Source organism: Crocodylus siamensis, chromosome 3 (assembly GCF_052110815.1).
Source record: "Crocodylus siamensis isolate JL-2025a chromosome 3, ASM5211081v1, whole genome shotgun sequence".
Taxonomy (NCBI): Eukaryota; Metazoa; Chordata; order Crocodylia; family Crocodylidae; genus Crocodylus; species Crocodylus siamensis.
In genome coordinates this window covers 115,435,605-115,723,962 of record NC_143397.1, presented here as the reverse complement: position 1 = coordinate 115,723,962, position 288,358 = coordinate 115,435,605, and the positions used below count along the sequence as shown (strand labels likewise).

General features: G+C 43.4%; 2 protein-coding genes across 3 annotated transcripts in view; one reads left to right on the top strand and one right to left on the bottom strand.

The window, feature by feature from the left end:
- ZCCHC7 (zinc finger CCHC-type containing 7) overlaps positions 1–74,110 on the bottom strand; it is a 194,276-nt gene extending 120,166 nt beyond the window's left edge. The window contains exons 1-2 of one of the 2 annotated variants that reach the window (XM_090039057.1): positions 74,050–74,110; positions 66,057–66,789 (exon numbers count right to left, since the gene is read on the bottom strand). In XM_090039057.1, the coding sequence (XP_089895183.1) occupies positions 66,057–66,765 (709 nt within the window). In that variant the 5' untranslated portion in view covers positions 66,766–66,789; positions 74,050–74,110. Of the gene's footprint in view, positions 1–66,056; positions 66,790–73,691; positions 73,854–74,049 lie in introns of those variants that run through there. The other variant, XM_090039058.1, reaches the window with a different exon arrangement.
- Positions 74,111–123,427: 49,317 nt separating this feature from the next.
- On the top strand, positions 123,428–264,052 carry PAX5 (paired box 5). Its single transcript, XM_090037662.1, has 7 exons — positions 123,428–123,523; positions 138,636–138,801; positions 143,535–143,732; positions 150,064–150,128; positions 156,673–156,801; positions 215,412–215,587; positions 263,855–264,052. Exons 1-7 carry the CDS (start codon positions 123,478–123,480, stop codon positions 264,050–264,052), a joined length of 978 nt encoding a protein of 325 aa, XP_089893788.1. The 5' UTR covers positions 123,428–123,477.
- The last annotated feature ends 24,306 nt before the right edge of the window (positions 264,053–288,358 follow it).

The following is a 288,358-nucleotide window of genomic DNA, read 5'->3' as shown; positions in this document are numbered from 1 at the left end:
GCATTGTTTACTTCCTGGAAAAATACTTGAAATTACTACAATTTAAAATAAACTGCTTTTTTATAGTGGTTTAATGAAGGTAGGTCAATCAATAACAAATGTATGTTTGCTGTATATACTCATGCTGGCATCCAGTGGACTTGATTCTTTCCAAAGGATGTTTAAACATCTGTTATACAGAAAATGTATAGTGTGAATTGGCTACACATTTATACATGGAAAGTATTTTTTTTAACCTCCTGGGGAAGAATTAAAGGTAGTCAACAGAGACATCTAAATACAATCACGTCAGAATCCTATTAAAATTTTCCTCTGAACACCAAGAAGCATAAGAAGGAAATGATAAAAAAAAAAGGGACATTTTCACTAGTTTGATTTTTGGATCTTCAGACCTCAATTTGAAACACAGGGGTTTGTTCTCTTGTATCATTTGATGGTCACAAAGCAGAAATAATCCTTAGCCAAAGATTTTTGGCACTTTTTTACTGTCACCGCTTTGCTTGCTTGCTTACATTCTTCTGTATCCAAATCCTTCTTGTTAATCTATAAGTTAATTCTTACAACACTAACTATAAATCATTAAAAAGTAAAATCTCCTAAAACTGAGAAATAAAAAATCCCCAAGAAACTTTTCTAAGTAATTACTGGATTGAAAAAGGTATTAAATAAAACCAAGGAAACCCCCAATCTTTGGGGTGTTCCCCACATAGGCTGTTCAAAATTGATGTTCGAAACTTCAGAAACCAGACTGATAATTAGAGATGCATTATTTTTTCCAAGTGATATCTACTTATTTTGCACCAAAAAATGGCAAAACTGGGCTAGATCTCTCTACCTTTGGATCTCTTTAGCTTGGGTGAATGCCCAGTCACAGAGCCAGCTTAGATAGCTTATATAACATCACCACTATCACCTAGTCAAAGGTATATCCTGCAGGCCATTTAAGGAATAGATGTTGCCAAAACAACCCATGCCTTGATGCCCTGTAATGGACAGAAAAGCCTTATGTTAGGTTAACAAAAAATCAGAGGAGCCTTATAGTACTCTGATCTGTAAAGGGGCCAGTATAGAGATAGTCCTAGGACCAGAAAGCTGTAATTAGTTCCTCTCTGGCTCTGTCACAGCTGAGAATCTGGGCTTCTGTGTCCATAGGCACTTCCCTGAAACTTGAAGAATCTACCTCGAAATCATTTAAGAATGAATACCATTTGTATCAAATACCAAGAAACAAGGGAGAGATGGAACAAAAAAACTTACTAAGGGGAAATGATTACTGTAAGCAGGAGACATTCCAAGTCATACTAGAAAAAGGCTTAAGTGTCACGCCAGCAGTATTTGCATCAGCCTTGCAAGAACGTGCATATTTCTCAGTCAGAAGCTAAATAACTTTCCAGCCAACAGACTGGAAGGCTCCTGACCCGATGCTAAGGAACAGGTCTAAATGGAGAAAGAACAGGTCAATATTCATGTGAAAACCCCAATAGTGTTGTCTACATACTTCAATGAGCCATTACAGATTCAAACGCGTCAGCAGGAAGTTTTTCAAAACCAGGTGTTGAAATTCAGGCTTCTAAATTCATACTTAACTAGCTAAATCATGTAACTTATTCAGAAGTTTAATTTTAGATTTTCTTTTTTTGTAAATTCTGTCTAGCAGCTTTAGGACTAATTTATATTTATATGGGCTTTATATCCATCTCTGCAGAATTTAGCGATGTACAAATATTCAGAGTATTTTGAACACTCTTTGTAGAAACTATAGGAACACAAGTTGCCAACAAAAAAGGGCCTGGTATTATTTATGCCACAGAGTTTTTTGGTTGTAGCCATGTTGGTCTAAGACAGACAAGGTTCTTGGAGCAGATGTGATATCTTTTATTAGACCAACTGAGTAGTTCATTCCTTGGAGATCTCAGAACAGCAGAGACTCCCTATGCTTGAGGAAGGGTGCTTGTGCCCAAAAGCTTGCAAAGAACTTTTCCCCAACTACTTGGTTGGTCTAATAAAAGATACCACATTTACCCAAAGAATCTTACGGTATTAGCCATGCAACTTATCAAATGCTTGTTTGGACATGAAGACATGCAGTATCCTCTTCCTCTCATTGATCCTTTCTTGATGGCCATCCATGCCACGGTAAAAGCTATATTCTAATAAGCTTCCATTCAACACAGAAATGTACAAACCTGTAGAGATGAAATGTAATCTGGAGAGAGCATAAGAGGCTGGAAAACTTACTTTCTGGAAGTCCCAAATCCTTGCATGGCTGATTAACACCTCTCAAAAAAAAAAAAAATCAAAGAAATAAAAGCTGCTCCATATGTTTAATAAACTTTCACCTTGAGAGTTTGTTCAGCCATTTGCAGGTATAAATATCAGAAAAAACAGGTGCTGATTTGCTGTCTCATGGCAGAAAGAAAACTGAGGGACAGAAGTGAGAGGTGAAGAAAAGGCACTGAAATTCCCATAAAAGATTGATCTTGCTGTCAGAAAAACGCAGAAGTATCAATCCTATTAATGCTATTCTTTGTAGTTTTACTGAACTCAACATGAAATCAATTTGAACATTAGCAGACAATTTAGAAGAGCTTCTGCAGAAAACTAGTTTACTGACAGGACTTGATGGGACCTAGACTGGTTGAATACTGGCAGAATAAGTCCCTAAAAAAAATTTACAAATGCAAAAACATCTCTTTCTACTTCCAGTTCATTCACTATATAGACCTAAGGGTCGATCATATTCCATCTATTGAGCACCTGGTCAAGTCTCTCAAAATCCATTAGTTCATTTAATTTTGTAACCTATTCTCCAAATTGTAAAACTAAGTGTCAAAGAAAAAGTGAGAAAGACAAAGACTCAGTCACTTCTTGTAGGAACAGTTTTTCAGGTCCTCGAGCTGGGTGGAACAGGAACACACTTACATGCCTCAATTCATGGACTAAGACATGACCCAATGGCTCTAAGAAGTATGATCCCTGTGATGCTTTAATTTCACAAGCGAAAAAGTCACCCTTACATCATGACACAAATTAGCCCTATAAAAGGTGACCTATGATGATGCTGATGCATCAAGTCCAAAGTGTTTAATTTAAATATGTAGAGAATCATAGAAAATTATGGTTGGAAGTGACCTCAGGAGATTATCTAGTCCAACCCCCTGCTCAAAGCAGAACCATCCCCAACTAGATCCTTCCAGCCAGGGTTTTGTTGAGCCAGGCCTTAAAAACCTCCAAGGATGGAGACTCTACCACCTCTCTAGGTAACCTGTTCCAGTGTTTCACCAACCTCCTAGTGAAAAAGTTTTGTCCTTCCATAAAGCACAGCTCCCAAGTGCCTTGCGGCGTCTGGAACACCAAGTAAAACTAAGTATCTAGCAATGCCCAGCATCTTAACCAGCAGCTCATCCTAACCAATCTTCCACTATCTATGCATCTAGCACATAGGGTGCCAATTATTTTGGGTGGAGGGCTCCTTAACAAGTTTTGGTGAGTTATTGAGGGTCACATGGGTAGCCTTACCCCTTGACAGGTGCCCCGCTCCCTGGTCACCACCTTGGGGACCGAAAGTCCCACCCCTAATCCATGACCCTTGCCACTGGAAGTCCCTCCCCTTGCCTCCAGGAAATACTCCTTTTGGGAGGAGGAGGTTGTCATCCTAGAACCAGAAAAAAAACAAATCATACTCTAGATGTCAAACACCTCTTAAAACATATTTCAATTTTATTACAAAAAATATTTTTGTCCTGATTTGTGTTTGTGTAGTGTTTATAGAGTTGATTGCATAATAACTCAAAAATAAATTTAGTTTTGAATATTGTGGGGGTGAGGGAGCTGTATGTGTATGGTGGGGTATGTGTGTATGGTGGGGTGTGGTCGGGATTTGTGAGGGGGTGTGGCTGTGTTTGTGGAGGGCATAAGGTATGTTGGGGGTTGCATATATGTGGGGGGTTGTGGGGGCCAGGTGTGGGTGTGTGGAGTGTGAGGGAGGGTGGGAACCTCCCCTACACCCCACCCCATGGTGCAGCAGGCAGGGGTGCTCAGAGTGCTGGTGCCCAGCAGGGTGCAGCTGTAGCCAGTGCTGTGATTTCAGTGAGGAGCATAGCCTCCACCAGGCACTGTATCGCCAGTGCTCCCCGGACTCAACGGGCATGGGAGGGAAGCCCCTTGTTGCTATAGCTGGCTGACTTTCCGCCCCCCAGGGGAAGGTGACTGGGGCTTCCCTCCCATGGGAGGAAGGAAGGCAGCTAGTTCCAGTGCACAGGGCTTCCTTCCTGTGCCTGGCAAGTGCAGGGAGGTTCAGCGATACAGACTGCCCCGCAGAGGCTATGCCCCTCACCATGATGTGCAGTGAAGGCCAGAGCTGTGCCCCCGTCTGCCAGGGCTGTACACCATGAGGGGAATGGGAGGGGATCCCCACCCCACCCCACCCTTCCTCCCACACACTGCCCACCTGAGCTGCATGCTGCCACCTCCCTACTGGGCATGGGTTCCATGCTGCCACCAGCCCCAGCCCCAGGCTCCACGCTTCCATCCAGCTGCAGCCCCACCCTTGCTACTTCCCTACCTGCTGCCCAGAGCCAGCAGGAGACCAGGGAAGCAGAGCAGGTCACTGGGGGCTGCAGGATCAGCCCTACCCATAAGCTGACTACTGGCCAGGCTCAGCCCTTCCACCCATGAGGGTGGGAACAAGGCGCAATAAGGTATGTTGGGGAGTGTGTGTACATGTGGGCGGAAGGGCAACAAGGGCAGGGCACAATTTGTTGCTGCATGCCACAGGTCAGATGAAAGTGCCTCATGGGCCAGATCCGGCCCATGTACTGCATTTTGCCCACCTGATCTAGCACTTTACTAGAATGCCACTGTTGTCAGCTTGGCCTTCTAACCACCTGCATGCATATCCAATAGAAAATGGTCAGAGAAACAAACAAATAAAAGGATACACTGGCCAGTGCCTGGAAAAAGCACTACTACAGAACTAAATCCAGTCCAGTGGTATTTTCAAAACTGCTACTTCATGATGACCAAATCCAAAGACACATCTAGACCCAGGTTTATGATAATAAACTCATGATCCAGGGTCAGGAAGCTCTTCATCATTGCTCATAACCAGCCCAACCTGACTTAATTCACCCTATTAACCAGACTCCAGAGAACATATCTGGAGGTGAAATAGCCATTCTGTGTACTTCTGAGGGAAAATGCAGGATAAGACCCTTCAAAAACATGCATCAGATTAAGGATTACCCCAAGACACTAAAGACTTCCCAGAGGAGTTGAAGAAGATATCTGAGGTGGTAATGAACTTCATAGGACTTCCTATCTTGAGATGTTAGCATCAATACAGATGACATTCATGACAGGTTAGCTCCAAGACTTATCAGAACTCTTAACTGAAACTTTTGTTTTTCATAGGCCAACTCTTTATTTACATGCAGCCAGCCATACCCAGGAGTGATTATGTTTACAACAGGTGGGACATAAACATAAGAACAGCCTGCCTCCAAAAACCACATTTTAAAGAGACCAAAGACAAGAACAGCAAGACCATACAGATTTCCCTTACTGTGCACGTCTGAATACTAACAGCTTTCTCCCACTCATCACCATGGGCCTAATTTATTTTCTCCTTTTTTTGAAGGACATTGTATGTAAGCAAGGCAAAAGACCCCAGTTAAATACAGTAAAAAAAAAAATGTACTAAATTAAGATAAAATTCTATATATATCCGGTTCAAATTAATTTGTACAATTCATCTGAACATTATGGTAGTGTTGCAGAGTATGATTATACATACTGATATATTAGGTTCATAAAATTGATAAGAATGGATATAACTTACAAACTGAAAGAAAACCTGACACTTAATTCTAACAGTGATTACAGATATGAAACTAAATAAACATATTTCTATAATTAATAGGGCTGTGTGAAGCTTCAGGTGCTGACTTGATTCAGAAATGATTTGGCCCAATTCGGTGGCCAAATCTCCGAATCCAAATAGAATCAGGAGACCAATAAAAAGGTCCAAATCAATTCAAAGGCTCCAAAACAATTTGGAAAAGATTTGGAGAGTTTCGGAGAGTCGGGCAGACCCCACTCACTGCTGCAGGGAGCTGGACCTGGACACTGTGTCAGTAACTGGGGGGGGGGGGCTGCAGCTGGAGGGGACCCTCACCGGGCCCCATTCCTGACTTGCTCCCTCAGCTCCTCTGAATGCCCCCCCAACCCTCAACCGCTCCCATACCCATGTCAATGACTGCCCCACCTGACCCCAGCTCCTGGCTCTTTAAAAAAGAAAAAAAGCCCCATACTTACTGGCTCCTGCCAGCTGCAGGGGGTGATTCCTGCTGCCCCCCAAGGCTCTGTGTCAGGGGCTTTGCCATGAGCCCCCCATCTCCCACCCGTTCTCCCAGCTCCTCCCCCATGGCTGCCCCGCCCAGCTCCCAGTTCTTTGAAAAAAAGTCCTGCACTCACTGGCTGCTGCAGCAGCCATTGGGACCTCTGGGGGCTTGCAGCAGAACCCCCCCAAGCAGCGCACGACAGTGGGGGGCAGCAGGGATCACCCCCCCCACCTGGCAGCAGCTGGCAAGTGCGGGATTTGTTTGTGTTTTTTTAAAGAACAGGGAGCTGGGGAGGTGGGGCTGGGCAAGTGGGCAGGGCATGTGGGCTCGTGGCAGAGGTCCCCATGCAGCATGCAGCAGTGGGGTACAGCAGGGATAGCCCCCCTGCCTGGCAGGAGCTGGTGAGTGCGGAGCTGAGACGGGCCAGGTGAGGCAGCCATTGTTGGGACTGGAAGAGCAGGCAGGGGTTGGGGCCTATTCAATTCAGTGATTAGGCAATCTCCGAATCAGATTCGGCCGAATCAATTTAAGACAGTGATTCGAATCATCAAACTGAATCACTGTTCCCCGAATTGGCTGAATCCAAATCCAAAGTGAATACCAGCCGCTTCCCACAAGCCTAATAATTAATGGTGTTATACAGATTGCATTTTAATCACCCATCCTATCATCCATACCTATTCGACTAGGTAATTTTTATGCACCCTAGGCTTAATATAGATTTGATTACTGTTAACCTTCATATATAGCTGTGTAGATACTGATATAGATTATACTACAGATGTAACATGTGACCAAGATACCGGAAAAATTATGTCAGCTTTAGTCCTGTGCAAAAATCCATTTACCACAGGACAGGTGGAGACAAAAGCTGTCGGAGAACCAGTTGTGGGGTTTTAGACCTTAATTTAGCCTGGTCCTCAGAGAGGTTACAGCAGCTTTAAGGCTGCTTTCACTTAAGACATGTAGTTATGAATTTACTACAATCTCTTCACTAAGAAGTGCTGCAGTGGAGTCGAGTTCTATGGCATCCCATCTGCTCTTCAACCAACATGTCCATTATGCTGAAGGGAAAGATATGCCATGACAGCCAGCCCCTTCAGCTGAATACTAGCTCATAAAATTATCTTCAGCTGTAGAATTTTCAACCAACAAGAAGCAAACAGATAATAACCTTTGTGAAACCTTCAGGCAGTACAAAAGGGAAAGAAATGCAGCTAAGAATCTGGCCTTACATCTTCAATATCAGTATACAATATTTAGAAACTACTGCAATTTAGTTTTCTCTAAGCACCGCTGATACTAAAATTTCCAACTCATTCTTTTATTCTTTTCTGTAATACTTAGCTGTGATTATGACATGTAATGCCAGAAATAAAAAGATAATGGACAGAGAAGAGGAAGATGGAAATAAGTATACTATATTTGTTATAAGCAGGGTGACCATACGTCCCGGTTTGGCCAGGACATTCCCAGGTTCTGTAGGCCAGTCCTGGCCAGTTGGTCAAAAGCCCTGGGCCAGAGTTCAGCAGGGAGGCAGAACAGCATGGTACACCAGGCAGGTGGGCAGGCAGGCACCCCTGCCACCATGTTGGAGCAAGGCAAAGAGACGAGTGGTCACATACATCACTAAGATGACATCCAAGGTCCCTACATTCCTTGTTCCTGCATAGCTACAGCTGTGCCCACCTGGCAAACCAACAGGGCTGGATCAACACATAGGCAAACTAGGCGCATGCTTAAGGCCCTAAGCTGCAGTGGGCCCCAGTCCTTCCTTTCATGGCTACAGCACAAATGGCCCCATTTGCCTACCTTCCCTTTCCTTCCCTGCCCCTCCCCACCATGGGCCTTGCTGCTGGGGCAACTGTTTTCTAGTGAAGCTGAGCCCTGCTCTCTGTGGGCAGCAGTGGGAATGGGGGTGTCTCAACTGACCCAGGGCCCATGAATTTGTTTGCCTAGGGCCCACTAAAGGGTTAATTGGGCCCTCTGTACCAAGCCACATTTCCTCCCCACCAGATGCTAGCCTGGGACTTTGGACCAACCAGACAGCTTTGACTTATGGAAGCCAAGGCTGTCACATCCAAACTGGGATTTATGGTCACCCTTATTAGTCACCCTTATGGTCACCCTTTTTAGTTATAAAAAAAACCCAAGCCTAATTACAATTTCCCCCCAGATTTATTTCATACCTTATACTAAAAGACAGTAACTGTAACAAGACTTTTTAAATAGCTAAGTAAGCACAAATAAAGTTTCATAGTTGTTAGGGGCTGGAAGGGACCTTACAGATCACTGGGTCTAGCCCCCTGCACTTGGGCAGGAAAAACTGCTGGGGTCAGATGATCCCAGCAAGGTGGGCGTCAAGATGTTTTTTGAAGATCGTCAGGGTGGGTGACTGTACCACCTCTGAGGGAAGCCTCAAATCCTTGATACTCAACTTGTAAAGTCGAGTCAGAAGCGATCGTCTTATGTCCAGTCAGAAGCATTTTCAATTTGTGCCTATTATTTCTTGTCCGCTGTGACAGGGGGCAAGCTCCCAGGCCCGGTCACAGTGCCAGCCTGCCCACCTGTCTTTGGGCATACTGCCCACCTTACTCACTTGCCGCGCCCTGTTATTAAATAATTCTGATGTTGAGTAGGTGGGAGGCTGCCCTTTGAGTGCCCTGCTGTTCATGGGCAGTAAACACATGACTCCAATTTTCCCTTATGTCCCATGCCTCACAGATGACTTCTGTGACTTGTGGGCTATAATCTGGCTTGAGGCCCAGCCCAACTCAGCACATTGTCAGGCCTCTGTCATACTGCCCTGTTGTGGGCCTCACCCATACAGCCCCTTTCTCACTGGGGCTTCTATCACTCCACCTGCCCTCACCAGGCCTCTCACACCCTGGCCTTTTAACAGGCCTCATTCACCCTGCCCTGCTCCCTTGAGTGACCATGTGGGTCATCAGGCTTGTCCCTTCACTCCTAGGCTGACCCTGGCACAGCCTTTTGGGCCTCACCCGTGATCCTCATCTGCACAGTGGCCAGGCAATTAGCCAACCACTGGCCTAAATTCCACCCCTGGCCCCTCATTGGGTAACACAGCCCACTTGTTCTCAATTTAGGGCTAGTGACTCACCACTTTCACTCGCAGCTCCCTCTCTGCCACCTCACTTGGCTTCAGGCCCACATGCAGCCTCAGGCACCTAAAGGATTACCTGGGCCTGCCTGCCCCTTCCTCACAGGGCCTTAACACCCTCGCCCCCCCCAGGGGTTCCAGGCTCTCCCATGGGCGTGCCTGGCCCCACTACTCTCTGGGGTCTTAAATCCCTATAGGCTCAGCTGCCATGCATGGGCATGCCTGGCTCCACTACCCGCTCTGGGCTCAGGTGCCCCTTCCTGGCCCTACTCTTCTCTGATGCTATGGAGACTGGTGGGGCTGGGATTTTAAGGCATCCCTCCTTGCCTTTTACTGGGGAGATAACTGGCCTGGCATTTCTCGAGGACTTCCTCACCACCGGGAGTCCCATCAGGCCTCCCTTCCCTGGCAGGGTGCAGTTTTCATTCATACTCAGGACTAAGAGCCTCCTGCCATTCCCAATAGCTCCTGCCCTTACTTCCAAGATGTTCCTTGAGCAGCAGCGCAGCCAGGTGTTGCTGCTTTCTCTGCTGCCCCAATACTGACAGCCAGGATCTTAAAATGGCTGCCTCATTAGGGCTGGCTTCCACCCGTCTGCTGCCTGCTCTCCTCAAAGTGGTGGACACCAAAGGTGCTCTGTCACCTACCTTTCCCCTTAAAATGGATGCTGGGGGAGGCTTTTCCTTGCTACCCACAAAGCAGGCTCATTCAGAACCTGAAACAGCCATTAAGTGGTGAGCACTACATTGGTGCTCTGCCACATCCTCCCCTGGGGGACCTTGGTAAACAGATGCTCCCCCAGGCCCTGAAGTAAGCACCTAATATGGGCTGCCACCAAGTCTCCTCCGAGTGTTCTGTTCTCCAGGCTGAGTAGTCCCAAGTCTTTCAGCCTTTCCTCACATGACCTGCTCTCCAGACCTCTAATCAGGCACATAGCCCTCCTTTGGATTCTGTCGAGCTTCTCCTTATCCTTCCTGAAGTACAGTGCTCAGAACTGTGATAGTACTCCAGCTGCAGTCTCATCAGGGGAGAGGGAGGATGACATCCTTAGCCTTGCTTGAGATGCCTCAGTAGATGCATGCCAACGCCTGATGTTCTCTACCAGCTATGGCATTACATTAGTAGCTCATGTTCATTGTGTGGTCTATCATGACACCCAAGTCTCATTCAGTTGTGGTGCTGGCAAGAGTAGCACTGCTAAGTGTGTTGCAGATTATTCTTCCCCAGATGGAGCACTTTACATTTCTCCATATTAAATGTCATCAGGTTGAGGTCCATCCACCTTGCAAGCCTGTCCAGGTCAGCCTGTATTACCAACCTGTCCTCGAGCATGACCATGCTCCCCCATAGTTTGGTGTCATCTGGGAACTTTGTCAGTTCGTTTTTAATACATGAATCCATATAATTGATGAACATATTGAAAAGAACTGGTCCGAGTAGTGAACCCTGAAGAATGCCACTGGTCACCTTCCTCCATGTTGACTCAGTTCCATCAATCAATACTCTCTGCAATTCATCTTGAAACCAGTTACTTAACCACCGGACCATAAAGTTGTTGAGGCCGCATTTTCCCAATTTAACCATGAGGACATTATGGGAGAACAGATTGAAGGCTTTTTTGAAGTTACCTGATCACAGAAGGAAATGAGGTTGGTTAGGCATGACCTGCCTGTAACAAAGCCATTTTGGCTATCCTTCAGAATACTGCCTTCTGTTAGCCTATCAGTAATGGATTCTTGGATAATTTTTTTCCAGGATTTTACCAGGTATTGAGGTCAAACTGACAGGCCTGTAATTTCTTGAGTCCTCCTTTCTCCCTTTCTTGAAGATAGGCACCATGCTGGACCTCTTCCAGTCTTCTGAGACCTCCCCCAAGCACCATGAGTCTTCAAATAACTTTGCCATAGGTCCCACGATGATGTTGGCCAGTTCTTTAAGTATTCTTGGGTGTAGTTCATTCAGTCCTGCTGACTTTTAGATATTTAGTCTCTCTAGGTGCTCCCCTACAAGATCTTTGCCAACTATGGGAGGGAGATCACCTCCCACCTTGACTATCCTGTATCCTGTCAAGCAGGCTAACATCCTTGGATTGGTGGAATACTGATGCAAAGTATTCATTCAGGAGTTTGGTTTTGTTCCAAGTGTTGTTTATTAGCCATCCCATTTCATTTATCAGGGGCCCTGTGTTTCCCTTGTTTTTTCTTTGATATGAAAGTGAAAAAGGAAGTACCAATATAATCAGTTATTACCTATTGCACATAGGAGCACATAAGAAAACAGTTTATGAAGCAAGCAATGATAATAGGATCAGCTAAACCTTTGCTAACTAAATTACTAGAGAAATTATCCAAGATGGAAAATGAGTGGCGTAAGTCTTTACTGAAATAAAACAATTGAAGAGGAGGAAGTGCATTGGCTTAATATACAATTAGATATGTCAAGCCCTCCTGGACATATTAAATTATTCCCCCTACTACAGATCCAAGAAGACTACATCTATATGTGTGTGGAATTATATTAAAAACAACATCCTCTTCTGCACCATTACATTAATAAATTATGTGTGTGCATTCTATATGCATACACACACACAGGTTTAGCAAAGAAATTTCTCTGAAGACACAAATGTTCTCTCTCCCACAGTTTTCAAGCTATTCAAATTTAAAGAGTGTTACGGACAGACATACACACAGCTGGACTAAGCCCTTTTACATAGCTGGTATATGTGTGTGTGTATATATATATAAAAAAAGGGCTTAGTCTGGCTGTGTGTCTGTCTGCCTGTAACACTCTTTATAAATGTGAATAGCTTGAAAACTGTAAGAGATAGAACATTTGTGTCTTCAGAGAAATTTCTTTGCTAAACCTTAGCATTTATTTCGTGACCATGTCAGGATGATTCCAACTTCCAGAACTGGGAAAAAAAAGTCAGGAGCCAGGGCTGTTCTACTGAGCTCCTCCTGGGAGGGTGCCAGGAGGGCAGAGAGAGGAGCCAGCTGAGGAAAAGCAGCAGCTAGGCAGAGGCATGAGGCAGTGGGTGAGTAGCAGTGGCCCCATCCCGAGCTCCAGGCAGGGAAGGAGGCACCCAGGAGTGGCATGGAGGAAGCCCTGGGGTGTGGGTGGCTGTTGCAAGGCACGGAGTTTGCCTGCCTTTGCCCTTGCCCAGCAAAGAGGTGGGTGGGTCCGCTTCAAGCCCACTGGACAAAAGCAAGTGCAGGAAGGGACTGTCATTTCCAAATGTTCAGACTATTTTATTTAAGTTTTATAAATATTTAATTTATTTAATAAATATACAAAGTAAAATTTGTTTGTTTTCATTATTTGAAGTCCATCCATCATTCCTGACAGGCAATTTGCTAGTGATAAAATAATTTTCTAAATGAAATGCACTAAGTTTTACATATGTAAGAGTTTTGAATTCATAAACCTCAATTACTAATCACAATTTCCCATGGAGTTTGGAATACTAATTTCTTTTACTTTACTAGTTACATACCAAGGAACCTTTACTTGCTTATTTTCTCTCTCCTATAACTCATTCAGAAAATGCTTTAATGTGTATGTTAAGAGCTAATCACTAGAGAACTACTGAGTACCTACAACTTCCACTGATGGTGGGGGGGAGGTTAAATGCTCTCATCACTGCTCTCGATCAGGTCCATAGTAAAATTTGAAAGTTTTAACACACACACATACACACATTCCTGATTTGATCCACTGTTTAGGGATTGTAAAAATTAACTTAAAACCAGTAAAGAAATATCTTTAAAATTCCAACAATAGTTTAAACAAAAACATATATTCATCTCTCTATAGTGTATTTGTAACTCAAACAGTCATACCACAGAGTGGAAAGCCTAAACATAATTTTAAGTAGCAAAAGTAGACTCAAGTAATTGAAACCAAATGAAATACAAAGTACAACTAGTACAATACAGTAAAAAGTAAATTAATTTTAAAAACTTCACAAATCTAGGCCTAGATTAATAATTTACATATTCTATACAGCTTGGTCCTACAGACATCTATAGTATAGGTTATAAAACATACCATTTAACACATTTTTAACTTGACATTGCCTGTTTAAGTATTAAAGAATAAAGTAACACAACAGCAAACAACAAAAATGCAGAAAGTTCACTTTCATCATGAGCAAGCACTTCTGTAGAAAAGTGAAGTCTGCCCAGCTAGTATATTTATCAGGATCAGTATTAAAACTAAATTTCTATTTTAAATTTAAGCTATAACTCCTTAAAGTGGCAACTAAGTGGCATTGCAATTCAGCTGCTAAAGAAAGGCTAAGTAGTGCTTCCCATGACTAACTGGATTAATTCTTTAGTACAACACAATTATTGTTCTCCACACTGTTTCATTGAACATCTAAATAAGCATCCAAAGCTTATTTTGTGCAAAGAAAAGGTCCAAACTAAAGAATAATCCAAATGTAAAAAGTTTACATTTTGTGTAAAGTTAAAAAAAATAAAGAAAAATCTATAAGGAGAGATGAGAAAAAGGAATGAACATTTTAGGCAGATTTATAGGGTGACATCTATTGACTAATGGATATCTTTGTTGAAGGAGCACTGTTCACATGGCTTTTTTATTTCTGGATGTCTCTCTCTCTGAATAACTTATTTTTCAGATGTGGGGAGCTTAGCCTAGACCTATCTGACATTTTTAGCACTGAAAAGAGCCTGGTGAAGAAACAGGCTGGTCCAGAGAAGGAGGAAAACCTGATCTTTCAAATCATTGTGAAACTCCCATTTCTTACAGTGACACAGGAATAGCCATATCAGATAATTCCAGTGGTCCATCTACTTCAGTCTCCTGTCTCTAACAGTGCTCAGTACCAGCTGCTTCAGAGGAAGAAAGGTACTTCCTTTTCAAATATCCCTCAAATTTAAATCAGGCATGAGGCCCACCTTCCATCCCAAATCAATTATTAGAGGGTTATAGGAGAAAGAAGGGAGGGGCAGAGTAGTGATAGACACTGTGAATGGTCCTCACAGAAGACATCTACAGCATTATGCCCTGATTATTTTAAAAACTGATTTATGCTTTAGATGAAAAGAAACTACCGAAAAGAAAATATTCTTGACTTTTAATTCCAATGAAGCCAATGTTCACATTTCTAAATGATTAGACAACACATAATATAAAAACAAAAGGTCAAGAAGATTAGCTTGTTTTGTAGGGGCCAGTCAGAGAATACTATTTGTGACTTTTACATTTCCCAAGATTTCACCAGTTCATGATATCTGCCAGAACTGTACAAACATGCCTTCTTTTGTATGTTTATTTTAGTAGCAGAAAACAACTTTCCTTTTAGGGTGACAAAACTATTAACATTAGTACTAACACCGCAATTGCCTGCTTCTCATAAACTGTATTATTGTATTGTATTATTGAGACACTTAATTTTATTTTCCAGAAAGAGCATCCCATGATCAACACTGATTCTCACCACTGATGCCTTTTTTTTTTTTTTATAACACTGATCATAATTAAGTGTACGATGAAACAAGGAGAAGAAACATCACCATGGCTTTCATCATTGTAAAACTGATAGAGAAATGACCTTATTAGCATCACAGGAACTTATACTGTTTGTGCCTACTCTAATGTTGTAGCAAAACAATAACTGTAGAGTTTGGGATCAGATAACTTCCCTTATAATACTGTAGTATCATCAACACTTAAATCAGTTTGCAACCAAACAAAGCCTAGAACAAAAAAGTGCCTGTTAGCAAATGCATTGGTATTAGCAGGTTACAGAAATTAATGGATTTCTGTGATGCCTTCCTCACAACCCTTATGGCAATATTTTGGCTTAACTCCAATATGTACAATGGATGAGCTTAAAAGTCTTTCATTTCTTTAAACTTAATACTTCATTTTCAATGAGCCTGACATACAGAAACAATATTTTTAAACAAAAAATGTTACAATTAGTTGCTACCACTAAACAAAATTTGTACCCTGAGCATTTTGTTAAGGACAAAAGAGCACTCAGATGCTATGTGCACCTTGTAACAGGACCAGACCATATGATGGTGTATGGCTTGGACTGCCAAACCTTGGCCAAGCATTCAGTAGAGCATAAGCTAAAGGAGGATAGGAAACTGTATGGCTATGTCGTTTCTATCCATCTAGAAGTATGGGAGCCTGCTCTACTGGAGTGTCAGCTTTGAGAACCCTGCATAGTATCAACAGGTAATCGATAAAGCACTTTCTTCTTCTTAAATTGGACTTGCATATTTTCTTCTGCTTCTTTAAAGTGTTCAGAGGTAGCACAAGATCTATTTAAAAAAGTAGAAAACAGACTTGATGCAAGGGAAGAGGGCAGGTTTGTGTGTATCCTGGGAGAGCATGGTTATGAGTAACAGGGTGTTCATGCTAGGATTTCAGGAGGCCTTCTAAAAACTTTTATAATCAAATGTAGATGATTTATAAAAGCTTAGTGAAAATTATTATTTTGCTTGCAAGAATGATATGGTGCAGGAAAACCTGACGTGCACATTCATTACTGCTAAACTTCTCTGACATTCTTTTTCCTATCTCTTTTATAGTTTTTCTTTCTTTCAGTGGGTACAGTTTATACTTAAAATTGTGAGCAAGAAAAGTTATTATTTCTGAAGCACCTACAATAATTTTGGATGTTCAATCTTACTTACTCTGATTTAGAGAAGTGCCGGATTCTCCTCTCTGTATGGGAAAAAGTTTTGGAGTGCTGTCCAATATAAATTGTTTCAAATATATACACATATACAAACAAAAATACACATGCTGATGTCAAGATCCAAATACACTCAGTATTCATGAGAAACTTCTCTCTTAAATGGGTACTTATTTTACCTTGGAAATAAAACTGGTTTTATCTTTCTGATTTTGCCCTAAAGATTTTGTACAGTTTATAGAGAATTCCTTGAATCTGTTAATACTAACAGATATTATTAATACTTTGGTAAAAAGGAAGTACTGCTTACTTTCTAATGTTAGTGTACCCTTAAAATGAAGGCAAACTGTAGTTACTGCCAACTGTCCTTGATGTGTTTGTAACACCCTAAAGATTAAACAGTATAATGTCATAAATCCTATTACAGTATATAATCTCTAAATTACATTCAAGGGGATAAAAATACACAGCATATTAATGAACTTTACATTTTCATAACACCATTTATACTGCATATGAGAATCCAGTTACTTTGGATAAAAAGTTTATGAAAACCCATTTCTCATAGCTATTAAGTAAAATATATTCTGCTCATCTGTTACTCTGGAAACACTGTCAGCCTCAGAATTGGATTACTTTTTTCCTTCCTCACTTTTAAGCACTCACTCATGGTATTTTGTACTTGATTGAGTAAGAAATAAAAATATTTGGATAGTCAGATGGACACAGAATAAAGTTTGATATTTCCAATAATCCTGCTTTTTATATCCTTGAAAACATGGCTGAACCAATCTTGGAGCACACAGCTCGTTAATACGTTTATAGAAGATACTAATGCAGAATGTTCACAGACAGATTCACCAGGACTACATCACCCTTAAACGATTCAACTTAGTACAGAAAGTTACGGGGAGGGGAAGGTATGGTTTTGCCTAGTAACTTCAGCCTCCAACATCCCTGATTTCAAACGTACTTATTTGTGACAGGACATCTAGAAAACTAAAAAAGGGGAAAGCTTATAATAAAGTATTTCTATGCTGGACCCCCCCCCCAATCATTTCCTGATGTAATGATTTCAGACAGAGGAGACTGGAATTTTACAAATAGCCTCCTTGCAACGGATGAATGAATTTTGCTGGTCCCCTACAAATAATATGGAAACTAATGTAAATCTGTAAAGCTACAAAGCTATGTCAATGACCGTCGGTCTACGTTTTTGGCTCTTCAAGTTGTAAAGCTGCAACTTTCAGATTATTACAAAGAGAAGGTATTTTATTTGCATTTGAATTTTTTTATTTACTTAAAAAAAAGAAAAAAAATCAATTTTGGAATATTTGTACTTCAATTGCAACAAATGAAAATACATAAAACTGTATTCTAAACCATAGAAAATCTTCCAGCAGTAAAAATACAACCATTCTGAATATGAGCAATATATTGCTCATTACCTTGTGATTTAATGAACTGCATGATTTCAGAGTCCTCCAAGTAACGTATTTTTATTAATGGGGAATTATTAAAACGACAGTATTTTACAAGAATACAGTATGTTTTGTCAAAATTCTAAGTACTATTAACAGTTTCTATACCCGTTTTACTCATCTAAATCCACTTCATCAGGAATTCACAGGGAAAACAGGAAGCAGGATTTGTCCCCCTTGGAACTAGATACATACTAGAAAATAATAAATAGACTCAAATCTTAACTTACAAATGTGTGCATTGGTAATTTAATTAAAAGCCCTGTTACTTTAGTTTCATTGGAAAATAAGTCTAGTTCAAGAAAGTCAAACTATTTAAGTGTATTTTCCGTCCTATCTATATGTTCTAAAAATGACACTGTATAAAATAAGCTGCATACAATTTCAAGTTACTGTGTGTTATATAAACAGGCTATTATTAAGGCCTCACTTATTCCATAATTCTGTGGTCACTACTGTTGCACTGTTGATGTGAATCGAGTATAAACAGAAGGACTGAGGTATCCCAGAGTCTGCAGGGAGCTCTCAATAACAACTCTTTAAGTATGAACTAGTACATTCATCTCAATTAGGTCCCATATCAACATATAATTTTGCAAACTCAAAAGTTGGTATTTTCTCTATGTGCTCTAGAATTCAAAGTTTTCTCCCAGAATGTAGTATTTTGCTGAAGCAAGGCAGACATCTGACATTTTGTTTTCTGCCTCCTTGTTCTATTGGTATCAACCTAGAGCTGACTCTTATCCTCCAGTTCTCTGTATTAGGGGAGTTAATTGATATATAGCATATGCTGCCTTCACTGTTACAAGTAGCCAAGCAGGAGAACAACTGGGAGCCAGAGATAGAGCCCAAATTGCAGTAAGGTACAGGGAGACCCTGAATCATCGCCTCCCTCCTGAGTTTTCTTGGCAGCTGAGACCCGGGGGCATGGGAAGACAGGCTATAACAGAGACTTCGAAGGTGCTGCTTCCCTTGGTCCCAGCATGGAGAGCAGGGCTCTGAACTAGGACAATGGATAATGCTACAAGAACGAAGGACTGGAAAGTGAGCCAGTCTTGCCTCCACAGGATTTGAAACAAGTTCTTCATGCCAGGAAACACAAAGGACTGTTGTTGTAAGGGAATATCAGAGACTGGGCTGCCACCTGTACCTGGATGTAGACTAGTCAAACTGTCAATAGTGTTTTCCAGCAGGGGTAAAAGGTAGGTGGGTGCTAGGGCCTGGCTGTACCCGTGCTTCTCCTTGCCTCTCAGCTATAGCATGCCCTGGGGAAAGCTCTCCTCTACCAAAACACATGGTGCTATACTGCAGCACAGCACGGACAGAGACCCAGACAGCTGACTCCAATGCAGTGCAGGGTGAGCTCCCTGCCACAGATGTTATAGGTCTACAGGCCAGATCCAAAGGCTGCATGTCCTGGATCTACCCTATAGGTCATAGGTTGCCAACCTCCAGGGCCGAATTAACTCTTTAGCAGGCCCTAGGCAAAGAAACTCATGGGACCCTACTGTTTTTTCACTCAATTATAGTATGCAAAATAAGCACAACTGGGCCCCTTCTTCACTTAGGGGTCTAGGCATACGCCTAGTTTGCCTATGTGTTTATCAGGCCCTGTCAACTCCTGGACTAATCTTTAAAATAAATTCGGAGAGGGAAAATAGAAGCCCAATTAGTTTTGATGCAAATACCAGGCTCTTTCACAGACTTGTCTGCAGCATACAACTGAGCGATCTAGATATCTTGTGAAGTGCCAAAAGGACATGAGCCACATAACTCAGAAACTATGCTGACGCTGCAGTCTGTCAGGAAGAGGATGTGAAGGAGTAAACACCCTGATTCCAACTGATACCCTGAGGCTAGGCCCGCTTGATATGACCAGCTCTTGTCACCTAAAGGAAAACAAAAGATCAAGCCAGTTCAGGCCATTAAGACCAGAAAATCCTTCTGTCCTGTGTCTGCACAAGGATTCTGGGTATGTCTGCCATGTTATGGCACACAGCTCAATTTTGCTAGAGGCAGTAAGACCCAACCGCTGCTACACTTTCAGAAACCAGGCAGTCAGACCGCCTCAGGGTCCACCCGGCACTGTGCTCAAGACCTGGGTTTCTGGTGTGCTCAAGAGCAGCAGCTTGGGGTGCTTACCACCTTGTTTCCAGATCTGGAACACATGGAGCAGGAGTGGATAGGCAGGTTTTATTACCCAAGCAGAGACTGACCTCTTTGCAGCCACAGCACAGATAGATTTATTACCAGAAGTGACTGATGGAAAGGCTTACAGGAGTTTCCTTCATCAGTGAATGGAGAAGATAGTGCCATATTCATTTTGATGGAATACATGGGCCCAGAGAGTCAAAAGCTTTAATGTGACCCAGCTACTGCTCAACATTAAACAGTTCAGTAAGTACCTAGGTTTGAAGTATCGAGACTTGAATCCAATGTCAAACAACTGCGATAAAGAATCTTTTTAGCCTCTTATTAAAAATAAAGAACAGGAACAAAACAAACAGTTAAAGCATTTGAAATGTAAAGTATTAATAAACATTAAGCATCATTTTCCCTTTAGCTGTACTGTTTTTTTGTAAGGCAACTCCTTGTGTGACAGTCTTATAGATGGCATTGAAAATGGTAATAACTGTCCTTTTAGGGGAAAGTTGAGATGAGCAGGAGTTATGGCTTTGGCTGTTGCCATTTGATTCTGTTGCCCTAAAAATAAAATAAGACAAACCTCTCCAATGGATGGAACAGCAGCAAAGCTACAAAATACAGCTTCTACCTCTGGTGCTAACTCCCATTAGCAGATTCACTCATAGAGATAGGTGGACCCAACCCATACTCGTACCAGCTACTCTGAGACCTGACAAACTTCTACCAATGTCAGGTTGCTGAAGACATTGCTCTTAGCTGCCCCTCTCATCATGTACTCACAGCATCACTAAAAAGATGCTGTTCTGGCTGGCAAAAGAAGATTGTTTTTGGCAGAAGGCAAGAAGGAAGAAGTGAGATGGGGAAGGAAATAGAAATGCAAATGAGATGGCATCGGTAAAAACATACGGATCGTTCTAGGTGGTTTTCAGAACTTAGCACAAACTGGTGGGAACTTCAGCGTCATCTTTCTCCCTGATTCTGACTCAGTTTGGTCAGTGAATCATGGGAGGGTGATGAAGACCCAGTGGTGTCCCAGAGAATCCCAAGGTTTCAAGAAACAGCGGGATGGGCAGCTGTGGTAGCAAAGAACTGGTTCCATATGGTTCAAGTGCACCACTTTTATTGGGGTCAAATTATAAACACCAAAAGGAGCAATGGCTGGAACAGTCCATCCTCTGATTATTCTGTCTTCCAGCTAGACTAAGTTCTGATGCATCAATTTTGGCCAATTAATTTACTGCCCAACTCTCTCATTCACTGGACTTCATCTTTGGGTAATGCAGATAGTCATTTTTGTTTGAGTTAATTCCCTTCTTGTGTCTTTGGTTCCCAGCAGACAGATGCTCTAATCACATGATAAACAATCGCATGACAGATATTCAAGCAATGTCTCATGCAATAACCCTGGCATACCAGCTGCAAAAATGGCAAACCTGTCTCAAAGATATCACACGTTAAATGTGGATCTTTGTGGCAAGTAGCTCTCGTGGATTAATTTGAATGGAGAGGGAGGGAGGGAGAGCAGATGGTTCCCCAACATCTTGCCCAGTGACAAGTTATTAGGTAGTGGCAAGCAAGGCAGCAATTGGGACAGGGCAGCAGCAGTACGGCAGGGCTGCCAGTGGCAGAAACCTTGCTGCTCAACCAGGGATGTTCTTGAGTGTCTTCAGGATGGGAAAAACAGCTCTATCTAGTACCCACCCCTCCTACAGATACCAGCATAGTTCTGGGCACCTGACTGGACTCCAGGACCTTTAAAGGGCAAGTGGACAGCCCACCACCAGAGCTGCTCACCAATTACCAAGCTGCCATCTTACCCCCTGGCTGGATAGCAGGCCTTTGTGGCAACACTGCCACATTCCTGCCATGGGGTTTTGAATGTACAGCCACTATAGAAATAACATCTAGAAGGGGCCTTAAACTTCTGCTGACAAATGTATACAATTTTATGTAACAGGCCAAGACAGACCGTTATTGCCTTAAAACACCTGCTAGAGCGCAGGCCTCCACACACCAGTGTCCCTGACTAAAACTCTCTTCTCTCTGCACCATGAGCCAGCCAATCGATTCCTGTTCAGGTGGTTGGTAAGAAGATTCACCTCCAGCATCCCTGTAAGAGTTTTTTGATGGGCAGAAACACCTTAACATGGTCTACCACACAGATTGTTTCTGTAGATTTGTGACTGATTTCTCAGTCACTAACAGGTACACTGTAACTAAAAATGCTTTGTGAGATAGATGAGTCCTGCATTTCCTGCTTCACGATACAGGCAGTCCTCGACTTGCATTGTTTCGAGTTACAACTTTTCACACTTACAACGTTTATAAATCGACACCGTTTCAACTTTATGACGTCAGTTTCGACTTTACAACGCTTGATCCAATGTGATGCCATGCCAGCAAACAAATTCACTGCATCGCTCATCTCTCTGGAGAATATCTGGCCAAACTTCCTTGGATACTTTCTTTAAGAAACCCGACAAGACTTCAGAAAAACCTGCAACCAAGACTCGTGAGAAGACTCCAGCCAAGAACCTTTCAAAAAGTCCAGCAAAGTCACCTCAACGAAGCCTTTCCAAATCAATACAATTGTTATTTACAATATAAATACATTAATGTAGCTATATTACTCATCTATAATTGATCGAGTACAAAATTCTGGGGTATTTTTAGTGAAAAATATGGTGTTGGGCCCTGATTCAGGAACCAAGCCCCCATTTATGACATTGTTTCTTATGAGAAAATTAGTCCTGAGTTGCAACGTTTTGATTTAACCAATTGGTTGTAAGTCCGAGGACTACCTGTACAGGAAAAGCAACTCAGTGCTCCCTACCAGTTTACATAAAAAGGTGGCTTGACTGTTCTTTTGAACCAGAACATAAGACCTCTAAATATCCAACTCAATGCCCATTGAAGTCAATGAGTATCTTTCCTTGGGCTTCAGTGGGCACTGACTTGGAGCCTTCATATGCAAAACGATGAATTCTCACCTCCACATATATGCATCTTTGTTCCTTCTGCTGAGATTGAATCCCCTAAAATCCATATTTGACATCAGGAAGGAACTTTATCCCATGGTCAGATTGTTACAAACTTTTTTGCCTTCCTCTGTAGCAGGGGGCACAGCCCTCTACCTGGGATCTCTTGAGCATACATTGACATTTCATTGAAGCAGGACATTGGCTGTCATCGTTCCCCTGCTTTACCTGTGGCTGGTTAGGTTGTTGTGTCAGGGTTAATGGCAGTCCTATGAAGAGTTTAGATTATGGATTACATAGGACAGTTTGGACGGGGATAATCCTGCCTCAGGCAAGGGGTTGGACTAAATGACTTCAGGAGGTTCCTTCCAGTTCCACTTCTCTGTGATTCTGTGAAGTAACAATTTGTTTTTATGGGCTCCACATCCCATGTTGGAAATATCCACAGCAACTTGAATGGGTGATGAATGCAACTCCATTCCTAAATCTAAACACTCTCCAGATTATTCAGATTGTGATTCAGGATTCTATGATGCTTTCTTCCAGTGGAATTGCATGGTTCACAGAGGCAGTATCATAAGGAAAAGTGCCATGGATATGAGTCCTATGAGAACAGGGGCAGCTCATAGCCTTCTGAACTGCTACCTGCTAGTTCTTGCTTACAACTTCTGCTGGACTGGATCATGACACAGGCTAAAAATGCTTTGACAGAGTTCTTCCAGACATTGCTTATGTAGTTCATCACTTGGAAACAAGCCGAGTGTCTGGACAGTTTTTCATGCAAGTGTTTGGCGACTCCAGTACTGCGGTGGCAACAGAATGACCTTGTGACAAAAAGCATTTTTTTCCCCTCTTGCTAGAGCAGGGGTGGGCAAAATGTGGTCTGGGGCCACATGCAGCCCACCACGCCCTTCTATCTGGCTCACAGGGCCCCTAAAACATTTAGACAATTAATATATATCTGCCCCTGGCTGCCTGTCATGCGGCCCTCAATGGCTTGCTGAAACTCAGTAAGCAGCCCTCTGCCTGAAATAATTGCCCACCCTTGTGCTAGAGAATGATTGTGGCATGAGAAAATCTAAACTCAAGGACACAAGAATTTACATTTTTAGGAGCAGGTGGAATACACTGGCTTTTGTATGGCTTTCTCATTGAAATCCATGGTGATCACCAGGGGTCCTAGTTTTTTCTCTTTATAAATCCCAAATTGTCTGATAAAATTCTCAAGTTCTCATTAAAAACTTCAAAATCCACATTTTTTATGATTAAAATGAAACTCCACTATATATATAGGTATCAGCTGAACACAATGTTTTATTCATAGATTTAAAGTTTTAAAGCAATTTGGAAGCTTACCAGTACCTTAATCATTATATGGAAATTAATTCTGAATACTGATTTTTTTGGCATTTGAGTTTGGTTTTATCAAAAATCAGAGCTCCCCCTGCCCTCTTTGCTCAACAGGACATGGTTCGAGATGCAGCTTCCCCCCCCAAAAAAAATCTCAGCGGCTTCGTGGCACTGAGGAGCCCTGATATGCTGATGCTCTGCCCCTGCTCATGCTTTTGCCCCTCATGCCCAAGCCATAGCCTGCCCCAACCATGCCAGTGCCCCAACACTTCCAACCCACAGCCTCCTGGCCCTGCCAGTGCCCCTTACTTCCAACACACAGCCCCTCTAGACCTGCTGGTACCCCTCACTCCCAACCTGCTGCCCTGCACCCCTAGCCCCCCAGTGTGTAAAGAATGGGGTGGGTGTGTCTGGAAGGCAAGTGGGCACAGGCAACATGGGGGGGTGGGGAGGGACACAGGCAACACATCAGAGGGGTGTGGGGAAGGGCACATGCCCCCCAAGATTTCTGTGCCCACAGTGGAGTGCAGGTCTGCAGCTGGACTGAACAAGCTCCTGGCAGGGGCTGCTTCCATGGCCCAATAGGCAGGACCCAGTGCAGGAGGGAGAGCCACACTGCCATGGTCATCAAGATAGGTGTGACAGCATGAAGTTATGCTCCTGCAGCTGCTGGGTGGGGGGTGGGGTGGGTAACCTTAGCAGCCAGGGAGGTGCGGTGCTCCCTCCAGCCGCAAGCAGCCTGAAGCTCTGTGAGCTTGCAAGGGGAACCTGCCATTGCTCAGGTTTTTCTCTGTTAAAGGAGGAAATCATTTTTTTTCCCCCATGGCAAACGGAAAACCCAGATCCCTGGTAATCACGTGGAGGAGCTGAATTGCATAACATAAGGCTAGTTCCCTACTGTAGCCAAGAGAAACTGACTGGGAGCTGTAAAGGACCGTATTTATACATCCCAGAGGATGGCATGGAAGCTTAAGGCATATATTTTGAGCTCTACCCCTTCCTACTACAGCCCTCAGAGGTCAAGAGTTCTTTAATTAACAAAGGAGCTCTGCTGGCTTCCAAGGGCCCAAGATTAAGAATCCTGACAAAAGGAATATTTAGAGAAAAATCTTTTTCTAGCAATATCTTGAAAGAACTGTCAAAACAGTCCAGAAGATGAGCAGTGAATCTCAGGTACTTCATATGAAGTACCAGCTTTTTAAAGTCACTGGATAAAGATAAAAATATTTAGAAAACTATTGAGTCAAATTACTGCTTGATTTTTTACTATAATATTAGAAACAAAGTAAAAGTAACTGGGTGTCTATTTGTTTAACTTTTAACTCTGTGACTTATGTGAAGTATTGACCATTATTCTAGTGCAAGTTTCCTTAAGTAAACTTTTCTAAGACGCTATGAAAATGGAGGTTGTGGATTAGTGAGCATGGAAAGATGAGGTCATCTTGACCTATAGAAACACATTCTAAAACCTCACAGACTAACAATAGCACAACTTCAACAAACTCTCTGAAGTACCCTCCCTTGTTTTCCATGTAGCCTGGATTAGTCTTAAGAGATTTTAACAGTTTCTAGATTTAAAAATACAATAACCCCTTTATGCATATACAACAAAGAGAAAATGATCATACTAAAAAAAAAAAAAAATCTGGTAGGTTTATTTATGTCCTACATATAAGACTGTTCTGCATCTACAGCCTGGATATTCATTTTACTTCATTCAGTACTTTACACAAAGGCAATAATAAAACCCGGAAAGCCAAATAATTTTTAAAAGTCCACAATTTTTTTCCAACCTATAAAGCTTTTATTAATTACGCTTCAACAATTTCTTAAGACAGTAATATTCATATAGCAAATGGACACGATAGCCAAGTCTTAGTTTTGTATTAAAATTAAGAAGTCTACATTTCAACAAAATATTTTTTAGGATAGCACATTTGCTCATCGGCAGCTTAGAAATGATGAACTGCATAGAAGGGGCCATATTCTGCACCACTGAAGTTTTGTCAGTGATTTCAGTGAGAGTAAACTAAGCCCTTCATGAGGGTAAGTTATTCAAATAAATAGTCCCCTTTTAGCTTCATGTAAAAAAGTGGAAGTTCTGACTGTTTAACTACAGATTTGAAATATACTCTAATAAAAAAAGGGAAAGGGAAATAAACATACAAATAATTCATAAAAATACTTTGTACTTGTGTGTATAAGATAGGTAAATAACACAACTGAGCACAATTCTCTTCCTGTATTACATTAGTGTCACAAATACATATATTTTCAAATTTTAGGATCAGATACTCCATCGTGCTACAGCCATTATATTGTATAAGCAGTGAAATGTAGCCATAAAAAACCCCCCAGATACAACCAAAAGAGAATTTGCTTTACAAGGGGAATTCTGCTGATGGAATGTACAGAATTGTTTTCTTATAATTTTTGTCTTTATCCAGTGAGTTAAAAAAAGCTGGTACTTTACATTAAGTACTTGAGATTCACTGCTCCATTGCTTTCTACAACAGCTACCTGATACAAGGGAAGGAGGGATCTTGCTAGAAAAGCACGCTACCTTAACTTCAACTGGCATGGGGTCCAGAGTGATTAAAGAAAGATCTCTGCGGAATGGATGAAGGCCAAGGGACCACAGCCAGCTCCCCACAGCCTTTTTTCTCCACTACCTGCAAGCACTGCTTGGATGCAGCAGAAAGTCAGGCCTGTTAGTATGTTGAAAAGTTTTGGGCACTTTAGTCGGCCAAAGACAGACACATTTTCTAGCTAAACTCTTCTCTCTTACATGAGGGGAAAGCCACAGCACACAGTACAGCATGGAATACATGACACTAAGCACCTTATTTTCAAACTAATTTAAATGTGCCAATATTTAGGGTCTTTTATACTAAAAGTAGTTTTTAAATATGTTTTTAAAAATTTGCTTTTATGATATACTAGCAAAAGTATGTGCTGGAAGAGTTTTCTATAGTTTGCCAGATCAGCATCATGGTAGCTTTACAAAAGGAGGATTTCTAAAAAAACTACTTACATCTTCTACCAGCCCATGCATACCAATGGTCAATTAGTCTCACAGCCAAGACTAGAACCCAGTTCTCCTAACTCTCTGTTCTATAGCTAACTCTCTGTTCTATAGCCTAACTACTAGGTGGCATTATCAACTTCCTTAGGAATGGCACTTATATGCACCATATTTTAATAAAACAAGAATCAGTAATACTACTACAGACTAGACAATAAATAACCACTAAAAGCTTGAAAAACCTAATATATTTCTTGCAATAGCAATCACTATAAACATTTAAACTGAGATGTTGTCTTTTATTTATTTTAGTAGTTACATTATCATTGCTCCATTTCTTACTGGAATAAAGCAGCCTTTAAGAACCGTTTTAAAGACAAATGCTTAACTTTGTCAACCATCTAAAATCTTTACTCAACAGTTTTGTGCATTTGCAGATTCAACCTTTTGGTAACTTCAGTTAAAGAATTATGACATGCTTCAGGTTTTTAGACTTTTCACAAAGAAGTATAGAAAAGTATAGCTAGAAGGGACCTCCAAAGGTAATCTAGTCCAATCCCCTGCCTAAATCTATTCTCTAACCTATTAGCAAAACTCAAGAGTCAGTCTTGACCCAATCATAAGACTTAGTACCCTAGCCTGCCACAGGTAAAGCAGGAGTACCACAGTGGCCAATGTCCTGCCACTATGAAGGTTGTTAAAATGTGCTCAAGAGATCCCAATTTATTTTGAAGCCTAAACAAGTCATCATTTGATGAAAAAGATGCAGATTTTCCATACTATTTGTTATCAGTCCGGCACCTACTACAACCTACTGAATTAATGCTAACTTTAAACTGGCTGAACAGAATTAAAATAAATTCTTGGAAGTGAAAAATCTTGGAAATCTGTGTGCGTGTGTGTGTGAAGCACTTATCATTGAGAGGTAAATTTCTCTCATATGCATCAAGAAGGAAGACCTTTTTTCCATGTTGTTGGCAAAACTGTCAATCATCGTGATGAGCAGCAAATAAATGAATGCCCAATGATGGGATTCTATATTATCCTTAAAAAAGAAATCCATCAACTAAACATCAACAGGTAATGTTTATACTCGACAGCCATCAATTTCAGCTACCCATGCAAAAAGACAGGTGAGCTGGACTGGTAAACCTCGAAATTAGAGAGGTATTAATCATCTGCCCCAAGCCAGTATAAACAGATGTTATTTTTAAACAGGCAAAATCATCTCTTCCTCTGAAATTTATTTGCAACAGATAATGTTCTGTTACATTTTTAATCAAGCAGATGAAGTTACATTTAAATTGAAAATCTGCTGCACTCAACTAATCAGGCAAGTAAAATTCTGAGATGATTGAATGGCATTACACAGCACACTATTACGCCAGGTAAATTGTGAAATTTACCTGTCACACCACACAGTTCATTGTTCAGCCACTGCATCTGCAAGTTAGAAGCAAAGAACTAAAACAAAAAGGGAAAGGCATGTTAAACGTATTTATAAATCCATCATATTTTATGAAAACACTATTAGAGCTGCCAAGGAAAAAAACTCCACCTCTTTCTTATGAAGAAGTCAATAAAGATTTACATGGGTTATTCCTATCTGCTTCATGCTAGTGTAAGTGGCATGCGTGGATATTTTGAAGATCAAGATACAACACAAGAAAATCATTATCTTTTACAATAAAATGCAAAGCTGAAAGACTCCAAATAAAATACAGAATCTCTCAGAGGAAGATGGATGATCTTATGGTTAAGTCACTAGATGGGACTCAAGGACTTCATTTATTCCTGACCCTGACACAGACTGCCTTTGTAAAATAGGGCAAATTACTTAAATTAACTGTGCCTTTATTTATCATCTATAAAAATTGAAACATTAATGATGACCTGTCTCACAAAGATGCTCTGGGGATAAAGTAACCCATGTGAATTACTGTGACAGAGGCCCTATATATACACCTAGTTAGATCACATTATAGAGTTCAAATGTTCATTTTCCAGTTGGCATGCCAAAAGATTTTGTTAAATGTAAGTCGTACCGTAGAATAAATTAGCTTTCATTTTAAAATTAAAATGAAAGACATCTCAACATGTACATACATTTATAAATTATGGACAGCACAGTTTGTTTAGTTTAACAAATTATACAAAAACTGAAAACATATATCTGGAAGATTGTAAGTTACCTTAATTTAAAAACAGCGAGACCCCTTAGTTATCTAGATGCTAGGATGTTGACACTCAGCAGAGAGAGTGTTGATCAGATACTGCCAATATCATGAACTTAAAAATGATTTGTGTTATTGCAGGACCCCGCTGTCTACTTGAAACTATGCCACAGCACAGAGAAGCCATAGCACAACACAGCATGTCTAAGAGGCAGCAGTACTCAGAAAAAAAAATGTTGTAAACTTTCTAATTAATGTTGTAAACTTTCTAATTAGGGATGTAAATATCATTTTTAAATGATCCATTTAACCTCCTCTAATTATATTGGTTAAATTGTTAATTGATAACACATACTTATTCCCAACAGAGAGGTGCAGAGCCCTAGGCCAGCACCCACCCTGCCCAAGGGTGGGGCTGCTGCTGCCTGCCCAGAGCAGCATGGGGAGCCAGGGGCCACACACAGACCAGCTCAGACCCAGCTCCTGCTGGGAGCTGCTCTCTGGGGCCTTTGTCTGGGGGTGGTGGGAAGAGGAGGTGGCAGCAAACCCTGCCATACAACACAGCACACATGAAGCCATGGGCAGTAGCAGCAGGCGAGGGGCTGTTCCAGCCACTGCAGCTACCGGTGTGCCAAGAGGGAAGGGGCAGACTAGCTATGGGTACTAGTCCCCGCTCACCCCTCCTTTCTCCTGCCTGCCCTGCAGCCTTCCTGTTCCTGAGGCATTGTGCCACTTCCCTTCCCTGCAGGACTTCGCCCCACACTACACGTTAACTGGTAATGCATTATCAGTCTAAATATACTTATCGTTTAAACGGTTAGCCTTTCACATCTCTGTCTCTAATAACCTTCCTAACTTACCCCTATGAACACCTTGGTAATTATTAACATGCACTGGGTAACTGTACAATAAATGGACTAAGCTGCACTTTAATCAGCTCAATCACGTATCACACCACAATTCATCAAGGTCACACCTAAAATTTGCTAGTCTTTTCAACAAAGATTTACAAAAGTGAAAAGATCCAAAGAATCTAATGTACAGAATTACATGATTGATACGATCTATCACCAGGTCTGTACGAACAAGCTAGTCTCAAACATTATTTCTGCAATTTATTGGAATGTACTGAAATGGCCCCTAGAGACTTACAGTTCAATGTGAAAAGTCAGGTTTTGGCTCAGCCTTGGCTATATAACTTCCAACAAGAAATTATATAGCCAAGATCCCACCACCAAAGTCTGTGATCTATATTAAAAAAATAACTACTGTTTTCAAATATTATATTAATCTATTTTAACATGCACATTCTTAAACACCATATAGCAGCTAACATAGACAAAGTGCAACAATTTAAAAAACACATGAGATGGTCCTGGTCAAACAGGGCTGGCCAAGGCAAATTGACATTTCAGAAGTTTCAGACACTTTCAAAACTGCCCTTATCTTCCTAGTCTAAAGAAGGGCTGAACATCTAAATCCAGCTCTCTCCAGATATGATCAGTGTGGGATATAGCTACACTGGACAACTGCAGAGAATAAGGCAATCATAGTAGGGAAATGTTGATCCATTGAGCTAATTAGTATTAAGACATTGCACAGACACCCCAGCCAAAACCCCCAGATGGAGTATGAATAAGCAGGCCATGTCTACAACTCTTCCCCATTCATTATATTAGCAAGCATGCCATATAATAATCACTAGTATCATGAACATTATTTGCCAGGTATGTTGGACAGGTTAGGAGATGGAAGGAATTATATTTCCTTCCCCATCCATTCTGTACTTTCCAGAAGCAAGCAGTCCCAGGATTTGAAATTCACCTTGGGTATTTCCTATTTTTAGGTGACATGGCTTTTGTTCATTAAGAGGAATTTGAGTCTGTTGTTATGAGACATTTACACTCTCTCATGCAATTTCCCCCCAACAGCATCTGCAAACTGAGCTTTTTTTTGTGCGTGACATGATTAAGGGGCTTGAGCGGGCCTTTTAAGGTAACAAAAGGGGCAGTTTCCTTAGGACCTAGTGAAACCTACTGAGCATGCTCACAAATGACTAAATGCTCATTTGTTTTGGTATTTCTGTTCAAGACTAGATAAAAAGTCATCCATCAGATGTTCTGGATCTTATTTATTGCTGCTATAGATCTGATTAGAAAAAAGTGTTTGTGTTTTTTTAAATTAGGAAAGCATTTTTCCTATCTTCAGTTATGCAACTATTAAGTGAAAACGTTTTGCTTCAATTTTAACCAAAACTCTATTTGTTTTTAAAGAAACAAAATACAGAAAATTCAGCCAAACTATGAATGTTTTGGGAAAAGAATGACATGAAAGTGCCTGGTTTAAAGAGAACATGTTGTACAATAGCAGGCATTATACTTTGTCTACAATGTGCTCTGCAATGTAAAAAAAAATAGCACTAATTCAACATAAAAGGTGAGAAATCAAACAAACCCAAGTCAGAAAGTAGAGAAACTGAAAATTCAACATGTTTGTCCTGGGTTTTTAGGCTTATGCCCCAAAACAGAGATTTTCAGAATGTTCTAGTTTGCATACAGCCTCCCATACCTCACAATTGTGCAGACATTTCCCTCAGTTTGGCTATCTTACATCACCACATGCCAAATATACCAACTGCTTACAAGAAAAGATATTAGAAAAAAGCTATGTATATTTTAACCTCTTTTAATGCAATTCAGCTATTGGGAAACAAGGGAGTTAATACAATGTGACCAGCCAGCAATCCATGCAGCACATGGACTCACATTTATGTTAAGACACCCTGGGGTTTTTGGTTGTTTTTTCTTCTTTTTTTGGGGGGGGGGGGGGTAGGGCAAATAATACAATTCAAAACAGAAAGAGAGACTGCTACTATTCAATATGAAGCACTCAGAAGGACAGGCACATAAAAACTTAAGGATCTTTAATATCACCTTAAGGGGAACACATTAGAAAACAGTCTTTAGTAATATGATCACACTAGAATATCTGCATGACTTCATGTAAGTCACATGGAGTGCAACATTTATGTATGTATCAACTCCTACACATCTTTTTTAAATTTAATGCTTAGTAAGTGGGCCCTGCTTCATTCACTTCATATCCTCTTCCTATTCACTTGAAATGAAAATATTTTTAGTCTCAGGGATAGAGGTGCTTGTGCACTGGGGATTTATATGACTAATTTCTAATAGCATTTGATCAGAAAGAAAGCTCAGATGTGCCTCTCATACCTGGATTCAGCAAGCACTTAAGACTATACTTTGCTTTAAATATGAGCCACCCTAAATCAAGGAGTTAAACATGTATTTGAAGTTGGATATATGCTTTAGATTTCTGCTAAACTGCAGCCTTCCCACGCATCCGACACATTCATTGCACACTTTCCACCCGCTCATTAAAAGCCTGGGCAGTACTAAGATCAACATTACAGTCCCAATTACTTCACTCCTTTATAACCAGAATTTTTCTATGAATCTTCATAACCTCCTCCTTTTAAGTACAGTAATTCTTCCAAAAAAATCTATATATGAAACATTTAGGTCAACAAAACAAGGGTGTCCTGAGTAAAAAGCATGCACCTCCCTTCCTCCCCACCACTTCTCCAACTCCAAACAAAAAAAAAAAAAGCATTATGAAGCAAATTTCTGTTTGGTAATAACTTTAAGATCTTATGATATACAAAACAAGTCTAGTTTAAAGCAATTTGGTGTTATAACTTTAAATATGCATAATTTCCAAATTATTAGCCCAAAATTTCAGGCAGCACAATGTTCTTAGATTGCAAAAAAGATTTGGCTTCAGTTTGCTAAATTTAAGCCCTGATCCTGCAAACATATACATATTTCACTTTACAGTGTACCCTTTTGACTAACTTCTGTCATTATTACAGCATTAAGTTCTCAAGCATTTAAAACTACAACTACTAAACCAGTTTTGTTTGGTTTTTAACTGGATTTTGTGTAGAGCTGCAATTCAGGAAATAACTGAGCCAAGTCTAAGACTAAATATGCATTTTAGAATAACTTAATTCAAAGTGTTCAAAAATTATAGAATTGTGCGTTTCTGATTTCTTCATACTTTGAGGTTCAGTTTCAGAAAGAAAACAGCTTTTTCCATGAATAAAAGTAAAAAAGTATAGATAACAACCTGGAACCACCTTACAAAAGCCACCAGTAAACTCAAACAACCAAGAAAAGAACACAAATGGTTAAACGTACTAAAAATACCAAAATAAAAATCACGGTGAAAACATTTCTGACTTTTTTGCATAAACAAAAATAAATGCTGTGGGGGAAGGAAGGGGACAATAAGTCAAACATGTAAGACTAATGCAATTTTAGGATTCTTTTACAGCCAAAGAATGGTAAACATGATCAGAATCCAGTATTTATATTTTATTATTCAGTAATTTATTATGTAAAATATATCATGTTCTAATGCCCATGTACAAGACAGTATTTAAAACAGAACATTCATCTTAAAAGCTGCAATTCCTTGCCTTTTGAATATTTGATTCCTCTACATTTAATCTTCATTAAAGGCTTCCCCCATATAATGTCCTTTTCTTTACAAAAAGGAAGTTAAGTCATAACTGCTAAAGAAGTTTTTAAACATGACAGTTATACTCTCTGAAAAGTCATATGAAAATACTTCATACGCATACTAGAAACAGACCATATATTACACACAGCAAACATTTTCAAATATAATTGATTTGAAAAAATAATTTATTTTGAAATTAGAAAATTCCATGTTATAATCTGAACAAATCTAAGGCAACATGTATACCTGCCAAATTAAAAGAGAAAAAATAACCAGAATGAAAACCAATTATATTTCTAAACTTCTACCTGCTTTGCCCCTAAATAGAGATAACTGCAGCTAGTTTTTTTCACATTGGGGGCATTACTGTGCCACTAGATGAAATAACATTGTACCTTACATTGGCTGGTGTTCCAAGAGAAGGAACAAATATTCAAGACAGTTGTACACCTTTATAATATATTAATAATGAGAAAAAACATAAGCTTGATATTTTAGTCAACAAATTTATATTTGGTATTATTAAAATTAATTGGAAATGGGATTACAATCTTTCAAATTCCTTCATTTTATACAAATACTTTACTTTCTCACAATTATTCTTCCCTAGAAAAGACATATTACTAGAGGAAAATCATAAGCAGGATGATAAAATTGCTCCAATAATTTGCTTGGTGTATATTTCCCAGAAATATCTTAGTTCTGTAGAGTTTAAAAACACAGGTGCCTTTGAGACACACAGACTGAGAAGCCATGCACAAATTGCAAAAACCATACCAGAGGGCACGATTTCAATTTTTCACCATATTAACACTCAGCTGTATTCAAAAGACAATGGTTTTGCTCATAACTGCTGAAGTAAAATGAGGGTCTGTTTCAAGAGAAATATGAAACTAATTAAATGGAGAAGACGTACACAAAAAGGAATTACCTACTAACTTCCAAATCGTGGCTTGTAACTTTAAAAATGAAACTTGAAAAACACTGTTTTCCTGAAGCAGCTCCTTTACACCAACAGGCCTGAATCCATATTGAAAAGAGAGGGTTGGCTACTTACTAGACTAGATGGGATGCTCATTCCCAAGCCTGCAGGTCAGATCCCCACAGGTCCATGGGGAGCCCCACAGGCTTGGCCCTGTGCACTAGATCTAGTGCACAAGGCAATATGTAGCCTGATCCCGGCACATGGGGCTGGGCAGAGGTGCCATAGGCCCCAGAGGCTGACCCCATAGGGAGGACTAAGTGGAGGCACGGTAGAGCTCCGGGGCCCTGATCCCAATACACAGGGCCAAGAGGGGCAAGCTTGGTGTCCTGGGGCCCTAATCCTGGCATGCAGGGTACACCATGGGGTCCCAGGGCTCAATCCCTGCTCATAGGGCTGGGTAGGGGCAGCACAGGATCCAAGGCCCTGATCCTGGCTTGCCGGGCTGGGCAAGGGGCAGTGCAGTAAGGATCTAGGTATGTAGGCTCAATCCTGGGACTCAAGAGTCCAATCTGGCCTGTGAACAACCCCTTGTCACTCATTTGGCCCACAGGGTCAAATGGTTTAGCACCACTGAATTAAAAGTTTGGGTGTGACCCCTGGAGCCACAGCAGAGTGTATAACAACTAGCAACTCTAGGCATGTCGGTGGAGTGCATGTGCCCAGTCCTCTGCCTGCAAGTATATCCACAAGTGTGCTAAGTGCAGTGTACAATACGAGGATAATTTGAGTTGGATAGAAGAGGATGGTCTCTCAAGAGGGAGGCTATAATTTTTCATTAGGAAAGATAGTGACACTAAAGAACCAGAACCTATAACCCAATTAAGCCCTTTTATTTTCTAGGACCAGCCATGAATTATCTTGAGAGGTCAGTGGCAGGTTACTTATGGGAGAAAAGGTTTACAGAAAGGTTTTGCATTGCTTATGCTGACCCTCAAATTTACTTTATGGGTTATAATTTGAAGCATGCAGCAGTCTTGCCTCATGCAGGCAAGGCCAAGATTCACTACAACCTGTACACTGGCTAAATCACAGATCCCTTCAATCCTCCTTTCTCTTTGCCACCATTTCTCATCCAAATCAGATCTCTCCCCTAAGTGGCTGTATTCCAGAAACCAGAAGTAAATATTGGTTTGTGAGATGACATGTTTAGCCGTATCAGTTTAATAAATCTGCATCCACCTAACCAAACTACAAATTAATGACCTAGGCCCTCATGAGCTCTTGCCATTACTTTGGTAAAGTATTAGATTTTATCCAGAGCACAGGCATCGCCGAATTTCCCCCACAAAGTATGATGGGCTCTCAAACTACTGCATATGAGAGAATAAACGGGACATTTTGACTGCTCTTACATTAGCAGATATTCACCATACAAAATGTAGGCAGGGACACAACCCTGCTTAGATTTATTTTAGTGAAACACTTAAGATTAAAATTCAAACAGCTCACCTGCATGTTAATTTAAGTGGAAAAAATGCAAGGGTGTTAGGATAACTCCTCAATGCAAAGTAAGGTTCCCATGGACTTGATGAAACAAAAACAAACCAAATGCAGCTCAATCATTTGTAGTGTTAAAGGGAGAGCATGAGTAGAAGTTAGCAAAAATATATCACGGGAAGAGAGCAGATGTGCCAGTGAACACGCTGCTGGTAACACTTCTTTTGTGTTAGCAGGTGCCACTTTACACCAGCACTGTAAACAGTATTAATGATTTGACACTGGTCATGACTACATAGTTAACTCTCCAGCCGACGTTCCATTGTATTCTGACAAGAAGCAGGACCTTTTCCCCGCCTCCTTCCCTCCGCTCCTTCACCCAGGTTTGAATTTAGAGATGGCATTTGAACCCCTGGGTGCATCTACATGTGCACTTTAATGTGCCTTAGTCTACTTTAATGCACATTGCAGTACTACAAAATACCTGTGCTCTTTAGCCAACGTGCATTAAAATAGACTAATGCACATTTTCCTAGCACCTCACAATGGAGGTACTATATTTAATGCGCATTACCTAAAGCACATTAAAGAACATGTAGATGCATCCACTGTCAGCTTTTTCACATATAATAATAAAAACATACCAGCTGCTGCCGTTCTGAAACATTCCCTTTTGAAAAGGCTCCAAAAGTTCACGCGTCTGAACACAACTTCAACAGGAAGTGCATCAATCTTGTATTCAAAACTGGGGATAATTTAGGGACTCCTGGTACACAGTAGATTCCCTGAGCTAGTTCACCTGGCTGTGAAGTGGGTGTTGAGAAGACCCAGACTTAAATTACTTCAGTATGCATGCCAACACTGGCTTGAGGGCTGGAGTGGCTCTTGAGGGCTTCATGGCTGCCATGATAAGCATGGGGCTATCCTGGTAACTGGGCCAACCCACATGGTGGAATACAGATCAGACTTCATTTTATACCTGCCTGGAGGGCCAGCAAGACTGGTTGGTCCATGGACCTGGGAGGATCCCAGAACTTTCTGGAAGATATTCTCACCAACCAGCCACCTACCAACAGCCACTCTGTTGATGACTTGATCAAACTATGGAATAGCACACTGGCCCTTGCCATACACAAGGTGGCACCCAGGCATCCATTCCCACTGCTGTGATGGTGCATATCGCCTTAGTATGAGGGGAAACTGAGGCAGTTGAAGTGGAATGGGTATGTGGTTAGAGCTCAGATGGCTTTTGACCCACACCAAATAGCTGCAACACAGATCCTTTTCAAAGGACTCAACAAATAAATCTCTTTTCTCCACTGCCACATCTACCGAGTACTGTCTGATGAAACTGTTCTGGTTGTTGAATGGCCTCATTAACCCTGTTTGTCTCTGCCTGGAAACAAAGTCATCTGCATTCTACTGTAACATGTTTGCTACCTAATATAGGCAAAAATTGCTCATATCTAGTACAGCTTGGAAACCACCAATGTAATTGCAGCCCCAGCCTAGGGACAGAAGTTACATATAAACTGGTTTAAGTGATCAGAAACTGGTTTAAATCTGTAACAGAACAGAAGTTCAGTACACTTTAACCACTTACAAAATGATCAAAACTGGTTTCAAGATAAACCTGGTTGGATGTAGTATCAGATTTAACTGATTTAGATCAAATCGGTTAATGGAACGTCTGTCCCAGATTCCTTCCCGTTCAAGTTAACTCACAGTCCCCCAGTATCCCAGGATACTTTGCAGCCCTGGACTGAGCTGTGCCGTCTGCTCCAGAGAGCAAGGTTGGCCCCTCTGCTTCCTAGTCAGAGCACTATCACTGTGCAGCCTGGCTGGCATCTAGCCACGCTCCCTACCCCTCTGCTCAAGTGCTGGTGTCCCTCATTCCTGACCCACAGCCCTCTGCCCCTCCCCTAGCCATGCCAGAGGGGGACTATAGCTGCTAGGAAGACAGGACCAGGGCCAGATCCTGCAGCTGCCTGCCCTCCCCAGTAGTGCCCAAGGCCCATGTGCGGGAGGCCACAGCTGCTGTGATCAGAGCAGAGCAGAATGCATGGGGGAGGATACAGGCTGCCTGCTGCAGGGCTTGGAGTTCCCCACCCAACTGCCTGCCCCCCCACAGTCCTCCGCAGCCTAGTGGGTAGGATCTGGCACAGGAGGGCAGAGAGGCTCAGTGCTGCCACCACCACCAGGAGCCCTGCGCCAGTCATGCCACCGTGGTGAGGCACACCCTGCCTGCCTAGAAGCACTGGGGGTGGTGATATGGAGTTGTGTCCCCTGCTGCTGCCACCAGGTGAGCAGACCTCTCATCATGGTGACACAGCTGGTGCAGGGCTCCCAGAAGTGGTGGCAGCAGCACTGAGCCGCTCTGCATTCTTGTATAGGGTCCTGCCTACTGGGCCATAAAGGCCCCAGAGGCAACAGGGTGGGGAGCCCACATCCACCCCTGCCACATGTACAAATCAGGGGAGGTATGTGCCCCCCCCAAATTCCCCTCCTCAAGAATGTGTGCAGCAGCTGGGAGCCAGCCACCTCTCCCCCACACCACTCCCCAGATGCACTGCCCATGGATCCATCACACTTCCCAGCCAGCCCTGTCCCAGCTGGGCACTGTCCCCAGCCCCAGCACTTCCATAACTTATCTGTAGGCAACTGGGGGAGCTCCTCTCCACCACTGCCTGGATGTATTTTTGGCCACGTGCTCACATGCATGTAGTGCCTCCTGCATCCCACTCCTCCCAGTCCCTTGCAGGTCTGCAAGAGGAAATCTTTGGTTTCTCGGGTTTTTCTTTTTCTCCTTTTTAAAAAAAATCTGTGTTTTTCTCCTTGAAAGGTGAAAAATCCATGTTTTTCACAACAAACAGAAAACCTGGATCACTCCTGATGACTGTCATCAATTTATGGATGATACCCAACTCCTCTTCTTCATCCAACCCAGGCCCTGAACTCTTGGCCCTTACTCAAAGCCTGGCTATGTTTGGGCATTGGATGCAGGTGAACAAACTGAAGCTAACTCCTGACAAGATAGAGACGATGGTGGTTACGAGACCTCATGACTTCGGAGTTGGGAGGGGGATTAGGGGTACCTATCATCAGTGGGATTCAGCCTCCCCTTGTCACTCAGATTCACATCTTTGGGGTGCAACTGATTCCTTTGCTGTACCTGGATTTTCAAGTTACAGGGATGGGTGGGAGCACTTTTCGCCAACTCTATCTGATGAGGAGACTGTGAACCCTATGTCAGATTCAAATCTGACCATAAATTTTCCATGTGCTCTTTTGCAACCCCAAGACCTGAGTACTGCAGTGTGCTCTATATGAGACTACCACTGCAGACCAATAAGCTACACAGCAGCCCAGTCTCACTCAGGCTTGGGTGACCAGAAGCACATTACTTCAGTTTTCCAGAGACTATGCTGGCTTTCAATATGTATATGCACAATACAAGGTTATGATCTTAAACTTGAAATCCCTAAGCCCTGGACTCTATGAATATAAGGAAACACTTTCTCCCGTGTGTTCTAGCATGAACCCTAAAGTCAGATGAGGAAAAACTCCTGCAAGTACCATCCATATGCCATGTCTGGCAAAAAAACCCCAAAATGTAACAAAACAAAACAAAACAAAACACAAAACAAAACAAAACAAAACAGGTGGTTGTGCTTGATAGCAAGGCCTCAGCTCTGGAATGACCTTCACTTCGTGGCTTATCAGAGCATAAGCCTGGACATCTACAGAAAACATTGTAAGACATTTTATTTTATGGGCAGACTTTTAGCGGGAAGGATTAGGTTTTGGGACACTGCTTGGGGAACTCGTCTGTTGCCTGTTAAATTATAAAACCAAGTAAAATAGTATGTATCTTGTTATTTACTGTGAGCTGTCCTGAACCTTTTCAGGAGAGGGCAGCATATAAATCTAGTAAATAAATGTAAATAAACAAATATGCCTCATATGGGCTTTCCAACATAATTATTTTCAGGAGAAATGAAGGATGAGGCTAAAGCTATGGTTTCTTAAGAAAGGGGAATACTACATACAGTTCAGAATGGATATGGTGGGAATGACCACCTTCCTGCTGTTGACGCTGAGCTAGTGTGTGATCAGTTAGAAGAGTCAGACATTTATAAGTCAGGAGAACCAGATGAACTTCACCTGAGAGTGCAGAAGGAGCTGGTTGAAATCACTGAAGAACCTCTGGTGAAACTTCCAAAACTCATGATGCTGCGGCTGGGGTGGGGGGGAGGAAGAGTCCCTGAAGACTGGAAGAGGGCCAATGTTGTGCCCATCTTCAAGTAATGGAGGAGAGAGGACCTGGACAACTATGGGCCAGTTAGCTTAACTTCTATTCCAGGTAAAATCCTAGAAAAATTAATCGAGGCGTCTACATGCAATATGTTTGCAGAAAGTAGGATTCTGAACAACAGCCAACATGGCTTCACCACAGGGAGGTCTTGTCTTGCCAGTCTCATCTCCTTCTACAACCAGATAACTCACCACCTGGATAAGAGAGAGGAGGTGGACATTGTATACCTAGAATTCCAGAAGGCCTTTGATCTGGTATCCCATTATGTTCTCATAAGAAAATTGGAGGATTGTGAGCTTAACTGCTCAACAGTTTGGTGGATAGGAAGCTGGCTGTGGGGTAAGACCCAGAGAGTCCTAACAAACGGATTTGTGTCATCCTGGTGAGAAGTGGCCAGTGGTGTCTCTAAAGGGTCCGTACTTGGTCCAGCGCTTTTAAACATTTTTATTAATGATTTGGACTTGGGGGTGAAGAGCTCACTGGCCAAGTTCGCAGATGATACCAAGTTATGGGGGACCATGGGCACACTTGAAGATAGGGTACAGATATAGGCGGACCTAGACAGGCTGGCAAGCTGGGTGGATTGGAACTAGATGAAGTTCAACATTGAGAAGTGTAAAGTGCTTTATCTGGGGATAAATAATCCCCAACATAATTACAGGCTTGGTGGCACCAAACTAACTAGCACCATGACTCAAAGACACCTAGGGGTAATAACAGGTCATAGTCTGAACATAATTCATCAGTGCAGTGCTGTAGCCAGCTGAGCAAACAATAGGGCTGTACGTAGCTTTGGTCGCTGATTCAATTCGGTGGAGATTCACCCCAATTCAGCATTCAAATCTCCGAATCGGATCAGGGGACCCTTTAATCTCTCCAAATTGAACTGGAATCCTCCGAATCAATTCAGAGAGACTCGACAATTCAGACACAGACATGGCTTTAAATGTTTTTTTCTGCATACCTCAAGGTATGAGGCAGCATGCAAATGTTGAGATGCTGGGAGAAATGGAGTGTCCCATAGGAGCATGGGGAGACCCCCAGCATGCTCAGCAACAGACCTGGAAGTGAACCACAAGCACTTCTGGGTCTGCCGGGGAGTGCATGGGGGAGCGTGCAGGAGATTTCCCCCCCAAGTGACTGGTGTCTCCTGGGTCTGGGGAGGCAGCTGGCATCTCCCTAAAGCTGACTGCCAAGCTGTGGAAGTACAAGGGAGTCCCCTGTGGTAGACCCAGAAGTGGACCATAAGTACTTCTGGTGCACTGCCAAGCATGTGAGGGGTCCCCCCACACTCCTGTGGGATGCTCTATCTGCCCCACCATTGCAGTGTTTACAAGCCATGCCCGGTACCTGGAGGTATGTAGAAAAAACATTTAAAGCTGTGTCTATGGCCAAGTCGATGATTCTCTGAATCATCATCGAATCTTCAGATTCCATCAAATCAAAATTGGGACAGCAATTCAAATCAATGAATTGAATCGCTGTCCCCAGTTCAGGCCAAATCCGAATCGAAGATGGCCCATTTCTCACCTCAAGTAAAACCAAGGAAGTGATTCTGCTGCTTTACTCAGCATTGGTGAGAGTGCAGCTGGAGTACTGCAGCCAGTTCTGGGCACCGCATTTCAACAAAGACATAGAAAAGCTTGAGAGAGTTCAGAGAAGAGCCACCCATATGATCAGAGACTTGCAAGGCAAGCCATACAAGGAAAGGCTGAGGGACTTTGGCTTCTTCAGCCTGGAAAAGAGAAGGTTGAGAGCGGACTTGGTAGCAGCTTACTGCTACATCAGGGGAATACATCAAAGACTCGGCGAACAACGATTTACCAGGGCACCCTTGGGGAAAACCAGGAGTAATGGCTACAAACTCATGGAAGACCATTTCAGGCTTAACTGTAGGGAAAAACTTCTTCACAGTCAGGGTGTCCAGACTGTGGAATAAGCTCCTCCAGAAGTGGTGCAATCACCTACCCTGGAGATCTTCAAGAGGAGACTGGACAGTTATCTCACTGGGGTAACCTAACCACAGTTGTCTTTCCTGCCTAGTGCAGGGGGGCTGGACCCAATGATCTTGTGAGGGGGGAAGTTTGACTCTTTAAAAGGGACAGACCACACTCTGAACTGCTTGTATTATGTTATAGCCTGGGGCTCATAATTTTGGTTGCTGTTTATAAACTGATGGACCGAGCCAAGGCAATTGGGGAAGAAGAGGCATCACTGGGGCCACAGTACAGCGTGGAGAGCCCAGCGCCAGTGTGGGTGCAGAGACAGGGCTGCGGAGAGCCCAGAGACAAAAGGAGATGCTGAGCTACATCAAGGCCTCTGAGAGACAATGTTTAAATACCATCTGCAAGGCTTGGGGCATGGTAAAGGGATGGTTTTGGAGCCATGGGCTGAGGGTGTCCCGTGAGGCATCCATTTTGAGTGGGACCCAAAAGGTGTCCAAGAACCCACAGGGATCAGTCTGGTCCATCAGGGCAGCCTACAAACTCGAGGGCAGCCTCCCTATTTGTTATAATTACCAGCAAAACGTGGCTGGTGAGAAAAAGGGTGCCTGTTAGGATGGGATTCAATACTGACAAGTGCAGGGTACTACACCTAGGTAGAAAGGACTAGCAGCATACTTACAGGCTGGAGAACTCCCTTCTCATCAGCACAGAGGCAGAAAAGGATCTTGGAGTCATCAGAGACTCCAAGATGGACATGGGCTGCCAATGTGGGGACGCAGTCAGGAAGGCTAACTGCACCCTGTCATGCATCCACAGATGCATCACTAGCAGGTCCAAGGAGGTGATCCTCACCCTCTATATGACATTGGTCAGGCCGCAGTAGGCATACTGCATCCAGTTCTGGGTGCTGCACTTCAGGAGGGATGTGGACTACATGGAAAGGGTCCAGAGGAGGGCCACTCGCAAGATCAGGGGGCAGCAGGGCAGGCCCTATGAGGAGAGGCTACGAGACCTGAACCTGTTCAGCCTCCACAAGAGAAGGCTGAGAGGGGATCTGGTGGCTGACTATAAACTGACCAGGGGAGACCAGCAGGCAATGGGAGAGTCCCTGTTCTCCCGAGCGCTACTGGGAGTAACAAGGAATAACAGCCATAAGTTGACAAAGAGTAGATTCAGGCTAGATATCAGGAGGTGCTACTTCACTGTCAGGGTGGCTAGGATCTGGAACCAACTTCCAAGGGAAGTGGTGCTCACTCCTACCTTGGGGATCTTCAAAAGGAGACTAGACAGACACCTTACCAGGGTCGTTTGACCCCAGCATTCTTTCCTGCCCATGGCAGGGGGTCGGACTTGATGATCTGCTCAGGTCCCTACTTACTATGAAACTAGGCAAGACTGACAGACATAGAGCCCTAGGGGTGACATGGCCATCCCTGGGGACCCCATCCTGTGACAGTTGCCTTTAAACTTGCCTCAATAGTGTATCCCTTCTTCTTGTACTCCTTAAGACACCTCCACAAATGCTGCACAAGCATTCAAACTGTTTCAGTGATGCCCAAAACAAACGCATTGAAGTTTTGCACTGTAGGATGCTAATTACTGTGGCAACATAATTTTCAAGTTTACTTCAAATCAATTAATTACAGTCCTGAATCCTTAAAACTGAACCTGTTTTATAGGGACTGCTGGTGTTACAGGATCATTTCCATATTATAATGTTATGTCCCTGCAAAAGAGTCATTCCTTTCCCAAAGAAAGAGAGGAATTTAAAGGCTCAATCCAAAGACTCACCCCCCTTGAAATCCAAATTAATAAGGGGACCGTGTTAAGAATATGTAATTTTAGTACTATTGTAAAATTATCTTAAACCGCTACATTGCAGGTCTCCCTTCTGGATTCAGAAGTTAAGCCTTGTAACAGAACTTCTTCTAAAACTATCCCTTTAATTCCCCTAACCTAGATGTGGTCTGTCTGGAAACGCCTCTATTCATAATTTTACGGATACATAATTTAGACCCTTACAAAGGCATCCCATTTTTGTTTTTACGCCTAAATTATCAGTAGCTCACTTGCTTTTATCTTAAATATTACAAAAAGGTGAGCTTATCAATGAATCCAGAATCAAGTTCAATTATCACATGACTTTCAACACTAGATAATCTTTCATTTAATAGCTGACCTTGACTGTATGACCAGGGCTTTGCAGGATACTACCCCTGGCCCTGCACCGACACAAACTGAGTACTCTGCTTAAAGCAACACTGTGTACAGTAATTTGAAGCAATAAACTGGGGTTTATTGCCATTTGCATGTATGCCCAGGACCGCAGCACATTGAGCTGAGTAGGCACAGCCCCAACTGGCATGGGGCCAGGGGGAGAGAGATCAGCCTACCATCCTGGTACTGTTCTCCTCCAGCTCAACGTGCTGTGGAAGGGCTGTCTAGGGCACAAGGGTGCTTCGCTGTGGGGTTAGCCAGCAGGCAGCCCTTGCACTGAAGCATCCTTGCGTCCCAGCCAGGGCAAAAGTTTACACATGCACTGCTGCGGAGTAAATTAGTTTACTCCAGCCTAATAGAGGTACATGTGTAGACACTAAGACATTAGCAGGGCAGCTAATCTACTGTGCAGTAAACGTCTAATTTAGATGTGCCCAGAATGTCTGCATATTTAATAGCCAAATTTAGACAAAAGATGACTCTCATGACACCTTTTAATATGAATCCACGATTGGAGTCCTAAGGTAAAAAAAAAGCATATGCACACTGCAACAGGTTTCACTGCATTAAGAATCACCCAGAATCATCATTTTGGAAGACAACAATAAAACACATTGTTTCTAATCGTCAGCCAGTTTCTCATACAGTGTGTCAAACACCCATTTTAACCCCATCCTTCCTCAAGGCTGAGGACTGACCTTAGCAATCTGGACGCGTGCCTGCCCACCTCAGAGTAGTTATAAAATGACAGACTTTAATAACAGAAGAGATCACCTGGCCTGCCTTCTTGCATGAGAGAGGCCAGATAATTTAACCAAGTGATGCCTGTACCAAGCCAGGTAACTTCTGGTTGAACTGAGAATCTTTATATACACAACTAACTCTAGGTCAAAAATGTTCATGTGGCAGAAAATTAAACTATGCCCTTTGGTAAACTGTTCCTTCCAATGGCTAATTCTCCAAACATGTTAAAAATGGTCTTTAAGACTCAATGCGTCAAATCTGGGGTATATGCCACTTTAGACATCTCTGGCCTGATTTTCCCACGTGTTTGGCACTTACAGTGACCATTAACAGCAAAGAGTTTTGAGTGCTCACTACTTTCACTACTTCTAAAAAGCTGAAGTTGATTATTTAAAAAAAAAAAAAGAAGAAAAAAAAAGTGCACCCAAAATTAGAGACCATATTTGAACACAGTTCTACAGATTTTCACTGTCACCAGAGAAGCTGACCAACCATGACAAACAATGTTCAGGAATTATTAACCCTACTAGTCTCCAGGACTCCCTGCTGAAGAACGCTGTCTACTACAACCACTTGCCATCCACAGATGGTATTCCCCCTTCTTCCCTATGTGGCCCACACAGTTCACTGATCACCACCAACAAGATGAAGGAGGAGAGCAGAAGGTTATGGCAAAGCTGGAAAATCTGATTCCCAGCACTGACAGCATGAAGCGCTCATACAGGACATTCTGTCACAGATCAGAAGATTAAAGTATTCACATTGTATCCTTCACAACACCTAAGCCAGATCTTTCCCAGAAATAAGTCACATCACCATGCTCAATTTGTCTTCACTGGTATGGCCTTCCAGAATTACCGCTATGCTTTGCATTCACCTGTCACCCTGTTCAAAGCACTCTCTTCCTCACCTTACAGTAATTACTGGCCAAAAGAAACAAAACAAATAACATCCACTAGTGAATATTTTTATGTGAGCACAAGTCAATTCCTACTCCAGCTGGAGACCTCAGTAAAGCAAATTAAAAAATATCAGAGCGTAAAAACCTCCAACGGGAAATGTAAGAGGAACAGGGAATAGTGCTTGCACTGGGACACGTGTCAACAGCCAAAGGCGAAGGAAACTAGGAATGCCAGGTGAACATCTGAAAGTCAATTCAACAGCCACCTTGCAAGTTTCAGAAGCACATGCTTCTGTTCTCCTAGTCCAGAAAATTCCTGCACATGTTGAGAGAATGACACCGAACACTTTTCCTTTTTGGTCTGGTTATATGCTAAATCAGTAGAGTCAAACATAATGAGAAATTCAAAAAGAGTAGTGGACATTTTCAGACAAATGAAACCGTGTAAGGAATTTATACTAATTTTATATGATACAGTATGTAGAGCTTCTTATACATTTTTGAAAGACTACCAAATATTTGTAGTAAGAAGATCTATTGGACTATTATGCCTGTTTTGGCAGATGCCAAGAAACAGTTCTTCTACTCATCAATTTATCTTTTAGACCCATATGTGGCAATTTATTGGCATACAATACAAACCACCGTACAAACCAGGTGTAACATTTATCAAAGAAAAGTGTTAAAAAGATCTCTAATGTGAAATGTAAATTATAATTAAAATAAACTTCCAGATTTAAATACAGAAAACCTAAATAACAAACAATAGCTTTTCCTAATCTTTCTTTCCCCTTGAGCACTGATTTATCTTGGCACAAATTAAATAGTAGAAATTACACCCAGATACACAGAAATGAAAACATCACAGTTTACTTGCGAGACAAAGCAGTTATCCTAATACTACCTGGCAACATGGAATCATTTAATTCCCTATTCCACACTTGATTAAAATCCTAAAGAGAGAGAGAGACCCCAGCACTAAATTCTAGAAACAGTTACTGGGCATCTTTATGGCCCCAGTGACCCTCAAGAGGATTCATTTCTAAAACCTTAACAATACCTTGTCATTAGCAGTAAGAAGGGAATCTACTATTAAAGACTATAGGCATTATAACTGCAAATGGTTTTAAAAGCCAAAAGCCAGGTACGTATTTCATCCCTGGGATTTCTTTTTCACTCAGTGAGAGGCCTTTCAAAAAGGTCTTGTTATGTTTCAAGGAATCCCTCACAGTGATAAATGATCGGCTAAAATAAATGAAAAGGCTAAAAATGGAAATTACATGGTTCCGAAATAAAGAAATGTTGTAATATCGCTCTGTTTAGAGATCTACATTAACTATCCAGTTCCAATTTTCACAACTGTTTAAAAAAAAATAAAGGAAATTTTACACAGAATGTTATGATCTCATATCATTATAAAATATTCTCATTTAAGCAATGAATACTACACAAAGACAACAGGAGATGAAAAATGGATGTTCCAACTATTAATCACTCTATTCATGTCAAGGTGCTCTAACATATACGTCTCATAGTATCATTTAAACCTATTAATTTTTGACATAATAAAATTAACTGACGTCAAAGCTAAAATTCTTCTCTGGTTTGTCAATTAAATATAATATTTTAAATGTAAATAGCTTGATTTTTTTGTATTAATTTCCTTTGTTTTCTATTAAAAATCAAAATTGAGACAAGAATTTTGGCCCATGAGATAACAGACACAATAAAAACAATGCACTACTAGGTTTGCTGCAGATTTTGAACAACACTGGGTATATTTCTAATTATTTGCTTTGCATCTAAGTAACCAGAAGGCTTCCAGAAAGCTTTTCTGTTTAAGAAATGTTTCATTTAATGCTTTAATAGACTCAGTATAAATATACATATGAGTGCTTTGATGTAATTTTTATCTAATGTTCCCATGTAAATCCATTCAAGAGTTTTATTTTATACAACTTGGACTGAAGAATTATAAAGCAAACAGCTAGTATACTAACCTCTGATCTGATCAACTGAAATGGTACATCGTATCAAGTATTTATACTACATTTTACAAAAATTTAAAGAACACCTGTATTTAAAATCTCCTTGGGCTTGTGCTAGTAATTGTGTAAAGAAACTACTATTACCTTAAAGAATCACAACAATATGGCATAAACCAGAAAGCCATCATGTCTTTGTAACGGGCCCTGAGGCGAGACTTTTTCCCTCTTTTAGTATCTATCTGTTCACCCTTCCCAATCTTAAAAAAATTCTCTCAACTTCCATGTTTCTAATGCGCTCTCTCTCAAATCACTGTTTATTCCATATTTATTACATCTCCCCAACTTACTTTTCTTTCTTTCTTTTTTTTTTGTCCCTATCACTTGATTTTAGTCCTGGTTTTTAAAGTTTCTGTATTTCCAAAACCTTAGTTTTAGTAGTAGGGTTGAATTGAGGTTATAGGTTGTGATGGTCCATGGAATATATGAGAGGTAAGGACTTTTCAGTAATATCTTTTACTAGACCAACTGCTAGTTGGGAGAGATGTTAGACAAGCTTTCAGGCACAAACTGCCCTTCCTATTGCATACTGCATCCATAATGATCGACTAGTAGAAGAGCAGGATTGCTGCTTTTATTTAAAGCACAAATATATAAAATACCAATGCAAGCAACAAGATATTACATTACATCATCCCTCCTAAAGCGCTCCATTACATGCAACCTGTATATTTTATTTTTAATTCCAAGGTAAACTCTTAAGCTGATCATTAAACCCTACCCAGGGCTAAAGGTCCAAACAGAATGTCTACACTACGCAATGGAATATGGAAACTCTATCATGTCAACAGTTCAAAAATCCCAAATGATCCAGCAATCACTTTAACCCCCCAAAGATGATGATTCTTTTGCTCCCACCACTGGCCATAATTCTCTGTGCACACGGAAGTCATGTTAGCAAATGTTAATATTCACATATTTAAAACTGGTATCACAGAAAAGAGTTTCTATCATACTCTTTCTCTGGTGTCACTGCCTGTCTTTTCTCTTCTTTTTTCCTTTACTTTTTTGTTTTCCTTTTACATTAAGTTTTTTCCCTTTATGGACCATGGAGCAATTTTTCATTCACCAGTGTTATACTTGAAAAGATTTCATATAAACAGTGCTTAGATTGCATCTTATACGGTATTTCATATTAACAGGCTTAAAAATTAGAGTAATAAAATTTTATTTAGAAGAAAAAACTCAAAGGAATTTGCTAAATGCCTCACTAAATGTTAGCATAACCAATTACATTTTTCATGTTCATAGTGTATAAATGTTCCTTTTTCCTTCCTCTTCAGCTCTGGATTAATTGTCCTTATCAGTGACTTCAGAATTCTCCTAGTGTACTAGAGATTAATCTATCATTCAAAAAAATCATCACGAATATGAAATGTTGCAACTTCTGTAAGGTTTCTTTAGAAATGGAAACATTTCTAGCAAACACTTATATCCTTTATAATTTATGTTTTAAATATTTATGGACACATAATATGCAGCTTCCGAGTCAGATGTACCGCAGCAATTTCAAGCAATGGTACCTATAAGATTTATTGCTGAAGGTGCAGGTGTATTGCTATTATAATACAAGTGAATTGATCTTATGTGGCTTTTTGTTTTAATTTAGTCACAGACCCAAAGCTAAATCTGTTATAACCACATAAAAGAAAGTCAAATTACACATAATGGCTTGGGATTTTATCTAATTTTTTAAAACTTCACGATAGGCACATTTCCCAGAGTTCTGCTCTTCAGAATCAATTAAGAGGCACTCATTTCTATTGCAAAGGTGTTCTCATTTTTCCATACCATGCTTACATTTAAAGATTTGCATACTAACCTCTAAAATAGGGACTAATTTCTAAAACAATATGTAATATTACAATAATATTTTAATTTGATATATTTTGAGTGGCTATGTTAGGTATTTTAACACAACAGGCTCTGCAATAGGAAGTCCTTGTTGTTCGATTTTTTTTCATTTTAAATTTTTATACAAATTAAATCTGCATTAGAAGAACATTACTATCACAACATTTTTTAAAAGTATTCCTATATCAGTTAAGTTCTGGGTATGTTTCCCCAAATACTTTTTGCAAGTTATAAATAACTGCTTTCCACTCAGAACACAAAAATAACTTGAAATACCCTACAGAAACAAATATGCTTTACAGAGAAAATAGAGATTTTTGACAAGTGAGTAAAAAAGACAGACAGAAGTAAGAAGGAAAGCCAGGTACAGTAATATTTTCTTCAACGAACAGCAATTAATTCTGTTTTTAAAAACTCGGTATTAAACATCAATAAGAAAAAATGCAAGGTCACTATTTTAGGAAATCTCTCAACAGTCTGTTTTGTTAACTCAATTCCTATAGTTTGTTAACTTTCACAACAAAGCATGCTAAGCTTAGTAAAGCTTTGAAGTGAAGTAGGGTGGGGGGAGGGCAAAAGGCTGGGGATGACTGCAAAGGAGCACAGTGTGTTGATGATTTTAATATGGAATCCTAAATAAGCCAACTGAGAATGGCTTTAACTGAATGTACTAGAAACAGACAAGTAATTTTTGAGCCTAAAACTATCTACCATATTTATCCATCTATTTTATACATAATGAAGGTCACCCAATGCTTTTATCTGTCTTCTAAAAAAAATTCATGCAATTTCTCAATCTTGGAGATACCTCCTCTGGAGCCAATAAAAGCACTCTCCTAAAAACATTTTGTATGATAAAGTAGAAAGTATCATACTATTAAATGTTAGCTAGCAAACTTCCCTAGCTCACATTCTACTGCCCTTTTTCAGTGTCCAAGCTTGGATTACGGGCTAAAATTGCAACCTTATTTTTGGACTTCTGAATGTACAGGAGTTGGTTGTGCCACCCTACCAAGGCTTTAAAAATTCCAAGTGTTCTAGCTATCTTCCAACCACAGATAAACATTTTAAAAAAATTAGTACTTTTAAGATGCATTAAAATCTTTTCCAGTTCTGCTCTCTAAGATGCTTACATACATGCACATTAGAAAAGTGTCACTGATGTGCCATAATTATTTCATTTATAGTTAATAATCTGCTGAATTAGAAAAAGGACCATCACTCTGTTAATGTGTATTAAAATAATATGGGAATACGGTATTATACATGTATAACAGCTCATTTTTAAAGATTTAATAACTTGCCCCATTTTATATTTTAACACCATCAGGACTAGAACACAACTTGCTTGCTTATTTTCATTTAAAGCATCAACAAAGATGAGAGTATATACTTTTTTGATATTTTTTTGGGGGGGGGGCAATTTTTGTTATTTAAAAGCATGAATGGTTTTGGAGGAATATTTAAACAACTGACATTTATGCTTGAAAACCCTAAAAAACTTTCCAGTATGGAAGAAATACTTAAAACAATTTATAAACATTTGGATTCAGAGCTCTTTATTTACAATGTTGATGCTACCATACAAACTGGAAAAGCAGAAATGGAGACACTATTATGGTTAGGACACCGCTCTGCAAGTGTTTCCTTTGATTCGCTCTCACATCTAATCAAACATTGAAAAAAAAAATATTACAAGACGAAGACTGAAAAAAAAATCATAATGAACCTCTCAGATGAGAAACTAATTGGTACTAAGTACACAATGGCTTACATTTAATCCTGTTAATAATCACACAAAAAAGAAATAAAAGACTCACTTTTCAGCCATCTCTCTGGACGACTGGGCTAAAATAACAGCATGACTAAATCTGACATTGACCCCTTGGCCCTGCTAGGAGTTTAAAGAATTCCTTCAAGTCTTCTGAGACCTTTTCCCCCTCAACTACTCCACAAAGGGTGGGCTAGTCTCACACACTTGATGGTCTCCTTTGCATAACAGGTATAGTCAAGAGTGTTCATGTATAAATTATGTTCCAGTTATAACAACATAACACTTGACTGAATTAAATTCAGGAAGTTGGTAATAAAATAGTTGATACTATGTAACAAGTTGCCTTGTCAAATGCCCACTTTTGTGGGTGGCTTTATGTTAGTGACTCGAACACACAAATGGCCTGAAAACAGGATTTGCGTAATCATGGTAATAAGAGAGAGAAATAAAACAAAAAGTATAATATGTAAACAAATGGAACTTGCCTACTGAGGCACTTGCACTAAATTTTAAGAGCCAACACATATACACGTTCAAGTTCTCAGGCTGTTCTGGCAGTCAACTTTCAAAGAAGCCTATTGAATAAGACTGCTCCACTTATTTTAGCTTCCTTTCACAGACTTATTTACAGGACTACAACTTTGATTACAACATGAACACACTCCAAAAAAAGCGTACTGGCAAAGCCAGAAGCTTGTAAACAAAATCCTATGAAAAGAAAATGAGGCATTACCACTATTGGCAAGTAGTTTACTTTTGTTTGTCTTCTTCACTTCTTTATAAAGATCTTTTACTTTCTTAACCAAAAAATGCTTTCAATTTTAAAATTGCCTGGATCACTAGGTTATTTACCATTTTATCAGAGTATCACTAATATTTATAAAAATAAATGTAAATAAACTTCTAAGAGAAAAACAGAGGGCCATATCTGATTCTCAAGGGTTTTTTTTGTTTTGTTTTGGCAAAAGGATGAAGTATCATAACTAACATGCTCTTCATATTTATTTGCAACTCCTGGAAGTTAAAAGTAATATTTATGGAACTTCTGAAGGAACAAAGCATAGCAACTTAAAGAAAAAAAATATATACACCAATAAAATCACAAAACAAAATTCTCCATTTTCTTTACAACCAAAAAAGAAATGCTTCTGAAGAAACAAGGAATACATCTCTCTCATAGTCTATGTGAAATCATTAACAACAACAAGGATAATATTAATAAAAAATAATACCTGACTTGGTCACACTTACAACATAAATAGCTGACATAGAGAAAAATAGTTTAGCTTTGTGCTATTTCACAGCCAATTTTGAATACTATTACTCATATCCCATTGCATTCTCTTTCTGAACTGTATATAGTGCTTGCCTATTTTAAAACTTTCTTTCTGTCAAAATAAAATGATAACCATTAGAAATCAAACAAGTAAAACCTGACCAATAGGCCTGAAATACAATGCATACTTAACCCCCTCACAATTCTACAGGTATTAGAGTGGAGAAACATAATGCAATGGAAAGTTTTCTGTGTCACTAAAGGCCAAACACCAAGCAAAGCTTGTTTTGTACCAGATTACCAAAATTTCTGAAACTTAAAACACAGGCTGCAACTGACCTACTAACGGATAAGGCTGGAAACTGCTAATGCATGCCTTAAAGAATCATCTTCAGATATTACAGGAATCTGTATTTAAATTTGACAACTGTCTTTTTCTATGTCATTTCTTTTTTAAGCCAAGGTATTTTATAGTAAACACAAAGCAAATGGGAATGCTGAAGCTTTTTTTTTTTTAAAGATATATTGTCCTGAGTTAGAGTTGTATTATATTAAACAAATAGCCACATTTCAAGACACTCATTCTGAGCCCACTATTGTTATGAAATGAAAGGACCCTGAAACTGAAGTTTTCAATCTACAAGATATAATCTTATCAAACTTTATTGGCTTACCTTCACAGCAGTATCTAGACTGAGAAATAAATATAGTGTTAAAACCATTACTGTCACCACAGTGGCTGTTAATCACCATAAGTATTTCACGGCTTCTGCTTTAAAAGGAGAGAAAAAAACTCTGATGTTTCACGATGCAGATGGAGTTTCAAATAAAGACCGAAAAAGGCATCTGGCAGTCATGACTTTTTTTTTTTTTTTTTTTTTTAAAAAGAGTTAGTGGAGGACGGTTTATAAAGTGTTTCAAAAGCTTGGCCGTTCTTGAAGACTTACGGACTTTCAAGAAAGCACAGTACACTGTAATAGTCTTCTGTGTAGCCAGACAAAAAGAAAAACAAAATATTTACACGTAAATCTATCCGCATTGTACAAAAAATAGTCTTTTATGAACATCTACAAATGTGCCACATCACAAAAATATGCCACATCCAAAAAGGTATTTTTCTGCATATTTTTCTATTGCCAATGATACATACACACACACACACACAGACATATATAGACAAATATCCTGTACTCATGTTTCTTGAAAAATATGCATAAAACAAAAAAATACCAGTATTAATCTTGATATTATATAACATACTGGAAATTCACCGGAAGTGGCAACGAACTAATGCAGCCACAAAATTTATATTTGAGACCAGAAACACGCATGATATTTAGTAATTATTTACATTCTGTGGGTCTGAGTTTCAGCACTATATATATATGTTGTGTAATTTACTTAAAATACAGAAATTTCACTACCTTGACCAACATGATTTTAAAAAGATGTATTACCTATCTCAGTGCCTGTTGAAAGTTAATTGCCCTAGTTGGATAAAACTTTAAAAACAGATATACTAGCAGCTTTTTAAAAAAAAGCTATATAAAGCCAGAACAAGATCATTTCTGGATAGATGAAGTGCTTCTCTGATGTTAACTACTGAACTTGACGCGTTTTATTAGTTTTCTAAAGTGCGTTAGAAAGATTTACAAAAAAAGAATACACGTAATCATTTGAAAACACTGATAAAAGCTGAATATTGCAGCATTTCCAGCTCTTCCATAAAATTATATAAAACTTTCTGACTGTTACATCTTCCAGTAATGTCAATGGTCACAGGTGACAACTAATCCTGCCTTTCCCCAACTTCACTACAATTTGTGATAGCCCTATTAATTTATACATATATTAAAAGAATAAAAAAAATCAGTCACTGTCGAGAGTTCTTTGGAAAACCCAGGGCAGTTTAAACCAAGCAGATGACCAGGCAAATGACCGGATTCGGATCAGTTACACCAGCATACTCCCTGAGGTACTCCATTGGTTTATTTAGGGTTAGTTCAGATTAACACCCTAAGATTACAATTTCTCATAGCAGTGTGTACTGGTATGAAGATGCCAATTTACAAACAAAAATACTATCTTGGAATTGGTTTTTTTTCTAGGAAGTGTGTGCAGCAGTCTATTGGCTTCTTTTGGGGAGTAAAAAAAGCAATTTAAGTGTCAAGATTTTGAATATCTGACTATAAATGTTACAGCTATCATGTGGTAAAAATAGAAGACAATCTCTATATTTGAAATCTCATATGCTGGATTGGTAATTTTTTTTTGTTTTATAAGTAAGAAAATTAGATATCAATATCTAGTAAAGCTAGCTACTGAAAAAAAGTGAAAGGTGTATCAAAACTTCTTTTTATATTGTTTTATACAGTGTGTGTACAGAGATGAACATACCAAAAAATTGTTTCCTTGCCTCCACCATAAATGTGACACTGAACACCAATTTTAAGCATAATCTTGAAATGTACTAGCTACATCACAAACATTTTTTCTCTACACAACCTTTCATCGCTATTTAAGACACTGCAGTACTTTTCAGTTTGACACCACAACAGTTCACAAGGTCATGTTTTTCAAACCTTTACAGAATGCCCCATTTGTTTAAAATAAATAAACAGACCGAAGCGTGAGATTTAACAAAGTTCTAGATGTCTTCAAAAGCAAAGGCAAGCAGTTCTTATTTTAAAAAATTAACTGGCAACACAACTCTGGTGTCATTCTTTTCTTCTTGCTTTTAATTATTCTTCAGCATATTATTTTTATTTTAATTAGGAAAGGTAATTAATATAAATGGACTAGATATGTAACTATTTGATATGTGTAACCAAATGTATTTTATTTTCTTTCTTCTGGTATGCTAATTCATAAACTTTGTTTTTGCCCTTTTAGAGACTTGCTATCTTGTATTCTTTACTATTCTCTTGCCCCCTGATATTCCTAAATTTATTTGCGTTTTTTTAAATTGCTTAAATAACTTAAACCTCTATTTAAAGGGCAAAATTAGTTTTCCCACCAGTCCTCAGGGATCTAGCTACAATGTAAGACTTCTTCCCAACCTGTAAGAAACACAAATAAATGGGGACAAGGAAGAAAGATCAAACTGATGAGAGAAGTGGAAAAAAAATTCTCCTTTTAACAATCAACAAAACAGTAAAAAAAAAAAAAAGAAAAAAGTGAAAAAGTCACCCAGAATATATGACCATGTAAGCATGGGTACTCTTGCAGAAAACCTAGTCTGCAACCCAAAGCCATGGGAAATTTAAATTAGTTAGAGCTAAGGTCCACAATAGGCAGGAAAATCTGTACAGATAAAAGGGACTACTAAGGTTTCAGGTATACTTAGTTTAGATCTTTTGAGATTTCCAAAGGAACTTTATTAGTTTTATTAATTTTTTTTAAATAATCAAGAGATTCAAGTGTATCCATATTACACTGTAAAGAAGATTAACTATTTTCCTTTAATCAAAATATCCATATGCATATGCTGCATTGAGGAAAGGGTAGGTAGAATCCCACTGCTTATTACAGCTCCAGGGTGCATGCTATTATAACAATTCATGCACAAAAAAAACTCCCCCTACGTTTAAGTTTAAGTAATGTTAAGGTTCTTACAAATAAAGGCAAGAAAAGGAAGGTAAATTATCAGCTTTTAACTTGGCCTGTGGTTTTTAAGGGGAAAAAAAAAAACACACTACAAAAAAGTCACCCACTAGCTCAATATTTGTAAACAGACAAAAAGTCAGATACTTCTTATATCATCCTTAATTTAACCAGTGTGATGTAGCATAACTTTGTTAATTTCTTATTTGTGTCAATAAGTGTGTTTTCACAAACTATGTATGTAACAGTATGTGTGTAAATTGTTATATTAAAATAGACACTTTCTAAAACTTACAAACAAAATAAGCCTGGACAGAACTATGAATTAAGACTATGGAGTGAGTGTTTCTACACTATCATATCCATACATGTTTAAGAAGTTCTAGAAAAGAAGATTATTTACTGTCATCATCCCCATCAGCCTTTAGTAAATATGCACCTCCAATTAAATACCTACTTAGGCCCTATCCTAGAAGTTGCCAAATGAAGCAGCCCTCTGCATGCCCTCAGAGTTCAATGCAAGACCTGGGCCCTAGGCCCCACGCCTGCAAAGCACCAACTCCTCTCAAGAGGCAGTCAGAATTGAAGCCCAGTTTAAGCTACTCAGCACCCCAGCACATGCTCTGTGCAAGTAAGATGAGGCAGGGAGTTGAGCAAGCTTCTCTTTAAACTGAAAAGCGCTGGCCTTTTTTTTTCTTGAGCTACAAGAGCGATGATAGGGTAATCCGCTATTAAATGCCAATTTATACTGGAAGTGTGCTTATTTCTATATCAGAAAACACCAGGAACTAATTTTACTTGTTACAGTCTTAATTCGTCAAGCATTTCTGGAGGGAATAAAATGTTTTGCGGCTGGACATTTACACTTTTCTTCAGCCCAGAATAAACTTGAAATGTTGAATTATAAACCCATAAAAAGGGGGAAGATGAGTGGCTATTAACTGAAGCAGCACTAGCCACAAATAGCAAGCTATAATACCCAACCAGTTCTTCTAAGGTGAAAGTGATGCAAGGAACCTCTAGTAAAACGTACAGTAATTGTACAGTTAGCAACACACTGTGAATAGGAATATATTTAAATAAGTAGCTCCTTGTCATCACAAGAAACATTTTTACTGTGTGGTTTTGATGTCATCAGTTAAATTGTACAAGATCCCATAGCATTCAGTCTTAGTGCAAATATGAAAAGCAATAGCTGTACCCCTTATTGAAACTGAATTTTATTGAGTAGGAAATTATTTTATTTAATTGCTGAGCTCTACATCTGCAGAAGTCCCTTTCAAAAATCAGGAAAAAAATTCACAAGACATGGTATTTCAAGAAGCTTATTTTTCCCTTTAGCATTAGCAGAATACAAGAGTCTGTGTACTTCTTTTGAAAACAAACACAGAGATAAAATAATGTGCTACTACAAAAAATATCAGTTGGACTAAAACAACATCAACAAAAATGTTAAACTAAAGATGGAAACATAATTAAAAGAGCAGGCTATTTATCCAAATGAGAATATTTTTCTCCATTTTGCTACTTGCATGTATATTTAATGTACACAATTAGTAATGTAATGTAGTCAGGACTGATATATCCATAATCTAAGTTTCAAAACAACATCAAAGCTGTCAAACAAAAATAAATGGTCAGGAAGAATCTGCTTAAAGTGCTGACTGTCAAAACTTTCTTTTTTGGAGCACAGCTAGTATCAATACACCCAGGTCCCATTATTTGAGATTGCTTTTTCCACTCTGACTCCAGTATCTGCCTAAGTAGCAGTTGTTGTTTTCTCTACTGAATAGAAAGATTCACCCTAATGTCAGACACAATGTTCGTAGGGGAACGACACAAAGACCCTACAGATTTTCTCATTTTGTTTTACACACTTACATGTTTTACAGTTCCACTGAATGAATAGAAAATGTAACTATTGTGGAGAGAAGCTTAACAAGGAACATCTGCAGCTAGGGAGACTTGTAAATCCCTATGACAGGGAGAGGGAGAAACAGACAAGACACTAGAAGTGCTAAATACAAGCAAACTACTTTGGAAACAGAAGCTTCCATTTTATTTACTGACCAGTATTTCTTTTCTTACTTATCCCACTACTTCAGCCAGCAAATTCCAACATAAAAAGAATCATCAACAGACAACGAACAAGTATCAACTGCAGTGGTGGCAGCTATATTAATGGACTTGACAGTGTCCCTTCAGCTCCAGAAACTATGGATTAGTCTAAACCACTATTCCTAAATTGGAATAAAAAATACAATAATCTGCCAATATGTCAGTCAGCCATCTGTTTCCCTTCAGTATCATCACCATAAACAGAATTATTTTTTTTTTTTTAAAATCACTTATTTCATACTTCTCTAGTCCTAAAAACGAAGATGTTGGGCAGGGAGAAAAAGCCAGAAGTATTCCGTATGTAAAGATAAAGTCAGACAGTCATCTGATAAACAGATGTTCTAATGACTAGGCTAATACTCCAAGTCTTCAATTTTTCATTGGTCTCTATTTGCCATCAAACTTAAGGCAATAATAAGCATAGCAATGCACCATACGAAATGTTGAAATAAAGAGTAGAAGGTGATCTTTGATGCATGCACTTTTTTTGTATAGGTCAGTACTGAAAGAAACTAAACTTTTCATTCACATGCAGTGTCAAGTCAGAAATCTAACCCTGACCACAGCCGCTGGAAGACAGAAACTGTCATGGGCTGGGATCCCAAATAGTATCTGCTTCACACAGGGAACATATAAATTAGCCAAACTATCTCACCTTTTGTCAACATCCTGAAATTTTTCTAATGAGGTCGGCAGTCTGCTGAGCAATGACCACAAAAGGCATCTGAAATTTAACACTGTTTACTACCACAAATGATGTCCAGTATTTGTTACTTTTAATAGCAATTTCTTGTAGTGAGAAGTAATATCTCTAAAAACTGTTAATGAAAACCAGTGGCTGAGTGGAAAACAGTGTTTTGCCTCATGGCAGCTTTGGGTTCAAAAGCAATCTTATGAACTACCTTCTACAAACTGATAATGACAACAAATGTTATGAAATCAACATGCCTCGTCTCTGATGGAGTGCAAAAGAGCAAAGAGGGAAAGAAGCCACTTCCTGTACACCTTGGGGGTTGATGCTCTGTGCTGCAACTTGGAAAACTCTCTTTCCAACTGCAGGAAAAAACTATGGGAATTAAAAGCAATGCTACAGATTTGAAGAGAACTATATTTAAAAAAATGATGCTTAAAGGGTGAAGAGATGAAAGACCTGTAACTGCAGGAGGTGAGATCTTTTATCATACAAATCCTTATTACAGTGGAGGAAGAAAGGTGAGAGTTCCTCCTCAAAGGTCTACAGCCCATGAAACTTCATGCTTATACTTGTCCCATCCTTTAAGCACTTACAAATCCTGGAAAAAATAAGTAAAAGTCCAAATCTAAAAGATTATCCATTTTAACATTTCAAAATGGATTTAAAAATCCGTTTGCAAAGCAAAAAAATGCATCAGCATTGAGTGTATTTTCAAGAATATCACATAGGAAAACTTAAAAGATGACCAGCATACATAGATAGCATACACAGAGTATGTCCATGCTATTTCGGTACCATGCCAGGGAGGCATGCATCTTTCCTGTCCATGCACGCATCTTCCTAAAATGGAAGCAATGTAGCGCAGCACTGGGCACATGCCAAGAAGCTCTTCTTCTTGTCATGTTTCCAGCCACACAAAGCCAAAATGCTCCCACATGGTGAACTACAGTGTGCCCCACTGTAGCACTCCCTGGTGTGGCAGTGAGGTGGTGGAGACATGCCCACAGACCACAGGAGATATGTCACCATTGGTCACTTTCCTGTTAGTTGTATCTTACTTCAGATCATTTTTACAGCCTTGTTCAAAAGCAGTGTGCAAAAATTAAATCAGGATGAGAAGGGTCAAACTACTGAGAAACATCAGCTATTTGAAGAGTTCCCGAAAGATTTCAAGAGAAGTAAGGAAGCCAGTACCTGTTCTCATGTGGTCAAAAAAAGAAGCATGTCCCCAGCCAGATATCTACAAAAGTAACATGAATGGCCCATGTTGGAACATGATGTCAGCCAAAACATTGACTTACAAAAGAAAAATACTGGAGGAACGCATCTGAGACGTTTACTGAGGAGCTGACTAATTAGCTCCATAAAAATGTCTCGGCATCTATACGTGCGCCCCTATTAGGGCACAGGAAACTAATAAACTCCACAGCAGGGAAGTGTTTGTAAATACAAGTACTACCCTGCTGCAGAGTTTCTTGTGTGCACCAGCACATGTATAGATGCTGACCTGGCTGGCTGAAGCACAAGGGTGCTTCAGGGAAGGGGCTGCCAGCTGGCTAGTGCTGCACTGAAGCTCCCTCATGCCTCAGCCAGCCCCTCCACAGCACATGGAGCCAGGGGAAGCAGCACCAGGCTGGCAGGCTGGTCCCAGGGCCCCCTGCCAGCTGGGACTGCTGCAACCAGGCTCTACATGCTGCACATCATTAAACTCTGGAGCTGATTGCTCCGGAGTTAATGGCTCCCAGGAGCACATTCAAATGGTATGTCCAGAAGCAAAAAACTCCAGAGCAATAAGCTCCAGAGTTTATTTATTATGTGTACCAATTGCATGTGTGGATGCACCTGAGAACTGAATTAAATCCAAAAATGCCAAAAGATACCGATACTCTTTTGTGAAGGAGAAAAAACAGGAGCTTTCTTCTGAGCACACATGAGTCAAGTTGTACAAAGGAATTTGCACAGCCAAAGATTAACAATTTTAATTCAAAATAGAAAGAGTAAAAGAACCTTAATTTATAGGCTATCAAACTTCTTTCTTCCCCTATTATAAAAGGAATACATCTTTTTTGTCACAATAGGAAGTGGAAAGACCTTTGCAGAAACCAGATGGTTGTACACAGAAGGGTTTCTCTGCATATGTTAGCGGAGCCAAGCAAGAACCCTCTTTTTCATGAAGGATATTTAAAAAATATGGCTCTGTATTTAAAATTTGATGAAAAATTAAGACAACAACCTTCCTGTGAAAAAGGTGTGCCTCATTACTTTCTGTAAGAAATTATTTTTGATTCCAGTGGAATCTCAGTATTTTCATCTCAGTGCCTCAAGCACAGAGACGGGCCCAACAAATGACTGATGCAACAGGCCACTCTGACAGTCGTATATATATTGTGTATGTATCAGTTCCTCTTTTAATGTGAATCTTAACTAGGTTCTATGGGCATCTAGCTATACACAGGAGGGGGAGAAGGGGGGGCAGCAGTTAAAGCACCCCTGCCACCAGTTTGAATTGCAGAGACACTGAACACACATGACAATGAGGCTGCTGAAGTGTTCTAAATAGAACACTCCGGTGGACTTGATTAATATACTTAGAACACACTGGAGCAGGCGTCCTGCACATGTACAGGCGCCCTTTATAAATAAATGGACTGCTAGTGCAGGGATGTCTAGCCAATGTATACACTTATAAGCACTTTGATTCTAGTCGCTACATTTTATACTCACACAAACGCACATTAAAAACCTTAAAAAGGAGTAAGTTATACAGTAGGAGGCCCAGAAAACCAACAGAAGTGATATTTAATATTGTTCTATAAAAATCCTAAAAGTGTAAATAAATACATCTCAGAACAATTTCTTTGTGAATTAAGGGAATAACACCTTTAAATGAATAGCTGGTCAATAAAATTACAATTAAAAGTAACCAAATATTTTGCTTTTCCCTGACCTTCTTTGGGGCTTCACCTTCACAAAAATCAAGCTTCAGCAAACGGTTGCCTATCTAGTATATGGATTCCACACTACCATAAAAATGATACTGTGGAGCTTAATAAATAAATGATGGATACATTAGATATTAAAGATTTGTGGCTTTTGTTCTGTAAAACATCTGAGGAAAAACTATTATGACCCATGTATAAACAAGTTATTGCTATTTGGGTTGTTACTTTTATATTCCCCAAGAGATTCAAATAATTTTTAGACCTGAAACTTTACTTATATCACCACTGTGTCTTACAAACAAAATAGCTCATGAAGCAAACTTTTCCACCCTGAGCTTGCCTGAGTACAGTCAATTAAATATCAGAAAAAATACAAACACGCTGGTTTAACCTTCATCTCTGCTAAGCAGCATGTTATGTTTGACCAATCAGAACTTTGCACTCGGGTGAGATGTTTAGGTCCAGAGTACACAATTATTTTCTGGTACCCACATAAGTTAAAATTAACTTGCATTTTTGACCAAGTAACCTGTGAGTGGCAGGAGGTTTTCTGCTAAGTAAATACACATAAAATGCGGAAAACAGTGCCTACATTAATTTGTACTTTGGTACCACATTTAATAAAAAATGTTCTGTTAAATGTATTGTGAAATAGTTCCAAAAATGCACATACTTTTTCATGTAATTTGAAAAAGTTTTGGTATAATTTACATATTTTCCTTTTTCCTGTGGTGGGTTAATTTTTAAAACCATCATGGGCAATTACTATTTGAAAGCCCAAGAAGCTATATAAAATGTGCTGAAAAAATACTGATTACTTACCTGTACAATACTGAAATATTAATTGCATTATTATTACTGACTTATTAATTGAACTTTTGAGAAAACAAGAAAAGAAATACAAGCTAACATTAGCAATTTCTTATTTTACTGTGCACAAACTGTATTGCATGCATGGCCTGGTATATTTGTTACCCAAGAGGCACAGAACATTCTGTTGAAGAAATGTATACTTTATAATGGCACAGCATACAGGCTGTGGTTCTCAAGAAAGGAAAATGATCAATCAAATAAAATGCAGAACTGGTTTTGAACAGTTACCTACTGAACTTTTAAAAATATAAACTACTTCCACCCTATAATAAATATGACATGCAAAAAACAGTGTGATCTGCAGATCGGCTGTGACAACCATGTTCTGTACCATTCTTTTACCACTGAATTGAAACAGCATGAATAGCATTTTTTGGTGAAATCTCTCAAGCATGGGCAACTACATTAAGCTCTTAAATCAAAACACTGAGGTAGTGTGAGTTATAATCTTTTTATCAAATGAGAACAGTAACTACAGAACGTATATATAAGAAAAACACAATTTTGTATCAGAAGTTACCAGAGACAGGGAGCAGATCGTTTAAAAAAGGGAAAAGAAGGAACTTTCCTAGTTTCTTCCTTCCTCTACAAATCATTACAAATATATTGGACAGTAGTGCTAATCACTTGACCACTAATCCTAAGGGAACAATCAATGAGTCCATATATTATCAAGAACGCCCCTTCGCACACACAAATCTGTGGGTATCAAACAGAAAACTAGAACACTAGAGATGATGTTACATGTATTTTTGATTCAAAAGGCTAGTGAAGACAAACTGCTCCAGCTGGCCTTACTGTGTTGAATCAGCATCTCTGAAGGCAATGATTACTCTCAGTGACTGACAGAGGACGCTGCTCCTGGAAAAAGTCTCACTGTAATAAGCGACTAGAATGCAAAGGAAAAGGGAAGATGATTGTGAAGTACACTTTTTCAGACATTGGTGCCAGAATGCATTGTCCTAGTAATAAAACAACCATCATCACGATGCGTGGTCAATATTCTAAATTCATAAACTTCACAAGACTTTTTTTTTTTTTAAATGACCTGGTCATAACAAACAAGTCAATTCTTTTACCCAGGACACCTCCAATGACTTTCCTGAGTAATAATCTGAAAACTTCTTTTGAAAGAATACCAAAAAGCTACATGTAATAACCTTTATATTAGTGATATACAAGATGTGCATTAACTGTTCACTATTTAACGCACATCTTGTATATCACTAATATAAAGTTTTAGAAAAATTGGAGTCTTAGTATACCCAAGTTGTTTACACTGGCTGCATCAACACATGCACTTTACTGCAGGGTTGACTAATTAGCTCTGCAGTAATGTGTCACAGTCTATGTATGCGCTGGTATTAGGGCACAGTAAATTAACTAACTCTGTTGTAGGATAATACTGTCAGGGACAGAACTATCCTATGGCAGAGTAATTTACTCCACCAGAATGCACAAGAAGACAGTGACAGGGGCTAGCTAAGGCACAAAGGTGTTAAACTGCAGGGGCTGTCAGCCACCTAGCACCATACTGAAGCAACCCCATACCCCAGCCAGTCCCTCTGCCACATGACACTGCCACCTGAAGCCCGGGACTGACCCTCCACGTCCCTTGCAAGCCTGGGGCTGCTCCGCCCCGGCTCAAAGTGCTGTGGTCCCAGGCACATGTGTAGACAGTGTCCGGGAGCAGCTGACTCCAGCATGAACTACACCAAAGTTTATTTCTTCACACTAACAGCACATATACATGAACCCACTGACTGTGAAAGTTATTCTCTCCTCCTGTTGTATTTTTCTTGGCTTTGATTCCAAGTTTCCTTATTTCTCAAATTCTACATGTAAATGCTGTTTTTCAATACCCACTTCATTTTCCTTGTACACAACATTTAACTATTAGAGCCCTGTGTTGTTTCTTTTCTCATCTTCCAAATGCTGTTTGCATCTTTTCCTTTTTATGCATTTCTTAGTATTACTTTAACAATTCAATTATTTCTGAATCACCCCTTCTTTTTCTTTTCAAACTCTTGGAGTAAACATACTTTGACACTTGCAAAGCTTCATGCATGTCTAGCAACATTCAAACAACTGTATTATAATTATATGCTAGATAAGGGAAGCCAACCTGCAGCACACTTGCCATAGGTGGTACAGGTAGCCTATGTGTGGGGCACATGACAGACAGGGGCAGAGCAGAAAATAGAGCAACAAATCAGAGCACAGGAAACGAAGTAGAAAGCAGAGCAGGCAGGGGAAGGGGATCTGAGTAGCATTTGGGGATGGTGCAGGGCTAATTTGTGACCAAAAAGGTACTAAATCATATTTTGTGGCTGTTGTTCACTTAATAATGTCCTCCTCTGGGTTTTTGCCACCTTGAATTTTATCTACTAGTTTCTCTTTATTTTCATTTATGCTACTGATATCAATGTCATGCTAGCCAGTTCTCTCCATCAGCTCCTTTCCTTTATTCAGTGTTATCTACAGATAAGTACTGACCTTCGCTGACAGAAGTTCCACAGTCTTCAATGTTCAAAATGATATCTTCATCTTTGTCATCTTTATCATATTCCAAAAGCATCCAACTCTCTAAGTTATCACTTTCAGAAACTGTGCTTTCCTTCTCTTCCTCTGCCTCCCCATTTGAGCTATCTTCTATTACCAGAATTTCTTGGATCATGGAAGCCCCAACAGAAATTGAATTAGATTTCACATGCGCCATTTTCTCTTTGCATGAAGTTTCTGCCACCAATCTGTTAGAAGCCATAGAATTATGTTTAGAAGCTCTGGCACGGTTCCTTGTGGAGTTTCCTGGACAATTAGATCTTTTATTTGGTAATAATGATGTTGCTGTCTTCTTCACTTTACTTTTGTAAATGCTGTCTTCATCGGCTGTGTCAGACAAGATAATGACCTCAGGACCATCTGAAATCTGAATGAAATCACTGTCTGACAGTTCAATAATATTCTTTTCCCAAGCCAGTTTATTGGTCAAAAGTGAACTTTGACCTTCTTTCTTGACAGAGCCCACTTGCTCATTCTCTTCCTGTCCATTGATTTCCCCAAGATTCTGAGCATAGTGGACCTGGCTATAGAGATGAAATTCTACTTCGCTGTCCACACTCAGTTCGCTAGATGACTCTTCACGATAAAGGTCATCTTCATACCCTTCTTCATACGCATCTAGGTCTTCATACCCATCAAACATTTTGGAAAGAAAGTTGACCCGTATCTACAAAAAAATAAAACATCTCATTACTAAGACCAAGAAAATGAGTCCAGAAACTTCCTGAAAATGCAACACCTTTTCCCTATGAAAGTTAATGAGGTTTCACATATAGACAGAAAGCTATTATCACAGAAAAAAAAATTGTAATCCCAAACAGATTTTACAGTAGGAAAAACATTAATTTGAAGTCACAATAGCAAACTTTACTGTTTAGACTGCACCTCTTTTTTCATTTTAACCTCATCCATTTTGACTCTTGACAAGAAGATTTAAAACATCCCCAGCTCCTTATAAGTAATCAACTTTGGGCAGGAAAAATCCAGCTCACAGTTCCAGGCACCCTGCTGAACTCTGGACCCAGAAGCAGTCGACACCACCTCCAGTTCTGGTTAATGTAATCAGTCACCTTTATGCAGTGCTGTGAGCACATTAATTCATTCTACATCTCAACAGATGCAGGAAGAAGATGCCCAATACTGCAGAAATATTTGGGAGTAGAACAGTTGCTTAGCTGGGAATTCTTTGAACATCAGGACAAAGTTCCAAAATTCAGAACTGTCCTAGAAAAACATGGGGCCGCTGGTCACTTTACCCATAATTTTCCTACACTGAGTTGGGAGCCAAGAAAATACTGAGTTTTATACTCAGTTCTTCCACTGGCTGGTATTAATTTTGTGTATTGCACAGTCACTATTACTCAACATTAGCAATGCCTCACAGCTGTTCCTGAAAAGACAGACAAGTATCATTCACCCCTTTTCACAAACGTGATAAGTAAGAAGCTACCCAAGGCCACTTTTGGCAGAGCTAGGAATAGAACCAGTGAGCACACCTGCCTCTCTGAACAAACATAACAGATATTTACCACTAGCCAACACCTCCTCCAGTGCCCACAGTGGAAACCATGGTTCGATTCACCAGGAAACAACTGTGAGACCCACTAACAGAGTATGGGCAATATAATCCCCAACAGTGGCTAGTTCATATAGGAAACAACAGGCTCCTAATGTTTACCTCTTCAGCTCTGTACTGTGAATTGAAAAGCCCCTACTTTCCAACTACACTGATATTGTTTTTTGGAGGGAAAAAAAGGGAAATTACACACAAAAGCTCTGATGATAAAGTGCTGGAGCTGCTAAATACTGAAAGGTTAGAAATGCTTCTCTCTTCTCCCCCTAGCAATTCCTCCATCTTAAGCCTGGCATTTCCTCACTTTCTTCCCACAAATCCACACTTCCTCATACCACCCACAGTCTTGATTTTATACCATTACCTCACTAGATGGCCCTTCTCCCATCTTGGATCCCTATGGTTCTGCTGCACAGTGCACCTAAAGTGGGGGTCACTAGAAGAACCACAGCCAGGCAGTGATGTGGGAAAGAACTTAGTTGGAGGTGCCTGGGGGTACTAAAACCACATAGGCAGCATGGAAGTGCCAAGAACCTCTGGATTAAGGCATCAGCACTTGCAAAATATGACAGAAGCTCAGTGCTGCATGCAGTCCTAGAAAAGTAAATGCCTTGGCACAGGTAACCAGCTCATCTGGTTCACTAGCACATCTTCTGCACCAAAGCACTGGCACATCACATGCACTTCTGGCACTGCTACCTAAGTAGATTAGGAGCAAAGCCAAAGGAAGCCTTTGTATGGCCAAGTCACCACACAGAGGTGCTAGCTCCTCCCATATCCTAAACTACCTACAAATCTGCAACCCCAGGGGATGTTTTTCTTCCCCACAACTCCCTGGCTCAGCATCCTGTGCACCCCAAACCCTAACCTCTATAGATGGTTTCTGGGTTTTCTTGGGGGGGGCAGAAGTAGAGTTTGTGATTTTAGCAATAGGAGTCCAGGAAAAAAAAACACTAAAGAAAACATGACAAAATTTAAAAATGGAGCATTTTTAATATGTTCTACATGTTTCACTAAAAATATGACCTGGAAAATTAAATTGTTCCTGCAGAGTTACTGCCCCTAATTTGGAGGGAAAAAAATTATTCATTTGTGTGTCAAGAGAGAGATCAATGTTACATGGTAAGCAGAGCAAACAGGATTTTACAATTCATAGAATATGGCCTTCTAAAATATCATAAGAACCCAAGGAATTAAAACCCCAGAACAATGGCATAAAATAGTACCCAAGTTTTTGTTCAAGTTCTTAGCACTTTCTCTACACTGACAGAAAGTGGCTAAGGTCTTGGCTAAATACAGATACCAGAAATTCATATCTAGGATCTTGTATTTAGTCTTTATTTTATGGTAGCACAAGAGACCCAAGATCTCATTATGCTAGGATACTGTATACATGCATAAGGACAAGAGAGTCCTTGTTTCAGAAGCTTTTAGTCTATGGTGGCAAGTCAGAATTAATTTGAAAAAGGAAGTACCCAATATATGCACAAGTTTTTGCAAAAAATAAATGTAACACTAACACAAATTGTAAACCAGGTCTTAAATGTAAAACACAATACTTATGTCCATTGAACAAGGGTGTCTACACCTTCTGTACTCTAAATGTACACTCACAATGCTTTACCTACTTCAGCTGAGTTCTATTACTATTATTCAGCATCACCCACTCAGATACTGAGGTCACTTCAAAAACCCAGTCCAAAGAGGAGGTCAGTGTCAGAACAAACCATTTTACAGCCCTGTTAGCTCTTCACACCTAACCGAGCTGTTTTCTAGCCTGGTGCTGGAGCCTGCATCCATTTGACATTTTTCAACATTCAGATAAATGACACTTTAACGTGCTAGCGCAACAACTTATGTCCCCCATGACAAAGACAAAATTATTTGTAGACCTCTTGAGAACACCCTAATAGAAAGTCCTATTTACCAACAGCAGTGATCCTTAACCAGGGTGCCAAGGCGCTCTGGGGTGCAGGTACAGGGGGTGCAATCCAACATGAGTACTGTTCAGAGTACCAACATAATTCACAAGATAAACCTAGAGATTTCAAATAGGAACCCATAATGTTAAAAACATTATGACCTGTTGTAGGCTTTCTGACTTCTGTAACAGAAAAATTGCTCTATTTTATTTCCATACTCAAAAAGCAAGGGAAAGTAGAGCTGGCATTTTTCAAGGGTGCCTTGAGTCTGATAAGGGGTGTCATAGTCTAAAAAGGTTGAGAACCACTGACTTCCAGAATCAGTGCGTTGATAATTTGGTAAAACCATACAACCATCTCTTGATAACTAGGCTCGATGCAGTGAGTACTATAGAGAAGTGGATCACAGCCAAAAACATGAGCTCAAACTGAGACTGTTAGATCTCATGGCAGTCTTTGACACTTGGAGGTGAGCCCACAGCACCTTGTGATTCGTACAATAACAAGGATGAGTAATTCACATTATGCCATGGGTCAGCAATATTTTGGAGGCAGCTTTAACAGAGCTTAGCTCTGAACATGGGCCACTTCTAGCCTGGCCTACATTGTGGGAGGAAGCAGTGGCTGCAACAATGCTGACACCGCCGCTCCATCCCAACACCTGGCCATCATGGAGGTGAAGTCCCCAGCAGAATCCCCCGCCCCTCCCCCCAGCTTCACAGGTTGGACAAAATGGCTCTGGGCAGGCAGTAGATGCCAACCCTACATATGCTCTTTCATTCTGTTCTCTCAGCCACCCAGAAGGTTTGAATGGATATTTGTTCCTTTGTCTTGAGTTCCAGAATACAGAGTATTGTAGGGCAAATCTTGTCTCCTTTTTTTCTTCTTCATGCATGTCAGGCAATGAGAGAGATGAGAAACTATCAATAGTACAATAATCATAGAAAAACAGGGCTGGAAGGGATGTCAGAAGGCCATTTAGTCCAACCTCCTGCTCAAGGCAGAATCACCACTGTTTAAAAGACACCTGACAACTGCCAAACATAAAACACTTTAAACTACCAATAACAAAATTCCACATTCTCTTGGCATTTGTTCTAATGCTTAGCCTCAGAATTCTTCATAACATCCAACCTAAATCTCCCCTCTTCCATTATTTCTTGTCCTGTTCTCCACAGAACCTGAGAATAGTTGATCACCATCCGATTTATAATAATCCTTTTCGTATTTACAGACCATTATCAAATACCCTTTTAGATTTTTTTCCTCCAGATTGGAACAACTGGGACTGTTTAGTCTTTCACGTCTTTCATTTTTGTAGGTTTCTTACTAGCTTTGTCGCTCTCTTCTGAACTTTTTCTAATCTACCTACATCTTTCTTGAAACCTAGTGCCCCAGCTGGACACAGTACCCCAGATGAGGTCTCCCCAGTAGTGAATAAGGGGGGGAAATTGCTTTCCAGGACTGACACGCCTGTTTATACATACCAGTACACTATATGCTTTTTGGAAACAGTACTATATTGTCCAATGTGAATCACACTCAGTTTGTGTACCACTGTAATGTCTAGGTCCTTTTTTGCAGTACTGCAACCTGGGCAGTTGTTCCCCACCTTGTATTTGTGCATTCGATTGTTCTCTCTGAAATTAGGTACTTTGTTCTTGTCCTCATTCAATTTCATCTGATTTATTTCAGGCCATGTTTCCAATATAACAAAACCACATGACTTATAAACCTATTCTCTATGGTGCCTTATAGGAGCACAGAAAAATATGGCTGGAAGAGACCTCATCCAGGTCAGCCACATGAACAAGGCAAGAACATCCCTGAGTAAACCATCCCAGTAAAGTGTATATCCAACCTACTCTTGATAACTTCTAGGGATGGGGACTCCACACCTTCTCTAGGTGACTCATTCCAATTCTTGACCACCCTAATAACCAGAAAGTTCCTCCTAACTGCCAACCTAAATTTCCCCTGCTGAAGCTTGAGGCTGTTGTGCTTCTTGTCCAGTCCCCTACAGCCACAAAGAAAAGCTCATCGCCATTTCAGCCTTCAGGTATTCAGACTGTTACTAAATACCCCTTCAATCTTCTCTTCTCGAGGTTAAGTAACCTTAGTACTTCCAGCCTTTCTTTATAAATATTTCTTCCCAAGGTTATAATACTTTTTGTTGCTCTCTGTTGGACTCTATAATCTGTTCACATTCTTCCTGAAGACCAGGACATAACACTGGAGACAGTACTCCAGGTCAGACCTCACTATTGCCAAATAAAGTATAAGAATCACCTCCTCTGATTCACAAGTGACACTCCTGTTAATACAATCCGCTATACTATTGGCTTCTTTTGCAACAAGAGCACACTGTAAGTTCATATTCAGGTTATGGTCTACTGTAACCTCCAAGGTCCTTCAGCTCTGCAGAGAAGCCTAGCCAGTCATTCCCAGTCTGTATCTGTGCATGCAATTATTTCATCTCAAGTGCAGAACTTTGCATTTGTCCTTGTTTAATTTCATCCTGGTGGTTACAGACCATGTTCCCAACCTTCCTGTTTCCTCTTATTTATCTAGCACCTCTCAGGTAAGTTTAGCTTTTTTCCCATAAAGAGCTTGCTATACTTTGAAGTTGGAAAGAGTCTTTTAAGTGTGGCAGATAAAAGTAGGGTCCCCTCCCAACTCTGCAGTCAGCTATAGCTCAAAGCTTCACAAAGCAATAACCTACAGAACTGACAGAAGTTTTGAGTTATAGTGTCCCACACTACATAAAATCAGCCTGTCAGCAATAAAACTGACATGTCAATTTTATTCAGCTGCTGGTGCTTAGAATGATCAGAGACACTTATTCTCTACTGTTCTCATTAGGCTTAGTGAAAAACAAGGTTTGAGAAAGGAAAGTCTTGTGCCCCGACAGAAGACTGAGGAGGCAGAAGAGCAGCACACCTCTACAGCAGTCAGAAGGCCCTGAGAGGATAGGACTTTTGTAGACTTCTCAGGTTTTTCCTTTATTTTTCCCTTTCCCTCCTGCTTTTACTTACTCTCTTTGGTAATGTTATAGGCTGCATTTAAGAGGACAGAAAAAAAACAAACTTATGCTGTGCATTTTTATGGCGTATGGACAAGAGAAGGGGATAGCCATCTGCTGTTTTCTAGGCATGAACAGCAGAAAAGCTACTGTAAAAACAAAACAAAACAGTAGCTTAAGGAAACTGCACAAATTCTGTATGATTTCCATTTCAGATTAAATTACTAAAATTTGGATAACAGCCCTTCTAGGCCAGGCTAATAAAATCTTTGTTCCATTTTAATATGTACTTAATTAATAGGCTAAGGTAACTATACAGTTCACATACCATCAATTACTCCTGTTAGGTACTGCATACCTGCAGCTGTCATAATATTGATTCAAGCTGCTGAACTGAATAGGCGATTTTGGGATTTAAAATAACAAAATTTAGTACCTGAGACAGACATCTATAAATTCAAACGAATCATCAACCAAATATTTTTAAATTAAAACACTGATATGTTATTTAAATGGAAGTAATTTGTAGCCATCCCACACCAGAACTAACACCCTTCCTTTGTGAAAGTGACACAGGGTGTACCGAGGGGCTGTCAACACAGAGAGACTATGTTGGAGTAGGGGAGGGCAAGCATGAACTTAAAACACTTTGGATGCTGGGGAATGTCTCTTCTACAATAACAGCATCCGGACAGGGTGCCATTCCAAAATAGCTGTTTGGAATAAACTAATCCCATCAGTGGCTTGTGTAGATAAGGCATGATAAGTGCCTTTCCCTCCAGTACCATGTAGGCAGAGGACACCACTCCGCTGACCACAGGGGTAACCTAACTTGCCGCCACGGCTGCTTCTGTGCTAACAACAAGGTGGCTTTGGAAAGGCCGAGCACTCATTCCGCAACATTATTGTCTCCTGGCACATTCACAGTTTATTCTGAAGGTGGAAAACCATTCCCAGCACCTCCAAGGCTACTTGAACGAACAGAAACCGGGTCTTTTAAAGCCATGGCATTTAAAACAACCAAACACACTGTTTAAAAATAAAAAAATCACCAGCTGCCCCTGTGCCACCCCGGAGGGGCTCCAGCCCGGCCATCGCAGTCTGACAGACACTTAGGGCTGTGGAAAGGCTGCTTGGCTGGGCGGGCAGCTGCGTCCCCGCCGCCCGCGGGCTGTAGGCAGGAGCCCGGCTCCGCGCCCGGCCGGGACCTTCTCGCACCCCAGCGGCGCCCCGCGCCCGCCCCCCAGCCCGCAGGGCCCGGCCCGGGCGTCAGCAGCCGCCGAGCCATAACCGGGACCAGGGTCGGGGCCGCGCCGTGGGGCAGCCGGGCAGCCGCAGGCGGGCGGGGGGGAGGGCACATGCGGCAGCCTCGGGACCGGGGCCGCCCCGCGCCCGCCCGCCAGTACTCACTGCCGGTGCCACCAGGAAGCGCCAACCAGGAAGCCCCGCGGCCGGAACACGCGCTGGCCTCCCCGCCCCACCCGGCCCGCGCTTCCGGCCCGCCCAGCGGTAAGGGGGGGCGGAGAACTACAGCTCCCGGCATGCAGAGGGGCGACGTGCACGTCCTTGCGCCTGCTGCGGGCCTAATATAGCCTCGCGGGGGCGGGGCGTGCTGGGGCGCGGTGTTGTCAGGTGCGGGGCGGTTACCGTATTTGTGCGATAACTTCGACCCTTGTAGGATGTACAGACAGGAATAGAAAAAGCGTTCGAAAGGTACGGTAGTTGATGCGGCAGATGCAAAACCCAAGTCACCCTCAGGGAGCCTTCACTGAGGTTTGGGTTGGCTGTCAGCCCTTTCTTATGAGGACTTACCTTGAAATAAAGAAGTGTTTTTTCTTGTTTGTTTGGGGGTTGTTGTTTTTTGGGGGGAGGGGGTTTGTGTGCTTCAACTTTGATGCCCCAGTTCTCATTCACTCACTCACTGGCGACTTATAGACAGCAATATAAGGTAAATAAGAAGAGTTCTTTACAGACTTCTTTGCATATTTATTTGCACATTATTTCAGCATGCAATCGTTTTTCAGCAAATTTGATAATTTTGGGCTTCCAATAATTTCATATTTAAGTCCTGGCAACGCTCATGCCAAGGCCACGACACTTGAGGGGCGCTGGTGGAAACCAGCCCGCCTTGCGGCTGCAGGCTCTTAGCTTGTGTCTGGTTGGTGCCAGCAGCTGCCTCAGCAGGGCGTGCTTGCTTGCGCTCCCAGAAGGCACTGCCTTGAGGCCAGGGGGAGTACCCTGAGGGTGACCTTGTGCCCCCTGTAGTTCTGGCTCCAGCCAGAGTTTCAAACTAAGCAGCTGCTGTGGCTGCAGCACTTCAAGTCAGGCAGCGCTGGGGGAGCCACCTGAGTTCATGGCTCATTGTCATGTCCTTGATCCCTTCTACCCACCCCACCAACAGCCCTCTCTTTTTTAATGGTCTTGATGTTCCACCAATCAAGCCACCCCTTTGTTCTGCCATCCTGTGTCTGTTCCTGCTCCTGGTAATGGAGCTTCTATTTCACAGCCCAGCAGACTGTTTTTAACTCATTCCCTAGCCGCTGTCCCCTGATCATACGAGTGGCCCTCCTCTGGACCCTCTCCATGCTGTCCACATCCCTCTTGAAGTGTGGCACCCAGAACTGGATGCAGTACTCCAGCTGCGGCCTGACCAGTGCCCCATAGAGGGGGAGGATCACCTCTTTGGACCTGCTCAAGATGCATCTGTGGATGCATGACAAGGTGCAGTTGGCCTTCCTGACTGCATCCCCACACTGCCGGCCCATGTTCATCTTGGAGTCAATGATGACCCCCAGATCCCTTTCCGCCTTCATGCTGACAAGAGGGGAGTTCCCTAACCTGTAGGTATGGTGCCGGTTGTTCCTCCCAAGGTGCATCACCTTGCACTTGTCTGTGTTGAAACCCATCCTATTCTTGTCCGCCCACCCTTGTAACCTGTCTAGGTCTGATTGTAGCCTGTTGCATCCTTCCAGTGTGTCCACGTCCCCCCACATCTTAGTGCCATCAGCAAATTTGAACAGGGTGCTTTCTACCCCCTCGCCCAAATCACTGATGAAGATGTTGAACAGTGCAGGCCTGAGGACCGAGCCCTGGGGGACCCCACTGCCCACGTCCTTCCAGGTTGAGAAGGACCCATCCACTACCACCCTCTGGGTGCGGCCCTCCAGCCAGTTGGCGACCCATTTGACTGTGTGGGTGTCTACACCACAGCCCCCCAGTTTCTTAATGAGAACGGGGTGAGAGACTGTGTCAAAAGCCTTCCGGAAGTCCAGGAAGACTATATTCACTGCTACCCCTGCATCTAACGATCTGGTGATCTGATAATAAAAGGCCACCAGGTTGGTCTGACAGGACCTGCCACTAATGAACCCAAGTTGGTTGCCCCTAAGCATGCAGTACCATGCTGGCCCCTCCTGGATGTGTGCCAGCATAATTTTCTCAGACAGCTTGCCTAGGATCGAGGTAAGACTAACCGGCCTATAGTTTCCTGGGTCCTCCTTCCTGCCTTTTTTGAAGATGGGAACCACGTTGGCCCTCTTCCAGTCTTCTGGTACCTCACCAGAGCACCACGAGTGCTCGTAAAGCGGTGCCAGGGGACTTGCAATGACCTCGGCCAGTTCCTTTAGAACTCTAGGGTGGAGATCATCTGGACCGGCTGACTTGAATACGTCCAACCCCTCCAGAAGCTCCCTAACTAAATCCTCGCTAACCCGTGGCCCAGGTGTGCCTCCCCCGGGGCCCAAGGGGGGCCCAGCAGGGAGGTGGCTGTTCTGGTCCCTACTTAGGAAGATGGAGGTGAAGAAATCGTTGAACATGTTAGCTTTGCCGTCTGGTGTGACGACCAAGTTTCCCAACACGTCGTGCAGGGGCCCCACATGACCCGGGACCTTCTTTTTACCCCCTATGTATTTAAAAAAGGACTTCTTATTGTCCTTAATCTGGGAAGCTAGTCCCAGTTCCATCTCTGCCTTGGCCTTCCTAACTACCCCCCTACATCCCTGAGCAACTACAGAATAGTCCTCCCTGGTGATGACCCCTTCTTTCCATTGGGTGTAAGCCTCCTTTTTAGCAAGGAGACATTCCCGGATGCTTTTGGTGAGCCACGGAGGCTTGTGTGCTCTCCTGCTCCCTTTGATCCTTGTTGGGATTACCTTCCTTTGGGCTTGGAGGATCGTCTCCTTAAGGAGCGACCACTGTCCTTGGACACCTGGCTCCTGATGTTTCCTCTGCCCTCATCTTCCCCTTTAAGTTTAAGCAGACACTTGGCTGGGATGATTTCACCAGAGATGCTCCTGCCTTGAGTGGGGGGCTGAATTAGATGCTCCTGTCAGGTTCCTCACAGCCTTCCTTTCCTGCAACCCTATGATCTCACCTAGTTAGTACTTTGAAGTAAAATTTAAAAATAGAGCAACTTGTAAGATGCATGCTCCTTGCCACTATTTTTCAGTGAGATTCTGTAATGGATATATTACCCTGATTAGTCTGTAATGAAAGAGTGAGGTGCACAATGATACTTCAGTGATTCTCTGGACATTAGGGGCAGCAGAGGACATGGTTTTGCACTGGGAGGGAAAATTAGAGAATTGGTTTCTCCAAGGAAGATGATCTCTTCACTTCTATGAACAGACTCCATTCTGACCCACTGGATTTATCTGAGGCCACAAAAAGGGAGAGCCCACAGCTCTGCAGCATCAGCCCATCCTTCTTCAGACACTGTAGAAGTGTCACTACTGTAATAGTACAGGCTTTTTGGGTGTGGACATGTTTGGAACAAGAACTTACTGTTTTCTATGGTATTGGCTCTTACTAGCTCCACAGTGGCAGGAGTCTGGGAATGAATGCTGTTGAGCTGCTCTGCGGCTGGGGACCATCTTTAAAAGTCAACCCTGCTCCTTGCTCCCTGGCCACCTGCCTTTCTGGCCCGGAGCAGGCTCACCTCACCATCTCAGGGTTCCTGCCACTGCGCTGCAGCTGACCAGACCCCATGCTGCTGCTCGAACCCCAGCAGGGACACCAATGAGGCACAACTGGATGCCATTACCAGTGCCATCAACTCACTCCTAGGCCTCCAACCCCACCACCTATGGGCCCACCCAGATAGCCAGGACTGGTAACTGCATGTTGTTCAGCATACCTGGGATGACAAGCAATGGCTGGAGTCAAGCAGTGGCTTGCATGACCAAGGCCACCTTTTAGGAGCTCCTCAACCAGCTCCGTCCACATCTGGAGCAGCAGGCTACCATCATGTGGTGGCCCTTCCCCACTACCTGGCTGGCCATTTCCCTGCTCAAGCAAGGCACTTCAACAGGTGCCTTGGCTGGATCTGTGCACTGGTGGAGTGCACCTTTTCCTGCTTGGAGGGACACTGGTACATCCTTACTGCCCCACTTTGAGATCGCCAAGGCCAATTATCTCCTGGGTCATTGTCACAGCCTGTGTGCTGCATAACATCTGCAAGGCCCAGGAAGAGCCATTTCATGAGGCCTGGGCAGGGAAGGTGCAGCAGACAGAGGACACCTGGCACTGAGAATGCCAGCTGGGGTGGCAACAACAGCGACAGCCCCCACACCCGAAGGCCTTGGGCAAGCCACTCACCCGGCAGCAGGGGCGAGGGCACCAGGTGCAAGAGGCACTGGATGGCAATCTCCTCCTGCACTCCCCTCTGTGCGGTGGGGCTGGCCTTTAGTCTCACTGCAGACAGTTCTCAGAAAAGCACATTATTCCCTTCCACAAAAACAGACCTCCTCCTCTATCCCTCCCCAACACCAGACCCCATTACCCCCTTTCCTCCCTCCCCACAGAGCCCCTTCATCATCCATCCTACCCACCACCAATAAAGCACCTTCTTCCCCATGCAACCCTGTACAGTGCTGTGTGAGCCCTTCTGGGGTGGGGAGCAGCGTGGTGGCAGCGGCTAGGGGGTAGAGCCTGGGGGGACACACTCAGCACCCTAGCCTCTGGCCGTACCTCTGCAGGTGCACACACTGTGGCCTCCACTGCCCTGGCCACCATGGCAGCCTGCTGCTTCTGGATCTCCAGTTCCTCTCCTCAAAAGGGCCAGGAGCCTGTCCTGGAACTCCTGATCTGCCTGGTATCTTTGTTGGACCCTCTTCTTCTCATGCACGAGCCTCTTCTCCTTGCATGTGTCCCTCCTCTGCTCATACGTGATGTCCTCTGTGTGTGAGACCCACAAGTCCACCAGCCATTCCTTGGCCACTGTGACCAGGTGGTCCTGCAGTCAGGTCCAGTCCTGGGTCCCCTGCTGCATACGAAGGGCTCTGGATGAGAGTGACCCTGGAAGTGCATCCTGGCTGCCAGCTGGTACGTCTCCATGTGCAGCTGCAAGACCTACAGAGCCAAGAGAAAAAGGCTGTTTGTTATCTCAGAAATGTTGCAAACTCTCACAAACTCAGTACCAGGGGACTGTATGCTGCTTGGCCTCAGATTGGGGTTTGTGCATGCATGGGTGCCCATGGACCATGGCAAGTTAGCTGGGCAGGCCCTGGCCCAGGCAGCTGCTGGCTGAGCCCCCTGTCCCTGCTCACTCCAGAAGGACAGGCAGGGCTGCTGGTGCTGGCCACAGGCAGCCTGCCTTCCCCACCCCTTTCTGAGGTCAGGAAAGGCATGGCTCCTGGCAGAACCTGCTGCCATGGCTCCAGACCTACTTTCTCGATTTCTCCTCCTGTAGGCTAGCCTGTATTCTGCACTGCTGCCAAGCCCCCAGTGCCTGGGCTTAGGGGCTTCTGGTTGACTGGGATGCGGGGCTGGTGGTGGCTCCACCCTCCCCCCAGGGGGCCTTTCCAGAGAGATCCCCCACTGGGGGCCAGCCCCTCCCCCCTGCCCCGACATGCCAGCCCTGCACTCTGAGCGTGTCCCTGCTGAGAGTATACCAAGTGTGCCATGAGAAGTGGTTTGCACAAACCAAGAGGTGCCCAACCCACTATGCCCTGCTGCTGCTGTTCACTTTGGTGTCCCAGGCACACCTGACAACCTGGCATGGGACCCTGAGCTTTGATCATGTGCCCCACAACCTCTGCCACTGCCTGGGGGGCTACCTGTAGCTGTGCTGTACATCCCTGCCCCCTGCAATGGAGGATGACATCACTGCCATCATTGACATGTTTGTTTGTATACGAGAGGCCTGTGCCTGCCTAGCTAAGGGGGAACATGTTGCTCAATAAAGTTTTACACTATCTCCCACCTCCCTGTATGCTGTGGGGGGGAGAACCTGGAGCCCAGGGGAGTGTGACAGGGAGAGGGGGCAGAGGTGAAGAGGGCCCTCACAGCAGTGTGAGGTTTACTGGGTGGGTGGGGCAGATGTGCTTGGCAGCCTGAGTCTATTCCTGCTGATGGTGAGGATGTGTGGCTCCTGGCAGTGTCCTGGGGCATGGGTGCCCTGGCTGCCTGGGCAGAGGCCAGAAATCTGTGCAGTGTTATCTGGAAAGATGCCTGTCAGGAAGGAAACATGATGGTGGAATGAGGGCCAGGCAGTGGTAAGGGAGAAGGAGAAATGTAAGAAATGGAAAAATACAGGGGACTCTCTAGACTTTGCCTTCTTCCTCTCCACTTTGTATGCTTCAGAGAGGACCACTGCTAAGGCCAATAATGTTGCAATGGATGATTTGTACCAAAGACTAGAAACAAAAGAGGAACAAAAGGAAGAGAGAGATTGACAGGGGATGCGACACATGTGAGAATGGTCAAAGATGAATCTAGGAGACTGTTGACAAGTGAAGAAGAAATTAAGGGCAGGTGGAAGAGCTATTTTGAAGATCTGATGAACAAAGAGAACCCAAGAAGTTCTGAAGCAAATGCCACAGAAAAACAAGGCATGGTGACTGACATCAGCAGAATGGAGGTGAAAAGAGCATTGAATAAAATGAAGAATGGGAAAGAAACAGGAGCTGATGATATACCAGAGGAAGGTTGGAAAAAGTCTTGGCGGAAGAAGGAATTGATATATTGCAGAAGCTGTTTAAAGCAATATTTGCAATGGAGAAGATGCCAGATGAATGGAGAGGGAGTGTGTTCATGCCAATATTCACATAGAAAGGTGATATCCAGGATTGTGACGACTACTGGGGAGTCAAATTGATTTCTCATACTTCAGAAGCATGGGAAAGTGTGGTGGAAAATTGGTTAAGAACTGAAGTGGTTATTGGAGAAGACCATTATGGATTCATGCCAGGGAAAAGAACCATGGATCCAGTTTTTGCAGTAAGAGAGATGGTGGGAAAAGTACAGGGAAGGTTGTAAAGATATCCATTTATTTTTTATTAATCTGGAGAAAGCCTACAATTGTGTACCCAGGGAAGAAGTATGGGAGTATCTGAGAGTTAAGGAGGTGCCGGAGAAATGTGTCAGAACATATTAGAAGTGTACAATGGAAGTGAGGAGCAGCTCAGGAGAGACAAAGAGTTTTGAAGTGAAGATGGGCATTCATCAAGGGTCAGCTTTGAGCCTGTTCCTGTTCGTGGTCATGATGGATGTGTTTACTGAACAAATAAGGAGACCACCCTGGAATATGATGCTTGCAGATGATGTGGTCACTTACACTGAGAGTTTAGAGGAAGTGCAAGCTAGATTGGATGGAGAGAAGTACTAGAGAGAAGAGGAATAAAGATTAGTCGATTCAAAACAGAATATATGCACTATGATTTCTCTGAAGTACTTGATGTTGAAAATGTGATAATCAATAAAAAACAAGTTTGAAAAGTTGACAAGTTCAAGTATCTGGGGGTCAACCATTCAGCTGAATACAGAGTTAGATGAAAAGTTGAACCATTGAATAACAGCAGGGTGGATGAACTGGAAATTGAAGACAGGAATATTATGCAATAGGATAGTATCAGTGAAACTGAAGGGTAAAGTCTACAAGACATGTGCATCTAGTGCTATTGTATGGAGCAGAGACATGGCCCCTGAAGAAGACTCAAGAAAGGAGACTGAATGTGAAAGAGAGAAGAATGCTCCAATGGATGTGTGGAGCAATGAAGATAGATAAAGTGAGGAATACTTACACCAGAGGATCAGTGAAGGTAGTACAAACATCTAAGAAAGTACAAGAGAGAAAACTGGCATGGAATGATATGGGCCTGTTCAAAGAAGTCCGGAAGAATATGTGGGAAAAGAAGTTACCAGAATAGCACTACTAGGGAGAAGGGGCAGGGGAAGACCAAAGAGGAGGTGGAGAGAGATAGTGGAGAGAGACATGAAAGGAGTTTGAAGAAGATGATATGTATGACCAAAGCCAGTCGAGAGCAAGGATCCTCAACAGTGACCCCGTTCAGACAGGACAAGTGAGAGAAGAAGAGAAGACTTTTTAGCTGTAGCACATACATTCCTGATGACAGCTGCCAAAGATAGAATTCTAGTAAGCTTCAAGGCAGGGAGTAAGTCCAGTGTGGCACTCTTGTCACATCCCCACTTCTTATCAGTACTGAGCCAGAGATCTGTCCTTGGATTTTGCTCCTGAGGAGGGGTACCTGCACTATGACCAACCTAAAACATTCAAAAGTCAACCTAAAACATTCAAGAAGAACCTAAAGCATAGTGGTTAGGGTACTTTCAAGCAATGTAGCTTTGACCCCCAGAGGTTGAAGAGGGCATAAGATCCAATTTTGGGTGGGTGGTCTAGCCACGAAGTCATTATAAAAGTGTGATCCCTGATCTGTTTTTTTGAAAGAAATTACTTGAGTAGCTAATTCCAAAAATTGATTCAGAACTATGCATTGTAAATAGATAGAGCTGCTTTTGTGCATCAAGACCTAGACACCTACACAGTGAGCGGTCGAGGCAGACGTCACGAGATGTGCATAGCGGAGACCAACTGGAGGCTACAGGAATGGTGCTTCGAGGCGGGCTTTGGCTTCCTCAGCCATGACCGGCACATCGTGATGAGAGACATGCTGGGATGGGATGGGCTCCACCTTTCCCCTAAAGGTAAGCGTGTGTTCTCTTCCAGGTTGGTGAACCTCCTTTGGCGGGCTTTAAACTAGGCTCGTCGGGGGAGGGGGAAGATGAGGGCGGAGGAGACGATGAACTACCAGGCCCAGCAACAGCCAGCGAGCCCAGACCAATGGTCAAAAGGGAGAAACAGGTAAGCGATGGGGGACGGGGCATTGCTGAGACCAGGGGGTCAGTGGGCACAACCGTTGGAGGCCTCAAATGCCTCTACACGAATGCTCGAAGTATGTGGAAGAAGCAGGAGGAACTCGCCCTCCTCCTAGCTGTCACCAGCCCTGACATAGTAGGGATCACAGAAACGTGGTGGGACTCATCGCATGACTGGGCGGTGAGTGTCAAGGGCTACAGGCTATACAGGAAGGACAGGATAGGAAGGAAAGGTGGAGGAGTAGCACTCTACATCAAGGAGGAATATACTTCCTCGTTAATTAGCAAGGGGGTAGAGGGGGGGCACTCTGAGGTGCTCTGGGTTAGAGTAAAAGGCAGTCCAGGGGAGAGAGACTTAACGGTGGGAGTCTACTATAGACCTCCCAACCAGGGAGAAGAGCTCGACCAGGAATTCTTAGGTCAGCTTACAGAGGCAGTGAGAGCTAAGGATGTGGTCATCATGGGGGACCTGAACTTCCCAGACATCTGCTGGGAGGAGCAGTCAGCCAAGTCTGATCGCTCACGTCGCTTCTTAGCCAGAGTGCAGGACCTCCATCTAACCCAGGAGGTGCACAGCCCCACCAGGGGAGACGCCTTGTTGGACCTGGTGCTGGCCACGGGTGATGACCTGGTGAGGGGGCTGCGGGTGATGGGCCACCTGGGAGACAGTGATCATCGCTTGCTGGAATTCACCATCCAGCGTAAGGTGGCAAAGGGCTGCAGCAAGGCAACAGCCCTAGACTTTAGGGGGGCTGACTTCAACAAGCTAAGGAGGATCGTTGGGGAAGCGCTGAGGACCCAGAGGGGAAGGGAATCAGATGTCGAAGGTGAGTGGTTGCTCCTTAAGGAGACGATTCTCCATGCCCAAAGGGAGGTAATCCCAACAAGGGTCAAAGGGAGCAGGAGGGCACATAAACCCCCATGGCTCACTAAGAGCATCCGGGAATGTCTCCTTGCTAAAAGGGAGGCATATACCCAATGGAGAGATGGGGTCATCACCAAGAAGGACTATGTTACAGTCGCCCGAGGATGTAGGGGGGCAGTCAGGAGGGCCAAGGCAGAGTTGGAGATAGGACTAGCTTCCCGGATTAAGGACAATAAGAAGTCCTTCTTCAAATACATAGGGGGTAAAAAGAGGGTCCCGGGTAATGTGGGGCCCCTGCAGGACACGATGGGCAACTTAGTCATCACGCCAGATGACAAAGCTAACATATTTAACGATTTCTTTGCCTCTGTCTTCCTAAGTAGGGACCAGTTCAGCCACCTCCCTGCTGGGCCCCCCTCGGGCCCCGAGAGAGACACGCCTGGGCCAGGGGTTAGCGAGGAGTTAGTTAGGGTACTTCTGGAGAGGCTGGACGTGTTCAAGTCCGCTGGTCCGGACGATCTTCACCCTAGGGTTCTACAGGAATTGGCCGAGGTCATTGCGGGACCCCTGGCGCGGCTCTGTGAGCACTCGTGGTGCTCTGGTGAGGTGCCGGAGGACTGGAAGAGGGCCAATGTGGTCCCTATCTTCAAAAAGGGAAAAAAAGAGGACCCGGGAAATTACAGGCCAGTTAGTCTTACCTCAATCCCGGGTAAGCTCTTTGAAAAAATTATCCTGGCACACATCCAGGAGGGCCTTGCGGGGGAATGCATGCTCAGGGGCAACCAACATGGGTTCATCAGTGGCAGGTCTTGTCAGACCAACCTGGTGGCCTTTTACGATCAGGTCACCAAATCATTAGACGCAGGGGTTGCTGTGGATGTAGTCTTTTTGGACTTCCGGAAGGCTTTCGACACTGTCTCTCACCCTGTCCTCATCAAAAAGCTGGGAGACTGTGGTGTCGATGCCCACACGGTCAAATGGGTCGCCAACTGGTTGGAGGGCCGCACCCAGAGGGTGGTAGTGGATGGGTTCTTCTCGACCTGGAAGGATGTGGGCAGTGGGGTTCCGCAGGGCTCGGTCCTCGGGCCCGCACTGTTCAACATCTTCATCAGTGACTTGGATGAGGGGGTAGAAAGCACCCTGTTCAAGTTTGCTGATGACACTAAGATGTGGGGGGATGTGGGTGCACTAGAAGGGTGCAATAGGCTACAAGCTGACCTTGACAGGTTGCAACGGTGGGCGGATGAGAATAGGATGGGGTTTAACACTGATAAGTGCAAGGTGTTGCACATGGGGAGGAAGAACCGGCACCACACTTACAGGTTGGGGAACTCCCCTCTTGCCAGCACGGAGACGGAAAAGGATCTTGGAGTCGTCATTGACTCCACGATGAACACGGGCCGGCAGTGTGGGGAGGCAGTCAAGAAGGCCAACCGTACCCTGTCATGCATCCACAGATGCATCTCGAGCAGGTTCAGGGAGGTGATCCTCCCCCTCTATGCGGCACTGGTCAGGCCGCAGCTGGAGTACTGCGTCCAGTTCTGGGCGCCACACTTCAAGAGGGACGTGGACAATATGGAAAGAGTTCAGAGGAGGGCCACTCGTATGATCAGGGGTCAGCAGGGCAGGCCTTATGAGGAGAGGCTACGGGACCTGAACCTGTTTAGCCTCCACAAGAGAAGGTTAAGGGGGGACCTTGTGGCCTGCTACAAACTGGTCAGGGGGGATCAGCAGGTATTGGGGGAGTCCCTGTTCCCCCGTGCGCTGCCAGGAGTGACCAGGAATAACAGTCACAAACTGGCGGAGGGTAAGTTTAGATTAGATATTAGGAGGCGCTACTTCACAGTCAGGGCGGCTAGGGCCTGGAACCAGCTTCCAGGGGAAGTGGTGCAGGCTCCTAGCCTGGGGATTTTTAAAAGGAAGTTAGATGAGCACCTTGCCGGGGTCATCTGACCCCGGTGCTCTTTCCTGCTAAGGCAGGGGGTCGGACTAGATGATCTACCTAGGTCCCTTCCGACTCTAGCTACTATGAAACTATGAAACTATGAAACACCCCAGAGAATGATGATTTCAGATACACCCCAGTCTTCAGAATCACCTATTAGCTATCTTAGGCAGCACCCCAGTTTGTGTCCCGGCTACTGCAAATCCCATATGTAGGCACCTCATTCTTCCCGAACATTGTATGGGAAGCGTAGGTATTTGATTCAGCACTATAGAGTCCAGAATGGGAGCCAGGAGTCTAGATGTTATTGCTCTTGTGAACCAGGAGCCTGCCTATATCTTTGTGAATCTTACGTAGGGTGACCAAAGAAGTCTTTAACAAGGCAGGATGCCAAATTGTGGGTTCACAATATCTTAAACTACTGCTTTTAATTGCTAGCCCTTCCTTACCCTTTCTGTCCCTACTTAGGAATCTGGGAGATGGTTAAAGTACTCAGGATGCCATACCAATAGGCCAGAGGGAGGCACATTCCAGGATTTATAACCCCCCCCGCCACACACACACACACACACACAATTGCGAGTTTGCTAAACATTAAAAATATTCAGTCACTGTCTAAGTTTTCTAAACTGTAGACTGAATTTTAGCAATTCAAGACCCAGAAATCTCCAGGAGCAGTCATGTAGGTGGAGCTAGGGGTTGTGTGCATTTATTGTCTCTGGGTGTGTTGGTGGGAGGAAGGACAATTTTGCTTCTCCCTCCTGCTCTTCGCACCCCCTCAAAGAAGAAACCAGTTTTACTCAGAACCTGGCAGATTGTAAGGAACATAGTGGGGAGCGGGACTCTACAGGGAAGCCCTGTGTTACAGAGGGCTCTGAAAAAAAAAAACGAAAACGAGAGGGGTGCATATGTAAATGATAAAGTGCCAGTAGATGGCGCCCGATGATACATAGAACCCCCATTGATATACTGGTTTTGTAGAACTCCCAAGTTCGGCTCATTGCAACTGAGCCGGTCTTTCCTTCAGCTCTTACCACTCTGGACCTCTGGACCAGCTCTGGGTTCCACAGCTGCCTGGCATTTCAACACTGCCAGTAGCTGCCCCAGGAACTGTGCCTGAAGGATGGCTTCATAGTACTGGACAAAACTGTCAAAAAGGATCCATGGCAAGATGGATGTCAGCTTTTTTTCAAAAACAGCATTTCAGACAGCTGTGGGGAACTCGGTGATGGGGTCTACAACTAGGTGGGAAAATCCAATTTGTTTGGTAACTTAATAGTCCTTAACAGTCAGACATAACCCTCCTTTCTATTACAGGTGGAGTTGGTGTTCCTGGTGTCACCACTTATTAAGGTGGCCTGACACTTTTCCTATTAAGATCCTATTTTTCATTGCTTCTACCTTGTAGCAGCTTGGGACAAAATGTTCTACGCTGGGTGGCTACCTCATGCTAATCTTTTTTCTGGAAAAATCTCAGAAAGTTTCAGCCTGAAACCTGGGAGCAGAGCTAAAGAAAAATACGTTGTTTTGACCATGTTAAAAGTTATGTTGACCTTTTCTGGGGACCTTCAGAAAATGAATCTGTTATCTTGCAGTTAAAACTGGATCATGATGCATGTGCATGAGAGCTTAAATTAAGGTTGCGCAGGCAACTTGAATTTTCACATTTCCTAAGGTTTGAGCACTTGACTTTACAACCTTAAAATATTATTTTAATGCAGGATTTTGAGGGTTACATATTATGTAGAGAGAGATAATTAAGTCCTTGTTAGTCTGAAGTTAGGCAGGAGGCAGGGCAGAATGGCATCTAATAGAATAACTCATGCAGAGAAGCATAAACTTTCATAGGCTACAGCCTCCTTCATCAGATGACGTCAAGTGATGGCAATGTTGCTACATAATTTCAGTATCAGCAGTCTTGGGGATCCCACATTTTTAGTAGATAATGTCCTGCTGTACATTTCTGCTTCTTGGTCTCCATAGCGCCCAGTGCTAAACACTCTAATCTGATTCCACAAAACACTTAAACATGTGAATGGTTCCACTGAAGCCAATGAGACAACTCAAGATCCTTAAAAGGAAGCCAGTTTGAAGTGTTGTGAGGGATAAAGCTATAATAGGGCATCTATACATGTGTTCTGGGGTGGGAGCAGGGGCACTTTAATTAGAGATGCTCTGAGAGCCACTCTAATTAAAACACCCACAGCATCATGTGTGTTCAGTGTCTTGCACTTCAAAACAGCAACAGGGGTGCTTTATCTAAAGCTTGTTCGACAAACTTTAGTTAAAGCACCCCTGCCGCCATTTTGAAATGTGGGGATGCTGAATACACGTGTGACAGGGAAGTCATGAGCCCAGTCACAAGGTCAGCCTGCCCACCTGTCTGGGGCAGTCTGCCTTGTCTTCTGCCACGGCTTGATGTTTAAAAGAAGATGTAATAATGTGGGAGGCTGCCCGTTTTATGCCCTGATGCCTAGAGTGTTATACATGGCTCTGAACCTGCCCTTATACTGTGTCCCATGCCTCACAGATGGCATCCAAAGTACAAACCCTGCCTCAGGCATCTTCAGATGTGCCTGGGCCTTCTGCCCTCTCACTAGGGCCTCTACTCCAGCTAATCTGGACAGTCTATGTGCAGTCCTTCAGGCCCCCTATGGCCCTACTCTACACAGCTACCACCACTCCAATTGGCCCATGAGGCCCTACTCTACATGGCCACTGGACACTACCCTGCCCCCTCACTGGGGCTACGGGGCCTTACACTCCATGACTTCAGGCGTTTGCAGTCATGCCTGGATCCCACCCTTGGCCTATGGCCCACTTGGTTCTCAGGTGTCTGCAGACATATCTGGACCTGTCTCCAGGCCCCACACAATGGACCTGGGTCCCACCACAGGCCCCACTCAGTTGCCCTGGGCCCCTGAGGGTGTGCTCCTCTAGCCTTTCCCTTCCATGGGGTCACCTGCAGGGCAATGGGGTCTCAGGCTTTCCAGTGCCCTATACTTGCCTTTTACTAGGGAGGAACAAGTGTGACATTTCCTGGAAGCTGCCTTGCTACAAGCAGCTTCACCACACCATCCAACCCCAGCAGGGTGGAGTTTCAGGTCATTCCCCAGGACCAGGAACCTCCTCCATCCCCATAGTTCATGCCCTTCCCTCCAGGTTGTTACATGAACAGCAGCTCCAGCTGGGTGACGTTCCCCCTCCAGCCGCTTGCAGTAATTGCTGACCCTACTGCTCAGGTTCTGCTCTTATCTCTAGCAGCTGGACCCTCTTCCCAATCAGGCAGCCTCCTGCTGGCCATGTGACTCCTGATAGAGAATGTGGTCACCTACAGGCTGCTCTGCTGCCTATTCTGGCACTTAAAGTGGCAGGCACCAAAGGTGCCCTGCCACAGCACATGATGCAGAGGCTCAATGGCAACCTGTAGGGTGTGCACATGGTTGCACATGCACCCCCTGAGATTGGCAGTGTAGCTCCTGTGAATAGCACCGCTGACACTGCTGGCGGCACCTGCAGGAGGTCCCTGATCTCTGCTGGCCACCGCTGCTGGCGGTGTCTGCGGGTGGTCACTGACGGCTGCTCGGTGCTTGCCAGCCCCCTGCCACTGCCACTGCCACTGCCACTGCCTGCAGGAGTTCCCCACTTGGCCTGGCCCCACCACTGACATCACCACAGCTGCCTGCGGGAGATCCTACCTCGCTGCCACCGTGCCCCCACAGCCAACATCGCCGCTGCCACTTGCAGGCGGTCACCATGTCCCCCAGCCTCTAGGGGCACGCGTCGTTCATACAGAGGCAGCAGGAGAGTCAACTAATTAGCACACATCTAAGCAGAGATCTGTTATGTGTATAGGTGCCCATAATGTTCAGCACCTCACAGAATTAGACCTCTCATAGAGGCCTCCAGGAACGTAGACCTGCAGAAAACTGAATAGTTTATAAGGCCATTATAGGGCTACTGAAGAGAAACAGTGAAAGAGGAAAACAAAAACAACCTCCTACCTCATTATAAATTCAAAAGATTAGGGAAAGGTATTTATAAACTTTGCCATTACTTTCTCATCACTTTCCTTGTATCTGGTTTGCATGGTGGAAGGATGCCTTGCATAAATCACTATAAAATGATGTTTTAAAAATGTTGCATTTCAATTAAAGGAAAAATTAATAAGCCAGACTTTAGTGGCATGGAAGTCACTGGATGGTGTGCATTGGCATGATACTGGGGCCTGATCCAAGGCCCTCTGAAGACAGTGGGAAGACTTTCATCTGGCCTCTGGTTCACTTCTCTGATGCAGGAATGCAAACCTTATGGTAGCTTATTGGTGAAGGGTCACACTTAGCAGAGTTATGCTGGATTGATTCAACATGCTGGGCTCCTGCCCATCCCTACAGCCTAGCTCCAATCTCCCCTCATCCTCAGCTGAGTGGAGCAGGGGCAGTAGCACTTCAGAAGTTAATTAAATTCCCACCCCCCACCTGATCTGCTCCTCCTCTTCCCACTGCTCCACTCTGCAGCTTCAGAGGAAGCAGCGGGAGAGGGAGGGAGTGTAATTATTGAGCTCCTTAGCACTTAGCTCTACAGTGCTTCATAGCCTGTTAATTACAGTTTCTGCGCTCCACTCAGCTGAGGAGCAGAACAGCAGGTGGTGGGGGAAGGGAGGAGTGGGGCCTTCCCAGGTGGAGGAGCTCAGTGGACTGGGGGGAGCACAAGGGGCTTTAAAGGGGAGAGAAAGGGCTAGGTGTAGGAGGAGGCAGCAGTTAAAGAAAATGAGTAGAGAGGCAAGGAGGGAATGAGAGGGAGGTGAGGGCAGAAGCAGCAGCAGCTGGGGAATGCAGGGAAAAGAGCTTGGGGACAGGATAATATGCAGAAGGGGCAAAAAGAATGAGAGGAAAGAAGACAGCAAGGGAGAAAAGAGAAACTGATGGGCTGTGGAAAGGAACTAAAGGGATGAAAAATGGAGTTGGGTCTGATGTGAGTGTTGAAGCAGCAGACATGTTTCTTTGAGGAGATGTGATATCTTTTATTAGACCAAGTGAGTAGTTGGAAGAAAGTTCTTTGCAAGCTTTTGGGTGCAGTCACCCTTCTTCAGGCATAGAAAGTCTCTGCTGTTCTGAGATGCCAAGGAATGAAAGAAGCTAAAAGTGTGACAGGATGTCAGCGAGAATAAGTGTTGAAGCAGCAAGCGCTAGGCCTGGAGCTGAAGTAGGGCTAGGGCTGATGTGGGGAGTGCACTGACATGAACAAAGGGCATACTGCTCTCATACTAGTCTTCGCTTGGTTTTTATCGCTCCCTATCCTCACAAAGAGGAGCCTGCATAAATACATCCTGTTCTCTGCATAGGCAACCAGAAGTCAAAACTTTTTGTTTTTCAATTAGAAAACTGAGGATTTTGAATTAAATGAAACTTTTCACACAGAATGCCTCCTTTCCAAGAAAATTGCTGACTTTGCAATGAAAAAAACATAACCCCTAATATGATGTTTCAGGTTGTAGCCATATTAGTCTAAAGGAAAAGGATATGAAATATAATGGTGGTTGTTGTTGTTGTTGTTGTCAACCATAAATATTTTAGCATTTGACTGTTTCTGCCAAACATCTTCCTTTTTCCCAAGGAAGTCAAGATCTTGCCCACCAAATAAGATTTTGAACAGCTTAATCAACTCTTTTTCCCATCTCCTTGTAAATTAACATTAGCAGAATTCACAGACTTGTTAGTATCTGATAGGGCCACATCATGAGTGATTTTGCCATAGCATCAAGCTTGCAACCTCTAAACTATCAACCATGTACCTTAGTGCCAGTGCCACCCTAGTACCTGTCCAATCAATGAAATGCTGTAAGTGCAGTCAACTTATTGCAAAATTCCTTAGAAACTGAATATAAAAATTCAATCCATAAGCTTCAAGAAAAGAGTCATTAATAAAAGCAGACAGAACAATATCTCTGATGCAGTGTTTCAGTTTCCTTCTTGGTTTTGGTAGATGGTACTCAGATTCTACGGTCATGGGTAAACTTAGAAAAACCTAAAAGGGCAGAACTTACATGCCTTGCAACACAAAGCAATAGAGAAGGGGCTGAAAGATGAATATCGCTAGTGACCCATATGGGAGTGTGACCAAAGCAGGTGAAATGGGCTTGTTGGTGGGGCATGCACAACAGAGTTGAGATTGCAGGCATGGTGTATAAATTCCAAATGTGACATTTGTCCTAACTGGGAGCCTGCATCCTTTTCACAATTGTCAGCAGATGGGAGTCTGGCTAAATGGATATGCAGACCAAACTACTCTTCTCTACAAAAAAGTAGCTCCACCAGAAAGAAAAATGTTCCTTCTGCCCTGCTTCCCTATGCTGTTCATAATAAGAAAAGGTGGGCTCCAGGTCTCATGTTGGTACTTTCCAGGACTGCTAAAAATGTATTTAAAAGTGCATGCCCGGGAGTTGGGGGGCGGGGGGGGCAGACAGGAGGAAACCCATTTTGTCACATCTGAATTTATCTGCAGCTTCTCAAAAGAGTGTGTGAGAGTCCCATCCTTGGATAGAAATAAAAGGACAAGAATTTAATACTGGAAAATAATTCAGGTACATAGATTTTAGACTGCACTATCAATATTTTTTAACTTTGACCTCACAATTTTTATTTTCTTTTGGCAGCTCCTCATTTTTGTCTCTTTTTTTGTGGAAAATTTCCCTGAAGGAATTCCCAGTGATGGCTCCTCAGACGACATTATGTAATACTTTGACATTTGGCATTCCCATGGTATTATCCCACCACCAATGCAGAATAAGTTGTCAGAGCATGAAATTGGTATTTTTACATATTCTTAATGTACAGATGTCAGTCTGAAAACCATTCACTAGTGTTATGATTAAATTCTTTGTTTCATTCTCTTCATACGCACAAATCTGTTTGGGTGATTTCTTTTCTTTTTTGGGGGTATAGAGGAGAGAGACAAACCTTAAAAAGTAATAATTCAACTTAATAGCTCTATCAAAAGGTGAAAGCTAACTTTAAGGTATTGTGTGCTGAATGCTAGATAGACTCATAAATCCATAGCTATAGTGCTCAATTTTAGCACCTGTGTTCCTGGCATTGTAGCAAAAAGTGAACAACAAGTACCAGATGCAGAGAGGAAATATAATCAGTGACCCATTTTCTGGTGCCAAATTTATCAACATGTTCCAAATCAAATCTGCTCACAGTTTACAAGTTTGTTATTCTATGTTAATTACCATGAAATAATGGCCTCGCCTTGTGGGAGGATTAGTATATCTAAAAATGATGTACACAGAGAAAAGAAGGAAGGGTATGGAAATGGGTCTGCCTAGCACTCCAATTTGTGTTCATTTGATTATGAGACAAAAAAGCCTATAAGATAAGCAAAGTAACCAGTCTGGAGGCAAATAAACTAGTCCACCAAGTTCCTCCTTTGCCTTCAATACCCCTCCCAGAGAGGTGCGTTATAGTAAATACATTAATGTCTGGGAGTAATATTGCTTATTACACGTGAACAGCTAGGATAGGAGAACATGCTGGCTTTTATATGTCTCTGGTTTCTACCCGCATTCTTGTATGTTATTGTTCAGTTTGCCATTAAGAAGGACCTGCATTCATGTTTAAGAGGGTAAGCCTTACTCAGGCAAGTAGTCCAATTTCTTTGGTGGCACTATAGACATTATTAAGGATTACAGGGTCCTGATTTACTTAACTAAGATTCCAGTTGGTGATGATGACCTGTGACAACAGGCCCATATATCAGAATTGACTGGTCCCATCTTTATCACAAATATCCAGAAGACAATTTATAGGCTATACATTTTAAATAATTTATGTTAATTTAATTATTAAAATGAATTAAAAACAGTAAGTTATGATGAGGCAGAGGGCTTCCATTTGGGGGGGGGGAGGGGAAGGGGCAGGGGGCTTAGGAATTTTATCCTGACAGTGGCTTTGAAATCAGGTTGGTAAAAATGGTTCAGGTCAGATCTACATTCTACTTCCAGGCAGTTTTGAGACTTAGTTTTAAAACAGTAGATTATGGGGAGGAATTTTCCAGGGTAAACCCATTTTAGGAGTGTAATGACTGAACAGTCCTATGTCCCACATAGACATCCAATTTTGGGTGAACCTTCTCTTTGATGTTTGAGCTCTCCTGGCTTTAATGCTTAATGTCCTGGCAGCTGGATATACAACTTCTCTGAGATTAATTAAAATAGCTTGTTTAAGGGAAAAAAACAACAACAAAAATCAATAAAACAAAGAACATCTTCTGAGCGCATCTTAGGTCTTCATAGAAGATTCCAAAAATGGAAATTCCTATTGAAGTGGTTTGTTCCACCTGGCAACAAGGCTATTGGATCTGCAGACCTTACATGTAGACATCCCTCCTCACTGGGGTAAAGCCACAATCTGGAAACATGAGCGTTTAAAGGCTATCACTCATCCCTCACTACCAACAAACGTGCCCAATCAGGCGCTGTGCCCTGGATTAAGGTGGCAGACCCTGCCCCTTCCTGTCTGGCCTTGTGGGCCAGACACCATGCATTTGTACGTTTGATCCAGCCCGCAGACCATAAGTTTGACACCCCTGTCTTGCAGACGGTCATTTTTAAAGGTCTTAAGTATCCATCTTTGAAACCAAATGACTCAATACTGGAATACTGCTCCTGTGTAAACACCACTTCAGAGTGCCCTGTTCCCTACATTAGCTGGATCCAACCTCCACTGAAGTGCATTTAAAGGCTCCTATTGGCTTCTGTGGCCCTTGGACAGAAGCCCAGGAACACAATGTGTGCTAGTGCCTGCCAGCCACATACACCACCCACCAGTCATGTACTAGGCGTGAATGGCTGGGGCAGCAGCTCCAGGCACTGATGTTGACGGAGTGCAAGAATAGTCACTGCTGCTGCCACTGTGGTCCAAGGCACAGAAACTGCTTGTTACACCTCTGCTACATGCTGCAGCCTTTGTTTTGGGAACAGTTGATAGTGACTCTAACTGGGCTGAGCAGAGCTTTTGTTTAAGAATTTAAGAAACCTGGGGAAAATGGATGAAAACATGATACGAAGACCACCCCTACCTACCTTGTTGACACCATTACTGGGATGTGGTGTTGTCAATCAGTAACCATGGAGTCTCTGGATATAAGTGCATGCAGTGCTACTGTCTTAGCAATAGACTCCTCCTTCTATAGCTCAAAGGCTGATTGCATGGTCCAGCCAGCAGTGGGGGGCAGAGAGCCATACTAGAGCATGAATTATACTGAGATGCTTCAAAGCCACGTTTTCCTCTTGTACTCTCCATGTCTCCTTTATTAGTTTAAAAAACTGATGTTGAGGAATTGAATGGCTGTTTTGCCTGAATAAGGACTGCATATTAGGCCCTCCATGTAAAACGTTGTGTAAAAGCATAAGTATTGTGACCATATAATAAATTAAAAATTCCACTTATGTCCATGCCTTATCATCAGGAACGTGTCTGGCAGCATGCGTAAGTGGAAGTGCATGTGCAGTGAGTGCAGAAGGGCATTCCTGAAACTAATGGGCAATTTATATTTACTGAAGGAAATATTTGTCTTCATAAATGCAGGTATAAACTTAATCCTGCTTAGGATAAATCTCATTTACATTCCCCTCTCTTCTATGGGATTTATACTACTTCATTAAAGTCTAACATCTCAAAGGGATGTGTCTGCATTGTCAGGTCACCTATGCTTGAAGAAACTTGCACAACAATTTTACTGCAAATTCGTTTCTTCTCATTTTGCAAATGTAAAAACATGGTAAACTAGATTGTTTTTAAGCATTTTTCATGATCACTGTTTAAACTATGATATTGGGTTAGGTTCTCAGCTGGTATAAACTGGTATCACTGAGGATTTGACCTTTTTTTAAAATAGGGTATCAGTAGAAAGGTGGCTTAAAAGTGTTTGTGACTGTAAGGCTAATACACACTTTCATTGGCAAGTGTTGTGATGCAGTACTTTGGTTGTGTACTAAGGGAGTGTTTTGATCTGTGCTATCATTGCTTTCTCCAATGTTCTTGATGTGAAATGTTAAGCAATTATGAAATTGAACCACTTAGTAAGTATTCACTAACACTCTACCATGTCACATTACAAACAGTTCTGGAAGGAAAAGGGACCTGAATAAAAGAGTTTAATAAGGCCATGGCTATTGTCTACAGCAAAGAAAATAGCTGTTCATACACCATTGCAATATTAATCGACACACCCCCATTTCTGGGGGACCAGTTAAAAGGCTCTACCAGGTTTGGTGCCCTACAAAAAACTTCCCAGGGGCAGAGAGTTGCTAAGTGTCTGAAAGCAGGGAGAAAAGGATGGCAAAGGAAGATTCATCCCTGCTCAAGGACCCCTGCTACTCTTACTGTCCTTGAACCCAGCTCCATTAAGGATTGCATTTGACCTTCCAGCTACAGTGCTACACAGGAAGCTTATGTTCAGCTAACTATGTCCCATATCTGTTTCAGACATTCTGCTTCCCAAACAGAGTTTTGCTACCCGATCAGTCTGTCCAGCATTCCTCATTCTCAAATGCCTATCTTCATTTGGCTGTATCACAGCACATATTGTTTGCTTGTGGCCAAATTGTCATGAGATCCAAACACTTATGTTTTAGTGATCAGTCCCCTTCATAGTTTCATAGTTAGTAGGGTCGGAAGGGACCTGAGCAGATCATCAAGTCCGACCCCCTACCATGGGCAGGAAAGAGTACTGGGGTCAAATGACCCCAGCAAGGTGATTGTCAAGCCTTGTCTTAAAGACACCACTTCGCTTGGAAGTTGGTTCCAGATCCTAGCCGCCCTGACAATGAAGTAGCACCTCCTGATGTCTAGCCTAAATCTACCCTCTGCCAGCTTGTGACCATTATTCCTAGTCACACCTGGTAGTGCTTGGGGGAGCCCGTTTTGGTTGCCCCTAAGCATAACCTCCCCCGCTGGCCCCTTGTGGACATGCACCAGGATAATTCTCTCAAAAAGCTTATCCAGGATCGAGGTAAGACTAACTGGCCTATAGTTTCCTGGGTCCTCCTTCCTCCCTTTTTTGAAGATGGGAACCACATTGGCCATCTTCCAGCCCTCTGGCACCACACCAGAGCACCACGAGTGCTCGTAAAGCTGTGCCAGGGGTCCTGCAATGACCTCAGCTAATTCCCTCAGCACTCTGGGGTGGAGATCATCCAGACCAGCTGATTTAAATACGTCCAGTCCCTCCAGAAGTTCCCTGACTAGATCCTCACTGACCCTTGGCCCAGGTGTGTCCCCCCCGGGGCCTGAGAGGGGCCCAGTGGTGGGGGTTGATCCGGTCCCTGCTCAGGAAAATGGAGGCATTCCTTCTGTACCACTCTTTGTGTCCTTTGCAAACCTATCAATAATGACATTTGTGTTTTCTTCCAAGTCACTGATAAGAATGTTTAATAATGCAGAGCCAGAAACTGATCCTAGGCAAATGTATTTATCTGGGATAATAATCAGGTAACTGGGGCACATGACTTATGAGGAGAGGCTGAGAAAACTGGGCTTATTTAGTGTGAGAAAAGAAGACAGAGGAAGGACTTAATAGCAGCCTTCAACTACCTGAAGGGTGGTTCTAAAGGATGGAGTTGGACTGCTCTCAGTGTTGGCAGATGACAGAACATAGAGCAACAATCTCAAGTTGCAGCAAGGGAAGTTTAGGTTAGATATTAGGTAGAATTTTCTCACTAGGAGGGCAGTAAAGCACTGGAACAGGTTACCCAGGGAAGTTGTGGAATCTTGACCCTTAGAGATTTTTTATACTCAGCTTGACAAAGCTTTGGCTAGGATGATCTAGTTGGGGATGGTCCTGCTTTGAACAGGGGGTTGGACTAGATGACTACCTGAGGTCCCTTCCAAACCTAATTTTCTATGATTCTATGAGCTACATCTGTCTCTTCTAGCTTAGACTACCTTTATCTGTACTACCTACAGCAGTGATTCCCAAAGGGTGTTCCACAAGAAGTGTGCCATGAGACCCCTGTGTGAGGAGGTAAATGTGTGCTTAGCACCCTACATCTGCCTCTGCTACTCCAGTGGTGCCCATGACTACTTCTCTAGGGACTGCCACCACAGTTGCTGCCTGCCTTCGCCCTTTTTGTCCCAGGCAGTCTCTGTGCCAGCCCTGCCCATGCTTCAAGCAGTGCACTCTGCTGCAAGCAGGTGGGAAAATGCACAGGTGGAGCTGTGCCTTGAAGCCTGGGTTGTCCCCTCTACTCCTCCTATGCTCCCAGGGCCAACAAGTGTTGTCTTGGACATGGTTGAAATCCTGCATGGCCAATGTCAGCAGTGGGGGCTGCCCTTGGCCCCTGAGGTACAGACCAGGGGTCAGGAGCAGGGAAGTGTGGAAATAGCAGGGCACAGGATGCAGCTACTGGCTGGAACAAGGGCTGCACGGGGTGGAGCTGGGACTTAGAGCGGGCACTGGCGACTCTGGGAAGGGGCTGCAGCCACCCCAAATTTCACCATAGCTCTGCTCCCAGTGCTGCTGCCCCACGCCCTGGCTTTTCCCAGTGTGTGGGTGGAGGCCAAGTGCAGTGGCGAAATTTGGGGTGGATGCAGCCTACTCTGAGCCCCACCCCTGCTGAGAAGACCCCTGTGCAGCCCTGGCTTCAGGCCACCTTCCTCACCCCATCCTGTGCAGATCTGGAGGGCACCTCCCCCTCCAGCCCTCCTGGGGTGCAAGCACCAATGGGAGCTGCCTCCCACCATGAGTCATGGCTCTGCCCTCTGCCCCACCCCAGCTGGGCAGTGCCTCTGTCCCCTCCCCCATCCCCTTCCAGCACAATACCTCTATCGGTGCACCCTTAATATCTGGTGTCATTTTAACAGTACATCTCAGACTGGTATGATTTCTTTTGTCAGGGGAATGGAATCTGTTACATAATTTTAAAAAAATTATACACCTTTTTGGGTGTGAGGGTGGAGTCACTTTTAATTTAGAAGAGAAGTGTGCTCCAGGTATAAAAAAATTGGGATATGCTGATGTACAGCTTCCAGCTGAGGCCAACCAAAAGTTTGGTTTGCCTCCTGAATAGAGCACAGCACTCACTTGTGCTGTAGACACACTACTAACTTCCTACGAGATCACATGGTCACATCCAAAGGGAGAAGAACTGTGATGGCGAAATGCCCAGTCAACAGCTTTACTGTCCCCAGCCCTGAATCCCAATGCAAACTACCAAAAGAAACAGAAGAATAGGCTTCATTAAAAAAGGGGAATGCAGTAATGCTCAGAGTGTTATACTGCCATGGTGAGGGAATACAGGACCCATACTGGTCAGAATGGGTTAACCAGGGCCCCAGGACTCAACTATATCCACACTGCTATTCCTGCAGTAAGAAATAGCTGTTGAGAGAGGAAGCAATAGAAGAGGTCTCATCTCAGTTGGGTGGGATGTGGAAGGGAAACAGAGTTCAGGCTTTTCTCCTGTGGAGAAATCTGGTGTCTGAGTCAGGTTTCTGGCTGGGCGATCCTCCCTGTGGAGATCAACCAAGCAATATTTGAGAACAGGCCCTGGGCTGAAAGATCTCCACCTGTCAAAATCTTACCAGACTGTAACAGGGCAGTCTGGCCCTCTAAGGGAGACAGACAGACAGTCCTCAGTTAGGAGTCCCACTGCTGGGTGGTTAGCTGGCAATTAACAGACCAAAAGGAGAAAGAGCAAGCAGCTTGAGCTAGGGGAAAAAACAGTTTGTGGACAAGGAAGTAGACTGAAACCCAGGAGACCTTGCTTCTAAGAAGTGCCAGAGCTGAAGGGCCTTCTCCTGCCACCTGGAGAAATGCTGAAGGATTGCTTTAGCTGTTTATTTGGACTAAGGAGTATTTTTTTGTGTTGTGAGGACTGGCTGAGGGGCTCCCAAAGGAGCAAAGTCAGACAGTGAGGCTGCAGATTCCCACGCCTGCTTATAGGCTATTGTTTGGATGGCCTGAAGGACTCCTAAAAGGGCAAAGCACCTCTGCATGGCACAACAACTGCTTACAAGTTCTTGTTTTGAGTTCCTCATTTTCTCTTGCTTTGACGCTTTGGTACCATGCAAGGGATAGAACTATAGAAAGTCTTAGCTGAAGGGCTAAAACAGTGGTGCACAATCTTTCAGCCCTGAGGGCCTGAAGAGTGGTATGGGGTCGGCCTGTGATCCAGAGCCTGCATCAGGCTGGCAAATGGGGTTTGTGTGTGGGTGTGATCCAGCATGCTGACCTGGCTCTACATATTGAATGCAACTGCCTGCTGGCCTGACCCAGTGTGCCAGATCCAGCTGTGTCCTGGCCAGACACCACATGTAGTTTGGCCCTGTATGCACCTGGATCTCACTGCTCACTGGCATCATAACGGGTTGTATTATCCAAGCTTCAGGTTCCCCATATGTCCAGAAATTTGGTAGCAGGAGAGTGGCAATTAACACTGTCATTTCTTCCCCACCACCAAGTTTCCAGATCTGTGGGGAGCCCGATGGGCCAGATGATATGGCTTGGTGAGCTGGAGGTTGAACACCAGTAGGCTAAACATCCCAGCATCCATCCCAGCAATGGAAAGGCTGAAGAAAGGGGAGCAATGCTCCATTGGACCATGTGGGGGTGCTCTGACACCAAATCTGCTATGGGGATGGGTGACACCATCACTTTGAATATGGCATTTGGTTCTTGTCACTTCATGTCAAAAAAGTGTGGCAGAAGTAAAGGTGGCTAAGCTGTGGGCAAGGAGAATGATCTGAGGCACAGAATAAGAAGTAGGTTAGCTCAGTCTAGTTCTGAGAGAAGGTAAATAGGAGGCATGTAGAATAAAGACTGGTAAAGAGGAAGTAAATGGGCATTCCTATTTACTTTTAATGCTTTTATAAGAAGCCTTCCAGTGAACTTTAAAGGCAAGAAGTTTAAAAGCTTTAACAGGAAATACTTTTGGGAGAATATATTATGATTTTGCAGAAGCAACTGTTAATAAGTGTTATTCTTCACACCAGAATTATTAGGCCTGTTTACAGATAGGGAAGTCCTCCTGACTCCTAACCTTGCACCCATTCATATAGACTACAATATGGGGGCTAAACTGCAGTCAGACATATAACTGTGATCCATATAGTCAGGGTGGGGCTATCTATTGACTGCCTATCTTTGGCATCAATAACAATACTGAGCTCCATGCTGCCACAGCTCTACTACCAACTCAGTATGTCTGCACATGCTGCTGCCCCTTCTTGGGCTGCAGTGTAGATGTACCCAAGGGACTTCAGGACCGCTCTAGTACCAGTGTAGCTTGGGTTTGGGTTGTTCAGGCTAGGCTGGCTGTTTGATGCTTTGGTTTTCCAAGACAAGGCCCCAGTGAAAAAAAATGTATCTTGTATTTCCCTAACTTCTCTTTTGCATTTTGAATATTTGCTTTCTTTTATTTTAAACTTGCTAAGTAGTAATTGATTTCAGTGGCTGGCAGAAGCATCCAGTCAGACACCAGGTGTTTCACAGAATCAAAGAGTCATAGAAGTTGGGTGGGAAGGGACCTTGTAGATCTTCAAGTCTGACCCCCTGCCTGGGAAGGAGAAAAAATTGGGCTCAAATGACTCCAGCCAGGTAGGCATTAAGCCTCCTCTTAAAGACCCCCAGGGTAGGAGCCAGCACCACTTCCCTTGGAAGTTGGTTCCAGATCCTAGCCGCCCTGACTGTGAAGTAGTTCTTACGGATGTCTAATCTAAACCTACTCTCCAACAACTTGTGGCCGTTATTCCTTGTTATGCCAGGGGGTGCTAGGGGAAACAAGGTCTCTCCCAAACCCTTCTGGTCCCCACCCCGTGAGTTTATAGACAGTCACCAGGTGCCCCCTCAGCCTTCTCTTGTGAAGGCTGAACAGGTTTAGGTCCAGCAGTCTTTCAATGTAGGGTCTGCCCTGTTGTCCCTGGATCATGCGGGTGGCCCTCCTCTGGACCCTTTCAATGTTGTCCACATCCCTCTTGAAGTGGGGCGCACAGAACTGGATGCAGTACTCCAGCTGTGGCCTGACCAGTGCTGCATAGAGGGGGAGGATCACCTCCCTGGCTGTACTTGAGATGCACCTGTGGATGCACAACAAGGTCCGGTTAGCCCTGCCAACCGTGACCTCGCATTGTCAGCCCATGTTCATCTTGGAGTCAATAATGACACCAAGATCCCTTTCTGCCTCTGTGCTCTCAAGCAGAAGTTTCACATTAGGCACCTAGACAATACAGAGTACACCATTACTTCCTTTCATTTTTTGTGTCCTTGTGACAAGGTATTTAGCAGAATTCATAGAATTACAGAAATCACAGGGCTGTGCAGTGAACACTTCTGCTATAACTTCAAACTTGTAACCTCTAGGCAGGCAACAGCGTTCATTCACATCCATGCCACCCCAGGCCCCTATGCCATTACAGTGGGGGGGGGAGGTGTAGAGGGGAAGACAGATAAAATAATTTGAACAGGCTGCAAGAACAAATTGCACCTCTGCTAGGTAGTAGCTAACTGCTTTACCCACAAGACCATTCTCTCACTTCCTGCAAAGTGATCCCTCAGTCTCTATTCTCAATCTGCTGGAACAGCAGACAATGATGTACATTCTGTAGCATCCTTGCAGTTCATATTTGTGAATCCTACAGCTTCTAACATATGGAAAGACATGGCACAAACCCATTTTCTGTGAAGCCTGCTCTCATGGAAAGCTTGAAAATCACTGTTGTAGAACACAGGGCCTAACTCCTCAGGTTCTGCATGTGACACCCTTGTTAACCACTGTAGGACATACCCTCTGGGCCACTGCAAGATCAAATGGTAAGGGAGGGCCTTTCCTCATACCATGCATCATTGGGAAACCTACAAGTCTGAGTTCTTCGCTCACCTAACTGAATTAATATGTGCTTTTAGTGTACAGTAAATGCAGGCTCAGTCCTACACTAGGCATGCATTGTCCTGGGCTGCGTAGTAACCCTGGTCTCTCTCAGGCCACCTGTTGAAGTGCACCATTCTATTATGGTTTGGTCACTCTTAGGCCCATCTTTCACTCTGTAACATTCTTCATAATTCAAAATAATCAATGGTGTGAAGAAAGAGATGATAGATTTATTACTATTTTCTCATGTTCCTATCTACTGGTTAATTGAAATGTTCAAACAGCAACGCTGTATATAGTATATTATTATTGTAACAAGGTGGCCTGCACTTCTAAGGTTCAGCAGGCTAAGAACTACCAGCCGTAATTAATGATCAGAGGCAGCTGGGAAGGAAGCCAGTGATTATAAAATTTACAAATGGCTTAACTAAGGTAAAGCGGGACTTCATGAGGGGGCTGTAGATTTTGAGGTGAGAGTATTGAAGGGGGAGAGCCTCTGGGAGACAGCCCAGGCTGGGCAAAGGAAATGTTTTCTTTGAAGGTTAGGGAAATAAAAAAAGACTCTCTGTCCCAAAAGTCATGGACGCATCAGCAAGTCAGTCCTTCCTGGGTTGCGGAAACTAGCCAGCTGCCTTATATATAAGCAGCTGCTCCCAATTATGTACAAAGAAACTCCATCAAAATAACATTAGGGTTGCAAAGGTAAGCACACTAAATTAGGTAATGTGACAGTTTAGCTTTCTAGTTCTTCCTCTCACAAGTCCCTGGGAGGGAAACTTCTGACTGTTAGGATGAACTGCGTCAGGGAAAGTCTTGCCCAGCTCCTATAGCCATGGAAAGGAGCTTTTTTAGTAACTATCCAGGAACAGCACATATACAGACTGGCCACATGTAGGAGCTGCAAAGGGGATGGAACACGCTCAGTGCAAACAGAGTGTTTGGGAAATTTAGGAAGCCAAAGTCAGTGAGTCTTTATGGAGCACATGCAAGTGGGGAGGCTCATGATTTGGTCAAATTGTGAATAGTTTTCCCTAAGAACAGCAAAAGGTATCATTCAAATACCAGAGTGATCTCTCTGCCAATTGTCTAGCTCTCACTTTGCATCCTAGCCCTTCTCAACATGATAGTCATAGGAATCTTTTAGTGGGGGCCAAAGAGCATTTTTTATCCTAGCCTTATCCTAAGAATGCGCTCAGCTATTTTTGCTGAAATTCTCTAAAAAAATTTCAGACATGCCATGTGAAAAATGCCAGACCAATGTTTGGCAAAGTTATAAACAACTGAAAATAAGGTATTATAATGGAAGTGTTAAGCCAAATTCATTATAAATGGTGATATTTGAGCTGTCTATAAACAATGCAGGAAACACATGGGTATACAGGAAATTATACAAGCTATTAATAGAAAATGCCGTTTTCACTGATCTGTGAGAAGCAGTGTAACAGACTGACACATGGCTTCTCTTGGCCCCGACAGACCGCATTTGGGACCTCCCACAACGGGTGCTTGGGGAAAACAAGCTACCCTCCCAGTTTTGCTTTGCTGGCCTAAATTAGTTATGAGCAGGCGAAAGGTCAAGTTAAAACCCTCCCTTCTCTTGAATTGCCCCAACACTGAGGATGCAGAGCTGGCTGCTCCTGGGGGCACTGTGGACTGATCCTAGTGTCAGGCACAGAGGAAATCAGTCCAGGGCTGGAGAGGCCAGCATAAGGTCTGTCTCACATGCCGCATGCTTGCAGCTCTCAGTCACTCAAGCTCCATAGCCACTGGGGAAGAGGTAGATATCAGGCCCAGTCAGTTCCTGACAACTCCTGAGTAGGTAAACTACCTCCCTTTAGTTCTTGCATCAGCCACAGGGGCAAATTTGGCTCACGGTCTTTCTGTCAGCAATCTCAGGATGAACTGTGACAGCCACTGGCTTAAAGTTCCCTCTTCAGGGACTTTCTCTGAGGTCCGTCATTTCAAGAGCCTCCATGATTGAACGGAAGGCAAACAACTTGTCACAGCATCCAGACCCCAATCAAGTCGGTCCATGCACTGCAACCCCCCTGGACACTTAGACTGACATCTTTACTTTCCAGTATAACTTCTTCAGCTGGAGTTTGGTGCATAAAAGCCATACACTATTGAACCTTGGGCAAGTCACTTCTCCTCTTGTCTATTTTGACTGTAAGTTTTTCTGGGTAGCTCTCTTTGTATGTACAGCACCTAGTGCATCAAGCAGTATGTGCCATTGCACATATAATTATTTGGCACTGCTTAATTAGTATGTGCTGGACCTCTGAAGTTAATGGCATTGCCTGAAGGATGAATTTGACCCAATATTTTCAGTAGTACCTGGACCTCAAACTTACTGTGCCTGACTGTAGTGCCTTCAAGCATACTGCACTGCTCTGCAAGGACTGTCTTCTGATCTGGGGACAGTATAGTTGCCTGTATAGCGTGCTGTGTCTGGGTTAACTAGCACTACTGGGTGAGAGTGCCCATTGGCCTACCCCCATGCTTTGCAGCCCACCAGCAGTACTACACAAATATTGCCATATTTCTGTTGGATCAGGAGGCAGTGGGGGTGCTTGAGGGCCTGCTGCAAAGTATGGTAGGTTTATGGTTTAAATAGGGCCTTAGCTTCTCTCTGGGGTTGGCCTCATTTTTGTTCTTTTCTCTCGGCCAACTGGTACTGTAGTTGAAGGAGCTGTATTGAGTTATACTTACTGAGGATCTGGTCCCTGGCCCACAGTCAGCTGGAATGAAAGGAAGCAGAGCCTCCTTCATGCTGGCTGTCTCACTGTGTTAAAGCCTACAATGTTGTTCATGTAGTATTTTTTTTCCTTGACAATCAATTCACTGACTTGTCCTTTGAATTTTGGAGTCCTGTCAGGCTTGAGTACCCATCTCTTGCTAATAAGACAAAAGCCATCTTTTTTCCATTAGCATCTTTATATCTCCTCGAGCTGGAATTTGGAGAAATGACCGCCATTGTCAGAAGCAATGACTGTTTTGTATATGTTCATAATACAGGATGAGTTCCAGCATGCTTTGTCACAACAGTGGGTCATGAAATTGTTATGTTTTGTGGGTCACTGGATCCAAAAGGTTAGGAAATTGTGGCTTTCTGCCAAATCCAGCCAACAAATAGTGAGGGATTAAATCTACTGTATGTTGGATACGTCTGTTTTACAGTACCTTGTATTTTGTACACTGAAGGAACAGTCACTTATGTTTTGCTTTGGGTTAAGTACAAGGCTTTTCTCAGCTTCTAACTTGGCCATATCGGGGTTTTTGAAATCCTACTGCCTTTTTAACTGCTCTGTTCTCATTTCTGTTTTTAGTGGAACAAGTATGTTATAATGACACCAGTTTCCTCAGTCCTTTCCCAGTCAAAATGCCTACAGATTTTAGGGTTTTTTTTAACTCAATCAGGATATTTACTTCATTGAGAGTTTTGCCATGTAAGGACTACAGTCAGGCCCCAGCGCACCATTTAAGATAACTTCAGCCCGTTTACTTCCTTAAAAGCCAGTATTGAAGGCTCCACATCTGCTCTAGCATGAGAGTCAATGCTTATGAAATTAAGGTTCCACTTCTGTAACAGTACTGTCTTTTTCTCCTTGCCTTTTAACATCTCCAACTCTGTGGAGTTGGGGTAGGCAAGTCAAAAGGCCAGTCTGGGTTCCTCCAGCTTCTCATTCATCTCCAGAGCAGAATGCTGAGCAGTTTCCTACTTCAAACATAGCACAACCCAGGGACAGTCAGTCAGGCCACAGGTTGGGAGGCCTCCCATTGCAGGTCAGACTTCATTCCAGACCCATCCTGGGCAGTACTGGGAGAGGGATCTCTTGTCAGAGCTCTTCTCTCCCGGCCAGGAGAGCTGCTGGTGAGGCTGGATGCTTACAAGAAGGCATGGAGGTTCACTGCTGCTAGCATGCCCTTGGGATATGTGCAGAGCTTGTGAGACTCATGGAATAAATATGCCAAACCTCTGGCTTTGTTGGTAGGGACAGATCCTACCTTCTGCCATAATAGAAGAAGGAGCAAGAAATTTTGTGTGGAGTTTTCTCTGCCCTGTTTGGGTAGTTCTTGCTTGCGGGAGAGGGGACCCCACATCAGTTGGTTTATTATCAGTAGGTAAAATTTGTCTCAAGGCATCTTGTACAAGGGCCTTCCACATTGCCTGTATCCTACAGAGATCCCTAAAACAAGACCTAGCAAGGCCTACAGGCACCCTGGGCATATGCTGTTGTGCTGCGCTCAGGTTCACTGTCTATGAAAAGCCTGTGAATACCTCATCATTGAGTTTACCTAATTGCTGGTCTTAGATATGGTGGGGGGCGGGATAAGGGAGTGGGAAAGATTTGATTCTTAGTAGCCATCCTGGGCACAGCAGGGAGGTGGTATAGACATGCCCTTTGTGGGTAGATGCACCTCACCTGTGCCGAACAAGATTTCATTCATCTCTGATCCAGTGTCAGGACAGGCAATGCACTGCTTCGTAGACAATAAAACGTGAAAATCTGTTTTTTCTCTGACATCAAGAACCTATATGCAGGGTCATCTGTTGTACATAAAGGGCTGATAGAAGTGGGTGTGTCAATGAGAAGACGGCAGGAATACACAGCTGGGGATCCTGAAAACTCATGCATGTGACTAACTCATCTGAGTGAAATGGCTCATGTGTAAGTCTGCAGGCTCCAGCCCATGCTCTGTATGTCAAATCTAGCAAACACATTACTCAGCTGTTTCAGAAGCACAAAGTATTTCCATCCTTAATTCTGAAATGAATGTCCTGGGGGAAAAAAGACTGTGTTAGGGTAAATCTTGTAGGTTTACCCAATGAGAGTGCTCAGATGTATTACAATCCATATTCTAGTGCACTGTCACTCTGACTAATCTGTGAATATCTATTGCTTGTTAGAAAGAACCAGAAATTCTCCCAACCTTCAGCTTTCTAGTTAATATAATTCATAAGTCCATTCCAATATTTTGATTCTTTCTTGTGAAATCCAGAGGATTCTAGAAGTACTGATAGCCCCAAAAAGGCATTTGCAAAGTAAACATATTGTGTATGGTCCTTTTAAATTTAAAGTAAGCTTTGTTAGAATCATTCTAACACAAGTATCCCATATAGCCTTACACTGCATAGCTCACTGATTAAATGCAGTCCTCATATTTACTATACTGTATCTTTTAAAGCATCGTATAGATTCACAGCTGTTCTGTAAGGCACTTAGATTTATTTAAATGTTTACAATGCATTTGTTGTTCATTAAACATATTTACCCAGGCTAACCCAACATGAAAGAAATTATCTTGTTTACAGTGGAATCTTGACAAAAATACATGCAGAAAAGATAGACAAACACACATAAACCTGGATTGCTTAGTGGAACATTGATTTGCTGCCACATCCAATTTTTCTCATTAGAACTTATTTTATTTGAACATGACTCAGTACCCTGTGTAAATGCGAAGTTGTTAATCTTATTACTATATGGAAAACAAATTAATTATTATGCATGATATTGGAAATGGGTTGTTAGGTTGGCGTTGGAAAGATTAGAAAAATACACTCATTACTTCAAATGATATCTGATATACATGTATGGCTATGTTTTAAGATCACTTGCAATATTCAGATAACAAACACAACAAATAGAAAAGCCCTTTTTCTATGTCTTTTTAAACATGTCAAAGTCATGTTCTGAAGGTTGGATTAAAAGCTGTATTTTGTGCGTTAGTCCTTTATATTTTAAAATGCCGGTATTCTGGCTGGGGAAATGAAATTGTTGCTGCTGCTGCTGCTGTGTTATTTTTTTCCTGAGCATGATGATGGATATATTATGCTAATGCAACCAGCCAATGCCAGGTAGCAGGCTCATTTAAACAAAAGAAAAACCTGGAATGCTGAAACCTCATATATTAGCTACAAACTGCCTTCCTGGAGATGTGTATGTTTTGATTAAGAAAAGAATCTAAATGTTACTGTTGTTAAAATAATAGTAGTAAACTCAGGGCACACAGCTTCCATGCATGGCTGGGCAGTGCTGGACAACTGAGGTCCTGGTCCATGACCAGGGCACTTAAACATTATGGCGATAACCTTAAATGACTAAAAAATGATTTATTATGTTTTAAATATGTTTTTTTTATTTACTACTTTGTCAGTATAGAATGGGATATTTTCAGTATTTGCAAGGAGAATGACTCTATTGGAGACTCTGCCTGAGCCTCTTACACAGTCTCAATGTATGCAAGTCATCCCATCAGTTGCAATGGAATTGTTCCTGAAAGAGTTATTCATATAAAGCAGTATTGCCACCTCCAAGCATTCAGTATCAGTGTCTTAGGCCCTCCAAAGTCAAGAGTGTACATTAAAAATCAAGAGATTAATAACAAACTAAGTAAATGAATCTGGGGTCCTTTCATTAGATTTAGCACCTACTGAAGTCAGTGATAGCACCTTATAGGAACAAGCCTTCTTTGTTTAGATGGAAGCCTTGCCTTTCTTTGTGGAGCGCAGCAAAGATCCCCCACTGTCATTCATTGCGGGCCCCAGAGCTCCACCAAGAACTGAATGTGACTCCCTGAAGAACACAGTTTTCTTGCATTAATAGACAGCAGGTTTGTTTCAGTGTCATAGGGAATGCTTCTGATTTTCCTCTCAAGGCAAGAGAGTGAGAAACAAGAGCACAAAGTGAATGCTCGTACCCAAATGATACTACAGAGAAGCGATTCTATGTGGTATGTTGCATCAGATTGTGATGTGCAGCAAAAAACCAGTTTGATTCATTCACAGGTGGGAACAGGAACAGTTTGGTCCAGGGCATAGACATCTTTATGAAATCAAAGTTCCAGGGCTCAGGTCCCTGGTGATAGCCTACGTTTATAGAGAAATTTATTGTCTGAAAGATCTAGGAAAAATAGCACTTCATGGAGGACTTGCTGTATGTCTTTCTTTGGCCTGCATTTTGCTGGAACTCAGGGTACATGATCATAATAGTCCCTTGTGACCTTAAAAATAGAACAAGCAGAGTGCTACAAGAGACTGCTATTCCTGCAAAGAATCAACATATCTTTCAGGAGGTGGTTTTCCAAGATACCTAGAGCTGAATCCATGTCCCATTCTGCACTGAGCAGCATTGTCTGGAAAGTGGTTATCCTTGGAAGCAAAACATCGTACAGCTAAGCTTAAAAAAGTAGTCCTGTGTATCCAACTGAAAATTCAGTCTAATTAAAAGTGCTTCTTAAATGGAGTACTAAGACCAAAATCACACCCACCCACACACACACACTCACTTGGTGGATGCAATAAGGCATGGTGGAGCTGTACCCCCGACTCACCCTTCCATTGTGTGAACACTGAATGCTCTCACCTCCAAGGTGTCAGGTGCCGGCAAGAGAGCAGGTGCAGGAAGTGAAGCTGTCCACCATTGCTGTCCCCTGCTTAACTCAGTAGCTCACCCAGCCACTTCCCACAGCTAGAGACCCCAGGCCAGTAGTGAAAACCTTGTGGGGAGGAGAGGGACAGGGAGCAGATACAGAAAGTGGGGCTGCTTGCTGCTGCCACTATCCCCAGCTAAGCCTGGCACCCTGTGCAGCCTCTTTCCGCAGCTGGAGCCCCCGGTCAGTGGGGAACACCAGAGGTCAGGCAGGGAATGTATCCAGGAATGGGGAGACCTGGTCTCCACTGCTGTTGTCCCCAGGTAACCTGGGGATAGAGTGAGCCCTAGAGCTGCTTTTATCCTGTTCCAGCTGCAGGCTTCAGGGAGCAGCTGTGTGTGGTGCTGAGCTTAACAGGGGACAGTGACAGTGGCAAGTGAGTCCCCCCTTCCAGCACCTGCCACCTGGCCAGCAGGGGACATCTGTGTGTGTGTGTGTGTGTGTGTGTGTGTGTGTGTGGGTGTGGGTGTGTCTTGGGTGGTTAGGCAGGAAGCAGGAGCCACTAGGGAGACCTGCCTGCCACTGTCAATGCCCCCAAACCCTGCTGAGACCAGCACCCTATGCAGCTGCTCTCTGCAGTGGTGATCAGTCCTATCACAGCTGTGCAATGGTCTGCACAGCCCATGAGAGTACACAACTATTTGTCTGTCTGTCCCCAGCCATTGTATTCTCTCTAACAGGAGGGCAGATTTCCTTTGCCCACGGCCACTGCTTTTGAACGAGAGGGAGGATTGCTCTGGTTGTGATGTGTTATGTCTCAATTGTTGGCACCCTGCCCAAAAGTATGGGTGGCACCTTACAGACTGAACAAACCACCAAGGCTCCTGCCCCCCAAGTATTTGCTGATTAGCATTCAGTTATCCCTCAGTGTGCCAGTCTCATTGGCTTCTACCTTTCCAGCTATTTTGAGTTGCTAAGAGAAAAACTGTGGAGGACTCCCTAAATGATACCACTCTCTCCCGGTCCTCCTGATTTTAGGAGGCATTTTATGGACATGCCAGGTCATGGTTGGAATATCCTTCCATGATCCTCAAGCAGCAGAATGACCCTGTGCAACTGTCAGCCATTGTAAGTTAAACAACATTAAGCCTGTTCTTATTGTGTCAGGACCAAACTATCCCCAGACTGCCCCTAGGAACAGCTCACTGGGAAGATGGCAGCAAGCCACCAGAGTCCACTTTTTCCTTGGAGATGATAAAGGGAACCTTTTAGTAGGGCGATGCAGTAGAGAGTGCCCCCACTCACAAGACCTAACAGCTCCCTTTGCAGCAAAGGGTGTCACCTGGAATAGTTTGTCCCTGAGTGATGGACTCACACGCTCTTGCTGGGATGTTTTGCCTGCCTGCTTGTTCTTGTATTTAACAAGACAGGTCTCATAGCAGTTTATTAAAAAGCAAGCAGGGAAATTCTTCAGCTTTCCTCACAGGAGAACATGTCACAAAAGTAAATGGCTTTTCACAGTGATTATGGCCATATATTGAGCAAACAGGGTAAGTGTTATCAAATTGCTCTTTTTTAATTTTCTTCTTATTGATTTCAAAATTTAACTAAAAACAAAAAAGGTTTCAATTACAGAACAACCTTTTTATATTTCACAGTTAGTAATTTTCATACAGCTGTATAATTGGAGCTAAGCGGTATCTGGAATTAATGAAATAGATTTCTGTAAGTATTGTTTCCCTGTATTGTTCTTAAAATCTTCAGTTAACTACAATTCACAGTTTGATGATAAAGAGCAGGACTCTTTATAATTCTGCTCTGTACCCCACCCCTCCTCCCTGCAAAATTACAGAATGAAGTAAAAGGAAACCACCCAAAAAGTCAGAAGGGAACCCAGTAAAGATCTGGTGAGAACCACGCTTTGAAGAGAGCAGAGCACTGAAAACACACATGGATCTATAATTGTGTGTACGTTAATCAATAAGAATTAGTTTTGCATGCACTGTTTAGCAAACTGTTATCAGTTCTGCTTACTTCTAACCCACGATCTAAACTTTCTTCTACCAATATTGGAAGTGACTATCCCAACTAATATACCGTATCATCAAAAATAAATATTTAAAGATATTTTATTGTCACCCACATCGTGGCTGGGTATGTAGATTAGTAGCATCCATCACCTCCAATGGTGACAACTCCTGGTAGCTGGCTCTAGGCTGATTGGTTGTGCAAACCAAAACTGGTCAGGTGTCAAGGTCTCCTTTGAAGTCCATGATGCCAGCTCAGATGGTTTTGGTGGAGTGACATAAAAATACAACACAGAAAAGTCAGAGCAGTTCTATCTCTTGTAGATGTTCTCCTTTGCAAGCCTATCCCCACCTCTAGTTCCCATGAGCTCTTAGTCACGCTGTTTGTGGCAGATCACTCTCACATAGCTTCTGTTGAAGGGTCTTTTAAAACCTCACAATTAAAGTCTCAAAAAATGCAAACGCTTCTGTGTGTGTTTTAAACAGGTATTGACCTTGTATATTTCTGTGGGATGAATTACATGCCCAGACATAAAGTAGTGTTTTGGGTAATGGTAAGGAACACCAGTTCCCCATTGTGTGGAGGAGTGGAGGAGCCTGGCTTTGAAAATATACAATGTAAAAGAATGGTACCTGGAGGGGGCCTGAAGGTCTCTCTCTCAATGAGATCCACAATCTAAGACTCCTCTAGGTTCTTGAATGCCACCTGACTGTTCCAGTAGCCTGAAGTGACATTTTCATCAGTAGTGGTTATAAATGCACCCCTTTAGTGGAACTGGACGAACTGATGTGTACCTTTGCTAGCTCTTGATGAGACTGTCAGTGGGCTTTCCTGCTGAATAGCACCTAGAAACAACAGCTGGTGCAGAGTTTAGTTGTCATCATGCTTGCTGGAGTGGTTGATAACAAGTGAATATATTTTATTACTGCTCTCAGGATTGTGTTCCCTAGATTCTTCAGGACTTCTGATGCAATTTGAGATGCTGACACTGATCTTCCCTGGCGAGGCAACCACCCTCTCTTTATGCATTGTGTGATGAATAATTGAACAACTTATATGATCTGCATGACATTCTCAGTTGAATGCCAGGGGGCTTGTGGCAGGGCATTTGGGGGCAGGTATTCAGCTGGTGGAAATAGTCATATCCCCTGCTGACAACATTGGAAGCTCTGCCCCCTTGGGTGGAAGACCCAAGATCCTGGAATGTACTTCCTTTACCAGGCTTATGACAAAAACTTAGTTCTAAAGACTGTCCAAGTTTACCTGTTGGTTCAGATTTTTTACCTGAATGAAAAATACTCACTGGTCTGAATAACTTACTGTTGGGATCAAGTATATACATTTTTCCATTGATGTAAGTTCACTGATTTCTGTTTTGAATGAACTGCATCCCTACCCTTAGATTGGTATGTTGAGTATGACTTTAAAATGTACATTAGAGACATAAATAAAATAACTAGATCCATCTAATCCAACCTCTTCTTGTACAGATAGGAATGATTCTTTAATCGAGCTGTGGAAAGAAGACCTTTCACTCATCTACAGAACATTTAGCACTGGTGCTGATTAAGCATCTATTTAAAATATGTGCTGCGCTGTGCTGTACCTAGAGGATGTATATAGAGAAAAAACTTGACTTCTCGGCAGCCAAGAAGGCTAAAATCAAAAATTGCTCTATAAGGAAAATTTCCATCAGTATATATTTACTCAAGTGGCAGTGTATCAGTGAAAGAATGAATCTGCCTAGCAATCAGGAGGTTAACAAGGGGAAAAATACCTATTATGATCACTTGTATCCAAAAGGCATAAAATACAGAGGTCCTAGGTAGAAACAGGTTCAAAGGGTAGATATGCATTAAGAGGTTGGGACCTGTAAGACTTTTTCAATTGAGAGAAAAATCATACGCCTGACCTGGAATTAGGGTTAGGTGTTTGACCAGTCAAATAAAGTTTGGTCAATTGACCAGTCAAATATTGGTCAAAAAATTATAAGCGGTCAAAAATATAAAAAATTGCCAATAGGTCCAAATATGCACATATTTTCCATTAAGAAATATATCAAAGAGCAATAAAAAAATCATATTTCTGTCAAGAACACTACAAAACTGTGGGGTTTTTTGTATAACTGCTACAATTTTTGACTGGTCAAAAAATACGTAGACAACTGACCAGTCATTTGACAATATTGATCTGTCTGACTTGCCAACCCTACCTGCAATATCTTCTGGGGAAAAAAACAAATAATATTCTAAATATCCCTCCTTTGTACCTTAAGGAAACCTTAGGTTTCTTATATTCCTTCTTCACAGTTGCATTTTCTGGAGTTTCCACTTCTGTATCAATGGAAGAGGTCACCTTAATCAAAGCACTATTTACGGCAATGGTATTTTCCACTTTGCCGGCAACTATCTGCTGCAGACTATTCACTGATTTAAATTCATATCTTCCACTTTACTTTTTATCCTAGCAATTCTCAAAGCAAAGGAATCAACTTGACCTTTTTTAGTATTTTAACAGTAGCAAGCACAAAAGTTATAATACAGGATGTATTTAGGTTACATTTTTCCTTTTAAATTTTTCCTTCTCAGCTTCTTCTTGCTGCAACATTGACCTTAGAGACTGAAGAAACAAGTATTGTTTAGGTGCATTTGATCTCTTTCCTGTAAAAATTCTCATCAGAAAAATCTCATTTGTAGTTTTCCTTACCTTTCAGCACAATTCCTGACAAGGACATTTTACTCATTTCAAAATGTCTCAAGAAAAAAATGCACTCAGAACAGAGAAGCAGGTGGTTAAAGCAAACCAGACCAAACCAAACCAAACCAAAAGGTATCTTTTGAAGCAAAATTGCAGAAACAATATTAGCATCTCAAAACATTCTTTCTCCCCTCCTACTAAGTAGAGTTACAATACTTACTTTGTCAGTATGCATGGCTGTTGCACAACTTGTGCTGTTAAATGATAGGCTTTGGAAAGGAAGAAGGTTTTGGTGGGTCTTGGAAACATGCGTTTAACTCCAAATTCTACCAGAGGTTCTCTGTGTGGACTTGCACAAGTCATTTCATCTCACTGTGACTCAGATCCCTATAGGTACAATAGGAATAATAACCCTTCTTTTGTCTGTTTTGCCCATTTTGATAGCAAGCCCTGTGGATTGTCTGTGCAGCTCTTGGCATATTGGGCCAGTACTACTGTTGTTTTAGCAAACAAATGAAGAGGCTGCATCAGTTTTGTTCTAACGGTTTGAAATTTCTCATACTGATGAGCACCACTGACCACATATATACACCATGTCATTGAAATCAAAGAACCAAATCCTAGGTAACCTGAGGAGTGTTGTATATACTCTCCTCTCCCCCAACTCCAGGCAGATGTATGCATATACTTCTGAAGAAGTTGCCCGAAAGTCCCCATCATTCACCAGAAAACAGCCCTACACATGACTCCTTTGATCATTTTATTCCATCCAATTTGCATGGAGAGGATCATTTCAGGGACTGTTTCTTGGCACAAGCAGCCACTTACATGTGTGTGCATATAAGATGCCTGGGAATTATACTGAGATCCCTTGGGATTGGGATCTAGTTGACCCCTCCACAGTGTCAGTCTCGAAATAATAGATGCGCTTTCTCTCTGCAGGAAGGGGTACATGCCACCAGCTGCCTTGCACTCCCTCAGATGCCTGCTTGTTTTTTCCTGTGCCCAGCAGCATGTCACCAGCCAGAAATTACTTTAACATGCAACTTGATATTTTTTAATTAAAAAGTAAATAATGTTTTCAAGTTATGGTCGAAGGGAAGGTCTGGATAGTTTAACTGGGTCCCAGTTCTGATGAAAAGCTTTTGCTTTTGAGTTCAGTAGGATTGGGCTCAACATTTCATAAAGCCTGACTAAAATGCTTCCTGAAAATAAATAAAACAATTCCTACTCCCTAACCTCCTAAAGAAAGAAAAAGTGGAGTTGAAAGAGAAACAATGACACCAAGGGTTGCCATTCTAAGACTGCACTTGGTTCTGTTGGCCTCAATCACTGACAAAATTTGTCATTCCTTGAAATAGCATGGATGATAAATCTTGTGCCCTGTTTTGACTGTGTTCATTATACAAGTCTGTGGATGCTTGCCACATTTCACTTAAAGTGAACATTTCATAGCCAGTTGTCAGTGGCAGGAAAGGGAAGCCAATATAACAAACCCCTGAAACTGGTAAAACAAATGCTCCCCAGTTCATCAAAGAGGCACTGTTTGTTTTCGCCATTTATTATGTTGAATGTGCTCAATGTTGAGAGCTGTCATGCTATGCTGCCTGTCAGAAACTGAAAATGAAAAGTTGGTGAGTTGTGTGCACTGCCAGTTTACTTTCCTTTCTGAATATTAAATCTGTATTAAAACATGGGAGGTGATGGCTCTGGCCCCTCACCAAGGTCCACTGAGCATGTGCTATTGATGGTTGGACACACCCATTACATGCTAATATCTTTAAACCTCCTTTTCTGAAGGACCCTTAAGGGCTATTCTGTAAAGATCATTAAAAATATTACAGAATACTATCAAATAGCTCTCAACTTTTGGAGGGCCCAGCTAATACCTTTTAAATGACTTTAGTTTAATTAGCATAACCATCTCTGGTCTTAACTTTATCTCTAAGAACATATTGGGTTACAATCGCCACCAGATCTTCCATATTCCGAAATTAAAATGAAAGGAGAAAGGGAAGGAGAAATAAACACTGTTATTCCAGAAAAACATATGAGACAGGAGTAGCTCTGCTCTTTATGCCTTCAGTAACTAACTCTACTGGGGGGGATTTTTATATCTGACGGTCCCACAGATCTGGTATTTTTTGTGTTTCTCGGAAAAATCAGTAAAACACAAGGGCACTGAGAGTGATGTTGAGATGTTGCCGGTGCAATGTCTCTGCCTGTCCCATTAGTAAAAAGGGAGGTTAATTCCTCCCCAAAATATATATGAAAATAGGCATGTAGCTGAGGGGTGGGGGCGAGGGGGAAAGGTTTTTATCATGAGCAAATAATTCTAGATGTTCCCAGTATTTGGCTGTGATCTGATATAATGAGCATTGTAAAGTATGTCAGTTTTTCCATGTGTTTTTATCCTTTTCTTCACATTTTCTTTAGCCACCTAATTTCATGCATCGAAGGTCAAAAGACAAAAGGTTAGTCCTGGTGTGAGACCCAGCTAAGCACTTGCCCTTAGGAAGGCCACAGAAAGTGCCCTCAAGAGAGTCTGTAAACAGCATCAGGTTTCTGCAGCAGCACAATTTTCTTCTTCATTCCTTTTTCACCCACCTTGTGTTATTTACAGAAACCCAGACAAAACTGTTTGTGACATGACTCAGTGCTAGGGCTGGAGTTTATGAAACCAAGATGTTGCCAACTAAGAATGACTTTTGTCCCTACTCCCTAAATTTTAAAAAGTGTTTTGATTCCAGGCTCATTTTAATTTGTAGAGGATTTAAGTGATTTCAAAGGGCAAAGAATTCCATGCATATTTTCTTGGATTTTTTTTATATACAAATTATTTAATTTCATTCATTCAAAAAGAGTTTTAAAATGAATGTGGATTTTGAAAAAAAAAGCACATTAATAAAAATTGAAGTTCTTCCTTATTTCAGTATAAAACTTGTACTTTTGAACAGTTTGTACAATATTGTTAATGTCTTTGATTTATCCTAACTTGCTATGATTCTATGAATTTTATCCCCAATTACTCTTGCTTATAGAAAACATATATATTTATAAATGTCTCAGTTTTTTGGAGTGGGGGAAGGGATTTTTTTTCTATAAAAACTGCTTTAAAAGAGCACTCATTCTATGGAAACATTTCTCACACTCATGTGACAGGCACCTCCCTGGGGGCTGATCCCTCAGGATACACAGCATTTTTCAAAAGCTACATATTAATTTTAAAACTCCTTTTGAATGAATGAAAATAAAGGAAAAGCTGTAATAAAAAAGCGCACGCACAAATAAAGGAATTAATGTGTTGCATAATCTTAGTAAAATATATAAAAGAAAATCTAAATAGATAAGTCTGGAATAATTTGATTTTACTGCTCATGCAGTGAAGTCCATGAGACTTTGGGAGTAAGTCTAGGCACTGCAAGGGTCACCCTGGAGGTAGATGATGAGAGGGTATTATTGCCTCCCTCCAATCAAGGAAGGGGAGGATTGGGGACAGGGTGTGTGCAGCAGTGGGGATTAATTCTGCTGCCACTGCCAGTGCCACTGCCAGCGCCATTGCCCTTGGCTGACTTGGATGCAGAGACAGAGTTGCTCCTACTTAGCTCTAGCCCTAGGCTGCTTGTGAAATGGACTCTGCAGGGAGCAAGCTTGCTGGGAGAAAGCAATAGGAGTGCATGCAGGGTCCTTCTTCCAGTGTCTGCTCTTGGCCGCTGGGGGATGAATACCTAGTGAGCAGTGGTTGAAGGAGAAGCCTGTGGGCTGCCCCTGCAACTGTCCCCGGAGAGCCTAACTTCTACACTGCTGCTCCCTGAAGCCCTGGGCAGGAGCAGCTCTGGGGCTCCCCCTCCCTGATCAGCCAGGGACAGTAGTAGCTGCAGCAGGGGGTGGATTCCCCAATTGCTGCTTCTGCTCCCTGCTTGGCTCCTTGGTGTGCCCTGCTGGCCTGGGAGCTCCCACTGTCCCTTGCTCCCATTTCCCTATAGTCCAAAGGGCAATGTACCACACCCACCTTCAGGAAATTCCCAGTCTGCCCTTGGCACAACCTTGCTGTTTGGAGGGTATGAGGGCAGGGCCTGTGGGCAGGAGGTGGAGGCAGAATGCCCCCCCCAAGCTGTGGCCCAGGCTGGAGCCCTGCATGCTGCACATGGGACCCAGAGCAGGGGCACTAATCCCAGGGCAGACCCGCTGCTCTAGGCCGACTCTGTCTACTGGGGGTATCAAGACCCCTCGCTTTGCTGAGCCAGACTGCTGCCAAAGGTGCACGGCCTTATTTCCTCCTAGCCTGCGGCTGCCTAGAGTTGAAGGAGGTGGACAGGCAGCCCCTGTGCCTCCCGGGTGCCCGGAGAGGTTCCCCAGGCTGGGGCCAGCTACCTGCCAGGTCGCCCACGCCAGTCCCTGGGGTCAGGCGGTACCAACAAGTGGGGAGCGGCTCTGCCCAGTGCTGCAAGGTGCATCCCCTCGGGGGAGCAACCTACACAGAGGTCTCCCCTGGTCCCCTGAAGGAGCCTCCCCTCCGCCTCCAGGGCCGGCGGCCCGCCTTTCACCTGGATTCATGTGTGACTCCCCGGCCGCGGGGAGCAGCTGGGACAGGGCTGGAGGCCGCCCGCCGGCCCGGCCGGACTGGCTCGGGCGCAGAGCGCGGCGGGCCGCGAGCCGCCGGCCTTTCCCGCCGCCCGCGGGGAGCACCCGGGCTCGGCACCCCGCGGGCGGCTGCGGGGCAGCGGAGCGGGTCCCCTCCGCCCCAGCTCTTCGGGAAACGTGTCCGCAGCGCTGGGCGGCGAGCCGGGCGGCTCCCCGAGCCCGAAAGGTGCTCCGCCGCCTCTCCCTGCTGCGGGGGGCGCCGTGCACCGATGTGGGCGCGCACGTGTGTGCGGGTGCCCGTGCATGCACGTGTGTGCATGTGTATGCGCCTAGGTGGGTGCGTGCCCGTGTGGCTGTGCGTGTACACCTGCGTGTACCCGTGTGTGCGTACCCATACGTGTGTGTGTGCACGGGGTCCAAAGCCTGTGCGGCGAGGAGCGACGGGCGGGCACCTGCTCGGCACAGCGGCGGGGAGAGGCGCCCCCGGCCGGGAGCTGCGGCGGGCTCGCGCTGCCCCTGGCCGGGGGGCGGGGCTCTCCCCGCAGCCCCCTGGAGCCGGCTGCCCCGGCGGGGGCTGGGGGTGGCGGAGCCGCCGGGCCCGGAGGCTGCTCAGCAGCCAGGCCACGTCCCGGGGAAAGCTGGTGGCAAAGCCCGGCCCCGCGCGCTCGCGGCCGGCGCCGGGGTCTCCCCGCCTCGGGCCCGGCGGGACGGCGGCAGGCGGCACCCGCACGTGGGGCGGGAGCCCCGGCCTGCAAGCGCGGGGCGGCACGTGCGGGGCCGCGAGGAGAGGCCACCAAAGCCCTCTGCTCGCGGGAGCGCCCGTGCGGCCGGGCCCGTCCCGCGCCCGCACAGACACACGTGCAAGCCCGGCCCGGCCGCACGCGGCGCAGCCTCCAGACACGCGGCCCCGGGCGCGTCCACACACACGCGGGACGGGGACTGGGGTGCCCCCGCTCCCCGCGGCTGGCCGGCGCCCTCGGCCCCGCCTGGGAGCGGAGCTCAAGTCTTCGCCCCTGCGCCGGGCGGGCAGGGGAAGCCGCTGGGCCGGCTGGCGCCAAGCCCCTCGTGCAGCCGCGCGGGCTTTTATTTTGGGCTAGGAAGCGCGTCTGTGCGGAGCTTTATTTTTATATAAACAAATGAGAGCCGAGAGCGTTGGGGAAAGGGGAACTAAAAGCTGAGGCAGCAGCCGCCCGGGCGCAGGGCGCTCCCCTCCGCCTGCCTCCGCCTCCCGTGCCCCGAGAAACCGACCCGCAGCCAGAAACACTGGCGCCGCCCGGGGCGGGCAGGAAGGTGTTTAAAAGCCCAAGGTGACGTCTGGAATTGCCCCGGGAAGAGCTGATTGAAACCGTGCTTAGAATCCAGCGGGGGGGGATTGCCTGAATCCAGGCTCCAACAGCAGTCCCGGATCTTTGTATTTGAGGGGGGAAGATCTGGGAAATCAGTGCATATCTATCTATCTGTCTATCTAGATATATGTATGTATATATATTTATAGATGTATATCTATCTGTATATCTATATGTACATATGCACTGATTTCTCAGATCTCCCCAATACAAAGATCCATATATCTATATCTCTATATAGATATACATATATACGTAGACACACACACATATATATACATACACAAATATATATATGTGTGTGTACATAGACACACACACATATACAAAAATATATACACACACGCATATATATATACACAAATCTATATACCTACATACATATACATATACAAATATATGTATACATAGACACACGCACATAGACACACATACACATATAAATACATAAATATACACACACACATATATACATATACAAATATATATATGTATTATATATGTGTATATATATGTGTGTGTATACACACACACACACACATTTGTGTGTGTGTGAGAGTGTGTGTGTACATATGCTTTGATTTCCAGGGGCGTGGGGTATTTTTCTTTATCAAACGTTGGGGGGGTTGTATTTTTTTCCTGTTCTCGTTTAGAAAGCAGGTGCACGCCTTTGCAAACAGAAATGTGTGTGGCTAGGCACACACGCACTTTCCCCCACACTTGCCTGCGTTATGTAATGTGCACATGCCTGAGAGACAGATTTTAAAGCATTTAGCAACGTTGTTGGGGCAAGAGGAGAAAATGCCCGTTTCGGCATTACATGTTTTTGTAAATCCTAATACACCCTGAATTGCGGAGCGGTCGATTTGCGCCAGAAAGAGGTCGCCTCTTTCTTCCCTTTGCCTTTCAAAAGATTTCAAGCCGGAGGCTTTCCCTGTGGGTGAAGGGCGTCCGATTCCACAACGTGGTTGTCTGCAGAGCGCAGCCCCCAGCACAGAGGGACAGGGGATTTTCAACGTGTTTTCAAACAGTTTCATCTGGAGCCAGTCACAATAACAAACAAAGGGACCCAGGCAGCGAGAATTGAGAAATGGCAGTGTTTTCCGAAGAAGAAATATCGTCTCGGTCCTTTTGGTTTCATATGGCTGCTTCACAGGAACTTTTCCCTTCCTGAGCTCCTTTGAAGATAGGATGGAGTGGCAGCGCTATCCCCCCGCCCCTCCTTTAAATGTAGTTAAATCTCGAGCTTAAAGATTCACTTTCTGCCTTTTTAACCATAATAGAGGCAGGTAGGAGTTTAGTCCACTAGAAAATACCTTCACCTCCCTTTACACGGTGCGAGAACATTTTGCATAAATGTATCGTTTACTATTAAATCGCTATCGGTCTTTCTCACTATTTTTCCACACACTAAATATGCCAGAGAGGGGCTTTCGCTTTTCTAAAACTGTATCCACTGAAGCATCCACCTATTCTGCACTCAGGGAAAAAAAATAAGGGGTCTAGATTAAGAAACTATTTTGATACCAAGTTGAGCTGCAGTGGCAGATAGCAAAGTGTGCGTGGCTTAGCTGGCTTGTGGAACAAGTAGATTTTAGACAGGCATGAATATTTCAAAATTAATCAGATTTACTATAACAGTGAAGGAGAGTCAAGTAAAAAAGCTTTTATTTAAAATAATTTTCAGTCTCAAATTTTAATTTTCTGTTAAAAATGAACATTCTTTTCCTGATTACAATTTCAAGGCCTACATTTGTGTGTATGTGCATTGCAGCCACACACAAAATGCATGCTTGTGCACACAGATATAGGAAAGCATGATGCAAATATACCAGAAAAACAAAAACAAAAACAAAAAAAACCACATAGAGGAATGTTTATTTCGGCTGGAAAATTGGACCGGTGCAAATTCACAGTATTTGAAGTGCCATCGTTTTCGGTTTTTAAAGAAATGGAAGCAGTATTTCCCAGAGTGCAGTCTTAAAAAAAAAAAAAAAGTGAATGATTGCTTGAAACCGAGTTCTCCTTTATTCTTGAGGCCTTTTGACCATTGTCTGTACTTAAGCTGTGCCTAATTATTACTACTGCTCCTGTGATATAATTTTAAAGAACACCCTATAATTATTTTCCCTCGAACAGTCCAGCAGTTTCTTTTTCCTTTAACCCCCACCCCCCAAACAAATATAAAACGATATATTTTAAGGTGCTTGTTTTAATTCGTGGGCATTTGACGTGTTTTTGAAATGTGGTCCTTTTTAAAGCAAGAAACCAAAATTGGGACAAAACGTTCCCTAGCAAGGCTCTGATTTGGTCCATTTGGCATCATTCAATTACTACACTCAAGCAAAACTACATCCCATGCCTCTGGAATTGCAGGTTCAGAGGAAATATTCGAGGGAACGGAGAGATAATAATACTTAATTAGCGAGTAGGTTAAAAATGGGGTGGGGGGCGAGGGGGAGATTTGGCGAGCTGCTGCCTCCAGCCCTTAGGATGTGTTGCCCCTTTAGTGCTCTGGAAGTTGATTGTGATAAGAAGTTGATCAGCTATCCACTTTTATTTCTCCAAACCTGCATTAAAACCCTTGAATGTTTTTGTTTCAGTAAAGTCAGAGGCGTCCCTCTGCCTCCGCCTTCCTCACACTGCTCTGTAAACAGCCAAAGTAATACTTTAAGGCAGTTGGTTGCAAACAAACTTTGATTCCTGCTATAACAGATGTCAGAGTTTCTTGGTTTTTGGCTGCGTCTGGGGACATCTTGTGATGTTTTAGAGAACAGGACATGATCTCACATGGCGAGAAGCTCTTTAGTTCCTTAATCATTTCACGGTTCCTTCGGAGGCTTTTTTTCCACCTAAAACGTTTAGTTTCAGCTCAGTGATCAGCTGCAAAAGCTCGACGGGGAGCGGAAGAGTTGAATTATTCCAACCTGCAAGCAGCCCCTCACAAAAAAAAAAAAAAAAAAAGTGGAAACTTTTTTCTCTGTCCATTTCACCCAAGTCCTGAAAAATCAGAATGGAATTAGAGAAAAACTACGCGACTCCAAGGACTGGCAGAACAGGTAGGACTCAGCCCCTTGTTTTTTAAATAGTTGTAAATAAATCTTATATTCCGGGGTCTGCGTGGAGAGGGGCTGGTGCGTTGTGTACCCGTAGTTTTTGCAGAGATTGTACCCGCAGATGGGTAGCTGTGTGTGCCTGCGCGTGATACTCAGGGTTATGCTTTGCACCAAATGTAAGACCCGGGGGTAGAAAATAGGACTGGTGCGGTCACGACGAGGTTGCAAGGCTTGGCAAAAATGGCTAGCCAGACACTTAATCAGAGCAGGCATCGTCCCCTGCCGCACGAAGGTGTGTGCCTGTACGTATCGCGGGGCTGAAGTGATTATATGGTGTTTGCCTGGTGATGTATCTTTTGGATCTTCAAAGGGATTATCTAGATTAACCATTTTCAAAGCAAGAGTCAACACTTACTCGGGAGCTTGACAGCCTTCGGCGGCATTAGGTGTGGAGGAGGCTGCCAGGCATATGAAAACAATTTGCATTTGGTGCGGGGCTGCAGGCTGGGCTCGCGCAGGCACGCAGCTAGACGGGGCTCTGGGGGGGCGACGCCGGCCTGCAGCCAGCGGTCTGGAGGGGCCGTGGAGGCCGTCCCCCCGCGGACAGCCACGCACGTATAAGAAGGAGCCTGGCTGCGGCGCGGGGACGCGTGGCTGCCTGCCAGCGGCCAGTGGCATCCCCGCAGCTCCAGTCCCGGCCGGCCGCTCCCGCGTCCCTAGCCCCTGCAGGCGCCGCGGCTCGGTGGGGAGGCCGGGCCGGGCCGGGAGCCGCCGCTGCCGCGCGCTCCGGGCTGGGCGCCGGTTCCTGACGAGCCGCCTATAAATCATGTCATTTCGCAGCGATCGATGGGCCCTTTTATTAGTTAAATCGCCTGAATAATCGTTTAATCGATAAAGCGTTTCAGCGCTGCTTGCTGCAGGGCTGGGCCGGGCCGGGCTGGGCCGGGGGAGCAGGGCCCGGCTCCCCCGTCCGCTCCCCTGCGGCCAGGCCCCGCGGGGCTCCGGCCCGACCCGCCTTTGTGTCTCTGGCGGCCCGGGGCAGCGGCAGCCGGCGGGGCAGCGGCGCTGGGGGTGCCCCGGGCCGGCCGCATCGCCCCGCGCGGGGACTTGGCCCGAGCCGGGGCACAGGGCCTGCTGGGCGGTGGGGAGCGGGGCCGGCCTGGCCTCGACTTGCCCTCGTCTGCCCTGCCACAGGGACTCTGGCTGCTGGGTTCAGTAAAGGACGTAGGCGGCGGAGGACCTCGAAACAGAGAGGTTAAATGGAGCAGCGGAAGTCATTTTCAGCTTCATTTTGTATGGCCTATTGCTCCCGGCCTCCCTGCCCGAGCGGCCTCCTCCCGCCCGCTTCTTTTGCTTTCTTTTCTCTATGTTTTCCTTCTTCGCCCTCTTCTCTCTCCTGCGAGGGGGAACAAAAAAAAGGTGTGTATGTGTGTGCTGCCCCCCGGGTCTTACATTTGGGGCGGGGGGGCAGTTAAGTGGCTTCCAGGAGCTGGGGCTGCTGACACAGAAAGGCCGGAGCTGCGCGGCTGGGCCTCGCCTTGCCCAGGAGCCGGCGCCTGCCTTGTTTCGGAGACTTGAGCCACGAGGTTTGGGGGCGCCCCACCCCCAGACTGAGCGGGGTCCGCCGCGCCCTCCTCCCGGGGCGCCGGGGGCAGCCACATTCCTGCCCCCTCCCCTCCCAGGCGCCCCCGGCCTCTGCATGTGCCCCTTGTCCATGTCTGGAGCTCGAGCCCGGCTGGCAGGATCGAGCTAGCTGTGCGCTTGCCTGCGATGCTTTCCCACACGAAGGTATTCATGTGGCTAATCCTAGAGGAGACGGAAAGTCCCAGGGCATGTGCAGGCACTCCGTGCACTCGGGGGCCGAGGTGAGGCGGGGCGGGGCAGGAGGCGCAAACACCCCGAGACGATGCGAAATCCACGGGAGCGTGGATCCACTCCACTGCTCTCCCCCAAAGCCTGCCAGGGAGCCCTGCAAGCGCCCTGCCTTCCCTGCGTCCGGACGAGATGGGGAGCCAGGCACCCGAGCACGGGGATGAGATAGCTTTTGATGGACACTTTCGTCTCTTGGTGCCTCTCAGGCCACTGAATCCAGGCAGTCTGTTAAAGGGAGGTGCTTTCCCCCTCTGTGACCCGTGAAATAATCTATAGAACTGTTTACTTTCAACTCTGAGCTCACTGTCAACCCCCCCGGTACAACACACGTGGGATCCACGCTTCCACACCCGGCTTTTGCCGTCCTGGGTGGGTTTACATCACCACTCCTCGCTACTTTATTCGATATTGTTTCTATCTGTTAAAAGGAGGGGGTGGGAGCGGGGTGACCCTGAGGTCCATCACAAGAATGGCAACCGCAGGATTTGATCCTACAGGGGCCGGGGGCGGGGGGAACAGGCACCACCAGGGGGACAGTCTTCCTGCAAGTAGTACACCGCCACCATCGCCAGTACAGAGGGCAGAGGCGGGAGACCCGAGTAGGAAATCAGGTTATTTCTGTATAACTCTCTGAATATCTGTCTGTCTCTCTTCCTCGCTCTAATATATTATCTATCAAGGGTTCCTCTTGTCATAATTTGCTGATCACGTCTTGTTAACTGCCGGGCGCGGGTTAGCATAGGATTTAGGAAACCTTTGCGCTCCAAATCTGATGGACGTGTAAACACCGCGTTGTGTGTCCCAGCCCGCAGCCAGGGTCACGCAGCCCACGCCTCCGCGGCTCTCTCTCTCTCTCTCTCTCTTTTTTTTGTCATCCCGCAATAGATTCAGACGAGCTAGAAATAAATACTGGCGCTTGCCCTGCGAGCCTCCCCCTCCCCCGAAAGCCCAGCGCACACGGGGGCTGCAGACCGCGCACGCCGGGCACCCTCTGCCCGGGACCAGTTGTGGCCGTAGCGATTCAGGGAAAATCACGGAGGGATCCCGCGCCGTTGATTTCGTTCCCTCCAAACAACTGCCCGGGTCGTTACACGATTTTGGACAGTTTTAGAACAAATTTATCCGCGGGAGCTTCTCCTGCCAGATGCCAGAGCCGGTCCGCAGCCTCCAATTTGTCTGGGTTTGTTTTCCCACGGAGACAAACACGAACCGCCTGCATAAATAGTCCCTTCCCCCCCCCCCCCCCCCTGCTTTTTAACTTTGTGAACAAGAAGCGCGCGCGTGTGTATGTGTGTGTGTGTGGGGGGGGAGGTATACGCATAGGATGTACGCACACGCTCACTCCCACACACACATACGTGGGTGGATGCCTGGCACACGTTGGCTCCAGAAGAGCCTCTGGATCATCACCTGGCGATTCCTCCTCGCCCCCGCCTGGGGTGACTGGAGTGCCGCCCCTTCTGGTCTGAGCTCGGGGCAATGCAGCGTGGCAGCGGCTCCCCACGCCGGGGCCGCAGGAGCCCGGCGGATCTCGCCCGATCGGATGATTTCGCTTTGGCAAATGTCCGGGACCTGGGTGGGGGGCTGCAGCTGCTCCAAGGAGCGCACCGGGCACGTTCAGTTCCGACTGAAAACGATTCCCGGGGATCTGGGCGGGCAGGGGGGTGCCGCCCGCTCCGTGGGGCTCTCCCAGCCCTGGCTGAATTCAATCCGAGCAGAAAGGGTCAGGCCAGAGGAGGGATCCCGCGTCCAGCAGCGACAACCCACGGCCCGGGCTGGCACTCGGAGGAACACGAATCCTCCCTCCCGAGGAGCGGGCGGGTGTGCGGGAGTGAACAGGGGGAAGCGCTGCCACTGCAGGACCCGAGCTCAGCCACAACCTTGGAGTCAGCCCGTGCTCGGCTGTGTCTGTGTCTGTGCCTGCACAGGAAAAGAAGCAGCCCCAGGACCCGCCGCTCTTCTCTGGAGCGTGGCAGGGAAAACACGCACGTGTGCAGGGGCTGCTTTGGGTTTCGCCAACGGGATCCGCGTCAGTCGGGCGCCGTGCGAGGGGACTTGCAAAGTGCCGCGCGGCCCAAGTTGGGCTGATGAGCCAGGGGGGCCAGGAGGGGGGCCCCAGCGCCTCGCGGCTGCAATTATCAAGCCACCGCCCCGCCCCACCAGCACCTCCTCCCCACCACTCTCCCTTGCTAAGGGGCACGGCGGAGCCGAGGGGCCTGGGCTCTGTTTCGTAGAGAATATGTCCGACCCTCCCCCGACCCTCCAGCCCCTGCAGCACCAGCTCCGGCCAAGCCCGGAGGCTAGCCGCGCCCCGCGGGGCCCCGCAGTGCGGTGCTGGCCGGGTGGTGCGGGGCCCGGCCGGGGAGAGGCGAAGCCCAGGGGAGCAGGGCTGAGCTTCCGAGGCGAAACTTGGCCGCGTCCCCCCGCGCAGACGGGAGCAGTCGCCGGGCAGGCACTCCCCCTGCTGTCACAGTCACAAGGCTGCAGCGGGGGCTGGCGACAGGGGAGCGGGGCTGGCAGGTGGGACCCGCGCAGGGTCCTTCGGCCGGGAGCTCTGAGGGCCTGGGGCGGGACGGAGCCCCTGGGAAAGCGAGAGAGCCAGGGAGGCTGGAGAGAGCAGGGAGGTGGGCTCCGGAGCAGAAGAGAGGCCAAAGCCCTGCCCCAGGCAGGGAGGAGAAGCGGCCAGCGCTAGCCCCCACGCCCCGGCGGATCCCGCGGGGGAGTAGAAGGCAGGGTAGATTTGCACCTTAGCGGCTAATCAAAGTGTGCATGGGAGTGTGTGCAGCAGCAGCTTTGGTGAGCTTCTGCATCAAATGCTGCCGGATGCAGCGAGCCTCAGCTCAGGGCAGCATGTGCTCCAGCTACAGTGATTTACTGCCCCTGTCTGTGTCGAGTATGCCTCTGCCCCGGGGCGCTTCAGTCCCAGCACCGGGGCTCTGGGAGGTGAAGAGGAGCCAGGCCTTTCCACTAGGCTCTGTGGGGAAAGGCTCGCGCGCAGGAGCGCGTGTGCAAAGCGCGCGTGTGCAGGGTGAGCTGGAGGGAAGGGCACGTGCAAGGGGCGGCCCCGGCCCCAGAGCTGGCGTTGTTGCCCTGGCTGAGGGGCCTGGCAACCAACCCCCCCGCCCCCGAAGCCCTTCATCCCCCCCGCCACCTCCGTCCTGCTCCCGCACCAAGGTGCTCAGGGAGCCAGGCTGGCAAGAGGCTGGGAGCAAGACCTCGCTCCGCAGCCTGAGGGGCCGCGGTCTGCGGTGGAGGCCGCGGGCTGGGACGGTGCGGGGCCTCATTCCGGGCCGCGGGGTCTCCCTGGGTCTTACAGCGCCTCTTTCCCCAGGGCCCCGCAGAGAGCACTGCCCGCTGCCCGCGCCCGGGGCGCTGCCTGCCTACAGCTGGACGGGACGGCGGCCGCGAGCGGGAGCCGCCGGCGTGGCAGCGGGAAGGGCAGGGGAAGCGGCGAGGACCGGACCGGGGGGCGCGTGGCGATGGCTCCCTTGGCAGGGGCACCCCGGGGCTACCGGGCAGGGCCGCCCCGCGCACACGTTGTTACAGAGGCATCTCTGCCTGCACCAGGCTGGCCCGGGGCTGCCATCCAACAGATCCGCTTCGGCGGTGTCCCCGCGCTGCCACCGGGCAGGGCACGCAGGAGGGCCCGCGAGATCCAGCTGCAGTGAGCAGGGCTGGGCTCTGCCCGAGGCCTTCTGGTCCCCCGTCCAGCGCACCCGCACCCAGGGCTCCCTTCCCACCGCCCCCTCTGCCCACACGCTTATGCTTGTCCTCGGCCTCTGGGCGCAGGCAAGGGTGGCTAGCGACGTGCAGCGTGTGGCTAGTCCCGCGAGGGGTGGGTGGGATGCACTCCCCTCTCACGTGCACACTCTGCTTTCTCATCCCCGAGCCCTCCGGCCGGGCAGTACCCCCCGGTCCCTGCCCTGGGAGACGCTGCCTCCCGAGGAGTGTCCTGCTGGGGACAGCCAATTGACTCCCGGCCTCCCACGCCGGCCCCAGTCGCCTCTTCAACGCTGCAATGGCTCTCCTAGTCCGAAGGCGCAGGATGTGACACCCAGGCACTTCTGGGAGAGAAAGGCACTTAGCGACAGGAGACTGTGTGCGGGACTACCTCTACCTACAGTATGTCGGGATCCATCCGTACACCCCACGCACAGGCGTGTGCAGAGACATGGCGTGTCACAGGGCCCTGTACAGCATCTATGTCCTTTTGTGAATAATGACCTCTGTTCAAAGACTCCCAGTGTATATTCCATGTATCTGTGGCTCCATGTACGTGGATAAGATGAGGTACAAACCTTGGCTCCTTGTGTGAATGCCCAACGCACAGAGGGGGTACATACCACACGGGCCACGGATACATATTCCCACACACAGGCTCACAGGCACACAGGTACACACATGCACGCACAGGCGCACGCACACACAGAGGCACACGCATACACAGGGGCACACGCACGCGCGTGCACACACACACACACACACACACACACGCCAAATCGCTATGTATGCGCACAGTATAAAATATATTATTTATGATGCACTTGATGCACAAAGTTATCACCAGAGGGGAAAAATGTAACAAAGGACATAGTGACTTAATTCTGCCAAGCATATGAAACTATATCCGGTAATAACTATAGATTTCATGAAGACTGAATAATAACCAGCAGCCAAATAGACGGTATCAAGTCTCTTTTGTGCGGTCGGTCACAAGCTCCTTTCTGCAGCCGGGGAGCGGCAGCGGGCGCCTCTGTATATTTAACGATCACTATCGCGCGGCTCTCATTTTGCGCTTGGCTCGGTAAAAGGGAGCATCCTTCTGTGACTTTTTATAAAGTAGCCCCCCCCCCCCCAACCAATCGCCATAGTTTTTTGTCGCTCTCATTAACTGCGGGCGGAAAAACGCCGAGGGAGGCTTGGGGGGAGGGAGCAGCAGAGAAAAACGGGCTTTTACTGGAGGCGAGAAACTTGCAAGCTTGGAGGGGGGCTGGGGGGGCGCAGGCCGGGGCCGTGAGGGGATCCGGGTGCTCAGGTGTGGCCGAGGGCGCGGAGGGGCAGAGGCGCTGGGGCGGGGGCTGAGGGCTGTGCTTGCAGCCCGGCTTTGCCCCACGCGGCTCCCCGCTCGGCCCAGCCCCGCACGGGCAGCACAGCCAGGCGGCCCGCCCCGCCCCGCCGCAGCCCGACGCCCCGCCCCGCGTGCGGTTCTCAATGGGGCGCCCCGCCCCGGCGCGCTGATTGCTCGGGCGCCGGCTAATGGGAGCCGGGCCGGGCCGGCAGCCAATGCGGAGCCGCAGGCAACTTTACTTTTCCGATTGGCCTCCAGGCGCGTGAGTGACGGGCCGGCCCCCGCCAGCGCGGCCTCACCCCGCCTCCGCCGCCGCTCCCACAGGCTGCCCCCGCGCCGCCGCGCCGCTGTCCACATGCAGCGGGGTCCTGAACGCGGGTCCCGCCCGGCGCTCGGCTCCGCCATGGACGAGGCGCAGTAGCCGGCCCCGCACGCAGCGCCGCGGCCGGGCGGAGCAGCAGGTGTGGGCGCCCGCTGCCCTGCGCCGGGCCGGGCCGCGCCGCGCCGCGCCGGGCCGGGGGGAGCTGCCCCGGGGGGGCGGGCGGAAGCGGCGGCGGGACATGGAGCCTGCCAAAGTTTGAGGGGCGCCGCCGAGCCCCCCGCCCGCCTCGGCCCCGCCACTCGCCTCCAAGTTGGGAGCTGCCGGCGCTGCGGAGGCGGAGGCGGATGCGGACGCCGCCCGGCCCCGCCGCCCGCCGGAGCCCGGCGCGGGCCTGAGAGAGGGGCAGCGCCGAGCCCGCACAAAGGCGGAGCCCGCTCGGCCCCGCGCGCACAAAGACTGGTCTCCACGTCGGGGGACCTGCCCTCCGCGCCCGCGGCTCCGCGCACATCTGGATTGCGGCGCGCGGGGGAGCAGGGCTTGGGGGTGCGGGTCAGCCCCAGCCCCGGCCGCCGCCGCCGCCTCAGCCGCTTTGGAGATCAGCAACTTCAGGAGCTTCCAGACCGTCTCCGTGGCGCTCTGACGCTTCCTCCCGGGGGGAAAGGCGGCGCTGCGGGGGAGAGCGGAGCCCTGCGGACACGCCACGCCGCGCTCGGCCGCAGCAGGACGGGGCTGAGGCGCCCCCGGACTCCGGCCAGCCCCGCGCCGCGCTCGGCCATAAGGAATAACCGGACACTGCAACTTCCGAGGGATTGCTCTTCTTTCCTTTTCTGGTTTTGCTGCTCTTGGTTGTTGGCGGCGGGCTGGAGCGTGCAATCCGGGCAGTCGGTCCCTGCAGCTTCCCCCTAAGCACACGCGCACGCACACGCACACGCGCACGCACAAAAGTGCTGTCAGGGAGTTCATATCTGATCTGAAAGCTCCTGCCTCCAGCTGCAGACCGCTCCGATGGAAATACACTGTAAGCACGACCCGTTTGCAGCAATGCATAGTAAGTAGGCTGCTAGTTCAACTTCTCTGAAATTTGCGAGCCCTCCAGCCACGCTGCCCTGTCCAGAGCACAAAGCGTCCCGAGCGCTGGAGGGCTGGGGGAGCGGAGGTGCCTCCGAGCCGCGGCAGCACTTGACCTGCTCTGGGCAGGAAGCAGAAGAGGGCGGAGGGTGGAAAACAGAGGCAGCAGCAGCAGCAGCAGCCGCCGCAGCGATTCCGCTGTTTCCCTTTGAATCTCCGAGATCCGCTTCTGCCTCGTTTCTTAGGACGCTTGTTTTTATCTGCCCTCCGCGCTCCAGGCCGAAGTGGCCATTGCAGAATCATAGCGTGTGTCAGGTCTCCTGCTAGAAAAGCCAGCCACTTCCATAGGGCGCAGGTCAGAGCGTTTTTCAAACACCCCGGGCTTTCTTTTCCCTTTTTTGTAGTAAAACTCAAGGTGAAAACTCAAGAGACGATCTCCTCCCATTCCATTAGATTATTTCCCCCATCACATTGAGCATTGCATGCTGAAAGGTAGCCCAAAACAGCCCGATCCACCATACATGGTTTTTTGTTGGTGATGGTGAGGGGGGAGGGAAGTCTTCTTTACTCCTCCTTGAATTTTTAAATGTTTGAAAAGTTGGGATTCGCCCCAGTGGACTTTATCATTTCTTAGTTATTAATGTGCATATATATTTTAAGACAAATTTCATAGGAAAAAAATCAAGGTTGGAAATATTAGAAGCATCTATTTTCGTGTGGCTCATTCCCTCCCTAGAGGAAAAGATTAATGTGGAAATATTTCTAAATCAAATCTCTTTGTGGGGGGGCGGGAGGGGAGGAGAGGGCACAATATTTCAAGGCTCAAGGAAAAGTTTGTTCTGCAGCATTATTGCTATATTTAACGGTATTGACTTAGCTTAAATAGGCTCAGCAGTTACAAATGATGAACTGAGTCTGAGATCATAATTTTCTTCTAAAGAACTGCAAAATATTTAATTTTTGCAACATTCAAGCCACAGGAATGTGCAGCAGAGTGCCAGTGTTAGAACTAGCTGTTTAAGTTAGTAGATTGTGTGTAATGTGTTTGCTTGAGATTTGTTGTGCTTGAGAGGCTTGGGAAGATTTATCCATTAACACAGTGTTATGTGAAATGACATCTTCTCTCATGGTGAGTTAAACGCTGGATTAGATCTAGAGATTTCAAGGAAATATAAGGTAGAACTAATCACATTTCCCTTATGCAGCACAGCCTTTTAGCCAAGACAGATTTGTTTTCAAAATAAAGGAAGTGCTTGCTGGTTCGCTCTATCTATCTATCTATCTATCTATCTATCTATCTATCTATCTATCTATCTATCTACCTATCTATCTATCGTATAGTTTTAGGGAAAAAACACACACAACAGATGATAATAGACAGACAGACCGCCAACTCCCTGGAAACTATATAAGATGCACTTACCTATAAAAAATAGTATTAGGACAAAACATCACCAAGATTATTCCCCCCCTCTCCTCGCTAAATTGGCCTAGGTGCTTAGAATGCTTTAAAAAATTTTTTTTAAAAAAAGAAAACAGAAAATGGAAAAATATTTTGATTAAAAAAATCAAAATATTGTTTTAAAATCCACGTTTTCAGTGATGTGCACACGGAGCTGTTCAGTTCGCTTTGAAAAAACCCCAAAAAAACCGGACCCCAAGATTTCTCCTGGAGTTAGCTGCCTTTGTGCTAATTTGACTGGAGCTCATATGTGAGGAAACCACCAAGGGACCGAGCTGCTTCCTCCATTAACCTAAATAATGATAAATCAATATCTTCTGCCGGAATTTTAGAAGGGAAAATGGAGGCAGAAAATAACAAACTGATTGTCATACTTTTTGCCAGTATTTTCTTTTTCTAAAAAGACTTAAAGGAACTGACTCCCACGGAAGAGATTCTGGGGTTAGATTGTCCTTGTATATGTGTAGCCACTCTGTCTCTCCCACGAAGCACATTTTACTTAGTGAAGCTCCTTGAAATAGCGGCAGCACCAGCAGCAGCAACCTATCTATCATTCTTCTGGAGGAAGGCGATCAAACTTCTCCCTCTTGTGCTCAGGCAGCAAATCTTACTTCCTCAGCCAGGCACAGTTTTGGCTCAAATGGAGATCTAGCCTTCAGCAGCCAGCCGGTGCAGCATCCGTGTGTGAGGACAGCGCGGACGAACCTGTGTTTGCAGCTCAGTGCTCCCCAGCTTGAGAGCAGAAAGGCGCCCAGCAGTAGCTGAATTCCCTGGGCATATAAAAGAGCCCGGAAATGCCTCAGGCAGGCTATGCGGCGACATATTCCTGGATACTGAGCAGAAGGCTGAGTCTTTGTAACGCCCGAGCTTTTTCCTGCCCCGAGAATAACAAACACAAATGATTTCTTCACTGTCGGTAGAGGGGAAAACTGGAGACCTGCAGCCAGAAGCCTCTGTGCCCAGCATCCTCCCAGTATAGTTGCATTGTGCAGGGAAATCAGATCTTTACAGGTGGGAACAGATGCATACGTGTGTGAATATCTATCTATCTATCTATCTATCTATCTATCTATCTATCTATCTATCTATCTATCTATCTATCTATCTATCTATCTATCTGTCTTCATCACCATCTGGAAGCATGCCCACGTATATTTATATTTGTGGTATGGACGCGTGTAGAGGCTAGTCATTTAGTAGATCGGTTTTTAATTGCATGTGCGTTAGTTAAAATACTTAATCAGTAGACAGAATGGATTAGGAATTCACTTAAGCGATTTTTCTCTGTCTGGAGTAGCTTCCTAAGGGAAGACCTTTATTATTTGTGGTGGCTCTTCTTACACTTAAAACACCCCGCAGGTTAAGAGCATGTTCCCCACCTGCTTTTAAGCCCCCTTCCCCCATCCCATCTGTTATTTTCTCATGATAGAGGTTGCGAAGGCTCAACTTTTCCTCCTGCATTGCCCTTTGCTTTACCAGCAGGTTTGTAAACACTGGGCTGTGTGGAGGACTGGAGTGCAGAGAGTTTATGCGAAGGCATTTCCCCTAATAAATAACTCGTCCGATCTGCACGTGCCAGGACGTCCAGAAGAGCCAGGTTTGCTGAGGCTTCCTAATCTCCCCGGCGCTGAAATTAGCCTTCAAACATAAATGATAATCAGAAGCCAGTATACTTCCTTGTCTCCTATTGGACGTTTGCATTTTTGAAAGGCTGAGAAAGGACCCGATCGCTGCAACAGGAAAGGGGAGAGTGGCACCCATCGTGTGTGTGTGTGTGTGTGTGTGTGCGTGTGTGTGTGCGTGTGTGTTTGGAGGCGGGGGAGGGGGGAGATGAAAAATAAACTCCACTATGTGCTGACTCAGCTGCTTCCCTTAACACGGGGTAACCTTTGCAGCTGAAATCCACCTAAGCAGCAAGCTGAGCAGGGGAGCCTCCGAGGGTCTGCCTTTCTGGGGCTGGGCAGGCCTGGAAGGGGAGACGCAGACTTCCCAAGTAAACCCAATGCAGTTGTTAAAAGACAGCTAGGACCCATGCACCCGGCTGTCTGTTTGCACGTCTCGTATTTTTCTAAATGGGATGAATGAGTAGAAAACGCTGTGCAGAGGGCTGCTCCTCGCTATTGCCAACCTTGGCTTTGCCTTCCGCCGCAGGATTTTCAGCCAGCCCTTAGGACACATTTAAACTGCTGCTTTTACTGTTTACAAAGGACAGCCCTGGTTTTATTTTTGACAGTAGTATTTCTAATAAACCGTCTCCCTCTCTTTTTAAAAATAAAAATAAAACTTTCTTTAATAGCCCTTGTTACAAAAAGGGAATGCTGTGTTGTGAATCAGCAACCCGTTCCTTCACGGCTGATCTGGAGGGCAGGGCTGCTGGTCTGAATACTTCCAACAGCTTCTGCATATGCGTGCCTATTCGTGGACACGAATGCACATGCAGCTTCCCCCCCCCACAAATGCACGCATACGTGTATGGCCCACACACGCACGTTGGCATGTATGCATGCTTTGCGTCTCCACATAATACCATATTACATAGACAGAAGGATACTCTTGCCATATGTGCCTTGTGTGCACCCAGGTATTGCACACATATGTTTATATCCCATCTACATATGCTTCTCATTGAAGAAAATATCTGTTCAGAGCGTGTGCAGTGCGTGTATGAACACCTGCCACGCGCGCACACACACATAGACAACTCAAGCAGGCCGGGATCTTGCAAATGCATCTTACCTTCTTCCTGCCTCAGAGCCCTGGTAAAGTTTCCCTAGCTCTAGGCACTAGAGAGTTGTGCACTCTATAAACTTGCTCGGAAACTTGGACGCTTTGCTTGGCATGGTGCACCCCCTCCCCGCTACCCAGCCGCGTGGACGGAGTGAGTGTCTCTGGCTCCCTCTGCCCGGCACAAGGGCCGGACGTGGCCTTGCCAGCCCCGTGCAGCCGGTGTCCGTGCATTTCCTAGAAGGCACCTCGCAGATCATCGGGTCCAGCCCCCGATCGGGTCCTGGCAGATCATCGGGACCCCGCAGACCACCGGGTCCAAGCCCCCATGTGCTCGCGGGGCGGTGGGTAGAGACAGTCCGAGTTTTGCACAGCCGGGTGTTTGCATGGAGAGCGGCCACCCGCCCCTCGCGGGCACAGACCCCGAGCAAGTGAGGGCAGCTCCGCGCCCCCTTCTCCCCCCTTCTCCCTTCCAGGCAGAAGCCGCGCAGCGCCGCGAAACCCTCCTGCCCCGTCGGCGGGGCGCTTCCTGGGGCCGTGCCCGCGCCCCCCCACGCCCGGGAGCCCCGCCAAGGGCCCGGCGGTGCCCTTGAGCCCCGGCAGCAGTGGGTACGACCGGCCCGGCCCGGCTCCCTCCCCGCGGCCGCCGGGGCTGCCTCCCGGGCGCCTTGCGGGGGATCCGCGGGTGCAGCCTGCCCCGCGTGCCCTGGGGGTGGGGGTCACTGCAGGGAAGCGCCCGCAGGAGCCGAGCCCGGCGGGGCAGGGCAGGGCAGGGGCGCAGGTAGGAGCCCGGCCCCGGCAGCAGTGGCCCTCCGGCTCGGCCGCGCCAGGGTCACTCCGGGCTCCTTTGTTTCATTTCCCTCCTGGCTTTCGGGCACCGCGGGAGAGCTGCGGCCGCGCTGGGTCTCGGCTTTGTGGGCAGCTTTCCAGGCTCCCCCCAGCCCCACTCGTGCACGGTGGAGGCAAGGACGTTTCCAGCCTCCCTGCCTTCGCCACCCGAGCTGCTTCTCCAGGGCAGCTCCAGGGCTCTGTAGTGTTTGCAGTCGTGGCTTGGTCTCAGTCCTTGGCGAAAGACCCCCAGGGCTCCTTTATTTCCACGTTAGGCAGTGATACCTGTCTATGCTCCCCAGCGTTACAAACAACAAGGGTGTCCCCCCGCTCCCACCCCGGGGCCTTAAAAGAATTTCAGCTTCAGACCAGCTAGGATTCATCTGCCAATGTTGGGCTGCCTTCATTTGGCAAATGCAGCAAAAAGTGCCCCTTGATATGGCCCAAATCAACTTCGTTTTATGTAGCAGAAACACCTTGAACTCGAAGCTTCCTCTCAGCGCTCTTCTGCTGGGGAAAAAAAATAGAGTCACTTCGAAAACTGAAAAGGAACTTCAGTGAGAGTCTGCTCTTCCCACGCTTAAAATGGTTTAGCAATCAAATATTTTATGTGGGCTCCTTATGTGTCCTGACAGTTTTAGAAGGGGTTTACAAAGTTTGACAGCTATCTGTCACTGGATTGAAATAAAAATAGGTTTACATAACTGGTTTGGTTTTGTGGGGGGGTGTTTCCCCCCCCCCACTGAGGCTTCTGATTTATTTTGTTTAGTTCAAGTCCTCTATACATGGAGAGATTTTCCTTATTATTTTTGTTCCCATGTTGGCAAGGATGCTGGCTACTGCTACTGCTTGTTTTCAATTCCACCACTCTATAATATAAGTAGTTTGGATGATTAACAGCTTGAGGGTTAATTATATTTTCTCACTGACTACATGGGATTATTACATGTTCATTGGTTCTACACAGTTTAGCTACTATTCATCTAACTGGTTCCCATTTCACACCAGATATATGGTTCACCTTGCTAAAGGTGAACAGTGCAAATCTGCTAGAAAAGGAATAATATATTGGGCTCGGCTAAGCGTTCACATTTCATTTGTGGGATCATAATATCTGGAGAGGCTGCTGTAAATTATAACAGCAAAAATCATTCCTTTCTTTTTCTCTTGATTAAATTAGGCATTAAGCAGTCATTTGGAAAAAAATAAAAGGTATTTAAATTCAGGTTAGAGCATTTTTCTTATTAAATAAAACCAAATTTATAAGGAAAATTGTCCCAGCCTTATTTTTCATCAGTGCCCCTTTTCTAGCCAGAATAAAAGTCACCTCTTTGTCATGCAGTTGCATAGTCTCCCCAGGCAGTTCTTGCTCATGTAGAGTCTTCCCTTGGTTTCAGTAGGAATATTCTCAAATTACTGCAGGTTTGGGCCTAAAACGTGATTGGGAAAGGATTTCGCAAACCAGGGGGCCTGATTCGGATGTCACTTAGATTTGGATGGGTTCCATTTGTAGTCTGAGGAATTACAGCAGCATGAAAATGCTGTGCAAACAGAATCAGGCCTCAGCTTTGTTGATCCTTCCTTTTTCATCAGCAAGCAGTAATCATCAGTCTGAAAATGTTTAAATTGTTCTTGAGGGGTGAAGGAGTTTATTGGTGAAAGAGGGTTCTGTGGCTGAGCAGGGTTGCAGTCGAAAAGTTCCTTCCAAATATCACAAAGATGAATTTTTCCCCCCCCCCCGCTTGTGTTTTTTTTTTCCCATGTGTTTCAGGACATGGAGGAGTGAATCAGTTAGGGGGTGTTTTTGTGAATGGTCGTCCACTTCCTGATGTTGTGCGCCAGAGGATCGTGGAACTTGCCCATCAAGGTGTCAGACCGTGTGACATTTCGAGGCAACTACGGGTCAGCCATGGTTGTGTCAGCAAAATTCTTGGCAGGTAAAGGGAGAACAACAAATCATTTTGTGTCTGTAAAGAAAAATATCAAGCACTGTCCCTTAATCAAAGTCTATAAAATATGACAGCAGTCAAATGAAGATGGGAGAATTTTTATCAAATGGCTCAGAATGACAAGAGTTTACTTAGAACTGGCTGGTTGCAATTTTACATGTCTACTGTGGGAAACACAAGTGGCTATTTATGTACTTAGCTCACTCAACATTTCTTGGGAGTAATTCTAAAGAAGTGAAGTGGAGGATATCACATGTGGTATGTATCCTGCACCTGCCTGTATTAAACAAATAGATAAATTTGTGGATTATTTGTAGTAAAATGAAAAACCCAGAAGTTATGACTCATTCGATGAAACTACTCCTTTTGTTTTTTAAGGAATATTTATTCTTGCATATAATATTACTACCTAAATGGCCAAGGACAGTTGTCAGTCGGCATGTTTATTTACATTTTCTCTTTCTGAATTTGGTCCCAGTAATTTCATTTGAAGGCTTGTTTTATTTTTGTAATAAAATGTATTCCTAATTGGAGCATGGACTACACTAAATAATTTTTCCCTCTCTTAATTCTTATACTCCGAAAGGTACCAGTTATTCAGATGGAAGATGCTCAAAAGCAGCATAGCAATATAATATATTAAAAAATTTCTGTCCCTTTAGAATATTGTTATTAACTTGATTTAATTTTGAGAAAAACATCATACCTTTTTTAATAGCTTGTAAACAAGTATGAATTTTTTTTGTAATTATGATTGATTTTAAATCCTCCAGAGTGGTAGATATGTTATACACTTTGAACTTCCAGGCTGGCAAATTCATTTTTAATTGCCTTCTATTTTCTTTTCTTTATCTCTTAGAAAAGTTTTTAAAGTGTTTACCAAGAATTAACAATTACATTCATTGTTGTCATCCCACTGGTATTAGCCGTATTTTGATGTTCACTTCCCGCACCAGTTTTAACTGAGCTTTTTTTATTGGTCATACAGAGAGAGGAAACATTTATCTGGCAGGGCACAATCTCACCCTAAATTAATTGCAGTAGCAATCTCATAGTGACAAACGTAGTACTCAGAGAGAAAAAAAATTGGCAAAATTATACATCTTCTCAAAAAATTCAGCCATCTTTCCCTTTTTTCATGAAACCCCATTCTTTATGGTCATCTATATTTGAATTCTTCTACACAGTCCTATTCAGTGGACTGCTAGAAAGACTGAGGAGACAGTCTGAAGGTACATGGAAGATCTCTGAATACTAGCAGGTCTGCTTCTTCTCCCACAAGCATTAATTTTATATACATGTAGATCCAATAGAAATTCAGTGAAGAGATTCCTGAATTTACATGGGTATGTATGTGGAAAGACACTAACTACTTTTTTTCTTAGAGAGAAAGAGAGAGAGCGAGCGAGCTTTTTCATGTATTTTATTTTCTGCCTATCAAAGGCTACTTCATTCTGTTTGATCTTTGAATCTTCTCTGAGTGCAGGTCCTTAAACCTAGTGTGAATGGAAATAGTCCTAACTGTGGTACCTCAGCATTCTGGCATCTTTTCTATTAGTACCAGTGTAAAGCTAATAAACAGGCAACTCATTTACCTACTAGTGAAATGTCCAGCAGTTTTAGTGTTTCAGTTTTGAATAGATTTGTCATTAGATATATTTGCATTATGGAGCTAAGAGTGCAGCTCTGGAGCTTTGTTATTTAAGTTGTCAACAATAAATTGGAATTTCATAGCTCATTATTTTCATAACTAATAATTACAGTGGGTAAAATGTCACTGTAATTGGAGCTGCGTGTGGGAAAAAAATGAACACACATTAAATCATTTCATTTTGAATTTTGGAATTGAAATTGATGAATCCATGGGCTTTTTTTATAGAACCTTAGCAAAAATAAAGACCAGTGGAAGAGATGAATATGAGCATTTGGAATAAAAACCTGGACTGTTGCAGAACAAAAACAAATCTTTGCAGATAGCTCACAAAACCCTGCAACAGAGATGCCTGCCCTTCACCCATATGAGGACCGCACCGGCAGGTTTTCAGGGAGCTCAAGGACTATCTCTAATTTGCATAAAATCAAACAGATTGCAGCCACACTCATCTTTAACATGGAGTTGAGGCCAGAATGCTCAGATCAAGAAGGAGCATTGCATTCTGGGACCTGTAGTCTCCATGGACCTCATCCCAGGTCAAACATAGTGGCACTCAGGTGTGGAGGGCACACAGTTGAATTCTGCCAGCTTGCAGTTTGGATGGTGGCTTTACAGGGAAATGAAGATTAAATTACTATGATGGTGATTCTGTTAGGTCCTCATCTTGCACCCTTCAAAATCAATGGGAATCTTGCTGTTGATTTCTGTTGATTTCAAATCAGGCACATAGGCAGACTTTTAAAGGCAGTTACATGATACACTGCTCACCATTGCAATATGCAGTGGACTCATTTGACTGTGAGTCTTGTAAATAAATGCCTAAGTAATTTTTGAAAATATGCTGAAGTCAGATGGGCCTTGCAATGTGGAGTGGAGCACCATGTAAACGTTTTTTAAATTTGAGGCCTTAACCTTCAAGCCTAAGTCCTCCAAAAGGCAGTGTCATTAACCACCACCAGCAGCTTTGGTAATACGGGGTTCTGGTAGTCTCTGCAGTCCAAAATGCATCACCAAAGTGATCTGTCAGTGGCATATTTTCCTGCTACGTAGATTTTCCAGAGCTGGAAAGAACAATAAAGAAAGATCAACAACCAGCAATCAAAACACACACAAACACACACAAACATGGGGAGGGAGCAAGGGGGCCATAGGTGGACAAAGAAATACCAATATAGTTGATTTCTGATTTGCCCCATGAAAACTGTGAACAGTTACCTGTACAGCACCAAGTATATCAGAGCCTGGTTCTGTAGCATTTATTCACGAGGGATCACATAGGAGAGCTTACAGGGTCAGGGTGAATTGTAATTTTTTCGTAAGCATGGTTTTGTTAGGTTTGTTGTACAATCGTGTCCTTGCCATTAGTTTCTTATGCACTCAAGAACATGGTCCAGGAAAGGAGCAAAGTTTTACTTCCTACTCATAGATTCATTAGGCTTAGCCCAGGGTAAGCAAAAGGGTTAACCCACTGCAGATGCTTATCACCTTCCATTACTAGTATTTCTCCAGTGAGTCCATAGACAGAAGTGGAACAGACCATTTGTTCCAAGATCTTGTGAAAACAGGCACAAACATCATCATGTCACTCCCAAGAAAGGGATTTTAGGAGAGCAAAGCACTGCAGTAAGATAAAAATCCTGTAACAGTTGAAATGTGATGAATGTGGCTGTCCTGGGGATGAAGCCTGACTTTGGTGTCCATGTCCAGCATACCCTAGAGAGGTTTGTGGGGATGGGTTTTTTTGTTTCTTGCATGCAGCATGGAGGCCAAATTGGTGCCGTGAAGACACATTCATTGCACAGGTTTATGTAGTTAGCTGGTGGTTTCTTATAAAGTATAGGGTTTATCATGGTCAGCACACAGATTTAGGTTAGGAGAGGTAATGCAGCTGTCAGGATCTCTGTTCCAAATGTAGGTGAAATCAGCAGGCATGCTGGTTGTAGAACTTTGCAAGAGGAGGTCTGATGGGGAAGCAAGTACTAGCTCCTTTTGTGGTTAGTGCAGAGTTTATGTTTATCTCTTAGAAAATTTACCATGTGCACGGCACCACTGAACAAACAGGGCTATGCCATAATTCATACAACGCCCTTGATGCTTGGTACTCATAGAGGTTTTGGGGAAGATCTTTAGCTGAATTTCCTCCCTGCCCTTGATGGACAGGACAGCTGTTTTTAGCAATATTTTCAAGCTTTTGTTTATTAAAAAATATTTTTAAAAAAGGTTAAGCCAGACCTTCAGCTGGAATGGATTCTTTTCTCTCCATTGAAGGCAGTTTGAGTTACACCAGTGGAAAAGCCGCTAAACAGCCCAAGCCTACCACTCCTGGTGATGAATTTTTTAATTACATGAGTAATCACACACACTGACATCAATACAGCTACTACTGTGAGTAAGGACTGTGCATGTGTAAGAAGGTTATGGGATCAGGTTGTATCATTTAGAGTGACTTCCCCCACAGTGTCCTGTTTTCCTGAGAAAAGCCTTACATGAAAATATTTGTTTCCCATAAAAAATTGGCAATTGAAACCATAACTCCCATAAAACAGACTCCCACAAAATGTCACACTGGCATATCTATTTGGAATGTGCTCTGCAAATACTTCTCATGGTAGTAACGTACCTGGCCTTCATTTGGCTGTAAAAAGATGCCAAGCCATTTACATTAATGAAGGTGAATTTCCCTAGAAACAGTAATTTACTACAAAAGATTTCACTGCAAAAACAGTCTTCAGTGTGATTTGTTTCTATTATTGCCACTGTGTCTGATTAATAACACATATTTCCAGTTAATTTCAGGTTCCAGCATGCCCTTTAATCTTGCATTGTTTCTATTGCCTTGCTATTATGGGAAAAATATATATTCTATACTGGGGCCCAATTCCAATTACTATAAGTTAATCTGTTAGGTGATAAAGTGCTACACAGCCAGGATGTGTGAGTAAAAATGCAGATTTATCTCAGAATTTACTGGAGATCTATTACACTACAGTTGGGCATTCTCTAAATCTCATAGCTTGTTTCTTGCCAGTTCTTGATAACTTATGCTCTGCTTTGGATTCTGTGCCAGGTACTATGAAACCGGGAGTATTAAGCCTGGAGTGATTGGAGGATCAAAACCAAAGGTCGCCACACCCAAAGTTGTCGAAAAAATCGCAGAGTATAAACGCCAAAATCCCACCATGTTTGCCTGGGAGATCAGGGATAGACTTCTAGCCGAGCGAGTGTGTGACAACGACACCGTGCCCAGCGTCAGTTCGATTAACAGGTAGAGATTTGGACAGCGCCAGAAAGGTGCTGTCGTAGTTCAACTGTATGCCATCTCCTTCTCGGTACATGAAACTGTTTTCTTATGGTCCTTTTCAAGCCACCTAGTATGTGGATGGATGATTTTGGTGACCAGGAAAGCCAGAGGCTGAGTACAGCTGTGAGCACAGGGTACATTGTGAGCAGTTGCTATCACCAAGCGGGTTTCACCAGGCAGCTTTCTTCCCCACTCCTCCACTTCATCTCGGTTGCTGTTCAAGTCCCATGCTTGTTTGAACCGAGAAAGTTTAAAGTGTTGGGTTTAGCTTTTGCAGGGATTTTATGAAATGAACATTCCTTGGGGTTAAAGTGGAGGCTACCAGTGCTTTAGGCTCCTGTTGATCTAAAGTTAGGTTTGAACCAGATTCGTAAGGGGCAATGATGGGAATGAGTGTGGCCTGGTGGATAGAGGAGGAGCCTTGAGGCATTGTTCTGGGTTTGCGTCCTAGCTCTGTCCCTGGCTCCGTGACACCAAGGCCAGATTCATAGAAATGGCTCATGAGTCAGGCTGGTGGAACCTGATTTTGTAATATTTGTAAGCCTCTGTTGCCCACCTGAAAAATAAGTATAGTAAAAGTTCCCACCCAGAGGGATATTTTGAGCCTGAGTTAATTTTGTAAAGTGTTTGAGGAATTTCATTTGCTGGGTGCTGCTCTAGGGCCTGATCTTTTGCTACAAAAGTCTTATTATTGATTTTCCAAGGCATAAGATTGGGCCCTGTCAGAGGCACAACATTATGTTATTTTTTTAGTTCACCTCTGAATTCCATCTTAGCCAAGTTATTTAAAGAACCAACATTCAGTCCCTTGATGGATGAGATACAAGTTCATACCAGAGATAAAAACATGTCACAACAGCTTTGGTAAACACCTAATGAAATGTTATTTTATGTCTCCAAGTCTCAAAAACCAGTAACAAGTATTTAACATAATTGATGCAAAGCCATTAGACATTCTCTTGTATGCTACTTGGTGCAGAACATCCCTCCATTTTCTGTCAGCAGTATTCTGTACAGAGACCTTTTCAGAGACTAGAGTATGAGGTATCACAGTAAAATCCTTTTACATTAAAAAATGGCTACAAAGGCTGTGTGGTGCCACAAGCCCTTTCTTTGTATGGTTTTAAAATTCAAGATGTTTTTCCTGCAATTTCATCCAAATCCTCTGAACATAGCTTACTGAACTGCACAGAAGGTCATGTAGTGAATAGGTGAAGTATTACTTTCTGTGTGCTTTGTGATCCCCACCAGCATGTGCTACTGGAATTGCTATTTTAATATCAGTAATACTTTACATGGTTTTTAGAAATACCTGGTAGCCTTACTTTGCCTAACTCAATGTTATGTTACAGCATCACCTGGATAAATGCAAAGACAGTGCAGGCCATTCAGAATGTTTAACACTCTCCACAGTTTCCTAACTGGAACAAAATTCCAGCATTATTCAATAGCATTTACAGATTTACAGTCTTTGGCAAAAAAACTAGAAGAGATTTGTTTGAGAAGCTCAGTGGAAACAGGGGTCAGATTCTGTTGTACCCATTGGGCATCTAAATGGACTTAGTGCCTAAGTTTGATTTGATTCCACCCAGTTCAAGTCTTGAAAATCCATTAATGCACCTACTTTTGTGACACACTGGGCACGTCTACACATGTGCTTTAATGAGCAGTAGCCTATTTTGCTGTGCATTAAAGTGTCATGTAAAAAACTGCAATTACGCTAACATGCAGTAAAATAGGCTACTGTGCATTAAGTGTCACTTAAAAATCATGCGCATTCATTACTGCACATTAAGGCAGCCTGATCTACATTTCTTTAGTGCCTCACTTTGGAGGTACTAAATTTAATGCGCATTAGAAAAAGCACCTTAACACACATGTAAATGGACTCATTGTCATCTTACCCTTGCGACTGAGTCACAGAAACAGTGAGAAAGAGGAGGACCTTTTGTATTAACTGTTTTTTAGGGACTCAGGCAGGGTAAAATAGAATCAGACTTAGTCCATTTATGTATCTTAATAGGTGGAATAGAATCTGGCCCTAGGAGTTGAAAGAAAAACTTAATATTTATTGTTCTTGAAAAACTAAGGGTCAAACTCCATTCCCAGTGATATCAATGTAAGTTTTGCCATTATCTTCAATAGGTAGCACTACTGATATTACCTTTATTATTAGCACTACTATTATTGCTTTTATTATTATGCTGAGGGCCTCACTTTGCCAAGCTATAGCAAATGTCTGACAGACAGTCCCTGCTATAAAGAGTTTAAATCTAACTGGGTGCATTAGTGAGATGCTACATCCCTGTAGCAACAAGCTACGACAATGTATCTTGTCGATACAGTGATGTAGCATCAGTGGTCACTACTACTGTGCAGTAGGGTCAAAAACAACACATGCACCTCCAGGACTGCACACTACCAACTGCGCAGTCAGCGGCACGTGTAGATGGACCTACTATGTCCTGCACATGTTTTAGTCTAGTTTATATGTTCCTCTTCTGTTGCTCTCTCTTCAATCCCTGACTATTTCTCTGGATAATAATATTGTCGAAAAATAGCCAGTCCATTAAAAAAAATCTGAAAATTGTAAAGTAACATCTTTTCTTACTAGAAATCTCATTCTTTTCCTGATTTGCAGCTCTAGAAAAGATTCTTCTGTTATTTGTTACTTCGAAATGTATGTAATCTGTTTGAATCAGTTTGCTTTATATGAAGAATCAGATCTGTCACCTTATGACCACATTTTGCATGTCAGGACTCATGCCCACATGTAAGACCCCCATATAGGGACAAACTTAGATTTTATTCCATGTACTTTTGGCCCTAGTCCTGCAGGTCATCATTACTCAGAAATCCACTCAGTTGGACTTTTTTAATAAAATAAAAGTTAATCAAGTGCTTAAATACTCTGCTGTATTGGGGCAATAGTGTCTAATCCTGAATTCTTGCTCATAAGAAGTTGTCCTTCAGAAGTCACTGGTATGTCTGGAGGAATTGAGGATGATTCTGAGTCAGGCCCTTTACAAGCAGACTGTTCAGTCAGAGGAAGGTTTGAGTGCCCCAAGAAAGGACTTTTTAGGTTGGAGATCTGGAATTCCATTGCATGTGACATGTTTTACAGTAGTTACCAACCTGAGGTCTGGTACAGGAAAGGAGGGGATGGTACATATACAAAGAATTTTTCTATATTTCCAGTTTCACCATCTTTTTTACCTTTAAGTATTATTCTTGAGACTGTATTTTCCCCTATAACCCTTGGTAAGGGTTGATTCCCATTTTGCTAGAAAGCCAAATTATAAAAGCAAACGATTAAACTCACCAAGTGGATAAAGGACTATAACACAGGAGCAGAGTAGGGTACGAGTGTTCAGTACAGTGCCCAGTACCTGAGCTAGACTCCTGTTTGGGGTGACTTCCTTGCTGATTTAACGATTCTCAGGAATCTCTGTGCTGTACCACAGTATACAAATACCCAGCACACAGTTCCCCATCCTATGTAATATGACCCAGATGCATGTGCACACTGTGTAGGTTATACTATATATAACAATTTCAAAAGTGTCTAAGTGACTTAAAAGCCTAGTCTCATTTTTACAAGTGACTTTGGCACCAACGTTAGATTTTTAAGTTGTTTAGGCACCTAAAGACAAAGAAAGGTGCCTCTTGAGAATATCAAAGAAACCTAAGTCCAACTCCTCAGGGGTATTTAAATATTTAATGCCTATTGATTTTCCCAGTGGTAAGGGTCCTGGGTGCCTTGGAAAGCAACTAGCTGCCTTTCTACATCTGTGGGCAACTAAATACTTTACAAATGTGGCCTTTAGGAGCTGGAATCCCACTGACTGGGGGCAATGATGCTTGGGCTCCCAAACATTGAAATCACTTTTTAATGAGGGAGTTAAGTTTATGGATGCTTTAAAAATGTTTCCCATTCACTGTTGGCACTGGACCCTGACAGAAGCTGCCCCATAGGGTCTGGCATGGTGTGAAGTAACTCTGGACAACCCAGTACACTACAGTGACTACCCAGATGGTCTTTGGGGCAAGTGGAGGAGAGTTGTGACACACCACATCTGCCTGCCTCATGCAGAGGAGGCTGGGGACAGAGGAGCAAGCCCAGTCCAGCTTTTGTGGCAGCTACTACCCTGAGGAGAGCTGACTGAGAGTCCATCCCATACAGGTAGCAGCCTTTGGGTGGCAGATTTGAGCACAGTCTCCTTGAATATTAATACAGCATTACTATTAATTAATGATATTAATGAATATTAATTATACCATACTCCTTCTAAATAGAATCAAGTCCATATGATTACAGCTTAATTAATCATGATTATTAGCTCCATTCAAATAGGCGGCAAACATCCCTGCTGTTTCAAGTGCTTGGGTGCCCTGTTCCTCCTGAAATGAAGATATTTACGTACAGGAAGCTCTAGAATGCTCATTTTGACAACTGGAGCACCTCAAATAAAGTTTTTCCCAGCTTCAGTCCTATATGTCTGGGTCCTATTTCAGGGACTTAAACATACTTGGCACACACATCAGTGACAAAGCTCTTGGTGTAGAACTGGGCTACCACTCAGTAGTTCCTGCCTCTTAGTTCTAAGACCCAGAGCCACAGCTTTGTTCAGAAGCCCAAGTCCAAGGGCAAGATGGGAGAGACAGACAGAAAGTCAGGCTCTATCTCAGGAATTAGTTGGTGACACCATCTGTTTTCACCTAGCAGGCAAATGCGTGGAAGCAGCATGGTTATGTGGATAACCTGCAGGTGGGGGCTCCGGAGATGTGGATTCTAGCCTTGGTTTTGCCACTGGCTGGTGAGAGTGACCTTGGGCAAAGTGCTTCCCCACCCCATAAGGTAGTTGATGATGCTGACTGCCTTGGTGAAATGCTTGGGGACCTGTAGGTGAAAAGCAGTATAAAAGAACAAGGGCCCTTTTTGTGTTTACTGCTGAATTTTGGTAAGTAATAGAAAGACTCTAGCAGGAACAGAAAAAAAATTAGCAGAGAGTTGATTTGACATAAAAGTGGGGTTGACTGAAAGATAAACAGTTGCCTGGGAATAATTGTTAGGCTTCTTTTTCCTCAAACAAATGCAGAACCACACTATAACTTTACACAGTTTTTTCAGGAATAAAGTTTTGGCATTTTTTTGTGAACATCTCAATGTGCAAAAAAAAAAAGAGGTGGGGGGTATAGGAAGGCACTGGAAATCTAGCTTGTTAAATAGCCACAGGGGAAATCACTACCCCAGCATTCTGTCAGAACTGGACATAAACCATACTCACATACTATGAGAAGCATGTCAGTGAACTATATACTGTTTTAGTAAAGACCACTCAACAGTCAGTATTAAGGGCTCACTCTTCTTTCCATTGACGATAATGGCAAACTATGCATTTACACCACTGGGGGAAGTTTCAAGCCATGTATTCTCCCATTAACAATACATTGTCACTGGAGTTTTTGACACAACTTTCCCATTGCCTTTCTTGATAATCCCCTCCAGTAAGACAGCACTCACACTTTCTTTTACAATTCTTCATCTTTCTATATCACATGCAGGGCCGGAAAAGATTCTGCTTTAGTGCAATCTGAGAGTAACTCTGTTAACATAGGGAATTACTCCTGCTGTTCACTCAGGAAAAAGAGAGCAGAAGCTGGTCTGTAGTCCCCACTTATGCCAATGTCATCACTGCATGTTGACGATTTGCATTGGTCCAAGGATTTTTGTGTCAAATGCCACATGTCATTTGGTGTACAGTTTTCAAAAGTGCCTGAGGTCCAGATCCTCAAAGCTATTTAGGTGCATAAAGTCCTGTTTTAACGGGAGTTAGGTTATCTGAATAAGAGATGCCTAAATATCTATGTGGGCCCAAATGATTTAGAAAAGCTCAATATTATAAAGTGATCCAGGGCCAGAATTTTTAAGGCATTTAGCTGCTAAAGTGGCAGGTAGACAGTTAGCGGGATTGTCAAAAGTGCTTACCTGCCTGACTTCCACTGATTTCACATGGAATCAATGGGAATTAGGCATCTAAAGGCCTTAGCAAATCTGGGCTTTTAGCACTTCTGAAAATTTACCCACAAGTTTACCTGCCCACCTGCCCTTCTTTTTCTCTGGTTTGATGTAATAATCCAAGGAAATGATGTTTTATTTCTGAGCAAAGTATCTCGAATTGACAGAATCATGTCTGATGCCCTGTCCACATGCAATGCTGTTATTTACCTGCAGTTTCTATAGTGTGCATGCTTAGCAGTAAGTAGCCATTTGTTTCTTTATAACTGCATGCAGGATCATACGGACCAAGGTACAGCAGCCGCCTAACCAGCAAGTACCAGCCTCTAGTCACAGCATAGGTAAGGAAAACTTTTTCTATACTGAAAATAACATAATAGCATACGAATATTCTAAAGAACTTTTAATCATTCTTATGGACAGATAATTCTGCATAAAACACTTCAGCACACGTACTAATGCGCCTTCTTTGTCATTCTCCAAGGGCTGAACATGGTAAATGAATTTTATAAATACTGCTAAAAGGTTTTGAATTTTACTGATTATTATGATAAATAGCTTTCACCATGAGACAGAAAATTGAAATCTAAACCAAAAACCCCCACTAATGGGGGTCTATAGAATGTCAGATAATTAAAGTAATAAATCAAGAAAGGGATACTTATTCATAACATTTTCTGCATCATTAGTCAGTAAGTAGTTTTGAATGTGTTTTTTCTTTTATCAACCATCCCTTCCATAATCCTTTGTGGACCTGCAGTCTTGAGTGAAGAGGTAGCAAAACTTTCCAAACTTTCTCTGCTTATTCTTCCCTGCTGCTCCCCAATTCAGATGCAGGCCATCAGTATTCAGCTAAGAGTTATTTGCCCTGCTTGGGTTTTGATAAAACACACATCTGGAGAGAGTCACCCGATCAGCATACATATTAATTTTGTCTATGAAGCCTATGGTTTCAGTTCACTTTCTCTTCAGTGAATGTGTGATATCTCTCTAAATGCTGTCCTAGACAGCTGCTTGTATGCTGCTTGTGCTTTCTTTATACACATTTTATCCAAATGGTGAGGTGGAACATTCCTCAAACAAAATATTTTTTTTGCAAGCACAGTTTATGGAAGGCAGAGCTGGACATTGTTTTCTCCACTTGAACCAGAAGTTTGGTTCTCCTGTCCATTCATTTCAGGAGGTGAAATTTGTATTGGATTTCTTGGTAGACAGGTGTTCCTTGGCAGTTTCCTCGATTGAAAGCCAGGGAAGATGGTTGGGTTGTGAGGGCAGGAGAGCAGTGTCCAGGAGGTGTGAATTCTCTCCCTAGCTTTTTCCAGAAGAGTTTGGGAATTTTACTAGGTCATTATTGAAACACCCCTATTTATGGCCCCTTCTTCCACAAATATTCACTGGGAGGTAAGGTACTACTTAGCGTGAGTGAAGATGACAGAATTGGGCCATTAATTAGTTCATGCGTTAGTGACGTTCTCTGTGAAATGGGGATAATACATATTCATTTGAGGAGGTTGGGAAACTGAACTGAATCCTTGGGAACTGCTTTGAGATAGCAAATGCCCAGTCTGATTCTTACAGCTGTATGAACCAAGCCAAAACCAATTATCCTCTGTCTGAATGTCTTGAACCTTTTTACCTAGAAATGCCTATGAGATCCTCAGCAAGTAGTCTGAATGATAGTTTAAGGACAGATTCTTCTGCCATTAAAATCAATGGTGCAACTCCCACTGCCTTCAGAGGACTTAGTATTTATTTATGCATGGGGAAATCCTAACTGCAATTTGCTCTGCCCATGACTGAATCCAAATGGCTCATCTTGATGCTACTGCTGTAGCATATAAGTGGGCTGCTGATGCTGGACTCTCCTTGCCATAATGATGCAAGCGTTAGTTGCTATGGAATGGCAATGTGTTAGCCCATCCCTTTCCCCATCCACTGCCACATTACTCTGGGCTCTTGGCCTGATGTTGCAGAGGATATATGTCTGCTCAGATCATCCCTGACCATGGAGTGACTGGTAGTCAGTTGTAGAGAACCTTAGAGTGCACATGGGCACAGTAACAATAACAATGACAATCCTGGCTGGCAGCTCTAAACTTACATAACTAAATAATACTTCCCTCCCCTCCAAGATAGCACCAGTATTGCAGTTGTCTTGCAGTTTCAGTTCTAACCAAGGAAAACTGCTTTCATTCACATCCCATACAGCTTCTGGGTGTGCCAGCTCTACCTGGGCTATGCTGTTTGCTTTTTCCCCTTCTGGCTTGTGGCGTGTAGCAGGTCTCCTTGTTACCCTACCTCTAAGTGGTCTTTCAGTCACTGGAGACCTACAGCTTGGGTGCAACTTGTTTCTGCCTACAAAATCCAGATAGTACATTGACTATTTCTCTTCACATTCCTGTGCTGTATGTAAATATGGCTGAAAAGGTTGTGGCAGACAGATTAAGTGATGAACCCAAGATTACAGATGGAGTTTGTATTGGAACATGAAGCAGAATTCCTGGCTCTGTCACTAACTCCCTCTGTATCCTTGGTCAAGTCACTTAACTCTGATGTCTCAGTTTCCTGAGGAGGTATACTAATATTTATTTTTCTGCTTCATAGGAGTTGTTTTATGAGCTAATTTATTTAGACTTGATGATGTGAAGTGCCTTATGCAAGAGCTAAACATTAGATCATATTCAGGGCAAACCCAATTCACCTCTTAAAGCTGAAAACTGATAATTAAACACCTAGACAGTATAGTTTTGTCTTTCATAGTTTCATAGTTTCTAGGGTCAGAAGGGACCTGAGCAGATCATCTAGTCCGACCCCCTGCCATGGGAGGAAAGAATACTGGGGTCAAACGACCCCAGCAAGATGTGCATCTAACCTCCTTTTAAACACCCCCAGGGTAGGAGCCTGCACCACTTCTCTTGGAAGTTGGTTCCAGACCCTAGCCACCCTGACCGTGAAGTAGCGCCTCCTGATATCTAACCTAAACCTACCCTCTGCCAGCTTGTGACCGTTATTCCTGGTCACTCCTGGCAGTGCTCGGGGGAACAGTGACTCCCCCAATGCCTGCTGATTCCCCCTGACTAGTTTATAACGGGCCACAAGATCCCCCCTCAGCCTTCTCTTTTGGAGGCTGAACAGGTTCAGGTCCCGTAGCCTCTCCTCGTGGGGCCTGCCCTGTTGTCCCCTGATCATACGAGTCTTGAGTAATCATCCTCAAAAGCTTTCTGTGGTAGGAAGGTAGACTTGTACTTTCATCATATTTAACATTCTGTATCATGTTGGGGAATGACACTTCTTCCTTTGCTGTAGGCATTGAAGGATCAGGATGTTTAATACCAAAGATACTAGGATGGTCGGGTTGCCAACACTGCCATTCCACAGCAGCTTTGGGCTGTGACTTAACGTTAACTCCATATTGCATTAATTTTTAAATTACTGGTAATGGCTTCCAACATGGTGTTATATTTAATATCACCCAGAATGAGCATACTTTAAAAAGATAAACTCTGGACAAAGCATAGTGTGCACCCTTGTGAGCTGCACGTAAAAACTGTTTGAATGATGTCATAACCAGGCTTCCAAAGCAGCAGTGTGCAGTCAGGATGAACTCAGTGCGGCTTCTGTTTTTATTATTATTGTTGTGCCCAGGAGCCCTAGTCCTGGACCAGCTAGGCACTGTACAAAAACTGAACAAAAAATAGTTCCTGCTCCGAAGTGCTGATAATCTAAGTGTTAGGCAAAGACAATTGAAGGAAGAGTATGAGGAAGCAATGAGACCGTATTGGTTGCCATGGTGGACAATGGGGTCAGCCTGACCACTGTCACCAGTTCTCATGATTTTCTCATGACTCTCATCTCACTTGGTCTCTTTACCTGTTTTGTTTTGTTTTAAAACGTTTTCTTAAAGCCCCAGATGATTACTGAATAAATTACTGAATAAAACATAGTGCTTATATACATGTTGGACACCCTAAGAAATGCATTTTAGAAGCCTCTTCTCTTCTAAATAAACCCTTATTTGAGTGGTTAAATAATATTTATTCTCTCCTCCAGACAAATGGCCTAACCCAATATTCTCCCATATTTAAAACAGGATATAAAATTTAAGAATTAAAGATGCCACCATGTAGACAGATATACAGGCAATGATAGTTTCTTAAACTTCACCTTTTTGAAATTAATAAAGTACTCCTTTATTCTAGAAAAGTGGTTCTGAACCTATTTGGATGTTAGGTACCCCACCCTAGACTCAAAATACCCATCATTAGACTCGAAGCACCTCTCTATAACTTTTGTGAATTGAGTGACACCCAATTTGGTAAAAACTAATTTATATATTACAGTGCTTAGCTTCTTGCAGAGAGGCCGGAAAGTGGGGATGGGAGATTGGCCAGGCAGAGACAAACCCGAGCCTGCAGTTATCTATTTATTTCCTCACACCTTGCTTATCTTTTCACACCTTGGGACACTTTTCAAAGGATCTCAATGCACCCCAAGGTGCTACAGCACTCAGGTTGAGAATCACTGTCTAGGAAACTATTCATCTGAAATACAAAACCACAAACAATGAGAGGCCATTATGAGACTGTGATTCACTCTAATGAGATCTGCAGTTATCATGGGGAGGTAGTGTCAGACCGCATATTCGGGTAGGATATGCTCTTTTGGGAAGAATAAGATAGATGATCTAAATCACTATTTGTGGTTGTGATAGGGGGCCTTCCTGGGGCTAGATCTCGTGATAGCCTGCCCACCTGCCTAGGGCAGTCTGCCCTGTCTTGCCTGCCATGTTAGCATAATATATTAAGTGGGTGGCTGCCCATTCACTACCCCAGTGTCAGGGGGTGCTATTCACAGCTCCATACCTTCCCTACATCGTGGCCCATGCCTTTCAGATGACATCCAGATTATTGTTGCTCCCTGGCTTCAGGCCGGGACAGACTCAGTACACTGCTGGGCATCTTTCACACTCAAACTTATTCCTCCCCCCTCTCACAGGGGCCTCTTGCACTCCACCCTTCATTGGGCCACTCTTTACTGTCCTGCTCTGTTGAGCATTCCCACTCAGCCATCAGCTCTGCTACTCTCACTCTGGCTTGCCACATGCAGCACCTCCAGTTTGCTCGAGCTCCTCTACTCTATGTGGCCTTTCCTTGTGCCAAACACTGGGCTGACTCTACCCCTAGCCCCACACTGGGCAAATTGATCCTCATCTCACTCCTGGGTCTGGCCCATGTACTGCCTTTCAAATTGCCCCTCACAGCCCTACTCAGTACACCCCTGGTGCAGCCCTTTAGACTGCCCTCAGCACCCCTACTCTGCACCCCACACATGCACAGTCCTTTGAGTGTCTCTCTGTGTGGGCCTCCATACTAATACTACCTGCCTTGGGGCCTCTGGGGTATCATACCTCTGCTGGGCTCAGCTGCCTCTCTATAGGCATGCCTGGCCCCACTTTGCTCTCACAATTACCCACCAAATGGTGGGGGTCAGGGTTAAGGTGCCCCTACCTGCCTTTCACTGGGAGGGAAGGAGGGGTAGCTGGTCTGGTATTTCTTGGCAGCTGTCCTGCCACAGACAGTCCTGCCAGACTCCCCTTACCTGGCAGGGTGCAGTTTCATATCATGCCCAGGACCAGGAGCTTCCTGCCATCCCCATAGCTCCTGCCTTTACCTCCAAGTTGTTCCAGGAGCAATGGTTCAGCTGGCTGATGTTACTCCCTCGGCTGCTAGCAGCAGACTGCTGCCCCAGCCTGTGTGTGCTGGGTCCTAAAATGGCTGCCTGAATCAAGCATCTGCTGGCTGCTTGCCTCCAGCCCTTAAGGTGGCAAGCACCCAAAGGTGCACTGGCACAGTGGCCTAACTCATTCTTTAAAGAACTAAGAGGGAAATGGATCTCTCCATTCATGGAAAATTTTAAGAGCTGGGCTAATGAAGAAAAAAGAATTTGGCTCCTCTCTAACAACTTAGAGCCTGTCCTATAACCTTTAGGTACATTTGTGTTACTTGCTCAAAGAATAAGGGCCAAAATCATATTGAATTCCTTGTTATTCTACTATTTTTTCATTTTATTTATTTTTATGTATCATATACTATATTTAATTTTACTTTTGTTTAAATTTGAAGAATGTGGAATTTTATTGTATGTTTTTTACCAATAACCACGAATCATGTAATTATTATTACTATTACTAACAACAATAACAATAACAATAATAATATTTCTACTGTATCATTTAAGTAAAAGCCATGAATAAACTACTACAACTTAAAGCCCCAGATGCTGGAATTAAACCATTAGGTGAGAATCAAATTTCTCCTGAAAAAAATGAAAGTACATTTCTATCCTTCATCTTTTTAGAGAAAAGGTCAAAATCATCAGTGCTGCAGCATTAAGAGGCAAGCAGGAAAGGCCCATATTTTTTAAATGAATTTTTAAGCCCATCTGACAATTTTTAGTTTGACTAATGGTTTTGAATGCTCAGTACTTGTGTTCTGCAAACCATTGGTTCTACCAGCTGGTGGTTTCAATGAAAAGTTGGTACCAGGAAACAGGACCCCAGTGGTGCTGAGAGCAGGAAAGTGAACAGAACAAATCCTGACCCAGATACTACTTTGGGTCCTCAAATTGCATTCCTTGCCCACATGAAGCCTCTCCTGAAGGCAGTGGGATTTTGTATACATAAGGAATACAGAATCTCCCCCAATCTGTGAGTGCATGCCCTGCTATATAGGAGGTGACTTTCATAGTCAGATTGTATTAAGGCTCAGAGCACCCAAATGCAAAACTCCCTATCATATCATAGGGTGGTCCTACAGCAAGTGCGGGGGCCTGGCTCACATACACTCTGGCTAGTCCTCATACCGACTGCTTTGCTTTTAATTACAGCCTCCACAGGGTCTGTGACCCAAGTGTCTTCAGTGAACACTGACTCAGCAGGCTCCTCCTACTCCATTAGTGGAATTCTGGGAATTACATCCCCCAGTGCTGAAAGCAACAAACGCAAACGTGATGAAGGTAAACGAGGCTCTTTTGTCTTTGGTGGGTAGCACGTGGTGGAGTTGGATTTTTTTTTTTTGCTTTCTGCCTTACTTTAGATTAACATGGCTAACTACCTCTATGATGTTGTGTGGTATGACATGATTTTGGAACTCTTGGGATGACGGGCAGTCTGTCTGTCTTCAGCAAATTACTGATGCTGCACATCTAATGGGTTCACTCCTGCAGTTTTATAAGGTGTATTAGGCAGTTGGGTAAATGGCTCATCAAATATTTCAACATTGTGGAGTTTTTTTCTGTCTTAACATATTCCCTTGGAAATTCCATTAACTACCCCTTCCCCAAGAGGAAGCTACTGTTTCTCAGTTAAAATGCATGCAGAGAAGAACAAAGCTGCTACACTTTTGTCTTTCAGGTCATAGGGAAATGTATCATATCATACTATATTATTTAAGGGAGAAGAGCATGTGATTATTTCAATATGGGCTGTGTCATATTTGTATGTGCAAGGGACCATAGTTAACTGGGTCTTTTCCTGACTTTTGAGAGCTCAATTTCACATGCTTCACATATTCTTCATGTATTTTTTGACATGTGTCTCTCTCAGTATATATTGAGGGCAAGAGATCTCTATGTCTGTAGATCACTGATAACTAGATACACTGACTTGGTAACAATTGTCCACGGCTCTTGTCTTCAGTGTGGATTAGATGGTGAAGTGGCATGGGCTCTCTCTCTAGCACTGCATTCAGTATTCAGTGTGATTCATTACCTTTCTGTTCCCCTCACTCTTGACATTTTTTAGCAGATGTCACCAGTCTTTAACCCAGTAGGTTGCTTGCCTGATAGCAACAGGGGCAAACCAAATCAGACAATCTTTATTGGTTTATATAGCTGAAGGTGTCATTTTTTTTCCCTGTTGCAATATGGACTTGGAGCAGATGTGCCTTAGTAGGGGACCAGTTGCTTTCACTTACAGTTAAAGGACAGAGTGTTGGAGATTGACATAAGAAACAGACTGCACTATAACTAGAGTGTGGCTCACTAAAGAGAAGTGCAATCAGCTTTTTGAGTTTAAAGTAGCAGACACTGCTGGACAGCAACCTTGCTGTTTTGTTTGCACATTCACCAGTTTAATTCTTGTTGATTCACATTCAGATTTTCCTGGAGTTTAGTGCATAGCTTGAGTGTTGCATGTGGAGCAAATTAACTTATTTTATAGCCTTCTGATGAGTTTCATTCTGTTTAAGGATGAAGAGGCGGGATTGCTGGCAGGCAGTGTGAGACCCCAGTCTCGCTTATATCCCATCTTAAAGAAAGGCTTTACAAATGTCAGTATTACTAGTAGGGTTGTTGGTTGTAGCTGCGTTGGTCTAAGGACATAGGCAGACAAGGCTCTTTGAGCAGATCTTTTATTAGACCAACCTACAGCCCTACCCAACCAACTAAATAGTTGGAAAAATTGTTCTTTGTAAGCTTTTGGGCACAAGCACCCTTCTTCAGGCCTAAAGAGAATCTATTTTTTACTAGTAATTAATTGTTTTGCATTAAGGTCTTTAGATTTTAGAGTTTGCATTTAGAGTTTCCTTGGGATACTTGCAAATGGTGGTTAGAAGATGTCAGATTAAGAGGAGGAGTTCACTAGTGCTGGATGCTGTCAACACATTTCTTGGTGTTGTTGAGTGGTGCAGCATGATACTGTCCTTTGAGGCAGGACAAAGCTTCAAGAAGAGAAGAAGGGAAAAAGAAGAAATGTCTCAGAAAGGAATTTGTGTTGCTAAGTAAGCTTATCACCATGCAAGCAAATGAATATGGGCATTGGCTCTTTAGACAATGCATATAGGAGATGTGCTTGCATGTTGCATACAGAGTGTGTTTGACTAGCATTCATGTATGCTGAACAAAGCATGTATGTGCAGCATGTGGGCATGTAGTGTGCAGTATGTGTTTGTGCAGTGTTCCTTTATGCTGTGTGTGGCAGGTGTGTACGTACAGTGGTGGTGTGTGTGGAACTCATCAGGGCCACATTCCTGAGTGCTCTGCAGGCTACAGATGACTAGACTTGAATAAGAAATTCAAGAATTTTGGAACAAGAAATTCAAATGGGAGCTGGGACTCTTTCCAGTCCAACCATGCAGCTCTTTGTGGGTCAGAAGGCTTTTAAATCATGTTTCAAACAAAGAAATCCTCTTTTCTCTAGTACTTCTTTGCAGAAGGCAAGGGTTGTAACATCTCCTTTCTCCCCCTGGCTGGAGTGGAGAGCAATCTGGGTGACACATTTGCCTAAAGAGGAGGCAGAAAATGCATCTCAGGAGGGGCACCACTACTCCCTCTACTGGCAGTTGGCTGGGAGCCTCAGAAACCCCTGAGCCAGGCTTCTGCTCTTACTGCTGTTTCCACTGCTTTCCCAGCTCAGTCATGGGAGAGGGGAAGTACTGGGGAGCACAGAAAAGACTGCCCCTATTTCCCTTTTCCCTTAATCACTGTGAGTCACCTCCTGACAACAGTCCTTGGTTTTGACAGAAGAACCTGCAAGTGGAAACAGCTGTGCACAGAAATAGCTTATTCCCATTGCATAGTGTACACAAAGCATACACACGTCCCTGCGCAAAGGCACATTTGATTTTGGGAACAGTTGAATGGTCCTGGGTGTTGAGCCTAGGAAAGTAGTTCCGTTGTCCTTACCTGGGTGCAAGCTAACTTCTTTCTAAGGGAACTTGGCCTGAGCAAATTTTGCAGAATCAAGCCTGCAATTTACTGAGTCCCTTTAAGATGGTTTCAGCAGCAAAGAAGGCTGGAAGGAAAGGATGGGTGAGAACAATATTAGCAAGTCCATAGGCAAGTCACTGGTGAACATGTGTTATGCTTCCCCCACTTCGTAGTCCACAGAGGGCATACTGGTATATTGTTATAGTCCCCAGCTTCAGGGGCTTTGGTTCAGGCTATAGCAGGCAGTCGTTTTAGCTCCAGAGGTTCCTGGTCCCAGCTCTGCCATAACATCCAAGAGGACAGCTGTCAGGGAAAGCCAGGGGAGAACCAAATCTCTTCTCACTGGCTCAAAGGTGTGGTCTCCATCAGGGCTGCATGAGTTTGCAAATAGCTATTGGAAGAGTCCAGTGGACTCTTGTCACAGGTGCCACCCTCTGGGGATAAAGCACTGGTCAGGGAAATGGAAATAAAATGCAAGACCTGTTCATTATATCTGTCCAGGAATCAGTTCAGTTGCTACCCATAGACTCTAGTGGGATTCTGATCAAATTCCCAGAAACATGCCATCCATGTGATCCAGCCCATGCTGATGTCAAGAGAGATTCTCCATGTGACCCTAGTGCAGTGGTCCTTAACCTTTTTAGATGCATGACACCCCGTGTTAGATCCAAGGCACTCCTTAGAAAATGCCAGCTCTTAGTTTTGACTTGTTTCTTGACTATGGCAAAATAAAAGAGCAATTCTTTTGTTGCAAAGAACTCAGAAAGACCACAGCAGGTTAGAATATTTTTGACACTATGGATTCCTACCTGAAATCTCTGGGTTTATCTTATGACTCACATGTAAGTGCTTGCACGCCTAAGAGTGCTAATATTGAGTAGCACCCTACATAACTCTTAGAAGGTTCTCATGCAGTATGTAACCAGCCCTACTTGCAAAGGAGTGTCCTACCTGCTGCTGTCAGAGACACAATACAGGACTTAATGGATCCAGCATAGTACTTCTTTTGTTCTTATGTTCTTAAGTCCAGATGTCTGCTAGGTAATCCTAGCAGTGCATGACTTGGGAGCAGTAGACACGCTTAAAACTATTGGCACAGCATATTCATGGAGTAGTTTCAGAGAATGAACATATTCATAGGTAATGTGCCTGTCCACAGACAGATGATAGACAACAACAAACATTTATAGTTTCATAGTTTCATAGTTAGTAGGGTCGGAAGGGACCTGAGCAAATCATCAAGTCCAACCCCCTGCCATGGCAGGAAACAGTACTGGGGTCAAACGACCCCAGCAAGGTGATTGTCAAGCCTTGTCTTAAAGACCCCCAGGGTAGGAGCCAGCACTGCTTCACTTGGAAGTTGGTTCCAGATCCTAGCCGCCCTGACAGTGAAGTAGCGCCTCCTGATGTCTAATCTGAATTTACCCTCTGCCAGCTTGTGACCATTATTTCTAGTCACTCCTGGTAATGCTCAGGGGAACAGGGACTCCCCCAGTGCCTGCTGGTCCCCTCTAACTAGTTTGTAACGGGCCACTAGATCCCCCCTCAGCCTTCTCTTGTGGAGGCTGAACAGGTTCAGGTCCCATAGCCTCTCTTCGTAGCGCCTGTCCTGCAGTCCCCTGATCATGTGAGTGGCCCTCCTCTGGACCCTCTCCCTGTTGTCCACATCCCTCTTGAAGTGCGGTGCCCAGAACTGGACGCAGTACTCCAGCTGCAGCCTGACCAGTGCCGCACAGAGGGGGAGGATCACCTTCTTGGACCTGCTTGAGATGGATCTGTGGATGCATGACAAGGTGCCGTTGGCCTTCCTGACCGCATCCCTGCACTGCCGGCCCATGTTCATCTTGGCATCAATGATGACTCCAAGATCCTTTTCTGCCTTTGCACTGACAAGAAGGGAGTTCCCCAACCTGTAGGTATGGTGCCAGTTGTTCCTCCCCAGGTGCAGTACCTTGCACTTGTCAGTGTTGAATCCCTTCCTATTCTCATCCGCCCACCCTTGTAACCTGTCTAGGTCCAATTGTAGCCTATTTCTTCCTTCTAGCGTGCCCACTTCTCCCCACATCTTAGTGTCATCAGCAAATTTGAACAGGGTGCTTTGTACCCCCTCGTCCAAGTCACTGATGAAGATGTTGAACAGTGTGGGCCTCAGGACTGAGCCCTGGGGGACCCCACTGCTCACATCCCTCCAGGTCGAAAATGACCCATCCACCACCACTTTCTGGGTGCGGCCTTCCAGTCAGTTGGTGACCCATTTGACTGTGTAGGTGTGGACACCACAGTCCCCCAGTTTTTTTAATGAGAACAGGGTGAGAGATAGTGTCGAAGGCCTTCTGAAGGTCCAGAAAAACTACGTCCACTGCTAGCCCTGCATCTAAGGATTTAGCACCAGCTGGCAATGTGGTGAGGGGTAGCAGTTACAGAATATGGCCTGGCATTATGAAAAGGCACTGTGCAGGAGGTACAAATACATCCATCCTCTTATCTTTTCTTCCTGCAGAAAAGGTTTGGCAGATTTAACTATATATTCCCATTCCCTACCAGCTGTGTGGACCATATTTCTAATTCACCAGTGCAGTAGTTTCTCAGTGGTAGACATGTTTTGGGAAACGAAACCTACCTAGCAGGAGACTTTTGCTCACACTCACACAGTGTGTTTGTTTCCGTTCTTACCACACGTTGTCCTGTATTATTACTATCTTCCGGTGCTGGTGATGTTGATATAAATGTGTTGTATTCTGAACTGGGCATCTGAAAAATGCCTGTCCTTTGATACCTGCTCATCATGTTTATAAGTTTCTGGGTCATGAACTTTTGTTTTGAAGGGTGAGCATTTTCAGTCACAAAGATTCTAAAGAGAACCAAAAGGAAACTGGGAAAATGCAGCTTCACATCCTTCACCACCTTTCTCACCAACACCGCAGTCAACACATGCAAGAGACTTTGTTTTCCAATAGTGGTGCATATCTTTAGGTGCTTAAATAGAAGCAGTCAGATTGGCAGTGCTGTGGTGGAGCTACAGCATCTATGGACATCATTGGTAGCTGTTGTTGCCCATCACCTTGGGGAAACAGGCTGTTTTTTAATAGGTGGCCATCTTCAGATTTAGGTGTTTAACTTAAAGCACTGTAGTGTGAAAGTGGCAGTCAGAGTTCTTTACGTTTCTCAACACCCAGTAGATAGTCATTTATTGTAGTGTTATGTTACAGAAAGACAAAACTCATTGCTCTAATGACTCTTCTGGGGTGCAGCCAGGCAAGGGAAACCAAGGGTATGGAAAGTGAACCCCAAGAAGTTCTGTATTGGTAATCCTGGTAAATAGGGTTGTTGTCCTATGTCCCAGAGAGCAGTGGGAAGGCTCCACAGAGACCTGTTGATTTCATACAGGAACATATTGTCCATAGCTCTCTTCAGGCAGGGACTGGCAAATAGATGTTTTGTGGTCTTACTGATTGATCAAGGTCTGTCTTTTGGCTTCGTGTAGTCTGGGAGAAAAATTACCTCTTTATTCTTTTTATCTTACTACTCTTTTTCTGCCCATGTGCAGTGCGTTCTGCACAGACATGTAGCATGGGCCTCTCATTTCTGTACTAGAATGATGCTAGTGAGAATAATTAGGCTGGCCAGATCCCCAGATCCTTCCCTGCAAATCAGGAAAGCCCTAGTGACTTGAGTTCCATTGGTTACACTGGCTGAAAATCTGATCCTCACCAGGCCATAAGGAGTCATGACACTTTAATAAGGATTCATCCCCAGTGCCCTGAAAGATTAAGAATCTTGTATTGTACAGGTCTTACTCACATTGGCTGTAAGTCAGGGTTGCATGACTGAGCTCTACATTAGGTAAACAAAATCTGATTAGAGTAGCTGAAGGAAGGAAGGCCTGGCCAGATCTATTATAAAGATCAGTGCTTGGTGATCATCAACAGGCTGCCCAGGAAAGGCCAGGAGGGGATGATCAGAGAGGTCTGATGTTATTTATGTAGGCAGTGGGTGAGTTTTCTGTCCTTCCCTTTCTGATCTTTGTTGATATTTTCATTTAGGAATGAGGTAAGGCAAGAGAAGGGAGCAGATGGAGAAGGAGAAGTTGGTGGTAAACAGCTAGCTGGAGCAGGAATGGAGAGAGCAATGTAAGGTTGCTTGAGGACTGGAAAAAGGGAGGCTGCTGAGGTGTGTGGGGTAGGGTGGAAAAGGCCCAGAGGCAGGAGCACAGGAAGACAAAGGGAGCTGCAGTGTTGGGGAGAGTGCTGAGCTTGAGGCATGAGGCTGTGCTAGGGGCAAAGGCAGGAGCATAGCACTGAATGCCCAAAGAGCTCTGGGGATCTGAAGCCAGGACCTTCAGGGGGGCTGGAGAAGGAGACTCTGATGCCCACAGCATAATTTTCTGGGCCTTGCTGGAGCATTTCATGTCATGGTTTTCCAAGCTTTTTAAAAACATGGAACACGTCCCCTTTCAGTTTCCCTGGCCACTGACAAGCTTTTCTGAAGTCGGGGGTTTGGGAACCTTCTTCTGCCCCCTCCATGGGGATAGACAGGAACAGGGCAAGGTGCTGCCACAACTGGATTTCTCTTTCTGGGCTCTCATGAGCTGGGACAAGGTAGAGAGAGAGGCAGTGCCTGCAAGGGAGGAGGAGTCCAGATTCCCAAGTGTCATTTGAATCCAGATCTGATTTATATTCAGGGGTCCTGATACCATTCAGATTTTAGGTCTTTTACCAAGAAATGTCAACCAGATCCTGATAATGATTTCTTTGCTACATGTTATTTAGAGAGTAGCTACCACAAAAGTAGAGGCATTACTCATGGCTTGTTTCAATGAAGCTACCACAAAACTTGTAGAGGTATTACTCATGGCTTGTTTCAATGTTTTTCCCCTTTAGACTTATGATTCTGGTTTTCCAGCACTTTGAGACGTATAGAGCATTTTTACATGAGCTCCAGGAGGCATGAGGTGGTGGTACTTTGATTAGTGAGCTGTGCTAATTGAGAGCATCCAACCGTTAACGTGTATCACCATCCCCACACTGAAAAATGATGGTGGGGTGCTTTGAACTAAAGTGCATTCAATGAGCTTTAGTTCAGAGTGCCCCACTGTCATTTTTTCAGCATGGGGATGTTGATACACGTGATGCTAAAGCCTGTCTGCTCTGATGTGCTGGATTTCCAGTATGTCGGAGTAGGCTCCCTGCATGGGTATAGGAGCCCATAGGTTCTAATCAATCAGGAAAAATGTATTAAGATCTTATCGTATTACTGACAATTACTGTTAACTGTGGAAGAGTGTTTTGTTATGAAAAATATGCAAGCTGAGAGTACCACTACCAAGTTTATACAACCTATGGACGTTCCAGGGTACCTGAAATTACAAAACACCTTGTTCCAGCCAGTAAAGTGATTCTATATCATTCAAAGGCCAGATTTTAAGACTAGAGGCCAGATTCTCACCTGTATAAGGCAGCATAGCTCTGCTTCCACCTGCTAAGTATCTGGCCCAGAGATAGGCCTGAAGGATCGCTGTAGGTGGATACTTGGTATTCTGCATTTCCTTGTATTGATATATATTGAAAATAATTCACAGAGGACTGTAGCCCGAGAGCACATAAACTATAAGAGAAGCTGTCAAAAAATAAAATGACTGTAAGAAAAAATGCAGGAGGTTATAGGGAGAAAGAATCTTTTGCTGAGGGAAATTTGAACATATGATATTATAGGTGTGCTTGACTACCGTGCCTGATGAAAACTCAGTGACAGCAGCAGTGTGCTGGTTACACAAGGGGTCAAGCAGGTCGTGAGTTTACTAGACAGTGATTCAAATTATGTTCGTTATATTGTAACAAGCATTGCATATAGAAAAATATATAATATATATAATATACACACTCACCCGCAAGAAAAGTGATATACCAAAAAAAAAAGAAAAAGAAAAAGAAAAATGCTCGTAGAAATAAACCATACTGATATGCCAGGAACATATGAGCCCAAGAAGGGACTGAAAGAAAAAAAGAGAGAGAAAAACAGTCAATTTCTAGAATTTACTAATACAATTTTGCAGGCCAGTCTAGCAAACCATTACTCACATGTGTCTACTCATTGGAGTAATTCCTTTGACATTAATGAGATTAAGTCCTTAATGAGAACAAGGTTTTGCAAGATCTGCAGGTACTGATTTAAATTTCTTTCTCATTTAAATTGTTCTTTGCTTTCAGGAATTCTTTTTAGATGTCTCAAAATAACATAAGCTGATTGTTCAATCAATATATCAGTTTCCCAAAAGAAACTACTTCTATATGGCAAGCACAGCCCTTTATCATAGTTTTGACTTGGACTTTTTAAAAATCTACATTACAACAATGCCTTCATACACAAGTACTTTTCATGCAATCTCACTGCTTGCTGGAATGTTATTTCATCAAACTATACAAGTTAAACTGCTGGAACAAGGTATTACTTTGCCTGCAACTGCTTTAATGGGTTTGATTTTCCACTCCGTTACACCATTTTTACATCAGTGTCACTTCAATAGAATCAGTGAATGTTCAGTAAGGTAAGGCTGCAGTTAAAGGGTGGAGAAGCAGCCCTGATGTTTGCCGTACTTGGCTGGATTCAACAGTATGCTCTTGCTGCCACAAGCTGCTTCAGTGGTGCAAAGTCATAAACCTGGTTTAACTGACCACTTAAAGTGGGTTTACAGCTACCACGTCACCAGAGCTGACCAGTGCAACTAGAGCATAAATCTGGCCCCTTGGGTCCTGGCCTACTTGGTCTTTGAGCACTAAGCATAGGCTGGCCCTGCTGTACTGATACCTCTACCACTAGCCAATGTCAGAATAGCCAAATTGCCACAAGTCTAAAGGGAAACACAGCTACTGAGTTTAAACCAGGCTACATCTAGTTAAGTCTCCATGGTTAAACTGTGAAGCATTTGTAGGATTTTATCCCACTGCTTTCTAGTGGAATCAATATTTAAAGCCTTTTTCATCAGCACTGCAGTTTGGTTGAGGTGCTGCTATGAAAATTTTCTAACGTGTCCTTTTACACTGCAGTGTTGCACTGTAGATTTATAGCTTTTAAAGCCAGAAGGGACCCTTGTGAACATTGTTTCATTTTCTGCACAAAACAGTTTGTAAAATTATGGTATGATCCTCCAGCACTTTAACTGAAGGGCTAAGTGTAGCTATAGCCTTCTTTCTGAAACTATGAAGCCATATTTCCTTGAATTTGCACAAATTATATGAAATAATTGCTTACAGATTTCCTACATTAAATATATCAGTGTATTTCCATGGTTGCCAATCATTACACTTCATCCTCCCCTCACCCAAGATTTTTTTCAAATGGGAACTATTCTCTATTATTTTACATAGATACCTATTATTAAATAAGCGAAACATGATTGTTATGTTATGGATTAGTTGTGAGAGGAAGATCATTATAGTCTTGTTTTTCTTTATTATGGTATATTTAGGTTTTTTTCATAAAGTGATGGCTGATATTTTTACGCTATTAAATTTCACATTTTTGTTTTTCTTCCTCTCTCCCTTTTTGCCCCTGAATAATAATAAGAATTACTATTATTATTATTATTTTATACTACTACTACTGTTTTTATTTTTCCTTTTCTATTTTCCCCTTCAGCTTATGACTTTTCAAAACTTATTCGAGTTTGGGAAAGCTAGAGGGAAGCAAAAGGAAAATTGAGGCCTAATACTTGCCACTTTCCAATTCTCCCAAATATTAACAAGTTTTAGAAAGTTACAGAATAACATACTGAAACATAAAAATGCTGGATAAAAGTCAACCCTAGACACCATTTGCTTTGTTGAATGTAGTGGAGAAATGGAGGCCAAGGGAAATTGGGAGAAAGGGCAAAAATTAAACTCTAAAATATCAGTATTTGGAACTTTATCCTTTAAAAAAAACCAACATTTTTGGAAAACAAAAAGAAACACTTTTCTATTTGAAACCCTACAAAATGGAAACTACTTCACAATTGTGTTTTTTTTCCAGAAGATTTGCTCTCCACCATCCATTTTTTAACCAGTTCTCCTATATTTGAGCTACATCTGACTTCCTCCATGTTAGTCCTTGTGGACTTGATTCAGTGTACAGTGATATCCATAGAAGTCTCTTATGGAGTGTGGTGGGCACCATTCATTTTCCAGTTTCACAGAATCCTTAGTCAAGCTTTTTGAATGAGGGGGCCTCAAGCTTAGAAACTTGGTTCTCAGAAGTGATAAGTACCCAGGTAGAGCTTTAGCTGAAAATTTTCCAGTTACAAATTTTCTGTTAGAAAACAATATTTTATTGAAACTGAAATCTCCCAAGAGATTGACTGTGTAGTTTTAGTAATAGGTTAACAAAGATTTGTATGGGATATTGTGGATAGGGATAATCCTACCTTAAGCAGGGGGTTGGACTAGATCACCTCTGGAGGTCCTTTGAGCCCTACTTTTCTCTGATTTTATCTATAAATATCAATATAGATAAATTGTAATTTTTGGAAAAAAGTGAAAACCATCATTTCAATATGGTCATAATCTTTTTTTGTTACCTTCAGAATAAGATGTTTCAATTGCTTGTTTAAAAAAATACCTTAAATGTTTTAGAAATTAAAAGCAGAAATTAAAATTTAAAATAAATCTAAAATTATTTATTGAAAAATCCTTTTTGTGAAAATTTTATTTAGTGGGAAATTTCAATATTTTTTGTTCTTATTCCAATTTGGAACAAAACAGTTTTTGAAACCACAGAATTATCCAGGCTACAAAAAGTCAGATTCTCACAAATGCCCACCAGATCCTATATTAGTTGCACGATTTGAAGCATGCACTTTGGAAGAAAATTGGCTTCAAATACTTTGAAATAACAAACAAATATTCTTTCTTTTTCTTTGGCCTTATATATTTGACATGTTTGCTTACACATCCCAAGGTTCCTAGATCCTTAGTTGCCTGAAATGTAACTGGCCTGATTTTTGGAGAGTGATCAACCCCTTAGTGCCCACTGACATCAACAGGGATCCTCAGATGTGTACAGGAGCAGTGCCTGACTTTACATTCACATGCACTTGATTTATTTATATTTCCCCATAGTTTTACATAAAGCCAAAACTAATTCTGTCACAACCAAAGTAAAAACAGTGTTCTGGTGTATTGGGGCTGTTTTCAGTGTGGTACCTGGGGACATTTTGACTTTGCCTTCACTCTGCTGCTTCCCCTTTTGCTTTAGGGTGAAATGGTAGAGCAGAAGGGCTGATAATGAACAAGGGACATGCAGGGTGTCAGGAGGGTGTTTGCCTTACATTTGCATTCCCCAGGCTGGGACTGGGTGGTTTTGAGTTGGGTCCCAGAGCAGCTCAGATTTAGATGAGAATTTGGCCATTGCCATCAGTTGCATAGGAGATTGCCTGAATGCGTAGGACCAACTTTTATATTTACCAAAGGGGGTTTGGGGGAGCTAAGATGGTGGACATGTGGAAAATTTTATGCATTTCAGGTGAGAGCCTTCTTCCCGAGCAGGGCCAGGGCCCTCAGGCCCCATGTACTTGGCACCTCTACTTGAATGTGTGAAGGATGCAGGTGCAGACTGCTGTGTGTTCTCCATAGAATCATACAATCATAGAAGTTGGGTTGGAAGGGACCTTATAGAGCTTCAAGTCCGACCCCCTTCCAGGGCAGGAGAAAAAAAAAACTGGGCTCAAATGATCCCAGCCAGGTAGGCATCAAGCCTCCTCTTAAAGACTTCCAGGGTAGGAGCCAGCACCACTTCCCTTGGAAGTTGGTTCCAGATCCTAGCCACCCTAACTGTGAAGTAGTTCTTACGGATGTCTAATCTAAACCTACTCTCCAACAACTTGTGCCCGTTATTCCTTGTTATGCCAGGGGGCGCTAGGGGAAACAAGGTCTCTCCCAAACCCTTCCATGGGCTGGCAGAGAGAAGCTGCTCCTCCAACTTTCCACTGGAGGGAAAGGGAAGAGGTGGGAGTCCTACATTGGGCTACAGGCTTTCATGGTGGGGGAGAGGGCAGTGCCCTGCACACACACACTTCTGCCCAAGGAACTTACCATGTGTTTTCATTCAACAAAGGAGACATTTCCAACAATGTTTTTCCATTGTTTTGATTTAATACATTTAAAAATTTTGAAAATAAAGGGACCTGTTTTGAACACTGAAATGAAAACATTGTCAGAGAGGGTCCCAGGAGGTGTATTAAGGAAGGATTACTGTGCTAAAGCCAGGAGACTTCCCTGGGTTTTTTTACTTACAGAATCTTCTTGTACTTTTGCAAGGCTGATTAAATATTTGCATGCAGTCAGCTATTCACAGAGAGGGTAGAATATGCCAGTTACATGGTGCCATGTTCTCTTCAAGTCTTTACAAGCCAAAAACGAATGGTCAGAGGCAATGCTTTCATGGAAGATCTCTAATGAAAGCAGAGGTTTTGTGAGAGCTGTGATAGTGATGCAGTGAATGGCACTGTTCCTGCTAAGTCACTACTGAACAGCTTAGTGCTAAGGGATGCCATCTTCAGTGAGGCCTTGGCCACTAGGTACCCTGGAAGACATGGAATGCTGAGAAAACTGATATTGCTGCTTTTCTAAAAAGTCTGATGCCTTTTAGAATGACCAGAATAACCAGAAGGAATTAGAATTTTGCTTTTATATCTCACCCAAGGGAGTGTCCCATGCCCCCTCCTTTCCCATCCCCACCCAAGGGAACTTGGTTAATTATGACTCAGAAGAAAGTGTCCCTCTTTCTGAATCATCAGCATTAGTTGCTCTCAGGTCCAGGGGTTCTTCTGATGTTTCTTGTGTACAGATTGACTCAGGACCTCTCTACCTTGTTTGTGAGACTGCAAGGATGGTAGCCCAAGGGGATGTAGTGTAAGTATGTCTGCAGTTTTTCTGCATGCTGTGGTCAGTAGCCTGGAGGTTGAAGGACAAGGCCCACCCTGCTCTCCCCAGTGGGGTGGGTGAGACAGGCTGATGGTATGCCCTCTGTCCATGGTAGCCTTGGGTTCCCCTTTCAGGGACCCTTTGCTGCTCTGAAATTCCTTCTTTTGTAGTCTTTCTCCCCTCTGATGACTTTTCATCTTTGGGCATCGTTGATTGGTCTCCCTGTGGTCATCATACTATCTATGTTCTATCCTGTCAGCACATTCCTATATTTCACTAAGCCCATCACATGCACACATCCTTTTAATTTGGTCTGTTCACCAAAACCAGGTATTCTGCACTTGGGTACTGTGACTTAATGTCACCTTATTTCATGTTATGGAACAGTGTGGTGCACATCTCCAATTTCCCAGCTGGTGTGTCTGCTGCCTTCAGACATAGTGGGCCTGGAAGGAAACTTTGTCACAAACGGCTTTTAGAAATCAGTTAACCCTTGCCATTCCCCTGGACCATTGCTCTAATGCATATCTACTTTACCTACAAGCCAATTTCCAAAAACAAATCTCTAAATACCATTTTCTAGCCATCAATATGTACAGCTTTGAATCACTGAAAAAGTATTTGGGTATCATTCTCTCTCCTAGTAATTTTCGGTCCCCCATTATAAATATATGGCTTTGTAGGCCAACTTCTCAACCTGATTTGCTAGTTATTTTCATTTACTAGAGAAGATGAGTGCATGTCTGTGTGTCTCCTCCCTGTCTGCCTGCCTGTCTTTCCCTCCCTTCTTGTCTGTGTTTCTCATTCATAACTGTTAAAAAAAAGGTCTATGCAGAGCAAGATAGCACAAGGGCTGTGAAATGGCTGCGTCTGGTCCCCCTTGGCCAGTCGCTGAGAGCTTTTGTGAATGGGGCAGTGTTTGCCTCAGGGATCAGGGGCTGCGAAGAGCTCATTAATGGATAATGAATTTTTTCCCTTCCCCTCCAGAAGGAGTGGTAGTGATGGTGGCAGCAGTGGTTTGACACAAACAGTGACAGGGCCTGATCTGCCGATGAATAGCTACTGTCATTGAAAGAGTGACCGGGTGGCAGGCAGCACTGCTGCTGTCTGTTCTGGGGCTGTGACTTTGATCTCTGGGAGTGTTGGCTTCCGCTGGGCCTCTGAGGGGCACCTATTCAAGCTATTTCCCTCCTTCTCCCAGACAGATTGAAAAGAACAGGAGTCTCATACATACACACGCAACACAAACACACACTGGGAGTTCAGCTAAATGCTAATAATGCCTTTCAGCTATCCGAAAAGAGACGACGTGAAAAGGAGAGCATCTTCCTCTTTTGGACTGAGTGGGTGAGGGTGGGGAGCAAGACGGTGTTTTTCACAGGAACTAAATTAAAAATGTGAATTTATTTAATGTGTTCTGCCTGCCCCAAAGCAGGCAGGCACTTTGCTAGCTGCAAAGGGGAAGGTCCTGTATCAGCATAAGGCTTTCAACTTAGAGTTTATAACATGGCAATATCTTTACTGAGGAGGTGAGAGAAACATTTGATATATCCCCATCCCTCTACAGAAAGCACAAAGAGCTCGACTCCCTTTCGCTTTGCAGTATTCTGACTCTCCTAGGTACTTGTGAAAGCCCCATCGTTCTCTACTCACACGGTATTCAGAAGAGATGATTCTCCTTGGTTCTCTTTTGAAATGGGTGTTTAATGAACAAAGCCAGGCAGGAATTGGATTTCTCTTCCCAGGGGAAGTTCTACAATTTTAAAAAAGAATTCCCATTATGGAATAAAATGAAAATTTAAAAAAAAAGACAAGAGGAAATTTTTAAAGAAACTGCACAATAAACTAACTAACAAACAAAAGAGTAATTTTGGGTCAGTCAAGAAGTTAGCTTTTCTAGTATCAAAACAATACTGTTTAATTTCCAGTATTTCTATTTAAAATGCACATTGTTTTATCAAGTCAGTCCTGAGGCTGCACCAGCTGTTGGGGTACCTTTGATGTACCAGTAACTTTCCTCCATTTTTCCTGGTCTTTTGCAATCTTTGTACAACCAGATAGTTTTAATCCTGTCCAATGTTTGATATAGGTGGCCCAGCTTGTCCTAGGTCTTCCTCTTCTTTTTCATCCATTCACAGCACCTTGCAGGATGGTGTTGGTAAGGGTGCTGGTCCTTCTTGTTACATGTCCACACCACTACATCTTTCTTCTTATAATTTTGAGTAAGAGTTCATATTTGCCGACTTCTTGTCTGATTTGATCTTTCATAGATTCATTTGTTCTGTGTGCAGTGTAGGCTGTGCATAGAAGTCTTCTAAAGCACTGCATTTCACAGGTCTGAATTCACTTTTCCAGTGCCCTAGTGGATGTCCAGATCTTGCAGCCAGAGAGCTGTTCAAATGACAACAGCATATAGTAGCTGGAGTTTCGCTTTCATTGTCATGTTGCTGCTAGTTCAGATTTTCTTCAGTTTTGCTACTTGTCCAATGGCAATGGCTATTGTTTTTACTTTTTTTTCTGATGTAGCAGCTTTTGCTATATGGAATGCAAAAAATTAAAATGCAGCATCAGTTCAAAATGGAAAATTAAACCATTCTATACAGATCATTTTTCTAAATGAAATCTGGTTGGAATTGGCATGTTTCCATGACAGTTTTTGCCTGAAATGGCATTGCTGATGGAGGGAAAAACACGGTTCTTTTGAGAATTTCATAACAGTTTCAGCAATAAATTCCTGCATTTTAATCACTTTGACTGCAGCTCAATCCTGCAGCTTGGAAGATAGCTGAACATGAGCAACCATTCCCTTCGTTCTGGGAACCAACTCTCTACCCCCCTGCTGTGAACACAGCTCTGCATTCATTGAAGGCAATGGGGCTATTTCAAGTAGTAAAATTAAGCATGTGCATGGATGTTTGCAGGATCAGGGCCTTAGTCAGTATAGGCCAATGAGGGGACCTTATCTTCCACATGGCCTGCCTAGAGCTTTGGTTTGGTAGCATGGTGACAAGTGGATGCTTTGTGCCAATAACGACTGTCCCCAGTAGGTGGACAGATTACTGGCTAGAAAGGTCTTTGAGTACTTGCTTCCTCCTGACCTCTAATGCAATGGGCCCCTATCTGTCACTGTTTTAGTTTTGTGCTGTTTTTCAGAAAAAAAGTTGATACTGGCTAAGGCTGAAGACGGATTCAAGTGGGCCATCATTGTTCTAGCAAATAATCTGGGGTGAACTTGACCCACAGCCAGGTTTGTCCTGCTGTGCTGAAAATATGATAGTGTGCATGAATATGACTTCCCTCTTGGATGTACACATCACACAAGTCACACTCATGCACAGTGGCACATTTCTTTCCTTGTATTTACCTTTATTTACCTTCTAAATAAGGTGCATATTTTCATATGAGTTTCAATGTAGGAAGGACACACTGGCTCTGGGGACATCAGTGAGGGCTTTGCCAGGATTTAACATTGGCTGTTTAAATTAAACAATCAAATTGTCCTGAATGTTCAATCCCTATTCTTATCACAGAGAACTTCTTGAAGTGGTACAGCTTTGAACATGGGGTTACTTCATGTAGGTTGAACTAGAGCATTTTCCCCATCACGTTCTCTCTCTGCAAATGCCTGTACCTGTTTCAGCTAATCATTCTTTTTGGAAAAAGCTAGATTCATACCAAACACTTAACGGAGCATAATCTAAGTGTAAATAGCTCAGTAGGTGCTGAGATACCACATTCATAGATTCAGTCTAAACGTAAAGCTACCTGAAAAGATTCTGATAAAATATGTTTCTGCTGGAATATGATGTCTCATGGAGATCTAAACTTTCTATTGGAATAATGTCAATTTTGATGAAATTTTCTTTTGCAAAAAGAAGAAAGAAATCAATCTGACTGCAACAGAATGGAAGATCATTTATTTTTGTTTTGAAATCTATTTTATACTATATATATTGTAATATCTAATGTAACCTATCCTAATCTAATAATCATCAAAATGAAAAAAAATATTTTATCAGAACAGAATGTTATAAAAGACTTAAAATTAATATTGTAAATTCTATTTCACAAGGAGTTTCAAATGCTTTTATTTGTTCCACTTCAGAGTGAAAACAATTTCTGAAATTTCAAAGTGTCTCACGGAATGGATTTTTCAAGTTTCAACAAGTTCTAAAATATACATACCTAGATTAGCAAACTGATGATAGCTAAATAAAAAAAAACCTATGTGCAATTCATAACTTTTTAATGGTTATGATTTTGCTTAGAGACAAAAATCTTATATTATGCAGATCTCTTTGAAAATCAGTTTCCTACTTCACCTAAGGTATAATTTTAAGATGTTGGGTTTCATTTCAAAATTGCCATAAAGATTTAATGGTAGCATTAACATTTGGGAGGATGAAAAGCATCAAGAAAAGAGTGGTTCTAATGAGACAATATTATTTGCTTGAATGGGTAATTTTGGTCTATTTTTTTTAATGCTTTTTTCAGGAAGTTGCCTTTTTCAGTGGCTTTATAAGAGCAAGCCCGTCACGTCTGGGGGAGAAGGCAGCAGCTGTTTATGAGTACCAGGGAGGAAATAACTTTTCAACTGGACTCTTCAAAATCTTTTGCTCTGATAGTTTTGGTTTGAGCATTTCAGGCTTGCAGACTTACAGAGGCACTTTCTGGGAGGGATGCCCAGTACTCCTTGGAGGCTGGGCAGTGGAGTTAGAGCACACGGAAGTGGGGCCTGACTGATTTCTGTGCTGACTGGCATAAACCTGCAGGTGTTACAGTGCAATTCCACCAAAACAAGTTCAGCTCTGTAATTATGGGTAAGTTGACCTCCCAGTGAAGGTCAATTGGATGAAATCTGCTTTCAATGGGCCAACTATAAGGAAGTGAATTGTGACACCTGCTGCCAAGCATGAGTGGAACAGCCCAGGACTTTTTTCATTGTGCAGCACAGCCATCCTGCTGACACCCTCATGTCAACAGAGGGCTTCTGGTGGGAGTGATTGCTCATTTATAACTTATCTAGCATCCTGCTGCAGGTTGCATGTAGATTCATTCCTGGCTGCATATGATCACATTTCCAATAAGACAGGAATGTAATCTAAGGGCAGACAAGATGCATTTTCCCCCCTTATTCTGTATTTTCCTTTCCTGTATTTCTGTACTTATCCAAGGGTTTCCTTTACATGAAAGTACATTCTTAAAGTTTTAGCATGTAAAAGGAATTCTGGCACAAGAAAATGTAACTTGTAGTATAAAGATTCCACATGTCCATGAAAGGTACATTCCCAAAGGAAGGAACCTCTTGCAGACCATTAATGCGTTTGTCTCCTTAATAGTTAAAACCATTAAAGGAACTGTTAGGATATTTCCATACCAGAATTCATGTATAAGCACTAGAAAGTAACCAGCTTCAGTTTAGACAGATTCCAGTCATGCAGTTGGGACCTTAGGGTGGATCCTTGCACTGGCCAAAACCTCACTGGACTTAATGGGCATGTGTATGGGTGCAAAGGCTTGGCTGTAGGTACCTTTTGAGAAGATGGCCATTGTCTAGGAAGCTGAGATGATTTGGCAGAAAAATATGTATGTATAAAAAGCTGAAATTAGAGCTGAGTGAAGTAAGAACAGCAAAAAACTATTTCACAAAATTGGAAAGTTTCTGAGTTTGCATATCTTCCCTGAAATCATAATGCAAAATGAAATGACATATTAATTTAAAACTGGTCTGTGTTTGTATATCACAGAGCAAGGGCTGTCAGCCTGAGGTATGTTTACCCCTGGGGACACTTGGGCTGGTCCTAGCGGGTACGCATGGGCAGGCGGGGACACAGCACCGCCACCTCCCAGGAGCAGGGCTGGGGTGCAGAAGCTTGCATGCAGTGGCATCTGCTGTCACCCACTAGCCTGCTAAACTTCCCCACCCCGCAGAGGGTCACCAGTGCCCTCACCCCTCCCCAGACCTGCTCCTGGGAGGTGGCAGCACTCTGTCCCCACCCGCCTGCCCGCCATCCCACCTCCCCACTCAGTGTCCAGCCGTGTGACACCCCCCACACTTGGCATCTGGCTGCGTGCTACCCTCCGCTTCCTCTGGCGTCTGGCTGCTGGGGGTACTTGGACTAAACAAGGTGAAAACCCTGGCACAGAGGGATCCTGGTCCATGACTAGGGTGTCCAGGTGCTATAGCAATACAGGTAAAAAGCCACCATCAACCTCATCCTCAGAGGAAAAAAGGATGATGCCATCGGTTTAGAGACGTGATTACTTTCAGGAACGCACACAGATCTGGGGACCCAGGAATCTTGAATACTGTCTCCTCCTCTGTGATATTGACCAACTTTGCACTTAATGAACTATTAAACTATGTAAATTAGTTATACCTTGTAATAGCTGCGTAAAAAAGAGAGTATCATTCTCCCCAATTTGCCTAGGGCAAATGGAGCCTCTGTAAAGCGGAGTGAGTTGACCATAACAACCCACTAATCAGGGTGAGAAACAGGAATGGAAATCAGAGATGAAATTCCCTGCTGAAGTTAGTATGAATTGTACCATTTTGTTCATTAAAGCCTGGTCCCTGGGTTCCCCTTTTTAGTGGCTGTTTTGCTAAGAAACAGTGCATTTCCATAGCTAAATTATAATCTGAAAAACTTGATCAATAATAGAAGTTCTGCTTGCCTGTTGATACTTCTGTTAATAGCTACCATGAGTATTTTAAGCTTAATAATGAGTCTAGAGGCTTGTGAAAGTATTGTTCTTTTTAAAGAGGACTGATAGAACAAAATTTTAATCCTCCTTCTCTTAGCTTTTCCGGTCATAAACAAAAGACCCAAAAGAGTTCATAGGCAGGTAGAACTCTCTGAATACATTTAACAGGAAAGGTTCAGTGCTTGAAGAACCACTGTGCCCTGCATTTGGCCTCTTCTACTCCTGCAGTTCAACTTTTTGTCCATGACATCTATCTCATTAGTTGCCTCCTTTGCACTATGGCAAATTGATCTGTAGAGGTAGTCAAACAGTATTCACCAAATATTGCAAGTATTGGCATGTTAAATAATTTGCAAACCAATCCCATTCTTTACGAATGTATTCATTTTCAAAAGGTATTTGACAAATATTGCAAATAGACAAAAGGCATCTGTGGGCTATTTGTGCCAGATTCAGTGTTCACTGCCTGATTTTTAAGTTAGTCTTTCCAGGCTGCTAATGGGTCCTGTAGAATTAACATAAAATATACAGAAGGTAACAGAAGGGCTGGGAAGCCCTCTTGGCTAAACAGAGAAATCACCGTCCTGGTAAGAAAGAATAAAGAGGTTTATAAACAACGGACGCTCGGGGCGGGTCCCAAAGAGGACTATTCCACAACGGCCCACATTTGCAGGGAACAGATAAGACAAGCTAGAACTGGTGTATGACCAGTTAACAAAATTGGACGTATACAAGTCAGCAGGACTGGATGATCTTCATCCGAGAGTGCTGAAGGAGATGGCCAAAGTCATTGTGGAATCCCTGGCAAAACTCTTCCAAAACTCGTGGCACTCTGGAGAAGTCCTGGAGGATTGGAAGAGGGCCAATGTTGTGCCCATCCACATGAAGGGCAGGAGTGAAGACCTGGGTAACTCTAGGCCAATCAGCCTAACTTCCATCCTAGGGAAGATCCTAGAAAAGTTAATCAAGGAGTCTATCTGCGATAAGCTTGCAGAAGGTAAGATTCTGAATGACAGCCAGCATGGCTTTGTCATGGGCAGGTCTTGCCTTACCAACCTCATCTCCTCCTCTGACCAGATAACTTATCACCTGGACATGAGAGAGCAGGTAGACACGGTATACCTAGACTTCCAAAAGGCCTTTGATTTAGTATTCCATGATGTCCTTGCAAGAAAATTGGAGGATTGTGGGTTTAGCTCTGAGACAGTCAAGTGGGTGAGAAACTGGCTGCAGGATAGGACCCAGAGAGTCATAGTGAACAGATCTGTGTCGTCCTGGTGAGAAGTAGACAGTGGTGTCCCACAGGGGTCAGTGCTTGGTTCAGTACTTTTCAACATCTTTATTAACAGTTTGGATGTGGGCGTGAAGAGGTCACTGGCCAGGTTCACGGATGACAACAAGTTATGGGGAAGCGTGGTGATGCTTGAAGATAGGCTGCAGTTACAGGCGGACCTAGACAGGCTAGTGAGTTGGGCAGATTGGAACCTGATGAAGTTCAACGTTGAGAAATGTCAAGTGCTCCACTTTGGGATGAGCAATCCCCAACACACCTATAGGCTTGGTGGCACCAAACTGACTAGCACCACAAATGAAAGAGACTTGAGGGTAATAATAGACCACAGTATGAATATGAGCCGGCAGTGAAATGGTGTAGCCAGTAGGACAAATAATACTTTGGCGTGGATCAATTGATGCATCTCCAGCAAAACCAAGGAGGTAATTCTTCCACTCTATTCAGCACTGGTGAGACTGCACCTGGAGTATTGCATCCAGTTCCAGGCACCATACTTTAACAAGGATGTGGACAAGCTTGAGAGAGTCCAAAGAAGAGCCACCCATGTGATCAGTCTTAAAAGGCAAGCCATATGGGGAAAGGCTGAGGGATCTGGGACTCTTCAGCCTGAGGAAAAAAAGGCTGAAAGCAGACCTCGTAGCAACTTACCACAATACTAGGGGAGTACATCAGGGGCTCAGTGAACAACTGTTCACCAGGGCACACAAAGGGAAAACCAGGAGTAATGGCCACAAACTCCTGGAAGATCGATTCAGGCTCAACATCAGGAAAAACTTCTTCACAGTCAGGGTGTCCAGACTGTGGAATAAGCTCCCTCCAGAGATGGTGCAATCGCCTACCCTGGAAATCTTCAAGAGGAGACTGGATAGTCACCTTGCTGGGGTCACTTGATCACCAGTTACCTTTCCTGCTTGGTGCAGGGGACTGGATCCAATGATCTTCCGAGGTCCCTTCCGGCCTTCCCATCTATGGATGTATATTGTATGCTTACAATTGGACACTCTTTTAGCGTTTGTATTGTGCATATGGTGAAATCATGAAGACCAGATAGTTAAATTGTTTACAAAGTAGGAGACAGTAGATTCTAAAGGAAGCCTTAATATTCAGAAAGGAGGACATTAACCCCTAAGCAAAGCCGACATACCATTTAATTTCTACAAGCAGACTTAGTGTTGCATAGCCATTGCATAGCGGTGCATTTAAAACTCAAATATTTCTTTGATGCTAGCCAGATTTCCACTGATTGTATTACTGTGTAATTGCTGTAACCATCTTAACATTTTTCTTGGATACTCAGCTCATCTTTGACAAAAATTGTTCTGGCACTATGAATGACTAACTTTGCAGCCACTCCTGGACAGCACTGCAAAAGCCTCCACTTAGCAGCAGTTCTAGAAATATAACAACTTTAGTTATATCCTTCCTTTTATTTTAACTGAAAGTACTTCCATGTGAAGAGGATCACTTGTCTCAGTGATTTATTCTTTAACTGAGATTGTCACCTTTTGTGGGGTCATAACTAGTCTTTGTGAAAATTATGATGTCACACACGGCACATCTATGCAAGACATTTACCGCACAGTTGACTAATTAACTGTGCAGTAAATGTCTCACTGTCTATATGTACACCCCTATTAGGGCACACAAAACTAATAAACTCCACAGCAGGCTAGTACTTGTAAGATACAAGTAGTACCCTACTTCAGTGTTTTTTTCATGCAGAACAGTGAATGTGTAGATGCTGCGCTGACTGGCTGGGGGACAAGGTGCTTCAGTGCGGGACTAGCTTTGCAACAGATGGAGACTGGTCAGAGCAGCCTGGGCTGGCAGGCTGCCTCCTGGGTCCCCTGCCAGCCCGAGCTGTTCCAACTGGACTCCATGTGCTGTGTAAAAATAAACTGTGGAACAATATGCTCTGGAGTTTTTTGCTCCTGGTCTCATGTTCAAGCTCCAGAGTTTATTTGTGCACAATAATTACACATGTAGACTCACCACAGAAGATAGTAATTTCAGGTGGGGGAAAAACAAAAGGAACAGATAAACTTTTAAGGGTAATCAATATCTTATCTTCAAATACCAAAAAAAAAGTCACTTGGTTATGCTTTTTTCTTGGTTTATGTCTCCTGAGAGTAGTTAAATGGTATTTATAATTTGTAATTATTTGAAATTAAACACAAAAGGACTTGTAAAAGAGAACTTTTTTTTTTGCTAGTCACTGACCATATGATTAGTCAGGGTTACAAAAGGCTTTATTCCCTAGCCTAGCATATAGCGAAGGCCAGTGTTATAGTCTTTCTCAATTTCCCACTTTCTTTTGTCAAAAGGAAATACAAATAATACACAATATCATCTGAAAAGATCAACCACACACTAATCCAACCAGGTCATAGCACATAAATAGAGATGTCTGAGATGTAGATCAGGATATTGGAAAGATGTCAGTAACTATGGTCAGTGAGTCTCAATGGCCTCAGTGAGCTATATGCCTGCTTAGCCAGTACATAGCTTACTGCACATGTTCAGTAGCTGGGTGTATGCTTATGTAGCCACACTGCATGGGTAATGGAATTGCAGACTGTGGATAAATATGAAAAATGCCACCTAGATGGCTCAAAAATTGGTAATAGAATTTGACCCTTCATGTTCCTAAAACAGTGCCTTTGGCAGTCATCTGTTTGGATGATGTGATCAAGTATCTTGGAACCTGTCTTTGCTACTCCTAGGGGTTTTCATTAGTATTGCCTGAGTAAGTTGGTGTTACTTAAGTTAGCAACAGGAACAATTGTTCAACAATTGTCCATGGAAAATGTCATTTCATCAAAAACCAGAAAAGTTTAATCTGCAAAACACATGTTGCAATTAGAAAAATCAAAAAGAAATACAGTCAAAGCTCTGTTAACCAGCACCTTACAAGCCGGCGTGCTCTATTAACCGGCATGCTGGCTTGTAAGGTAAAGTGAAACCAGAAGTGCCTACCGTGGCACTTCTGGTTTCTCCAAGGCCCCGCAGCCTGGGGCAAAGCAGCCTGCACTGCTGAGCCCCTATGGCCCGGGGCATAACAGGCTGTGCGGGAACCACATGCCTGTCCTGCGGGGCCCGTAGGAGGGTGGCAATGCCACAAGAGGGGCAGTGATGCCTCGGATGTGGCGAGAGAAGCGGCAGCCTGAACAGGGAAAGATGCCTGTTCAGGCCTCTCAATTAGCCGGCATATTTTGTTGTCCAGCATCCCCCATTCCCGGGGATGCTGGATAACAGAGCTTTTACTGTATTTTGTTTCAGATGGCTGAAATATTCAAACTGGAATATTTAGGTCTGTCAAATTGAATTGTGCTATTTTTGGTCTGATTTAAGATGAAGACTTAACTGATTTGAGTCAAAGCACTTTATGGAACTTCTGTCCCAGACCTCTTCCTATTTTAAGTTAAATCAGGGTCCCCAGCATCCCAGCATTTTGCAGTCCTGGGCTGCACTGGGCTGGGCTGTTTGGTTCAGAGAGCAGGGCTGGCCCTGCTCCTTTGCTTCCTAGCTGGAGCAGTGAGGGCTGGCTTACAAGGGAGCAGGAGGGGTAAGCCTGGCTGGGGATGCAGCCCAGCTGCAGAGGGGGAGGGGAGGGAACTACCAGGCAAACCCCAGCTGGAGTCTAGGGCCAGGGATGGAGGTTAAACACCCCTTCCCCTGCTCAAATTTACTGCTGGCTGTGACACATCCCAGAGGCACCTAGAAGCAGGAAGAGGAAGTGACAAGCAATCCTGCAGAATCCTTCTGCTGTAAATCTGGACTGCAAATCCCAGAGACCTTGGGGGCAGCAGGAAGAGGAAGTGAACACACAGCTAGAGAGCTCTGCTGTAGTCCCCCCTGGCTTCTGGCCTGAGCGACTGCAGGCATGTGGCTGCAATTCCTGAGTGAAAGGCAAATGTCTGTTCACTTCTGTTCCAGTTTAATCTGTACAGTTTAGACTAATCTGGAAAGACTGAATCAATTCAGCCTCAGGCTTTTGGACTGTCTGTACTTATCCTTGACATCTTGTGTCCCCATTTTGCCTTATGGTTAGACTATGTTTTCCTTGAGGCACCACAGTCTTCCCTCTTGCTGACCTGTCACACTATCTTACTGAACTGTGGTGCATCATGCGAAAAGTAGTCTGTCCAGGGAATTTTGAGGCACCTGGGATAACTCTCCTGGAGCAGCTGAGAAGGAGATGATTTAATGTTGAACTCAGCCAAATCAGAGTGTTTGGATTCTGGAATATCAAAATGTTTTGTTTTAATTAAAATGCAAAATTAAAGCATCTTGACTTCTGAATGAAAGTGGCTTGAGCTGAAAAAAGTACAGTTTTAAAGGATTTGGTTTTTCAAATAAAATTCAAATTCCATGGAAAGTAGACATTTTTCACAGAAGAATTATTTGGTTGGGGGGGGGAGGGGGAGGAATAAAAGCAATTTCCTGTCCAAAATCAATTTAGATAGAAATGTTTCAGTTAATCAGAGATTTGACCTTGATGTGCATGGCAGGTGGAATCAACTTGATGGGGTTGCCAGCCATCTTGGCTAGGGACAGAAATTACACATAAACTGGTATAAGTAATTGGAAACTAGTTCAAAAATTGTTTCAAACAATAGAAATTCAGTGCACATAAACTGCTTTCAAAATGGCTGAAACCGGTTTAAAATAAACCTGGATGGATATAGTATCAGACTTAACTGATGTACATTAAATAGGTTTATTGAACTTCTGTTCCAGATCCCCTCCAGATTCAGGTTAACTCACAGTCTCCCAGCATCCCAGGATGCTTTGTACTTCCCCTGGAAGCCTCCCTTGCAGGGTGGGCAAGCTACCCTTGGCCCAAGCTGTCTGCTCCAGCCAGCATGGAGGTGTGCTGTGGCACCCCCTGGGTTCTGGCCTGAGCCACTGCAGGCATGTGGCTTCATTTCTGGAATCAAAAGTGAATGTCTGCTTACTTGCTTATCAGTTCAATCTATGCAGCTTAGACTTAACTGTGATGATTGACTCGATTCAGCCTCAGGCTTTTTTACTCTTTGTACTTAGCCCTCATGTTTGCAGTGTAAGGGCAAAAGCTTATTTCACTTTACATACCAAAATGGCAGTTAACAAATCATGTGTAAGAACCATTTTTGGCATTTACACACACTTTTCAATCTTACTGCATAAGCAGCATGGTTATGAAAGAAGTTTGCTAGATGTTAACACTCACTTGTTTTCTTCTACCCATGAGATATTCACCTGATAATCCGAATAAAACATTGTGATATGGATTACAATTATCTAGTAAGCCTAGACATGGATCTCCTTTAGCCAAGCAGGCCTTTGACTAGGTCCTTGATACACTGTACTGCTTTTATTTTTGCACACATGTTTGGCAGTGCACAGTAAGCCTGCAGTGTGGGTGCTGGAACTGATACACTGAAGAGAACTGCTTTGGGGGCCATAACTTTTTAATTCATTTGGAATCTTATTGCTGAGCAAACTTTGATTTACAGCAAGGTACTACATTGCTCTTTGATGCGCTGTGCAGCTGCTCAGTTAAAAATAAACAACTGCTGAGCAGCTGTCCAGCAGAAGCTTACCTTCAGATTTTGGTATCCTGGACAGCATGGGATGTAGGGGTGATGGTTGGGGTGCAGGGGCTGTGGTGGCAGCACAGGTTGCTACCACCTCAGTGCAAGCTCCCATACATGAGCTCCCTGAGGACTGCCATTCTGGCACTCCCTCTGAATCAGCACTGGGTCTGATGCCCTGGTTGCTCCCCGCTTCTCTTCCCCACCCCCACTCCAAGTTACACTGTTTCTATCCACTACAAAGAGGTGATCTTTTTAGTTTCTTTCACATAGTCTGGACATTAGATGACTAAGAATTTCATTGTAATTTCAGCATTTGAGGTGGGGGTGTTTTGCAGGGGAAGGTTTCTTTCCTGTTTTTGTAACAGATTTCATTCTTGGAGAATTTATTTTGATGATATTCATACCTGGTCTAAGTAAGACATCTTGGTCTCTGTTTCATAATTTACAGTTCCTAGAAGGATTCTATGTAGCACTTCTGGCTTCATGCTGTGCAGTATTACCACATAGTGTCCTTTGTAAATATCCCCATTATATGCAGCAATTTCATTTCTGTTGTCCCAATAAGATTTCATGCTTGACAGTGCCTGAACTTTTCCTGTTGGTTCCTCATCTGTCCACAAGTAAAAGGTAGCCATGTAAAGGATTTCTCCCTTGTTCCTTTTGTTGCTTTCTATTTGCTTCCAGGAAAATATGGAATTATTTCAGACACCTCTTCCTGTTTTCATCCCTTTCAGACTGAGAATTCAGGTGGCTTCATTTGCTCTCTTTTTGCAAAGACTTATTTTCTGACACTATAACAAAGAGATTAACACAAGGTAGTGCTGGCAAGAAACTGATCTTTTTTGTGTGGCACTAGTTCCACGGCATGAGACTGTGTTGCTAAAAGCCATAGCTTTGGCATAGGGTAGGCTGAGATAGTCACTGACTTGAATTAACTCTGTGCAAAGAAATGGAAAAAGTAGAAAATACATAATATCTAGACAGGATTGAAACCGCATTAAATGTTTTCCATACTTTTCCAGTAGCCATTTTTTAGTTATTTTTCTGCCTGTCTGTCTATCTACATTGCTATATGGCCCCCATCACCCATTAGTTCACAACCCGTGGTGTAATTCTCCTTAGTGCATCCTTGTGAGATAGGCCAGTGCTATTATATACAGTGCGCAGATGAGGAATTTTAGGCTTGTCTACACCATGGTGACAGTACTTACAACTGGGAGGTCCTTGAACACTCTTTAATTCCACTGGGCCCACAGAACTACTCCAAACCCAGAAGTACATTTGTGAGGCTGCTCTGTGGTCATTCAGAGTGGTCACTTTTCAGTATACTGGAGATCATGGTCACAAGAGCAGCTGCAGAAAGACAGTCTTGACTAGTATACTTCTGGGTGTGGACTATGCCTGTAGGCTTGGGTGAGCAGAGAGTGCTTAGGGGCAGCCCAGCTGGTGCATGCTGTCAGCACGCTGTAGACGTAACACTCAGAAGCTACCAGAGAGATGTAATGCTCAGAACCATTGCCAGGGAGTCTGTAGCAGATAGAGAAAGGAAGGCATGCATCTAGCACACTTGGATTTCCCTGGATTATCCTTTCTGTATCCAGTTCAAAGTTAATGTCTATCTGATGCATACAAGCAGTGTTCCCCTCTGGTCCAAAATTTACAATTCTGAAGGAGGGGATTCTGCATTGAGTCAGCTGAGCATACAGTCATGGCTTCACTGAAGTCAATTTACAGCCAGGTCTGCATGTTAATTACGCAGTTTTTCTTGATGCTCAACCACTTGATGCTCAACTTAAGTCACCCTAAACATCACATTCATCAAACTCCTGCTCCTCTACTCCTTTACTTCTGCTACATATCACTCGTTCCAAAGAGTGAATGGCAAAAGATGTACTTGTAATTCCCCAAGTACTTTCAGAATCTGCAGCTCTAAATGCCACAAGACACGGTAAAAAAAATCGCCTTTGTGTTTGGAGATTCTGATTTGGTTTCTGAAGCACAAGTAAATGTGAAATGAAGGTTTAACCTGCCCAGATCAGAATGGATACCAGGGTGGAGAGGAAGGGGGAAATTGTTCTGTGCAAATTCTGATTGTCCAAAGTGAGTTCCCTAGAAAGTGATAAAACTGTGATCACCAGCCAAATTGATTTTGCTCTGCCATGCCCTGCGGCTCTGCTTGCTTCAGGAGGGTGATAAACATCTTCCTGTGAAAGCTGTGAACTTCCCTGCTGATTGGCACCACCAGCTACAGCCCAGGGTATATTGTGCACCTATTTGTCACCCTGGAGACAGAAATGAGCCTACATCTTTTAACAGCGTCAGCTATGCTGTGGTCACTGCTATGAGGGTTCACCAACCTCTGATATTCAAAAAATAATGGTTCTGATGGAATTTGCTTTCTGACTCCCATGCTGAGTTTGTAAGCCAGTCACATTTAGCCAGTTACCACAGAATTGATTCTGGAGCCTTCTGTTTAGAAACCTACATGTACATCTTAGGCAATCATGCTGTCTCCATCAGACACTGAATGAAATGAGTCAATAATGACCATTCCAAAGGGTTCAAAGGTCTTTCCTATTATCATAGGTATTTTTATGACCACTTCTACGTAGCATATAGAGATAGATATTCAGTATATGCTTATAGGTATACTGAATATTTGTATTATTTTCTCTCATTATTCTGAACATACACAAATTATATCATTCACCCAAACAGGATCAAATTTTCAAACTACCGAAGCTTCAACTGAACTTCCTTCCGTATTTTTGCTTAGAACTTTTTAACATAAATAATATACCAAACTTTGTTACCAAATATTTATCAACTCATGAAGGTCTTATCTGATGCTATGTTTATTAGTGCCACAGCCATATCACCTGAGGCTCTTTACATAAACCCGAAGAGGAGCTGGTCTCTGTCTCAAAAAGTGTCCAAGATGGCAAGCTTTTAAACATCTGGCCCCAGATGTATAATTTATGTTCAGGTAGCATACAAACCCTCTAAAAATCTTAAATGAGGAAAATGTCAAAAAATCGATATAATCAAATTAAAATACACATGGAACATTATTAACATTGGTTTGATCTGACTTTCTTTTGCTGGGTAACATTTCCTTTTGTTTTAATATGTGGCAGTCATGTTTATGTCCATTTATACTCAAATCCGTAGGTATGTTTCTGTATTCTATATCTTATTCATGCTTACACTCTTTGAATGTATGTATTATCTGTATGTATAATATATTCAAATACATGTAATTATGAGATAGCTATAAAGGATAATATGCATGCAAAAGCTCATGCTGTATTTACAGGGATTGCCTCTGAGTTTGTCAAGTATCTTGGACTGGCTGCTATTCTCTTCTTGCTCTAATTCAGTCACCCTTACTTTCTTTCATGTGGGTCGTGGTTAAAAATTACAGTCAATGCATGAAGAGCAGATATTTTCATATTCTGCACAGTGGCCAGTAGTCCAATATGCAAGTGAGAGACCTCACCTTTTCATCTGTGATTAGCATCTGTTCATTTTGGTATGCTCTGCACCTGCTTTATCTTTCTGTTCATCTTCCAAATCCCACCTTTTTTGCTGAACTTTGACTGCATGGACTATTCATTCTTTCCTTGGCATTCATCTGATGACCCTTCAACCCTATTAGGATGTCTTGTCTTCAATTTCTTTCTCTTATAATGCAGGGACCGGCAGTGAAGTTCAGGCTTCAAAGTAGAAAATTATGAGGGGTTTAAATTTATCGAGAAAGAGAGATGTTGGAGCATGTCACCAATGATCAGCATTGGTGTCTCCAGGTCATAGCAGTGAGGTAAGAATGTGTTGAGGATCACTTTGGGGGATAGCAAAAGTGACAAAGTCTTAGCCTCAATCCTGGTGTGTAGCAATATGCCAGTGTTTATGAGTCTGCAGGAACACAGCCTATGTTATATTTCTTGCAATTCACAAAGGCCACCTAGGGTTTACACATGGAGTACTCACTCCTTCCACTTGCATTTCATTTTTCAGAGGACATCCGGTGAGCTATTTATCATGGAAACAAATTCAGCCTATAACCACCAGTGCTTTAACCGTGGCATCTCTTCCTGAAATACAACTGTAAAGGAATCATGGTACAAGTTAATGACACTCCTGTCCACAGGGTGAAATGAAAATATCGTTCAGCAGCTGATTAATAAGCTTACTTCATCAGGGATGGGAAAGAGCGGATGCGTGTCAGTGGGGCAGGAAAAGAAGCAGCATGCAGGTTAAAAAGAAACCTAGAAGTCTGGGCATTACAAGCATCTATTAAAAACAAATTATAAACAGCAATCATAGATACAATTGCAGGGAGATGGCAGAGACCCTTAGAAGTGCTGATGGGCTGCCGATAGTCAGTTGAAACAAATGGTTCAATAGTGTGATACCTCAGCTCCCAATAACAGAGGGCAAATGGCCTTCCTGGAGGAGATATAGATTTTCCTTTGAGATATGGAAAGGGAAATAAATTAAATTATGTTAGAACATAGGTGTTTTTTTTTAAGTGGGTGGGGGCTAGAGAGAGGGAAAGGGATGAAAAAGAGAGAGAAAATAAGTGTCTGTAGGCATTTGCAATTTAATTGATATTTGGCGGCAGGAAGCCAATCAGTATAAGTAAATTGACGTTATAAGATAAAAATAATCGCTTAATGGGATACCTTCCCCCATGGCTGAGGCAGATCAAATAAATGTAGCCAGGCACATTGAAGCAGCGTGATGGCCGTTACTGGGTACAGCCTGCTGCTGTCTTACTGGCAGGGTTCTGCTCATGCTGCAGTTTATTTTTATGGCATCTGTCTCCACTCCCTGAGAGGAGGCAATGAGCGGTTTCACATTGATTGCCGCTCCAGCCAACGGCGGCCGAGAGAGAGACCATAATTAATGACTTTATTTGCTGGAGCACTGCTGAGAACAATTGAGTTTGTTATGGTAACAACTGATGCCAGCTTTCCTAGAGGCTCAAGGGAGGTGTTTTAGTGTGGAGTCCAGCAGCCAGAAACCGGGCAGCGTACCAGATGATCCACACGCACAGGGAGCGCTTGGCAGATGAAGTGTCAATAAAGCTGAGTGATTCAGCCTTGCGCTGATGAAGCCAGAGTAAAGGATGAGGGCTGGGATGAAGCATGGCCTTCTCGGACATGCACTTCCAAGATTCATTATTATGATTCTTTTTTTAACCAGGCTTGCAGGATCTCATCATCATGGGAGAGCAGACTCTAGTTTGTTAGTTTCTCTATAGATGTAGTTAGGGTTGCTGCAGGACTTTCAGAAAAAATTGCCAACAATTTGTGTAGCAAGACGCTTGCTTTAAATGCTCTGAGTTTCCAATAAGATGGCAAGAAAGATGCTGTACAATCTTCCCCCACCTCCAAACCCTCATCAGAATTTCCCAGGGTTGGCGAATTTGCGTCTGTTTTGTGGTGGTGGCAAAGTTACAACAGTGAATCAGAAGTTTCCTTTCTTTAATTCCTGCCTCTTGTTCTTTTAAGGACTTTGCTCTGAAGCACAGCAATGCAAAACTCAGTGGTTTTCCTTTGCAGAGTTTTATGCAAATTTTTGTCTTTTTTCTTTTCTTTTTTCTTTTTTGGTTTCACTTCACTCTGGTTTGCATCTCCTGAATCTTGCTTTGAGTTTCATGTTAAAGCAAATTCAATGTTTCAAAGCAACACTTGGTCTAAACCACCAACTTTTGTCAGGTTGCAGTTATGCTTAGCATAACTTAGATGTGAAAACAGGAAAGATCTTCAATCATTTAAAAAATGAACCCATCAGCCTCTTAAAGCTAAACTGAGACTTTCTCCCAATGCTTGTGAAATTTGGAGAACCTTTTGAGAAAACTGGCCTGAACTTGGAAACTCAAAAATGGGTGAAGTCTGTGTAATTTGGGGTTCCAGTTAAAACATTCCACACAGTTTCAGTTGTAAGTTTTAATGTGGAGAAAGGCTTACCTTTGGGGGAAAGAATAGGAAAAGGGAATCAAATGAAATACTTTCATACCTTTAAACATCAAGGCAAATATTTTGATGCTGTGTACTAGTTTCTGGCCAAAAATTAGAAAGAAATTGTGACCCATCCCATTTTTTTCAAAACATTACATTTCAGTGGAAATGTGAAAGTGATAAAAAGAGTAGGTAGAAACTACAAAATACTAGGTAGTCATCTATCCCCCTCCATTTTTCATCAAGATTTCTAAATATTTGAAATTCTCTGATTAACTTCATTTAGGCTATTATGTGAGGGATCTATGTAGCCTACCTGTCCACTTGGGAGATTTAAGAGTGCAAGCAGGTATTCTACTGCCAGAACACTGGCTGAAAGAATATGGAATACTAGTATTTTCTGTGTTTGGTGGTTCTAGCCATACAGAGACCACAGTGGTGTAATCAGAGGCCCAGTGGGTGCATCTACACGAGATGTTTACTGCAGAGTAGACTAATTCGCTTTGTAGTAAAATGTCTCCATCTACACATGCGGAGTTATTAGGCCAGAGTAAACTGATTAACTCTGCCATAGGTTAGTACTGCCAGATAAAAATACTATCCTAAGCATCTGTAGATGCTGACAGGGGCTGGCTGGGGAACCAGGGTGCTGTATAGTGCTCGGCTGCCTTCTGGCTAGCTCTGCAATGTAGCACCCTTGTGCCCCAGCCAGCCCCTCTGCAGCACACTGAGCCAGGTTGGAGCAGCCCCTGGCTGGTAGGCTGGCTAACTCCCCCGGGCTCCTTGCCAGATAGGGCTGTGCCACCCCAGGTCAATGTGCTGTAGTCCCTGGCACATTTGTAAACACTGTGCTTGTGAGTAATAAACTCTGGCATGAACTGTGATGCAGTTTAGTGCATTGCATTAATATTCATGTGTAGACACACCCAGTATGTAGACAAGTCCAGTCCCATTTCCCTCCATATTGTGCTTCAGCAGGTTCCTCACAAGGACAGAAAGTCCTCAAACTATTGGCATAGTGATTTCACTTCAGAGCTGGTCAAAACCAGCAATGTCCATGAGTTGTGACTGGAAGTGGAAGACTTAAGGAGGGTCAGAGAATAATTGTGGAGAATGGGAGAATGTTTATCATGGGATCCAGTAAAACTGATGCATATCAATATATAGAGTTTGTGGTAGACCTTTGGGGAAAACAGATCAGTTTTGGGCCTCCTTATAAGATACTAAGAAAATATTACAAATCACTATAGCTAAAGTGGAGGGGAAAATTGAGATTCTTATGTTCTGCTTATAGTGGGGCCAATGTAGACTACATTTATTTTATCAACAGCCCTGGGGTTTGGAGTTTAATAAAATGCTCTGTAGGTTTGTCACTTATGTGCCTATTTATTAGGGCTGTGCGAAATGGCACCGTTCCGTTTCGACTTACGTTTTGACATTTTGATGGAACAGCGTTTCATTGAGAATTTTGTTTTGATTCGAAACTGCATTTCCATATAGTTTCGTCGAAACAGTTTCTCTGTTTCAACGCTGTTTCGACGTTTCACCCATAGGCTATAATGGGGAAGCTCAAAACAGCCTATAACTTTGTCATTTCTAGCCTGATTTAGATGAAACCCACAGGAATGGTAGCCCCATCTGAGGGCATGACACCTGCCAAGTTTCAAGGAGATAGGTGCAGGGGTTTTAGGGAAACTGTACCTCAAGGTCTTGAAAGCAAAAAACTCATGTCTCGTGTATGTGTTAAGCCACAGTAGGGTCAAAACTGCAGGCCTGCTAGCACCTACTCAGGGCATGGAGCCTGCCAGCTGTCAAGGAGATCAGTGAAGGGGTTCTTGGTTCTGGGGCCCTGCACCTCTAGCTGCTGACAGGCAAAACTCGGGACATGGGTGGGTGATGCTGTGTGTGTGTTAAGGTACGCCCTCACTCAGCTGACACCAAGGCAGAAAGCAAGACAGTTGAAACAATCCTGCCTTCTTTGCAGTTTTTCCATCCCTCCCCCAGAGCACTGGGATTGGAAGGGATCTCAGGAAAGGATGACAGTCACTGGCCAGCTACACAGTCAATAATGACAGCACCCCTCCCCCCACTTCCCCTCTCTTCCCCCTCCCTCTCCTTACTTTAGTTTCTGTTTCGCTGCAGGCAAGCCCAGCTTGAGCTTCGAAACTCGAAATGTTTTGAAAATTTTGAAACGTTTTGACTTGTCTTCTTTCGTTTTGAGGCTGTTTTGAAGTTCTCAGTTTCGTTTCTGTTTTGCTGTTTTGAGCTTGAAAGAAATCAAAACAGTGTCAAAACAAAACTGCTGGCAAAATTTTGCACAGCCCTACTATTTATTTATTTGATTTATATTTTGCCGTTTCCAACAAAAGCTTAGGGCCACTTACAGTAAGATAACAGAATAAATTATAGAACAGGCTGATTCCCCTAGTGGGGGCAAGGGCCAGGACCATGATCCAGGACCCCTGCTAGTTTGTGGCAGCAGTCACCTTACCAAGCCACCCTCCTATTAGCTTGCTGTCCTCCTGGCCTCACATGTCTTCCCCCACAGATGCTCAGTAGGCCAGTTTCAAGAGGAGGGCTAGAGAGTGCCCTAAGCAATGGCTGGCCTAGGGCTTGGTGGTCGGAGCATTTTGCTAAGAGCAGGAGATGCAGGCTCAAACTCCTTCTGGTTGTGGAAGGCCTAGAGCCTGGGTCTCCCAGTTCCTGGGTGAGTGCTCTAATAACTAGGCTTTTGCATGAAAAGGTGGGAGAGTCATCCTCTTCCATTTTGCTTCCAGCTGCTATATATCTACCTATGTAGTCCTATTCTCTTACAAGTGCAATTAGAATTTAAAAGATGCCTACACTCCCCAAAAAGCCACGTACGCATGTAAAAGCAAAAATAGGATTTCCCCTTAACTTCTCTCTGCCTCAAATGAACCTTAATGTGGATAATGATATTTACATCGCAATAGGAGGCTTGTGAGATATAGAGTTAATTTTTGTAATGTACATTGAAAATATAAACATTTGTGTATTATTATTGCTAGGGTTACTTAGAAAACTGTAATTCTGTTTTGTGGTAAGTCTTGTGGTTCTAAAATTTGCTTTTGATTTGATGTGGAAAAAAAGAGCCTTTTTAAATTTTCCATGAAAAAAAATGAGAGGCCTATCCCAGGATAAGAACTGGCATGGCAAATAAGACATTCACCTGTGTGCTTAATTTAGGAACATTGACTTGATTTGGCTCCAAGAGCTATGAACATAGCATTGGACTTTTGTTGTCAGGCCACCACCCTGGTACTTGCAGTAGTTACTAAAAAAACAATTCTGAGTGACAAATATAAAAGAGAAAACAGTGACCTATTCAGAGACAATTGAGTGACATGAAGAGAAAACAACATTGAAGTATACTAGGTTATTAACCTTTTTTTGCTGGATGAATTACACACTGGAATGGAAAAGGATGTAGGAAAGCTTTGGTACAGGAATGACCAGTATAGACATTGTAAATAAGTGTTTGATGGAACTCCGTGTTTGATGTGTCCATTTCCACTGGATTCTTCAGTGAAGATCAAGAGACACCACTTATCTCACTGACCATTAGCATCACTCCAGTCGCATAGCTCAGGAACCACCAACTCAACATCAAACTCCTCTGCTAGTAGTGAAAGCAGTTTTTAATATAATGGCATTATGTGTAGTGAAATGCTTTCATACTTGCCTAATAAGGGCATCCTTGACAATAAACACAATATCAAGGGAATTGTACTGGAGATTGCTAAATTTACTGCAGGATAAATAATTAATGTTTAGGTGACACTAATTAATTACATTAATTAGTAAAGAGCGACACCATTTTCCCTTCAAATATAAAAACTTGCCTGGCTTAGTTTTTTATTCAGTGTTCAGCATATCAGAACATTTTGATATGTTTAAAAAAAGGAAGAGGTAGCAAATCTACGATGAAGGATTTCATTTTTGGCAGAGCACTGAGTGCTTTTGGTCCCTTCTGTGCAATTATAAAGAAATCCTGAGTACAGATATATTAATACTACTAAAAAAATCATGTAACTAAAGTGATGTTTGCTGCCTTTACACTGCTTCCCTAACTTGCATGTGCTATACGTATATCTGTGTCCCCTACCCATTCCTATATCTTTTTGGGCATGTCTACCCGAAATGTTTACTACAGAGCTGCCTAATTAGTTCCACAGTAAACATCTCAGCATCTACACATGCAGCCATATTAGGCTGCAGTAAACTAATAAACTCTGCCATAGGTTAATACTTGTAAGCACAAGTACTATCCTGTGGTGGAGTTTTTTAGTGTGCAGCAACAAATGTGTAGATGCTGACCCAGCTGGCTGGGGCATAAGAGCGCTTAGGCATGGGGGATACCTGCTTCAACCTGGCTCAACATGCTGCAGTCCCACATGCACGTTCAAACACTGGAGTTTGAATGTGCAAATACGCACCAGAGTTTATTGCTGCACATTAATAGCACGTATAGACACTCTTTTATATGTTTAGTGTAAGGTCTTTGGGTAAGGGGCCTTTGCTGCTCTGTGTCTGTGCATTGTTCTACATCATGGAACCCCATTGTTGTTTGCCCCGGAAGTACTTCTGTATTATGTGTGGCCAATAATAATGACAGATGCAATAGTCGTTGGTAAATGACAACGGAACATTAAATCAAGCATGAGAGAAATGTGAAATTTAAAAATATAATTTATTTACTGAGCTCTGGATCCATAGAGCTAATGAAGAGTCAAAGAAGAAAAAGCAAGTAGATGAAGATCAAAGTTGAAAAGGTAAACAGGTTCAGGATCCACATGTTTATCTGTACAGATTATGTAACAGTGCTGTCCAAAAACTCCAGCCCTTCCCTCACATGCAAAGGACAGTGCTACATGGGATTAAACACTGTTGCATGTGTTCCAGTGCCTTGTAAACCAGGATGGACAAGTTTTTTTCTGTTCTTAAAAACTATTGCAAACAACCCTCTCATACAAATACCAGCCACTATTCTGTACTTTTCACTCCCATGTTATCTACTGGGCTTGTGGGTGGGCTTTCAAATGTTATATGATCACTCATAATGCATATAATATGTACTGGTGTGGGTGGAGTGTCTCCACTCTGGGAAGCTATTGAAGCTCGTGAAATGCAAAGAGAAATGGGGCCACAAATAGCTTTGTGAATTTATCAGCCTTAAAGAGTGTAAACGCCAGTCCTTCAAAGTGAATTGCGTGGGCATTCCCCTGTGTCTAAGTGGAACCCTGTAGAAGCAGATGGGTCTTCACATGAGTACTTCTGACAGGGTTAGGCCCTGCTTTTTCAGACAGCAGTGCTCCAAACGTACAGCATTGTGACTTTTGGCTGAAATCTTGGTCCAAGGGTGGAAAGCTCTTTAATGTCAATGGGACCAGGATCCCACCCCCTACCCATGCTTTGCCTTTATGTGAGTATCTTAGAATGTTATCACATTTCTCTGCTAAGGGGAACTGAAACATAAACTGATCATGTGGTTCATTTGACTAGAGAATGCACCATTGTTACTATTAGTAGTAGTAGTATTAATTAGGGGTGTGCAAAACAGACCTTATTCAACTTGGATTCAAATTTGGCCTGAATCAGGGACAGTGATTCAATTTGTTGATTTGGATCACTGTCCCTGATTCAATTTGGCTGAATCCGAATCTGAAGATTCGATGCTGATTTGGAGAATCAGCGATTTGGACATAGACACAACTTTAAAAGATTTTTCTGCATACTGGAGGTACCAGGCCTGGCTCATGAATGCTGAGATGATGGGGTGGATGGAGCATCCCACAGGAGTGCGGGGAAGCCCCGCCACATGCTCAGTGGCAAACCTGGAAGTGAACCGAACATACTTCCAGTCCACTTCCGGGTCTACTGGGGAGCACGCAGGGGGGCACAGTCATGCTCCCCTGGCTCAGTGATTGGCTGTCGGGGTACCCCAGGTGCTCCCCCCCATACCCAGGAGGCACCAGTCACCAAGCTGAGGGTGGGGGTGGGGGGAGGGCTCCCATGTGCACTCCCTGGCAGATCCATAAGTGGACTGGAAGTGCTTATGGTCCACCTCTGGGTCTGTTGCTGAACATGCTGGGGACACCCCTGCACTCCTGCGGGATGCTTCATTTGCCCCACCATTGCAGCATTCATGAAAACATTTAAAGCTGTGTCTATGGCCGAATCACCAAATATTTCTGAATCTCTCCGAATTGATTTGGAGGGCTCTGATTCAATTCAGAGGGCTTAAAGGGTTTCCTGATTCAATTTGGATTTGGAGATTTGGCCACTGAATAGAGCTGAATCTCCACCGGATCAGATCAGTGAGCGAAGTTTTGCACAGCCCTAGTATTCATGTTGTTGTTATTACTATTATTTGTGATTATGCAGTGTCTGGAAAGTTCAGAAATTTGTATTATTGAAGGCACAATAGTTTAGATCTCTTCTTCATTGATTATGATGATGATGGAAATTACTCTTCAAAATAGTGTACCATTCTGTTGCCTACCATGATAATGTCCAGAACCTATCTAGAAGCAATGAATTGCTTGAGAAACTGAACATTTTTGCAAGTATTTTAAACATGTTTTTTGATATTTTGCATTTTCATAAAAAAATTTGAAAAATCAATGTTGTTGTCCATTATGTTAATCACTAGAGAAAAAAAAAATCCCATTCCATTTACCTCAGCTGTCCAGAAACTCTTCTTACAGAGCTACTCAGCCTAGCCTCTGAGTTTAATTTTCAGCTTTTTGTGGGGTGCAATCATGGCCCCTTTGAAGTAAGTGGGAAAACTCCAATTGTTTTTAGCGGGGCCAGGATTTCATCTACTGGGTTTATTGTGGTTAGTTACTGTCAGAAGAACAAATACCTTATATAAGAAACAACAGCATATGGACTGATTCCTTGTGCTTACAGCAATCCTTTTGGCTTGCTCAGGTACCATATTTACTTGCACACCATACGTACATTTTCCCCAAAATCAGCCCTCCAAAATTAGGGTGTGTGTTGTTAATGAGGAAGCTGCTTCCTGCAGTGGAATTGAAGCATAGGGACACTGTAATGGCCAGCCAGGGAGGGAGAGACAGAGTGCACTGTTCGGGTTACTGTTTTAGCCATTTCACAGCCACTGACCATTGAACAGCCAAAAGCTGCTGCCAGTTTGGCAGTGGCTATGAGAGGGTCAAATCTTTAGCTCCAGGGAGAGAGGGAGTGACCTGAAGTGTAGACACTATTTCTGCTCCATGAGGCCTGGAAAAATCTTTTTTTTTCTTCATTTTCAAAACAAGGTGCATGTCTTATTTGGGGGTGTGTGATATGTGAGCAAATACATATTTTGCATTGCTTGTCTTTCTCAGCTGCCACATTTAGGTTCTTCTTCCTCCTTGATAGTTTAAGTGGTGTAATGGTAGGCCATGTTTTGCATGTTCACTATGACCCCTTTACACTGCTAGCCTGGTGTAAAGGAGTCTTAGGAGAATTCTGTCCAAGTAACTGTAAAGATATCAATATATTATATTAACAAAATCAGGTTGTCAGTTTTTGAGAAGTTCCTTGCTTGTTCTTTTTGTTGTGCTCATCACTCAAAATGTATTTGTACAGAATAGCAGCAACTACAAGACCTTCCATCTTTCCCTCTATCCATCTTGCCTTCACAGACCAGTATTTCTAAAACATACAAATCCTCTCTAAGAATATAATGGAAGTCTGGTTTGGCATGTCTGATTTAAAATGAGATTCCAATTTCATCTTTCACTGGGTATTTTTCCACATAACCCAAACATTGATAGAAATTGCTTTTTAAAAGAAATGATTAAAAGATGTATTAAGACATGATGTAGAACTATGTATAAATGATTTTAAAATACTTCAGATGAGATTGTAGGAACCAGTTAAAAAGCACTTTCAAACTGGACTACATAAAATAATGTTTGAGTCTGTATAGTATGTCATATAATACATCTTACAAAACAGAGCAGGGAAAAATCAAAATCTCATAATCATTTATTAATAAAGTAGCCATGATTGTTATTTTGTTTAAGGAGTTACTGCAGTTATACCCCCCACTCTTAAATATGATAGAAATTTTAGAAATACTAACACTTCTTCAGGGGTCTTGTTGCCATGGGCAAATTGACCAATGACCATAGTTAGTAGCCTGCTGGCATTAATTTGTGATATAGAGCTCATGGAAGTCAAAGGGAACCTTTCCAGAGATTTCAGTGAGCTTTGCATTGGGTCCTCACTAAATCTTGCTGCCTCATATATTTTGTTGACCTCCTGTTCTGCCTCTGACCAAGTCAGTCCTAATTGTATTACATTTTACCTCATTTAGTGCTAATTGAGTTCCCTTTTTTCCAGTCTTTATTTTACCTTGTATCCCTTAGGTTTTGGATCCCTTAACAGTAGGAGAAATGTATAATTAGAAATTGCTTTTGTGATACAGTATATTTAAACAGAAAAACAAACCAATAAAAGTGCCTACAGTATCATTGTTGCGAACTCAAAGTATTCAGGAATGAGGAATGCAACTCCAAAAATCTTGTGCCCTTGTTCTCTTATTTTATGCTTTGGAAGCTATATAACACGCTCTGTGGATAGTTTCAGGCTTTTGAAAGGAAACTTGCAGGGACAAGGAAGCTGAGGTTCTCATATAATCTTGTAACTGAGAGCTGAGAAACACTGAATATTGTTCCATGTGAAAATCAAGAGTTGGCAATGCTGCTTTGTGTAACAGCTTTCCTTGGGGTTTTAATATAAAGTTTGGGAGTGAAATCACAGAACCTCTGAAGGTTCGTAACACAGTGGAACCAAAATTGGCCTGAGATCTTGTGGCAGGGGTTAGGTTAAGTGTGGTTGGGTAATGGAGAGAACTCTGTGTGCTATTGGACTGAGTTCTATAATGACCCACTTTGCTGGGGAGGAAGGGACATATAAATGATCCACCTGTAGCATCCCAGCAGAGGTCTCATCTGTCTGTGTGGCAGGAGGAGACAGTGCAGGAACAGAGGGAGTCTACTGGAATCCCTCCCATACTAGTGGGAATTTCTGCTGGCCTGAAGTGCACTGTAAAACAGAAGAACACTTCTGTAATGAACACTTGCTGTTGCCTGTTAAAGTGCAGACCTGTGAATGTGAGCACAGGCAGTGCCTGTCTGTAAGACCTTTCTTTATTCATGGTGCTGAGTGCTTGCATTCACAAGCATCCCCAGCTCAGGAGCATCATTGGCCCGAGGCTTGCTGGGATGCACAAGGGCTACACCATCAGGTTTGTGCTAAACATCTTTGGATAAGGAGGTCTGAGTTTCATAGAGTTCTTTTGCTGATCACAATGCCCTTGAGTGTGGTTGGTGGATGTTGTATTTAAACTCAAGGTACGAGAAGCATGGTAAGATTTCAACATGGCTGCAGGTGAAGGCCATATATAATCTTCCCAGCCTTCACAGGAGTAAGGAAAATCCTAAAAAAAAAATTACTCCAACATAGCCAGTGACTAGAAGAATAGTCCTGGGACAGGAGAGCTGTCCCAGGTATCTCATTAAGATGCTAAGGCTGGGGGCTGAGTAGGGCAGTTGAAGGGCAAAATTCACTGCTAATGGGTGCCAGCCAGCTCGTGCCACATGCCAAACTCCTTCCTTCCCTCAGTGCCTGAATTTGTTTGACATCACTGCAGACTGCCTACTGGAATGCTGTGGGACCCTGACTCTTGGCCTCGGGGAGGAAGTCCTTGCTGTGGATGGCCTGACTGCTCTTGTCATGGTGTACTGTGCGGTGGTGGGACTGCTTGTGGCCCCTATTACAAGGCTGAAGTTTCATTTTATAAAGCACTGCCAGGGGGAGACTTGCATAATCCAACTATGTTGTCCAGAATGACCTTTCAAAGCTTTTTGAAAGTGGAGGTATCCACTCTTTTCTGATGAAGGAAGGAGATTTCTGTAGTTACTGCAGATCGGTAGAGCAGGATTTTGTAACTCATTCTGTCTGTGTCTGCTACTCCTTGGAATTCATCTCTCTCTGTCTTGTGGCTCCTATCCACTAGGGACCGTTTCTTATGGTCTCATTTACCGTAGATTTTAAAGGAAAATCCAGTCTGAATTCCTAAGGAAATAGGGACAAAGTAATTTACTCAGGGAGTCAATGGCACACTGCTGGGCACAATTTCTCCGAAGACACCAGTTGTGTCTATCCCACATGGCCTTGCTGTCAGGACCTGTACCCATAGGCATCAGTGTAGGGAAGCCACGAAGCACCCAGGGCAAAATGAAAGCAGTAAGTTCAGGTTTGTGACTGCAAATGTGAATGCGAATGGTAGCAGCTGTTTTTTTGCATCCCCCCCCGCAATCTATGATTGGGGTAGTTGCTCCTATTGCCCCCCTCCTCCCAGTTACACCACTGACCATAGGGAAGAGAGAGTGCATTTTGCACTAACTCCCCATACACACAAAGGGCAGGATCCTCTTTCACTTTGCACAGCCAAATGGCATTTAGTCAGCCATGTGGCTGCCATTTTTGGCACTTACGCTGGCCTAATTTGTGATTCTATTCCACGTGCATGATTGATGTCCACAGAGTTAATGAGCTCACCTAGTAGGCTGCACTGGCTGAGCAAGGTGTGTGGTGCCATATGAATGTACTGGCATAAACATAAGTCCTGAAACCATAGTTAGACAACAATTCATGACTAGTGGGTGTTGGATGTGGGAGGAGGAGGGACATCCCCAAGTTTTGCCCAATAGTCTGTTGGTTATGGGACTTGCCCAGGAAATACAGCACATAGGGTCAAGGGCCCCTTCCCTAAAGAGAGTAGGAGGGTAGGAATCTGCATCTCCAGTTTCCCAACACACTGCTCTAAACACCAAGCCACAGGTCACACATTATCCAGTCTCCTCTCCAGCACTTCACTGCACCTTGCATTTAACAGTCATTGGGTAAAATGGATGGAAAGTAGTGGGAAGGTTTCTGCCCCACTAGCAACAAGAATCCAGGTTAGGGTTTCAATATTGATCCCTCAAGAACAGAGGCCATCTCTCTGAGCCACACATCCTCTGGCTTTCTCTTTTCTTCCTGACCTCACATCTCTCTCCCTTTTTGGCTGTACAGAGTGGGATAGTAAAGATTAACTTGTGGCCTTGTGGGTAGACCACTGTGCTGGGTGGCAGGAGGTTCAGGTTTAAACCACCTCTGGGTGAGGGGGGCCTAGACTTTGGGTCCCCTCCTTCCTAGGTAAGTGCCTTAACTACACAGTTGGGCAAAACATTGTTCTCCTTCTAGCAGGATTTTTTTTGCTTAGCTGCAATTTCAAGACTTATGTGTGTATGATGCTGTGTACCTGCTCAGCTAAGTACAGCCTGCTGAACATGTACGTCCAAGCTGTGCATGGAATAGGATTGCAAGCAGAGGTGCTGAGTACGTGGGGGCCCAAAGGCCCAGGCCTCCCTCAGGAAGAAGGCTGTCACCTAAAACTTTCCACATGTCCATCATCTTAGCCCTTGCCCCCCAAAGCAAAAATAAAAGTTGGCACCAATGATTGAAAGTGAATGTAAATGCCAAAAAGAACAGATATGCAGCTGGATAGGTGCCATTCAGGCATTGTGAAATAGGATGCTACGCCCAGAGTGCCTTTGCAGAAGGCAGCTCCACTTCGAAAGTGGAGTAAGGTATTTTGCAGTTACTACTTGCTAAAAGTAACTGAGTAACCAACTGGAGCAACTACGGTTACTGCACTCTAGCTTCCCTCTGTAGACAAACCTGAGTTTCAGACTGCCTTGTTATAGGTGTGAGACACAAGTATGGACGATAATAAGGAATAAGAGAGAAGCAAGGCTGGATGGTGTGTATGGCAACATGAGGGTGTGAGGCTGCATCGCTTCCCTGGGCATCCAGTGGGATGGTAATTACCTGACCTTTGAAAAATAAAGAGAAGAGTAACATCAACAGCCCACAAGGAATCATCAGGCATCATACTTCTTCTTGCTTTATCTCCATCCACCATCTTCTGGCTAGCACTCACCACCTTCTACACTTACTGGGCAAAATTCTGCATAGTGTAGTTTGCTTCAAGTCAACAGGAGTTGTGTGTATATACACAAAGACAGAGTTCAGCTCATGGTATAGATAGCATTTTGAAGTACATGAGTGTGAGTAATGTGATAAATAAAGTTCTGTTGTGTTTCTCTAGTTATATACAGTATGATACACAGAATATTACAAGCATGAAAGCAAAAAGCAGAGGTGATCAGATGGTGGAAAATTCTAATTGTTACACACTGACATGACTGAGCAGAGGATTTATTTATTTTTTACAGTCATTATGTGTGTAATAATAGTAAAATACATGAAATAAAAGGGAACATTAATGTGAGACTGTTTAGAAAAAAAATCTCTAAATTCTTATAAACTTGGACATGAGACAATACACTTCAGTAGGCAGATGCTGATCTCTGTGTATCCAAGAAGAGCAGAACTGGTCCAAGTATATCTAACAGGTCAAGCTTTGAAATGAAGAAGCAATAAGCCAGTGAAATGGTACTATCACCGAAACATGATTGATCAATTGAATTCTATCAGAGACAGTGGACAGTGAGATTAACTCAGGCCTGATAGGTTCAATGAGTTAAAGCATGATGTTCATTTCAGCTTCATTTCACCAGTCTTTGCTTGTGAAATTGGTCAATCAATAGAGGTTGAAGATCATATATATATATATCGGTGACCATCTTATAGGGAATATAATCTAGTGTAGTCAGCTCCTGACTCCGGCTGCCTTCAGTGGGTAATGGAGACAGAGCTGAGACTCTATCAGTGCCACTGAAATGGCCTGATATCTCCTCCAAATGAAAAGTATTTTTGGATCTCTGATGATTTATCTTTTTTCACCCTCCCTCTCACTTTGATCTGCGGCAAAGCCCATACCCATCTGGGAGAAATATAGTGATTTCTCTTGAAAACATTTGTGCGATGATCAGCTATATACACTTCAAAATATAAAGCTTCTTTTTAGTGATATTGCCACCTGAAAAAATAAATAATGGTGTTTAGAAAACTCAAATAACGTAAATGCAAAGATCTCTCACAGTGTATGCAATTTTGAAATGCTACTCTGATAGTGAAACCAAGTAACTGCCTGCCACAAAGCACAGACAGTGCTGAGGAGATGGGCTGGAAATGCACTTTACATTTTAAACAAAGCCTTCCAAGTGGTAATTAAACAAAGTCTTTATCTTTTCTGGACTAATTTACAGGCATGATACAAGGAAACAAATCACCTTTTTGGCTCCTAGTAATATTTCATTTGCTCATAATGTTTTAAACATAGTGGATAACATCCTTCCTAATTAGCCTGCATCCTCCTGTAAGGTGAAGTAATTAGGTATGATACCAGGTAATGAAGTTGGACAGTACAAATTAGAGACAGAAACCATGTCCTTTATGAATACAAGCTGTTCATGTGATTGGTTCTTTACCTTCCTGATTAACTCTTTAAAGCTGTACAGGTACTTCAAAAAATAACCCAGCAAGTTTGCTTTGCTGCAATAAAAACATAACCTTTTACTGAATCTACAGAATGACTCCACAAAGACATACATATTGTGTTGCACCACTGTTACAAGTAGCTCTGAAAAAATGTTGAATATAGACTTTACACCAGATCCTTTGCTGATATATATTGGCTTAATTCCATTGTGGAACTGTATTGATTTATACCGGCTAAGAATCTGTCCTGTAATATTCTGAAGTTTTATAATCATTATTATCCTGTTACATATTATAAATTGCTATTTTCCATCTCTAGATGAGCAAAGACAGCCTAGAGTTGATCTTTCTTTATTTTAGGTCTGCCTATTGGTGGTATTTTTGAAAATATAAAGCTATAGTTCTGAGTTCATTTAGGATTTTAAAAACTGCCTAAGTGTCTTACAAGCACAAGTATCATTAATACTTCTAATTTTATTAAGCCGAAATGTTTAAAGATATTTAGGCATATAGATCCTATTTTAATCAATGGAAGCTAAACATCACATTCCTTTACAAATCTGGGTCTTAGGCATTTTTCACAATCTTATGCATACTCTATTGCTGTGTGAAATCTATTAGGGATATGAATTTGACTATAAACTGCATTCCTAAAGGTAGATCACAGCTTAGTAAACCCTTTAAAGAAATATCACCATTACTCAGGTCCTCCTCCAAAATTTTCTTTTCAAACAAAAAAGACCTAATATTCATGGGTATTATTCAAGCAACTCAAATTACAGATTGTCAGCAAAATATATAGATGAAGGTAGTCCTATTATACTCCTCACTCTATCTAGGCTATTTACTGACTTTTATTTACTGTAAGGACTCCTTTACTAGCCTGTATGTGCGCATCTATGAGATGTTTACTGCGCAGTTAACTAATTAGCTGCTCAGTAAATGTCTCGGTGTCTACATATGCATTCCTATTACGTTGGAGTAAACTAATTTACTCCGCAGCAGGATAGTCATTGTAAATACAGGCTGCTGATAGAAGTGAAGAAACCCCCCCCCCCCCCCCCAGTGTTTTGCTGAAAGAGGAAGCATGTTAGTTTGACCCTGCTCTCCAGCTGAACATGGAATAGGATTGCAAGCAGAGGTGCCGAGTACGTGGGGGCCTGAAGGCCCTGGCCTCCCTCAGGAAGAAGGCTATCACCTGAAATACTTAAAACTTTCCTCATGTCCATCATCTTGGAGTGGATACTTCAGCAGGGCTTTTTGGTGCTTTTATCTAAAGAGGATTCAATCAGCTATTAGATAAAAGTGCCAAAACGCCCTGCTGAAGCACGTGAGCTCTACAGACATTGGGCGAGCTGGGTCAAACTACCACAATGCCTCTTTTGGGCATGTGCTACACTCGGCATAGGGCTGCACTGAGTTTAAAGTAAAGAACTGTTTTTTGCTTCTTTTTTTGTTCCTGGATACACATTCAAATGGTGTGCCCAGGAGCAATAAACTCCGAAGCAATAAACTCTGGCGTTTATTCATGCACAATAATAGCACATGTAGACATGCCATGTGTTGATTTTTATTAGCCTGCAGCTGCCTGAACTAGTTCAGATTTATTCAGAATAGCGGTTGACTTTTCCTGCTAAATTAATTAATTTTGGGGGGTAAATCAAAAATACAGAGGAGGAGTTTGCATCATTGCTCATTAATCTGTGGATGGTAATATAGAGAGACATCACTGTCCCAGCTTCAGCTGTATTCATGGGCCAGGGGAAGTGTGAGAACTATCAGGGATGCTAGTGAGACTCCTTGATCAACACGAAACATCCCTTTCACAACTATGGGCAAAATCAAAACTTTCAAGCTATGAGTTTGCCCGTAAGTGAGACTACATGCTCCCATATGGGGGTAAGACCCACTGCCCCCACTTTTGTGGGATATCTAAACCCTAGGGCTAGGAATATGTGATTTCTCAGGTAAACACACACAGATTCTGGGCAGGGTAGGGAGAAGGAACCCTAAGCACTGACCCGTATAAGCAACCAAGAACATGTAGACTGTTGTAACTTGTTGCTGATCAAGGGCAGGAAAATCTTACTAACCCCAGAGAATGAGGGGGAATGTGGGAGGGAACTAGGTCCAGGAACAGATGACTTGGAGGCACAGACCTTCCTGGGGTGTCTGTTTACCAGCCTGTGCTGTCTCAGCTTTTATACCAGGAAGCCCTGGGCATAAAATCTAGGCACATGGATGGATTAATAATTTGTTTTGGGAGAGTGCCCCTTCCTGAATGAAGGAGAGCATTGTGCCTGCCTTCTTTATTAGCATATCTGGAAAGATGCCATTGGATTAGGAACTAATTGTTTTTCAGAGTAGGTGGGTACACATACACTGTTACTATCAACAACATATAACCCTCTGAGGTGGATGCAATGAGTATATGAAAAATGTTTTTACCACTCCCTGGAGCCTATTTATGACCCAAACTGTTTCAAACATGCCAGTGGCATTTTAATTAACAAAGATGTTCTGGTGTATTTAAACAATGCATGATGTTAATGATAATTGTCTTGCATTTATATAGTAACTTTCAGCCAGATGCATCCCAAAGACCCTTATATTTCAGATAGATAGATAGATAGGTACTGTGCTATAGGAACTATGTTGCCAAATACTGTCATGAAACCACTTCCGTAGTGAAAAACATGGGGTTTTAAAAACTGGGCAGCAACAGTAAATAATAGTTAGAGAGGAAGTGAAAAACAATGCTGCTCCCTTTTGAAACTTAATGTATAGGCACGTGCAGAAGGAAGGTGGGCTGAAGGGTAGACAAAATGTAATTACCAAGGCTGGAAAGTGGCCAGGACAATGGAGCCAAAAGCACTTCTCTTGTAAAACACATCAGGGGGCTCTTTGGCCACAAGTAATCAAAATGGTCTCTGTGTAATTTTTGCCTGTACATACCTACTGACAATGCACCATGTACTACATCTTTGAGATAGACTCAAACGGGTTGTGCCCAGAAAGCACTCCACTTTTCAAATATTGCAAAGGACAGATGCTGGTCCAAACTAAGGGCATCTTTACATGTGCTCTGGTGGAGGGGGCTCTTTAAAGCGGCTCCGAGAGCTGCTTTAATTAAAGCGTGTACAGCATCTTGTGTATTTGGTGTCCTGTGCTTCAAAATAGCAGTGGGAGTTGAAGTGCCCCTGCTGCCATTTTGAAGCATGGGGATGCTGAATACACAAGATGCAGAGGCTGCTGGAGCATGCTAATTAGGACACTTCAGCAGACTTGATTAATCAAGTCTGCTCTGATATGCAGTAATTACAGTGTGTTGGAGCAGTGTCCATGCACATCTGCAGGCACCCTAAGGTCTTTGTATACAACTGGAGTGGTGCAGTGCAACCTGAAAAGGCCTCTAAAAGGGCAAATAAACATTACCTTTATGTGGAAGGATCCAAAATGGAAGTCAGGAAGGTGTCTCATTATTATCATTAGTTGATTTGTAGTCAAGCTAGAGCAGGGGTGGGCAAAATACAGCCTGCAGGTTGGATCCAGCTCACCAAAGGATTTTATCTGGCTGGCAGAGAGTCCCTTGGCTCCGCCTGGACCAGGAGTGGGGGGCAGCCTAGGCCATGGCATGTGTGGCTGGTCCTGCCACCCCCAGGCACAGGGTGGGTGGGCGGAAGTGCAGCCACTGGACTTGGCTTCCTGGCAGCCCCCACAGCAGTGGCTCACTTTGCCTGGCTGCCACTTCTAGTCTGGCATACACTCACTGCCAGGGGTACCAGACAGAGCAGGCAGGTGGATAGGTGGTGTTTCCACAGAGCTGGCCTAGGACTCCTGCGGGCAGGGCACATTTGGCCTGGTGGATGCGGCTGGGCTATGGGTGGGTGGGCAGGGAGTGGTGTCTGGAACCAGGATGCATGGGTGGGTGGGTCCTGGGGCCGGGATCATGGGACAATGACAGTGTGAGTCTAGGGGTAGGACAGATATGTGATTCGTTCCCTGCATGTCCCTGCCCACAGAACTGGCACCCATTGCAGGGAGATGCAGGGAGTGTATCACGGCTTTGCCCCAGCCCTGGCCCCATCTACCTGCTCTGCTACTGGACACTATTCCCCACCCACCCACAGGTCCTTCCCCTCTGCTCGGCTGAGTGCACCCGGCCTGTGGGAGACCCAGGCTGGGTTTCCATGGAGACCTTTCCTGTCTACCTGCTCCATCTGGTGCTCTTGGCGATGGATGTAGGGCAGACTGGTCCAGGTCCAGGTCCAGATAGGACCAATTGCCCCCACCTCCCTGCTGACGTGCTGGGACAGCACCCCTCCTCCCCGCATCACCATGCTGGGAAGGATCAGCATCCCTGGCCCTGCCACAACAGCTCACTGAAGCTCCTTAAGTGGCTCTCCAGCCCAGATAATAGCCAACCCCTGAGCTAGAGGCTTTAGGTAGGTACTGTACAAACAGAGAACCAAAAATCATGCTCTGCCTCAGAGACCTTATAGTCTAAATGTGTTGCTGGCCATGTGTCAGTCTATCCAGCTCCTCAGTATTGGGGGTTGGAACAACTGCTTGTGAACCAGGGTGTTTCTGAGGATTTACCTTTGAACATTTCTTAGTCTTTTTATTGTGCATAAAGGCACAGGATGCCGAAAAAAAATGACAGTTTTCTGAAAATGAGAACCAAGGGATCTGTAAAGAAAGAGTTATATATTGAACTTCCTAAAAGGCATTTGCTAAGGCTGGAAATAGTCTTTGTTCCAATCACATCCCAGCTCATTTTACCTCTTGACATTGGTTTCTTTTCCATTATCATCTCCAGTCAGGCCTGGAGTTTCCAAGCCATTATAATTTTGCTTCTGCCTGTTTATCCAGTCTCCTCTCTAATTGTGTTGCCCTGAGCTCCTGTCTCTTCTGCTGGCTTTACCACCCTAGAGAATTTGTTTTTTTGCTTCTGTCATAGCCAACTCCATACTTCTTCCACGTTGTGCCCCCCACCCTCATTCATCATGTTTTCTTCCCAGAGAGCTCCGAATGAGCATCTTCTTCTTTTCCACACCCCGCTTGGCACTTCCACTGTGATGACTACAAGGAGTCAACTACCTAGTGCTGATCTGGTCAAGGAGCAGTCAGTAATAGATGCTATTGGCCATTATATATATATAAGCACCCTGTATATTGCAAGATTGAGTATATTTGATTGCATTCTTTCTTTCTACCTTTCTTATATCACTTAGCTTTGTCTTTTTGGCCAGGGACCACATCATCCTGGGTACAAAACTTAGGAGAAAAGGGCCTTGGTTTTGATCTAGGAACACCCATCCCAAAGATAAATCACTGCATGAGAATTAATTTTAATCTACTTCAAAGGCACGCACAAAAAAAATCAATGGATATGCTTAGGGCAGATACTTAGAGGTACAACTGTTGCCAGAAGAACATGAATCTGCTGCACCATATTTAAAAAAAAATAGATCTAATTATACATGTGATCTTTGGATATATAAACAAAGCAGGAACCATGAGGAACAAATGGACCATTTACCAGGTCATTTTTAATTTGAGATCATTTTGCTCCTTTGCTTACCCCTTTTAGGCCAAAATTGTATAAAGCTTTAACTTCACTGCCAAATTGCGAATAACGTTGGTTTAACCTGAAATTTAAAGCCAGCATTTCCATGCTCCAGAGACAGGGTCTCCCTGGCCTTTTGCTACCATGCAGCTAGCAACCAGAATTTTAATTTTATAAGCTATGGTTGACTAAACCCAGCACTAGGTCTATTAGATATTATTTGATTTGGAATAGAAAAAAAAGATTTAAAGATACACTGCTCCCCTATATACCTTTGTATCTTTTCACACTTCTGTGCACATGCTTAGACATTCTATTCAAAGGACAAGGTTCAGATTTTCCTCTTTGCAATAAAATTGACCTTAACACTGTTACATAAACCTAAGTTAGCTACCCTGATTGAAATCACAATGACTATATTTAAACAGGTAAATAAAAAGTGGTGATGGCTTAAAACATTAGCTAAATGGTAGAAAGATTTCTCTTTCCTGTTTTGTTTTCCTAAAATCCATCATGTGTCCTGTAGCCCCCATTAGTTTGCAATGCTAGACCAGGTTTACAGAAATAGCTAATGGTTTTAAATGCCTGGAGATTTGGGTATTTGAGACACCTTAAAGAGGTCTAGCTTTCTAAGTGTGGGTGCTCAGCACGTTCTGAAAATGAGTCTGTTTTTAAATTGTCTCAAGTTGGGTATTCAAAAAATCAGTAGCACTTCTCAACATACATTGTACTGCTGTAAACCCTGGGGAGTTTGGCATGGAAGACTGGTCTTCTCATGGACTGAAAACTGGTTAAAAGATAGGAAATAAAGGGTAAGACTAGAAGGTTTTTTTCCCAGATGGAAAATGGTAAATAGTAGGTATCCCAGGGATCTGTGCTAAGATCTGCACTATTCAGCATATACATAAATAATCTGGAAAAGGGAGTAAACAGTTAATTGACAAAGTCTGCAGAGGAGACCAAATTATTTTATGTAGTCAACTCCAAAGCAGATGGGAAGAGTTAGATAAAGATCTCACAAATCTGAGTGAGTGGACAACAAAGAGACAGATAAAATTCAGCATTGGAAGTGCAGAGTAACACCCATGAGAAAAATTAATATCTGTATACAGCAGTGGGCTTTGGCTTAGCCATTACCAGTCAGGAAAGAGATCTTAGAGTCATTGTGAAGAGGTCTCTAAAGACACTGTCCCAACGTGTGATGGCAAATAAAATATTAGGAATCAGTAGAAATAAAATTGAAACAAAACAGAAAACATCACTAGGCTAATCTATGGTGGACCTACTTCTCGAACACTGAGTGCAGTTCTGGTAACCTTAAAAACAATACAGTTAACAGCAAAGGGACACAGCCCAAGGCACGGGGCAGTGATGACTTCCAGATGCCACCACGACTGGGATTGCAATTGCACAGCTACCAGCAGCAGCCACTTTTTTGCACCTGCCCCTCTGCTACCAAGTCAGTGCCTGGAAAAATTGACCTGTTCACTCTGCCCTACTACAACACTGAATATAGTATAGGTAGAAGAAAGGTAAAGAGAAAGGTAACAAAGATGATCAGGGGAATGAACATCTCTCATAGAGTCACAGAGAAGTAGAGCTGGAAGGGACCTCAGAGGTCATCTAGACCAACCCCTGCCTGAGGCAGGGTCATCCCTATCTCAACCATCCCAAACAACCATAATCTAAATTCTACATAAGACTACCCTCAACACTCGACCCTAACCTGCCACAGGTAAAGCAAGGGAACCCCAACAGCCAATGTTCTGCTTCTATAAAATGTTGTCAATATATTCACAAGACATCCTGGGCAGAGGGCCACACCCCACGTTACAGAGGAAGGCTGCCCCCCTTCCCACTCTGTACTAGTTTAACCATGGGGTAAAATTCCTTCCTGACTCCAAATACAGCAATCAGTCTGACCCTGAGCAGAGGGGCAAGACCCTCTAGCCAGGAACATTTGGCTTTGCTCCTAGCAAAAGAATCAGAACACACCAGTTGAAGTTCCTAGCCTCAGCTATAGCCAGCACCCAATGCCTATAGGGAGGCTTAAAAACACCCGCATGTAGCAGAAACAAGGAAGCAGGGGGTTGGTGTGGGAGCAACCAGCAAAGCCCAGAAGGCATGGGAAATACCCATGGTAGAAAACAGGCATAGCTGTGCCTAGATCATTCCCAACCAGTGACTGTCCAACTTCTTCTTAAAGACCTCCAGTGATAGAGAGAGTCTAAAACTTCCCTAGGTAGTCTATTTCACTGCCTCACTTTTCTCACAGTGAAGAATTTTTTTCTGGATATCCAATCTAAATGAATTTTGTTGCAACTTCAAGCCATTGGCTCACATCCTCCTTTCTGCAGCAAGAGAGAAAAGGTGTTTTCCTCTTCTTTATGGCAGCCCTTCAAGTACTTGAAGACTGCTATAATGTTCACTCGTAAGCATCTTTTCTGCAGCCTGAACTTGCCTAGTTTATTTATCCTCTCCTCATAATTTGCCTTCCAAATGATCATCTTTTTTGGCCACCTCTTGACCCTTTCTAATTTCTCCACATCCTCTTAAAATTGTGGAGCCAAGAACTGCATGCAGTACTCCAGATGAGGCCCAGTCAGTACTGAGTAGAGAGACACTGTCACTTCCCATGTCTTGTACTAATACTTCCAGTGATGCATTCCAAAACTGCATTGGCCTTTTGTGCAGCTGGATTGCACTGGGGACTTGTATTGAGTTTATAAACATTTTGAACAGCACCAGGCCCAGTCCCCTGTGGGACTGCAATCAAAACCTCTTGCCATTATGATATGGATCCATTACTAGTTACCCTTTGCTTGTGGCTGTTGAGTCAGTTATCTATCCACCTTGTAGGAGTTTTATCCAGCCCACATTTCTCCAATTTGTTTATGAGAAGGTCATGCAGGACCTGGTCAAAAGCCTTGCTGAAGTTCAGCTACAGTATATCTACCACATTCCCTTCATCCACCCAAGCAATTACTTTGTCAAAGAAGGAGATCAAGTTTGTTTGACATGATTTGTTTTTCATAAATCCATGCTGGATGCTTGTGATCAGCCTTTTCTCCTCCAGATGCTTGCAAATAGCCCTCCTTAGGATATGCTCCAGCAACTTCCCAGGCATTGAGATGAAGCTAACCAGCATGTAATTTCCTGGGTCCTCCTTGCCTTTTTTTAAAGGCAAGGGCAGTACACTGGCTCTTTTCCAGTCCTCTGGTACCTGGTCTGTCTCCCATGACTTCATAATGATCTTTCCCCAGGACTCCAAGATCTCCTAGGAGGAGAGTCTGACAAGACTAGGAGCCAAATTCTATTCTAACTGCTAGGCACTTAAGTGGATGTAGGTGTCTAAGTATGATTCAATTTCACCCTGCTCAAGTCCCTGAAAAACTATTAATGCAAAAGGTGTGTGGGTCCTCCTTCCCCTTCCTGCTTTTTTTGTAACTCACACTGTCATCCTACCCTTAAGACTATTACAGAATTCGTTGCATTAATGGATTTTCATGACTCAAACTGGGTGGAATAGAATTGCACTTAGGTGCCTGAGTCCACTTAGATGCTCAATAAGTGATATAGAATCTGGCTCTTGGACTCTAATGTAAAAAAGATGGCGGGGGAGGGGGTATATGATGAAGACCTATGAAACCACAAATTATATGGAAAAAGTAGACAAGACCAATCTGTGGTGATCACCACCACAAGACATCATGGAGGCCAATCGTATAATCAGGCTAAAAGTGAGATTAAACAAGTTTACAGAGGATAGACCCAGGCTGGGGTATGGAAACACCACAGTCATAGATAGAACCTCAGGCTCAGGACATCCATTACTGTATGATGGTTGGTAACTAGGAAGTTTGGACTCACTGGGCATATCCCCACAAGTGGGAACATGTGTTTCCTTGGGGACAAGTAGCAGTGGTACACATTGTGCTGCTGCTACTTGTCTCTGGGGAATGGCTGTACCATGCACACTCTAGAGCATGGCATATTGCCCAAGGTGGGGTAGGCGAGGCTGGGACCATCAACTGTGCTGGCCTCAGCAGCCTTATTTGGGATCCTGAGGGCCTCCAGGAGATGCAGCCATGGCCCTTCTGCAGCAGTGAGCCTTGCTGGCAGCTGGAGTGTGGCTTTGACTGGCCAGATTCCAGTTTTGGGTGGCGCACACTGCTGCCACGTATACTGCCCTGCTTTTTTTACACATGGGTTTTTTGACCCCAGGATCTCCTGGGTTGGAAAAATCCACCCATGCTGCAAAGTAGCAGTGTGGGGAATGCCTGTATGTCTGGTGCTGCATACCACATGTTCATGCTCATCTGGACACGCCCAGTGGGTGCATCCATCTGTGTGCGCACGTACAGTTTGTGGCACCACAGAGTTATTTGAGGCACAGCAAACTGCATGCATCGCATGTGCAACCATTTACCAGACTGCTAATTTGTAGCACTGTGCCAAAATTTGGCACCAGGAAATCCTGGTGTCAGAAACAACCTCTCCAAAAAAAAGTGGCATGGCGCACACTCCAGGAGCGTGCGTCAGCTGGCATGGAGGCTCAGTCCTCCAGGGAGATGCTCTGGCTTCTGGCTAGAGCATCTCCTCATTTCTAGTTGTTTCCCAGCTCCTCTAGCATGCTGGGGGCCAGAAAATGGCCATTTTCCTGAAGTGGAGCATTTTGTCCTGCACTAACCCCATGTTCATGGGCTTACAAGAAGAGGGTGCCACTGCTATTTTTGTGCCACAGCAAATGCACACCCCTGCATGTGCATGCTCATCTGGATGCACCCAATATGGCAATTCTTATTTTATTATAGTCTTATGGACTTCAATGGTGGGAGCAAAGGGGGAGGCAGGCCTGGGGCTTACGAGAAGAGGATTTATTGAAGAGACTCTTGCCGTCAGAAAATTTAATTGATACAGAACCTGTAGCAACAATTGCCAATGTGTAGTATTGCTGATGACTTTCTTGAGGGAAATCATCTTAACTATAGATAAACTCTTGCCTTATAGAGTGTGTTCACTTTATATAGCTCCAAACCATCACTAATACCTGTTCCATTGCTTCAAATTTGCTCACTTTTCTTGGTAACCCAGAGTGGATGGCCCTCACAATTTCATTGCAAGATTCATAATATCTGGTGTTTTCCCCCTAATGTCCCAGCTTCTGGAATCACATGAATATCGGAGAACCTCAGGTTCCATTTCATAAAAGAAGTACATTTCTAGTCCACATGGTGGCAGGGAAAAACATGAAAAGGCAACTGAGTCCACTTTAAAGCCTCAGAAACCAAAAATGCAAATAAGAACAACCCAGAGCTTATTAAATGTTAAATATTTTTTGTGATTTTTGGAGACTGACACATTGGTTTTGAATCTTTTGCCTGTCAGTATGGCTAAGGAATTTAGCCAGTCTGCCAAATGGATTGACCCTGAAAACCCACCTTGATCCTGAGAAATCTAACTTTCTATTACTGCCATCAGATACAGTGAAAATGAAAAAGTGATAGCATAGCAGCAAACACTGTCCCAAGGCTGGATTGTGAGGCAGGAGCCCTCAAGGCAAGCATGCCAGACCCCATGAGGGTGTAGTCAGGATTTCTGTTGGCCAGTGGTCAGTGCTAGTGGTTCTGGGATTGCCTGCCTGCAAAAGGTAGTGCTGGGTGCAGCTAGGTTTCTTCTTGGCCTTCCTACCCCATTGCTATGAATGGATTAGATTGCAAACCTAAGTACGAGATTGAAAGTCATCAGTGAAAAATTATGCTTGCTGTCTGTCTGTGACACCTATACAGTACTGATGGAGGAAGCAATGAGACATTTATTTTTGTGTGTGTCTGACTGAGGAACTGAAAAAATGCAGGCCTATTGCAATTTGCTTAGTACAACAAATTACATAGCACTTCTGCTGCTGTTCATTGCAGGTCTGAACCTGTAGGAATTATAAATATGGTAACAACAAGAGCAACCCACATTTGTCGTTCTGAGCATAGAAAATGACCTTTCAAATAGTTAAAGATGAGAGTCAGTTTGGCCGTGGTGTCAAATAGATACTGTGCGTTCTGTTTTGTCTTCAGACCCCCATACCGTGTGTTGCTAGGTATCAGGATAAAGGCACCTTCTGCCAGAAATTGTCAATTTACACCTTTTGGTGAAAGTTTTTACAGCATCTTATGACCACATGCAAAAGTAGTGACACAACGTGCTTAACACATTGTGCTAAAGATCTGTTGTCAGAAAATACACAACAGAGTATCTTCTGCACCAATACAACTTGCTCTTAACCTTGGAGAGCCTCTTTTGTCCTTTTAACATACTGATACCTACATGTAATCAAAAGACACAGTAGAACAAAGCAAGATGCTTCAGTGTTATGTCTGTGCTTGTAATTCCTTTTTATTCTTCTGTATATTTTGTCCTTTTTGAAAGGTATTCAGGAATCTCCAGTACCAAATGGCCATTCCCTCCCGGGTAGAGATTTCCTTCGGAAGCAGATGCGAGGAGATCTTTTCACTCAGCAGCAGTTAGAAGTGTTGGATCGAGTCTTCGAGAGGCAACATTATTCTGACATTTTCACAACAACTGAACCCATCAAACCAGAGCAGGTACTATTGTCAACTGCCCAAGCTTTCCAAGTGCTGGGCTGTAGGCTCACTTTTGCTTGAAATCATGCAACACTTAATACTTATGGTCTAACTAGGGAAAATAACAAACAAAAGGGGGTGCCAAACTGAACTGTGTTCAAAGAAGTACATAGGTGTCTTAAAGATGTGTACATTAAACCAAGAAATAGATAAGTAGTTGCTGCTTACAGGATATAAAATGTTTTGGGGATGAAATTGCAGTTGATGTTGCAGTTGGATCACACATGTTTAAAGTGTTTGGAGTCTGTATTGCATGTTCTTACTAGGTTTATGGCAGGGTTTGCAGATACCAAGGACTGCAATTTTAAAATTGCACAGTATTTTGGGTGCATATGGACTGTTATTGTGCATTTGTACCCAAACTGGATGTTTTGCACAAGTAAATGGCCAGTTAGTTGTCCATCTGGCTACATGTCCAGACACAACCATGATTTCTGTGTACCACTGGGTATTGCATCTGCAGGTTATTTGTGGAGTTATGAGAAATATGGCCCAGATATATTTTTTAGGAAGCTCTTACATTTTTGCCCCTGTTTCAGACAGCGTAAAGTCCTGTCTCTGCTTTCCAAGTAGCTGGTTTTGGTTGTTGTTAAACCACTGTTTAGCCCCATCTGTAGGACAAGTTTTTACTAGCCTCTATCTGAGGTAGCCATGTAACTTGTGCTGTCATTTCAACTCTAGGATTCATTAGCTACTTTGTCTGTGTTTAGCAATGCATCTGGCTACTTGTCAATCATCACCTGGATTTCCTGTGTTCAGTCTGTGTTCCTTGCATGATGAAAACATGGGAAAACAAATAATCTCCTGCTGGCACACGTGAATTAGGGCCATGGCGGGGCTTTTAGAGATTCTGGTAGGGGCACAGAAATGGGGAAATAGATGTTGCACTCAGTTCTTTGATGCTAAAAATTCTGCAGTAGAGTAGAAATCTTCAAACTCCAAACACTCTAATTTTTGTTAATTTCTCCCCAGTTCAATCTTCAAATATTGAAGAAGCAGCTTCTGACTCGAGTTGTCCCTGTCACAGTTTGCATTCTTTAGGAATGCTGCAATCCGCTGTGTTCAGCCGAACACACCTGGAAAAAAGTGCCAAGAGTGCTCAGATAATAATGGGGTTGTTTTGAAGGTAGTTCAATAAACCAAAGAAACAACTGAGACTAGGGAAAGTGAAATGCCTTCATATACCACTAGATGGTGATTATTCCATCGCTAATACTTGTGGTAACTTTGAGACACTAGCACAGCATCTGCCCATATTGTAGGCTGTTTCAGAGTTGGTTACATGCAAGCCTTTTGTTGTCAGTTCTCTCTCAGTTTCTTGCATTTCCATGTCACCAGTAATTACAAATGAAGTGCTGTGGTGGAAAAAGCTGCCGGACAACATTTCTGAGTCTGCTAGATTCTGAAGGATCTCCTGTTACTCAGAATCTGAGTTCAAAGTCAGAGTGGAGCAACAAATCTAGAAACAGGAGTTTCTGCTGGTTACCACCTGATATGCTCAGCAGTACAGGGACTTAATCCAGGGGTGCTGCTAAGCCACCCTGATCACCAAATAATGGAATATCCAGCTACCTGCCGCAAAGAGGGATCATATCTGATCCGCTCTTTCTGTGGACAGATGTATTGATTACAGTCAGAAATTAGACTGGAGGTGTGGACCCCCTCACTGAACTGAAGGTCTGATGCTCTGAGGTGCTGAATACCGGCTGGGAGATGCTATGTTAATGGCTGCAGAGGGCTTTCAGCTCCTTGCAGGAACTAGGCTCCAGAGAGTTTTATATCTTTAGTTATACGTGGAGGTAGCAGATTGATTGCCTTAAATAAAGATGAGCACATTCATTTGCTCAGAAGACCTCTGACTCAGGTTTTTGATTTTCAGAACTGGCTGTGGCTGTTGTCAGCATGGTACAAAACAGAATATTCACAAGTATGAAAAGAGAGAAAAATTGCAGCACTAAGCCACAGTGATGCTATGCTCAGAACCACTTTTCAGTCCCTTATAGCAACCATAAGATCATGCCTGATCTCAGTCCTAGGAGAAGCAAACCTACCATTCCAATACAAAACCTACTGAAACAGGAACTCTGTCTGTTTCCATTAATAAGACTGAAAGAAATCAATTACAAAGAAAGCCTTAATTACTTGAAGGGGAAAGACAGAAATATTCCTGCCATACATAGCTCAAGGACCTGATCCAAAGCTGATTGAACTTAATGGAAAGAGTTTCATTGCATTCAGAGAGCTCTGGGTCAGGTGCTAAATGAACAGTGGGCATAAAGAAAAATTAGTGACTGCTGAAGACGAGGCACCATACCATGCCTGAAATAAGTCAGGATTGCCCAGCATTGGTGGAATGTAGATGAGTTCTGGTCTGTTCTTAAAATAAGCTGCCTGCTCCTCAGCTGATAATGCTACACTGTAAGCATTTGCAGCAATGCCAATAAGACCTTTTGGGCTAAGTGCTATTTCTCTGGTGAAACACTTTTCTGATTCCAGTGGGAAATTTGCCTGAGTGGGAACACCAGGATTTGGTCTCCTGTTCAAACAAATAATTAACAGTTTTCTAAAAGGAATCTCTTGTCCCAGATCTACTCTTAGAAACCCGCAAAGGGATTTTCCAGACAGAATGTAGGTAGAGACATTCATATCATTCAGATAGGCCACTACATTCAGATACAGATTTTGAGAAGCTTGGGAAATTTGGATCATAGATTTGGGTTCATTCCATCACAAAGATGAATGTCATAGACAGTGCTTAAAGGTAGAGCCTGGCTTGAAATCTGAGCATCCAATAAGTATGTTGAGTTTGGCTGCAGCATGGTATTTTGGTATCATCTCCAGATTCAAGGTTTACAAATGAACAGCACATTTGTAATCCTTTCTAATTCTCCATTTCACTTCTTGGTTTTGGGGCATGGCTTGACCTCAAAGAATCTCCACATGAGAGTGAGACTAAAAATAGGTAGAGTTGGATGGGGAAGAGGATCATGTATCTTCAGGTATCTTACCAGGGATCATGGGGTGGTGCGGATTAGGGAACATGTCCCCCCGTGTGGCTGGAAGTGTTATGGTCCTTGTGTGCTGTGTCCTAGGAGGCATTCAGGCTAACTTCTGCCTGTGTTGCTCGGGATGCCTAAATGCTCCATACTGAGTTAGGACCCTCAAGCACATGAGCAAACACTTCCTTTCAGAAGCTATCCATTTGACTTCACAGGGATAACCTGTGGTGCTAAGTAGTGTTAGTAACAATTCTACAGTCTGGCTCTTAACAACCTTTATTTTTTTCTGCTCCCAGTTTATTTCGATTTGCTTTTACAAATTTGTTTTGGTTTTGTTATGGGCTATATGCTTGCTACAATTCGGTATGCTCTTGTCAGCCGTCAGAGGCTAAGCAAGATTAGGCTTGGTTAGTTTTTTGAGGGGTGGTGGGGGTGTATGTATGTAGTATTGCTAGGAGGCAGCATGCAGCAGAGCTTTCATTTGAGAAGGTGTGAAAAGCATCAGCCTCTGGGTCAAACATTAACCGGGTCAAGCTATATTCTACCTACTTACAGTTTGCTACAGTTTCATTTCTGCACAACAGAGGTTCCCAAACTTTTTTGGTATTGCATACCCCTTTCCAGATTTACCAGCTGCCTATGTACCCCTACCAGCAGAGGTTTTATATTTTAACCCCTTAAATGCCAATTATTATTATAATGAAAATTAAATCCGCTATTATACAATTTCTCCCACGTATCCCCCAGAAATATCTTTTGTACCTTCACCAGCATGTGTACCACAGTTTGGGAACCTCTGCTGTATGGTATGTGTTTGCTGTCCTAAGCAGTTGTATAGTGGTGTTGTGAGATGGGGTAAAGCTGCTGTGTTGTCCCAGGTGACTACAGAGAAGTGGTGACCAACTGATTCTGGTGTAAGTGGAGCAGTTGGAGAGTCTGAAAGATATTCTGTATGCATTTTTATTAAAACATATGGGCACCTATACACATGCCTGATGCCTGCTCTGACACATGCTAATAAGGATATGTTGGAGTAGACTTGATTAATCAAGTCTGCTGGAGCATGCTAATTAGCATGCTCCAGCAGCTTCAGCATCATGTGTATTTAGTGTCCTTGTGCTTCAAAATGGCAGCTGGGGTGCTTTATCTAAAGCTTGTTGAAAGAGCTTTAGTTAAAGTATATCTGCCACCATTTTGAAGGATGGGACACTGAATACACAAAATGCTGTGAGTGCTTTGATTAGAGTGGTTCCCGAGATCCGCTCTAACTAAAGCGCTTCCCACCTTTTCATATTGGTATTTAATAGTGTTCCTCTTTTTGTGGGTACCTGACTTGAGATCCTGAGGTCTGATGTGCAGAAGCACTGAATGTTCACAGTTGCAACTGTGGTTAGGGGGAGCTGTGCTCTGAACAAAGAAAGTGCTGTATAATGCCAAATACTGTGATAAATCAGGTTCTCAGTGTCTCATAATGGGCATGCAAGATTAATAGATACTTTTGATTTTAATCTCTTTGTGCCTCAGTTCTCATTCTGAAAAAATGGGAATAATAATTTTCGCTCCTCTCAGAGAGGAGTTGTGAAAATTAATTAATTGATTAATTAATATTTGTGAAATGCCCAAATGCTATAGCAATAAATGCTTTACAAAGGTGAATGAGGGTATTAATAACCTTGTCTCAACAGGTGTTGAGTGGGGTTCAGAAAATAAGGTTTGGGGCCACACACTGGACAATGGGAAGTACATGAATTATTAAGTAACTGCTGCCCATTCTGTGTCCTGAATGAGGCAGAAATCCTGTTAAAAAAAACAAACAAAAACATATTCACATAATTAATGATTACATCACAAGGCATATGCATGAGGACAGAATTAATCTTAGTAGTGACATTTCTTAATGGTTGTGTGATTCATATTGCAAACCAAATAATATTTAAAAATATAGATCTAATATAGCACTCAATATAGATCCTTTTTAATATTAAACCCAATATACCTCTGTGTGTGTGTGTGTGTGTGTGTGTGTGTGTGTGTGTCTATCCATGTTCATAATCTACTTAAACAAAACTAGGTTGGAAGAATGTGAAGATTAAAAAGTCAAGTAGTCAAAAGTTAAGAAATGTGAGACACAAGTTTGCCAGTGGAACCATAATTTGGTCCCCTTGTGGGTACACCTGGGCCATGTCCCAATGAGCAGGTGCCTGTGGTTGCCACAGGGAAAAAAGCAGCAGCACACATTTGTGCTGCTGTTTTTTGCCTTCGTACATGCCCCTGTTTGTGGGGTTAGTGCAGGGGAAAATGCTGCAAGTGGGCTCAGGTGCTGGCCCCAGCAGCCTTACTGAGTCCCTGGGGGACTCCCAGTGAAGCAGTGGCAGTGATCTGGGTATATCCTAGTTCTCATAGGCTCCGGTTTTGGGCGGCGCACATTGCTGCCATGTGTGCTGCCCTGCTTTTTTTCTGGCATGTTTTTTTTTGACACTGGGAGATCCCAGTGTAAAAAAACCTGCTGCACTGTTAATTAGCAGCACAGTGAATGCATGCATGTGTGGTGTGTACGGTTTGCAGCACTGCAAACCACACACGCATGCTTGTCTGGATGTGCCCATGAAGGGGGAATCCCTCCTGTAAATATTCATTCCCATTTTAAAATGAATTCCTTTCTGTCACGTTTGTGACCTTTTGTGTTTGTTTTCTGCAAACATCCCATGATCGATTTGTACTGGCAGAAAATGTTTGCAGAAAGCTGATTTCATGTATTTCTGGAAACTGAATTTTAAGTACTCTCAAACTTATATTTACAGTAAGAGCACCCTGGTGTTAGGGTAGCGTGTCACATTTAGCTTTAGTTGCACCTGCCTGAGTGGTGAATTGTAGTAGTATTTTAACTTTTATTTTATATTGAGCCTTATTTAACCATTGCTTAAGTTTTTGTATAGCCTTATTATTCTTTGAACTTTTCTTTTGCACTTTGTAGCTGCACTATCAGCTAATAGCCTTGAGCTCACTTTCACGGGGAGCTTATATTCCAGTGTTATCAACATAGGCATGTATAGTGTGAGCCTTGTTACTAGCTCAGATTAACTGAACTTGGCAGTAACTGACTAAATCAGAGTGATGATATGATTGGATATGTTAATGAAGGGTGATAAGAGGGGACTGATTGGACAGTGCCCAACTGCAGAGATCTTGGAATTTCTGGTTTTGATGGACAGACCAAATGAGGAGTCTGGGGCATGCCCAAATTAAGACACTGATAAGAGACCAAATTAAGATGTGTGCATGTGATGGGTTTGTTAGAACAAAGGAATATGTTGATGGGCTAGGAACATGAATAGTATGATGATCACAGGGAAAGCAATCAACTGTACCTGGAAATGAAGGGTCAACAGAGGAGTGAGTTAAAGAAAAAGCATAAAAGGAAGGCAACAAGGAATTGTGTGTGTGTCATTGTCCAACAACATCTGGACTGAAAAACAGCTATTACCAACAGATGACCACTCTCTACTTTCAGGAACTGACTGTAGAACTACCTTTTCTGTGAAGTGGAGTAATATCTGGGATTGGGTGAGACCATTGAACTAAGTGTTTTTCTGTCTCTCATTGAAGAAAATATTAGTACATTCAATGTACTAATAACGTTAGATTTTAGTTAAATTGAATGGTGTGAGGCATAATCCGTGTTCACTTTGGGTTGATTATGCTTTAGTGATCCTTTAGCATTATAGGTGTGTAACACTGGTCTACTTGTAACCAAGGATCATTGCCAGTGCCATGTGAGCTGTTTGACTGATCAGAACAAAGTCATACATACAGAGTTTCACATATTTCCAATTCATTTGCATATATTCTGTATCAGAACCTACTTTTTCTTTATGTACCTTATTGCTGTGGGAACTAGATACTGCTTCTCACCAGACTGTGCTTGTTACCCTAGACCTTGTAGTTCAGTGATTCTCAACATGTTAGACTCAAGTCACTCCTTGCTAGAATTAAGGCACTCTTTGGAAAATGCTATCTGTTTGTTTTCTCTCATTTTTTGACTGAAGAAAAAATAGAGCAATTCTTCTGTTGCAAAGAACTCAGAAAGACCACAACAGGTCAGAATGGTTTAAACACTATGGATTCCTCTTTGAAATCTCTGGGTTTAGCTTGTGAATCATGTTTGCACATATAACAGTGCCAACATTGCATGAGATTCTGCAACATCCTTGAAAGAATATCAGGGCATCTGAGGGTGCTGCGCATCCTGGTTGGAAATCGTTGTTCTACTTTCTGGGGCCAGGAAGTTAACTTCACTGCTGTCCCATTTATAGAAAACTTTTTGAATCCAACATAGCTGTACTACCTGTATCAAGATCTGTCAGCAACCTCAGGAAAGATGCAAGAGATTTTTAATTAGCACAAAAGTGTATATTAATTGAATAAAATGTTGCATAGACTGGGGGTGGGGTGCCTCTGGTCATCATCAGCAAGGGAGCTGTAAGGTGTAGTCCCATACTGAACCAGCAGAATAACTCTTTGCATTGGAAAGGCTTGTCTTGGATTTTCAGGCAAACATAGACTGCACTGGTGCCAGTTGTGGCTTTCGTTGTCTGTACTCAGGGTTGCAGCCACATAATTATGATCATGGAAAGCCAGAGATGGCTGGTAACCCACTCATTTTGCAGTGAGCATGCAAACTACACCACTTGATTGATGATGGTCCTCCAGTGCCTTCCCACAATTCCTCCCACACGCCTAGAAAGCCAGACACATTTTTCCACAATTCACTGGAGAAAAATTATAGAAAAGCACAGTTGAATGCACTGTTGAGAGCCATGCAATGTTCTTGTGAAAGTCCTAGTGATACACATAGATGAGTACTCACACTCAGGTTAGTTTAACCAGGGTGTTCACAACTGAGTGCTGATCAACCAGGTTAATTCTGCAGGAAAAACATGCCATTAGCTCTGATGGTGGCAGATTCCTTAGCACAGTAGAAAAGAGAACATATGACAGCTAATCTCCTCCCTTAGCACATGAACAAACTCCTGATAGAATCTCTGCTGTTCTCTGGATAGAGGAAAAAGTGCTCCCCTCAGGCCATGCAGCACACTGCATTTCTCTAGAGGTGGAAGCATTAAGATCAGCCAGTCAGATAGATGTTTTCCCCACATATCGGAAGATATATCTTGTAGATCTGAAAGGGGCCTTGTATGCCCAGTAACCCACAGTGTTTGTATCCTTCATTGCAGGATGCCTTGAGCAATTTGGAATGCCAAGCTTCTTTATTTCAGAAGTGATTTTGGCCTGAGGGCCAAATTTTCTTAGGTGTTTAGGTGTCTAGATATGTATATAGGCACCTCCTGAAATGTTTAACAGTTTTGAAGTCAATTTTAAAAAGTGGCTGAAGCAAAAGTGGCAATGGCAGGGAGGTTCTCCCTTCATGAGCCTGCTTCTGGGTGGCTCCTGGCAGAGAGCACCCAGGGAGACTGGTCAGAGGGGAAACCTCCGTGCTACCACCGTTGCTGCTGGCTGAGCCTGGATCCCTGCATAGCCTGGCTGGAGAAAGGGAGCAGCAAATTGGAATTCTCCCCACATCTGGGCCGCTTGAGACAGTGGAGACAGCAGCAGTGGTGTGTGGGGGAATGGGAGGAGAGGGGAGTAGGTGCTGCTGGGCATGGAGGGGAAATGGGGAGGGTGGGAATTCTTTTCTAATTCAGGGACTTAAAAAGAGTCCCCAGCTACTGCTCCTGCAGCTTAGTCTGAAAGAGGGGTGTGATCATGCCACTGCACCCCCTTTGGATCCATCCCTAAATAGGGAGGAGGGTGGTTTTCTCATTTTGGATACAAAAAGTGTGACATTTACCAGCTCCAGGACACTTCAGCTGACTTTCACTTTGCGATTTTCATGTTCTTTTGAACCTCTAATAAAAAGTCAGGGGATGCAGACTAAAACATCAGCGAAGCTTTCCATACATCCTTGTGGACTCAGACTGTCACATTTTGTTCTGCGCCAGTCTCAAAACCTGGTTGTTGTCTGGGTTTGTTTTTACCTGTGATGGATGTGGTATTTAGTAACAATTGGCAAAATTCCCTGTTGATGCAAATCTGAGATGCTGGCTCAATATGTACGACTGAATCAACCAATTACATAGAGCAAGGGTTTCAAACAGCTGGCCTAAGGGCTGGATCTGGCCCATGTCATCCAGCCCAGGGGGCTCCTGGAGGGGCTAGAAATTCAGCAAGCATAATTAAGCCCTACAGCTGCTTGAACCTTTGTGTTGGCTTAGGGATTAATGCCACTGTTACTAGCCCTGCCACTGAATTCCTGGGTATGGAGCCCCACTGGGGACTCATTCCTCATTGGCAGTTGGATGAACAATAGTGGCATTAACCCCCCAGCTTCCTGAGCTGACACTCTGCATCTGTGTGGGTTAACACTGACATTGCTCACCCCAGAGCTGAAGGTTGGTTTGGATCAGGCCTGCAAGGAACCTTATGGTCTGGATCCAGCCCAAAGGGGCCAAATGAGTTTGATATCCCAGACACAGAGGATGCAGTTTATGAATTTCCTTAGAGTAAAGAAGAGAATAATCTAAACTGGATTTCTGTCTTTATGTGAAATGGATTCTCTGTTACTCCAGGCATCACACATGTTTCCAATCGAATACTCATTGAAGCTAAGAGGAATATTTCCATTGACTTCAATAGACTTTAGACCAGAGCCATAATGAAGCATAGCCTGATGTGACCAAATGCAACACTATGTAGGTCACAAGCTTAAAAGAAAACCACTTGTTACTAATAGCAGGTAATTCCCAGCTCTGCACAGATATTTTCCCATTGCTTTTAGATAGAACTGAGCTGATTTTTGGACATCAAATTCAGATTTAGATAAAATATGAGAATTTTGGATTTGTATTAACATTTATGAATTTTTAAAAAAAATAATTCATTCATCTATCTGCATAACTTGTATTAATGTATATTTTAATTGCATGAAGTTCAGATATATCTGATATTTAGAGGTCACACATGGGCAAAGGAAACTAAGAGCTCAGATGAAAAGTGAAAATGTTATGTAAATTTACTCAACTTTCAATGCTGTCACTTGGATCTCCTCTATTTTAGAAGGAGTCTGGATGTGGAAACTGGAGAAAGCATAACAATGTTTAATAAGAGTGACATAATTCCCTCTGAACATGTTCAGTTCTGCTTTTATATGGAATAATCTTAAATGAGTCAGGTGGAGGCGAGTTTTTTCATTTAAAGGCATTGCATAGGGTGGAAGATTCTTTAGTATTTATGGGAATAAAAGGGCTGAAAGAGTGACACAATTCTCATAGCATTTGAATTTGAGCTTCATGAAAAACAAACCAAAACAAAACAGGATAATGATACAACAACTCTTTTTTTCTGGTTATTTGTTATCTGATTTATTGGTAAAGTGTAATTATGAAGCCCCCTCTATATGTGCTGGTAAAGGTGTGATTGGGTCTAATATGTGATCCACACAATTGTGCCTCCTCTCCTGCTATGCATGCATGGCAGGAGGTATGACTGTGAGATTGCACATTAGATCCAATGCTGGTGTAGGGGAGTCTGATCCTGGGATTCCCCTGTATTAGCAAGAAGCAGGCTCCCATGGCTGGGAGCCTTCTTTGCTTGAAGGGGCTCCCTCCCAGCCATGGCAACCACATGCAGCCGGGATCAAGAGCCCTGTCAGGTGAGGAGACTCTTGATCCCAGTTGCACATGTTGGCCCAGGGGTTTCACACCCCATTGAACCTTGGGGTTCACAGTAGCCATGGCTCAGGGTTTCAGGCTGGGCATAATATACCCTTGCGAACCTTGTCAGCTGCTATAGCTCCCAGCCACAGGGGAGGCCCTGCTATATGTGCAAATTAAAGCTTGATAGCAACCAGCCATAAAGTTAGTATACATTTTCAAGGTCTAACTTAGCTGGTTTGATAGCTACTTTATCATGTGAAAGCTACTTTGCATGTTTAACTGGTCTTTAAGTAATTACCTTAAATTAAGTAATTTAAGTAAATACCTATAATATACTGTATAAGAGGGGGCTTAAGGCCAGTGCAAGGTGAAGTGCTGAATCTGTCATTACTTCTTGTGTACAGCTAATGGACTATGAGTAACATCCTTGTTTCTTATTGGGTACCCACCATTGAGGATCTTATTATAGTATTTAGAAGGGAAAACAACTATTGAAGTGTACAAATTCCTTGAAATCTCCAGATAAGGTTCTTTGGGTGAATCTGATATCTTTTATTAGACCAACTTAAATAGTTGGAAAAATAATTATTAAGCAAGCATTCCTAGATGGAATGATTTTCATTCCATCCAGGAAGAGTACACTGCTGAAACTTCCTTAGCTTGACAAAGGGTTTTGAACCTGAAAGCTTGCTTAATAATTGTTTTTCCAACTCTTTAAGTTGGTCTAATAAAAGATATCAGATTCACCCAAAGAACCTTGTCTGCCTGTGTTTTTAGACCAACACGGCTACAACTTACACCCTTGAAATCTCCAAAGTTTCATCCCTGGTGAAATTAACCATGTTGAGTCTTGAAATAAATATTAGCTTTGTATTTTTCATGGATGCCTTAGAAAAATGTTGTGCAGTCTAATAATGCTGAACATTGGTGAAATCGTTCATGCCTGTATTTACATTTTTCAGAGCCATATCTTTCCCTGACCCACATGATGCAAAGATGAGTTAATTAATGAAGTAAATTAGTTACAGATCGTAGTAAATACTACATTAACTATAATATATATGAATTCTAAAATCCAGAAAGTTCAATAAAATAAATATATATTTAAAAAATCCAAAAAAATAGAAGATGAGATCTGCCCTAAATTACAACCCCAAAGACAATTAAGAAAAAAAAAGTAATGAAAAGGAGTGGGAATATAGCATTTAATTTAAGTCATAAGGAACATTTTTTACACATACATTTTTTTTTGTACTTGTCACCAACCAGGCAAATAGTTATGGCTCATATAATCAAAACATCAATTGTAAAGTCAAATGGGTGAAATTCTGATTTCAGCTACTCTACTGCTCCCCTCCCTCTGATGTTATTGGAGTTTATGGAAGTGTAACTGGGTATGTCTACACATGTAGTTAATGCAACTGAATAACTCCCAGTGCAATTTGAGCTGGAGTAAATTAATCTGGATGTCACTGTCTACTTGTGTGTTTAAGTGCAGTGATAGCAGTAATTTACTTCACCATTGGATAGTACTTGAGTCTGATGGGACTATCTGACAGGGCAGTAAATTAGTCTACACTGTCCTCATTGCCACGCATGTGTAAACAGTGACATTTTACTGTGCAGCAAATTAGTCTACTGCACAGTAAAGTACATGTGTAGACATGCACACTGAGGTCTAGCTGAGTGTCTGGGGGCATGTGTACATGTGCATTAATATGCCATGGTTACTGTGCATTAAGTTTAGTACCTGTAATAATAACAGGTACTAACTAAATGCACAGTAACTGGAGCTACTATGCAGTAGTGCTGGTGTATGCCTTTTAAGTGATACTAATGTGCAGCAGATTAATTGTATTGTGCATTAGTGTGGTAGCACAGCTTTTGCTGTGATGCGCTAATGTGCAATAGAATTAATCTACTGTGCAATTAGCATCTCGTGTAGATGTGCTCTGCTTCTCCTATATGTGCCCTGCTACCTCCACTGAGATAAGCACAAAACAAAATGAACTGCAGCCTAACGTCCCTGTTCCTCGTATTTAGTGGGGAGTTAACAAACCAGCCTGGGAATAGTAAATCAGCAGGAATTAAATATGGGTTCCAATACCTCGGAGGTTAAAAGAAAAGCCTTTTCACTTGGGTGTAGTAACTGAAACCTAAATTGGCCTAGTTGGGGGCACTCAGGATGTTAGGGTAAATTTTTGTCTAATGGAAAGTCTCTATCAGAATGTACTTATCATAGAGGTGGAACCAGGAATATCCTATATGTGCTACTGAGCACATTTTTCCTTTCGCCCAAACCAGTTATGTATTGAGAATATAAAAGGACTCCTATCTGAAACTGCTCCTTCAGGCCCTGGAAGATTCTAGTTGACTGCAGAAGCATTGGGTTGTGACTACATAAGGGCTAATAATTGCAGTGTACTTATAATATAATGTAATATAATATAATATATATTTTAGTGTAAAGCAGAGCTTTGTGGACAAATATAACTTCATCCAGTCAGAAGACATAAGAAATAATGTAATGGATACCTATCCAGGAGACAACAGGCAGAAGGATTTAATATATATTCTCAGGGAGGATAAACACTTTCTCATTTAATTATTGTTTGTGAGTTGTACTTTTTCTTATTTGTGAAAACTGGCAGCAGAGGGGTGGTTAAAAATAACCTTGGAGGAAAATAGATTAAAAAAGCAGTTTTTCTAATTTTACAGCTGTGTCTCTTTTAAGTAAAACTACCTTTGATACTGTCTGTAGCTTTATTGGTGGGAGGGGGGGAAAAACGCAACTCCTAAATCCAGCACAAGAAAGCCCATCAGGAGAGAAAAACCTTCCCATATTTACTCTCAGTAGACTATTAAACAACACCAGGCTATTAATTTGGCTTTTGAGTCTTCACTAAAGCCCATAAAAGCGCACAGTTGTCAAATGGAGTTCATTTTAATTTCCTTTCAATCACAGTAAATTATTCAGGTGATAAATCAGCTGGGGCAGCCTCCTGGCTGTAATAGAAACCCTAATTCCTGGCTAATTATCCAGCCCATTGCTGCCAACAGATCAATACGACTACAAAATGGAAAGGGCTAAGGGCCTGTGGTGGGCAGAGAGACAGAAAGACAGCAGCTGGGAACAGTGACATGCATATGACCTCCCTTGAAGTTCAAAGGTTGCAGGAGGTTAAACTGTGCAAAGGGCTCCCCCACCTTCCTTGAAGGAATGCTTCCCTTCCAAGAAACTAATTTATCCCAGGACATGCAGTATTTTGTCAAGGCACTTGCAGCACTGCAATCCTCAGCTTGCCCTTCTCCCTTTCCTTCTGTGAATCTGGCCTTCCCAGGCAGCTGCTTAGTTCAGGGAGCTGAGCCTTTGTGCATATATTAGACTCAGCACTGGCTGGTTACTTGTCTAGGGTGCTATTCCAGTTATATAAATAAGAGTAAAGTATAAATCATTTTTCTTTCTCTTCCAGTTTATAAGACATTACGTAGGCTCTCCTGGCATTTGCTCTGAATTGTCCTCCAGACAAACATTATGCTTCTTCTGCCCATGTAGTGCTTGGTTTGACCTTAACATTGTATTGGTACAACTAGCCTGGAGGTAGCTCAGTGGTACTGTTTGATACTGCCATGCATCAATTTTGTAGCTTGTGTGATTCCCATTCACACTACTTAGCAACCTGGTCTTCTCTAGGTGAAGGCAGAGGATAGCACATGCCTACTGCATGAAACAAAACCCATGTTGCTACTTGGGCAGAGCTCTTCAGGAATTCCTACGCAAATATTTTTTGAATAATTTATGGTGATGTTGAGAAATAGACCAGAATTCAATGTGTAGAGCAGAATGTGGTGAACCAGGGCTCAGTCCATGGAGCACAGAATTTTACCTGGAGAGGGAGATAGGTCCTGTGGAATCTGGACAGCATGAATGTTACCGTCTCTTTTCTGAGCGGGCAAAATCGCGCTGCTCAAAAAGCTGTTTGAATGAGGGCCTCAATGGAAGGAGATGCCAAGCCATCCCTTTTTTGAGAGGTGTTTTTCCTTCCCCCTTCAACTTCCTCCTTCCAAAAATTGAGCGAAATGGCTCAATGTGTTGTTTTCATGCGTGGGGCAAAGCTAAAAGTTTGAATGGAAAGAGTAGCCCATGCTGTCTCTCCTGCTAGAAGTTCATCTGCAGTGGAATAACCATGGCTCAATCCATTGTTTTAGGGAGAGTGAGAAGAAGGCTGTGGTAACCCTGTAATGAGGGATCATGGCAGACACTTTGGTCAGTTACTATTAACCCCTTAGAACTTCTGGGTTCTTTACGTGTATTGTTACTTGCTACCTTTCATGTATTATCTTAATTATATACCATCAACATGAAGTCCAGTGAGGGAATCTTGTGAATGCTTTATCCATATTTTTCTAAGAGTGAAATATTTCTTTCCATCCTATCTTTTGGAAGTTGGAAAGGTGAAAGTAACCCATTTCACTCTGCTACTTGGTTTGCCATGCCTTGAATTAAGTGTGTCAGGTGTTCAATAATAAACATATTGGTGGGTATTTCCCAGGGAAACACCTGTGCCACGTGTGCTCTAGCGCATGGCAGGATACCCCAGGCTGGGTAGGGGGAGGCTGGGATCAGAAACTGTGCCAGCCCCAGCAGCCTTACCTGGGGGCCTTTTGGATGGTGCATGTTGCCACCATGTGCACTGCCCCGCTTTTTCTTGGCTTGGCTTTTTTGACCAGCAGCATGAGGAACACCTGTATGTGTGGTGTGTGGTGCCACAGGTGGGTCTGCAGCGCCGCATACCACAAGTCCATGCTCATCTGGACATGGCCATTGTGTGCAAACATGAGTTTCTGCTTCGAGTTAGCCTTGTCTCAAATGAATAAAGCAACTGCAGTTAACAACAACAACATGAAAGCATACCACCAATATCATCATATACTAGCTGTACCATGACAGCTATACCCTTATACCAACTCTGTGATGACCTGCGATCTTGTTTTCTCTGTTTAAAAATCACAAATTCTGTGATAGAAAAATCCAAAATACATATTTTTCCATGATTCAAATAAAACACCACTATATATATATAGGTATCAGTTGAACACAATGTTTTATTGATAGATATATTTACAATTTTTAATTGGAATATAATTTTCAATTTGGAAGCCTACTGGTGCCTCAATCACTATAATAAAATACATTCTAAATACTTATGCATTTTGGCATTTGATTTGGGGTTTTTTATCATGGAAAAGCAGAACTCCCCTTGCCCCCTTTGTCCACTAGGACATGGATCCACCATGGATTTTGTGGTGCTGAGCAGCACTGATATGCCGGTGCCCTTCCCATGCTATTGCCCTTCACCCCCAAGCCACAGCCCCTTGGCCTTGCTTGTGCCCCTCACTCCCGGCCTGCAGCTCCCCAGCCCTGTCAGTGCCCCTCACTCCGCACCTACAGGTCTGCATTTTTCTCCTTAAAAAGAGAAAAATCTCTGTTTTACCACGAATGGAAAACCAGGATTCCTGGTGATGACCTTCATTGATGCATGAGGTAGTGTAACAGGGCTTTTAGGTTCTGGGACTACAAGGAGCTAAAGGCCCTGAATTTTAATTGACTTCAGTGGGGAGTAGTAGACATGCATGGCCTTGGGTCCAGCCCATAGCCTATGAAAAATCTTTACTTGCATGATTATAATTACCTGTGGGTGTATCTACATGAAATTTTTACTGTGTAGTAGACCAATTAGCTGCAAAGGAAGTGTTTCAGTGTCTACATGTGTGGCCGTATTAGGCTGGAGTAAACTAATTTACTCCACAGCAGGATAGTCCTTGTGAATATAAAACTGTCCTGCTGCAGGGTAAAACAACTCCGCAGCAGTGCACATGTAGACATTCCCCTGGCTGACTGGGGCATGAGGGTGCTTCAGCGTGGAGGCTGCCTGCTGGCTAGCCCTACACTATAGCACTCTTGTGCCCCACCTAGCCCCACTGCAACATGTTGAGTTGTGGTAGCAGCCCCGGGCTGGCAGACTGATCCCTCAGGCTCCCTACTGGCCCGTGCTGCTCTGACCTGGCTCAATGTGCTGTTTTTCTGGGCAAATGTTCAAATGGCAATAAACTCCAGAGTTTATTGCTCTGGAGTATATTGCTCCCAGGCACACCATTTGAATGTGCACCTGGGAGCAATAAACCCTGGAGTTTATTATTTCACATTTAATTGCATGTGTAGATGCACCCTATTTGTATTACAGTAGTGTCTACTGGGCCTAGTCTGCACAGTGTACTCCACCTACAAGCACAGCAGATAAATGTATAATTTGCTTAACTACATAATACATGCCTATCCCAGTTTTTGCCTATAGCTTACATTATCTATGTTTTATCTTTAGTCTTGTTTTATTCATTTATTTTTATTGTAAGCCATGTTTAGGCTTTTCTGGGACAAACACTTATTATCTCCCAATTAGATAAGTGTATATACTGCTTCATGGCATACCACCTTTCAGCCCCACCTTTTACTTTGTGATGTACTTATACTCTGGTTAGCTGCATAGAAAGGGAGAAAGGGAAGTAGCTGTCAGAGTTCTCTTGTCAGAAGTCTTGACACTGATGGGAGCTAGTCAGTTTTGGAGCTGCTAAAACCACAGCATCGACAGCGCTGCCTACTTCAGAAGCATTCTTTGCAGTTGTTCAAAAAAATGCAAATGGTAGGTAAGGGTTGACACTTTTTTTTTTGTTCTGATGCTACGCACTGAAATGGAGCGTATTGCATCAAAAGTCCATTGTGCCAGATGCCTGTACATTGTACGTAACTGTCCCAGCCCTGAAGACCACATAGACAAGAATGAGAGGACCAGTGAAAGGTGGAAGAAAGAAGTACTGTCCAGTTTTAGAAATAGAAAGTGAGAAACCAAAAATAATTGATTTGCCAAGGGTCTTGGACAGGGCTGGCCCACAATTTTTTGGGGCCCCCTGCAAGACACAGTCTTGGGGCCCCCTGATGTGAAGAAGTGGGCAGTGGCATTGGCAGTGGGGGAGGAGGGTGGTGAGACGCCAGAAGTTGGTGGCGGCGGCAGCAACACGGGGTGGTGGCAACTGCCCATCCCCCCTTGCTATGGCAGTAATTTGGGGTGTTTATGGCCACAGGGGGCCCCTTAGCTGCAGGGCCCCCTGAGGCTGCAGGTTCTGCAGAATAGGATGGGCCAGCCCTGGTCTTGGAGGGAAAATATGGCAGAGGCAGAAAAGGAGCCCAGACCTCTTCCATCTAAAGTGAGTACCTAACTCAGTAACAAAACCAATCTTTATTTTAAGTTTTCAATCTTATTCAGTTAAATGATAAGATTTTGTATAGAAGAAGCTTTCTCTTTAAAAATAGGGCGGGGGTGGAGGGGGAGTAGGAAGAAAGAAGAAAAGAACCCCTCCCCCCAACTTTTTTCATCCTTCTGCCAAGTGGCTTTGTGTGTGTGTGTGTATCTATGATTTTTAGGGAAAAAAAAGGTATGAAATTTCCTGTGTGTTGTACCTTGTTGTGACATGTCATGTTGGGTGGCGTCAGTCACATTGTGCTATGTTACGTGACACAACATAACACAGTGTGATTGATTCAGCCCAGTGTCTTGCATGACAATTGGTTGCAGTAGCTGAGAAATTTCAGGGAAACTACAGCTGCACAAACCATGTATCCCGCTAACAGGCTTCTGCAGCAACTTTTTTCTGTCTAAAGCCCATGCAAATGTTTGGGAGGTGTCTCCGTTGTTATGAGAAGAACTGACAGGTCTTTCTAGTCGTCCAGAATGCAAAGGAAATAGAATAAAAAAAGAGAACAAAAAATACTGAAATATCATTAACACTGCAGTGCAAATGGTAGAAAGCTAGTATGGCCAAAGGTAAGGATGTGGTATGAATCTATGCCATGAGAACTTTGCAAAAGGTAAGAGTTATACAACGACCCAGAGCCCTAGCTTCTGTTCAGACTTCTAAGGCCCTTTGTTTGGGTACACAGAGAGAGAAGGCCTTTGGGTTGCTACATCAGCCTCCTCACCTGAGTAAGCAAGTAGAGAGGAGAACTTGGTCTCCTTCAAACAAAGTGATCAGGACAGCTGATTAAACCTGAAAGCCATGTATGTTGCTAACGGGTCCTAGTAGCAACCTTCCTTGTTAAAGGACTCCCACAAACTGTTATACACATTTGGAAGCATCTCTTAAGGGTATTTTAACAAGCCTTGCTGCAGCAGGACAGTAGCTGCTGCTGTCCAGCTGCTTTACCTGTGGCAGGTTAGGGTGCTATGCCTTGCACTTGTGTGTCAGGGTTGACTGCATAGTTTTAGTAATAGGTTAGAGAAAAGTTTGTATGGGATGGTTTAGATAGAGGTGATCCTGCCTCAGGTAGGGGTTTAGACTAAGTGATTTACAGAAGCCCCTTCCAGGTTATTTTTCTATAGTTCTATAATTCCCATGTAATCAGAACTGTCAAAGGGTATTTCTGAACTTCCAGAAAGTGAAAGCAATGTATTAAAAAGTAGAGAACAGAAAGGATATTAAAATTATGTTGATAATGTAACCTGAATTGCCAAAAAAGCCCCTAGGGGCTTTTTGCTGCTGTTCTTTCCCACAAAGAAGGTATCAGTTGCTCTGTTTATTCTTGTCACCAACTGCACTGAAGGCAAATGCATTTTTTTCTCAAACTTAACCTAAAGAAAAATTACATACCTCATTCTGGTTTTGATCTCAGGTATACCTGGGTAAATCCAGGGTGTCTTGGTTGATTTCAGCGGCAAGTTTGCAATAGTGTAACCGAGAGAAGAATTTGCCTCCAGGAGCTCTTCTTGTATAAGTGTATAGATTCATTAGCAAAATGCTCCAGATAAGAATTTCAAATGCCCCCTACAATGCACATTTTATACTGTCCCTAGCATCCCTTGTTTTTTTTATGTACATTGGGCCTGGATATAATCCTACTCTCTCACAAGAGGCTTCCTGTGTTCCCAGCTGTGCTAACTCAGAATCAGGCTAGTTATTTTAACACCCACATCCAATTTTTCTTTGTTTCTTTATCATAGCCAGACTGGAATGGGTCAAAGACCATCTCCTTGCCTCTGAAGAGTCATAGGTAATGGAAGAGGGCAAGAAAGAAAAGAAATAGAAAAAGTTTCTTAGCATGACTTCACCCTGTTCCTAATAACAGAAGTGGTGCAGATTCTTTGTGTTCAATAACCAAAAATGATCTGAGGGAAACGCAGCCAGGCAGTAAAGGACTGCATAGGGAAGAACTACCAGCACTAAGTGGACTGATCAAATAGCTGACTGAGGGCAGTACTGAGGGCAGAGACACTAGCAGTCTGTCCCTCGGATTGCCTGTGCCTGGAGAGCAAGATGAACTGATCTGAAAGACTTAAAAAGTGTCCAGTGTCTGTTACTTAGTTGATGCAGCTTGAGGAACAGAAGCAATCATGATTTATACTTCAGCAGCGTTCTTTGTGCCACGGTACATTTACTTCTCTGGAGTTTGTTTTGCTGCGTGTGTTTGCTAGTGGGGTCTGGCTGAAAAAGTGAGCTGGGTCCTGAGAAGTTTTTGTTTCTTTTCAGTGGTGGCTAGTGATGCACTGCAAAAGTGGTATTCCATTTTTTAAAGAGGAAATGCTAAGCTCTGTTTGAGTGCTCCAGAAAACTATCTGTCCATCTCAAGACTCTTTAAGAAATGTAATGCACACCCAGTTTTTACTGCTTTCTCTCCTCCTCCAGAGACTACTTACCATATGTGGAAATATAAATTCTCAGGAAAAGGAGTGTCATGTTGGTGCTATATCAACACTTCCTTTATCTTTAGTTTCTCTGATTGTTTTTTTTTGTACATTGGGGATTTTTCACCATTAAAAATTTCCACTGGTGGTAACGGCAGTGGGGTGCACTTACTTTCAGGCTAATGTGTGTTTTATTAGTAGTAGTGTGCTTAACCACCATGCTACTAAAACTGCTCAGAACAGATGAGAGAGCAGGGTGGTTAAAAATGTCAGCAGTTCTTGAAGCCTTCTGCACAGTCAGGTTCTCACCTTTGCTACTTGCTGCTCCATCTACACCAGTTGTAGCAAGGGTGGGATATTTTTGGCAAAAGCTGCTTATTGTAGATAAGTGTTCTGATGCTCAGTCATGCTTGATGTAGGCACTTCAAGTTTAAAATGCCCTTGGAGATATATTTTTTATAGCCCTGCCCACTCTGAGAGACAAACTGTGCTGACTACAATTATGCTTAAACATAGCAGAGTTTCAGCATCATTTTCGTTATGTGAAGTAGGCAGGGATATTTTGCCTAGACCCATGCCTCCTCCCTCCCTTTTGACTGTGTGAAGAATTACTTTGCTCACCTCATTCTCAGAGAAATACACTGGGCCAGATCTAAACCCAGGACTTAGGATGCCTAAAATCCAGGGGCTTTGCCCCAGGCAGGTGGTCCAAACTGATGAGGTTTGGCACCTGGGCTCACTATACTGTGAATGGGAAGGCTGAGATGCTTCCCAAGGCTTCTTTACCTGCTTCATGAAGAGAACGCTCCCCTAGGGGTAGGTGGGATAGGGAATTCTGGGGTCCAAGCTTCCCACCAGGATTATTTCTGATTTTGCATAATACATAAATATCTGGCAACTAGCACCCTCCTCACTTGAGCTACAAAGTCCATACTTGCTAAGTAGGTTAACACACACTTTAGGCAGTAGGACTGTACCCCCAAGCTTGGGCAGCACTAAGGCCAGGTACAGACATTACACCGTCCAATCAGTATAAGTGATTGGAAATAGGTCTATACCCATAAATTTGGCACACGGATTGATTTAAAAATGACAGAACCGAGTCTAAGATTGGCTCCCTCCACAAAGGACTAAAGTGTGTTTTATTCACTACTGATCTAAACTACACCACTTACAAAAACCAGCTTAACTTAGATCAACTCCACCTCGGGCTTTTTGAGTGTCTGTACCTTGTCTAAGTTGTTTGTTAAATCATCCCCCTATTGCCCTGCTATGAGTTTAACTTACCTGTGACAGTGATGGGAGGCAGGGTATAACCACCATTAGGTTGTCAGCAGCTTTATTGCTGGGGTTTTTCGAAGTGCAGGTGCGGCCTTACAGGAGATTTCTCCTTGCTATAGCCAACAAAATACAGTGTAACCATGGGAAATATTCCGAAAGGTAGCCCCCCTGGAGCTTTCACTATTTCTATAGAAAAAATTATGAATGCTCTTGCAGCTTTAGCAATTTGCCTTAGTTTCTGTTCATTTCTGGAGTTTACTAGGGAAAGGCAGATTTCTAGGTTTGGGGGAAAAGAACAAGTTTATAAGTTGAATGGAATTTAAAACAAAGAAAGTAGCCTGCTACCTAGCTGGACTTTTCTTTCGATGCTTTCATATCACTGACAGTTAATTGCAGCTCTGTCTTTCTAAAAGAAGTCATAGACAGTAGTCAAGCAAACAATGGACTCTGCCCATGAGCTGAAGGAGAACACTGATTTACTGACCATGCATCAGATTTTCAATATCATGTCAAAGCATAATATATGACTAAGATGAGTACAATATAATTGCTCATGCAGTCTTTGTCCCTTTGAAAAATAATAGAGTCAGGGAGATCATCCGTGCAATTTACAGTATGTATGTGATGTTCACCACTTGTGTTGGGAAAATAGATATGGAACTGTCTGAGGCTGGCTTTCTCTGCAGATAACACCATATTGTATGGCAGCATCAGTCACCACACGTTTGTGTAATAGTAATATTGACCTACTTCCAACTGTCTATGTTAACCCTACAGGAGAGTGAAAGAGAAATCTATAAGCAAATAAACTTGCCTGTTGACTTGTTTAATGGGCTGCAGTGATAATGTGGGGTCTGCTAATTTGAACTGAAAGCTCTTGCATTACCCCACCCTTGAGTAATGGATATCACAAAAAATACTGTTTTTAGTCCCAGCTACTAGGTAAATCCTACAGTGTTGGTTTGGTACATAACTTTGCAATTTCTTTCCTATTTTCTATTTTCTTGCTTTGTTTTGAATAGATCAGAATAAGATTTCCACCCTTAGGTCTGGAAATTGTTGTTTTTTTCAGGCTCATTTTGTAGGCATTTATGAGGCAATTTAAACACCAAAAGAAAGTATTTGAAAGCTTATTCCCAATATAGCTTGTGAACAGTGGACATCTTGATGTGCTAAATGATTTTAAAGGGAATTCCTGCTGTTTGTCATGTCATTCTAGCTTCTTTGACTGATGGCATTAAAAAGAGTGTACAGTAGCACAGGAATAGAAAATGCAGAAGTGTGTCAGTGGATGGAGGAAGGCATTATCTGAATTATTCCAATATTTAGAAGATCATCCTATCTTTCCAACTGTGCACAAGCTATGAACAATTCCTGTGTGTGACTCTTGTGGTGTAGCAGTCAGAATGACAGTACTTCAGATTGCCTTTGTTATGTCAAAGTGTTTGTAATACATAAGCAGAGAAGCGCCTAATTCACACTCTACAGACATCAATGGGAGTCTTTTCACCAAAGACTCAGTAGATCAGGCACAACTGTGGCTGAGATTGAAAAGTCAGAATTTGCTGGTCATTGTGCCATGTCGTTCTGCAAACAGTGGAAAATCAGTTTCTCCCTGTTTAGCACAGAAAATAAAGCTGAATCCCTTGAGTGCTACAGAAAATGCTGTTCCTTCAGCACTGAGTAGGCTCACCTTGCTATCACTGCAATGTAGGAAATGAAAAAAAAATGCATGGGAAGAATAAAAGAATAAATCAAAGTGAATCCAAATCGTTTAGAAGAATAGCCTCAGCTTCATGACTCCTCATTTCTCATGTAAATAATAGGTACTTAAAAATGTGATAGCACCAGTCGTGTGTGGAATGGAAATATAATTGGGTGTGAAATTTAAAAAAGTTCATTGTAGAGAGGGGCAGCTGAACAAGTATGGTCATGGGTTTTTCCATTTCTCCCTTCACATTATACATAAAAAAATTAAAGCACCAATAAAAGGAGAGAGATTTTTCATGTGCTCTTCTTATTGCAGAATGAGCTTCTATTCTCAGTTTGCCATTGTCTTCCAAGTACAGCCGTGGCAGATCATTTGGGGGAGATTCTTGGTTGTGAAAGGGAGTTAGACACCCAGTTTATGTTGGAGTCAAGAGGAAAGAAGGGCATAATTACTATTTGTGCCTTTGAAAATCTTCTTAACCCCTCTGTGTCTCAGTTCCCCCACATGGAAAATGCTGAGTTCACTGATATCTGCAACGCACTCTTGGAGTTCAGATTAAAGGTGCTGTGGAAATGTAAAACAGCATTAGCAATTAATACTGTTAAGAGGACTAAACAAACTTAAGTTGACCACATTTTTTCAGAAGCTGATCACTATGTCAAACATTTATGATGCCACTGGAACTATCTGCATGTCTGAAAAAACATTTTAAAATATCACATTTGCTTAATATTTTTTAACCAATTATATAGAGCTGGTAGAACAGTTTAAAGAAATCACTGATTAAATTATTTGATGGAAAAAGGCAAAAATTGCCAAATAATGTGTTTGATGAACGATTTTCAGTTTTGTGAGTACTCTTGGTTTTATTGAGAATTATAATATTTGACCGATTCAGACCCATGGTTTATGTGGTAAAATGAAAAATCTCAGGTTGTATAAAAAGAAAAAGCAATTTCCTATGAATAGAAGTTTCAAAACATAACCAACATGTCCCCCAAATACTCAAAACCAGAAAACAAATAGATAAATCAAACATATTTTCAGTTTCTATTGAAGTGAAGTTCATGACCAGGGATCCTGGTTTTCTGTTCACCACGGAAAAACGTGGTATCATGTGGATTCTCTCTTTTTAAGGTGAAAAACACGGACTTTCTTCTTTAAAGAGAAAAATGTGGGAAATAGCAGGTTTCCCCTTGTAGGCTGGCAGGGTTCCAGCCTGCAAGGGGCTGGGGGGGAATGGGAGGGGGGCGATCAGGCAGGGGGTGCGATGTGCATGGCAGCATGGGGCTCCCAGAAGTAGCACCAAGTCTCCCCACCCTGCTCTGTTCTGCCATGCTGAGTCCTGCTCACTGGGCCATGGAGGCCGCTGGGGAGAGGGCAGAAGTGTTGGGAGCCCTGAGCCTAAAGCAGGCAGCCTGCAGCCGCCCCTCCCCCCCATGGGCTCTGCTCTGCCCTGCTGCCTGTGGGGGGAGCTGGGCTCCGGCTCTGCTCCAGCTGCAGCAGCTGCCGCCTCCCACAGGTGGCAGCTGGGGCTTGGGTGCTGCTGGTTTGGGCAGGGGCTGTGGACCCGGGTCCCTGTTCCTGTAGCCCTGGCAGCTGGGGGTGTGCAGGGAACTATGGGTGGGGAGTGAGGGGCACCGGCAAGGCCAGGAGGCTGTGGGCTAGGAGTAAGGGGCAATGGCATGGGCAAGGCACAGGCATATCAGGGCTGCTTGGTGCCATAAAACATCAAGGTAGGGGAGATTACCACAGTTGGACTCGCATCCTGGTGAGTGAAGGGGGCAGGGAAAGCTCTGATTTTCTACGATAAAAAACCCAAAATCAAATGCCAAGATTTATAGGTATTTAGAATGTATTTTATTATAGTGATTGAGGCACTGGTAGGCTTCCAATTTGCTTAAAAATTGTAAACATATCAATAAAACATTGTGGTCAACTGATACCTATAGCTATCTAGCTATCTGTCTGTCTATCTAGTGTCATTTCATTTTAATCATGGAAAAACAGGGATGTTGGGTTTTTTTAATTAGAGAATTTGTGATTTATTTTTTTTAATGAGAGATTTTGCGATTTTTTTAGACAGAGAAAACCAGGATCCCTGCTCAGGACTTTTAGGGGCCTGACTCATGATTTTTGAACATTGGGGCCAGCTTCTGTCTATTGGGCACTTCAGTGGACTTAGGTGCCTGAGTGTGGTTCTATTCCACCCAGTTCAAGTCCCTGAAAATCCATCAGAACATCTACTACTGTAATATACTCGCATCCCACTCTTTATCTTGAGTCACAAAAAAACAGGTAGAGGAAGGAGGACCCATGTACTTTTGGTCCTAACACTTTGTCAGGTTTCTAAATCCAATTAAATGCCTAATAGGTGGAACAGAATCTTGGCTTTGGTGCTGGCAGTACTGGTTTTTCAGTAAGTGGTAGGTGCTGTAATGGGGAATGCCAGAATGATTAAGGTCATTGGGTCTATATAGAACTGTTATATTTAGTACAGCCGTTTTGAGCTGTCTTTTAATTATGTTGTTTTGCAGAAACAGGCAGGGTTGTGATGAAATTTCCACCAGGGAGTTTTCTTAGGCCAGGATGGAGTTTTGGAGAGAAAGTTAGCCCCCAAGAACAGCCAGAAAGTTAGAACCTTGTGTGGGAGGTACATTAAAGTCCCTTCTTTGTTTGCTTCGGAGATGGGACTTAACTTGAGTCTCCCTTGGCCTGAACCAGTGCCCTAGCCACAATGCTACAAAGCCATCGTATCTTTGTGTTTCTGGCCCAATTAATATTTAGTGGCATGTACAAATGGCAGCATGCCAGCAGGGAGACTGATTTAGAGCCTTCTAGTTCAGATACTGGCTTTGGCCACAGGAGATCCAGGATTAAGTCCCTGCCGTAAGCTTTCAGCTATTTTCTCTTTCTGACTCTCTTTCTCCCCCAACCTCCCTTACCTTCTACCACCACAAACATTTTTTGTGAAACAGAATTTTTTTCTGACCTATCCTACTTTAAAGTGGATATGATTTGTAATATTCAGATCCAGGCACTGACCCTAAAGTAGAGAAGCTGATTTACACCTCAGCTGGTATAAGTCAAAGTAATTCCTTTGTATTCAGTGGCTCTACTTGTTTTTTACAGCAGTGAGGATTTGATCAAGAGGAGAAGAAAAAAAGTTTTTTGGTTCTTTTTGCTTTGAAGATTAGTAGTACAAGGCAGTAGAGAAAAGTCTGGAGTAAGTGGCAGGAATGTTAATTTATCTCAATGGCTTTGGGAAAACAAGGGTTGGAATGTTGTTGTAGCCAAGATCCCAGAAATATAAGAAGAAGAGGTTTTTTTGGTATCTTTTATTGGATCAGCTGTATAGTTGGGAGAGAGTGGCCTGAGGAACAGCATTTGGTGCCTGAAAAGCTCGTCTAAAATCTCTCCCAAGTATACAGTAAGATATTTCCCAATATTTAAGAAACAAGGGTTGGAGAGAGGGGGTGATAAGATTTTTTTCTGATGATACAATGTCCTAGATCTAGTACATACTACATTTGCCCTGGCTTCAGCAGATCCGACGGATTTTACGGTGGAAAAACAAAAGCACATTTTTTTTTAATTAGAGTTGTACCATAGTATTAATTGGCCCTTGTCCATTGATCACTGTTGAATATCAGATGGAAAGAAGCACAGTAGACTTCCAAAAAACCCTTCCATAACTAATAAAGGTTTTTTATCATATATTTAGTAAAGTCGGCATATATATAGTATTAATGAAATTAAAGGAGTATGACCTGAGTTATGCTTATTCCAAAGGCTTTTACTATACCATTACTAGACCAAAGCTAACTTGCTGCATGGTGGAGTTAGTCAGATGGTCACACTGTCTTCACTTCCCCAACATACATACAACCCTAGTCACAGTGAAGGACCTTTAAAAGGTTCTGATGTCAGGATCTGTATGAATGTAGATATGCAGTTTATTCAAACTACCCAAAGCTCTTGTAACTTCAGAATTGGGCTAGAAACCTTGTAGGAATCAGCTTTCTCTTGAGATTTCTGACTTTTTATGGACACATAGTGTAAAAGAACATTTCACAGTGTTGTTTTTCTTTTAGCTCGAGCCCCAGTTACGTCAGGGAAAAACATGGAAAAAATTTAATGAAAATGTTGTCAAAATATAACTGCTTGAGTCAGAATTTAACATTACATTGATTATTATAAATGCAATGAAATTAGAAACCTTCTGACCACCACCTATAGTCTCAGCTGAAATCCTACAGGGCAAACATGTGGAAAAATAAATTATTTGAACACCCATGAATTCCATGTAATCTGTGTAAATTCAGTTATAGAAATAAGCAAAGGTTTGGGGGATTTTCTTGTATTATATAAATTTTAACATTTCAGCATATCAGAAAATACTGCAAACACTACTTCTTTCTCTTGTAATCTAACCTTTTGGTGGTGTGTAAATATGGCTTGAAGGCATGAAGGATGGGAACTATGACCTTTTAGGTTCTGGTTGTAGGTCTTTGGAAAGAGTTGCGTGGCATAATCCAATATGGATTATCATTTTGAACTAATGTTGTAACTGGAGACTTCCAGCACAGACACATATGCTTTAGGAGATGTTGCTCACAGTTTGGGTGATGTTAGATACACATTCAGGTGAAAGGGAATTTACCAGCTAGAAAGTGTGTGTGTGTGTGTGTGTGTTTTAAAATATATATGTATATATGTGTGTGTGTGCGTGTGTGTGTGTATGTATACACACAAGTAGTTGTAGTTACAAAGCTGTTAGCTGAACTCCAGTAAAATGCTGCCTTCCATCACTTGGATGGCATCCATGTTACAATCGTAAGTGGCTAAGTAATGACGTTTACTAGGTTTCCATTGATATTTCCAGCTAATTGAAAGTTCTCTCTTCAGTCTTTATCAGCACAGAATGGTACATTTTAACAACATAAATTTAATTCTCCAGTGCATTGTGCTTTGTGTGGTCATTTACCTTTCTTTAAACAGGGTGATAGCATTTTACATTCATTTTGTGTGGAAGCAAATGGTTATACCAACAAATAGGTCTTTTGCCTCTTAGTCCAAATTATTTTTACTGAAAGATTTTAGGTGTAATAACAAGAGGGTCATGTTTAACATAGAAACCAGAAACCTTCTTGACATCGATTTCTCCCATTTCCATACCAACCATTTCTTAGCTACTGTTTATTTTGGACTACTTTTTTGCAGTCTCTCCTTAGGTAAGCAGTTGAAAATAATCACACAATCATTTCAGAAGATTCATTTATGTTGATGTATATGTTTATATTGCTGTTTGTGCTTTATGGTTTTCTTAGGGGTTTTGGCTTTTTTAACATTTTTTAACAATAATAAACAAATTAGAAGTAGGGAGAATGCATCGAACAATGACTTTGCTCTTTGTAAGCTACTATGCGAGTGGCTGAGACGGAGGGAAACACCCATAATAAGTGGTTGCATTTGGAATTTTGGCCCATAATCTATCCTTGCTTGAGTTTCCTCATCTGCAAAATTGGGGCATTACTGGAAGGGGCTTAGCCTGCCAGTATTAGATAACATTCCCAAAGGTCCTTGAGATCATTGGTCAGAAAGTGTTATAAAAAAAAGACCAATGATTCTTTTTCATTATTATTTCACAGGTGTCATTTGTAGGATCAGGATCAGGAAGGTACAGTTGGGGAAACCTTGGTGATAACTGGTGTAAACACCATGGACAGTCCCAGCATACCTGGATTTTTCTTGTAAAATTATCAATAGAAAAATTCTTAGCAATGTTGCTATTTCAGTTATCTCCAACCATGGCTAATGTCAGGTGCTTCAAGAAAATGTGCAGAACCACACAGTAAACAGTTGTGTAATTCACCAGCTAGTGGGACTGAGGTTTTGCTATTGTTAATGTTACTGGCAGCGTTACTATCAATATAAATTCCTAATTGTTGTTAATCCTAAAACCCTCCTAGTCCCTGTAAAAGGTTGCAGAAATGAATTGTGCAAAGTGATTGGGAGCTGACTTATAAAAAATAGTATTTCCTTCTGTCAGATTTACATGAGCTACCTTATTTTTTTATATTATGAGTACAGCTGCCTGAATTGGAATCATTTACTTTTTGAATTAGCCAAACATAGTTTGTTTTATTTACAGAAGAAATTAGTCAACATCAGCACATGCTGTCTACAAACATATTTCTTCCTATAGACTTCCAAATAACTAGTTAAAGGACATTTATTTTCCTAAAAATCAGATAGGTGCTTTGTATGTTTTTAAAAAGTTCCTGAGAGCCTATCTCCTGTTGACTGTAATGGGAATTTGACACCTTGGTGCTTTTGAAAATTCCACTGGGTGGCTGCCTGAAGAATGTGGCAGGGAAACTATTAAAGAAGTTGAAGGAGAAATAAAGAAGATAGTTGTGGAAGTCAAGGGAGGAGATACCAAGATGAGCATAGACAACTGTGTAGAACATAGTAGTAATATCCAGAAAGATGAGAATGAAGAACTAGTTCTGAGCTTTGGCCCAGAAAAGGTCATAAGAGGGTTTGGCAAGAGCAGCTTCAGTGGAATGCAAGGGGCAGAAGCTGGATTGGAAAGGGTTGGAAGAAAGGAGCACAGGGCTGTAATTGGAAACAGTGTACTTAATTATTTAGAGATGGAGGAGTCTTAGAGTAGTGGATGGAGAAGAAAGCAGGGTGTCTTTTTAACATGGATGACTAAATGCATGGGATAGGGATAAGCAAAAGCCACAGGAGAGTGAGAATTTGAGGGGAAAAGGAATGGCAAGGGTAGGATTGGGTTGGAGGGCTGAAGAGCAGGAGCTGGGGTGTTATTATTGTCACATGGCTCATTCAGATGTGCATTGTTTGCCTTTGTGGTGACTAGAACTAATTGCCCAAATCAAACTTTTCACATTTTGGTGCTGTGATAGCTCATACTATCACCCTGAGACTCAGTCAGCCCCTAGGGATCTCTACTGCCTATCTGCCTCTGACTGCTTGGGAGCTTTAGTGTCGCCTGCCATGTCTTTGATAGGATAATAGGTATATATGCCCTCAGTCCAGGTCAGAAGGCATCTACTCTGGTGCCTCACTCTTTGAAGACTGTCCTTGCTGTGGACTACTAGTCCTCTATAACAATGGGCCACTCGCCAAGCTTCCCACCCATCAGGCCAATAGGCTGTTCTATGGGCTTCCCACCTGTTAGGCCTTGGCCTCTAGCCTGTGCTCCCCAAATAAATAGTTGGCTTCTTCCTTGTCCTCTGGTTTGCTATTTCAATTGCCAACTCTTAGACTTCTGCCCATTACAGCAACAGTCCCATTTTACTCATCTCTTAGAACTTCTGCCCATAATACTTGGCCTCTGGCTTGCCAGTCTGATAGGCTACACTCTCTCACTGGGCTCACAGTCCACTATGCAAACTGTTCCATTCTCAGGATTCCTGCCTGCTATATCCATAGCATGGTCTTTGGGGTCCCGGCCTGCCAGGCAAATGGGCCAGTCCTCTGTTAAGCAATACAAATAGTTCTGTCTTGTGATGCATGGGCCTGCCACACCAACAGGTCACTTGAAGAGTCCCAGACCACCAGCTTTAACAGACTCTCCACTGCAACCCCCCTACTGCCCTCACAGTTGCCCCATGCCTTGCCTTGTAGATTACCTTTGTCCTTCCCTAGAGAAGCCCTCAGGTATATCAGAATCTGAACAAAGGCCTCCCTACCCCCCTCACAACCACACCAGAGCTCAAAAGCAATTATGTCTAGCTCAGAGATTGGCAACATATGGCACACCAGATCTTTGGTTGTGGCCCATGGATATAGGGCTTTGGCAGCATTTGGCAGGGATGAGTTCCAGCTGGGGGTACTCTCCCTGCTGTGCCACAGGGACAAATGCCAGTGGCAGCTGTGTCCCAGCTGCCACCCACCTGCCCACCTGACCTGTAGTGAGTCATTCCAGTTTGCAGCCAGAAAAGGTTGCCTACCCCTAGTCTCCCCATCAGAGCTTTGCTTCTGACTCAGAGCTCTGCCCCAGATTGCCAAATGCTAAATTAACCCAGAGTCTCCAGTCTGGGAGTCCCGGCTTCTCAGCAGTCCTTTCCAGCACTCACTCAGCACAATCCAGCCTTTCTTCCCTAGTATCTAAAAACTTCTCTCTGAGCTCTTTTCTAGGCTCGGGTACCAGGATTCTTGCTCAGGCTTCAAGCACGGACTTGGGCTTCATCTCCTGCTGTCAGGCTCCAACCCAGGCTTCTTGCTCCTTCCTCCAGGTTATTTCAAGAGCAACTGACTGGGTCAACCTGCAGCAGGTTTCTACAGCCAGGAGAGGGACTGGGGCCTAATCTGCACCTGTTCTCTTAAAAGGTGCAGAGGCCTTTTTCTCTCCAACTCCATAATGAGGACACAGACCTCCCTTAGTGTTTAAAGTTAGTTTTCTTTGCTGTTGGGATCATATTTCGCCAGTGCCTCTTTAGGCAGGACTCTTTGGGGGGTCTCAGTGGCTATTGCTGGTGGTCAGAGAAACCATTTAGTTTATTCCACAACTGTGAGGCTAGAGCCTCTGCTGACGGAAGGGAGACTTGAATGAGTGCTTTCTGGTTGAAACCCTCATAACCAGGGATCCTGATTTTCTCTGCTTAAAAACGGCAAATTTTCTGATAGAAAATTGCAGATTCTCTGATTACAAAACCCAAAATCTGCAATTAAAATGAGATGCCACTATATATATATAGGTATCAGTTGAACACAATGTTTCATTGATATATTTACAATTTTTAAGCAGTTTTGAAGCCTACCAGTACCTCAATCACTATAGCAAAATAAATTCTAAATGCATTTAAAACGTTGGCATTTAGTTTTGGGTTTTTTATCATGGAAAATAAGAGCTCTCCCAGCCCCCTTCACTCACCAGGACACAGGTCCGGCTGCGGCTGTCCCCTCCCCACTGCTTTGTGGCACTGAGCAGCCCTGATGTGCTGGTGACCTGCCTATGCCATTGCTCCTTACTCGTGACCCACAGCCCACCCAGTCTTGCTGGTGCCTCTCACTCCTCAGCCACAGCCTCCCTCACTCCCAGCCCTGCCAGAGAGGTCCCCCAGGGCCAGGGCTACATGGCTAGGGACCCAGGTCTGCAGCCTCCTGTTGCCAGCAGCAGCGCCTGAACCCTGGCTGATGCCTGCAGGAAGTGGTGGCTGCTGTTGCCCCAGTGGGGAGCTGAAAGCTGAGCCAGGCTCCCCCTCCTTCATGGGCAGCATGGCCAGAGCAAGCCCACTGAGGGGGGCGGGTGCGAGCTGCCTGCTGTGGGCTCAGGCTTTCCACCCTGCTGCCCTCTGCTGGGGGACTCTGTGGCCCAGTGGGCGGGACCCAGCATGGCAGGCCAGAGTGGGGCTGGGTGGGGAAACTTGGTGTGACTGCCACGAGTTCCACACCACTATGGTGAGGTGCCCCCTGCTTGCCCAGCAGCAGCAGCAGCAGCAGCAGCAGCAGCAGCAGCAGCAGCAGCAGTGGTAACAACTCTGCACTGCACCCCTGCTACTGCCAAGCTCACAGCTGGCAGCCCACACCTGCCTCTGCTCCGAGTGCAAATATGGGGGGCACATGCCCCCCATACACACCCAGGAGTGCACACAGTGGTGGGGACCCAGCCCCTGCTGCCTTGTGGATGAGCCACCTATGGCCTGTCCTGCTCTCTGCCTGGGCCCTGTGGCCACACATGGCTCTGGGCCCCAAGCCCCACACCTAGTCCTGTCTAACTCCCTCCCTCACTAGGGAGTCCCAGTTCCCCTCTGCCCAGGCTTACCTGTAGGGAGCTGCTCTCCAGGCTGCCTGGCAGCTATGTGCATGTGTATGTACAGACATGTACATGGCATGCTCTGCTTGACTGCCCTCCTCCCTGTCCCCGCAGTCCCTTGCAGACTGGAACTCTGCCAGGAAACCTGTGTTAACCCACATTTTTCTCCTTTAAAGGAGAAAATCTGGGTTTTTCTCCTTAAAAATGAGGGGTTTACTTCATTTTTCCATTGTGAATGGAAAACCCACATCCATGCTCATAACCATGGACCAAGCACATGTCATATAAATATTTATAGGAGTTTTGCCTTCTGCTTGAAAACAAAAATTCTGTCACATGGATGTTCACAGGAGAAGAATAAAGGCCTATCACACTGGGGAAGGAAGGCTGTTCCTCTGTATAAGGCACCTGAATGGGACTTGGAAGCCTGTGTTCAAGTCCCAATTTCATAAGTTATTTAGACTCCCTAGGTTTCTGCTCCCTATATGTAAATTGGGAAGTAAAAGTAGCCTGGCCCTTTCCTAAAGTGTGTTATGCATGAAGTTTGAGGTGCTTAGTGATACAGGCCATGGAAATACTTTATATAGACCAAAGGCTGTAAAACTGCTTCCTCAAGTTTTATTCAAACATACTCCATGAATAAAGTCTTGCAGTGTCCATCCAGCTTGAATGACAAGAAAGGGCTAATTAGAGTTTGTGAATTATATGAGAAAATAAATTGAAGTTTCTGAACTCCCTCCCCTTTGCCATTCATTGTTTTAGATGTCTCTGTTGTAGTATGTCTCAGTTCTTTTCTCTTTTTTCTGGAATTCTTATTGTACTCCTCCAGACTTTCTATATGTTTTTAAGGGCCTATAATCAGGTTTACTCCTGTCCAGCTGGGGGTGAATATGCCACACACACACACCATAAGGGGTTAATATGCAGCCTGCAGGCTTCCTCCTGGCCTCTGCTCCCCCACTGCTGTGGTTCTTATGATGGTGAGAAGCTATGGATTTGCCTTTTCTCTTCTGGATTCTGCTTCCTGCCCCACTCCTGGTTCATTAGCAGCAGGTCCTGTCAGACCAACCTGGTGGCCTTCTGTGACCAGGTCACCAAATCCTTAGATGCAGGGGTAGCAGTGGACATAGTCTTCCTGGACTTTCGGAAGGCCTTTGACACTGTCTCTCATCCCGTTCTCATTAAGAAACTGGGGGACTGTGGTGTTGACACCCACATAGTCAAATGGGTCACCAACTGGCTGGAGGGCCGCACTCAGAGTGTGGTGGTGGATGGCTCATTTTCAACCTGGAGGGATGTGGGCAGTGGGGTCCCCCAGGGCTCGGTCCTCAGGCCCTCACTGTTCAACATCTTCATCAGTGACTTGGACAAGGGGGTAAAAAGCACCTTGTTCAAATTTGTGGATGGCACTAAAATGTGGGGAGAAGTGGGCACTCTGGAGGAGAGGGACAGGCTGCAACTAGATCTAAACAGGTTACAGGGGTGGGCGCATAAGAACAGGATGGGATTCAACACTGACAAGTACAAGGTGATGCACCTGGGGAGGAAGAACCAGCAGCAGACCTACAGGCTGGGGAATTCCCTTCTTGTCAGTACAGAGGCAGAAAAGGATCTTGGAGTCATCATTGACTCCAAGATGAACATGGGCCGGCAGTGTGGGGATGCAATCAGGAAGGCCAACCGTACCTTGTTGTGCATCCACAGATGCATCTTGAGCAGGTCCGAGGAGGTGGTCCTCCCCCTCTATGCGGCACTGGTCAGGCTGCAGCTGGAGTACTGTGTCCAGTTCTGGGCGCTGCACTTCAAGAGTGAACAACATGGAGACGGTCCAGAGGAGGCCACTCGCATGATTGGGGGCAGCAGGGCAGGCCCTATGAGGAGAGGCTACGGGACCTGAACCTATTCGGCCTCCACAAGAGAAGGCTGAGAGGAGATCTAGTGGCCTGTTACAAACTAGTTAGAGGGGATCAGCAGGCACTGGGGAAGTCCCTGTTCCCCCGAGCACTGCCAGGAGTGACAGGAATAACGGTCACAAGCTGGCAGAGGGTAGATTTAGGCTAGGTATCAGGAGGCGCTATTTCACGGTCAGGGCAGCTAAGATCTGGAATCAACTTCCAAGAGAAGTGGTACTGGCTCCTACCCTGATGTCTTTAAGAGGAGGTTAGATGAACACCTTGCTGGGGTCGTTTGAGCCCAGTAATCTTTCCTGCCGTGGCAGGGGGTCGGACTAGATGATCTACTCAGGCCCCTTCCGACCCTAGAAACTATGAAACTATGAAAGGAGGGCCAGAGAGGAATCTGTGCTGCCTGCACTTTGTGTTCAGCTAGACCAGGGACATGCAATTATTGTAGGCAGAGGGCCCCTTACTGAGTTTTGGCAAGCCATCGAGTGCCGCTTGGCAGGAAGCCAGGAGCATATAAATATTAATTTTCTTAATTTTTTAGGGGCCCTGCAGGCCGGATAGAATAGCCTGACAGGCCGTGTTTGGCCCACGGGCCGCATTTTGCCCACCCCTGAGCTAGGGGGACAGGAGCCAAGTTGCATGCGCATTGTGCAGCTGGGAGCAGAGCTGGGCTGCACACATGGCTGTGAGTGGAGCCAGGCTACACTCTGCTGGGCGGGGGTCAGTCGGTGTGGGGAACTCCAGAAGAGTCACCCCCATGATGTGTGGCCCATGCAGCTTGGCATTATAATATTTTCAGTCTTGTTCTGTACTCTTGCTCCTTCCACAGGGGCTAGTAAAATAGGAATAGAGTAGGGGTAAAAGAAGACTAGAAGGGCTGACTCTAGATTCTTAGTCATGTATAGCTGAGCAGCAATTAGGATGAGCAGGTGTAAAGTACACTTCACTCAGGAGAGACACCCCCTGACTTTGCAGCGGTATAAACAGCTGCATAATTGCAAAGGAGAAGAGAATTAGGCTTCTAGGGGAAAGCTTAGGGGAGAGCTTCAGCAACACAAAAATACTTCAGCAATGAAATTTGCATCTTGTGGTCACTACCTTTAATTCCTGGTGGGTTTAGGGAATAGGTGGACATTTTTTTTTAAGTTTTAAATCTGGAATTGTTTACCTGATGGCTAAATGCATACCTGGTTATTGATCTGCTCTTGTAATTGTTCCCCCTGTATGCTGAGAGAGAGCGAGATGCACTTTCTATTTGTATACCATGGGGTGGAGCCTGATCCTCTTCTTTTGTTGGTTCCACCAGAGTAGGATGGTTGGGAGAAGAGAATCGAGCCCTTCTGCTAATATCTGCTGTACTGTAATTTAATCAGACTTGACGATGAGCCAGAAAATATTGTTCTGCTTGAACACCTCTTTTTTAGACAATGGAGGAACCCTCACATTATCTACCCCAATGATAGCTGTGCACTCACCTTGGATCTTTTCAGGTGAAGGCTATCAGTGCTTTGTCCATGTCTTTGTACACTCCATGGTAGGCATTTCTGCTGTTTTACTGCATGCTACAGTGAGTTTCCTCCTAGACATTATACATGTTTTCCCTGCTCTTTAAATCCATGCAGGCATATCTAGTTAAGCACTTCTCATTTTAGTTAGAAATAACTGCTCCCCACCACAGTTAATTTTTCTCTGGGTAATCTCTAAGGTTGAAGACATGGCACAGTTCAAATTTGAAATGAAATCAGTCAGTCCTACGTATTCATGCGCAAAAACAAATGTGCACCATTCAACCCTTGTTTTTATTTAATTTGCCTCTCCTGTTTAAAAATAAAAAGAACAATTTCAGCCACAAGTGTTAATATTTTTTCAGTGCTCTTTCATGGGGTTTTGTTGTTCACTTAAGGCAGCTTCTTGGGGGGAGTATGTGCATGTGAGTATGTGTGTGTATGTGTGTGTGATTTACTGATCTGTGGCATGCCACATGTCTTTAAAATTACAGTGCCCATTTCCTGCTGAAATAATTTCTACAAAGAGTGGCTCCTATTACAGCAAGAGGAGCCCAGACGTCATGATTTATTATTATTTATGGTCCCAGGGCCTTGTTTATGCACGATGGGTTAGGTGCGCAGGATAGAAATGCCATTATGCAAATGACATTGAATGTCCTTACTGAGCCTAAATAATTTTTGTGTTGGACGATTAAACCTCATCTGTTATTGATATGGGCTGCAGTCGGGCTATTAAAGAGTCCCAACAGTACTTACTCCCAGTAATGGGAAAATTGAGAGGAAGAGGCTAAACAATTGCTTCAAGTGTGCTGTGATTGTCTGGTAGGAGTGGAACATAACAGACCCCTGAATAGAAATCGTGTTTACTACTTAGGGATAAATAAAGAAGGGAGAACATGCAATAAATTACACTTTGTGATTTGAATCAGCGCACCAGAGAATTTGCGTACTTTCAATTTATTTATTTAAATATATATCTATAGATCTATACACACACACACACACACACACACATACATATATATTTTGGTAAATACCAAAAGTAGCCAGGAATGATTCCCATACAGTACTCTGTGCTTGGTGGGGGGAGGGAGGGAGAGCCAATCTTTTCAGCGAGCAAGGGAGCTACGTCGTCACAGCGCCCTTCTTTTTTGACACAGCTGTGCGGTCACATTTTGATCAGTGTTGATAGCTTATGAATTCCAAAATTGACAAAATTTACAGAAAAATGAGGATAATCCATCTTCCTTAGCAGCCTGTCAGGAGCTGGCTATACTTCATAATCCTCAATTACAGATGCTATTTTCAGACATTTACATGCAGATATTAGAACAAAATGAAAATGAGGAACAAAGAGAGAATGGAAATGCAGCTATTTATATGTATAAAAGAAAACAACAGGTAAATTCTAAGCATTTAGATTGGATTTGGGGGTCCCTTTAGAAAGACTGAGAGTGACTCTATGTGCTTGTGGATTTCAGTATAAAACAGTAAAAATGCAGCATATAGTTTCCAGCATGCAAATAATCTGAAGACTTAGGTCAAAAACAGGTCAGTTATCTTGAAGTATTGGAGTAAATCTGTTCATGGCAGGGTGCACTACATAATTCCCACTCTCTTAGGGAGAATCTCTTGGGATTGCCACAATTCTAATTGGATTTGGGTTAAAATGAAGCTCAGCTGTTAATTTTTTGAAATAATCTTTTATTAAAGGGAGATTTTAAAATATTTTGTTCAAAGAAAAAGATTCCATCATTGAAATCAAACTTTCATGTCTTTTAAATTAGAAGCTGCCAAATGTTACCTAAAACAAAGGGAAATTGGAGTTCAGCCCTGATTAGTTGTGTAAATAGGATTTACCCCAAAGAAGAATTAGGTTCAGTGATAGTGCTAGATAGAGTAGAAAATGTGATGTAAATAATAAAATGGATGGGGGTGGGAGAGAGTAGGTTTTGATATATAGCTCTTCAGATCCCTTCCCACTTCAAATCTACGAGGAGTGGGGAGTAGGGGAGGAGGGTTTTGTAATGAAATTTCCATTCCCATAAAATTTAAGACACAACAGCATCAGTGCCCATGCAACTGTATGTGGCACTGGGTATCTGAAAAGCGGAGGAGATTAATTAGAGCTGCTTTGGATTAAAATCTCCCAACCATGTCGAATGTTACAAATTTTTCCCTTTGTGAGCCTGACATGGGGGTTTCAGTGGAAAGCCTGCCTGGTGCTTGCTAATTCTGCCATTATTTATTTATTTTATTTTTCTGTATTATGGCATGATGACATTACTGTATGAAGTTCTAGCTCTTCTGATGAAAATGGAGATGATTCTGTTGCTGTGTGTGATGTTGTGGATGGTGATGGATAGCCGGCAAAGTCCTTGTGGTGTTTGCTTTTGATTTTGGAGAAAAGTATGGAAGCAGAGCTTGGTGATCAAATTCTGGTCTTCATTCCTAGCATGTGTGTATGTGTGGTTAGAGACTGCCTGTTTATCTCAAAGACGCCTGCCACTCAACTACCCAGTGGAAGGTACCAAGAATTTTTTCGTAAGTGGGACACGCAAAAGAAAGAAACAAGCAACTAACATTGAGCTTGAGATGGGTTTTCATTTCAGTGCTTCTATTCATGGTGATTTTTTTGAAATTGGATGTGTAGTGGAGTATTGGGAGGTTGTATCAAGTAGCAGGCTGAACTATAAGTGTGTAGTGTTGGGCGTAGAATTCCCCTTTCATCTTCTGTACACTGTGAGGACACTGCTGAGTAAACATGTATCCTTTAAAAAAGAAGAGTGTCATTTTTTTAGGAGAAGCCCAGAGTGCCCCACTGTCATTTTGCTGTGACGTTAGCTGCAGGAAAGACAAAAATATATATGCTGGCTGCACAGAAGCACCACCAGCAAGGAAACCCATCGTTTGGATTATCTTACATTCTGACAGTTCTACCTTCTGTCACTACAGACATGTCTTTCTTTTCCTTCGAATGTTCCAAACAGCTCTCAGGGCCCAGAGGCATCTACCTATGTGATGCAAAAGAAAAGAACAAACACTGTTTGTTTGTTTAATTTTTGTGAAGTTGTGGTTTGGAAAATTGAGCGGAACTGGAAACCAAAGTATGATTTGGATTCTCTCAGCTTTTTGTAAAGGCTGCGCAGAGAGCCCTCTAGGCACCTGTTCTTTTCCTTGTGTCACTGGCTGTTCTATGTGGATTCAGAAGGCAAAGTAAAGAGGGGCAGAGAAGAAAGCATTTCATGTTGGCCCTTTTTTTCTTTCTTAGTGAGACATTATAAATTATCTCAATCAGCATAGCACAATGAGGCTCCAAGACATTGCAAGCAAGCTTTCCCTTCCAGTTTCTCTCACCTCTTCTTTTCTTTACTGTTCATATATTTTGGAGAAGCCAACTCTTCTAAGAGCAGGCTTACCTTCATCTGTTATATGAAAATAAAAATCCACTATAAGCCTCAAAAAAGGAGACCACAGAAGGGAAAGTTGGCCACAGCCACTCCTGCAGCTCAGAGCAGGAAAGGCAAGAGAAATGAAAATTAGTTCAAAGATCAGAGGACAGTGGAAGTACAGGCTTCTTTTTTCCTTTCTAATGGGAGGAAGGACAGATCAATAATTGAGGGAATCTGATTCTGAAGTCTGGAGATCGCTGTTAAGGTACATGCAGAAGGAAAATAAGGTGTCACAGTCCAAGGGGGAAGCAAGTAGAGTTTGGACTCAAAAAGCGAATCACTTCACTGCATAGGAATAGTGCAGTGCTGCAGCTGACCATACCAGCAAGTTTTGAGCATCACTTAACATGTCCATCAGCAGCTTCTCTTGGAATTCCCATGCTGTTCAGAATGTTTTGGGAATGGCAGGTAGGAGCAGAAAAATCCTCACTGAGCTCAAGGCAGCTGGATCAAACAGGAGGCTTTGACACTAGTATTCCATGTGAAATGAGTCCAGACAGTAAAAGCTTATTTCAGTATTCCCGTATCTGCCCAGTTCAAATCTGGAAAGACAAATGATAGCCTCTCCACCCTCTGTGAGAGTCATCCAGGTGTTTGGGTTAATATACCATGCCAATTTTGAACTGGCTAGGTGTCACAGGAATGTAGCAGTGACAGTGAGGTGTATACCACCATTAATTTGGGTTCCGTCCCATCCATGGGGAAGAAATGCAGAAAAAGCCTTAGAGCAGTGAAAAGGAATTGAACTTCTCTGCCCTCAGTCTCCGGTGTCAGAGAATAACAGTTAATGGAAGTTAAGGCTGTTGACAATCCTGCTTGGCCAGTGTCATGAAGGCCAGAATTGAGGTCACACTTCCATCCCATGTAGACATCAGACTCTGGAGGGATGTTCTTAAAACCAAACTGTTGGAGTCTTTACCATTCAGCTTCTGTGCCTTCTTTTCCAGCTTGATCCCAGTGTCTTGGTCAGATACCCCTCATGATGTAGAGTGGCTTCTTGGTATATCACAGACTGCAGAAGAGGCTGAGAGCCAGGTCTCACTTGCTGTGAATCAGTGTGGCTCTGTTGATTTCAGTGACACCATGGCAATTTCCATCACCCCAGCTTCTAACCTTTACAGTGTGGCAAAATGGTTTAAAGCATCAGGACCATCACTGGTAGAGATGGTTTGTGCTTGCAGATTTTTTCCCTCTGGTTCTAGAGTCTAGTGCATATCACAGGAGGCAGGAACATGATTTCTGTTTCAGCCTCTGTTCCTAACATGAATGATTATGGGAAAACAGCTCAAATATTCTGAGACCAAACATCCATAGGCATAAACAGGTTCTACTCCATTGCTGCCAGTGAAAATAACATATCTAGACCAACAGCAAATGTGGCAGTCTGTACCCCAGTTTCCCTTTCTATATAATTGCTGGGTTAAAAGTTTTCGTGGAGCAGTTTAGTGAGATTTAACTCATGTTTTCAAAGTGCATCATTGTTCCCAGATAACATGCTATGCTGTGTAAATGTAAACTATTGTTGTGTCACTTCTTGCATACTCAGAACATCTCTTTGGGGCCACTCCTGGGGTTGTTACCAACAGGAAGATCCTATTTAGCACAGACAGTGGACACTGACAGAAGTGACATTTGTCGTGCAATTGGCCCCTTGAAAGTGCTATGGTTGTGCCCTGACAGAAGTCCATGGCTGCAGAAAGCTGTAAAAATGCCCGATCACATGACAAATTAACACTCACATAATAAGGGTTCAGATGAAGGTACGCCAAAGCAGATTACTTTCATTAATTTCTGTCTGTCCTTGCCCATGACCAGGTTGGGCTGATACAGGCCAGCCCTGTTCCTGGTGCTGTCTACAGAAAGGGAGGAATAGAAAGGAGGCGGGGGGAACTCAGGGTTGGGGTTTGCCCAGTCTAATCTGGAGTGGGGGGTTTGGATTGGAGTCCCCCATCTTGGGGAGGCTCCAATCCATGTGCCCCTACTCAGCTTAGGCTGGGCAAACACCAACCCAGAGCTGCCTCCCCTCCCTTCTCCCCCTTCTCATTTTTCACACAGTACATTAGCTGGGAGGGCAGGGTGAGGTTAGGGAAGAGAAGCTGCATACAGACAGCTCCTCTTGGATTGACTCCAAAGTGAAGCTTCATCCCCCACACCCCAACCCAGCAGTGAATGACTTTTGGGTGGGTGGGATGGGGGTGGGTTGCTCTAACTCATGGCACTTTCTGTGCAGTGCTGTGAGTTAGAACAGGGAACTGAGTGTCTGTTAGTGCCCAGTGTTTAGTGTCTCACTGTTTTAAAAAGAAAATAAGGAATGTAGGAAATATGCCTATTATAAACCTGAGAGAAGGAGGCAGACAAAGGAAGTGGCGTGAGGGCTCCATCTGTTTCTTCAGAGTAGGTGAGGCATTGCCTCTTTTCTGTTCACAGTGTGGGCCGTGCCTCCCTGGCTACCTCTGCTGAGGCAAAGTGCCTGTGTATGAGAGATAGGTGCAGCAGCTGTTTGCTGCTGTCAGTCAGTCTGCAGCGCATACCGCATCCCATCTTCCTGACCTTAGATGGGCTGGGGGAGAGAGGTTCAAAACAGAGAGAAAGGAAGAGAAACCCTGCATAATTGTTCAAAATCTTTATTTTTTCCTTCTCACTGCTCTCCTTTTATATATCCTCCTTCTTACATTTCTGTGTTTTTTTTCTCCTTCATGCTATGGCAGTGGTGCTCCATGCTGATGAGACAATACTTGGTGCAACCCCAGGCAGTCATTTTTCAGGTAATTTCTTAGGGTACCAAACACCCGACTCATGCTTTTTCTGGTATCAAGCAGGTCGGGTTTCCTGATGACATACGGGTACTTTGGTTGTACCCAGGTAGATTTGGGTGTTTTCTTCCCTGGCCATTCCAAAGACCACTCTACTGTGTTGCAGTTAGGAAAAGGCAAAGAAGTAAAAATCTTGGACCACAAACCAGGACAGAAGGGTGTCTATCTGTTAAGCATCTAAGTGGACTTAGGCACCTAAATGTAATTCTATTCCTCATTGATCAACTCTCTGAAAGCCCGTTAATGCATCTACTTGTGTAACAGTATCATATGACTCTTAAGATCGAGTCACAAAAAAGCAGCAACTAGGGGGAGGATCCACCCACCTTTTGTATTCATATTTCTTCACGGACTCAAACAGTCTGGAACAGAATAGCAGTTAGGTACCAAAGTCCACTTACACAACTATTAGGTAGAATAGAATCTGGCCCTTGTAGAATATAAATAAGTTTCTACAGCTATTTCTTATGAACGATCCTTGTTGATTAAGCTCACTGGAGATGAAATTACAAGATTTGGGAGGCAGAAAGAAGAAGGGAGAGGAAAGGCTATTCCAAGAATTGCCAGTTCATCGAGTTTCCAAAGTTTGCTCTTCTTGATGTCCTCGTGGGAGGAATGGAAATGAGGTGCTCTTCTGGAGCAAGACCAAGAGAGAATAGGGCCTCACATCAATCATCATACTCAGAGAGAAGCAGGTGCAGGTCTAGAACAATTTAAATCCAGTGCTACCAACTTTACAGCTGAGAAGCTAATAATTTATTTAGGAAACAACTTGGAATAATCAGGGTTGTTAGCCTTGCCTACTGCTTTTGGTGTTTATATTGTTGTACCTGTATGAAGCTACACAGGGCAGAGATCTCTTCATCTTTACTTGTTTATGAAGTGCTGGGCATATAGTAGTGTGATAGCAAATATATTATCTGCCCAGAGCCTAATGTCCTGGGGTTTTCAGGGCCATGAAGAGGTTGTAAGACTGGTCATTTTGTTGGTTTTATGGTACAGAGGATCTTTTCTCCTCTCTGTACTCAAGGTTCTCAGCTTTTAATAGGGGCAAATGCTGGCTTCAGATGATAAATCGGCTTGTTAAACTACACCTCATCTCTCAGCGCATGCCCCTTTTTGCAGGAAAATCAAAGCGGCATGGACAGTAATGCATGCCAAGCTAAATCTGGCCCAGGATGCCATTGTACATTTAATCACTGCTGTGTTGGCCCGGCACCAGTGCCTGTGATACATGCTCATATTGAGTACACTAGCAACAGACATAGGAACTTTGACCCACAATAGTGAGCAAATTCAAGAGAGCTAGGGTGTTGCTAGGACTTGCTAACAGCTTTGGTGCTGGGGAAAAACACATGTAGTCAGTAGCATTCTTTTCTGTCTGATATGAACACATTGCTTTATGGAAGAGATGTGTGAAAAAGGCTACTGACTAGCAGCCAAATTTGTTACTGACCATGTGTAGAGGACTTTGCTTTATTGACTGAGGCAACTATGATTCACACAGCTGAGACCCTGTCCCATTCCTTTCGCTGAGTGAGTTCCCTGGAATACCAATGAACACCTGTATGAGAGATGTCGCTGTAGGTTTCAGTTCAATCTTTTTGTGTTTGCTCTGACTGCAGAGTTGGCAGCCCTAACCCCAGAGGATGTCCCAAAGCGGGGGTGGGAGGTCCTCAATGTGGTATATAGCTCTATATATGCCCCTATATGCCTTTATATTACCCCCCCTCCCACTCTGGCATGTATCAAGGGCATTTCCCTGGAAAAGGGCATGGCCAAAGGAGCTCCTTTAGGCCCTAACCAGATGGATAGTTTGGGACAGATTGGAGGCAGCTCTCACTTATGGTGGGCTAGACTGCTCTAGAATATGGTAGGGGAAAAAGCAACACAAAGCCACCTTTGCCTCCTTTCCTTACCCAGGCATTTTGTGTTCAGCTTGGGTAGAGCTGTGAATCTGGATGTTTCTGCCAATCTTTTCTGAAAACTCTTGACAATTTTAATTATTCTAACCAGAAGAAAGTGTCTCAAGATTCAGGCCAAATCAGCTACTTTGGAAGATTGTAGTTGATTTGCTGAGATAAGCCTAAGTAAGTGCTCTGTACTGTGCTTGTAGAGACTAACATTGGCACTGTGGGTGCATGTTCCCAGAGATAGAGGGAAGGAGTGTGGGCTTTCCAAGGCAACCAGCAGACTTTATGCAAAATATTAAGCAATTATGCTTAGCAGTATGGGACTCTTACACAAGGGCAATGGAATCCATTCCTGGAAGTATTTCTGCAAATCTGAAAGGCCTTTTTTGTTTTATTTTGGCTTTAATTTGGGCTAATTATAGTGATAGCTAAAGTGTGAGGTCTGATACTGATATTCCCTGTTCTGAAATGAATGACTAGAGGTTCTAAAGATGTCCAGACATAGAGTAGGTAGGGGGAAGTAATAATATTCAGCCCTTTCAGGCAGCTCCTGAATCCATAAAACTTCCATTTTGCTGAGAGTCAGCTTCATAGTTGATGCTGCAGTGGCAGTAGTAGTGGCACCCATGCAGCTGCATACTTTGATGCCTCTCACCTGCAGAAAGCTGGCCAAATCTGAGTTCCTGTAAGTGGATCAGGAGAAAGGCACCCATTTACACAAGGTCTACATTTGGCTTAGCCTGTTAGCACAGACTGACATTTTACATCAGGCAGGTTCAAACTGTAACATCTTGTACAGTGTTAGTGTTAGGCTAATTATCCCTATCATAGTGTTCTGGTAACCATTAAGCCATGTTAGGACTGCCTTTAAGCTAGCTGTCAGTCAAGATTATGACTTCTTTTCATTAGGAGGTTCTGAAGAGATTTCCTCACTGCTGACCAGTTCAAATCTATGTACTTTAATGTGTTGTGTAGTTTCTATAGGTTTTCAGGCTACGCTAAGGCACAGTGTTACAGGGTCAGTGCAAGAAGGCAGGTTTTCCTTGTATTAAATGGCTTCTACAGTCTCCTATTTCTATTATTTCTGCAGATTAACTTTTAAAGATGCAGTTAATTTTTAAAGGGCAATGACACCACTCTATTTTACATATTTTTTCAGACAACGGGTATCCCCAAGAGTTTATAGTTAAATACCACAACTGCAAAGCTAAATACAAGCAAAAATAGCATAGGAAGTGTGAAGATAAGAGGATACAGAAGGCATTATAAAATGACAGTCAAAGAGAAGGTGCAACTCATGGGGACTATTCCAAGCTGCAGGGCCTGTGTAGAATAGGGTTCTTACAGTAAGAGCAGAGATGAGGGTTGCAGGGGTTGAGATAACCAGTGTTGGATGGCTGAAGTGAACAGACAGAAAAACAAGAGAGGAGCACATGTGAACTGAGCAGGGCAATGCAGGTTTCCTTTAAAAATGATAGCAATTTTTAACAGGACCTTGAAATAAGCAAGGAACCAGCAGATGAAGCTATATCTTGCTGCACTAAACCTTGCAACACCAGAAGAAGGTCTGCAGTATTGTTTGGGAGTATCTGAAGAATGCTCTAGTGTGGTAATAGTCAAGGCTAGAGAAGATGAGGCTTGCAGTGAGGTGGAGTTGAAGCTGTGTTATATATACAATATGTATTGTTGAAGCAGCAGTGATGGGCAGATTTGTGTGCAAGGAAGACGTGTGAAGGCTGGGATAGTTTTGGAGTCAAGGCTAAGGGTAGGCTTTTGAAGACTGGGGAAAATGAGAGATCTGAGTCAAGCAGGGAAATAGGAGACTTGAGACTCTGTCTGACCTTGCTCCCCTAGTTGAAAAGTCTTGAGTTCAGAGAATGTTGCATGGCCAATCCTCTGCCACAGTAGCATGCACACATGGGCAGCACTTACAACCTTGGCAAAGACTATTTGGCCTGCCCACTTGCAAGCATTCCCTATGGAAGACCCATCAAAATGACAGGTGATACTGGTGCCTTTCATCGTTTGTATCTGAAGCCTATTCAAGAGGGGCTTGTTTTCAATTGTGGGAACCTGCTGTTAGTAGATTAGTAGTATAATTCTCATTCCTGTTCATTTAACCAGCCACAGTGCTTCAGAGCTACAAACAGAAGTGCACACTGGTATTTATGCCAAACTGCAAACAAAGCTACAAAACATGCATTGAAACATTCTGATGCCTCCTGGAAAAGTTTAAGAGTGTCATATATGGGCACAATCATATTCACTTAAGAGATTTCCTGTATTTGTCTCTTCCTTTGAAAATACTTGTAACAGCTATATGTGGTGAATGACGTAGGACCCAATTCATTGCTGTGTTATTCCAGTTTGCAGAGCAGTGACACTACCTGCAGTAATGCAGTGGAAACAGCCTTACATTTTAAAAGTTTATCTGTTCCTTCTGCTTATTCTTCACTTGAAGTCTTAATCTTCTGATTGGTACAGACATGATTATGATCTTACAAAAAGGGGATTATAACTTTGACTGAAGATAGCAGTAGGAGAAGACGAACTCTAAAGAACAAAGTTTATAGTTTTGTGTAAATGGCTCTGATAATAGAAAGTGCGGGGGGAGGAAAATATAGATAAACTTTCTGCCACAAAATGGAGTTCTTTCCAAATGCCGGGTTGGAGCCTCAGTTGGTGTAAATCATCATACTTTTATTGACCTTGAAGAAAATTTTAATCAGTTTAACTTTAGTTAGAGACATGTTGATTTACACAAGTCATGGACAATGGTATTTCACAATCTTCCCTGAGATACCAGTGGATCTCTAATATACCCAGGTGATGTTCCATCTTTGCTTACTTCGAAATAACTTTGGGACTGGAAATGGTTTGAGAGAAGTGTTGGATGCTGACTCCATTCCTTGCACTGTGACCTGCAAGAAACTGTTGTGTTCACTAATGGTTACTTGGTGACATTTTGACCTTTATCTCTTCTTCAGGTGTGTTTCTCATGAAAGATGATAAGGTTGTAATGATGTTTTGATTTTATTACCATGAGCTATTACCAGGTGAATTGCCTATTTTCAACAGCTATAGTCATCCAACTTGCTCTATAGTGGGCTACTGTATAGAAAGATTTGTTGCTTAATCATAACAATCTGGCATCTTTTCAGTCAAGAAACCAATTTTTTGTGTTTACCCAAGCACTAGTGGCAAAGATTAATCCTATTTAATCTGTGGTCTCAATGACATATTTAGCAATACAGTTTAAATGTGCTGAGTTTTTAATGAGGTTAATTTGACAATACAAAAGGCTTAGGGCTTAATTTTGCCCTCCAGATTATTTCATTTTACTACATGTATCGAGTAAAGTCTGTTGACTATCCAGTGGTTGTTGCTGAGGTGTCTCTTTTTTTTCTTTTCTAGACAACAGAATACTCAGCCATGGCATCATTAGCTGGTGGGCTAGATGATATGAAAGCCAATATAACAAGCCCAACTTCAGCAGATATAGGGGCCAGTGTTCCAGGACCACAATCATATCCTATTGTGACAGGTAAGAAATATGAAGAGACTGATGGATCCTGCAAAACAGTGTGTATGATGGCATATTGGGGGAAATAGTGCAATGACTTGTTGATGCACAGTTTTGGAGTTGGTGTTTGTACATAGCAGGTCCAGGCTAGATGCTCATGTAATGTAAAACTCCCTCAGGTCAACAGAGCGGTGTGCCATTTTACATCTCCATTTCTTAATGCTACATACAAGCATGCCAAAAAAAATCAAGACTGTCTCTGCAGTAGGGTTTGTCATTTCTGAATATGTGTCCAGACTGAACACTGCTGATATTTCAAATGGGATTGATTATGGGTGAATTTGGTTCTTCCAGCTACAGTTGCTTTGGATCATTTTTGGAATCCTAGGCTTTCCCTAGGGATCACCATTTAAATGACACCATAATTATAGCAGTGAAAATTCTACTGTATTTCTGTAACAATCAGAGCCATGTATAAGGGTCAAGGACAGTTGGCCATGGCTAGATTTTGATAATGTTCAAAATAGTCTGATTGTCTGATTTAGGTAGCAGATATTGGAATTAGGCTGAAGATAGCACCACAGAATCACAAAACAGAGTCCCCAAAGACTTGGGTAATATTAAGGGCAAGGACTCTTTGAACTTGAGTATGGCTTTTTTCCTACCCTTGCATATTTTGTTTAACATCAGCCTAGTGATGGCTCAGATTTCAGCCCTAGCTTTTCCTCCTTTTCACCCAGTATAAGTTTCAGAATTTGATTTAGCGGCTAAAGGGAATTTTTTGATATTTTTAGGGTGCTGCCATCTTGTATTGAGAGCAGGGTGGTTGTGCATCATAAGTGAACCATTTTGAAAGCCTAGTTCATTATTGTTGCATGAAGTATAAGCAACCTCTGGAATGCTTGCCAAGATTTTGGAAGATTCAAATATATTTATATTATTTTATGGATTATATGGATAATATTATCCAGATTATATGGATAATAATGAAAATCACATTTATATTTCATAGCATATGGATATTTTCTGGAGAGAGAGAGATAAATCTACATTAAGAGGATAAATACATAGAAGAAATGTGAACTGGGGTATATTTCCCAGCTTTAGGGTGGAAGACAAAACATAGCTGACCTGAGTTAAGGAGAAATGTTCCCTTCAAACAGGTTATGACCGAGTTGTTCACCATTGCACTTCATGCATATTCCTCTGAGTCATGTGGTTGCTGAGGCAGGAATCACCCTGGCATATCAGACAAGCCTAATTGCCATTGAAGTCAATGGGAGTTGTCCCATTGACTAATAAGTGCTTAGATCAGGTGCAGTTGTGGGTTCACCTAACTTTAAATCCATCTCACCAAAACCAATGCCATGTAAGGAGGGGAAACGGGGACACATAAAGGTAACAGAGAACCATCTAATGTAAGTTATCTGGACTTTCAAAATATTTGAAAATGTCCTTAACAAGAGGTTAGCAAGGTCATTAAGTTGCTGCAGAATTTAAAATAAATTATATTTTGAATTAGAAAGTAGATTAGAGAGAAAAGAAAGAGTAGACATAAATGGTCAATTTTCTTCTTGGCCGAAGGCTACAGAGGGCTGCTGAAAAGTTCTGTGCTGGTTTCAGCGTTATTTCCCGTACTTATTAATAATCTGGAGAAGAGCGTAAACTCTGGTGTGGCAGAACTTATACATGAGACAAAGTGATGTAGGTTAGTCAAGAATAGGGAAGATTGCATGGAATTCTGGAGGGAGATAATTAAATGGTTGGACAAGCATGTATGATGAAATTCAGTGATAACAAATGCTTATTGAGAGAGTGAACTGATCTACTTAGACATATTGCTGAGCTTTAAATTAAACTCATGGAAAATGTCTTGAACATCACTGTGGACAGCTGTGAGAAAACGTCTTTTCAATGGGCAATGGTGGACAGACAAGAAAAGGAGCTATTAACATGCATGTGGAATGAGAATGAGGACACTATAATCTCATTATAGAAATCAGTGGGATCTCTTTTGCCTGGAATATCATGTTCAGTTCTTGTCACCTAATTTCATCTAAAGTCATCTAGTAAGAACAGCGGTCCAGAGATGAGCAACTAAAATAATTAGACTGTGAGGAGAGACTGTAAACTTAAGATACAGCTTACTAAATTTATGAATCAGATTATATTTTCCCAGATAATGTTCTCAAGATATGCTAGTAAGAGTTTTGTCAATAGGCTGCTTACAAGGGAAGGACCCAGGAAAAACTCCTACTTACTTCAATTAAAGTTTTATCTGAAAAAAACAAATGCATGTTTAGGCCTGCAAAGCACAGGAGCCGCCATTCCTTCAGATGAAACTAATAAGAAATTGATCATGCTTTTTTATTTACCATTCTAATTTTTGATGCACTATACTAAATTATATTTGACCACAAGGAAAAAAGAAAGTATGCTTTGCTTGTTCTGTTTTAAGTTAGGACTAAGTGTGATTTGTTTAGAAATGCAGTTATATGTAATCTTAATGACTGTGATGAATTGATCTAATGGTTAGAACACAGGGTTCAAATGATCTAATATCACTGAATAACAAAGTTGAAAGAAATCCTGTAGTGGTGCTATAGTACTGTTGTAGCTCTGATGCTCTAAGTGAGAAGCATGATTTGTTTGGTATTATCTTCTATGGACAAACTATAGACTTGGTGGAGGTGGTAGGAGGAGAAAGGGCATTTTGTGCTCTCCCAGCTCTGCAGATGGTCTCATTTAACTGAACTGGTTCTACAAAAATTCTTTCTTTAATCTGAGATGCAAAGAGATGGGGAAAGGAAAGTGCTAGAGGGAGAGAGTGAATCAGAACAACATACGGTTTTTAGGCATATAATTATTTAACAGGAGTTTAGTGTCTGACCTGTCCTGCTATCCATAGTACAGATTTACACTAATAGAACCAATTTCTTTTTTAACATTCTTGAAATCAGCATCGGCCAAACCTGTCTTCATTGGCATTTGAAAGAGTACAGTTCAGGGGATACAGGATTGCCACCATAAACCATATACCTTGTCTTGTGTTATTTCCAACCTAACTATAATCAAAGACCTACTGCAAGTGAAATATTGTAAGAGGGCTTGTTCTTGTACTTCCAGCTCAGTTTTGCAGGCCCAAGAGTTTGGGATAGCTTGGATGAATTTCAGCAAAGTGTTCAAAACCTTTGGTGCTCAGCTGGAGTGAACCTATGAACTTTTGAAGATAGCTGTCACTCTTCACTTGGTGTTCCAACATAAGTCACTAAATGATACACATGCTTGTTATAACATCTTCATTGCTGAGAGATCCAGGGACTGTTTTATGTTTACAAAAATTGACAAGTGAACTGTAAACCCCAGAAGAAGTCTTTGGTTGAAATCATTTATACAGGGCATCTTTCATGTAAAGCAAAGCAGTGAATACTTCAGTGCTTCATGTTTCAGCCTACAGTAGGCTATTAATGTGCAGGGGGCTTAAAAGCCTCATATTCCAGGATGAAGATCTTGAAATATATAGTCACAAGACTTTGAGAAATGGGTTTTATTGTGGCCAAGAAAACTAATCTGGTTCTTTTGATAGGCTAAAATCTGCAGTTCAAGCTTCAGCAGTTTTTATGAGAAAGTCTGGAGACAGTGCTGGCCTTCCATTTGCAAACTGACCTAAGTCTAGTTCATATGGTGAGTTTTGAGTCTTTAAGCCATCTCATAAAACAGTTTAATGCAAAACAGGCTGAGAAGTGAGAGGATAAGTGAATTATGATCACAATTTTTCATTGTTTTTATTTCAAGGCCATGTTTTGGACAACACTGAGAAATGAGATCCTCAGGGTAATTGTGGATATGAAATGTACAGTACACATTTCCTAGCAGATGGGTAGATTAAATCAGTCATGATGTCATTTGAACAAAAAGAACTGCTTCAACTTGGGCACTTACACTAGCACACACCTTTGAAAATAGGTCTTCGTTATGGCAAAGGGAAATTCTGATGACAGTTCCCAGTTCCACTTCATCCACCAGCCCCCTTGTGTTATGGACTGCCAGCTAAACATCTGATTAGAGAACCACTCGATTTCTCTCCATCGTTTTTATGCCACATTAAATATTAAGTTAAAAAAAAATCCCTTCTCTTACTGCTCGCTGCCACGGTTCATAAGCGCGTTCTCCATTTGCAAGCCAATGACATGTGCCCAGCTCATTACTGCTGTAGTCAGCAGTTTCAGAGCAGACCCTGATTGTTACTAATTACCTGCAGATGTATTTTCTCTGCTCCGGCTTGCTGACTTCAGCTTGGTCGCTATCACTTTGAGAGGACAAAGTGGCGCTGAAATTGACACCTCCGTTTGGCTCTCCACTCCAGCACCGGGGGCAGATTGACAAATCCACAGGCAGTCCCTGACTGCAGCTGCTTGGAGAGTCAGTTTGCATTAGCAGTGCCTCGAAGTGACTGGATGAGACCATTGACTGGTTTAGCAAAGAAGCCAAATAAGAACATTTCATTTAAGTGGGATCTGACACAAACCCTATCCTGCTCTGTTAGCAATAGGAAGCATGAAACAAAGCATCAAAAGCAGATTTTGTTTTGTTCTCACTGGGGATGTTTAAGCATAGGAGCCTTGTCATTTACCTTGCCAGGAGTGCTCAAGACTATCTTTCCATTACATCCCCTCTCTAGGTTGCTGCGGAGGCAGTGCTACAAGGACTGGACTTTGATTTTGTCCATAATAGTGGTACTAATAAACTGGTTACTATAGACTTTCAACTCATTTAATCCCTTACACCCATGCAGAGGAAGAGAAAAGCTTTGCCGGGAGAAGAGGTGCCATTTATATATGTTTTGCTCTGACTCATTGCAAGCATCTACTGCTGCACAGTGGACCAGGCAGGAGAGAGTCATCCTGGTCATCTGTGATGATCTTAGAAACAACCCCATGAAGCCAAATATGGGAGCCTGCCTGTACTTTAGACTGAGGGAGAAGAACAAAGCTCAGAGCAGAGTCCCCTTGAAAAATGTCATTTCAGGAAGTGGGGGAGGAGGAAATCACTGACTGGCAATCATGTTAAATTATCTGTCATGGCCTCGCAACAAGAGTCAGGACGCCAGACATAATTCATTCAAGACTTGTCTAAATGGAACGTAGAGTAAGCAAGGAAAATGTACCTAGCTAAACAAGTTACTCCAGTGTTAGCAAATTCAGTGCTATTTATTTATTTCTGACGGTGGAGCTGGTACTCTTACTATAAAATATTGGACCAAATAGCTATTTCTCCACAGATCCAAGCCTATACGACTAAAACAATATGAATCTGTCTCACATTCAATATTCCCAAATATTTTACCAGGTTTATATTAAAATGGAATTAACTTACCGAATTAGAGAAATGGCTGTGAGACAAGCAATCCCTATTTATCCTGATATCTTCAGTGAAGTGCATTAGCTAACTAGCTGGTCCATACCAGACAGATTCTTTTCTTCTGCAGTGCCTAAATTTATAGGATAACTTTCTCTCATGAATCTCTAGTCTACTTCATGTCTTATTCATCCTGTCATGCTGTGGCTACTATTTATATGCCAGAGTTTTGCCAAAGGTTTTGTTAAATTACTGCAATTATTTATCACTCCTGATGCTAGGAGCAACATTGGGGGTAGATAGCTGAACTGGAGAGTTTTGTACAATGGAACCTGGCTGAAAGTATTCAAAACTGATTATGATGCCTTGCGGGATGGTGGTGGGAGCTAGAGGTTGAATCTTGTTCACAGGGCATCTTTAAACCAATAGGGGCTAGAATCCTCCTTCCCAAGACTACTTGTCCAAGAGCAAACAGGAAGCTAGGGCACAGCTAGGAGTCAGCTAGACCCGTCTCCTACGCTTTGACCACACAAAAGTTCTTCCTCCAGGCTGATGAGGCCTGGCATGGCTCACTCACTTGGAATGCTTCAGACAAGCCTTTGCTTCTTCCTGAGCCCTTGGATGGGAGGTTGGCTGATGGGATGGTAGTGTACTTGAACAATTGATGGATGCAATTTTTTAAAAGGAGCTAGTTTTTGTGTTCTTTGCTTGGGCAGTCAGTCAGTTGGATGTATTGTTCAGATTATGGTCAAGCTGAGGATGGGGGCTTCAAAATCCAAGGGTGGGGCTCAAAAGCATCCATGTTGACATTCCTGATCCTGTTGCCTTTATCACCAAAAGCTGCAGAGGAAGGCCTAGGCTGAAGGCTCGAGAAAATTTGACCTCAGATGAATGAGCAAGACCTATAGAGTAAACGCTTCTGACTTGTAGTGCTCATCCCATTTGCTTCTGAAACAGCTGATTTGCTATTTGTATTTATAGATCTGTGGCCAGATCATGTGCTTGTTATAGCTCTGATCAATTCTGTACCCAAATACATTTGTTTGTGCCCACAGTTGGTGTGGGGTGGTGAAATAGTTCCTTCCTCCTCTCCCTGGTGCTAGTGTTCTGAAATAGATGTCTGGAAGCAGATCCCTAGTCCTGCTGCCAAGGCAAGTTCTGTTTTTTAATCAAGGACCCTCTTAAGTATCCTGGGGGCAAGAACTGGACACCCAAAGCTCCTTCTAGGAGTGCCATAACCACTGTGCCACAGACTTGCACTCTCCATTTCCTGTTCTTTCTCTGACCTCATAACTCATGGCTGCTTGGTGCCCTGCGTTGAACAGAATAGGTGGAGAGGACCTTCATCTAGCCTAAAGCATGTTTAGGGCGCTCTTCTAGGAAGAAGGAGTTGTGGGTTTAAGATCTACCAGGCTGAGGAGGGCCTAAAACTTGGGTCTCTTACTTCCTAGGTAAGTGTTCTAACCACTAACTCACTGGGTAAAAAGTGGGCACTCCCCCTACGGCACCTACATTCAAAGCAGGAATAGGAGTAGTAGGTCATAAGCAAGTAGAGGCACCTAGTGCTCAGCCTGAGTCAAGTGCCTAAGACCTGGAGAAGGCCAGGAGTTCAGACACATCTGTGCTTGTTTCCCATGGGCCATCTCCATGTGCTCCAGAATTTCTGAATTGTCCTTTGCAGGTGCCAACCTCTTTACATATGCTAAGGCATGTAGATTTTAGATATTGGGATGTCTATGCATGTACTTCAGAGTCCAAACTTGAACTGACCTTATCCCTTGCAAGAAGATAGCAGATATTTTAAAATGTGTTCATAGGAATCAGCCCACAAAGCCCCTATGTTAGGGTGTCAAACAGTTACTATCAGAAAAAAGATGGTATCCCAAAACATCCCCTGGAATGTGCATGAGTTAATTAGGAAGGAGAGCAAGCATAGAGCATAAGAAATATCTCACAAAACCAATGTTTTCCTCAGCTTCTGTCAGTCTTTATGGCTGAGAACATGAACAAAGATATTTACATTAGCTGAGGACCTGGCCTGTTAATTTTTATTGGCCTTAAAAGAAGGTTTTTAAATACAAATTAGAGAAAGGGAAAATCTACTGAGTTAGCAAGGAGCTGAGATATTGTGGTATGGTGTGTGAAATATAACTAGCTAGACAGAACATATAACTGACATGAAATGGATAAGGTATATAACTGTCATGGAGCAAACTCTTTTTTTTTCCAAGTCCCAAGGCTAGCTAGAGCAAATACTGCCTTGCTCCGTTGTATCTTGACTGGTCTCCTATCATAACTGAATCACTGGTTTTTTTTTTAAGTTTAGCTTTTTTTTATTCCGGTCATGCTGAAAACAGAAAAAGTTTAAATAACACATAGTGTTCAGCTCTCTTCAACCCTGATATACCCTCTGGGATTGATGCCAAAGCAGCTAGGAAAGGGCTATTTATCTTTTAGTGAGAGCACCTTATTTGACCTGCCTTTTATGACCCATTTTTGATGATGATCTGAGACAGCTAAATACCTTTTGTGTCAAATTGAAAATATAATGTGAAAATAAAAGAGGAAGGAAGGAAGGAAGGAACATTTTAGAGCAGGGGTGGGCAAAATGCGGCCTGGGGGCTGGATGCGGCTTGCCAGACCATTCTATCCAGCTCGTGGAGCCCCTAAAAAATTTAGAAAATGAATATTTATCTGCCCCTGGCTGCCTGTTGTGTGGCCCTCGGTGGCTTGCCAAAACTCAGTAAGCAGCCCTCCGCCCGAAATTATTGCCTGCCCCTGTTTTAGGGCAATGCCTAATAAAAATTCCAGGCATCCTTTCACACTGAAAATTTCCAATGAAGTTAGTGGGCCTAACACTACAGTAATAACTTCTTTTATCATGTACTGAACTTTCATAAATATCAACAGAGCGAGGGAAAGTATTGTGAAGCTTGGAATATGTAATCATTGGGGAAAAGAAAGAAGCTTCTTTTCTGTTTGTATTAAAAGAGCTTTTGAAAATATTTTTATCTGGTCGATAGCATAGGTCAGTGTTTTTTTCAGAGCTATTAATTTAGGGCCAAATCCTTGTCTCATTAAGGATAATGAGACTATTGTTACTGATTTCATTTGGGAACAGGATTTGGCCCTTGAAGAGAATTTTTGGTAGCTTGCATTTTAAAAAGCAGGAAGAGTGCAAAGATGGTTATGTGAGAGAGGTTTATGGAAAGTTAGTCTTGATGGATTAAGGGCTCTCGCCTTTGTTCTGCTGAGGACTTCTGGTGCATGATTCCTTTACTTTCTCTGTGCCTCAATTCCTCATCTTCACAATCAAACTAATAACATTCCTTTTGTCTGCCTTGTGTACTTGGAGTACAAGATCTGTAGCATAGAGAATTGCTGCTTGCTACGTGTTTGTACAGCTTAGCATGGTAGGACACTAATGAATCCTGATGAATAATACTTAAACCTTATTTTTCATATTGCAAAAAAGTTGAGATTTTAAAGAACACTGACATTCTAAATTGGAATTAAAAGCTAAAATACTGATTTTTTTTTTCTGAAGCAAAATTCAAATTTCTTTTTGTTGTGTAACAAATGAGTGAACTCTTTATTTTTTAAAAATCTTTTTATGTAAAATAAAATATATTGTGAAACGAGGTGGTTTGGAAATGAAAAAGAAATATTTTTCAATTTAGATTTTGACATTTTCAGAATTTGTTTTCCAATATTTTTAAAACAAAAATTTGATAAAATTAATGTACTTTTTTGCAGTGGGGGTGGGGGTGGTGGGGGTGGGGGTGGGGAGGGAAGGGCAAAAATATCCAATGTTTCCACTGAAATGACAATTCCCAACAGGAAGCTTCCTGTTGGGAATTGCCATTTCAGTGGAAACATTGGATTTTTCTGTTTTTGCACATCTCTAAGATCTTATAATGATTTTACATTTTGTTCATGCCACCTGTTTTCTCTGTGCTTAAAGTTTATCGCCACATTATAATTTAATTTCTGTGATATGGCTTTGAAGTGCAAATTGGTGTTAGTGGATGCTAGTTCCAAGAGCAACATAGCACCAGATTTACAGCTCTCTCCCTTACACTTAATAGATAAAAGTGCAGATGCATTTTCCAATAATCTATTCGTCACTCCCAATAGGACCTGTCATGTTAAAGACTTGAAAAAAGGCCACATAAACTCCCTCAGAAAGGCAGCCAATCTCAAAAACAAAAGTGTCATTTTTAATGACAGGACAGAGTTTAATTGAAACATTGTTGATTTTTTCCCCCATTTTTATGAATTCTTCTGTGCCTGGGCAGGCAGGATAATCAAATTCATCTGCACACTAGATGAGACTGTACTGAAGAATCGTTTTTTGTTCTTTCCAGGACCTGCAACCTGATTCATCTGGTGGTTTGCTGTTCATTCAACAATAGAATAAGACAGTGGTGAAAATGTTTCAGTATAAATTATCTATATCAGTAGTTTGTATGAATATAGTACTGTTTACTTAAGGATCTTGCAAACTTTAATTCACTTATCATTAGATTACCTCTGTAATATAGATTAGCAGTAAAATTGACCCATTTTAAAGTTGAAGACACAGGCACAGAAAAGAGATCAAAGCCAAAATATTCAGAAGCATCCATTCATTTTGGCTCCTTTAGATACTGGGTTGCCATCTTGAGGAAGTTAAGGCATTTATTTGCAAAGGGGTGATGTACTCTCTTCTTCTACTCATTTCAACTTGGAGGATCTCTGAAAATCAGGCATGAGTAATGAAATCCAGGTCCTACTAAAGTCCAGATAAATGCTTCTATTGACTTTACATGTCTAGGATTCCACCCAAAGTTGCTTAGTTTGGGTGCCCAGAATTTCATAGATTTCATAGACATCAGGGCTGGAAGGGACCTCGGAACATCATCGAGTCCAGCCCCCTGCCCAAAGGGCAGGAAGTCAGCTGGGGTCATAGGATCCCAAATTAGTGGGCCTAAGTGGTTTATTCAAAGTCACTTACACAATCATTGGTACAGCCTACAATAGAAATCAACACTCCTGACCCCCATGTGTCCCGACTCATTTACAGTGCTGAGGCTAGATTGCACTGCTGTTAAATGAGCATAGAGTAATCCAAAGCCCTCAAAAGTGCTATATTGTGATGTCTGAAAAACAGTATAAGCCTGTTTTGTACTTCAGACAGGAAACAGAAATGACAGACAGAGATGCTTCCATTCATACAGACATTATCTGAATTGTTCTGCTGAGATGCAAGAGTAACAGTAGACCCAGAAGTTTCCATAGATTCAGCTGAACTGTAATGTCTAAGTGGACAGAAGGATGCATTAGAATCTGTGTGTATACAAACTCTGAATCAGAATGGGCTTTTAATCATGTTAATTGAAACAGGGGTAGTAATCAGAAATCACCAAAATCTGCTACCACAGTAGTAGTGAGTAGTTTTTAGTGACAACTATCACAGTATCCCAATGTGACATTTGATCAAATGAAGATGCAATGCCTTGCCACCCCAAATGCTGAACTCCTGGAGTGGCTGTTTTTGGAGTATACCAAGAAGGAGGCTACTCTAAGTGAGAGTGAAATAGGAATTGCTCCAAGTAATAGTGGCTGAACTACTGAACAAAAGTTACCCTATTATATTGAAGTGTGCCATTCTCATGGGGTTGTATTACACAGCAACATTATTAAACTGTCAGTTAGAAAGGGGATTCTTTTTTTTATGGGAGGCATCTAGTTAAGGAACCAAGAAAAAAGGTACAAAACGGAAAACAAAATTTAGAATTGGCATAAAGTCTTCCTAAAGATCTTATCTTAGACTCACATGAAGTATTAATGCCAGTAAACAAGAAACACATGACAAATTAAATATGGGTAAATGGTTGGATTTGAACCCTGGAGGTAAGATCTGGGTTCTACCCCTGGCCCTGCCAGTGTCCTGCTGGGAGTCAAGGGGCAAATCACTCCTTTTTTTTCTGCCTCAGCGTCTTCTTCTGTGAAATGTGACTAATGATGGTGACCTCCTTTGTAAAACACTTGAAGATGTGTTGATGGTAAATGCTGAAATGAGCTAGGTTTCATTCAGAGAAGTATAAACAAAGCTCGTAGAAAGTACCACAAAGCATGATGGGCAAAATGATTATTAGGTTTAAAAGAGAATGTGGTGATCAAATAGTTAAGGACCACAACACAAACAATGATAAGGTCTTAAGTATAATAGAAACAGGAAGAAAGAGTTGGTACGCTGGCCTAATACTGGGGAACGGGTTGGGGGGTGGAGATGGGACACAAATGGACCTAGGTAAAGATGTTTCAGAGAAACTAAACAACATTTTTATGGCAGTCTTCTCTGCAATGTCAGGGAAGTATCAGTGAAATCTATTGCTTCATCTTAACAAAGATGGGCATTCTAAGAGAGTATTCTTTTAAAAGAGGTGATGAGACAAATTTATCATGAGGTTGTAGAAAGCTCCCAAGACCAGCTGAATTTTGAAAAGATTTAAGCGAGAAGCAGCTGAACTGCTAGCAAAATGGTACCATTTCTCATTAAAATCAGCTATGAATTGGAAAGTATCAAAAGTTGCACCTCTCTTTAAAAGGGTGATGACTGATCCTAGAATCAGGATGCTGATTCTTCCTAGGGTACCAAGTGAACTTATAATGAGACAGATGGAATTAGAAAACAGCTAAGATGAACATGATAATGAAGTAAGGGCAAGCACCTCCTGCTTTCAAGCAGAAATTTCTGGTGCTCCAATCTATTTTGTCTGAGAGAGTTCTAAAGTACCAGGTGAAGGAGCATTAGAAAATAGAATTTACTTGGACTTTTAGAGGCCCTCAGCAAAGTCTCTTATTCCAAATGGAAATAAGGAATAAGGAAGATGAGAGTTAAAGTACAGCCATCTCTTAAGAAACAAAGAGTAAATTATTTTATTCTCTAAGATACTTTTATGATTGCAAGTATCATAACATTGGAGAACCCCAGAATAGCTGATGTATTTTTTCTTCCAACACCTCTGGTTCCAAGGGAATGGCTTCTTTATGCTGATGGGGATCTGAAGCATAGCAAGAATATGGGGTCAGAATTTCAAAGGTGCTTAGGTGCTTAAATGCCCAGCTCCCATTGGCTTTAGTTAGGATTAATGATCTAGGCATTTCTGGAAACCTGAATCTTAACATGACTCAATGTCTAAAAATGGACCCAAAATGACTTGCCTTAGGTCACCCAGGACACCAGCAGCAGTGAACTGTTCTGTATCACTCAAGCCCTGACTGGTGCTCTGTTAGCCTGGGCTATACTTTCACTACTGACATCCTTTTCAACAAAAGAGTTTAACAGTACAGCTAACCAGGAAGGAATATTTCCATCTCATGGAAATTGTTCAAAATATCGAAAAATTTGAAGTTTACAAAATTTTCACATGCTGAAAATGAAAAAAATAAGCCAGGTTGTCAGGCAAGTGACCCCATATATTGGCTTGTAACCTCCCATGCCTTGTTCTGAGCTCCTGGATTCCTGAACCCACTTGTAAGTGCTATCCTCCACACCCTCCACTTGTGATCATAACCCCAGAACTGCTGGTATAGGTAAATCCAAATGTTTCATATAGATAGTTTTGAAAAGTTTCATTTTGATTTTGACCACTTCTAAATGAAAGTCATTAGAATTAGCTTAAATTTCAAAATGAAAAGTCATTTTAAAGTTGAATACCACTATTTTTTCTTATAATAATGTTGAAACAAAATGACTCAAGTTCAAAATAAAAAAAAATCCTGTAAAAAATTTGTTGAAATCAACTATTTCCTATGAAAAGTTTGATTTCAACTAAACAGCATTTTATAACAGAAAAAAAATGATTGGGAAATTCCTGACCAGATTTAGTTAATTACTGAGTGCACTGAGCATCAATCATGCACCTAGTGGTGTGGAAAAGGGGATAAATGGTGAGGCAGAAAAATGTCTGAATAGCACAAAATAATTTAATCAAGATGAGAAAAGACTCTGAAGTGTTCCAGAAAGTCCTAGCAGTTGTAGAAGGAGAGGGCAAGAGAGCTGCAGATAAAATTAAATATAGTCAATCCACACTTATTTAGATCAGAAGAAACAATTTGAACTACTCATATGTGTTGCTAGTGTCTAAACTGACTAATTCAAGAAAAAGACTTAGTTTCATAGTTTCTAGGGTCGGAAGGGACCTGAGCAGATCATCTAGTCCGACTGCCTGCCATGGCAGGAAAAAGTACTGGGCTCAAACGACCCCAGCAAGGTGTTCATCTAACCTCCTCTTAAAGACCCCCAGGGTAGGAGCCAGCACCACTTCTCTTGGAAGTTGGTTCCAGACCCTAGCCACCCTGACTGTGAAGCAGCGCGTCCTGATATCTAGCCTAAATCTACCCTCTGCCAGCTTGTGACCGTTATTCCTGGTCACTCCTGGCAGTGCTCGGGGGAACAGGGACTCCCCCAATGCCTGCTGGTCCCCTCTGACTAGTTTGTAACAGGCCACTAGATCCCCCCTCAGCCTTCTTTTGTGGAGGCTGAACAGGTTCAGGTGCTGTAGCCTCTCCTCAGAGGTCCTGCCCTGCTGCCCCCTGATCCTGTGAGTGACCCTCCTCTGGACCCTCTCCATTTTGTCCACATCCCTCTTGAAGCGCGGCGCCCAGAACTGGATGCAGTACTCCAGCTGCGGCCTGACCAGTGCCGCATAGAGGGGGAGGATCATTTCCCTGGACCTGCTTGAGATGGATCTGTGGATGCATGACAAGGTGCAGTTGGCCTTCCTGACTGCATCCCCACACTGCCGGCCCATGTTCATCTTGGAGTCAAGATCCTTTTCTGCCTCTGTACTGCAAGAAGGGAGTTCCCCAGCCTGTAGGTATGGCGCTGGTTCTTCCTCCCCAGGTGCATCACTTTGCACTTGTTGGTGTTGAATCCCATCCTATTCTCATCTACCCACCCCTGTAAATTGTCTAGGCCTGATTGCAGCCTATTCCTCCCTTCTAACGTGCCCACATCCCCCCACATCTTTAGCTAGCATAAAATCCAGTATAAGACGGTTTTGAAACGCCATTTTAGAGGTGTCCTGCAACTGGCGAATAAACACTTCTAAAGCATCTGCCGTACTGTTGGCAAGTCTTGCTAACAATTCTAAAGTCTGTAACTGCTGAATGGCTAAAGCAGAGGCAGAAGCACCAGTAACGAACATACCATATAGAGTCCACCCGGTGCAAATCTGAACAGGGTGCTTTTTACCCCCTTGTCCAATTCACTGATGAAGATGTTGAACAGTGTGGGCCTGAGGACCGAGCCCTGCGGAATCCCACTGCCCACATCCCTCCAAGTCCCTTAGGGCTTTGTCACACGATAATTTTAGGTGGCTTTTGGAGCTCTTAACCCCTGGTTTGGTTGTGCATTAATACCTTTTAAGTGACTTAAAGCACTTATTATTTGGTTTAAATTTATGCTACTTTAGGGCAAGATTATCTCTAATCCACCTAATTTTGCTCCTGTTCCATTGACATGTGGCCACTCTTTGCAGCTGTTGCACTCAAGTTGAAGTCCTCTAGCATCCGAGGATGCAGTTGCCCCTCCTGAATCATGGTGAGTGGGGACACCAGACTGCTGGGCATGGCACCCCACCCTGTGGCCAAATTAGGCAGAGCGAGAGCTGCATCTCCAAAGCTCCAAGCAGCTGTGGTGCCTCCCACAACTGGTTGAACTGGCCCTGCTTTGGCTGGACAAAGTAAGTTGGTTCAAGCAAGTGGTGGGAGTGGAGCTGTCCCTAGGCGTGTGTGGGGCCTGAGGCATATCAGTCTGTCTGGGGCCTGTGTGTGGGGTGGGGAGGGTAGTGTACAGCCCGAGCCTGAAGCTGGAAGCATGCGGCAGCCATACAGAGTGGTGGCACCCTCAGCGGGGCCTGTACAGCACTGTCTGTGGGGCCTCCCAAAATGTGGGGCCTGTGGTGGTCACCCCGATTCACTCCCCCCAAGGGATGGCTCTGGGCGGCAGAACCCATTCCCCTTCCCTCTCTCTGATGCTGCTCGGACCAGCTTGCTGTGCTTGGTGGGAGCAGAGTCAGTCTGAGTAGTGGCAGGAGGCATTGCCCTGCTACTGCCGCTCAGACTGGCCCACTCTGCCAGTTGGGAGCAGAGCCAGTCCAAGTGGCGGCAGAAGGCACCATGGCTGCCTTGTGCTCCAGAGCTGCAGCACTCACTCTGCACACCAGGAGCAGTGAGTCAGTCCTGCCATTAGCTCCTAGTCCTGCCCCTGTTAACCAAACTTCTAGTGACAAGTCACAGCTGTGCAGGTGAAGGACAAGATAAGTGGGGAAGTGGGTGACCTGGAGGAAGCACAAGCAGGAGGAGGGAACCAGGGAAGTATTCTTTTTGAGAAAGTAGGGCTTTCTTACTTCAGCCATCTGTATACAAATGCATGATGCCCAGGAAAGAAGCAGAAGATTTGGAAGTCCTCACAGAGTCATGCAAGGACAATGTGATTGGAATAATAGAGACTTGGTGGGATAGCTCACGTGACTGGGATATTGTCGTGGATGGGTATAAACTTTTCAGGAAGAACAGGCAGGGGACAAGAGTAGGAGGAGTTGTGCTTTATGTAAAATCGCTGTATGATTGCTCAGAGATCCAGAATTAAACTGGAAATAGGCCTGTTGAAAGTCCCGGGGTTAAGGTCAGAGGGGAGAGCAACAAGGGTGATGTAGTGGTGGGTGTTCGCTATAGACCACCAGATCAGGAGGATGAGGTGGATGAGGCTTTCCTTAAACAGCTGGTAGAAGTTTCTCAATTATAGATATGAATGACTGGTGTCTCTGAGACCGGGGTGGGGGGGGAGGAGGCACCATCCGCAGGTGCTAGTGGCAGTGTTGGCAGTGGGGTGGGGGTGGTGAGCGGCAAGCAGTGAGCAGGGACCACCTGCAGGTACTGGCAGCAGTGTTGGCAGTGAGGGGGGTGGGCAGGTGGAAAGTGGCGACTCTTTTCAACAGCTGGTGGTGGCTTCAGTGGCGGGCAATCTTGGGGTGGGGAGCATGTGCCCCCTCTCCCCCCTCTAGGGGTCGCATATGATCACAGGCCCTGGTTCTCATGGGGAACTTCAATCACCCTGACACTTGCTGGGAGGCCAATACAGCAGTGTGCAAGCAATTCAGGAAGTTTTTGGAGAGTGTCATGGACAACTTCCTGGTGCAAGTGTTGGAAAGGCCAGCTAGGGGCTGTGCCTTTCTTGACCTCCTCTCCTCATAAGTAATGTGCCCCAGCCCTCTATTTTTGTTGCCCTCCACTGGGCTGCCTTCGACTGGTGGGGAATATAGTAGTGGATGACAACTTGGGCAGCAGTGACTACAAAATGATTGAGCTCAGGATCCTGAGGAAAGGAAGGAGAGCAGCAAAGTAAGGACCCTAGGATTCAGAAAAGCAGACTTTGATTCACTCAGGGAACTGATGGGCAGGATCCCCTGGGAAGCCCATCTTGTTACAGGATCTTTCGATAGTCGGGCTTACGGCAGATCACGCTTTGCTTTATTGGTCAGGCTTAACTTTATTGATAAAGGTTAAACAAAACAGAATCAATTGTGCTGCGTGCACCAGTGAGCACACACTCACCACGTCTCACGCGCCCTAGCAACACGTGAGACTGCTGTAGTGTACTGGCGAGGTGTTTCCGGGATAGGTCGCCGGGATCAGGCAGGTCTGGCGTCCTCCCCTCCGGCTGGCCGGGCCGAAGGTCGCTCCGAGTTCGATTCGATCTGTAGGGTACGTTCCGTCGGGCGTGCAAAGACCCCAAAGTTCGCAGCGCAATGTCTTTTATACCCTCAGTGATGCAGGGCGGTCCGATCACATGTGGCACTTCTTCATTGGCTCGGAGCGGTGACTGTCACATTACTGACAGACCCTGGACTTCCCCTTGAGAAACCCTGTGTGGAAAATCCCAACCGCATGTTTCTCTTATACTGCCGCCCTAGAGTCTCTTATTCACTTAGCAGACCTCTAGCTGACGTATGCGAACATGGCCACCTATTACAAAAGGTTATAACACATAACAAGTGCAAAATGATTACAACACATCTGAACAGGAAAGTAGATCAGGAGAGCTTACTGTACTTTAAAGAAACCTTAGTGAGGGTCCAGGAATGAGCCATCCTGATGTGCAGAAAGACTAGCAAGTATGGCAGAAGACCGGCGTGGCTTAGCAGGGAACTCTTCAGTGAGCTAAAACAAAAAAAGGAAACTTATAAGAAACAGAAATTTGAACAAACAATTAGGGAGGAGGATAGAAGTATTTTTTTGGGCATGCAGGGATAAAATCAGGAAGGCTAAAGCACAACTGGAGTTGCAGCTAGGAAGGAACATGAAAGGCCAGATCATTGCGAGTTTAACATAAGGGCTGGTATTTGCCAGCCCTTCCATGCAGTAGCATAATTAGGTTGGGACGACCAGGGCAACTGCCCCAAGTGCCAACTTGGGAGGAAGGGGTAAAACAATAATGTCTGCCACTGACAGCTGCATGATCATGATTTTGTCAGTGACGTGGCAGCAACTAGAAGTCACTGCTGCCCTTGTGTGCTGGGCCATGTGGTTGGTTCACTGTAGCTTTCATGGGAACCTAGTGTTGCAATTGGAAACTGCTTTGTCATGCTGGCCATAACCAGAATTACCAAGGAGGTGCAGTATTTTGTTTTGAATTAAGTGCAGTACAACTAAATGTGGCTGAAAATCCCTGAGGGTTGACAGTTTCCCAGCCAGATACATTAAAAGCTGTGCTATCCGGCACTTTACTAATCGGCATGCTCTATTAACCAGCATGCTGATTCATGTGGCAAAAGCGAAATCGCAAGTCCCACCATGACACTTCCAGTTTTGCCTAGTCCCACGGCCCGGGGCAAAGAAGCCTGCACGGAGCCCCCCTCCCCATATCCCGGCACACATTGATATGTGACCAGTAAACTTTTAATTAAAATTCCCTCCTTGCTACTCATTTCTGTTCTGGCCCCACTCCCTGTCCCCCAGTACACTGATGCACTGGACACGGTGAGAGGGACAGCAGCCTGAACAGGCGGTGGCCTGGACAGATGCCTCTCAGATAACTGGCAGTTTTGATTAACTGGCACTCCACATTCCCCCTGGATGCTGGATAACACAGCTTTTGCTATATATTTCTTTGCCATAGTCTAGTTAGGGAGTAACAAAACATGTATCACTGAGATCTGGCCCTTCTGGGAATATATCTCACAAAACTGTGCTTAATGTTGCAATCAGTTTGGAAGGGCAGGCATGAATATCTCTGTGGAACAGGATGAAATTACTAATTTTATTTTGATAATAATTTACCTGAAATATCTTTCCTTAAAGTTACATGACAGCATAAATTCTCAATATATACCATTAATTGGCAAAGCTGGTTGAAAATTCTTAAATTTTGAATTTCAGTTAAAAATAATCAAAAAGATAGTGACATTTCTAAGGATTCTGTGGGTGATGTGTTTTATTTCACCAACAATATGGTTGGGATATACTTATACCTGATGAAGCTTGTCTAAGCCCTGGCCTATCACTTCAACGTCATTGAACCATGAGTGAAATTTCTACAATCTTTTCCACTTTTAAGCAGCTACAGGAATAGTTTATACCTTCCAAAATTTACATTGTTAACCAAAAACAAATAAACAAAAAAGACATGTCAGTGTACATTTTTGTTTTACTTTTTGTCTAGCTATAATCTGTTGAACCTTTCTCCTAGTAACCTTTAAAAAAATTATTGGTGTAAATTCCATTAAGATAAAACCAAACCTTATTATTAGGGCTGTGAGAAACGTCAGTCCCTGACTTGATTTCGCAGTGATAAACCCGATTTGGTGGCCGAATCTCTGAATCCAGATTGAATCAGGAGGCCCTTTAATCTCTCTGTATTGAACTGGAACTTTCCGAATCAATTTGGAGAGATTCGGAAAAATTCGGCGATTCTGACATAGACACAGCTTTAAATGTTTTTTCTACATACCTTGAGGTACCAGGGGGCTCATAAATGCTGCAATGCTGGGGCAGATGGAATGTACCACAGAAGCACGGTGGGGGGGTCCTCAGTGTGATCAGCAGCAGACCCAGAAGTGGACCAAAAGCATTTCCGGTCCACTTCTGGGTCTGCTGCCCCCCCGACCCTAACAGCTCAGCGACTAGTGCCTCCTGGGTGTGGGGGGGCACTCGGGGTCCCCCTGTGGCTGACTGCCCAGCCGGGGGGCATGCAGGGAGGTACCCTGTTCATACCCTGGCAGACCTGGAAGTAGACCGGAAGTACTTCCAGTCCACTTCTGGATTAGCCACTGAGAACATGGGGGGGGGCCCATGCTTCTTTGGGATGCACCTTTTGCCCCACCGTCGCAGCATTCACGAGCTGTGCCCAGTACCTCAAGGTATGTAGAAAAAACATTTAAAGCTGTGTTTATGGCCGAATCACTGATTCTCCTAATCAGCATCGACTCTTCCGATTTGGATTTGGCCATATCAAATCAGGGACAGCAATCCGAATCAACAACTGGAATCACTGTCCCCGATTCAGGCAGAATCCGAATCAAATTTGGCCTGTTTCGCACACCCCTACTTATTATGCTTCCACAGGAGCTGTACCATAGCATAGGTTGTACTGCAAAGTTCAGTTTTACCAGGAACTTTTTCACCTTAATTTTGTAAAAGTTTCATCAGATGCAGTGAGCTCATGAAATCTCATGCTATACATCTCTGTTTTAGTTAGTCTATAAGGTGCAAATCTAACCTGCCTCCTGCCCGATTTCAGACTACCATGGCTGCTTACCTATCTCTGTTTTAGACCTATTAATAGTTTTGCCAGTACTGTAATACCAGTATTGCTTTTGCAAGAACATTCTTTTAATGCAACATTTTTCCTAAAAAGCATCTGATACCATGGGTGTGTGATGGGCACAGGGAGCAGAGGGATGGTTCTGCACGTAATCTATGAGTGCCCTGAGGAGATCCCTTCACAGTAGTACCTTGCTGCACTCTGCTAAGATTCTACAGACTTACAAAACCCAGATGAAAGATTAGCTATTTCTCATGGCCTTTTGCTTCTTGCTCCTGGATATGCACCATGCAGCCTCTTTCCAGGAAAGCTAGATATCAGTTTGCCCAGTAATCTTGCTTGCCTCATGACATGTCATATGGTGAGGAGACCTTATTACATGTAGCATTGTGTAGTCTCTTGAACCGCCAAAATTAGAAAGAGCATCAGCTCCAGACCTGTCTTTGGTGATCAGTTAGGCAAATTATTCTGTGATGCATATTCAGTTATGCTTCTTTTTCCCAGGAAGATGTCTACAAGAGGTCTTTGCTTGACATCATTATCTAGTCTATGACTCCCTGATGACCCTCTGGTGCATTTCCCTTTGCTTTTCAAGTAGGACACTTGGTCTTGGCAGACACATTGGATCAGAATGCCACCACCTTGTGCTTTCTAGTGGCTGGTTACCCCTTAGCTGTTTTGTGGCAGATTAATTTATACAGGATATTTCTAGTTGTTGTCTCCTTTATGCCTCTCACTCATGAGACTGCCGTATTTTCAATAAAATTACTCCTTTAATGGGGTACATTCCAACCCTGCCACTCTCATCTTCCTCTTCTTCAGCCAGGTTTTGCATCTGGCATGGCAAGAACCTCCAGGTCTTCTTAGCTCAGAGGACTGTATTGTTACATGTAGGCGCAGCCATGAGCAGGTGCAGCCCTTGGATTTGGAAGTGTGACACAAAGCAGTGCCTCCAAGTCACTGTTCTGCTGCTGTTCCTTTCTTCTCTTCAAAGCCTGTTCTTCTTAAGGGGGAAAGGAGCAATAATTCGTTGAACAAGCCCATCAGCAAATTCCACCACCTTCTGCACTGGCTGAGCAGTGCAGTGAGCACAAATGGAGCCAAGGTTTGGCTCCAGCCACACCCCTCCCTGCCTATTCCTCACCCCAGCTCTGGGGATGGTGGGAAGATGGAGCTTTTGCTTTTGCAGATGGAGCTTGCTCTTGCTTTTGTTTGCACAGACCCAAAGGATAGGGCATCAGTAGAGGATTCAAAGAGGGTGCTCTGCCCTTGCCTGGATTTGTATTCTGGATCACAGTCCATTTCTCAGGCATTAACCCCTCACCTCTAGTTCAGCGTACTCCCCTTGTGTACATTCTGTCGTATACAACAAGGCTCTGGAGAAACAGCATGGCGGCATTTTTCAGTGGTGTCAAAGGCTTGCAGCAAAGTCTATAATGCCCCCTCCAAACTCACTTCCTGGAGGGAGTCTTTCTTTTGCCATTTGTAATTTATTCTCCTTCCTTCCTTCCTTTCTTCCTTCCTAAAACTCTAACACTTCTCTCTAGTGTATTAAGGATGTGAGTGAAATTGATGACTAGAACGTCTCAAGTCTTTATGATGATGAATGACTTTCACTGCCAAAGCTTTTATTGTCTGTGATTTGGGAAGAAGGGGGAACTGATTTATCATGGCTGACTGTCATGCCATTTAATACAGTTATAAATCCTGACGTCACTGACTAGTGGTGTGAACTAGAGAGCCTCTCCCTCCCCCTCTTTGTCTGAGTTCCATAGATTCTCTTTCTCACTGTGCCGTGTTTGCTGCCTTAGTTCTGCTCCTCTGTGGGTAACAATCACAATGTAGTGAGTGACTGCACTGGATTTTCACATCACAAGCCCAGCCTTGGAATTTTGCTGTCCACGTGGGGGCCAGGTCCTGCAATTCTACTAATCTAAAGCAGGGCCTTGGAACTAAGGCCATAGGCTGTAAAGAATAAGGATAATTATCTCTGTCATGTGCAATAAATAGGTCTAAATGGTGGATGATCCTCAGTCCTAATATAGCCATTTTCCCCCTTGGTGGTGCAAAGTGCCCTTAAACCTTATTTAAGAAATTGGACTCAGAAAAGGCTGTGTACTATTCTGCACTAATCTTTTGATGCTGAAATGGCTTGTGGGAACAAGAGTGGCCAGAGTAATACAGAGCCCTACAAAATTACAGAACATGATTTAGCTAGTAGCTGCTACAGAGAATGTTACAAAGCCTTTTTCGTTATTACACCATGTTTTCACCTGCTAGTAACTTTCTAAAAAATCACTCTTGTCCCCCGGAGCTCGGTCCTTGGGCTGGTGCTGTTCGACATCTTCATTAGGGACCTGGACGAGGGTGTGGAGAGCACCCTGTTCAAGTTCGCTGATGACGCCAAGCTGTGGGGCAAAGTGAATACACCGGCAGGCAGGGACCGCATCCAGGCAGACCTGGATAGGTTGGAGAAGTGGGCGGATCTGAACAGGATGTGGTTCAACAAGGACAAGTGCAGAGTGCTGCACCTGAGGAGTGGGAACCAGCATTATGGTTATGGGTTAGGGGCTGACCCTCTTGGCAGCACAGAGGCAGAGAGAGATCTTGGAGTCAGGATTGACTCCAGAATGAATGAGTTGCCAATGCAATGAAGCAATAGGCAGAGCCAACCGCACCCTGTCATACATCAACAGGGGCATCACTAACAGGTCCAGAGAGGTCTTGCTCCCGCTTTATGCGGCACTGGTCAGGCCGCAGCTGGAGTACTGCATCCAGTTCTGCGCGCCACACTTCAAGAGGGACGTGGAGAACCTGGAGAGGGTCCAGAGGAGGCCACTCATATGGTTGAGGTCCTCCATGGCCAGCCCTATGAGGAGAGGCTGAGGGACCTGAATCTCTTCAATCTCCACAAGAGGAGACTGAGGGCAGATCTTGTGGCTGCCTACAACTTTATCAGGGACCACCAGCAGGGACTCGGGGCAAGCCTGTTCACCAGGGCCCCCCTTGGAGTCACCAGGAACAGTGACCACAAGCTGAGGGAGGATAGGTTTAGGTTAGATATTAGAAAGAACTACTTCACGGTAAGGGTGGCCAGAGCCTGGAATAGGCTTCCCAGAGAGGTGGTGTTCTCACCTTGCCTGAATTTTCAAGAGGAGACTGGATAGGCACCTGGCTGGGGTCTTATGGCCCCTGCCACCCCCAGTGCTCCTTCCTGCCCATGGCAGCGGGTCGGACTCAATGATCTGTCTATGTCCCTTCCGACTCATTGATTCTCTGATTCTTGGGGCTGATACTTTCTGTGTTCTGATCTTTGCATGAAGGTGAATATTGCATGGAGGGTTTGAGGAAGATCACATCCACCTTCCTGAAGTGAAGAAAGGGAAAAAGTATGCTTTTATCATTGCCTAACCCCTGCTTATCCCCCCAGATTACATTAAAACAAATTTGCCATCATGATCCTGCAGGAAAATCATGGAGGAAACAAAGCCCCCATGATTCTTACTGTGAGATAAATTAGTCATGGTCAATGCTATACTCCCTGAACATGGTTTGCCTAGGATTTCACAACACGCCAAGTACTGTGTTAGCCATCCCACAGTAAGAACCACTGTTTTTTTCAGCCATTATTATGTTTTTATGTTGGTGGGCTCTATTTATAGTGTACTATTTGTAGTCTGGTTACCTTGTTCAAACTTATGTATATTATGGGTGTATGTGTGTTATGTCATCTTCGGGAGCATGGCATTTAGCCAGAATCCTTGATAATAAATTGAATTGAATTCAGCCATTATGTTAAAATCTTTGCCTCCTCGCTTGCACTTTGCCTGTCCATCCACCTCTATCAGACTACATCTGGAACTTCTAAGCTTCTAAGGAAAACCTGAACATTAGAAACAACTGAATTTGCCTCAGCATTGTTACTAATATTGTTGTAGTGGTGGTGGTTGTAGCACTTACAAGCCACATTCAGGATCAAGTTCTAATGTCCTAGCTGTTTTACAAATATAAGGAAAGACACAGTTCCTGTTTATCAGAGTTTAAATTATAATTTACGCGCTTGCCTTTTAGCCCAGCGTAGTGTAGATTTTCATTGAATACTGTAAGTTAAATGAATATCACAGTGAAAAGGAAGGAAAGTGGGGGGGGGTAAGATGAGGCTCCATAGTTTCAGAGAAGAGCTGTCTACACTGCATGGTGATCCTAAATAAAAATCTCCACT

What these genes read in the sequence shown, in the direction of transcription:
- PAX5 (XM_090037662.1), top strand. Translation starts at nt 123,478, where the DNA reads ATGGAATTAGAGAAAAACTACGCGACTCCAAGGACTGGCAGAACAG. An exon ending in GTCAGCAAAATTCTTGGCAG is followed by an intron (nt 138,802 to 143,534) that starts GTAAAGGGAGAA and finishes ATTCTGTGCCAG; the next exon opens with GTACTATGAAACCGGGAGTA. An exon ending in AGCGTCAGTTCGATTAACAG is followed by an intron (nt 143,733 to 150,063) that starts GTAGAGATTTGG and finishes AACTGCATGCAG; the next exon opens with GATCATACGGACCAAGGTAC.